The 275,513-nt window shown below is 54.1% G+C and overlaps 13 protein-coding genes, 2 long non-coding RNA genes and 1 pseudogene across 40 annotated transcripts; 7 read left to right on the top strand and 9 right to left on the bottom strand.

Moving 5' to 3' along the window:
* The first annotated feature begins 5,617 nt into the window (after positions 1 to 5,617).
* On the top strand, positions 5,618 to 11,255 carry SLC7A4 (solute carrier family 7 member 4). Of its 2 annotated transcripts, XM_027088643.1 has the most exons (4): positions 5,618 to 8,761; positions 9,174 to 9,814; positions 10,070 to 10,178; positions 10,282 to 11,255. In XM_027088643.1, exons 1-4 carry the CDS (start codon positions 7,510 to 7,512, stop codon positions 10,452 to 10,454), a joined length of 2,175 nt encoding a protein of 724 aa, XP_026944444.1. In that variant the 5' UTR covers positions 5,618 to 7,509; the 3' UTR covers positions 10,455 to 11,255. The 2 variants fall into 2 exon arrangements, with proteins under 2 accessions (XP_026944444.1, XP_026944443.1); XM_027088642.1 differs by having other exon boundaries at positions 10,070 to 11,255.
* A 119-nt stretch (positions 11,256 to 11,374) lies between these two features.
* P2RX6 (purinergic receptor P2X 6) lies at positions 11,375 to 32,862 on the bottom strand. Of its 3 annotated transcripts, XM_027088653.1 has the most exons (12): positions 21,237 to 21,471; positions 20,408 to 20,558; positions 18,642 to 18,713; positions 15,694 to 15,769; positions 15,410 to 15,503; positions 15,235 to 15,315; positions 15,016 to 15,157; positions 14,818 to 14,927; positions 13,414 to 13,507; positions 13,280 to 13,345; positions 13,034 to 13,111; positions 11,375 to 12,945 (listed from the first exon to the last, which is right to left on the bottom strand). In XM_027088653.1, the coding sequence occupies exons 1-12, from the start codon at positions 21,368 to 21,370 to the stop codon at positions 12,862 to 12,864; spliced, it is 1,182 nt and encodes a 393-aa protein (XP_026944454.1). In that variant the 5' UTR covers positions 21,371 to 21,471; the 3' UTR covers positions 11,375 to 12,861. The 3 variants fall into 3 exon arrangements, 1 of the variants encoding a protein (XP_026944454.1); XR_003429096.1 differs by lacking the exons at positions 11,375 to 12,945; positions 13,034 to 13,111; positions 13,280 to 13,345; ... (6 more) ...; positions 18,642 to 18,713; positions 21,237 to 21,471 and adding exons at positions 26,546 to 26,682; positions 31,911 to 32,069; positions 32,232 to 32,862 and having other exon boundaries at positions 20,074 to 20,558; XR_003429097.1 differs by lacking the exons at positions 11,375 to 12,945; positions 13,034 to 13,111; positions 13,280 to 13,345; ... (7 more) ...; positions 20,408 to 20,558; positions 21,237 to 21,471 and adding exons at positions 25,869 to 25,910; positions 26,546 to 26,682; positions 31,911 to 32,069; positions 32,232 to 32,862.
* Positions 21,475 to 32,865, top strand: LRRC74B (leucine rich repeat containing 74B). Its single transcript, XM_027088657.1, is given in 12 exon segments — positions 21,475 to 22,406; positions 22,998 to 23,133; positions 23,536 to 23,672; positions 24,503 to 24,709; positions 27,842 to 27,872; positions 27,874 to 27,950; positions 29,164 to 29,235; positions 29,238 to 29,277; positions 30,307 to 30,379; positions 31,930 to 32,025; positions 32,732 to 32,804; positions 32,807 to 32,865. Coding segments are annotated over 12 exon segments (1,140 nt in total). The 5' UTR covers positions 21,475 to 22,267.
* A 3,478-nt stretch (positions 32,866 to 36,343) lies between these two features.
* Positions 36,344 to 42,570, top strand: LOC113610475 (tubulin alpha-3 chain-like). Its single transcript, XM_027088652.1, has 4 exons — positions 36,344 to 37,889; positions 38,425 to 38,573; positions 38,869 to 39,549; positions 42,189 to 42,570. The coding sequence occupies exons 1-4, from the start codon at positions 37,769 to 37,771 to the stop codon at positions 42,483 to 42,485; spliced, it is 1,248 nt and encodes a 415-aa protein (XP_026944453.1). The 5' UTR covers positions 36,344 to 37,768; the 3' UTR covers positions 42,486 to 42,570.
* A 368-nt stretch (positions 42,571 to 42,938) lies between these two features.
* Positions 42,939 to 45,414, top strand: THAP7 (THAP domain containing 7). Of its 2 annotated transcripts, XM_027088654.1 has the most exons (5): positions 42,939 to 43,183; positions 43,356 to 43,435; positions 43,753 to 43,908; positions 44,388 to 44,528; positions 44,728 to 45,414. In XM_027088654.1, exons 2-5 carry the CDS (start codon positions 43,356 to 43,358, stop codon positions 45,290 to 45,292), a joined length of 942 nt encoding a protein of 313 aa, XP_026944455.1. In that variant the 5' UTR covers positions 42,939 to 43,183; the 3' UTR covers positions 45,293 to 45,414. The 2 variants fall into 2 exon arrangements, with proteins under 2 accessions (XP_026944455.1, XP_026944457.1); XM_027088656.1 differs by lacking the exons at positions 42,939 to 43,183; positions 44,388 to 44,528 and having other exon boundaries at positions 43,202 to 43,435.
* A 771-nt stretch (positions 45,415 to 46,185) lies between these two features.
* Positions 46,186 to 61,191, bottom strand: LZTR1 (leucine zipper like post translational regulator 1). 2 transcript variants are annotated; one of them, XM_027088640.1, is made up of 21 exons: positions 60,689 to 61,191; positions 60,198 to 60,260; positions 56,803 to 56,859; positions 55,354 to 55,433; positions 54,873 to 54,981; positions 54,290 to 54,373; positions 53,439 to 53,496; positions 52,893 to 53,032; positions 52,234 to 52,453; positions 51,684 to 51,839; positions 51,197 to 51,307; positions 50,848 to 50,940; positions 50,665 to 50,760; positions 50,428 to 50,593; positions 50,084 to 50,253; positions 49,830 to 49,986; positions 49,057 to 49,183; positions 48,821 to 48,970; positions 48,148 to 48,253; positions 47,987 to 48,067; positions 46,186 to 47,731 (listed from the first exon to the last, which is right to left on the bottom strand). In XM_027088640.1, the coding sequence occupies exons 1-21, from the start codon at positions 60,886 to 60,888 to the stop codon at positions 47,615 to 47,617; spliced, it is 2,541 nt and encodes an 846-aa protein (XP_026944441.1). In that variant the 5' UTR covers positions 60,889 to 61,191; the 3' UTR covers positions 46,186 to 47,614. The 2 variants fall into 2 exon arrangements, with proteins under 2 accessions (XP_026944441.1, XP_026944442.1); XM_027088641.1 differs by having other exon boundaries at positions 52,234 to 52,435; positions 60,689 to 61,185.
* Positions 61,192 to 61,822: 631 nt separating this feature from the next.
* Positions 61,823 to 75,146, bottom strand: AIFM3 (AIF family member 3). 10 transcript variants are annotated; one of them, XM_027088648.1, is made up of 20 exons: positions 73,229 to 73,342; positions 72,584 to 72,747; positions 68,973 to 69,186; positions 68,696 to 68,805; positions 68,365 to 68,474; positions 68,230 to 68,274; positions 67,884 to 67,980; positions 67,697 to 67,809; positions 67,268 to 67,354; positions 66,823 to 66,914; positions 66,609 to 66,739; positions 66,408 to 66,523; positions 66,246 to 66,317; positions 66,105 to 66,168; positions 65,454 to 65,530; positions 65,231 to 65,348; positions 63,915 to 64,013; positions 63,583 to 63,658; positions 63,040 to 63,144; positions 61,823 to 62,194 (listed from the first exon to the last, which is right to left on the bottom strand). In XM_027088648.1, exons 2-20 carry the CDS (start codon positions 72,612 to 72,614, stop codon positions 62,155 to 62,157), a joined length of 1,797 nt encoding a protein of 598 aa, XP_026944449.1. In that variant the 5' UTR covers positions 72,615 to 72,747; positions 73,229 to 73,342; the 3' UTR covers positions 61,823 to 62,154. The 10 variants fall into 10 exon arrangements, 8 of the variants coding, with proteins under 8 accessions (XP_026944449.1, XP_026944448.1, XP_026944450.1 ...); XM_027088647.1 differs by having other exon boundaries at positions 61,827 to 62,194; positions 65,204 to 65,348; positions 73,229 to 73,343; XM_027088649.1 differs by lacking the exon at positions 61,823 to 62,194 and having other exon boundaries at positions 63,035 to 63,144; positions 63,881 to 64,013; positions 65,204 to 65,348; positions 73,229 to 73,345.
* LOC113610480 (uncharacterized) lies at positions 64,188 to 69,648 on the top strand. The gene is made up of 4 exons (XR_003429098.1): positions 64,188 to 64,293; positions 64,911 to 64,989; positions 65,287 to 65,375; positions 69,387 to 69,648. It is a non-coding gene; the product is annotated as an uncharacterized LOC113610480 (long non-coding RNA).
* A 5,204-nt stretch (positions 75,147 to 80,350) lies between the features above and the next one.
* Positions 80,351 to 112,065, bottom strand: CRKL (CRK like proto-oncogene, adaptor protein). Its single transcript, XM_027088763.1, has 3 exons — positions 111,352 to 112,065; positions 100,033 to 100,498; positions 80,351 to 83,823 (listed from the first exon to the last, which is right to left on the bottom strand). The coding sequence occupies exons 1-3, from the start codon at positions 111,660 to 111,662 to the stop codon at positions 83,689 to 83,691; spliced, it is 912 nt and encodes a 303-aa protein (XP_026944564.1). The 5' UTR covers positions 111,663 to 112,065; the 3' UTR covers positions 80,351 to 83,688.
* Positions 112,066 to 112,219: 154 nt separating this feature from the next.
* Positions 112,220 to 115,045, top strand: LOC113610528 (uncharacterized). Its single transcript, XR_003429117.1, has 2 exons — positions 112,220 to 112,388; positions 114,958 to 115,045. It is a non-coding gene; the product is annotated as an uncharacterized LOC113610528 (long non-coding RNA).
* A 14,610-nt stretch (positions 115,046 to 129,655) lies between these two features.
* On the bottom strand, positions 129,656 to 142,562 carry SNAP29 (synaptosome associated protein 29). Of its 2 annotated transcripts, none has more exons than XM_027088761.1 (5): positions 142,090 to 142,546; positions 137,077 to 137,273; positions 136,213 to 136,298; positions 134,679 to 134,777; positions 129,656 to 131,448 (listed from the first exon to the last, which is right to left on the bottom strand). In XM_027088761.1, exons 1-5 carry the CDS (start codon positions 142,522 to 142,524, stop codon positions 131,291 to 131,293), a joined length of 975 nt encoding a protein of 324 aa, XP_026944562.1. In that variant the 5' UTR covers positions 142,525 to 142,546; the 3' UTR covers positions 129,656 to 131,290. The 2 variants fall into 2 exon arrangements, with proteins under 2 accessions (XP_026944562.1, XP_026944563.1); XM_027088762.1 differs by lacking the exon at positions 129,656 to 131,448 and adding an exon at positions 131,449 to 131,561 and having other exon boundaries at positions 142,090 to 142,562.
* A 143-nt stretch (positions 142,563 to 142,705) lies between these two features.
* Positions 142,706 to 237,745, top strand: PI4KA (phosphatidylinositol 4-kinase alpha). 11 transcript variants are annotated; one of them, XM_027088751.1, is made up of 56 exons: positions 142,708 to 142,866; positions 165,000 to 165,116; positions 168,021 to 168,114; positions 170,667 to 170,755; positions 173,069 to 173,141; positions 173,676 to 173,935; positions 174,413 to 174,479; positions 177,065 to 177,213; positions 178,738 to 178,803; positions 180,858 to 180,954; positions 182,050 to 182,241; positions 182,590 to 182,690; positions 183,469 to 183,598; positions 184,320 to 184,452; positions 185,436 to 185,531; positions 185,892 to 186,075; positions 186,484 to 186,587; positions 188,404 to 188,572; positions 190,215 to 190,265; positions 205,385 to 205,493; positions 205,822 to 205,958; positions 206,132 to 206,265; positions 208,530 to 208,612; positions 212,151 to 212,221; positions 212,297 to 212,421; positions 213,478 to 213,559; positions 213,712 to 213,795; positions 213,892 to 213,981; positions 214,471 to 214,590; positions 216,211 to 216,303; positions 216,737 to 216,893; positions 217,122 to 217,249; positions 222,218 to 222,376; positions 222,638 to 222,789; positions 223,974 to 224,081; positions 224,251 to 224,378; positions 225,285 to 225,404; positions 225,498 to 225,577; positions 225,666 to 225,859; positions 226,725 to 226,815; positions 227,124 to 227,291; positions 227,495 to 227,548; positions 229,082 to 229,202; positions 230,462 to 230,515; positions 230,696 to 230,825; positions 231,628 to 231,698; positions 232,779 to 232,851; positions 232,930 to 233,000; positions 233,592 to 233,701; positions 234,119 to 234,223; positions 234,313 to 234,513; positions 234,775 to 234,895; positions 235,034 to 235,229; positions 235,839 to 235,928; positions 236,387 to 236,470; positions 237,368 to 237,745. In XM_027088751.1, exons 1-56 carry the CDS (start codon positions 142,741 to 142,743, stop codon positions 237,417 to 237,419), a joined length of 6,444 nt encoding a protein of 2,147 aa, XP_026944552.1. In that variant the 5' UTR covers positions 142,708 to 142,740; the 3' UTR covers positions 237,420 to 237,745. The 11 variants fall into 11 exon arrangements, with proteins under 11 accessions (XP_026944560.1, XP_026944552.1, XP_026944550.1 ...); XM_027088749.1 differs by having other exon boundaries at positions 230,462 to 230,545; XM_027088753.1 differs by having other exon boundaries at positions 142,709 to 142,866; positions 230,462 to 230,545; positions 234,313 to 234,438.
* Positions 152,609 to 153,475, bottom strand: LOC113610526 (WW domain binding protein 1-like; annotated as a pseudogene).
* Positions 194,712 to 201,177, bottom strand: SERPIND1 (serpin family D member 1). Its single transcript, XM_027088765.1, has 4 exons — positions 200,122 to 201,177; positions 196,882 to 197,155; positions 195,308 to 195,452; positions 194,712 to 194,903 (listed from the first exon to the last, which is right to left on the bottom strand). The coding sequence occupies exons 1-4, from the start codon at positions 201,146 to 201,148 to the stop codon at positions 194,712 to 194,714; spliced, it is 1,638 nt and encodes a 545-aa protein (XP_026944566.1). The 5' UTR covers positions 201,149 to 201,177.
* Positions 237,746 to 244,643: 6,898 nt separating the features above from the next.
* Positions 244,644 to 262,814, bottom strand: TMEM191C (transmembrane protein 191C). Its single transcript, XM_027088577.1, is given in 10 exon segments — positions 244,644 to 245,149; positions 245,350 to 245,422; positions 245,607 to 245,683; positions 245,686 to 245,754; positions 245,878 to 245,934; positions 246,123 to 246,197; positions 246,348 to 246,398; positions 246,702 to 246,825; positions 246,947 to 247,287; positions 262,751 to 262,814. Coding segments are annotated over 9 exon segments (1,125 nt in total). The 5' UTR covers positions 247,102 to 247,287; positions 262,751 to 262,814; the 3' UTR covers positions 244,644 to 244,705.
* Positions 254,740 to 262,848, bottom strand: HIC2 (HIC ZBTB transcriptional repressor 2). The gene is made up of 2 exons (XM_027088502.1): positions 262,751 to 262,848; positions 254,740 to 261,109 (listed from the first exon to the last, which is right to left on the bottom strand). The coding sequence occupies exons 1-2, from the start codon at positions 262,774 to 262,776 to the stop codon at positions 259,294 to 259,296; spliced, it is 1,842 nt and encodes a 613-aa protein (XP_026944303.1). The 5' UTR covers positions 262,777 to 262,848; the 3' UTR covers positions 254,740 to 259,293.
* Positions 262,849 to 275,513: the final 12,665 nt, after the last annotated feature.

The following is a 275,513-nucleotide window of genomic DNA, read 5'->3' as shown; positions in this document are numbered from 1 at the left end:
CTCCCAAGAGTGCATGCCCTAGATAACAGCCTACAGACTCACAGGTAAATAATGTAAGTTCCTGATATGAATTCCTCAATTGTCCTCCTGATAAGCATTCTCTCCCACCTCCCAGGAATGGCCCCTTGTGTGATCCTCAGATAAGCTTGCCAGAACCCCACTCTTTTTGCTTTGAACTGACCAATCCAGACTCAGCCTGGAAACCCCAAAGCACTCTACCTGCAGACCCTAATGAAAGCCTGTCCCCCAGGTCCTGCCATGCTTTCTGCCTGCACTATGCCTTAGCCTCCTGGTGTGGCCCCTCACAGTGTATGGTGTACTTCTTCCAGAACCTGTAACAAACTTCTCTCTCAATTCCTTCCTGGTCTTTTGTTGATCAGAGATTCCTTACCCAACACCCTCAGGGCTCCACTTAACAAATGTTAATTTAACAAAGTCCCAACAGCATTTTTATAGTTTCAGCTCTTACATTTAGGTCTTTGGTCAATTTTGAGTTAATTTTTGTATGTCATGTGAGGTAGGGGTCCAACTTCATTTATTTGCATGAGGATACCCTGTTGTTCCAGACTATTCTTTGCCCCATTGAGTCGTTTTGGCACTCTTGTCAAAAATCGACTGGTCATCAGGAGAATAAGAAGACAAGCCACAGACTAGGAGAAAATATCTGCAAAAGACGTATCTGATAAACGACTGTTACCCAAAATATACAAAGAACACTTAAAACTCAACAATAAGAAAACCAGGGCTTCCTTGGTGGTACAGTGGTTAAGAATCCGCCTGCCATGGGCTTCCCTGGTGGTGCAGTGGTTGAGAGTCTGCCTGCCGATGCAGGGGACATGGGTTCTTGCCCTGGTCTGGGAAGATCCCACTTCCCGCAGAGCAGCTGGGCCCGTGAGCCATGGCCGCTGAGCCTGCGCGTCCAGAGCCTGTGCTCCGCGACAGGAGAGGCCACAACAGTGAGAGGCCCGCGTACCGCAAAAAAAAAAAAAAAGAATCCGCCTGCCAATGCAGGGGACACAGGTTCAAGCCCTGGTCTGGGAAGATCCCACATTCCACAGAGCAACTAAGCCCGTGCACCAAAACTACTGAGCCTACACTCTAGAGCCCGTGTGCCACAACTACTGAAGCCCTCGCGTGTAGAGCCTGTGCTCCACAACAAGAGAAGCCACCACAATGAGAAGACTGTGCACCACAACGAAGAGTAGCCCCATTCGCCGCAACCAGAGAAAAGCCCGTGCGCAGCAACAAAGACCCAACACAGCCAAAAATAAAATAAATAAGTTAAAAAAAAATAAAGAAAACCAACAACGCAATTAAAAATGGGCAAAAGATCTGAACAGACACCTCACCAAAGAAGATATACAAATGGCAAATAAGAATATCAAAAGATGTTCAACATCATATGTCCTTAGAGAATTGCAAATTAAAACAACAGTGAGATACCACAACACACCTATTAGAATGGCCAAAATCCAATACATTGACAACAACAAATGCTGGTGAGGATGTGGAGCAACAGGAACTCTCAGTCAGTGCTGGTGGGAACACAGAACATTCTGGTGGGCTACTTTGGAAGACAGTTTGGTGATTTTTCACAAAACTAAACATATTCTTATCATATGATTCAGTGATCACACTCCTTGGTATTCACCCAAAAGAGTTGAAAACTTACTTCCACACAAAAACCTGCACATGGATGTTTATAGCAGCTTTATTCATACTTACCAAACTTGGAAGCAACCAAAATGTCCTTCAGGGGAATTCCCTGGTGGTCCAGTGGTTAGGACTCCACACTCTCACTGCCGAGGGCCTCAGTTCAATCTCTGGTTGGGGAACTAAAATCCCACAAGCCGCTCAGCAAGGCCAAAAAAAAAAAAAAAAAAAATGTCCTTCAGTAGGTGAATGGGTAAATAAACGGTTGTACATCCAGACAAGGAATATTACTCAGCACTAAAAAGAAATGAGCTATCAAGCCATGAAAAGACATATGACCAAAAAAAAAAACAAAGGACATAAGACAACCTTAAACTCATAAACTCATATTACTAAGTGAAAAAAGCCAATCTGAAAAGGTTACATACTGTATGATTCCAACTGCATGACATTCTGGAAGAGGCAAAACTGTGGAGCCAATAAAAAGATCAGTGGTTGCCAGAGGTTAGTGGGGAAGGAGGGATGAATAGGTGACGCACGGAGGATTTTTACAGTGCAGAAACCATTCTGCACGATACTGTAATGGTGTATATGTTTCATTATACATTCTTCAAAACCCATAGCATGTACATGACCGAGAGTGAACCCTGAAGTAAACTGTGGACTGGAGGTGATAATAATGTGTCAATGTAGGTTCATCAATTACACCCAGTGTACCAATGTGGCGGAGGATGTTGATAGTGGAGAAGGCTGTGCATGTGTAGGGGCGGGGGTATGTGGGAACTCTACCTTTTGTTTAATTTTCCTGCAAACTTAAAACAGCTCTAAAAAATAAAGTCTATTTTTTAAATCAAAAGGCCATAAACTGGCCATAAATTTAAATTGGCTATAAAATTTTAAAAGTTAACTGGACAGGGCTTCCCTGGTGGCTCAGTGGTTAAGAATTCACCTGCCAGGGCTTCCCTGGTGGTGCAGTGGTTGAGGGTCCGCCTGCCGATGCAGGGAACACGGGTTCGTGCCCTGGTCCGGGAAGATCCCACATGCAGTGGAGCGGCTGGGCCCGTGAGCCATGGCTGCTGAGCCTGCGCGTCCGGAGCCTGTGCTCCGCAATGGGAGAGGCCACAACAGTGAGAGGCCCGCGTACCGCAAAACAAAACAAAACAAAAAAATCCACCTGCCAATGCAGGGGACACGGGTTCGAGCCCTGGTCCAGGAAGATCCCACATGCCACAGAGCAACTAAGTCCGTGCACCACAACTACTGAGCCTGCGCTCTAGAGCCCACAAGCCACAACTACTGAGCCCGGGTGCCACAATTACTGAAGCCTGTGTGCCTAGAGCCCGTGCTCTGCAATGAGAAGCCACCGCAATGAGAAGCCCGCACACCACAATGAAGACCCAATGCAGCCAAAAATAAATAAATAAAATAAATAAATTTATTTAAAAAAAAGTTAACTGGACATATTTTTGGACTCTCAATTCTATTTCACTGATCTACGTGTCTATCCTTATTTCAATAACACACTTTTTTTGTTTTAATATTTACTTATTTGGCTGTACCGGGTCTTAGTTGCAACACACGGGATCTCCATTGCCGCGTGCAGGATCTTCGTTGTGGCATGCGGGATCTTTTGGTCCCAGCATGCAGAATCTTTAGTTGTGGGATGTGGGATCTAGTTCCGTGACCAGGGATTGAACCCAGGCCACCTTCATTGGGAATGTAGAGTCTTAGCCACTGGGCCACCAGGGAAGTCCCTGTAACACACTGTCTTGATGACTGTAGCTTTGTAGTCAGTTTAGAAATAAAGAAGTGTGAGTCCTCCAACTTTGTTCATTTTCAAAATTGTTTTGGCTATTCTGGGTCCCTTGCATCTCCATATCATCTTTAGGATCAGCTTGATAACGTCTGCAAAATAGGCAGTTGGGATCTTGATAGGGATTGCACTGAATATGCAGACCAATCTGGGGAATATACTGCCATCTTAACCATATGAAGTCTTCTAGTCCATGAACATGGGTTGTGTTTCCACTTGTTTAGGTCTTAATTTTTTTCAATGATGTTTAGTACATTTCCATGTACAAGTCTTGCATTTCTTTTGTTAAATTTATTCTAAGTATGTTTAAAAATAAATTTATTCTTTTTGATGCTATGTAAGCAGAATTGTTTTCTTAATTTCATTTCTGAATAGTTCATTGCTAATGTATAGAAATGTAAATGATTTTTATTTATTTATTTATTTATTTATGGCTGTGTCGGGTCTTCGTTGCTGTGCGCGGGCTTTCTCTGGTTGCAGTGAGCGGGGGCTACTCTTCGTTGCAGCGCGCGGCTTCTCATTGTGGTGGCTTCTCTCATTGCAGAGCATGGGCTCTAGGCACGCAGGCTTCAGTAATTGTGGCACATGGGCTCAGTAGTTGTGGCTCACAGGCGCTATAGCGCAGGCTCAGTAGTTGTGGCGCATGGACTTAGTTGCTCTGTGGCATGTGGGATTTTCCCAGACCAGGGATCAAACCTGCGTCTCCTGCATTGGCAGGCAGATTCTTAACCACTGTACCACCAGGGAAGTCCCTGTAATTGATTCTTTTATATCAATCTTCAATCCTGTACCTTTGCTAAACTTGATTATTAGTCGTAATATTTGTGTGTGTGTGAATTCTTTAGGATTTTCTATACATAGGGTCATGTCATCTGTGACTAGAGACAGTTTTCCTTCTTCCTATCTGGATTCCTTTTATTTCATTTTCTCACTGAATTGCCATGGCTAGAACCTCCAGTAAAATGTTGAATACAAGTGGTATTCAACATTCAATACAAGAGAGAGCGGGCATCCTTATGTTCCTGATGGGAAGGGGACGCTTTCAGTCTTTCACCATTAAGTATAGCAGCTGAAGGTTTTTCGTAGATGGTCTTTATCAGGTTGAGGACAGTCCTTCGATTCCTAGTTTGGTAAATATTTTTTCTGTCTGTTGAGATGATCATGTGGTTTTCGTCCTTTATTAGTATGGTGTATTACATTGATTGATTTTATTTATTTATTTATTTATTTGGTTGCACCAGGTCTTAGTTGAACCTCCCGGGCTCCCTAGTTGTGGCATGTGAACTCTTAGTTGCGGCATACATGTGGGATCTAGTTCCCTGACCAGGGATTGAACCCAGGCTCCCTGCATTGGGAGCACGGAGTCTTGTCCACTGTGCCACCAGGGAAGTCCCTACGTTGATTGATTTTCATATGTTAAATCAATTTTGCATTCCTGGGATAAATCTCACTTGCTCCTTTTTATACTTTCCTGGATTCGATTTGCTAGTATTTTGTTGATAAATTCTGCATCTATATTCTCTCTCTCTCTTTGTTTTTTGACCAAGCCCACAGCATGCGAAACCTTAGTTCCCCGACCAGGGATCGAACACATGCCCCCTGCAGGAAGCACAAAGTCCTAACCACTGGATGGCCAGGGAATTCCCATCTATATTCTTTTTAATAAGTTTATTTTTTTATTTTTATTTTTGGCTGTGTTGGGTCTTCGTTGCTGCTCATGGGCTTTCTCTAGTTGAGGCAAGTGGGGGCTACTCTTCATGCGGTGCACGGGCTTCTCATTATCATGGCTTCTCTTGTTGCAGAACATGGGCTCTAGAGCACACGCTCAGTAGTTATGGCGTACGGGCTTATCTGCTCCACAGCATGTGGGATCTTCCCGGGCCAGGGATCAAACCCATGTCCCCTGCATTGGCAGGCAGATTCTTAACCACTGTGCCACCAGGGAAGCCCCTCATCTATATTCTTAAGGGATATTGATCTGTACTTTTCTTGTGATGTCTTTGTTGGGTTTGGTGTCAGGATAATCCTGGTCTTGTAGAACGAGTTGGGAAGTGTTCCCTCCTTCTTCTTCCTTTATTTTTTGGTGCTTTATTTTCTCTGCATCCTCCTGGTGCTCCTCTGTGTAACCGCCTTGCTCACAGGGGTCCCAGCCATACCCTTGGAAGTTTAGTTCACTGCGTCAATTGTGCTTGGCCTCAAATATCCATTGGGTGTTAGTGCCTATGGTAAGAGTGTTTCTCTGGGTAGATACAAAGTCAGGGCCATGAAGCACTGCACACCACCTCTCAAGGGGTCATCAGTAAGGCGTCTCGGGACCTCCTGTTACAAAACTGCCCAACCCTCTTGGTTTGAAATGCATTTTTCTGGATTTTTGTGGAGGCATTTCAGAACAAGGAACACCTGCTCAGTTCTGTTGAGGCCACATGGGAGAAAAGCGAGAGGGACATCTTCCCTGCAGGAAGTGGGACCCCATCTGAGAAGTTCCTCAAGACATTATCAGCCAAATAACAGAAGGGAGCAAGGGGGCTGGCTAAGGCAGAGTGCTCCAAGTGGCACCATCTTACCAGGGAGTCCACCATCCTGTCACGAGCCCACTGAAGCAGACAGGTGGCAGGTGCCCTTAAAATCCTATTCCACAAACCACATATAAACCTGAAAACACGTACAAAGTTCTGGGAGAAAAGGCTATCCATTTTGGTTTTGGTTTGCTTGGATGGATTGTCATCATTCTGCTGTGAACAAGTAAACACCCTGTCACACCCACCTTTTCATTTTCAAAGAAGTGGCAGGACAAAGACCCCTCAGTCCCAGGAATAAACATGCCTTGTCATAAACATGTCACGTGATGGGATGCGGGGACTGTCCATGATGTAGGGCTAAGCATGGTGTAGGTGCTCAGTACACTGTGCCTCTCACTGACATCCATGAGTGGGGGGCTGCTGTGGGGTCCCCCAGGGTCCTCCTGGCCTGACGCAGGTGCTCCTTGGCTAGGAGGGGCCTGAGGGGCATCCTGGGCTAGAGGGCTGTGCGTTGTCTCCAGGAGGCTGCTGCCTCCTTTGGGGACATTGTCTGTAACAAGAAGCTCAGAACAGCCAGTGTGCATTCTGCCAATTCACAGGACATTCCTGAAGCCAGGCACTCCTTCGTCAATGTGTGAGGTGGCTTCCTGCCATCCCACTGTGCGGGGGAGGTCAGGACTGTCCAGAGCCACTCAGCCAGACCTCTACCCTCAGCTTACCAGGGCCTGCCTGACTTCTGCGCCCCCACACCCCCGGAGTTGGGGGTGGCTGGATGGTGCCTAGCGGGGTGGAATGCACATGTGGGGAGGAGGGATCAAAGAGGGTGTCTGCCCCAGTGGAACGCGTGTGGGCTCCAGACCCCCACCCCCAGACCTGGACCTTAACCTGCACCTGGCTGCGAGGCCACTCTGGTGGCTTGGGCTTCCTTATCTGTGAAGCAGACACAATGATAGGGTATCCCTAGGACCTGGTGAGTTAAGAGGGGGTGGGCTACCTGGGTGTTTGCGACAGCGAGGTGGGGCCCGGTGCTGGGTCTGGCGCCCTGGGGGTTGGGGCGGGCTCTGCGCACTGACCTCACCCGCAGGCGGGGCAGGCTCAGCGTGCAGAGCGGCAGCGACGGCAGCAGCGGCGGTGGCAACAGTAGGTGGGTCGCAGAGTCCAGCGGAAACAGATTCAGGCCCAGGAGGAGGCGAAGGCTCAGGTACCTGGGGACAGGGTGAGGCAAAACTGGCTCCAGGGGCGGCGGCGGCATGTTGGGGCCGGCAGTGCAGCGCCAAGCTCAGGGATCCGGCGCCACGCCCAGGGCTCCCCGGCTCGGCTCGCGTCAGGTGCGCTGTTCCTCCAGTCCAGCGGGGCGGGGAAGGGGGGAACCGCGATGTCTGGGGCCAGGTGGCCGCCTGGGCTACGCCCAGGGCTGCAGCTCCGCTCCTGTTCCGCGTCCTGGAGGCCTGGCCCAGCTCCCGGGAAGCCTCGGGTTTCCCCCTCGCTCTGGGATCCCAGATCACAGGGGCTTGGTTCTCAGCCATGCTCCCTGGGGCTGCCCCCTTCTCACCCTCAGGGTCCACCCCCACCCCCACCAACAGGCCCAGATTCGGCTCCACCATGGAGCCCCTGAGGCGGAGAGGGCCTCCCACCCACCCCTGTCCCAGCCCTGCCAGAGGGCAGGCCAGTGTTAAGCGGCTCACTACCCCTGGGTGGGATCAGAGGGAGGACGGAAGGCTGGGCAGCCTGTCACTCCCCTCTGGCCCTGGTAGGTGCCAGCAGCTGGCTTGGTGCTCCTCTCAGCTGCCTGCAATGGCTTCAGGACTGCCCAGCACTGCCGGCCTGGCGCGCTTCTGCCAGAAGCTGAAACGGCTGAAGCCGCTGGAGGAGGCCACCATGGAGACATCGCTGCAGCGCTGCCTGTCCGCGCTGGACCTGACCCTGCTGGGAGTGGGGGCCATGGTGGGCTCGGGCCTCTATGTGCTCACCGGTACCGTGGCCAAGGAGATAACCGGCCCGGCCGTGATCGTGTCCTTCACTGTGGCCGCCGTGGCCTCCCTGCTGGCGGCCCTGTGTTACGCTGAGTTTGGGGCACGCGTGCCCCGCACAGGCTCTGCCTACCTGTTCACCTATGTGTCCATGGGCGAGCTGTGGGCCTTCCTCATCGGCTGGAACCTGGTGCTCGAGTACGTCATAGCTGGTGCTGCTGTGGCCCGCGCCTGGAGCGGCTACCTGGACGCCATGTTCGACCACCACATCCGCAACTTCACCGAGGCCCACGTGGGCATCTGGCAGGTGCCCCTCCTGGCCAGATATCCTGACTTCCTGGCTGCCGGCATCCTACTTTTGGCCTCCACCTTCGTCTCCTGCGGAGCCCGTGTCTCCTCCTGGCTCAACCACACCTTATCTGCCATCAGCATGGTCGTCATCCTCTTCATCATCATCCTGGGGTTTGTCCTCGCCCGCTCACACAACTGGGGCAAGGAGGAGGGCGGCTTTGCACCCTTCGGCTTCTCCGGTATCATGTCCGGCACCGCGACCTGCTTCTATGCCTTCGTGGGCTTTGACGTCATTGCCGCCTCTAGTGAGGAGGCCCGGAACCCGAAGCGAGCCGTGCCCCTGGCCATTGCCATCTCGCTTGGCCTCGCAGCCAGCGCCTACATCCTGGTCTCCACGGTGCTCACCCTCATGGTGCCCTGGCACAGCCTGGACCCTAATTCAGCGCTCGCTGACGCCTTCTACCAGCGGGGCTACAGCTGGGCTGGCTACCTCGTGGCGACTGGCTCCATCTGCGGTAAGTGGGGTCCTGCCCTGGCCTCCCGGGGAACACATCTCCAGTTGGGCCTCAGTTTTACCAGTTGTATAATGGACCCGGGAACGGGCTACTTATTAGACTCCACCCAGGCTTGTTGGCAGAGACCTACTCAACCCACTCCCTGTTGTACATGGTATGTCGGTCTGGGCGTGTGCTTCTGTGTCCTTTCCTGGACAGAGGTACTCAGCCTTCACCAGATTCCCCAGTGGCCTGTGACCTAAACTGAGGTGTCCCACTCCTGGGTTGGGGTAGTGACAATCCTGCACCCTATAGGCACTCAGGCTCACTCTGAGAACCCAGACAGACTCGTGCGCATGCTCCCGAGGTGCCCCAGCCGTGGCCCGTGGGGTGTCTATGTGCCATGCTGACCAGCCCCCGCCCTCTGCTGCAGCCATGACCACTGTCCTGCTCAACGGTCTCTTCTGCCTTCCCCGCATCATCTACGCCATGGCCGTCGACGGGCTATTCTTCCAGGCATTTGCCTACGTGCACCCCCGGACACAGGTGCCTCTGGTAGGCATCCTGGTGTTCGGGGTTCTCACGGTTTTGGTGGCGCTGCTGCTGGACCTCGAGGCATTGGTCCAGTTCCTGTCCATTGGCACACTGCTGGCCTACACCTTCGTGGCCATCAGCATTATCGTGCTGCGATTCCAGAAGGCCCCTCTGTCCAGTTCCCCAAGCCCAGCCAGCCCCCGCCCTGCGGCCAAGGAGTACAATTCCTTCTCAGACCACATAGAGCTGGTGGGCACCGAGCAGGTCCCAGCCCCCGAGCCTGGGCAGCTGCGGCCAGCCCTGAGGCCCTACTTGGGCTTCCTGGATAGGTGCAGCCCTGGAGTGGCCGTGGCTTCAGCGATCTGCGTCCTGGTGGCCTCAGCCATCACCCTGGGCTGTGTGCTGATCTTCGGGGACTCAGCCCTGCACCTCCCTCGCTGGGGTTACATCCTGCTGCTTCTGCTCTGCAGCATCATGTTTCTGCTCAGTCTCCTCGTCCTGGGGGCCCACCAGCAGCAACGCCAGCAGGACACCTTCCAGGTACCTCTCTCCACTCCCAACACCCACTTGCTGTCAGCCCACCAGCTCCCTTCTCCCCCGCATCCTCCGCTGCAGCGGGATGACCACGGCTCACAGGCTGGGGAGGCAGCATGCACATCCACCTGTGTCTGTGAGCGGGCCCTGGTCTCCAGAATCTCCAGAGGCAGAGAAAGGCTCTGAGGCCTCTAGAGCAGTTGGGCCCTGGGCCAGCAGCCTCCCCTGCAGCCCAGCCCAGCCCTACCCTTGCCCCTTCAGATCCCCATGGTGCCCCTGATTCCAGCCTTGAGCATTCTCCTCAACATCTGCCTCATGCTGAAGCTGAGCTACCTGACCTGGGTGCGCTTCTCCATCTGGCTGCTGATTGGTGAGTGGGGGGCCAGGCTGGTGTCCTGGGCCGGCTGCAGGAGGAGGGTGAGGAGGGCGAGCAGGGCTGAGACCTGCCATTCATGCTCGCGCCACCCCTGCAGGACTCTTGGTATATTTCGGCTATGGCATCTGGCACAGCAAGGAGAACCAGCGGGAGCTGCCGGGGCTGACCATCACACGCTATGTGGTTTTCTCTAGCGGCAGCCTGGAGGAGACAGTGCAGGTTGTGCAGCCCCCCAGCCAGGTGCCAGCCCAGGAGCCCAGCAGTCCATGAGAGCTACCTGCCCTCCATCCAAGGCAGCTCCGGTTTGCGGGCCTGCCCACGCTAGGGGGGTCCTTCGGACTGTAGTTCAGGGGCTGAGCTTTGAGTCTTTGGAGCCAGTGTGGCCAGCGCTGGTGTGGTGGACTCTTTGTGCAGTGCCTTCCAGTTTATGTCCAACTCCAGCAACCTGGGCAGGTGGGGTAGGGAGGGTCGGGAAGAAGCCCCAGCCTCAGGAATCCATGATAATAACTGCTTAGCCAGCCATGTGGCCTGTGTCGTGTCCATTGTTCTTTGCGGCACTGAGTCCTCACCTGCCCCCAGGAACCACGCGATTGTCCCCAGTGCAAAGCAAAGGTGCAGAAGTTCTGCAAGGGGGAGATGCCAGCCCTGGGACAGCCCTTAGTCGAGGACACTCAGGCCAGTGCCCTCTGCCCTGCTCAGAAGGCACTATACATACACCCATATGCACTAGGTACAAGAGGGGCAGTGTCAGGCTCCCCTCCTCTGGGGGATGGGTCCAGACAGAAGTGCCCGGGCCCCAAGGAGGCCACCTAGAAAGGGCAGCAGAGTTCGGGGTCCCCTTGGTTTCTCCAGAGCATGGCATGTGCCTGAGGCCTGCCTAGGGAGGCAGAGGCACACACACAGCTTCAAGCATATATCCACGTGCCCGCGCGGCTACCCTGGGGTGCGCACTGTGTGCAGACTGAGGCAGCAGCTGTTTCCAAGCTCAGACCCTGGTGCTGCTCTCCAGCTGCCCCAGGGGATGCGTGCGCAAGAGCCTGAACCTGCCCCAAGTGCCTTCCAGCCCCCCTGGTCCTTGGGGTGGGGTCCCCAGGCCCACCCTGCACTGCCCACTCGTCTCCCAGGTGATGCTGTGCCCACCACAGGCACCACTAGCTCCCGTCTCTGCCTGTAAGGAGCACGCAGGAAGCTGCTGTCGACAGGCTTTACTCCTGGACCCTGAAGCCATACATCAGCTTTCTTTGGGCCCCATACATGGGACCCCACCCCGGTAAAGATCTCAGGGCCATGTTCTCTCACCCTGACCTTTGTGGCCTGCCTCCCCAGAGACACTGCTCTGGGGATTGCGAGGCATCAGGGACCCCAAGGCTTTGCTGAGGCTCCAGATGCCAGATGGTTCCAGATGCTAGCCCAGCCTGAACCCCAACCCTGCCCTCCCCAGCTGGCCCATGTCACTGCCCCGGCAAGCGGCCAGCATGCCTAGTCACCGGGCCCCATGAGAAAGCAGCCCCTCGCCTCCCAGGTGGGCACTCCCAAACCCCTGCCGCTCCCCTGGGGCCAAGACAGGGTCAGACCCCTGCAGCCAGTCCCTCCCTCCCAGCTGTAGGCTCCCTGGCGCATGGGGAGTTCTCCAGCGGGCAGGACTCACACCCTGTGAGGACGTCACAGCCAGATCCAGGCCAGCCTGCCGGGGCCTCTGGAATTTGTTTGGGGCATTCCTTCTGGCCACTGGGCTCCACCCGAAGCGAAGGACAGGGCCTCCTTCGAGCAGTTGCCTCGGGCTGGTTCTTAGGCGTGTGACCTTGGGTAGCAGTGAATTCCAGATATACATTCTCCCCACCCCCACAGTTCCAGGAGGTTGAGCTGGGTGTCACCAAGGAGCACACAGACGGTCCCAAAGGACCCAATGACCACCAACTCAGCTTCTCCATCCTCTTCTCCCAATCCCAGCCCTCCACAGTCTGAGGGCTGCCACCGGGAAGGGCTGGTGCATGCGCCATTGCCAGGTCCTAGTGGGTTGGATCATCTGCCTGCCCCAGTCTGAATTCCATGGATGACCCCCCCAAACTGGGTGGGGACAAGACCCAGGTACCCAGCACCAGAACAACAGAGACAGCCAGCCCTCTTGTCAGACCTCTTTCTACCCTGCCCTAGACTACGGCAGCACAGACCCTGGAACGGCGCTGAGAGGGTGGGGGCTCTACCTACAATGGGGGTGCTGCCAGGGGAGAGGGCTAGAGCCTGCACAGCCAGTGGAGGGTCTGTGCTGACCACTGGTGAGTGAGCCGCTGCTGGAAGCCCTGGTGACAGAGCTGGGAGAGAGTTCTCCAGACACAGCTGGAGCCCTTGTGACCAGCGCCTGGGACATGTTCCGCTGCAGGTCTCTGTGCAATAGTAGCTTCTGCTGCTCCCTGGGCAGTACCCTGCCGAGGCCAGAGTCAGGGTAGGGACAGTGTGCCTGGGAGTTGAAGGATGGAATTCTCCCACTCCCTGCCCTGGTCCTGCTGGGGCTCCATCCATGAGGTTCCCAAGGCAAGGCCCCTCCCTTCCCAGCCCCGACCCCTGACAGCAGGGAACAGGCCTCAGGAATGGGCCAGCAAGCAGGCGCCAGGGCCAAGGCTTTGGTGTCCAGCTCCTGGTAGCAGCCCTGGCTGTTGGGACAGGCGCTGGGGCCCCTCTAAGGAGCCTGGGCAGCCAGATGCAGGGGTGCAGATGCTGGTTTTGTCTGCTCAGGGCTGGCGGTCACCTTTGGAGCTTTTGCCTGCAGATAAGGACAGCAGGTCGGGGCTCAGGCCGACGTTCCCCAGAAGTGTAGCAGAGCCCAGGCACCAGGCAGGCCAGCAGCTTACCTCCTCATACTTGGTCCTCCAGTAGAAATGAGCTTCTCCATCCACGTACAACAGCAGCAGGTCACACAGGAAAGTGATCTGGGAGAGGCAGGACTGACCTGTGTCCCGGCCCCCAACCCGTCCTCCCGCCACCTCCCCAGACCTCCCCCCAACTAGACCTAACGTCAGGGGGCTCGGCTGTGCCATCGGATGGGCCTGGGCCCACATTCACTGAAGCCAGAGGGAGCACACTTGAGCCAGACTCACCACGCCCAGCCAAGCTGCTCCTGTGCCCAGAGTGATGAGTGTGGGGATGAGCCCGAACTTCCCTGCCTGAGAGAACTGGGTAAGCCTCTAAGCCGTGCCTGTCACCCCCAACCCACCCGCCCCTGCCCACCTACCCGCCCAGTGACGAGGATGTCAAAACGGATCCCGTAGAGCTTTAGCAGACTCCGGACCTCCACACCCGAGGCCTCCCACCAGTGAGTGGCCGTCCTGGGGGCAGGAGAGAGTCTGGTGGCCTGTTCTGCCCGCTTCCCGGCCCTCCCAGGCCTCCATCTTACTCACCCACTGACTCCACAAACCCCCAGCCCTACCCTGAGTCCTGGGTTTTTTGTTGAGGATACAGGGAAAGAGCAAGCAGGACCCGCCTTTCAGGAGCTCCCTGCCTGCTGAGGGGATGAGGTAGAGGGGTCTCTAAATAGATGCCTGCAGTGGGGGCAGGGGGAGCTGGGGGGCAGGCCCAGGGCTGTGAGGGTCCAGAGGGGGTAGCTCACTCTCCCCTAGGAACCAGGGAAGGCTTTCTGCAGTGGGGACACGCAGGTTGGTTTTCCAGGGATCAGGAAGGAGTTCTAGACAAAGCAGTACCAGCGAGAGCACAGAACTAAGGGGAGCAGAGCACAGGTGGGGGCCAGCTCCACATAGCTGCAAAGGGCAGGGGAGGTCAGTGAAACCAGTCCAGGCAAGGTCCGCTCGTGTGTGTGTGCACGCAAGTGACGAGGTGACATGAGGTGGCAGAAACATAGGATCCCACTGGGCAGCAGCAGGGGAAGGTCTGCTTGGGAGACTCAAAGGCATGAGAATAAATGCAATGCAAGTTCCTTGAGTACACCCTGGATTGGAAAATAAAAAGATTTTGGACTATTATTGGCACAATTGGGGAAATTTAAATATTAGATTCATTCTGCCAGTGTTAAATTTCTTGAATGTGACAACAGGACAGCGGTCACTTGGGAAAGGTGCCTATTCTCAGGACAGCCTGGGGAGGGGTGAGTGTCTGCCGGACATCTCCTTACTTTCAAATGGTTTGGTCTGAAATCTATCTAAATATATCCAGCTCAGTCTAGAGAGGAGAGAGAAAGCAAACGTGTCAAAATGGTAAAAACAAAAAACAAAAAAAACCCTGGTGAACCCAGATGACAGCTATATGGGTGTTCACGGTACTAATTTTTGAACTTTTCTATAGATTTTTGTAATTTTTTTGATAAAACCTTAAGGGAAAAGTAAAAAAGAAAGCCCCCTGTGCAGTGGAGGGAGGTGCTAGAGGCAGGATGGGGGAGGAGGGGCTGGGGGAGGGGTCCCAGCAGCAGCAGGGGTTGGGGTGGAGGAGATAAGGCTCAGGAGGGAGGCTGGATGGAGCCTGTGTTGGGGGTCGTGGAGCTGAGACCACCTCCTCCTTCCCCTGGGCCCCCCTCCCACATACAGTGGCCATCCAGAGTTCTGGGAGGGGTGGTCTGTGCCGGCCACCACAGGAGGACAGGCAGACGAGAACCTGGCTCGGAGCAGGTGGGCAGTGGGGGCCGCACCTGAAGTTGTAGCTCCGCTCCTGCAGCTGGAAGGAGTAGTGGGGCCAGCAGTCAGAGGCCCTGGTGTCCAGGTCGCAGTTCCAGTGGACGTGGATGCCCATGGCACCGCCCTGCACACAGCACAGCACTGCTCCACTGGCTTGGGGCCCGGGGCCCTCTCCCAGCCCTCCCGGAACCCTGCCCCCTCCACAGACCCACCAGCAGCGCCAGGTCCTCAAAGACCCCTCCAGCTGCGGCCATGAGGTCCCTGATGCGGAACACAGGGCAGGAGGGGCTGGAGCGCGGGTCGTAGCGGCAGCGCTTGAAATATGTTGGGTCCTGGGTGTCCAAGGCATTGGACCTGAAAGGGGTGGGCCAGGGTCAGGCCAGGCAGGGGACACAGAGGGTCTTCGACCAGCCAGGACCCTCCCACCTTACTTGGAGAAGTTAAACTTGCTGAAGGTGACGGTGTTTTTGATGAACAGCGTGAAGTTCTCGGCCTGGACCAGCAGGGGCTTCCTGTGGGGCAGGGGGCAGGGCGGGGGGGGGGGGGGCGGTGAGTGGCAGGCTCTGTGGTCCTGGGGCAGGGATGGAGGATGCGGGGGAGACTTACACAGGCACAGCACCACTCTCCACTGGGCACCAGCCCCGGATCTCACAGGTCCTGTGGGTCCCGTTGAACACTACGCACTGGCCCGTTTTTATGCCTTGAAAATGCAAGACAAACTCCAGGCCCTCAAATCTCCATGGGGCCTGGGGAGGGGTGGGGAGGGGGCCGTTGACAGAGAGACGCAGAGGCACCATGTGCACTGGTGAGCCACCCAGGGTCCCACCAGGCCCCCGGAGCCCCCATTCCAGTGGAAGCACTGCAAGGTGGGGGTTGGGGGGGCCGGTTACCGTGGCTGTGGGTCCCTGTCTCCCCTTCAGGACAGTCCTGGTCGGCCCAGCAGCTAGCCAGCGGGATGGAGGGGTGCTAGGGGTGAGAGAGCAGACTTGCCAAGGGCCGAGGGATGCCTCCTCCGTGACCTGCCCTGAAGTCCACAGGGACTCGCCCCTCCCTGCCTTAGCCTCTCAGGGATCTCTGAGTTTGGGGGCCCAAGAGAAAGCTGGAGGGTGCAAATGAAATGGGGGCGCGAACAGCCCTGGCTGGGTAGGGGTGCAATTGCTGTATTCCAAGGCTGAGCAAGACTCCTGCCCTGCTACTTCTGTGGGGGCAGAAGTGGTTCATCCAGGGGGACTGCCCTGGTGGTACAGTGGATAAGACTGCACTCCCAATGCAGGGGGCCCAGGTTTGATCCCTGGTCAGGGAACTAGATCCCATATGCCGTAACTAAGAGTTGGAATGCCGCAACTAAGGAGCTGGCGAGCCACAACTAAGGAGACCGCCTGCAGCAACTAAGACCCCACACAACCAAATAAATAAATATTTTTAAAAAAAGAAGTGGTTCATCCAGGCCTAGCTCCTCTGGTCCAATTCAGAGGACAGAACAGGGAAGATGGCAGGACGGTGGGGAAGGTGAGTTCATGCCAGGGTGGAGGTGCTGGGGGCTGACCAAGGGGGCGGCCCTGGTGGGAGGGGCCTGGGAAGTACACAGGCTCCTCCCTTCCCTGCTGGTTCTTCTGTAAAACAGGGACATAGGTGCCTGCACACAGCGACAGAGTTCTGGGGATCAGCCAAGAGGGGAAGGTGGTGAGCTTTCCGGGGGTCCCAGGCCCCGAAAGGAAGGCACAGCCTCACGGACGCAGTTCTGTAGTTCTGTCCCGGCTGAGGCTTGACGCTGCTGCCCAGGGCACCCAGTTCAGGGGCAGCAGGGGGGACACAGCATCTGGTGGTAAGAAGGGCTCAGGGGCTCTGAGCCAAATGTGATTAGAGGGCAGAGGACAGTGTGGAGCCACCTGCTCTGCCTTGCTGTCCCTACCTGTGTCCTGAATCTGCCCCTCTTCTCCACCCTGGCTGGGCCACCATCTCCTTTGTCCAGACCCCATGGTGACCAACGTGGGTCCCCATCTCAGTCTCATTCTCCTCCATCCAGCAGCCTGAATCATCCCTCCCAAGGCACAGAAGATGAAGCGCCCCTCCCCTGAGCCCCTCTGCGCCCCCCATGCTCCTGTGATCAAGCTCAGCTCCACAGAAGGGCTCTTGGGGCCCTGATATCTTGGGCTCCACCCTTCCCACTCCAGTCCAAACAGGCTCCAACCCCACTGAGCAGCAGGTGACCCCAGAGATGCCTCACCCCATACAGCAGGGGCCTTTGCCCACACAGCCCCCTCTGCCTGGATAGCCTCAAGATCCTGACTGAGTCTCTGAGTCCAGTGGGAAACCCTTCCTGAGGCCCTGAGCTGGCAGAGGAGGCGTCTCCCTGGGGCTCCTAGCTGCAGCCTCTGCCCCCGTCGCAGGACCTGGCATCGTGGCTGGGCTGTCTGTGCAGAAGCTCCTTGGCGTATGCAGGCTGGACTTCTGCAGCCCCGGGGGAGGCTCAGCAGGTTTCTGAAGCTGTAACAGTACAGGGAGCACGGTGTGCTGGGAGGGACCAGACGATCAGGACCCTCAGAGGAGCTGCTCTCAGGAAGCCGGGTGGTCAGATCTGGTGGTCAGTTTCATGGGACAAGCCAGAAGCCGGGACACAGGGCAAAGAGGAATCCCATGGATTCCAGAAAATGCAGAACCATGGCCCCAGAAAAATTTCAGGACAGTCCACACTGAACAATAAATAGGCGTCATCTGAGCATTTGGAAAGGGAAGGACATCATGCGTTTGCCCAGTGCACACACATCACCTCCTCTGAGGATGGGGCCGACCAGGGACATGTGACATCCCCAGCAACTGTGGTGGGACCAACGACCAGGACTTAGGGGCAGGGACCACACAGTTACTCTCCAGCCCAGCAAGCAATTAACTTTTAGCCTCGATTAAAGAAAGATGTCACCATGGAGGTAGGCTTCCAAGGCTATGTCCTGGTTCCTGACTGTTCAAACAAAATCCGCAGCTAGGAAACTGTACACTTAAAAATGGTTAAGATTGTAAATTTTATGTTACATGTATGTTATCACAATTTAAAAAATTGGAAAAAAATCCACAGCTGGAGAGAAGAGTCAGTGGGCTCTGTGACAGAGGCGGGATCCCTGGGACATCCCTAGGCAAGGGGAAAAGGTGAGATTTCAGGGGGAGGATCTGCATTTCTGGATAAGAAATGGATCTGAAGATGGCAGGAGACGGGCTTGACCACAGTTGTAGTGAAAAGTACCCAGAGACCATAAGGGACCCTGAGTGCAGCATAAGCAGGAGTGTGCTGTTTGCGCACAAAAATGGAAGCTGCCCCAGCACACATTAATAGAGGCTGTGCGTAGAAAAGGGCTTGCCTGGTTTTTTTTGTTTCTTTTTGTTTGCACTGGGTCTTCGTTGCTGCGTGCAGGCTTTCTCTAGTTGTGTCGCGCGAGGGCTACTCTTCATTGTGGGGCGCGGGCTTCTCATTGTGGTGGCTTCTCTTGTTGCAGAGCATGGATTCTAAGCACATGGGCTCCAGCAGTTGTGGTGCGTGGGCTCAGTAGTTGTGGCGCAGGGACTTAGTTGCTCTGCAGCATGTGGGACCAGGGATCGAACCCGTGTCCCCTGCATTGGCAGGCGGATACTTAACCACTGCACCACCAGGGAAGTCCCCCAGCTTGCCTCTTGCTATTATAAGAGCCCACCTGAGCACTGTGCCCCGTTCTGGGTGTTACCCTGACAACCTCCAGAATGCCCAGAGGTGGGACCAGGATGTGGAGGGGCCTGGACACCTCATGGGGGACAGCAGCAGGAGATTCTGGAACTAGGAACCCGCTGGGAAGCCCTCAGGCAGCCTTACCTCTGGGCATCTGCCCTGAACTTGTTCTGGCGTCACAAGGAAATTGGTCACCAAGAAGAACACGTTCTCTCCCTAGAAGACAAGCGTCAGGGTTGGTCTCTGCTCCCCACTCCCATCGGGAGATGCCAGAAGCCAGCAGCTTGGCTTGTGCGGGAAGGGGCCCTGGCCCCATCGGGTCATCAGCCCTGAGCCCCAGCAAAATGCTCTCCAGTGAGGCAAGGGAGGCAGAGACAGGAGGTTGGCTGGGCTGCTGGCCATTTCTGAGCCCATGTGTGCCTCTCACATTCATTTAGTTGCTCAACCAGAATTTTCCAAGAGCCTCCTGCTTCCAGGCACTGAAGATCCAGGTGGGGAGGTGTGCCCCTCACTGCAGGCATGGCCAGGGGCCAGGGGAGCCGGAGGTAAGCTCTGTTTGGACAAAAGATGACTGGCGCCTCTTGCTGCACATGAGAGCTCAGCGGGTGTGGGGGATGCACGCCCAGGAAGGGGAGGCGAGGGCTGGGCAGAGGCAGAGGCAGCGGTATGGTGGTAGTCAGGATCTAGAGGGGCTTCATGGCCACCATCATGAAAGGAAGCCTCCTAAGGGTCAAAGGTAAGGGCTGGCAGACTCAGCCTGGATGCCGCATGGGGACCCACCAGAAGACCTCAGCCATTCAGGGATGGTGTAAGCAGTTGTGAAAGCTGTTAGGAAATGGTATGAACAGGAGGGAGGGACGGTAAGGCATCCAGCAGGTCCAGCCTCGGCACTGGTGGATGTCATTGGATGACAAAAGGCCACACTGGGAGAGGGAGATGATTTCTCTTTGGATGTGGTGGGTGTGCACCCAGGAGGCAGCTGTACTCAGGGCAGGTGGTCACCAGGGTTAGAATTTGGGCACCAGCAGGACAGAGGAGGAAACTAAGGTTGTGGACAATCGGGTGGAGGGAGAAGTTGCCGGAAATGCAGCATGGGAGGGGCAGAGGAGGAGCACTCGACAGCAGTGTTCCAGGTCAGAGAGGAGGCGTCCAGGAAGCTCCAGGTCTCGGCACCCTGCACCCCTCTCACCCCACCCTCAAGCTCAAGCCTTTAGCTCCTAGACACTCCTCTCCTTTCCAGATGCAGACTTTTAATTTATTTTTTTCTTTTCCATTATGGTTTATTACAGGATACTGAATATAGTTCCCTGTGCTATACAGTAGGACCTTGTTGTTTATCCATCCTGTATATAAAAGTTTGCATCTGCTAATTCCAAACTCCCAATCCATCCCTCCCCCACTACCCTCCCCCTTGGCAACCACAAGTCTGTTCTCTATGTCTGTGAGTCTGTTTCTGTTTCATAGATAAGTTCATCTGTGTCATATTTTAGATTCCATATATAAGTGGTATCATATGGCGTTTGTCTGTCTCTGCCTGATTTACTTCACTTAGTATGATCCTCTTTAGGTCCATCCATGTACCTGCAAATGGCATTATTTCATTCTTTTTTATGGCTGAGAAATATCCCACTGTATACATGTACCACATCTTCTTTATCTACTCCAGATGCAGACTTTGTAAATGCATCTCTCTGGTCTGGCTTCCCAACACATCACCTCCTCTGCACGGAAACCTCTTACACATCCCTGAAAGCCCTGTCCAGACACCACTCCTCTGTAAGGCCCTTCCTGAGCGTGGCCCTGTGACAGCACCAGCACCCCCTCTGGCATCACATCCCTCTCTTGCACACACTCGGTGCAGGGGTGGTATCAGAGGTGCCAGTACCTGGCAGCAGCACCAAGTCACCCACCTGTGGTGGCTTCACGAAGTCAGCCACATCCCACAGCCGGTTCCCCAGCTCCTTGATCTGGGTTACGGAAACCCCTTTGAGTTTGGTGATGACAGAAATCTGAGGGTCCAGGTCCTGCTCCTGGTAGCCTTTTTTGGCGAGAAGGGCCCACCTGAGAAGGAGGCAACAGGTGGTATGGTATGTCCCCGGCACACGGCAGATCTGGGACCACCTGCTCAGTCTCTCCCCCGATACCCTCCAGGCTCCCAGGCCAGCATTCAGGGGCCCCACCTACTCCCCACCTCATTTCCCACACCAAACACCCTGCACAGGCCAGAGGCTCTGGCCATGCATAGGAGAACCAGTACCCTCACCAGGCACCCATGGGCTTGGAGATGCCCACCACCACCTCCTTCACCAGCCAATCCTCTCCCCCTGCCCGGCCTAGATCCAGCTTCCTCTTTAAAGACTACCCTGACCCAGCCTAAACTGGTGGTCTCTACTGGGGGCCTTAGTGCTTCAGCTCTCACAAGTGTCAGGGACTACCTCCTGCCGGCCGGGGGCCTCCTGTGCAGGGATGGGGGCCCATCCTGCTCTGTGCCCAAGCCCAACATGGGGCTGGGAACAAGGCACAGGAAAGAATGCAGGTGGGCACCCAAGCACACAACCTGCTCTTACACCCCACTGGCCTCTAGACAGATGGAGAGCCTTCCTTCTGCCCACCTCCTGACCTGTTCCACAACCACCAGCCCAGCCCCTGAAGAGTCAGACCTTCACCCCTCAGCCCAGCAGGACCAGCCTGCTCACAGGACCTCCCTCCGGCTAGCACGCCCAGGAGCCGTTCTCTTACCCCACCACGTAGACCATGACCCCCAGCTGCAGCAACCTCTGCAAGGCGCCCACCCGCCAGTTCCGGGTCCTCACATACTTTTCCGTTTTGTAATCCAGAAGCCCCCAGCCCACCACGGCCCCTGGGGAGACCATGCTCCCAGATCCTGCCGGCGGCTGGGGCGCGTGAGTCAGCACAGCAGCTGCAGCCACAGCTGAACGGGAGGTAAAGCAAGAAGCAGGCGCCAAGCCGGGCCAGGCCAGCAGCTATTAAAGGGACACTCAGGACGGGATTCAGCCTCCACCTCCCAGGCCCAACCCCCAGTTGCCCTGGGCCTCCCATCCGCTTCAGACTCCCTCTGCTGGGCCCCAGACACACAGAGAGGAGCAGTCTCTGTCCACTGCCCTCTGGCCTCACCTCCTTGGGGTGATGACAGGTGGGATAGGTATTGTGAGAGGGCGGCATGGGCCAGCAGGAGCCCAGAGGAAGACAAGGAAAGCTTGCGGAAGAAGCAACCTCTGAACTGACACTTGCAGATCTTAAGTTCAACAAGCAGCATTGGGGAGGAATGTTCTCGGTGGAGGGAGCAACATATGCGACGCTAAAGCGTGTGAGAGCTGGGACCCACAGAATGGGAGCGAGACCCTGGCTCCAGAGAGGAGGTGGCCAGGCCCTGTAAGGTCCCCCAGCCTCCTCTGTGACGCCCCCGAGGAGCTGCCCCACCCCCAGTCTCTGGAGTGGAAAGGGGGCGATGCTGGAGCCGCCTAGGGCGACGGGAAGACAAGCCCGCCACGCGCCAATCGGTCCTGGCTGCGAGCGGATCAAGGTCAGCCCGGGGCCGCAGCGTTGTCCGCAGCAACCAACAACTCGGGGTCGCCTGGACAACTGCCGCCCGGGAGGCTCTCTATTGGCTGCAGCGGGCGCCTGTTCGCCATGCGTCGCATCCGATAGGTCGATGCACCGGAGGGTCCGCCCACATCCCCTGGCCGCGCTCCCGATGCAGCCCTCGCAGTCCCGGCCTCGGTGTCCGCGAGTGCAGAGTGGAAGTAACCATGAGGGGTCCCTGCGAGGGGCCTGGAGAGAAGGAAGAGCTGGAGGAAGGGGCGGCGGCGGCCGCTGGGCGTCCTGCAGGGGTCCCGAAGGCCCAGAAGGGTTCGGACGCGGATTCGAACTCCGACCAGGAGAAAGAAGGTGCCTACGGGTCGGGGGGCAGGCTGGGGCCAAGTAGGCAGGGGACCCTGTCCAGCAGGAGCGCATCCCTCCGTGGACACCTTCGGGGCAGCCGGCGGCCGCTCCAGCCCTGTGCCATCTCCGTAATGTTCCTGGAGGCATCAGGAGTTCCATGATTAGAACAGGCTTCCAGAATGATGTTAAGATGCAAAAATCCTGCCAAACAGTCTAAGAAGGGCTGTCCCACCCTGACATGGGATCAGGGCTGGGTTTTCCCAACCCTCAGGAGAAACTAAAGTAATGGATGTATAGAACTTAGAATTGCTTCAGCTTCCTTCCCCATAAAATGTTCATAAAGCGTATGTGGTCTGCAATCCAGCGGAAGACACAGCATGCACTTTGGTGTCAGACAGGCAGGGTAGGGCCAGGATCAGCTGCTACAAGCTGCATGACTTTGGGGAAAGGATTTGCATTCTCTGAGCCTCAATGTCCTTGTCTGTATGTGGGGGCAACAGTCCCTACTAGCAGGAGGAAATGCCTCTAGGAGGAAAACAAGGCTGCGTAGTGATGGAGGCAGGGGAGGGGTCCACATCTATCCCTGTCTCCTATCAGGCACCCATAAGCTTGGAGAACTGGGCAAGGACACCCTCTACCTGAGATCTTGCTGGGCCCACAGCGTCATGCCTGCTTCCTGCTTTCTGCGCCAAGGGAGCACCCCAGAGCTCAACCTGCAGCACTGTGGCGTGGGGCCCCAGCTACCCCTGGAGGGATCCTGGGGCCAGGCTTGGAGGGCAAGGACCTGGGAGCAGCAGCCATGGGTGTGGTCCCTTCCTGAGCCCATCCACACACTCCCCGGCCTTGCTCTGTACCAGGCATGTCCCATCCCCCACAATGGGTGACAGGTGGGATCGGGGCTATGACAAAGTTCAGTACAAGGGCTGGGGAGCCTGCAAGCAGCCCATAACTTGCTGGAGAGTCAGCGAAGCTCCTGGGTGGAGCCTAGAAGGAGAAGCAGGTGTCCCTGGGCCTGTGGAAAGGGGAGGTCCTTCCAGCTGGAGGGCACTGAGTGGGCTGAGCCCTGCAAACAGAGCCTGGGTACTGGCTAGCTATCTGGGGCCCTCAGCTCTGGGAAGGGCTCAGGCCCCTCTCTGCCCCAGGCTGCCCAGGCTCTGGCTTCTGTGTTGACCTCCAATCCCTACATCAAGCGGCTGGAACTTCAGGACAGTGGGCTCTGTGGGGCCGGCACAGAGGCCCTGGCAGGTGCTCTGCGCAAAAGCAGTATCTGTGGTAGGTGCCGTGCCTGGGACAGGGGGGCAGGCTACCCCCACACCGGGCCTTGTCACCCCCCGACCTGCCGGTGTTGCTGGGGGCAGAGCCTCATCACAGGGTGGGGAGGGTGGGGTGGAGTTAGACCCTCTGTGGTGCACCCAGCGCTGGGCCCCTCCTCTACCCTCTTCTGCTAGCCAGCACCCCTGCATACGTCATCCTCCCAGTGCCTGAAGGCAGGTGGGAGAGTGCGGCACAGAGGGTCAGGGGCTGGGCAGTGCGGGAGGCAGGGTGCTGGAGTTTGTCAGGGCTGGATTCAAATGCCGCCTCTGCGGCAGGGTGACCCTGGGCAAGGAGCCAACCTTGCTGAGCCTCAGTTTCCAATCTGTGAAGTGGGCCCAACAATGCCACTTAGACCTTGGGTATGTGGGAAACATATGCTCAGCGGAGTGTCTGCTCACATATGAGCTCCACACACAGCCACCTGGGCTGTCACTGCCAGTCCCCAGAAATGTGGCAGTGGGGGCTTCTGTGGGTGGGCTGTGTTATGCCACACACAAATCATCAGCGGGCTGGCTGCATCTACATCGCAGACGTCCTCCACAGCCCCACAAAGTAGGTGGTTTTAGCCTCTTGACAAAACTCGTGGAGACATGGAGTGGGGGTTGAGGTCTGGGAAGCTGCCTGGGGCCGGAGGGGACCCAGCTGATGGGTGGCAGACTCACCATCCACCCCTGGACAGTCTGACTGCAAGGCCCCTCCTGCTGTGTCAGGCCTGGAAGGTGTGCGGGAGGGAGGAGGGTGATGCCTGGCTTTGGATCCCACCAGTAAGGAGTGGTGCTGGCCCCCAGATGTGGACCTGTCGGAGAACCAGCTGGGAGCGGTGGGATCCTGGGCTGTCTGTGCCGCCCTGGCGGTGAACCCGGCTGTGGAGAAGGCACAGCTGGCAGGGAATGGCCTGGAGGAGCAGGTGGCCCAGTACCTTGCTGAACTCCTGCTGGCCCACACAGGCCTGAAACCCCTGGACCTGAGCTATAACCAGCTGAATGACCAAGCAGGTAACATCCGGCCACTGGCCAGGGAGACCATGGTGGCACTCATGACCATCTTCCTGGGGCAGGGTGGGTGGAGTAGGCAGGACCACTCTGAGCATCCATGCTGTGGATCCTGCTCCCCCCCCATCCCCGTACAGAACTCTCGGCCCATTCCCCGAATGTCTTACTGCCCACCACTGCATATGCTGGGTGCTGACAGCCACTAGGGATCCAGCCATGAAGTATACTAAGTCCCTGCCCTCAAGGAACACACATTAACAAGATAACTCTCCATAATTATTGTGTTACAAAAGAAACAAACAGGGCTTGATTCTAGAGACGAATGTGGAGCCCCTCCCCGCTTTAGAGAGCTGACCACTCGGGAGGACTCTGTAAGGAGGAGATGTTTAAGCTGAAATGTGCAATGGGGGAGGAATCAGACATGGCAAGACCAGAGGGAGAGTATTTCAAGATGAGGAACTATTTCCCAGGCACACAGACACCAGTGTGACTGGGCTACTATGCCAGGAGAGAGGGTCCAGCTGTGGGATGGAGAGACAGCAGGGCCGCAGAACTACAAATCATGGCAAAAGGCATGAGGATTTCATTCCGAGTGCTGTGGAAGACATCAGTGGGATTCCTTGATCTTACCACTTTTGTTCATGCCCCAGAGCCTTTGCATGGGCTGGCTGCTTTGCCAGGAACATGCAGTTCTACCTGCCTGTCCTCAACCACCCCAATTGATTTTAAGAATCACCTGGGACCCTGGGTTAGGAATACAGATTCCGTGGCCCTGGGCCTCCTGAACCTCTGTATCCTCTTGGGGGAGATGTGGGTGCATCTGCATTTTAACAGGAGCCCCAGGAGATTTGTCTGATCCAGAAAGTTTGGGGATCACTGTTCTGACTGCTTAGTGTGAGTGGGGGTGGCGCCAGCCTTGGCTTGGGCGAATCAGCCCTAGAGTTTAACCGCCAGAGAGACAGTCTGCCTTCTAAGAAAACTGTTGTGAAATCAGTGAAATTAAAAGAGAAACTCTCAGGCTTCCCTGGTGGCGCAGTGGTTGAGAGTCCGCCTGCCGATGCAGGAGACATGGGTTCATGCCCCGGTCCGGGAAGATCCCACATGCCGCGGAGCGGCTGGGCCTGTGAGCCATGGCCGCTGAGCCTGCACGTCCGGAGCCTGTGCTCCGCGATGGGAGAGGCCACAGCAGTGAGAGGCCTGCGTACTGCAAAAAAAAAAAAAAAGAGAAACTCTCCCTGGTGGTTCAGTGGTTAAGAATCCGCATGCCAATGCAGGGGACACGGGTTTGAGCCCTGGTCCAGGAAGATCCCACGTGCCGCGGAGCAACGAAGCCCGTGTGCCACAACTACTGAGCCTGTGCTCTAGAGCCTGTGAGCCACAACTACTGAGCCCACTTGCCACAACTACTGAAGCCCACGTGCCTAGAGCCCGTGCTCTGCAACAAGAGAAGCCACCGCAATGAGAAGCCTGCGCACTGCAAGGAAGAGTAGCCCCCACTCGCCACAACTACAGAAAGTCTGCATGAAGCAACGAAGACCCAACACAGCCACAAAAAAAAAAAAAAAAAAAAGGTAACTATAAAAACATTAGTTCAAAAAAAAAAAAAAGAGAAGCTCATTTAAGACTTTCAACAAACTAAGGGTAGGCGTCCCTCTGGGCCTTCACGGTCAGAGCGTTAGCACAGGAGAGGCAGTGAGGATGGAGGGGCTGGAAGGCAAGGCCCCACAAAGGCTGCACAGCAGGGATGGGCTGTTTCCCCAAGTGGAGATCTGTGGGTGGGACAGACTCCCTTAGGGGTCTCAGTCTCCCCACCTGACCCAAGGCAAGGGTGGCACCTACCTCATGGGTTGGCTGCAGGGGTCATGAAGAACAAGCATTGGAACTACAGGAGGCCGATTCATGCGTATAGAACTTTCTCACCCTCCAGCTCTTCAGCAGTGGCGGACCACCGCCCTCCTCTCCCAGCCCTGGAGTGTCTGAGGAAGAGCAATGTACATGTCTGAGAACCTGCGGGTGTCATATCCATGGCTGGATGCAGGGTGTGAGCCCCCTTCTCTGGGAGGTTCCCTGGGAGGCAGCCCAGGGAGTCCTCACTGTCCTGCAGGGAGCTCTCCTAGGTGCTAACACTTATGTGGAACTGGCGGCTGAGCCCTCTGCTCTGGGCATTTCTTCAAACCAGCCTGTGCTGGGTGCCGGCACCATGGACAGGGCTCAGATTCAGATCCCTCGAGGGGCTCCCAGGTGTGTGGGAGAGACAGGCCAGGCAGAGAGGTCTAACAGCCAGAGCCTGGAAGGATGGAAGCACAGTGGACATGGGGTCCACAGTGGCCCGGCCCAGCCTGGCGGAACAGGCAAGGCTTCCTGGGTGAGGATGAGGAGCTCTTATCCAGGTGAAGAAAGGGATCAGCAGGTCCACACAGGGGGCAGCTGGAGGCTGAGAACTGGGACCAGGTCAGACCAGCTAAGTGTTGACAGAGTGGAAAGCAGGGTGGGTGGGTAGGACTTCTGCCCATTTTATGTGTAAAATATCTCTCAGCTTTCTTACCCACCCAGCCCTGCTCTTTCCTTTTCTACACCACTGCCTCCTCACTGCCACAGCTGTGCTGGCCCTGTCACCTCTTGTGTAGACAGTGGCACAAGCCATCCAACTGGTCCCCTGGCCTCTTGTCTCCGCCCCCTCCCACCCACCTTCTCACTTCTTAACGCATCTCTCGAGTGCCCGTCACTCCCACCTTCCTCCACTGGCTTGCCTGGCCAGCCCAGCGCCAGGCCAGTGTGCATTTCCACAAGCACATCCGCTCCTCCCCAGATCCACTCTCCACGGTGCCTGCCCACGTGCACAGTGTGTCCCTCAATCTTCAAGGTTCTCTCTGCTTTCTTGACCCCCTAGGCAGGGTTGGCCCCCACTCTGTCCCCACACCTCCCTGTTATGGTCTGTAATAGCTAACATCCCATTAACTTATATTTATAGCTTCTCCAATAAATGTGAATTCCTTGAGGGCAGGGCAGGCCCACGTGGGGTTCAACGCCCTGACGCTGGTGCGCAGCAGAGACCCCAGCCCACAGCGGGCATCGGTATCACTTTTTGAAGGAATGAACAGAGTGAATAAAAAGTCTGTCTTGGTGTTTCTGAAGGGGAGATGCTTGGACCAGCCCTGGCAGAAAACAGGACTCACTGAGCTTAACATAAGCTGGAATCACCTGCGAGGCCCAGGAACTGTAGCCTTCGCCAGGGGACTAGAGGTATGAGGTCTCGCCCAGTAAGCCCCTCCGGCCTGTCCTTTGGGGGCAGGTCTCCCAGACGCCAGCCCCCCATCTTTCGCAGCTCTTCAGAAATGAGTCTTGGATCTTTTCAGCAGAGCTCAGAGAATGTGTTTTGTTTTGTTTTGTTTTGCGGTACGCGGGCCTCTCCCTGCTCTGGCCTTTCCTGTTGCGGAGCACAGGCTCCGGACACGCAGGCCCAGCGGCCATGGCTCACGGGCCCAGCCGCTCCGCGGCATGTGGGATCCTCCCGGACCAGGGCACGAACCCGTGTCCCCTGCATCGGCAGGCAGACTCTCAACCACTGCGCCACCAGGGAAGCCCTCAAAGAATGTTTTTTCAGGTGATTTTCATTTTCCTGGCTCTACTTAAGGACGACAACATGTGGTCTCCCTGTGCCCACTCTCATGTCACTAAGTGAGGTGTCCACAGCTGAATGTCGCACACCTTCTGAGACATCACATACAGGCGGCTGGTGGGGACACTATGCAGTCCAGTGACACATGCTCACCGCTGGGCAGATGCAGATGCTTCCCTGAGATGACAGCCTTGCGCCCTGGGATCCCAGCACACACTCTCAAACACCCTGCCTGCTCCCTTGGGTCTTGTGGTTCGTAGGCCTTGGAAGTGGGCAGCACAGGCGCCTGTGATGCTTCTGGTGGCGGCTGCCTCTGTGGGATCCTCCTCAGGGAACAGCAGCCACTGCCTTGCCCTCTGACAGGGCTGATCTTCGGTCCTGCCCCACAAGGTGACAGATCAGGCTTTGTGTCCCCAGGGCACCCACGAGCTCCCACCCTCCTCCCCATCACATTTCCCTGGGTATGTTTCATCCAATAGCCCTTCACTGGGGTGCCCTCTGGGCCCTGGGCTGCACTGTGCTTTGGGGGCCCTGCCCTTGAGAGGTCCCCACTCGGGGCGGGGGAGCTTGATCACTGTGTCTCTGGGGCCTGCTGCCCAAGGAAGATGGCCCAGTCCTGAGGCTCATTCGCATCCACACCCACCCTCTGTGCTTGCTTCTGGTCTTTCCACTCTGCCAGTCACCATCGTCCAAGCCCCAGGGCTCTCTTCTGGAACCTCTGTGGTCTTCTGCTCTCTGTCCACGCTCTTTGCTCCTCGGGCCACCTGGGCTCGGAGGCTGGGGACTGGCTTCCTCCACCTTCACATGTGGTCCCATGGGGTTGCTGCTTTGCGTCCGTCAAACATCTTCCCGAAGGTCTTGGACATCTTGTATAATGGCTGTGGGGATCCGGGAGCCTCCGTGCTGGGGGAGGGCTCAAGACCAACAACATGTTGGAGGAGGTCTACATGAGGTGAGAGCACGGGGTGCCCCGCCCCTGCCTCCAAGCCCACGGCCACACAGGGACTGGGGCTCATCTTGCTGCTGTTTACCACTTCGTGCCCAAACCTGCCACACGCACTCATGATGGGGCCGCAGCCACAGCCCAGCTCCATCCTTCTCACTCAAGTTCCTCCTTTGTAATTGGGACTCATAACGTGTACTGCGAGGCCAGGGGCTGGGAAGTGCAAACGCGTAAGGCATCTTCAGCAGAGCCTGGTGCAGGGGTGGGTGGGGTGTGTGCTCCACACGAGTTTTCCTCCATTTCAGGAGGAGTGGTCTTCTCTGCCCAGCACACGGCTGCTGAGGGGGCCTGCCATGGGTGGGCTGCTCCTCCAGGCCCTGGCAGGGTCCCAGGCCTCTTGGGAAAACCAGAGCGGGAGCCACATCCCAGAGGGAACGGAAGAGGCCAGACAGGTCATGGGCTACTGCGGCTGAGTCTCACACCAGGGCTGCCAGAATGAGCTGGGCCTGCCTGCCATTGGCAGGGACATGTGCTCCATCCTGCCCACTTTTCCTCCTTATGGAAGGAGCCATGGTCAGAGGAGAGATGCTGAAATTCAAGGTCAAGCTGGGGTCTAAGTTAGAGGGACATGGGGCTGACTGTGGAGACAGAGTGGCCGGGAGCAGTGCTGAGGCCTGGAGTTTGTGCCCATCAGGAGTAGGAAGAGGTGGGGAGGGAGCTGGGTGGCTGTCATGGGGATAGGAACAGGGTGCCAGCTGGGGCAGGATGCGTGGGAGCACCTGCTGAGTGCTGAGGGCCAGGGAGCAGCAGCTGGTGCAGGAGGTGGGGGGAATAACACTCTAGGTGTGTTTGCTGGGCAATCTTGAACACCGAAGCCTCTGATGAAGCTTTTACACACTGACCTGCCCAGGGCCCCTGGCGTGTTCATGAAGCTGGACCTGGGGGCTGCACCAGCAGCTCCAGCCAAGACCCTGGGGGCAACCTGGCTCTGCACAGTTGTTTGCAAGGCAGTACCATGCACATGCCTTTCTGTTGCAGCAACAACCGCATCTCTGCAGTGGGAGCCCTGAGCCTGGGCCTGCAGGTCAACCAGACACTGAGGATTCCTGCTGTGAGTGCTAGCCTGATGGGGAAGGCCCCAGCACAGACCTGCCTGTGCCTGTCCACACAGACCCTTCCCCCACTACATCTCCTCACCCCAGTGGCAGTGGGTACATGGGTCCCAGAGCCCAGGTGGGGTAGGGGGCCCCCTGGCTTCCTCATGTGACCACTTCTTCCCCTTATCATTCACTCACCCATCTCTGGCTTGACCCAAGAACTCCTTCAGACTCCTCCCCCTCCATCCTTCCCTCTCAGCTGCCCCTCCCCCTCAGCCCACTGGAGTTGTGCTCTGCTGAAGATGGCCAGGGCCACCTGGCTTCCCCTCACCTTACCCTGCTCTTCCCCTGGCCTTGCTGGAACCCAGGGGCCATCCAGGTATTCTGTCTCCAGTGGGGAGTGTGTGGCTGATCACTGAGAGCAGAGAACAGAGAAGGGAGGGAGGAGTAGGCCCACAAAGACCACTGTACCAGCAGCTCTGGGGGCATCCAGCCCTGCATGGCCCTCAGCTGGCACAGGAGCCCCCAGCAGCACCCCCTTCCCCAGCCTGAGGCTCACTCCTCTCCTAGCTCCGGCTGAAACCCAGACCTCTCTCTAAGCTCTGGGTCCCCATTTCCAGCCACCTGCTGGACCATCCCCCAGATGGGAATAGGCACGTTGGATTCTGGGAGTCGAACCTGAACGTGTCGTCCCCCTGAAGGGCTGCCTCTAGGTGGGGGTTCCTTCCCACTGAGTCAGAAGCTGGGGGCTCGGCACAGACCTGCCTGGGGTCCAGTGCTGAACCCTCCCTTTCCACATCTTCCCTCCATCTCACCTTCTGAAGAACAGTGTGGGGAGGTGGGGGGAACGGGGCTGCCTGCTTCTCCTTCTCACCTCCTCCTGTTCACTGTCTTGGCCCTTCCTTCCCACCTGCTTCCACGTGATCTTTCTACACCAGAAACATGCCCCTGCTTTAAATCTGTTGGGCACTCCCCTCTGGACAAATCCAAGCTTAGCGTGTCATTCACAGCATGTGGGCTCTGGGCTCTGCCAGCAGACCCCCCACCCCCCACCTTGAGGCACATCATTCTCAGCCCAAGCTGCTTGCAATTCTCCTACCACACAGTGCAATTTCTCAGCCCTGCTTTGATCCTGAAGCTCTTCTTACTGAAATGCCCAGCTCCACCCACCACACCTGTAAAGCTCAGCTCAGGGGTTTTATCCCCTGCCCACCCTTTACCTCCCAGGGAGGGTTGGTGCACCCGGTCTCATGGCACTCTTCACATTATACTTTTATGTTTCCTTTCCTCTCCTCCCTGTACCAGTGAGCTCTTTAAGGGCGGGGTGTGTCTTGTGTGTCTATGTCTTTGGCTCCCAGCACAGAGTGGGTGAAGGGTGGGGGCTCAGTCAGTGTCCACTCCCTTCCTTTCTTCCCTGACTCCAGTCTCACCAAGGGCATCATGTCTGAGGGAGGTGCCTTCTGAGCTGAAGGAGCGGGGCCGCCCAGAGCCACATCAACAAAGATGAGGGACCCCTCCCGCCTCCCTGGGCTCATCGTCTCTCACCTGTGTGTGTGTTTCTCAGGTGTCCAGGAATCCCATGCAAAGTGAAGGCTGCTTTGGTGTTCTCAGGTCTGTCCAGGCTAATCCACTGTCTGCCCTAGAGCTGCTGGATTTTTCTGTAAGAACTTCTCATAAAACTCATCTCGGATCCTCCCAACAGCCCTAGGAGGTATAATTTTCCCCATTTTAGAGGAAAAAAAGTGGGGATTAGAGAAAGAGTGCCCAGGGCAGATACATGGTGTGGCCACATCCAAGTTCAACCTGGGTCATGCCGCCACTCGGACTTGCCTCCCACCCCCGTGTGGGGTATCACGGTGGTCTCACCTCAGACCTGCCTGGGTTCTTCATTGGCCGAGAGAGAATAGGTGGCTTAGGGGGCACAACGCTCACTGCTCACCAATGTTTGCATTTGCAGGTTCAGCTCTTGCAAGGCGGCCCCTCTCCCTGTCCAGTACTGGCTGCAGGTGCTGGAAGATTCACTTGGGGAACTGCACAGGAGATGAGAACCCCTTTTCACTCAATTTTGCCTTTTTAATATAGAAAAAATGTCACTCTTTTCTAAGGTGGTTAAACATTAAGGAGAGAATCCCCAATTATAAATTATGAAAAGAGTCTAGTCACAAATCACTGCTTATTCTACCTCTGATTTTTTTCAACCCAGGCCTGAGTCAAAGCCTTTCCAGAGATGTGTTTACAGCTTCAATCCTTCAGGCTTGGGACAACTAATGCCCTAATAAGCTTCTTTGATACCTTGGGTACATAAGTAAAACAGTCAAGTTCTCAGAAAGTGATAACGCACAGCCTTGTAATGGGTTTCTCCTCAGGATATCCATGTGAACAGAGAGTTTGATGACCTCACCAGCTCAGTGAAGGTCATTCTTCCAGGGCTTTACATAAAGCTGCCCACAGAGTGGAGTACAAAAAAGAATTCCTGCCCGTCTTCAGACCGTCTCAATGACTATGTTGTATGGTTTCTTCATCTCTCCCATTGGCCACTTCAACTTTGAGATGCCTTTCAACACATGAGTCTGCACCAAGTCCCCAGGTCAACTGGGTGGCAAGTCCTACAGAGCCGGCCTTCATAGTGACTCAGACACTGGTACTAATCGGGGCCTTCCTTTGCTCTCACTCATTCGTGTAACACGAACTTGTATTATATGTTGCACACTGAGCTGGGCATGGGGTCAAAGATGCCCAAACAAGACCCTGCCCTGGAGACCTTTGGACACAATTAAAATATAAGGTGGTCTGCAACTGGCATTCTCAAAGTCAACTTGGGAGAAGGCAAATGGACACAGCTTTTTTGGAAGGCAATTCATCATCATGCACCAAGAGCCTTAAAATTGCCTGTCCTGCGATCCAAAGTTCTGACTAATCTGCTCCACAGAAATCACCAGAGATGCATGGAAAACCGGATGCCCAAAGATGCACATGCAAATGCTGTTTATGATATGAAAATTGAAAATAATCTAAATGCCCAATAACAGGGGATTGGTTTACTACAATTTGGAATTCTGTAAACATTAAAAGTCAAGTGTTCGAAGAACATTTAACAGTTTGTGAAAATGCACATGATTGACGTTAAGTGAGAAAATCAGGATAAAAAAATCACATGGTTTGTCTGGCAGCTCCTCAAAAGGTTAAACATGGAGTTGACCATATGACCCAGCAATTCCACTTCTAGAGAAATGAAAACACACAAAACATCTGAACCATCTGAACACAGATGTTCATAGCAGCATTGCTCATAATATTCACAAAATGCAAATACCCACCAACTGATGAGTGGATAAACAAAATGTGGTATACCTATACAATGGAGTATTATTTGGCAATAAAAAGGGATGAAATCTGGGGTGATGGAAGTGTTCTAAAATTGATTAAGGTAATGGTTGCACAACTCCATTGACATACTAAAAGTATTTGAATTGTATACTTTAAACACGTGAATGGTATGGTATATGAACTGTGGCTCATAAAGTTGTTTAAGAGAAAAAGGAATGAGGGACTTCCCTGGCGGTCCAGTAGTTAAGACTCCAAGCTCCCAATGTAGGGGGCCCAGGTTCGATCCCTGGTTGGGGAACTAAAATCCTACATGCCGCATGGTGCCACCTGAAAAAAAAAAAAAAAAAGAGAGAGAGAAAGTAATGAAGTCCTGACACATGTGACAACATGGATGAACCTTGGAAACATTACCCTAAGTGAAAGAAGTTAATCATAAAAGACCATATACTGTACTTCATTCATATGAAACGTCCAGAATAGACAAATATACAGAGACAGAAAGAAAATGATAGGTTGCCTAGGGCTGGGAGAGGGGAGGAACTGGGGACTGACAGCTAAAGGGTATGGGTTTCTTTGGGGGATAAAAATGTTCTAAAACTGATAGTGGTGGTGGTTGCACAACTCTGTGAATATACAAAAAAACCATTGAATTGTGTACCACTTTAAATGGGTGATATCTGATATGTGGATTATATCTCAGGAAAGCTATTAGTAAATAAATAAATACATAAAATCATGTTGTTTGGCCCAAGTTGTATGGATAACAAATGTATACATGTATATACTAGCAGGAAAAACAAACAAAACAACCCTGGTATTAACAATGTTTGTCTCTAGGTTGTGGCTTTATAGATTTTATTTCCTTTCTGTTTTTCTGCATGTTCCACACTTTCTACTCTATAAATGTGTGTTACTTTAACAATCAGAAAAATTAATTGTACTTAAGAAATGGCGGGTGGCACAAGCTACAAGTCAGCTGCGCGCGCTACGGCCTGAAGGAGGGCACCCCCATCCCCAGGACGAGGCCCTAACGCCCTGAGACTGTGTTCGGAGCCGGGAGGTGACTGAAGGTAAAGGCCCCCGATCCCGCGGGATAAGCGCCCCTGAAGCCCGTTCTCCCCGCCCCACGCGGGGCCGCTCCGGACAGCGACCCTCAGGCCTCCAGAGCGGTGAGACAATCTCGCGGTTTGAGCACGGGGGCGGCGGGACCGGACCAGAGGCGGCGGGACCCTCTCCTGCTTCCCCGGAAGACTCTGCCTTACTCCAGCCTGTCGTTACGCGACTGCCCGCGCCCTCAAGATAGGACACCGAGCGCTGCCCAGCCCGGCACCTCCCTCCCCTCCCCGCCCCGCCCTGCGGGCTCCCTGCGGCGGCCCCCCCAGCGGCGGCCCCCCCACCCCACCAGCGGACAACAGCCAGGTTCGGCTGCGTAGACACGGTCAGGCCTCCTCGAAACCGCCTAGCTGGCGTAGACAGAACAGGAAACCGAACACCACTCCCACCTGAAGGCCAAGATCTCGCGGGAACACCCACCTGCGCTCATCCTTCGGCGTCCCCGCAGCCTTCCCGCCAAATCCACGTCCAATCAGAACGCGCCACACTCTGGGAGTCGCGTGCTAACCAATAGGGAGCGGGATTCCAGACCTTGGCCTGCCCCATGGTGCTCCAGACCAATGGGCGTTGGCGGCGCGCGTCCTAGGAGCGCGCGGCGCGGCAGCAGCAGTTGGGCGGCTGCAGCTGTTGAGATCGGAGTGCGGTGGTGGTGCTCACCATGGTACAGCCGGGCGGGCGGGAGGCCTGGAGGCCGTGTCCCGGGCAGATGGGTGGGGGCCGGGTCTGAAAGGATGCCCGAAGAGCCTCGTGTGGGCGTCCGCTCCCCGATCGCGCGGCCAGAGCAGAGGCTGAAAAGGAGAAACTGCGAAGGCGGCGTTCTCGGCCGTGGAGCCACAGTTCCCACGAGTAACAACGTCCGAGTCCGAGAGCCGCGGCAGTCAGCTCGCCTCGGCACGTTGTCTCTGGGCTTAGGGGAGGCGGGCAGTCCAGGCTGCAGTGGTCGGGCTGCCCGGTGCATGGACAGTGGGCACAGCGGGCAGGGCCGGCCTCCGGGGGTGGCGGGGGGCCGTGCTGGGGAAGGAGGTCATCTGCTGAGAAGGGGACACAGGACTTGGTCTGGAGAAACTTTCAGAGAGGAAATAGAGCCGAGTACAGAAATATAAACAAACTTCAGCAATCCAGGCAAGGTCGGCAGTGCGCTCGCTTTCTGTTGACAGCGAGGAATGACATCCCCGAGCACTGCAATTCCTTTCACTCTTAGACAGTCAGATGGACGTGGCCTTACAAACCATGGAGCTCCCCAGCCGCATTTTGTAAATGAAGACATTGGGGTATTTCTTCGGATCACAGAGCTGGCTCTGATCACACTGGGGCTGAGAGAGTAGAAGGACACAACAGGCATCCTGTGAAATACAGTGGATCTGGATTCAAAGCGAATAGTGTGCATTTGAAAATGGTGCGGTTGGGCTTCCCTGTTGGCGCAGTGGTTGAGAGTCCGCCTGCCGATGCAGGGGACGCAGGTTTGTGCCCCGGTCCGGGAGGATCCCGCATGCAGCGGGGCGGCTGGGCCCGTGGGCCGTGGCCGCTGGGGCTGCGCGTCTGGAGCCTGTGCTCCGCAACGGGAGAGGCCACGGCGATGAGAGGCCCGCGTACGGAAAAAAAAAAAAAAAAAAAAAAAAAACCAGAAAATGGTGCGGTTGGGTGGATTTCAAAGGACTTCCGGGGTGCCGATGGAGTCCTCCTCTGGGGGAGTGATTTCGTTGTCATTGGAGATCTTTCCCAAACCGAATGCTTCCCTCTGGGATGATGTTCGGGGATTGCTGCATCAAACTGGTCTCTCCTGCTCTGAGATTTGGTGCTTGTATAATAGAAAACAGGACTTCAAGTTCTGAGGACTGTATGTAAGTCAGAATTTAGTGTGGGTGGCACACCTCAAATTTCATGTGATCACCTCTGTGTATTTGTAAGGATGATGTGTCTAAAATCAGACATGTGATTAGGGACTAGAGTTAAATTCCCGGCAGGAAAGAAACGGTACATTCAAAACAGATACTCACAGGACAATCTTTAAGAAGATACTATTTATAAAGATACGCGCAGGGTTTAAGGAAACCACCAAAGGACAGTGCAATATCCCAGCACTTGTGCCATCTGGGAGCCATTAACTCCTAGGCTGGAAGAGGTGAGGGGATGGAGTGCTTATGAGAAGCTCAGAGGGTAGGTTTATGACAAGCGCTGACTGCTGACACTCTGTGCCCTTGTACAGGAACTCAAGCGACCCAAGGCAGCCCGGCAGGGAGGGAGCGAGGGTCAAGCACCCCGACCACACCTTCCTCTAACCTCCAGCTCTTGCTGGTGCCTGACATTGGCTAAAGCAACCAAAAGCCAGGGGGCACAGTCCACATGGGTCAGCCTCCTTGAGCACAGAGCTGGACAGAGAACAGAGGCTAGACTTAGAGGGGCAGATGAAACACACACAGTGACCACCCATGCTTGGGCCATGGTGGCCTCTGTCCCAGTCCACTTTTCCTTTCCCAACTCAATTACCACTTAACCTTATCATTTGGTCAGAACACAATAAAAACTGCTATATTCTTCAGAGAATTACTGTGACTAGCCATAACATGGAGTTTATTATTGAAATACGGCTTGCAAAATTTTAAATAACCGAATTTTTGTATAGTAGCAAACACTTAGGTTCTGGGGCTAATTCTGGCATTCACTATCAGCTAGAGTGGTTCAGGGCAAGCCAGTTTTCACAGGGATAAAAGGGTCACATAAGCCTCCTGGAAAAGAAAATAGGGAATGAGAAAGCCCCAGACACTCTGAAGCACATACAAACATTTAATTATATTTTGCCTGCCACACAGTAATGGCTGCCTTCAAGACAAGGGGCCTCACATGTATATTCTGGTTCCCAGCGTGAGTGCATCTCTATCCACGTGGGACAGGCGGGGGTCCAGATCGGCAATGCCTGCTGGGAGCTCTACTGCCTTGAACATGGAATTCAGCCCGACGGCCAGATGCCAAGCGACAAAACCATCGGCGGTGGGGATGACTCGTTCAACACGTTCTTCAGTGAGACTGGGGCTGGCAAGCATGTGCCCAGAGCCGTGTTCGTGGACCTGGAGCCCACCGTGGTCGGTAGGTACCCTTAGACTTAGAAGGGGAAGCACAGAACCTTTGCTGGGTTCCTCCAGATCAGAAGCCCGAGGTAGTTTCCAAGGGGAGCTGCCAGGAGAGAGCACCTTTCAGTGGCGGCCACCCAGGAGAGAACAGAATGTCACCTTGGAGCCCGTGAGACCCAGGCCACAGAGGGCGCCCGGCAAAAGTCACGCTGATGTCTAGTATGTCAGGGCCATTTCAGCAACACCCCGGGTGTAGCTGTGGGTGTGAACAAAACATGCACGCGCAGAACCGCCTGTGCGGTGTGAGCATTCCCTCGCCTTTGGGAACTGGCCACACTGGCATTTGTTCCTCGGGTTGACTGGACCTTCCCGGAGCCATAAACAGCAGATGAGGCATGTGTATCACACGGAGACCTTTTCTGTGAGACGCTGACGCTGCTGGCCTGCAAGGCACAGCACGTGCCTGTACAATTGAAGGTTTCCCCAGACCTGGCCATCCCGGTGAGTCAGCGACCGTCCTTAGAGTCTCGGGCACGCTGTCCTCTCTGCAGATGAAGTGCGCACGGGGACCTACAGGCAGCTCTTCCACCCGGAGCAGCTGATCACCGGGAAGGAGGACGCGGCCAATAACTACGCCAGAGGCCATTACACCATCGGCAAGGAGATCGTCGATCTGGTCCTGGACCGGATCCGCAAACTGGTGAGAAGGGCCCTGGGAAGGCCTCCTGGACAGGAGGGGAGGCCCGGGATCTCCCCGGGACATCACTTTGGCAAAACCCAGCAGAACCATGAGTGCAGGGTCTTCCTTTCCGGTGTGGCCGCAGTGCGTCCACGTCTGTAACTGCTAAGTGTGATGCGTGTTCCCTGTGGATGGGTTGAACCCGTATAGTGAACCTGCAGAGGAAGAGTGTGCCGTGACCGGGGCCTGTGGGGGCCCGTGGGGGTGGTGGCACGGCTCATGCGGGCGTGGCCTCATGGCCTCTGCTCTCCCGCAGGCGGACCTGTGCACGGGCCTGCAGGGCTTCCTCATCTTCCACAGCTTCGGGGGCGGCACCGGCTCGGGCTTTGCGTCTCTGCTCATGGAGCGGCTCTCGGTGGACTATGGCAAGAAGTCCAAGCTGGAGTTCGCCATCTACCCAGCCCCCCAGGTGTCTACAGCTGTGGTGGAGCCCTACAACTCCATCCTGACCACGCACACGACCCTGGAGCACTCGGACTGTGCCTTCATGGTGGACAACGAGGCCATCTATGACATCTGCCGGCGCAACCTGGACATCGAGCGGCCCACGTACACCAACCTTAACCGTCTGATCGGGCAGATCGTGTCCTCCATCACGGCCTCCCTGCGCTTTGACGGCGCCCTCAACGTGGACCTGACGGAGTTCCAGACCAACCTGGTGCCCTACCCCCGCATCCACTTCCCCCTGGCCACGTACGCCCCAGTCATCTCGGCCGAGAAGGCCTACCATGAGCAGCTGTCCGTGGCCGAGATCACCAACGCCTGCTTCGAGCCGGCCAACCAGATGGTCAAGTGTGACCCTCGCCACGGCAAGTACATGGCCTGCTGCATGCTGTACAGGGGGGACGTGGTCCCCAAAGACGTCAATGCGGCCATCGCCACCATCAAGACCAAGCGCACCATCCAGTTTGTGGACTGGTGCCCGACTGGGTTCAAGGTAGGCTGGGCGGTAGCGCGTATTTACCTTCCGCCTGCGGCAGATCCTGGGACGGGGTGCTGCCCCTTTGTGGAGGGTACCCTGTTCCAGGGCAGCTGCACTGCAGGGAGAACAAGTTTAGTAATTAATTTGCTAGGTGCCTTGATCTTTAGCAAGGACTTTACGTACCCTTATTTCTTACAACCAACCTGTAACACTCATGGGCTACTACTACTACTATCTTACAGTTTAGAGACTGAGGCTGAGACAGCTTTTAGTATCTAACAGCCTCAGGGGCAGCGAGCAATGGAGGGAGCTTTCAGGGACGTCTGACTGCAGCATGTCTGTCCTCCACATTTTCCCACTCTTGCTCAAGAAGCCTGTCAGGGTCTATGGTATCATTTTGTATTAGAAATCATGGTTTTTAGATTTCACATTACTTCAGTCACCAGTTGTCGCTGCATTTTAGGTAACATTTATGTTTTTGTAGACAGAATTTTAAATTCATTATGCAGTGTTTTCTGTGGGGCCAAGGGTGGTTCACTGCTGTTACTCCAAACCAGACTCGGAACACTGCCTCGCACACAAAATCACACTGATAATTAGGTGGCTCCTTCAACCGTGTTTAGTGTCACGATGAAACGTCTACCCAGAGAAAAGCAACCTGTATCTGGAAGCCAAGTAACATGTTAGACCTATTGTGATCACCAGGCTAAGTGCCTCGCCACGCCTGGGATCCTTAACTCTGCCCTCTCTTCTTCATTAAACGTCCTTGTTCACAATTGATCTTCCACATTAGAAAAAGTGCTAGATCCTGCACTCGTGAGCCCTGATGAGTTCCTGAGGTGTTTTGGGGAGTTGCACGTTCCAGGGTCATTGCAGATTGAAAATGAAGAGAAGTAGAAGCAATATGTGTGTCATCCTATTGCCATTTGGAAAGTCCAGAGCTTGCCTCTGACGACAGACAAGTTGTTGCACCCACCTGGCCTCTGTCAGCCCCACTTCAAGACACCCTGGCACTGACCATCTCCGAGGGTGTAAGACCGACAGATGCAAAGTGACTCACAGAAGAGTAAAGTCTATAACAGGTTTCACCAATCTGGAAATATTCATTACACCTTCCATAAGAGGTTTGCAGACCTCAGAGGTTATAGGTGGGGGTTGAAACCTTCCATTCTTGACTTCTCCTTTCAGTCACCTCACCATGACCTTCGGAAGGCAAGGACATCCAAGGCAGCCGCAGCTGGGTGGCACTTTGGGGGGTGATGTGCCCTCTGCCCAGGCTTTCCCTCCTGGCTGAGTCTCTGTGAGCCAGTGGGGAGGCCGGTCTTGTGGGGAGGTACAGGAAGTCACAGCTTCTGTCCCCACAGAGGATAGTTCTCCCTCAGATGGAGCACGTTGAATTCTCATTGCTCTAAGTTCCTTTTTGTCAGTCTGAGTGTGATTTCACCATACGTTCTTTAATAACCATTTCCTCAGGGGTGCACTATTGTCAAGGAGTCTTTCCCATGTTTATGTTTAGTTTTTTCATTATAAATGTGTGTATGTGGCAAAATATTAAAATGACTTAGAAGGCTGAAAAGCTGAAGTCCTCTTCCCCTTCCAGAGCTTTGTCCCTCAAGAGATAGTCTGTGCATATTCACATTACACCTCTTGTTATACGGGTGACGTTGACAGAAAGGGGCCAGCGACATGGGCAAAGAACATTCTTTAAAGGTAGGTGACAGACTCCACTCATGCCAAAGAGAAACGGAAGCTGGCAGCACTCCCACTTGGAGGGGCTGGCTGGCCTGACCTTAGCGCTGTGTGAGAGCACCCCTCTATCAAGTCAGAACCCCCTGTGCCCTTCCCCCTGCTCATCCCAGCTCTTCTGGAGACTGGCTGTGTCCAGCTGCTGCTGACTGCTAGCTGCTCACTAGGGCAGGGAGGGGGTCACAGCATCAGCCCTCTCCCCGTTGTTTGTCCTCCTCCAGCATGGTATTCCCTGAGCTGTCAAAGACTCTAGCTGGTGTTTAATACTCTACAGGTATTTTTAAGCATAAATCGAATTAAAGTTGCTTTTCTTTTTACCAAGTATACCTTGGACATATTTATATGCCGGGACAGATTTCTCATTCTTTTCTATGATCATATAGTGTTCTACTGTAGGGAGTGTATGATAATTTAACTAGTTTCCACAAAGGACATTTGTTTCCAGTTTTGCCATTTCAGATGGCGCTTCACAAAGTGAAAATATGAAGTCAACGGATATTAGATGTTGGCATATATTGGTACAAAACAAAGTACCAATTCCTACAGGGCATAATTTAAACTGGGTCCACGACCCCCGTTTTTAAAAATAACCTACAGGGCTTCCCTGGTGGCGCAGTGGTTGAGAGTCCGCCTGCCGATGCAGGGGACACGGGTTCGTGCCCCGGTCCGGGAAGATCCCACATGCCGCGGAGCGGCTGGGCCCGTGAGCCATGGCCGCTGAGCCTGCGCGTCCGGAGCCTGTGCTCCGCAACGGGAGAGGCCACAGCAGTGAGAGGCCCGCGTACCGCAAAAAACTCCACAAAAAACAACCTACCTACAATTTCTGAGGCCACAGTATAAACTTCACCATGAAAAATAAATAAATTAAATAAATAAATAAACTTCACCATGTTCCCCTTCTCTGGCAGGTGGGCATCAACTACCAGCCCCCCACGGTGGTCCCAGGGGGAGACCTGGCCAAGGTGCAGCGGGCCGTGTGCATGCTGAGCAACACCACGGCCGTCGCCGAGGCCTGGGCCCGCCTGGACCACAAGTTCGACCTCATGTACGCCAAGCGCGCCTTTGTGCACTGGTACGTGGGGGAGGGCATGGAGGAGGGCGAGTTCTCGGAGGCCCGGGAGGACCTGGCAGCGCTGGAGAAAGATTACGAAGAGGTGGGCGTGGACTCGGTGGAAGCAGAGGCCGAGGAAGGGGAAGAGTACTGAATGCGAGGGCGCGGCTATAGGCCCCCTGTCCCCCGACTGTCACATTACAGATGTGTTTACCTATTAAAGTTTCTGTATTGAGCATAGTCTGCCCTGTGCTGCACTTCGACCAAATTCCCACGCCAGATACTTTCCTTTTCCAAGTGAATTTCTAGGGAAACTATGTTCCTCCCGAACAGAAAAGATGCAGCAGGTCCGTACGTGTGTCTCGCTACACAGAGCAGTCAACTGCCGCGTTACCCCCCGAAAAAGGCTTCAGAGTGAGGGGCGGAGAACCGGGAAGCGCTCTCCGCCTAAACAACTGGAGTCCTTCGCGCCGGCCAAGGCGCTCCTCGGGGGCCGGAAGTGGGCTGGTTCTCGTCGTCAGAGTCGCGGGCCAGCCGCGTTTGCCCCGCCCCGCACGAACCCACTCCCGCGCCCCACCCCCGGAGGAACTGTCCCGGAACCTCCCGCCCGGCCCAGAAGAGGAACCTCTCCCGCAGGAAGCGTGCGCGCCAGCACCGCCGGGCTCGTTCCCGTCGTAGGCGTTTCCCGACCCGGGCGGCGTGGGAGATCCCCGCGACCACTCCCCGGGCTCGCTCTGCAGTTTCCGGGACCCGCCTCTCGGCGAACGCCGCGCACTTCCGCGTTTCTATGGTATTGACTTCCGCCGCGAGCCAAACCTCGCGATACTTCGGCGGCGCAGCAATGGCGAGACCGTGAGTGCCGCAAGCGGGAGTCTGGAGAACAGGCTGGGACGGGGTTCGGGCGAGATCGAGCCGGGGAAGACCCGCCACTCGGGGGCCGCTTGCAGCGGGGTGGCAGCCTGGGGCGCGAAGCCCCTCCGGGCCCCGACGGCCGCCCGCGACCGAGCTCCCGCCTCTTCCCCAGATGCCGCGTCACTGCTCCGCCGCCGGCTGCTGCACACGGGACACGCGCGAGACGCGCAACCGCGGCATCTCTTTCCACAGGTTAGCGCGCGTGCGCGCCGGCGCGCGGAGGGTCCCCTACGCATGCGCCCGTCCTGCCGCCTCGCGGAGCCACTGCGCACGCGCTTCTGTGGTCGGGGCGGGGCTTGAGTGGGAGGCTGGGTGGGGGAGGAGGGGCGGTCCGCCTGCCCGGGCCAGCTGCTTCGAGTCTCACCTACGTGATGATGTTCAGCGAGTCTCTTTTCTTCTGGAGGCCTCAGCTTCCTTGTCTGTGCGCAGGCAGTGTCAGCGCGAGGTCTGGGGGCGGCATGAGCGGGGCCGGCCTTTCCCGTCGGGCTCACGGGCTTGTGGCCCCGCAGGCTCCCCAAGAAGGACAATCCAAGGCGGGGCTTGTGGCTGGCCAACTGCCAGCGGCTGGACCCCAGCGGCCAGGGCCTGTGGGACCCGGCGTCCGAGTACATCTACTTCTGCTCCAAGCACTTCGAGGAGAACTGCTTTGAACTGGTGGGAATCAGGTGAGCCTCCTGGCAGCTGGCAGTGGGCAGGGCCTGGGCAGTGGGGTGGCAGCCGGCCGGTGGGGAGGTCCCCGGAGCAGCAGCCCTGGTTTCTCCAGCTGGGAAGCTCAGCTTCCTCTCCCGACAGACCTGGGCAGTGAGACCCACTCCCCTAGGGATCACTGTGCCAGAGCGCACTCCCTGCAACCCCAGCCCTCCCTACAAGTGCACAAACGGAATCAGTTCTTTTGGCTGGGCTACCCTGTTCTGGTGGAGCCTGTCCACACTCTTTAACTCTGAGGAGTTTTGCACGGAAGAGATTGGTGGGGGCCTTAACTTGGCATTCCCCAGACTCATTGTTGGCAGGGTGCCGCCCACCTCCCACAGAGCTAACCCAGCAGCTTGCTGGAGTGCTGGAGGGCCTGCTGGCTCCATGCCCTGCGGGTCGGCTGGGGCGGCAGGGATTTGTTCCACCTCATCCAGACCGCTCTCCCTCGCAGTGGGTATCACAGGCTGAAGGAGGGAGCAGTTCCGACGATATTTGAGTCTTTTTCCAAGTTGCGCCGAACAACCAAGACCAAGGGGCACAGTTACCCCCCTAGCCCCCCTGACGTCAGCCGGCTCCGGCGATGCAGGAAGCGGTACGTGCTGCAGCGGAGGGGGAGGTGCCCCACTGCACCCCAGGTCTGAGGGACTGGGCTTTAGGGTGCCTGACAGCAGCCTTGCTGGACCGGGTTCTGAGCCCGTGGAGTGGGTTCAGGGATGGGGGTTAGATGACCTGGTGAAATGGGGTCGGCGAGCCCTGAGCCTGGCCTGTCAGTCTCTCTCTCTTCCCCCCAGCTGCTCTGAGGGCCGAGGGCCCACAACTCCATTTTGTCCACCTCCACCTGCTGACATCACCTGCTTTCCTGTGGAAGAGGCCTCAGCACCTGCCGCCTTGCCTGCCTCCCCCACCGGGAGGCTGGAGCCTGGCCTCAGCAGCCCCTTCTCAGACCTCCTGGGGCCCCTGGGTGCCCAGGCAGATGAAGCAGGCTGCAGCACCCAGCCTTCACCTGAGCGGGAGCCAGAGCGACAGCCGTCTCCGCTGGAGCCGAGGCCCATCTCACCCTCAGCCTACATGCTGCGCCTCCCTCCGCCCGCTGGAGCCTACATCCAGAATGAGCACAGCTACCAGGTGGGCAGCGCCCTGCTCTGGAAGCGGCGGGCTGAGGCTGCACTCGATGCCCTGGACAAGGCCCAGCGCCAGCTGCAGGCCTGCAAGCGGCGGGAGCAGCGGCTGCGGCTGCGGCTGACCAAGCTGCAGCAGGAGCGGGCACGGGAAAAACGGGCACAGGCCGATGCCCGCCAGACTCTGAAGGAGCACGTGCAGGACTTTGCCATGCAGCTGAGCAGCAGCATGGCCTGAGTGAGGGCCGCCCGGCAGGGCCTCAGCCTCTTTCTCCCTCAGTATCCACCTTGAGAGGATCTGATCTGAGCTGCGTCCACCAGCCCTGCTAGATGCCATAATAAAGTGGATTCTAGAAAGAAGCGCTGCTCTCTGGCTCAGCTGGGGGCTGGGGCCCTTCCCCTGGGTACCAGGCCCGTTTCCCCAGATTGGCTGTAGCACCCGAAGGGCTCAGGCCCTGTAGTCCAAGCCCTTGGCTGTGGAGAGCAGAAAGCCCTCACTATATAGCTCTGTGTCTGTGTACTGTACAGGGCTCTCTGAGGGATCGTGTGAGTAGAGGTTCGGGGGCAATACTGGGCACCCTTTCCTTGGTACCTGAAACAGCCTTGACTTAGCCAGCTGGTCTCTGAAGACACCCATGAAACCCAGGCCAGGCTCAGTTCTTTTTCAGGGAAACAACAGGCTTCCCTCCCCAGATCCAATCTGCCCAGCAGTCAGACCTGGCATGAGCTCCAGCTGCTGGTCAGCCCCCCACTCACCACCAGGCCTGTCCCATCTGAAAAACGGACAAGAAAGGCAATTACTGACCTGAGGTTGCTATGCTTGGCAAGTAGTGAGGGCCCCACAGTGACCATTCTGATCCCCAGAGGTCTGGGATGAGGCGTGTGGGGAGCAGAGGGCCAGGCACTTGGGCAGCAGTCCTGGTGTCACCTCTGTCCTCATTTTCCTTCAGTTCACCTGGAACGTGGCAGGCCTCCCTGCATCTGTGATCAGCAGCTCCGTGTGTGAGGCACTTAACCACACACTTGACCTCCCTGCTGGGCCTCAGCCACAGCAGCCCCAAGAGCACCGCTGAATCCTTTCTAGTCCTGGAAAAGGCCACACTGTGTTGTGTGGTTTGCTTTTTGGGGCCCTTGGAGTGAAACTTCGTTTATTCACGTTACGCACAGTCAAATGGACATTACAGGAGGCAGACACAGAGGGCAAGGTCACAGGTGGTTCCCAAGCCTGCGGGCCGGCCGAGGTGCACCTTGCACAGGCCATTTCCTAGCTTGCTGGGCCTACAGGTGAGCACCCCTTGCCTAAGAATGTCCACCTGGGGCTTCTCAGCAAGGCCTGAGGAGTGGCAGATGCTGCGTTTACGTGGGGCACAACTAGAGGCAGGAAACAAGCTCTAAGGCTCAGAAGAGAGAGACTGTGTTTCCCCCAAAGTGGCTTCCTGGCAACCAGGGCAGAAGGGTTCTTGTTCCCAGAAGAGGAGCAGAATGGTGCCTTCCCCACTGGGGTGGACTTGGCACCTTCTGTCGGGACAGGGAAGGACTCAGTGGCCTGTCCTCAGTTTCTCAGTGCAGGCAGGAGCCTACAGGGCAGCCCAGGAGCCAGGAGAGCCAGCTCCGGGCCCCCAGGGCTCCCCTCAGGTGGGGAGGGGCCAGAGGCTGGCCTGCATTCCTCCCACCAGCCCTCCAACTATGTGACTGGGGCACCCTGGGTGGGGGTGGAGAGCTGCTGGCATGAACAGAACCAGGCAAGACTGGCTTATCCTGAGCCATCGGGCCACATGGCCCAGCTTCAGCTCCAGGAGGATGGAGGGCTGGAGCCACCGGTGGGGACTGCGCAGTGAGGTTTGGGTGCAGGTAGGACTGCTGTGGCTTTAATGGAGGCAAGCCTATGACAATAAATACTTAGGGACAGATGCGGGCCTGGGGCATCTCTGACTTCTCTCTGGAGCAGCCCAGGGCCCCCACGCACACAGGTGGGTGGGATCCCACAGCCCCTCTGGATGTCTGGCCCAGTCCGCAGTGGCTGACCCTGCAGGCTGGGAGCTGACCTTAGGGCCCTTCACACCTCAAAATTCACCTGGAGTTGGACTCCATCTACCCAAGTTCTGGGTGGCAGGAGGAAACCCTTACACCAACCTTGATGAGGGTCTGGGGGTGCTGTGCAGCCCCCACATTGAGGGGTCTTGGCAACATGACCCAGTGGCTGGATGCACAAGCCATGCTGGGTCCCTGCTGTGTAGGGGGCCCAAAGCCAGCTCCCTGGTGGGCTCATCTCCCTCACTGGGCCCTGGCCAGGCCCCTGCCTCCTCCTGCAGTGTCCTCACCACTAAGCCCTGGCTTCCCACCCACACCTCCACCCTGGGAGAGGGTGCCAGCCAGGATCCCGCTTCACCGTCTGCTTCCTGTGGGACCTGTGTCCTCAGCAGTGAGATGAGGCATTTGGAGTCCCCCACTCAGCTCCCTTCGGAGGCCCTGGGCACACGACCCCTCGGCCACAGGCCCGAACGTGGCCAGCACAGTCTTTGCAGTGGGCGAGGCAGGGCGGGCAGCACCATGTGGGCCCTCATATGTCGGCACCCAGCTCTGCGCACTGCTTGTCTGAGATGTGGGAGGCCAGGGAGTCGATGATGTCCAGCAGTAGCTGCTGGCTCAGCGAGCGCAGTGTGGGCAGCTTGGAGACCTGCGGAGGCAACCAAAGGCCAAAAGGATGGAGCCGTGTTCTTGCCAGGGCCAGGTGGCCGAGGAGTCTTCTGGGGACTTGACCAACGAGTACGGGGTAAGGATCAGCCAGTGGGTGGACAGCTCTGCCCGGTTATCCCCAGAACCCACTGCTGCACAAGGCGGCCAGGGCCCCTCCCACCTGGCCCAGGCCACCGCCAAGGGGAGTATGTCCTGCAGACGGGGCAGGCAGCGCACTGGGTGGGAGGGCCCTGACCTTGGTGAACTGGTGCACGATGATGTGGAGGCAGTGCCGCTTCATGTCCAGCGCCTGCGTCTTGTCTGCTGCCTCCAGAATCTGGAACGGCAGGTTCCCTGAGGCACTGCCCCTGCCCCATACACCGCGCAGGCACAGAGGCCCAGGGCCAGGGCAGCTACCTGCAGCACATTCTGCACCGTCACATTCATCTCCAGGTTCTGCTTGCAGTACGCTTGCAGCCGGTTGTTGTAAAAGCCGTAGTAGTAGGGCGCCGCGAACAGGTAGCTGAGGGCTGGTTAAGGAGCTGTGGGCCAAGAAAGCCTTCCTCCCACCCAGCTGCCCTCTTCCCCCTGGGGAGCCACCAGGGACGGAGAAGCCCTGAACCAGGGCTGCTGCCTCTTGCTCAGGTCAAGGGGGGCCCACCCACCACAACAGCCGGGCTCCCATCCAGGCAGAGCCTCTACATGGGCTTTGAACCACTCAGGTGTCCAAAGCTCCATTCAGGATCCAAAGAAAACCACAGGTTCCTCTCCCCAGGAAAGTACCCACATGCCCATCTGCTGAAACATCCATGGCCTCACAGAGCCCTGAAGGGCATCCTGACCTCCCATGTTCAGACCCCCACAGACATGACCTGGCCAGGAATCACCCCACACGGAGCCATGACCCCTTCCTCTGAACCCACCCGTCTCTCCTGACTGCAAACCTCTCTGAGCCAGCCAACCGACTGTTCCAGAGAACCCAGAAGAGACTGGACACTAAGAAGTCCTCAGGAAATCGCTTGGCCAGGCCAAGCCAGCAGGGCCCAAAGCTGTCCTGGGAATGACCCGGGAGCCCCAGAGGTGAGGATGCAGCGAGTCCTCGGGTGGCATGTTGACCTCGCCGTAGTAGATGTAGCGCAGCATGGACTCGAAGGCCTGCCTGCTGGGCACCATCTCCCCAATGGAGATGTTCACCTGGCCGTCCTCGGGCATGAAGGACCGGAACATGGCCTCAAAGTAGCTGCAGACGGTGGGCAGGCCCTTAGCAAGTCAGCCAGTGCCCAGCTGCCCACCCACCCATCCGCCCGCGAGACACACCCCACCCACCTGGAGCGGGCTGCCAGAATGGCCTTGTGGGCTGGCCGCGGGTGCCCATCCAGCAGCAGCGTGATGTCACAGAACTCCGCGCCCGCCCCCTCCAGGTATGCCTTCATGTCCTGGATCAGAGACGTGCCTGGGGGTGTAGAGGGGGCCTGAGCCAGAGGGCGGCTTCTGACTCAGGATGCAGGACCCCAGGGCACCACCTCCTGTGCATCTGCCCGTGTTGCCCCCCTGAACGAAACCCCCAGATCAGAGGCCTTACTCTGGCCCTTGAGGTTCTGTCCCCCCAGAGTCTGACCTTCTCCCGGACTCGGCCCCCTGAGCGCTCTCCTGCCCCAGTGCTGGCGCCCCCTCAGCTGTGTCACCTGGAGCCCATGGCCGAGGCAGCACAGGCCCCAGGGCCAGAGGGTAAAGGAGTCTGTGAGGTCCCTTCCTGGCTGGGTGGGGATGGGACAGGGAGGCACCAAGCGTCTGAGGGCTGTGCCCACCCCTCACCAGGCCCAGATGTGGGCCCACCTAGAAGAGAAGCTGGGCAACTAATCGTGGGAGCCTCAGCTCGTTGCTCGCTGCAGACCCTCATGCCTGGCGTCCCAGTCAGGGCAGCACTCGCTGGACAGGGCCCATGTTCTCCCAGGAATGGTCCTGGGAGATGTCACCCTGGCACCCAGCCCGCTGAGCAGGTCTCTGCCTTGCCCGAGCCTGAGCCACCTGCGGTAGGACCCTGTGCCCAAGGTGGCTATGCCCAGTCCACCACTCTCGGGGACCAGGTGGGTCCCTACCGATGTCCACGGGCTGGTCCGAGGGGGCGCGGGGAGGCGGCTGCTGCTTCCGCCGCACAATCTCCACGATCAGAGGAGATGAGAGGCGCTCAAACTCCTTCATCATGATCACCTGGTTGAAGTGGGACTCCTTCACCACGAAGTTCAGGCAGTGCTCCTGGACAGATAGGCCGCAGGCCACTGGGTCAGGCCTCACCGGACCTACCACAGCAGGTGGGGAGGGGGCACAGGCTGCCACGGACCCCACCCCGCACCTTGAGCTGGCCCAGTTGCAGCCGGGCAGCGCTCTCACACACGACCAGCACGTTCTGCAGGTCCACGGAGGCCTCGATGTACTGACGACACAATTGCTCTAGGCGGCACAGCTGGAAGCCCAGTGCCAGCTTGTACACGTCCATGATGAGCAGCACATCCTCCACGTGGCCTGTGCCCAAGAACCCCTGAGCCTCTGGCGGGGCGTTGGGGGGGGGGCGCCCGGGCTCCCTCCGCAACGAGGTGGCTCAGCCACAGGTGGGGTGAAGCCTCGGAGACCCCGGCCACCCCCTGCCAGGGTGGCCACACCCCATCCCGTTCCCTCCCGCCCGCGGCGCAGGCCGACCTTTCCGCGGGTACTTGATCTTGTCTGTGTAGAGGAACTGCATGAGCACCTCGAAGGGCCGTGCCTCGGCCTCGCGGATAGCCACACGCAGCAGGGGTGGCTGGGCCCCACCCGCGGCCCCAGCAGGGCCCTCCCTGAGTGCCGGGGCCGCCTCCTCCTCCAGCTTCTGTGGGCAGAGGAAGGGGCGCTCAAGAACACCCCACGGAAGCCTCTGCCCAGGCGGCGGGCGGCCCTCACCTGGGTCAGCCGCTCCCGCGCCTGCACGATCTTCCTGCGGAGCCAGCGGCTGCGTGCCGTGACGATGGCCACGTGGCCCTGCACGCATTCTTCCTTCTGCCGGAAGAGGGACACCTTGGTGGAGGGCGGGGGACACTCACCCTGGGGGCGGGGGCCGCCAGCGGGCACAGAAGGGCAACCCACCTCACCCAGCACGAACTCCACGTCGCAGAACTGGCGGCTCTCCCACAGCCGCCCATAGTCCTCGTGCAGCGTGCACTTGGGGTAACAGGAGAACTGCAGGCAGAGACCACGCTGCTGGACAGGTCCGCCCAGCCAGCCCCCCACAGGCTCTGCGGGGGTCCGCCCGGCCCCTCCCGCACTCAGGTTCCAGAGTACCCGGGCCCAACCGCCCGACCCGTCAGAGGGGTTGCCGGCCCACCAGGTACAGCCTCGGCTCTGGCGCCAGACAAGCCCCGCCCCCGCAAAGCCCCGCCCCCCAGGGGCTCGGTTTCCAGTTTCCGCCTCAGGCCGGCAGCGCGGGCTGCCCCACCTGGAACCTGTACATCTCCCCGCTGCGGATATTGTTGTCCACGGTGCCTCCGAAGATGTACATGGCGTCGGAGATCACGGCAGCCGCGTGGAAGAGCCTTCCGCTGGGCAGCTGGAGGGGAAGGGACAGGGCGGGGTCTCCAGAAGCAGAGCTGGCTGAGGCCTGGCCGCGGCCAGGCTCTAAGCAAGGAGGGCACCGGTGGCCTGGAAGGAGGGGCCACAGGGCAGGACCCCCAACCCCCCCGCACAACCATGCGGGGAGGCGGGGGGAGGCGGGGCCTGTGTGGGCCCACAGACTGGACAGGCCCTGTGGCCCCACCAGGTGGCAGAGGGTGCTGGGTGTCATGTGCTGCACCCATGTAGCCCGTCCAGCAGGCCATGGGCTCCCGGCCTCGCCTCACGTGCTGTGTAAGCCCTGAGCCTTGGCCTCTTCAGCACAGAACCAGCTTCAGGGCGTGAGGGGTGGGCATGAGGGTGCCGGCCCTCACCTCTGAGGCTGGCAGGGTGGGCTGCCTGGTGGTGGTGCTGCCAAAGTCCAGGCCAAACACATCCCGGGACTTCTTGCAGCCGCCCCGCTCCTCGGAGCCCAGGGCAGGTGCCTCCTCGGAAGCAGATGCTCGCTCGGGCATTTCGGCTCCACTGACCTGGGGGAGACGGGCAGGTGCATGGCCCCTCAGCAAGGGCCGGACAGGTGGCCAGAGACCGCTGCTGTCCCCGCCTGGGGTGGGGATGGGTGCTGTGGGGACAGTGTGGGGGGAAAGTGACAGGATGAGGGTGCTCCCAGCACGGCCGAGATGGGAGCCTGGCTGCGGTCAAGGCATGCATCCCGGAAGAACATCCCCAGCACAGCGCCAATGCTGGGCTATGAAGTGTTAGCCCATAGGTGGTAAGATGGAGAACAGGCCAGAGGGGCCCAGGCCGGGGTCGGGCCAAGGCAATGTCCAGGACTGAGGGCCCCAGGTGTCCCAGCCTTGCTCCTGCTGGCTGTCTGGAGCCCCTGGCCCTGGGCCCGCCCATCTGTGGACCAGCAGCACTCACCTCACTGTCCGAGCTGGGCTGAATGACCTCCCAGGTCTGGAAGTCCACATCGTAGCAGTGCAGCTCGTTGGGGAGTGTGTTGTCAGCTGCGCCCCCAAACACGTAAAGGTGGCGGTCAAAGGCCACCATGGTGTGCCCGTAGCGCCGCTGCGGGGGCGGCGGAGAGCCCCGGAGCAGGTGCTCGGTGGGGATGCGTGTCCACCTGTGATGTGTGTTCACGCTGCATGTGAACCAGCGATGGGGTGGGGGTTCGTGCTCCCCTGCAGCCTCCACCTGGGCTCTGAGCCCCCCACCCCATTTCATCCTGGCACCAGCCCTGCCTGGCTCCTCGCAGCCCATCATGGGGTCCTGTCTCACCCTCGTCCCCCAACATAGAGCAGGCAGCAGGGGCAGGGCAGGAGGGTGGCACCTGCCCGGGGAGGCAGCTGCTGGAAGGGGTGGCTGGCTGTCTTCACACTGGGACAAGGAGGGAGGCCGCCTAGGCCCCAGGATGCTGGGCTGCAGCCACCCCCTGAGGGGCCTGCGGGGTCTCAGGTCCAGGCTGCGTAAGGGCCCTCACGGCCCCGCTCCCAAGGTGCTGGCTGTGTGTGGAGCCCACACAGGCAGCCCCGGGCACTGGTGTGGTGTGCTAATGGGGGCCCCACCAGCAGGGCACTCACGTCTTGTTCTTGAACTCGAACTGGAAGAGATTGTTCGTTATCTTGGCCCCGCTCTGGCCTGAGAAGACAAACATCCTGTCCCTGCAGACGGCTGCTGGGAAGTTGCAGCAGGAGGGCGGGATCTCGCCGCTCTGGGCCACCTGCGTGGTTGGGGAAGCCATGAGCCCTTCTCCTGGTCCGGGGCCGACCCGCTGAGCTAGGGCTACATTCACTCCTGAACCTTCCGTGAGTGAGGGGTCATGGGTCCATTTTTGTGGAACAGCTTAAAGCCCCCATATGAATGGGCCCAGTTTTGAACAGTTGGGGCTGAAGCCTTCACTACAGGTGAGACAGGGCAGTGGTTAGACACACTGCCCAGGACCCCGACAGTAGCCGCCCCCACTGTGTTCAGAGAAGGGTGGATCAGCCCCAAACTGCACCAGTCACAGGCTCGGAGCCCGTAGTCATTGGGTAACCACCGCGGGGACAGTGAGAGGGCTGGGCCGGATGTCAGGAGGGCCTGGCGAGGCCAGGAACAAAGCGGCCTCCCCGGCCCCAGCCCCTCACCTCCTCCCAGCACGTTAGATCCCGGTCCTGGAGGCCGATGGTCCACATGTCGTTCAACCTGCATTAGGACAGAGGGGTCGGGACCCCACAGCTGGGCTGGCAGTCAGGGTGGGCCTGGGCCCAGCCAGGAGGGAAGGCTCCAGGAAGACAACGCACCAAGGGGGATTCTGACCAGGGGACTATGGAGCGGCCTCGGGGTGGGGGCTTCGGCTGCACTGAATCCCTGCTGGGCCGGGCCCCCTGGAGCCAGGAGAGGCCCTCACAGAAGCCACCACTAACCCTGCAGCACTTGGGGCTTCGGTAACGCTGAATTCCTGGGGAATGATCGTGTGCTGTTTTTGTAATCAGAAAAATACAGCAAAGCCAATGTTCTACAACAAGGAGGAAAGGGCCCATGACACAGGCAGGCACCTCTGTTGCCCTCCATGGGGAGGCGGGCCGGGTCTGAGCCCTGCCGCTGCCACCCTCCTGCTCACTCAGGTCACTGCTCACCGTGGGCCCGAGTATCCTCACCCCAGCCATTCGAGGGGCCACCACCCGACCCCTGGCTCTGATGACACCCAGCTATGGCCTCGGGGCTGTGGAGCCAGCACATCCTCGGCCAGCTGCACAGACATGGGTGGGCTCGCCACCCCCTCAGTCGCCCCAGGGGGCTTCAGGGGTGCCAGAACTTCTGTCCCCTGTGAGGGTTGGGCAGGGGCTCCACTCAGTGGCCCTCGTCCTGCCCATCTTCCTGTTCTCCCAGCCCTGTCTACACAACCACCCTCCTGAGAAACCCCCAGCTCGAATCCCCCCTCCCTAGCGCAGGAAGGCTGCTCTGTGCCTTGGTGCACTTCCGGGCTGCCACCTACCTGGCGTTGCCGTCATAGCCAGCAAAGATCCACAGCTTGTCACTGTACACTGTGGCGCCATGGGCTGACCTAGCGACTGGCAACCTGGGGCAGGAGGAGGGGGTGAGCAGGGAGGCTGCCCCGTGCAGATCTGAGCCTCATGGCCCCATGAGGCCAGGGCCACAGCCTACGAGTGCTGCCGCCGCTGGGCCCTGGGGCTGCCGTGCCCACACCTGGTGACCGGAGCTCTGGGGACTCCAGCTGGGCCACTGGGAATAAGGGACAGTGGCAGAGGCTGAACTCATGAGGCTGGGGCAGCTGGACAAGGATTCACATGTTCAAGGGCACAGAGCCCTTTCCCAGCTCCCACCCAATATCAAGGGGGTGCGTGCAAAACAGGGCCAGAGAAGTGCCATCCACAGTACACTTGTCCCTTCTACCCTCTGGAAGGAGGGTATCTAAGAGCCGGGGGAGGCGCAGACAGGAGCGACTGGCAGTTAACGCCCATCATCTGTAATTCTACAGAGCTGATCCAGGCCCGCTGCCCCCCGAGACCCAGCACGGCAGCCTGCACAACGCCAAAGGTCTCAGCAAAGTCTCTCACCGTCCTTCAATTTTCCACTCCGTCCACTGGCCAGTTGCAAACTTGTACTCAAAGAGGTCATTTTTATTCTTCAAGTTAGAATTGGAATAAATGTCCCCAGTGTAGCCCCCTGTAAAGGGAGTGAGAAGCCATCACATCCAAAGGCAGCAACTCAGTCATCAAACCCAGGGGGTTGGGGCAGGATCTAGCCTCAGTTAAAATGTACTCTGGGACCCCTCTGACCCTCGGGGGCACATCCTGCCTGCCTGCCCCTGCTCGAGGCTCTGGTGACAGAGGAGCAGAACCCTGTGTCCTGCCCCTGGTTGGGGGACACCAGCCTGGCCACAGAGGCAGACAGTTCCACCCCCAGGAGATCAGGACGGTCAGGGAAAGGGGCCCATGAGAGGGCCTCAACCCAGCCCAGGAACTCAGAGGACAGTACACAGAGAGGCTGGCCAAGCACAGCACATGGTCGAGGCTTGATGGGAGGAGGGCCGCTCACCAAAGACGAACATGCTGCTGCCATAGACGACGGCCGAGTGGTGGTAGCGGGGAGCAGGAGGGGTCCCAGTGGTGAAGGCCCTGGTGGGAAAGAAGGGGCAGTGGGTGTCGGCAGGGGGCAGCCCCCCTCACCCCCAAACTTCTTTTTGCTTTTGTATTTTGAGGGTAATACCTGTCTCGTTATAGAAACCTTAAAATATTGCCAATAAAGAAAACCCCAAAAAACAGCACTGAAACATATGTATAATTCCTTTGCCAGAAACCACCATCCACACCTTGAGCATGCCTCCCCACCACCTTTCCCAGGCATATTTATGCGTCTGAGTAATTGTTTTAAATGGATCATGTGGTAGATGTCCTTGCTACTCTGGAACCATCCACACCTGCATCCCCACAGCTGCACCATATTCTGCAGCATGGGTGGTCCACACATCTTATTTATTGAATTAAAAACCGGTTTATAAAAAAAAAAAAAAAAAAACGGTTTATACTGCTTTCCTGGGGCTGCTCCTTTTCAGAGTTTTATACTTAAGCAATTTTTAACAAAGAATTATAAAGTCTTGAGAGTGATTTTTAAATTAATCTGTAACTCTTGGACACATTTTACAATCAAGTGTGAGAGAAATAACACACAAACTTCCAAAGCAATACAGCACCACCCGGGTGTCTGGGCAAGGGGTGATGCCACCTGTTGGGCCACATTCAGCAACTGTGAGTACTGGGCGTGGACATCCTCCTCTGTCGAAGCGGGGCAGTGAGACCCCAACCCAGAGAGCAGCGCCCAGAGCTGCTGCTGAGCCTGGTGCCGAGGGGCTCCTGCACAAGGAGCTGGCATAGCTCAGGAGGAAGCCCAGCACCTCCTAATCCTGGGATCTTTTTCTCTCCTCAGCTGTGAGCTGCTCCCAGTGGGGGCTGGACTGGAGCAGATGGGCACAAATGTGCAGTGCTCAGAGATGGCAGGTGTCATGCCCGAGGCCACACAGCTGGGAAGGGAAGCCAGGACCTACAGGCTGCCCACTGCCTGTGTGGGGTCTCCTGCCAGAGGATGGGCCCCACAGGGCAGGGAGGGCAGGGGAGCCGCTGCTGCCAGCCCCTGGGCGGCACCCTGCAGCAGCAGAGACCATCCTGGAACGCCCCATCAGCCCATGGTCCCCCTGTCGGCTCCAGGAGACAGGCCTGGTGACTGAAGAGCTCTCCTGAGGCAGAATCGAAGGACCCACAGCTGGATCAAATAGATCCCCTTAAGTAACAGGATCCAGAAAAACCAATCTCAGCTACAGACCAGAAAATAAAGCCAGGAAATAGAGGGGATCACTAAGAGCAGTCCTGGGCGCTGTCATCTCCTCCTCGAAGCTTCTCTAGCTCTCCATGAGCAGGACCTGGCTGGCAGTCAGGCCCCAGTGGTGCTCCGTGTCTAGAGAAAAACAGGGCTGGAACTGGGGACACCCACCTGCACCAGGAGCAGTCCTTCACGTCGAAACGAAGGAGGTCGTTGAGCATCGTCTTCCTGAAAGACAGCCAGGGACCCGGGAGATCGACACTGTGCCCGGGGGTGGGGGCAGCTGTTTGGGGGACTCAGCCAGGGCCAGGCAACCAGCTGATGCCAGAGGGACCAGAGAGGTGACCCCAAAGGAAGCTCCCCAGCTGGTTCAGAACCAGCCTGCCTGGGGTCAGGACTTAAGCATGATCCCAGGCTCCTCACGCCTCACCCCCTGTTCCAGAATCCCCACCCAAACGCCCACTTGTGGGCTGCAGCACCCCTTCTCCGAGGCTGCGGCATACGACGCAGACGCTGGCTCACATGTCAGAGGAGGTCCCTTGCCTTCTCTCTCTTCCTGCCACCTCTTTATTGCAAAGCTAATGTAATAACTACATTAAAGATACAATAAAGCAGGGCTTCCCTGGTGGCACAGTGGGTAAGAATCCGCCTGCCAACGCAGGGGACACGGGTTCAAGCCCTGGTCCGGGAAGATCCCACATGCCGCGAAGCAACTAAGCCCGTGTGCCACAACTACTGAGCCTGCGCTCTAGAGCCTACGAGCCACAACTACTGAGCCCAACGACCACAACTACTGAAGCCCGTGCGCCTAAAGCCCGTGCTCTGCAACAAGAGAAGCCACCCAACGAGAAGCCCGTGCACTGCACCGAAGAGTAGCCTCCACTCGCCGCAACTAGAGAAAAGCCCGCGCACAGCAACCAAGACCCAACGCAGCCAAAAATAAAAATAAATTAAAAAAAAAAAGATACAATAAAGCAGAAAGCAAATCCACTGGCCATCCCACCACCTAACAAGACCCGCACGTTGGGGCGTCCCTGGTGGTGCAGTGGTTAAGAATCCGCCTGCCAATGCAGGGGGCACGGTTCGAGCCCTGGGCCAGGAAGATCCCACATGCCGCGGAGCAACTAAGCCCGTGCACCACAACTACTGAGCCTGTGCGCCTAGAGTCCGTGCTCCACAACAAGAGAAGCCACCACAATGAGAAGCCCGTGCACCACAACGAAGAGTAGCCCCCGCTAGCCACAATTAGAGAAAATCCACACACAGCAACGAAGACCCAACGCATCCGAAAATAAATTAATTAAAAAAAAAAAGACCCGCACGTTACCACCAGCCCTTATCAGTAAGAGAGAGAAGGGCGTCCACCCAACAGGAGCCCAGCACCCCAGCCTCCTCATTTAGCCTCCGCCTTCAGGAAACAGCCTGGGAGACCAAAGGGCCTGCCTGAGGCCACGGAGCCAGGGGGCTGGGGCTGGGAAGTAGAGGCATGACTGTAGTCCCTCCCCTTTCTCATTTGTACCCCCCCGCCAGCTACATGAGCACCTTTGTAGCCAGTCTGTACAAAGTTGCAACTAGAATGAGACAAATTCCTATCCTGTTTCTTAGTGTCACATTGTACAGAAAATGTTTCTGCTTCTCACTACACAGTTGTCACTCAAACTCCACCTGCTACAGAACACTCCAGGGGGATGTCCCCACCCGCTGCCCTGCGCTGGACACCAGGCCTTTTCTGGTTCAGGGGATTCTCATTAAGGCTGCAGTAAACATCTGTGGGCGGATGCCTCTTCCTCATTTTATTTCTTCAAGTGACAAACATTTATTGAATTGTCTGGGTGCTGGAATACAGGTCCAGCCCTGGCTGAGGAGACAGAAATGAAACATCTGTGTGCCTGGGGGCCAATGGAGCCAGTAAGAGGTGCAGAAGGGGAGGGGGCGCTGCTGGCTGGTCCGGTTAGTCCAAGGGGTGGGGGAATGCCTCATTCACAGGAGATTTAGAGGAGGGGCAGGAAGGGTGGGAAGCAGGGAACAGCCAGCGAGAGGGGCTAACCAGGAGGATGCTTGGTGCAATCAGAACACCGCAAGGCAGAGGTGTCACCCAGTGCAGCACAGACAGAGGCAGGGGAGCTGTGGGTGCAGACGCGGGCAGGGCCTCACAAACTGCCAGGAGGGCTTGCATTTTTACTCAGAGGGAACCATCCCAGGGTTATGACTCAAGAAGGAACACACTCTAGCTGGCTGCACATGGGAAGAGAGACTGAGGAAGACAGGCTGGAAGCCAGGGGCCACGCCCAAGAGACCCTTCTATCCAGTCTGAAGGTCCCCGTGGGGGCTTGCCCACTCTGTCAGCCCCAGGTCAGCTCCTCCAGGGAATCCTGCAGGACCATGGCTGCAGCACCAATCAGAGGCCAGCCCTGCCTGGGCTACAAGCCAGAGCCTATGGTTGAGAGGCAGGGACAGGACTCAAGGGCAGGATGAGTTGTGTGCCAACACCACACCCTCAGCACAGGGACACCTCTGTCCTCAGCCTCTCACAGCCCTATGCTCACTGACCCTCAGGAGCACCCTGCAAAAGCAGGGCAGAGGCCCACCCCCTTCTACAGAGGAGACCAGGGTGCAGTTGGTGGCTTTAAGCCACCTGCCCCAAACCACAAAGCTGTAACCTGAACTGAGCCCTGTCTGTCCAGGAGCCCAACTTCAGCCCCACATCAAGCAGGCTCCCAACCTTCCAGAGCCCTGGTGGGCATCCCTAGCCTCTCCTGAGCACATGAAGGGGTGGATGAGGGACAGAAGCCCAGTGGATGCCGGGCAGCACAGTTCTACACTGTCCTACTGCTGGGTGGTTGCCCATACTGACTCCTCTGCTCGGGACACTCTTCCTCTTTTGCCTGGCTCACTCCTACTCATCTTTCAGGTCATCAGCCCCCCAGGAAGGCTTCCCTGACCAGACCGGACCAGACCAGACCCTGCCTCCTGGTGCAGAACAAGCCTGCCTGCTGTGCCCGCACCCTGCACTTGATGTGGTCCCGCCCTCGCTAAGACAGCTCTTTCCCTCTGGGGTGGTCCAGCTCCTGGGAAAAACACTCCAGAAGGATGCGGCTGCACAAACCAAGGGTTCACCTCGGCCATTATTTCACCAAAGGAAACCAGCCACTGGGAACTGTTCGTGGGATGGAGATGTGCTATCAGGAAAAGCTGTTTGCTGGGAATGTACAGCAAAATGTGGGAAAACCCTTACAAAAGTGAAAAATGGGGGAAGGAAATAAATCTGTATCCTCCAAACCTTCTCAACTGCCATGTGAGCATGTGGATGAGGCCCAGAGGGAGGCGCAGGGAAGAAGTGCCTGGCAGGGGTGGCAGCCATGGCAAATGTGTTTCTTTCAAGGCTGTGTCCACTCACTCAGAACAAGAGGGATATTTCCATGTCCTGAGTGTGCTGCAGTGCTGAGGGAGCCTCACTGATTTGGAAGTTGAGGCCGAGTGCTTAGCTAATATCTGGAGAGATGGCAGTGGAGCTGCAGAGACCCAGTCCCCACCACTGTGCTTCTCCCTCCTCAATCCAGACTCACCCATTGTCTCCACCAAATACATAGATGGCATCTTTATAGGCCACCACTGTGTGCTTGCTGCGCCTGGAAAGAGAGGGGTGGGTGGCGGTCAGGCTAGGACCCTCCTGGGGGCACCCAAGGAATGAGACTTGGCACTGAGGCTCCCACAGAAGTCGGATAACACCTCTCAACTGCCAAGATCGATGGAGACTCCTGAATTCCACCAGTACCCCCAAAGGACTCTGCATGTGGGGACCCCTGACACTCCCACCCCCCTACCGAGCACCTGGGGCCCCAGCTCGAGACCCACAAACACAACTTAACTCTAGTACCCTGCCCGGGGCCACCCCGCTCCGGGACTCCCTCGGAAGCCCCTCCCCTGCCGTGGACAACCCCCCCGCCCCGCCATTACCGGGTCCCGCTCCGGGACACGGCGGCCCGGCCTCGCCCCAGCGCCCCGCCTGGGACCTCCTCAGACACCCCCTCCCCAGGACCCCCACGCCCCGCCGTACCGGGCCCCCACGAACTCGTCGCAAGGCGGGAGGCGCCGCCAACGATGCACTGTCTCAAAGGGCCCGAAGTTGAGCGTCAGGTACTCGACACTGTCCGAGCAGCTGTGGTCAAAGTCCACGCTCGGGGCCACCTTGGACCGCGCGCCACCGGCCAGGGCCCCGGTCCCGATCGGGCCGCCCGAGCCACCCGGCCCCGCCATGCCGGGTCCACGCCCGATGGGCCACCGGGTCCGCGGGACGTGCGGCCACCGCCCCGGGCCGCCCCCGAGGGACTACATTTCCCGGCGAGCCGTACACCGACGGCGCCGCACTTCCGGACGGTGGCGCACTCCGGAGCGCCCTCACCTCTGGGCGAGCTTTGGAGGCCTAGTGACTCTGAGGGCCCGTCTGTGCAGCGAGCTCCTAGTCTTTCGAGAAGCATTCCCCGCGAAGTGCGGGCGCGCTGTACCCGCTCCAGCGCGCGCGGGTCCCCGGCCGCAGCCCCTCCCGGCCCGCACTTCCCCGGCGCGGCTCCCGGCATGCCCTGTGCGCGTGGCTCGGCCTCGATCGTCCGCCGCGCCAGGGATCCCGGACGGAGGGTTCCGGCCTCGCATTGGCCTCCGCAGGCCGCCCCACCATCCCCTTCCTGCTGTGTCCCCGACCCGGTCCCCGCGTCTCCCCTCGGCGTTCCTTTTGGCTGTGAGGCAGCGTGGCGCAGAGGCTCTGGATTCTCAGTCCTACTCTAGCAGAGCCTCAGCTACTTCACCTGCGAAATGGGCATTCAGGAAGCTCAGGCTGCCATGAGAAGCGTGGGTCTGTCTTGGGACCTGCTCCTCAGTACTGATTGGGCCAACGCCGCCAAACTGCCAAACCCGAGCTGCCTCTGACCTCTGAAGAAGCACTTCCTACCTCAAAACCTTTGCATGTGCTGTCCCCTCTAACTGGAGTGCCCTTCCTTCAAAATCCAGATCCAAGACATTGGTCTGAGGAGCCTTCCCTAACCCCGGGGGCAGCAAAGGGGTTGCTCCCTCCTCTGGGCGCTCACAGACCGAACTTCCTTGGTGTGACACTGAGCGTTCTGTGGTCTGTGGTCGTGCCTGTCTCATCATCTTTCTCCCTCATGAGAGTTTGCCCAATTACAGTGGAAGTCACACAGATCTGCAAATGTGTGAGTTTTAATTTTAAGATAATGTCTAATATGTTGCAGGGTCCTACAGGGGACCAGTCCCAATAGAGGAAGAAGAGGCAGGGTCTGTCCTGCCTCCACTGCCAGCCATCAGTGGCACTGGACGTCTTGGGGGCTGAGCATCTCCTGGAGGCCGCTGAGGCCTCTTGGGAGGTGAGCCAGGCAGCCGAAGGCAAGCACTGAGAGGGCTCAGGTTCTGCCCTGGGGGCTCCTGGGGAACTGGAGGTTGGCACCTGCCCCCCAGGCTTGGCCTCTGTCCCTGATGCCCCAACATGCTTGCCCAAGTCCGCTGCGTGCAAGCTCAGGATCCTTTCCCTGTGAGCCAGGACATGTCGCCAGTCCTGCAGGAATGAGGGAGGAGGAGTGAGGGTAGAAGGGAGCAGGTTCCCCTCTGGACACCAAGAGCAGCTAGCCCTTGAAGACAGCAGGGAGCTGTGCGAGGCCCTGGTGCCCAGCAGGGATGTGCACTTGGGCAGAGCGGGGAGACCACCAGGCGTAGGCTCTGGGCTGAGGTGGGAAAGGCTCGGAAGAAGGAGAGAACACACGTACTTGCTGTGCAGCACAAACAGCCTTTGCGAAGGCAAGAGGAAGAGACAGAGAAGGCCGGGGAGAGAGTGTGTCATTCCTGTCCCCCCTTGGTTCTCCGTTTCCAGTCTGAGCCCCCCCGCCCCCATCCTGTGGCCTCCAGGCTTTCCTCAGCCCTTGGTGGTGGTGGTGGGGGTTCTGTAGGCCACTGAGTCCACAGGGTGACTCCCAGTGGCACCATGCCAGGATGAGGGTAATGGCTGGTGTCCGGTGTTCTTCAGACCCTGAACAACACCCCACAACTCTGTCAGGATGTCCCCAGGGGCAACACTAGCTGCATTTCCCCATGGTTGTGTTCAACCATGTGCAGTGGGGTGTCCCGGGCTCAGTGATTGCCCAAGCAGTGGGTCTTAACCCTTCCCCGCAGCACTGGTCCTGCCCTGGACACAGACTCTTTCCCTTCTACCCACCAAGAGCACAAATAACCAGCCCTCTCCCAAACCACAACCCTTGTCCCACACCACACCATAGCCCTGGGAGCCTCAGGCTGATTGATGGGGGGCGGGGCTGGGGAGAACACTGGAGGACTGTGGGGGCAGCTAGAACCAGCACCTCGGGGGACTTCTCCCCCCTCCCCAAGGCACCCAGTGCCCACACTCACTCCACCTCCCGCTTCCGGATGGTGCGGCCGGAGGCCAGCACCTCCGCCACCTTAGACACGATGGGATCGTAGTTCATGCTGGCCACGGAGATCACCTCGTCGCCTCTGCAGGGAGAGGTGGCCGAGCCTGAGGACTGCCCAGCAGCAGCCCCTGTCCTTGGAGACCCGAGTCCAGCTGAGGCCCAGGGAGGCGCTCGCTCAGGAATGTCCTGAGCTCCCAGCATGGCTTCTGCTCCTGCAGGACCCCATAGAGGCTCCAGCCTTCCTGCCCAGTGGGGTTCAGGGCGGGAACCTGTTCTGAGATCCCCACTCTCTACCTGTGTCACTTTCCTCGGTGTAAAAGTAGGGTGTCAACACCCCCCTCCAAGAACTGTCCCCACCTCCTCCCCTTTCCTGGCCGGCCCCTGCCTAGCTGCCTCCCGTGCCACTCGGCCCACCATCCAGGGAAGCCCCCTCCTCCGGAGCAGAACTTCTCCGGGACGAGCCCCCTTCCCGACTGAGTACCCGCTGCTTCCCGCCCCCGCCCCACCCCGTTGCTCTCACTTAGTGTAAAAAGCCACGAACTTCAGCTCGTCCAGATCCCCCTGGATAATGACGTCGTCGAAGCCTTCTCCGTACCCTGCGGGCCGGGAGGAAGGGACTGGGCTTCACGGGGTCCGCGCCCAGTGCCCTTCCAACTCTGCCCTGGACCCCAGGCCCCGCCCCTGCGGTCCTTTTAGGGGGGTCCTGGCCCCGCCCGCAGGGAGTTCCCTGCTTCCACCTGCGGCCGTCATGGCCCCGCCCCCTGGATGCTTCTAGCCCCGCCCTGACGTCCAAGCCCCGCCTCCTCACTCTGCCACACCTGGGCCCTGCCCGCGTCCGGGGCCCGTTGTTACCCGCGTAGCGCAGGCTCTTGCTGAACATGGCGGTCCATAGGTAGGGTACCGTGCTGATCTCCGCCTCCTGCGCCAGCATGTTCTGGGCCGCCACGCGTCCTGAGGGTCCCGGGGTCGTGAGAGCCCCGCCCCGAGCCCTCACCACCCCTCCACTGCCTGCCCCGGCTCTCTGGGGACGCCTGACAGGTGGGGCTATTCCCCCCCACCCCAGAGGTAAATCACTGCCCAACCCACTGTCCACCGCTGCTCGCAGATAATGCGTGCAGAGAGGGACACCAGGCCCAAAGCTGGCCACTAAGATGAAGTGCCTGGACTGGGTCTGGAAGGGCTTGGCTTCCCGGGACCATTTCAGATGTGACACAGGCAACTAACCGGACAGGTCAGGTCTGAGGAGGGAGGCGGGCAAATGGGGCACCAGTGTCCAGGGAAGCAGGGATGACAGCCTCACTCAGAGCCCAAGACAGAATAGGGTGGGTGGCTCCCCAGTTTGGACAAGGCCCCACTGGACCCCTGTATTTGGAGGTCTGTGACAGTCCTTGGACCCTCCCAGTTAAACCTTAATTATACTCAGCTGATGAGTAGCTTTTGGTTCCTTCAAACCTAGCACCAACTTTAGACCTTGGACCCGAGCAGAAATTGGTACCAGGAGTGGGGTTTCAGGCACAGATGCTCAGATAACGTGAAGGCCGAGAGAAGGGAGGAGGGTGCAGGGGGTCTGGCCGTCCTCTCTCCGAGGCAGCTAACTGGCTGTACCTGCGGCTGAGAGGCCCAGACCAGGTGTGCACAGGGACTGCCCAAGGGGAGGGGGAAGGTTGTTCCTCAGAGAGCACAGCAGGTCCCCACTGAGCCCAGGTTTCCAGGCCCAGACGGCCATATCCCAGGGGCCTGCACGAGGCAGCTGGGTTCACAGAGCCAGTCAAGTGGCCCAAAGGGGAGAGTGGGGAGCTGGCCCGGGTTCTACTAAACCCCTCTCTCCCTCCCTGGGTGACTGCACAGGTTGGTGAGGAATTCTGCAGAACATGTGTCTCTGAGGACAAAAGGAAAGGAGAGGCTGGCTGGTGGAGGGACCAGCGAGGTGGGGCACTGTGGCTGGTGAAATGGGATGTCAAGAGGGCACTGGACGGAGGTCTGAGATGGGAGGTCTCTGTGAGCCGCCTTGACCACCTGCATGGGGCTGGCTGGACAGGCTGCCACAGAGCCTTGAATGGCTGACCCAGTGAGCAGGACCCAAGGCCAGCAACTGAGGGGGTGGGCCTGGGGAAGGCTGAGACTCTGGGACAGCCTCCCACCCCAAGCTGCTGCAGGGCTGGTGGTACCCTGGGCATGAGCCATCTGCCAGTGTGGGATGTTCACTTTCCGATTGTTCCTCCAGGCCAGGGGGAAGGTCACAGCGTCGCCAGCTGCAAACACGCCCGGGACATTGGTCTGCATCATCTGTGGGGAGGGGACCGGGACTCGTAGGTAGGACTGGCGCCCTGAGCGGGACCTCCCACCACCTCCGGCCCCAGCACACTGCCCGCCCTCCCCACCCAGCCCCACCTTGTTGACAGGGATGAAGCCTCGGGAATCCAGACCTATGCCGCTCTGCCTCAGGAAGCCCGTGGCAGGCACTGCACCTGGCAAGACAGGGGCCACTGTGTCCACTCCCCGGCCTCTCCCTCCTCCTGCCTCACTGCTCTGCACCACCACGCCCTTCACTCCCACAGTCCAGCCCAGACCGATCACCCAGCAGGTGGCACACCCTGTGCCTTCATGTCCTGTCTTCGCTGCCTGGAGCCCCACAGACCTCGGGGCTTCTCATCAGGCCTCAGGTGTAGCCTCCTCCGAGAAGCTCTCCATGAAGCCCCTGGTGGGGGTTGGCATGCCGAGCCTCCCCAGCCCATGCTGCCACCTCCCAGCTTTGTCCCTCCCCGGACTGGCACCTAAGCTGGAGCAGGGACTAATTAGAGGCTTTTCTGTGTCCTGCGGCTGCGCAGGGCTACTGGACAGGGGTCATTGGGAGCGTCCTCCATGCCAGGCCAGGCTAAGCTGGTACCATCACCCCCCAACAACCCTGCCAAGGGGGTACGGTTGTGGTCCCCATTTTACAGAAGTGCAAACAGGCTGGGGGAGGAGAAGGGACTGGTCCAAGTTCACTGTTGAGCGTGTGCGGGTGACTATGCTCACTGCCACCGCCTGCCCCCCACTCACCAATGCCCACCACGCAGACGTCAGCCCGCAAGACCTTGCTGCTCTTCAGCACGACCTCCTTCAGCTGCAGAAAGCAGGAGTGAGCAGCTCCCGGGCACAGGGAAAGGGACAGAAAGCGGCGGGGGGTGGAGAAGGGCCCACCTTTCCCTCCTGGGCCCGCAGCTCCGACACCTCCGTCTGCATGTAGAACTTGACCCGGTTGCTCTCAAACATCTGCCATGTAGATTGATGGGTAGGCAGGGGTGAGAGCCAGGCGGGGGCAGGGCAGGTGCCCGGGGCGGTGGGTTCTGAGTGGGGTCTCACCTTCATGAGGGCACGACCAACGCGCTCCCCCAGAAACCTCCTGAAGGGCGTCTCCTCCAGCTCCACCACGGACACTGAGTGGGCCTTCTCAGTCAGGTAGGCGGCCACCTCCATCCCTGGGGCCAGGCGGGGAGGGCTCGCACCCTGCACTTCCCAGGGCCATTGCTGCCCCAGGCCCAGCCCGCACCCCCAGCTGCTCACCCAGGAAGCCGGCTCCCACGACCACAGCGTTGCGGCCCCGGGCCAACCTCACCACGCGGTTGGCGTCCTCGGGCGTCCGGATGGTGAACACATTCTCCACGTCTTTGCCTTTGCAGCTCAGGGTCTTAGGGCTGAGACACGGCAAGAGTCGGGGCGGGGCTCCCGGCACCCCGAGCCCTCCGCATACCGGCAGGGGCGTGGGGACCCCTCCCACCTGCTCCCGGGTGCCAGCAGCAGCTTGCTGTACTCCAGCTTGAAGCCATCCTTGAACACGGCCTTCTTGTTCCTCACGTCCACCGTGACCACCTGTGACCCCGCCGGGCAGAGCGAGGCCTCCGGGTCCCGCCCCACGCCCAGCGCCCACGAGGCCCTCTGCGAGGCTCTGCCACCTGGATGAACCTTCCTCCCTTTCCTGGCAACCTCTCCTGACCCTTTAAGTTTCAGGCACCACCTCCCCCTCAAAGCCCTCCTAATGCTCCCAAGTCCCAGCCCTGAGCAGACGGTCCGTGGCCCCACACACTGGGGCCCATGACCCCCTAGGCCTGGTGCCTGGGCAGCAGGGCCAGGAGGGCAGAGCACACCCATACTTCCTGGGGCCTCACGCCCTTCACGGTGCCCATGAAGCCTTCCCCAGGCCTGTTCCCCAGCATTGTCCATACCTGGGCCTCAGTGAGCACCTCGATGCCTTGGGCTCGGAAGAACTCCTTGGGCCTCAGGGCCAGCTGCTCCAGCTGTGCATCCAGAGACTGCAGGAGACGCCGGCTTGAGACAGGACCCTGCACCCCCAGGCTCCCACCCCTCTGCAGGCCCCGCCCCACCTGGCCAGTGACCAGGTGGCCACTGACCCATTTTATAACCGAGGACCAGGGCCTCGGGGTCTTGGGGGCTGGCAGCCTCGGTCACACAGGAGCTACAGGACAGAGCTCGACAAACCAGATCTTTCAGGGGCACTGCAGATGGGCCTGGCATGAACAGAGAGGGCAGCTGGCCAGACCCCCAAGGGGCGGCAAGCAAGGGTCCCAGTGGACCTAACTGTGCCCAGTGGGACATGGCTCTGGCCCTGCCTGGCCCCGCTCACGCTCACCCACCTTGCTAAGCTTGGGCCGGTCGTAGGGAAGGTGCCGGTCCAGAGTGCACAGGACGATCCTGTCTGAGAAGCCCTCCTGCCGCAGCGTCTCTGCACACACCAGGCCAGCTGCGCCTGAGCGGAGGGGACAGTGGGTCAGGAGCCTCCTCTCCCCCACCCCACCCTGCCCCTCACAACCCACCACCAACCTGCGCCCACGATGAGCACGTTGGTGCTGCTGCTGTGGCCAGCGCTTGGAGAGATGCACGTGGCCATCACCTTGGTCCTTCGCTGTAGCTGCAGGGCCTGGGGGTGGCCAGCGAGTTGGGGGCAGCTGGAAGCTGGGGTCATTGCCGGGCTCCCTGTGCCCATCCCAGCAGGCCAGGTCCTGCTGCTCCAGTGCCACCTCATCCCCACCACACAGCCCTTCACTCTGCTCCCCAGCCACACCCGCTAGGCTCCCTCCCACCACAGGGCCCATGAACATGCTGTTTTCTGGGCCCAGAGGCCCTTCTCACCTCTCTCTTTTGCCTGAGCCCCAAGCTCCCCCCTCACCTGCTTGCTGGCCCGGACGTACACCTTCTCCTTCTCAATCTTCACCTGCAAGGGCTGTGTTGCTCAGGGCTGGGCTTTGGGGTGCTCCAGCCCCTGCACCCCCAGGCTCCCACCCCATTGCATGCCTGGCCCCACCTGGAACTTGTGCAGACTGTCCAGGCCAGGGAAGTCCTCCAGGTCTCCGGTGCTGATGTTGAAGCAGGCGCCATGCCAGGGGCAGCGCACCCGTCCACGGGACAGCACTCCTGGGAGGGGGCAGTGCTGGGCTGGGCCACCAGCAAGAGCTCCTCTCCAAGGACCCCTGTATCCAGCACCACTGGCCCTTCCCCACAGCCCAGGACACCCCACTAATAGACGGGGGCCTGGGGCCTAGTGGAGCGGGGGCTGAGCCTCCCTTGTGATGGGGGAGCCGCCAAGCCCCTGTTGGGGAGGTCCCGCCCTGCCCCCGTGGGCACCGACAGCTCACCTTTCACCAGGGGCGCACCATAGTGCGGACATTTGTGGCCCAGGGCATGGAACTCCCCGTTGTCTTTCACCAGCAACACCTTCCCCCAGCCCAGCTCCACTTCCCGCATCCTGGGAGGGGAGGGCCTGCCCTCAGAGGTCAGAGGTCGGAGAGCAGCCCCAGACCAGCAGGAGCCACAGAGGTGGTGGCCCCGATGGAGCCAGTCATGGGTCCCTTCCAGGCCTCCCAGCTGTCTTCCCACCTCAGCCTCCCACCCCCTCCCAGGCCCAGCACCCACTGGCCGTTCTCCAGGTCTTTGATGTGGCAGACAGCAGCCTCCAGGCAGTCCTGGGCACCAGGGTAGGGGTGGGGGGCGGGCAGGCGTTCCTCTGCATGGAAATGGCGGGCTGTGCCGTTGCCCTGGTAGGCCCGGGGGCTGCCCTTCCCGCCGGCAGACAGCTCCTCCTTGCCCCGGTCCTTCTCGGGCAGCACCACCTCGATCTTGAGCTCTACTGTGGGTGGGCAGGGGGGATGGCGGTGAGCCCCCAGCCCGGCCCACCCCATGAGCTCTGAGTGCGGGTTCTCCCCGGGCCTCCAGAAAGCCATCTGCACCACCAGCAAAAGGCAGAGCCAGGGTGCGGGGGGGTGGGGGGTGAGGGAGGCCCTGGACGAGCTTAAATTGATTTCTGCGTGTTCTCTTTTCCCCTAACAGAATTAGTGAGGGGGCACAACAAAGCTTACTCAACCCTGAAGCGACCCTTTCTCCAGGAATCCATGTGGAGGTGAGAACTCAGTGCTGGAGCCTTGCTGACCTTGAGGGAGTGGCCCCCATAGAGGACTGCGTCATCCCTGAGGACTCAGGGGCACGTTTGGGGCCTGAGAAACAGTGTGTCCAAAGCTTGGCGCAGCCCCGTGCATGGCCTGTGAATCTGGGTAACGGGGGAATCGAGGGTTCCAGAGATTTGAAATTTTTTCAAAATTAAAAAAAAAAAGTGTATGCACCATAATTGCAACGTTAGATAGCTGCTCTCGCCAGTTTGAGAATCCTTCATTATTTGCCAGGCGCTGGGTGCAGGGGCCTTGGGGGTGAACCCCAACTGGGTGGTGCATGCAGAGGGCACAGCGCCGCCCTCACCAGTGGGGCCTCCTCTGGGGGGAGTTAGTGAGATTATCATTTTCTTCTTTATACTTCTCCGCATTTTCCAAATTCCCTACCATGTGCCTGGGGTATTTTTCTAATTAGAAGGGAACAATAAACAGAATTTTTAGCAGTGATAATCCGGCCTCCTGGGCTGCTGCTGCAAGGAGCGTGGAAGCTGAGCCGGGGACACAGCGTGGGCCAGGGCCGAGGCCTGGGCAGGAGGCCCCCTCCCAACTCCCGAGGCCCCTGAGCCTCCAGGCGCCTCCCCCACAGACCTGACCCTCTAGAAACAAAGAACCCGGCTCACAGCTCCGGGCCTTAGCCCCTGCAGTTCCCTTGGCCTGGGCTGCTGTCCTGCCCTTCCCGGCTTGGGCTGGGCTCTCGCCTGCCCATCCTCTCCCCCAGCCTGGTCTGGCCCCTCATCCTTCCTGTCCTAGCCCCCCTCCCCCCACCGCCGCCTCCCCTAAGGCTCAGGCATGCAAGAGACAGGGCTGAAGGTGGCTCCCTGATTCCCGCTGGGCAGGAAGGGCCCAGGAACACATCACGCTGAGGCTGTTGTGTCAGGTGGGGGGTTATGGGTGGGGTGGGTTTTTTCCTTCATTTTCCACGCTTTATGTAATGGTGTTAGAATGTTTTCAGAAGAATTAGAGAGACAGCTCACAGGAGCAGCCTGGCAGGGGCCCAGAGGACAGCCAAACCAGGCTGTTTTCATCCTCTACCTCCTTCCAGAAGGCCCTGAGGTGCTCGCTGGTGTAGTCTAACGGGGGAAGACGTCAGGTCAGGAGCCTCAGGAGCTGCGGTGGATCCCTTAGACCCTTTCGGCAGACACCTTCATTATAAAATGGAGAGAACAGTGCCTACCTCTTCTGGGACAGTGGATACTGAAGGAAATAATAAATGTAACTCAGAGTAGATGCTCAATAGGTGAAGTTGGGTAGCTGTGTTTTATTGGTTAGCTCCGAGCCTCCTGGCTGCCGTGACAAAGAGGGAAAGCCTTTAGGTAGCACCAGTGGCCTAATAAAAGGCAGGTGACCAGATGCCAAGAGACCTGCACTACCTCCTAGTTCTGAGCTTACAAAGGACTGGCCTGGAACACTTCCTGAGGAACATGGGGCCCCTGAAGCACAGGGCACACAGAGGCGGCTCAGGAAGACTGTTCTAACATGCTCTGAGCCACAGGAGCCAGTGAGGTGGAAAGTGAGGAATTTGCAGAAGCCTCTTCTGCTCGTTCTGGTCTCCCTGTGGCCCCTCCTGACCCTCACTGAACTGTCATGGCCAGAACGCTCTCACTCCCACACCCTGATATTCCCCAAGCCTCACCCCAGACCTGCCACCATGGGCACCGGGGGCCCAAGCTCCTGCCCTCCTGCCACAGCCCACAGGAAGCCCAGCCCCCCAGAGAGGGGATAACACCCTGTAAGTGCCTCCTACATGCCAGGCCCATGCCAAGCACACTAGCCTGCACAGGGGCACAACTATTAGTCCCATTTCACATGTGAGTACACAGAGGCTCAGAGAGGTGAAGTCACCTGCCCAAGGCCAAATAGCCAGGAACAGGCAGGGCTGGATTTGGGCTCAAGAGCCCAAATTCTTAGCACTGTCCCTGGTGTGGTAGGAGTGACCAGCCCTATACCAGGGGTCCTGGGGCCGGGGGTCCTGGGGCTTGGGATCTGAGGTAGACCAGCCCTTTGGGGTCCTTTAAAGAAACCTGGCATCTTCTGCCAGGGCCTCCTGTCAGCTCTGCAGTCCTACAGGAGCCTGATATGGGGCAGCCAGCATCCTCCTGTCTGCTTCTGACGGGAGAGAGTTGGGGTCAAGACAAGGGACATCATTTGCCCGAGGGCTGGGTGTCCGCAGCATGGGAGTCATGGGGCAGGCGCAGGTGGGTCCCTCTGCCTGGCAGGGCATCGCAGGTCTCCTCTTGCCTGCAAGTTCTCCCTCAGACCCAGGAAAAGGAGAAAAGGCTCATGGGCTCCAAGGTAATGGAGCTGATGGGTATCAGGTAAGGGGAGCTGGGGCGAGCTGGCCGGCGATCCCTGGGTGCACTACAGAGGCCTCTCTCAGCCTTGGTTTCTTCATCTGGGTCAGGCCTGCACACCCCTGCCTTCCGGGTGTTGTGAGGAGGGAAGAGGGAAAGTGGGGACTGGAGGGAGAGCCAGCACACAAGGGTCTCCGTGGAGAGCAGACCTAGGCATCCCCCAGCACCCTGCCCGCCCCCCAGCCCTGGGCTGGGACTGCTTGGGCCAGCCAGGGTGGGGATTTCCTCTACAAATGGGGAAGTGTGTCCAGAGAGGCCCAGGAGGCGGCCCAAGGTCACATGGGGTCAGAAGAGGTGAAAAGGGCTAGGACATGTCCACTCCACCTCATAGCAATTTTGAGAGGTCAGGCTTATTTTTTAGGGGGAGGAGGTGAGGCTCAGAGGGGTATCTTGCATGCCCTTGGTCATGCAGTTGCTGAGGATGTCCCCGGAGCCCCCTTCCCCAGCGCTGAGGGAGATGCTCCTCTCTCCGACCCAGCAGCAGGAGGAACCCTCCCCTCCCCTTTCCGAGAAAGATTCCACTGTTATTCCCACCACCAGCACCCTAAGCCCCAAATAAAGAGGGCTCCAGCCCCCCCACTCCTGCCCACAGCGTTAACATTCGGCTGCAGCCCAGCCTGACCTACTTCGGAGGCAGGGGGAGGGGCAGGAGGAAGGTGGCAGGAAGAGGGAGGGAGGGAGCGAGCGACAGAGGGAGGGGGAAGGGAGAGGATGAGAAGAGAGGAGGTACCTGGCTTGGGCTTGGAGAAGCAGCCACCCATGGTGAGTGGCCCGAAGATGGGTGGGGGGCAGGCACACAGGCGGCTGGCTGTGGAAGGCCTAGGGTGCCCCCTGAGGGGCTGGACCCCCCGAGGCCCTTAGAGATGCTGGAGCTGCCATCCCAGCTGGAGCTGCCTGCAGGGAGACAGGAGCATCTATGGGGACCAGGGCTTTGATTAGGGCTGTGGGTAGAGACACAGAGAGACACGAGTGGGGGCGCTTCTCAAAGAGGCTGCGTTGGAGCTGGGAACCCTCATGCGTAGGGGAGCCGGGTCCCAGAGGAATGGCACCTGGCACCATGGACGGCACCTCCCTTCCAGGCCCCCAGGCTCAGCACCCTCACTCTCCTCCCCCTTTGCCTGGGCCCCTCTGCCCCAACCTTAGCCACATTTCAGGCCCAGGAAATCCTCCCCGATTTCTGCTGCCCCCTCAAAATCCTGCAGCCTGGAGCCCTGGGACCCTCCATTCTCCAGGGAGGCCACCATGCCTGGGGTCAGACCCAGGTCACCTTGGCAGACCAGAGCCTTCCTGGTACTCGGGGTTTCTCCCTCCTCAATGGGGCAACATTTAGTTCTCCCCCCTGCTCCCACCCTGGTGGGCAGCCCTGGATACCCACCTCTCCAAGGGCAGCCACTGCTTCTTGCTCCCAGCCCAACAGTGGACCGAGGCTGCCCGGCCCTGGAAGGCAGGGCAAGGGGGCAGGGGTCCAGGAGGCGGCCCAGCCTCCACCCCTCCCCCCAGTGTGAGCTGTGGCCAGGAGGGGATGGGGGCAGGGCTGGGCCAGTCCATTGGTCCCCAGGGAAACCCAGCTCCATGTGAACAGAAGTGGGCGGCCAGCCTGGGCCTGGTGGGGTTGGAGGAAAGTGAGGCCAGGCACACAGCTCCGGCTCCCACCCCCTCCCCTGCTCTTCCCCAAAGCCCCTGATGTTGAGGTCATACCCAACAGTAGATGGAGAAACTGAGGGGCCAAGGGATTGCCAAGATCAAGCAGCAGGTAGGGGCAACCAGGTGGTGTCCCACCTCCCTCCCACCTTAGTTACTTCCAAGACGGACAGGGACCCAGAAGGCCCTGTATCACCCTGCAAGCCATGGGGCTGGGGGAGGGGTCACCCCATCAACAAAGAGGTCCCTGCAGCCAAGGAGCCCTCAAGGCCACAGCGTGAGCCTTCCTTAACATGCAGCTTACAGACTGGACTTTGGAAGGCCCAGGACAAAGGTGTAGCTGCCTTGTTTACACTGACCTCCCCACAGTCCACCCCACTGTTATCCCTGCGGCTTCCCCCAGAAGTTTTTCCTGGAGTTTAAGTGGATGAGGCCCACTCGGTTTTGCCCAGATCCCAGCAAGGGCCCTGGGTGGGTGCTTAAGAGCAAGGGGGCTGAGAACCAGATGAAAAGGTTGGGGAGGGACTGTCTACTGCCCAGCACCTGGTCTCGCCTGCCCTAGAGGGCCGTCACAGGTGAGGAGGCAGTGGCACCTGAAGGCCACCTGGGTATACCCATGCTCTTTCCCCCACTCATTGCCAAGGCAGGTCCGTAAAACTGGGCCACCACCAGCCCACCTGCCCCCTACCTGGGCACAAGACCCCTCCACAGATCCTGGCTTTCCCTCTGGCTCAGCCCTGCCCACCCCCTTCCTGCCTGGCCTCAGGCCTCACCTACTGGGCCACAGATCCCAGAAAAGGTGGGACCTCAACTTGCCACCAGGTGCCTGTCGAGGCTGTTCCCTCCCTTCCCAGGTGCCCAGGTGTTCAGACCTTCCAGGGCCTTGGGCGTGGAAAGAGATTTGCTGGGCATGGAAACTTCTCCAGGTCTACTGTGTGCCAGGCTGGCGTGTAGCCCTCCTACCTCCTGCAGGCCCAGACGCCCCAACCCAAGGCAAAGGTCCTCGCCAGGGGCATGGCGAGAGGGCACCCCAAGTTTTGGCAGAGTGCTGTCCCTTGTCCACAAACTGCCTAATGCAAAAAGTTGTAACAGTCCCCGAGTGCTGACCACCTACAGGAGCCTGCATCCTGTCCCCCGGGACCAGCCCTAGGGCCCCTTCTGGTGCAGGCTCCCCACTCCTCCGGGTCCCACGCTTCACCAGGGATCCCGTGGGCCCTTCCCACACCCACCCGAGGGGCTCCTGCTCAGCTCGGCCCCCAGTGGCTTCCAGTTTCCTGGGACAGCATCTGAGCTCCACAGCCGGCCCTCAAGTTCGGGGTGGGGGGGGCTGTGGCCCGCACCTCCTCCCCCACGGGGCTAGAGGCAAACCTCCTGCTTTGCATATGCAGCCCGTCTCCCTGGGAAGTCCTTCCAGCTGCCTTCCCGCTCCCTCGGGCCGGGTCCCCCCACCGGACCGGCAGCCCAGGAAGGGGATCCGCACACAGCGGGGCCCCGAGGCGGCGAGCGGGCGGCACGTCAGGAGAGCGAGGGCGCTCTGCCTGGCCTGCCCCCTCCCCGGTGAGGTCCCCAATCCCCGACGAGTCGGCCCGGACCCGCGGGCTCACCTGCGCTCGGCGCGGACCTCCGCTCTGGAGCCGCCAGGGCTGCGGCGGGGCGGGCGGGGCAGGCGGGGCGGGGCTGGCGCTGCGGCGACAATGCGGCCGGAGCCCGAGGCCCCAGCACCGCCCGGCGGCCGCGCAGGTAGGAGCGGCCCGGGTCGGGATGCGAGGCTGTGGGAGGCAGCGGGGCCCTCTGGCCCTGGACGCCGGGCGGAATCTGGGTCCCCAGCATCCTCGCGACCCCCGCGGGGCGCCAGGCTGGGCCGCGCGCCGGGTCTCAGTGTTTTTCTTCTTCTTTCTTTCCTAAGTCTTGGAACCAGGGGTAGGCGGGCAGCGAGCGTGGGGGCAGGTGAATCACCCGCAGAAACCTCCCAAACCGCGCCTGACTGCCTGACACCTTGATTGCTTTGAGGGTTCAACTCCGTCCTTCCGTCCACTGTCCCCACATCAAAACGTTCTACTTTATATTTTATGACATTTTCTGTTTCCCACATGTCATTATACCGGGAGAACTTCCTGGGTCGCCATAAATCATGGCCCACCCTGGTGGGTGTTGTGTCCCCTCCTCCACGAAGCCCTCCCTGAGCCGCCTCCCCAGACTGGATCTGGCCCTGCTGTTCCAGCTCCCGGCCCCTCCCAGGATTTTACCGTGTTGACTCCCCAGACTCTGCCTTGTGGTCAGGCAGGGCTTGTCCCTCCAGCAGACTGGGACTCATGACTGTGTGGGAAATGAATGAAGGGCACGTTCCCGGGAAGTGGTGTCTCATCTGTCACTAAAAACATGGGGCCATTGGGCCCGACATCAGCCACTAACTGTTGTCTCCTTCAGTGGCTGGTGTCATGCCCTCTTTTTTGCCATCTCCCCCCTTTCTGAGCCTCGCTCCCTTCTGGTTAGGATGCCAGGATGACCGGCCTCTGAGGCAGTCCCTCTTTATGCCCCAGGCTGCCCAGGGGGGCAAGCACATCTCCCCTCATTTTACAGATGGGGAAGCTCGGGGAGGCTGCGTGGCGCCCAGGGGAAGGAGCAGGGCCTGAATGGGTCACACTCATCCACCCCTCAGTCCACCCCTCGGGGTGTCCAACTGCCACAGGAGAGGCCCCGTCACTGGGCAGAAGGTGTTGCTTGGCCTTGTGCCCTTGGCCTCCAGTCAGCCTGCCCCTACTCCACACTCTGCTGACCTTGCAGCCCTGCCCCTCACCCCACAGCCCCCAGCCAGGAAGACACTGTGCCCTGTAAAGAAACATGGCTGTAGCTTTATGTGCATTTATTCCTTTGCTCTTCACAACAGCCTGAGGTGGAATGTCCTCTGTGTCATCTCCATTTTACAGATGTGGAAGCTGAGGTTCAGAGAGGTTAGGGACTCCCCAAGGCCACACTGCTGGTGAGTGGCAGAGACGTGGGTCCTGGCTGGCTGGCTGTGCTGGGCCTACAAAGCGGAGCTTGGGAGAGGGAGCAGGGAGGCCTGTCAGGCTCGGCCAAGGCTGCCACGTCTCCAGTGCAGATTTCGAGTCCTGATCTGTGACCTTTTTGAGTCAGTGAGCCCCTTCTGCCCCGGATTCCCCAAGAATCTGGGGGTAACTGCAGTGCCTCCAGCTGGAGATCCTCCAGGACACCAGGACAGGTTCAGAGGCAGCACAGGACACAGCAGGCGTGCAGGATGTGGGGTGGGGGCTGCTGAGCATGGGATGCCAGAGATGACATTGAGGGGACAGGTCAGTGTTGGGGGCTGTGAGGAGGCCAACAACCTGGGTAGATGCCCTGCATGGGGCGAGACCATTGTGGCCGCCTCCACCCTGCGGATGGACTCGAGGCTCTGGCTGCCCCATGGTGGGGCAGAAATGACCAGATCCTCATGGAGCAAAAGCTGAAACAGAAGGTAGGTGGGTGGGTGGCCTCACCAAAGCCCCGGGCTCGAAGGTGGTGCATGTGGACACCGGGACCCGGGGAGACTTAGGATGCCTCCAAGTCTTGGGCAGCCTGAGGTCCTGATCTTGCCCCGAGGATGATTCTGGCAACGTGGTAGCGTTCATCCCAGTGGCCTTGACAATACACAGACCCAGCAGACACCCCAAAGGCCAAGGTGTGAGAAGCAGGTGAGGGGGTGATCCCTGGGCCCCCCAGCATGCAAGCCTGTCCCTGTCTTCCTCACACCCACCCCTGTTCCCCACTCCTCTCAGCCTAGGGTCTCCAAGCTCTGACGTGCAGGGCTGTCCTTTTTTAGGCCACAAAGTGAGAGAACGGCAACGTCTAACATTGGGATTGACTCTGGCGCCCCCTGGAGGCCTACCTGAGAGTCCACAGGGCCCACCTGAGCCTTGGGGTTCAGAGGGCAGAGAGTGGACTCTTCCCTGGGGACTTAGGTGGATTTCCAGATGGGGAGACCTCGATTTGATTAACTGGTCCCCAGGAAATGCTGGGGGGGTCTGATATAGCACATCCAGCATCCTAGCTGAGGCTGGCTGTGTTGAGGGGCAAGATAGGCAGGAATGGTGCCCTCAGCTACCCCGAGACTTATTCTTATGGAGGCAGACGCTGGGGGATCCCCAGGCTGGGGAGCCTTGGCTAAGCCCATCCCCACCGCTCCACTCCCGGCCTCACCCCTGACTCCCTGGCTTGCTCTGGTTGCTACAGCCCAGCCTCCCTGCCCACATCCCAGGTGGGTCTACACAGCCTGACTGCCATGTCTCAGCACCCCAGGGTCCTCGGGGGCTCTCCGACCCCGTGAAGCCGGCTCCCACCAGCCTGTTTCAGCCCAGCCTCGACCCTCCCCAAGTTGCTGGTTTGTCGTGAGTCCTGTCTTGTCTCCGGGCTCAGGGTTGACCAGTTCTAGTTCCAGTCCCCATGGAGGGAGGGAAGGTCAGAGGGCTTTCCTAGGAGGTGGCAGGAGCCGAGGACAGATGAGCCCTTTGGAGTTCAGCAGAGAGAAGGGCGTCCAGGCAGGAGAAGTGTGTGGCAAAGACAAGGAGGTACGATGGCCAGTTCTGGGGACTCAGAATGTGTCAGTCCAGTCTGGCTCAAGTGCTGGGCTCTGGGCAGCAGCCTGGCATGCAGGCATCTCATAGGCCAGGGAGGAACGGGCTAGGGGTTTTCATCACATGTGTCTTTGGGGAAAAAATACCAGCAACTAGGACTGGCACTGGACAGGGGGCAGGGGGGCCGGGAGGCACCTGGGGCAAGGACTGGACCAGAGTCAGCCCAGGAGCTGGAAGATGGGCCCTACCCCTGCAGCCCTTACTTAGACCTGAGGATTTCCTATCATCAAAACAGTGGGGGAACTCCCTGGCAGTCCAGTGATTAGTAGGACTTGGCACTTTCACTGCCAGGACCCGGTTCAATCCCTGGTCAGGGAACTAAGATCCCGCAAGCCACTTGGTACAGCCAAACACAACAAAAAAACCCCACTGGCAAAAACTTCCACACGCCACGACAGACAGATGGGCTAGTATAAGGTGCCTCAGCCACATAATAGAATACTGTTTAGCCATAAACAAGGTATCTACAGAGTGTTTGTAAAAATGTTATATTTTCATATATTATACATCACTGGCGAAAGTGTAAATTGAGGCAATCCCTATAAGAGGGCAATTTAGCGACAGCTCTGAAAACTGCCAGTGCCCAGAGCCTTTGACCCAGCAATCCCAGTCAGAGGAACTCACTTTAATGCATCTGCCCACCTGAGATTGGAAAGGACCTACATGCCCATCAATACCCGAGGTGGTTACCCGAGTGACAGCACATCCACCTCAAGGAACACGACACAGTGATGGAAGAGAACAGAGGCTCAGCTCTAAACAGACTGGGGGAATAAAGCAGGGTGCAGAACAGTAAGTGATCTATGCTGCCTTTCTGTAGAGAAAACATTAAAAAAGAGTACTTACAGATATATTTACTTGCATGCTGTAGAGTAACTCTGGAAAATACAGTAATAAACAGGCAACAGGGAGACTGGGATGTGGAATCGACAGGGTGGGTGGCCTTTCTCCAGACAGGGCTTCTGAATGCTGTGCCCTATGGGTGTTTTCCCTCTAACCTCAATGCCAAAGCCAAACTCTCCCAACTCCTCGGAGGGCCGGCAGGGGCTTGGTCCCCCTGCTCCTGGCCCTGCCCTCCACACAGCTACTGGGCGGACCACCCGATCCACTGGCCAGCTTTGGCCTCTGGGCAGCTCTGGGAGCCCACCCCAAGGGCTCCCCTTCCCAACCCCTCCCTCGGACCTCTGAGTTTGAACAGTGGGAGCCCTGGGGCTGTCTCTGGCACGTGGGCCTGGAGGGTGTAGCTGAGTCCCCTCCCCCTGCCCCCGTTTCAGTGCCAGGCTGCAAGGCACAGGCTACCTTGGGCTACAAGCCTGGGAGCCTGGGGAGAGTGCGATGGTGTCCCCAGGGCAAAAGGCGTGGGCAGGGGATGCCCCCCAATCTCTGCAGCCCCCCGTTGGACACAGGCCTCAACCTCCTGCCAGGGAGCCATGAGCAGGGCCAGGGCTTGAAGGGTGAGTCACTCCAGGCCAGGATGCAAAGACGCTGTGGGGTGTCAAGACCTGGGCCCTGACACTCACCCCGTGGGGAGGCAGCTTCACTTCCCAGGGGTTCCCATCACGGAGGAATCCAGCCCAGCGTTGCTGAGCAAAATTTAACTTTCCAAGCAGAAAGTACTCTTCAAAGGTGTCTCTGAGGCCTTCCTTCTTCCAGGACGAGTGGACCATTTGGAATCTCCCAAGCTTTCCAGCAACACAGCTTGAGATGATCCAGGTTGCACCTTCCTGGAGGTTCTACCACGACGACACTTGGACCTCTCTTGGCACACAAATAGGTGCGGGATAGCACTGGCTGGGGGGCGGCAGGGAAATCAGCGGGCCCCCCAACACCTCCAGTTGAAGGTCCCGGAGCCTGTCAGGAGGGCCACAGACAGGAGCAGAGGATTTAAGAAAGGCAGGTGAGTCTCATGCCCTGACCAGGGACAAGGCTGCTCCGAAACTTATGCTTCAGACAAGGCGCCCATTAGAGGGAGGACACCCAAGTTCCCTGGAGGATGCCGGGCCTGGAACTGCCACCCCGCCCCCGGGAGGCCAGGGTGTGAGTGGTGCTGGTGCCAAGCCCCACCCCTCCACTCAGTCCACAGCAACAGGGCTGGGCAGGGCAACTCGCAGAAGCACCAGGTGGCCATTGCTTCACAGGTGTCTGGGCAGGTGCTTAACTGCTGGGGGGGCTGAGGGGGGCCGAGGGCCTCCAAGGCAGCACTGAGGAGACACCAAAACACGAAAGCCGCTGCCACCGCCGGCTGATGCAAGTTTTATTGAGACAATGTACAAACAGGCCATGGAAACAAGGGTCTGATGCCGGGACCAGTAACGTAAAATGGAATACAAAAATAAAAAGGCACTGATCTGTTAAGAAAAGACACTCCATGTATTCTAAGAATATAAGTCATTTAATACTGTTAATTTTATAGCACAAAATAAAACAAGCTATGATCCCCAAAAATAATTTTAAAAGCTTACACATAAAATATTATTGCCTGAAGTTTACGATCTTTAAGTTACAGGTCAAAAGAGTTTTGTGTTGTGTTGTTGTCATTTTAAAACACACAGTGAAGACCGTCAAGAAGCAAGGCCACTGTTCCTCCCGCAGAGACCACGACCCTGTCTCAGAGGACTGTCCTTCCACTCCGTGAGAGCACACGCCCAGCTCGGGGCCACTGGCTGCAGCCACAGGGACACAGGCCTCCGGTCCCAGAGGGTGGAGGCTGAGGGCGAGCTCGGTGGTGTCTCGGGTTCGGTGTGAAAACAATCAGGATTCACTCATTTTAAGAGGTTAATGAACATAATATTATTAAAGGATTAAATTATAAACACCTGGCACAAAAACACCATCCCTTTTCAAAAATAAAATGTTCATATTCCTCTGAGCAAACTTAACAAGAGCAGTGGCCGCCGGTCCCGGCCCGCCTTGTGTGTAAACAGCTGGAGAAGGGAGTCAGCACAGGCCAGATGCTCAGGCTCAGGAGGGAGCAGCTGGCCCTCTCTCCTCAGGTTCCTGACCGTGAGCACAGAAGGGGTCTTATCTGGGTGACAAAGTCGTCGAAGGGCAGTCCATCCACATGTCCTTCTCTTCATCAGCTGTGTCCCCGGGCAGCAACACCGGGCAGAGGTGACAGGGACAACTCCCTTTCCAGGATAAGTACATTTTTAATCAAACTGTCAATTCCTTTAGCATATAATTTGTTCTCTTCCCCAGTGAGCTACTTTAACATCCACACATTTTCTTAAGTGACACACAGTAGAGCAGAGCAAGTAGCAATAATGGACAGTCCTAAGAGGAAGCCTGCCCAGGAGGGAAGCCCATGCCTCTGGAAGATTTGAGTCGCTTTCTGAAGCAGAGTCTTCCCAGATCCCTGGGGAGCCCAGGCCCAAAGCCAAGGTAGTGGGCTGTTTCTTATATATTTAGTGTGGAAAAAAAAGAATTACCCTGGCTGATTAAAAAACTAATAAGGTTCTAAGTCCAAAAGGTACTACTTTCGGCACACATCTCCAGTTCAGAGCTCAAGGCTCACCTAATTTGGGGCTCTGAATCTCTGGGGCAGCCCTGGAGACATGCACCTGGGCTGACGGACTGAACAGATGCCTTCTGAAGTAAACCTACATTTGCAGGGTGTTCTGATTCTGAAGTGATCCCCGTGAGGTGGGTCACGCTGTTTACTGGTCAGCAGACATGGCTGGAAGGAAACCTTGCTTTCCAAAAGGCCATATACTTCTTGTACTTGAGCCAACTACTGGCATCCAAAGGTGCCCAGCCTCTCGGCTAAATGTGGTTTAATAAGGCCTTAGGGTGTGTGCTCTCTTTGGACAAGGCACACGTCCCCCCCTTCTGTGAGAGACCCCCTTGGGTACTGGGTTACAGGCCACAGGGTAGGCATCATCCCCAGGTAGAGGGCAGGGGCCCAGCCACACACGTGCCACTTGCCGTGGGGCTAGGCTGGGCCTGGACCCAGAACAAGAGGTGACTGCAACTCGGGCACCTTGGGAGCAAGAGGTGGCCACAGCTCTCACTGATCAGGAAGAGCCCACAAAGAAGCCTTTTCCAGGAAAACCACAGAGAGACAGGGCTATGTGAGCACCCTCAAGAGTCTTTAATATGATGGTTACCTACCTGATGGAACATTTGATTAAAGAGAAATTGAAACATGGTGGCCTTGCTGGTTCTGACCAGGATAACTGCTCGAAACCTCAAAACCCAAGACCCCTGGGAGCCAGGGCCGAGGCTACAGCAGATGCTCAGGGAGGACAGTTACTTATCAGGCTGAGACCACACCCCCAGGGCTGCTGGACGCACTCTCAGCTGAGGCCTGTCTTCAGCAGGGTCCAGAAGGGCAGGCACACTGAACTGCACAAAGGTTCCAGAATTCTAGTCGGCCGTGTGCTATAGACGTGGCATCGGTCACACACTGGTACCAGCTGACTCGTATGAACAGGCCTCTTTTAGCCAACAGGGAAAACTTAACATCAAATAAGTAATGGCTAATGATGCATTTCATTAGACATCAAACGCATCAACCAAGGCCCAGGGCTTACACTTTCTTGCTGGACAGCAGTGTGGACACAAGAACCATGGAGCCAGAATTAGCAGCACGATCTCTCTTGGGCAGCCTGGGGAGCTTGCTGGGGCAGGGAGAACTGGGCCTCAGTGAGTGGAATTTAACGATTCCTTAGTGAATTCAACGACTTTTTAAGGAAACTTGGGTCCTATACTTTCAAGGGGTGCATTCACTGAAAGCCTGGACAGGAAGCCAGCAAACAAGGTGAATCACACCACCCCCTGGCCCCTGGCTCTGATGCCTGCGGGGACAACGTCGTCCAAGAGGCTATGCACGCAGCTTGGAAGCCCACATCTGCTGGGTGGTGGTGGTGGTGGCTGTTTGCTATCTGGCAAGGTACCACCGGCAACCAAGACAGTACAGGCCTCTGCCTCAGGGCTCTTTTTCTTGCGCTCCTGCGGTGACAGCGGCTTCAGAGGCACGTGCCATCCCTCGTCTCATCACAAAAGCTAACCTGCTATTTAAAAACCTGTTCAGAACACACCAGTCTAATTAATTAAGTCTTCTAAAACCAAACCAAACAACAAGAGGGAAAAAAAAAAAAGAAAAGAAAAGCCTGACGTGGGGAGTTTAGGGCAGAATTCCCTCTCCTGAAGGGTCCACTTCCTCTGCTCTTCATGGAAACCACGCCGGCGACGGCACCACCCATGGCTCCCAGTGGCAAGGCCTTGCTGTGGGCCCGAGCTCCCCTGGGACCCTGGGTCAGCCCAGGGACCAGCGGGGCGCTGGCCGGAAGGGAGCCCTGTCCTCGGCACCTCCTCTCACCTGTGTGCCTCCACCAGTGTTTCCAGTTTATGATCCAAAGAACTCTAAAATCAGCTACTCTTTGACAACACGACTATGATACAAATGCCGGGGCAGCCACTGTGAGCATTCCAATGTGTGGGAGGCTGCCCGCTGCAGAAGCTGGACGTTGGCAGCGCGTGTGACCTGCCCGAGAGGACGCTTCCCCGCTTGAAGGAGGCGTGTGGGGCAGGACGATGAAGCAGCAGGCACAGGGCAGCAGCATCACTCGTTTTCATCCGGGTTCTGAGGGTCGATGATTTTGACGTGCGTGAAGGGGAAGAGCCCTTTGCGCCCGTTCACCTCGCCTTCCCACTGGCCGTTTATGTTCATCCTTGTGACTTTCACGATGTCACCCACCTGTAAGGGGGAGAAAGAAGACAAAGTCAGCGTTTTCTCTGAAAACTAAATCACACATGCTATTCCACTGAAAGGAACCAACACATTTTCTTCTTAGGACTCTCATTTTTCTCAGTGCTTAGACCTAAAATCATGCTGTGGGCTTCCCTGGTGGTGCAGTGGTTAAGAATCCGCCTGCCAATGCAGGGGACACAGGTTCGATCCCTGGTGCAGGAAGATCCCACACGCTGCAGAGCAACTAAGCCTGTGCGCCACAACTACTGAGCCTGTGCTCTAAAGCCCACGAGCCACAACTACTGAAGCCCACGCACCTAGAGCCTGTGCTCCGCAACAAGAGAAGCCACCGCGATAAGAAGCCCGCACACTGCAAGGAAGACCCAATGCAGCCAAAAATAAATAAAATAAATATATTAAAAAAAAAAAAAAAAGAATCTGCCTGCCAATGCAGGGGACATGGGTTCCAGCCCTGGTCCAGGAAGATCCCACATGCCATGGAGCAACTAAGCCCATGTGCCACGACTACTGAGCCTGAGCTCTGTAGCCCGCAAGCCACAACTACTGAGCCAGCACACTGCAACCACTGAAGTCCGTGTGCCTAGAGCCCGTGCTCCACAACAAGAGAAGCCACCACAACCAGAAGCCCGTGCACCACAATGAAAAGTAGGCCCTGCTCACCGCAACTAGAGAAAGCCTGCGCGCAGCAATGAAGACCCAATGCAGACAAAAATTAAATAAAATCAGGCCGTGCCAAAGACACGAGGTGCCTACCAGCAAGCCAGGGTGCTTCTGCTCAGCTGTGAGAACGTGCTCTGAGGCAGCCTTTTCCCCCCAGATTGGCTACTAACTCCAACGGCACAGAATGAACACCTGACTCTGAGAACGGTTCAACTCACGCAAAAAGTGCATTAAAAGAAACAAAGCGGGACTTCCCTGGTGGCGCAGTGGTTGAGAGTCCACCTGCCGATGCAGGGGACGCGGGTTTGTGCCCCGGTCCGGGAGGATGCCACATGCCGCGGAGCGGCTGGGCCCATGGGCCATGGCCGCTGAGCCTGTGCGTCCGGAGCCTGCACGTCCGGAGCCTGTGCTCCGCAACGGGAGAGGCCACGACAGTGAAAGGTCCGCGTACCGCAAAAAAAAAGAAACAAAGCCATCTCCACCCTCTTTCACGGGAAGGAGCTTCTACCGCCAAGAACACCCTGTCCGCTGCCTCCCCTGCAGCAGCGTCTCCCAGCGGCCAGTCTCGGGGGAAGGAAGCCCAGCTCAGAGAACCTTTTCAAACCAACCTTCAGCTTTAGGGTGGTAGGAATCCTACCTACGGCCAGAGGACAGGCACCAGCCAGGGGCTGCTTTGCTCATCAAGGGAAGGCAGCAATTTTGACTTGGGTGTGGTTTTCAAATTGTCTGCAGACCCTGAGCTCTGAGGAGGTGCTTTAAACTCCAACAGATGTCAGACTGGGACTTCAATCTTGTAAATGTGTATTTTATAAAAGTTATAATCAGAAGCAGTCAAGCGCGTTCCTGCCCCATTACTCCGTGCTGCCCTGCTGGCTGCTGCTCATGTGCTTTCCTTGGAACGAAGCTTCTGTCCCACGTGTCTGATGGAAGGCCCCCGAGAATAGCAAGGTAAAGGGCAAAACACACCTCTCACTGCACGCAACAAAGTACACTCAGAAGTGAGCTGGTTGAGGGGGGTTAACACAAGATGGTATCTACCATTCACGTTATTTCCAATGTTTTCTGCCCATTGTAAAAGTCGATCACCCCCCCAACTGCCTTCTTAATTCTTGTAAATCTCAATTTACAAAACACCTTTATATTAAAAAACTTTTAATCTGACATCTATGGGGTTCCATGCAGTATTTCATTTTGGAAAAGGCATCTTCTGCTAAAGCTGCTGGGCTAGAGAGCTGACTGCTGGCCCGGAGTGACCAAGGGCCCCGGAGGCGCCTGGGGCTCTAGGCAGAGCCACACCTGCCCTTCCTGGCTCCCAGGCGTTCAGGTTACAGGGCCAGCTACTGCACTCTTAAAACCAAACTCCAGGCTCTAAGATGGCTCCTGGTCTACACGAGACGAGCCATTTGTATGGAAGCACCAGGACATCACTCGGCTCACAGGGGTGGGAGACGCGGTGCTTATTAGGTGACGCCGGTGCGAAACAGAGAACTGAACACTGCGCCCATGCCCACCCAGTCTGTCCAGGTTGTGATTTCATCCTGACTTGTGCACGAAATCGAAGGCTCAGGCTGGGGAAGAGCTGGGGACGGAGAAGGAAACACACCGCCAGCAGCTGCTGCGGGGGCCAGAGTTCGATTCAGCAGACGCTGCGCGTCAGCAGCTTGGCTGTGTGGCCGCCTTTTCAGAGGGTTCTTGCTGCAGGGCTCAGCCTTGATCCTCCACACACTCCACCCTCCTGTAAGGTAGGCTGGAGCAGGGGGGCCACGGCAGCACAGCCCAGCTGCACGAGGACCCCTTGGCTCCCCAGCCACTCTCTGCCCTAACGTCGCATCCCTGCCCTGAGGTCTCCCCCACACCCGGCACTGCTGACTTCATCAACCCACTTGCTCACCGGGATGCTCGAACCAGCACACCAACTGCTTAACTCCCCAAACCTACTGCGGTCACACTTACATGGACAACAGCGCTATTACCAAATGGAACCTCTTGCCTTGTGGAGACCGGCTTACTTGGGAGTACTTGCCAAAATGACAACGGAAAAGAGTGTTATCCCCTGAGGCTCCCTGGTTAGAACACAGTATAAATTCAGTTTAAATTTTAAAAAATAGGGGGGAGGGTCCCTAAGTTCCTAGTCTGAATTCTGACTCAAACTCCTCTTATTTAGGAAAACTACAAATTCAACTTTACTGTAAGACAGCTTGTAGAGTTAGTCCAGTGATTAAGAATTAGATTTTATATAATGACAAGTCGTAAGACAAAAATAAATGCACTATAGTATTCAGATTTTTGTAGCCAAGTACTAGATACGTATATGAGAAAAACAAGGCGTAAAAAGCTAACTACACGTATTTATAAATTAAATTATTATATTTATTTTCAAACTTATGTCATCACTCAACTTTAACACCTAAGTTGGTGGAACAATTAAAATTTGAAGGTTACCAACTTTAAGACTTGTATTAAAAATTAAGTTGTAAAATACTTCAGTGGAAAAAAAAATTACAACTGAAAAGACATGTTTTCTCTTGTTTTGCCTTAAAAGGAAATAAAAATTTTGGGGAAAGAATAAACTAATTTAATATAAGAGTTAAGTTTTAAAATGTCTTTAGTAGACTTCTAAAATACAGATTGTTTTAAGATTAGTGCTTAGAGTTCAAGTATTGCTCCCTTTCTCCAAGTAACAATGTTTTTATTCATAGGTGGCAGAAAGAGAAATGTCTTTCTTATTCATAACTAGGATATCACACCAACGATTCTGATAATTAAGAATAAATTCATATTCTTTGAAGTGTACCAAAGATTTAGCTCTGTAATTTGTATATTCTTTTCCTACCGTACAGAAGTCATAAAAGAGGAAAACCCTGATTATGACCACATTGCTATCTCTACTGAAGATATTTGCCAGATCGGATCCAAGGAAAGCTCTACTGCAGATGGCACCTTGAGCTGCAGTGGAGACTGTGCAGAAATCACAAAGCTGAAGATCAAAGGGAGGTGAAGTCAATGGGGATCTGCAGTCATGACTTGTGTCCAATCTGTCTTATTCCATTAAAAAAAATATTTAAGCACAAACTTAAGACATGAGATGAAACTCATTTAACACAAAAATTAAGATGGGGCCTATGTGAGCAGAGAGAATCCTCTGCAGGCAGGAGCTGCTGGGATACTACAAACCCAGGCCCTGCAGCCACCCCCAGCCCTACCTCCCCCAGACCCTTGGCCTCCTCAAGTCTCCACTGCAGGAACCAGCTGTCTCGTGCCTTGAGCACAACAAGGCCACCAATGTGGGGAGCCTCACTGGCACATTCTCTCTCCAACATATGAGAGCATGTTCTTTCCTTATTTCCTTTTCAGCTAAGAAAATGATTACCTGTCTTTATTTTTTAAATAATGAAATAGGAAAGAAATGAAAATTCATGGATATAAAACTACTGACACCATTACAAAATGACTTACGGAAAATACAATATAATCAATGTACTGAAATAAGTATAAGAAAAGGCAAGGACATGAGACTTCCCTGGTGGCACAGTGGTTAAGAATCCACCTGCCAATGCAGGCGACACGGGTTCCAGTCCTGGTCCAGGAAGATCCCACATGCTGCAGAGCAACTAAGCCTGCGTGCCACAACTACTGAGCCTGCACTCTAGAGCCCGCGAGCCACAACTACTGAAGCCGTGCGCCTAGAGCCTGTGCTCCGCAACAAGAGAAGCCACTGCAGTGAGAAGCCCGCGCACTGCAATGAAGAGTAGCCCCCTCACCACAACTAGAGAAAGCACGCGTGCAGCAAGGAAGACCTGATGCAGCCAAAAATAAATTAATTTAAAAATTTTCCAAAAAAAGCAAGAAAGAAAAGGCAAGGACAAATAAGAGGGTGTGTGAGTGCGTACCTGTAAAGAAGATGTGGTGAGCAAAGGGGAGAGGGACCAGGTGAGCTAACGCCCAGGTGGACGCTGTGGTGCAAAGGGATGATGGCCTGAGGGTCCCTGGGCAGTCTGTAGGCAGGCCTGCACTCAGAGCCAGATCAGACTCTGACAATGATGTTTTTCTTTGTTTTTTTTTTGTGGTACGCGGGCCTCTCACAGTTGCGGCCTCTCCCGTTGCGGAGCACAGGCTCCGGACGCGCAGGCTCAGCGGCCATGGCTTACGGGCCCAACCGCTCCGCAGCATGTGGGATCTTCCCGGACCGGGGCACGAACCCGTGTCCCCTGCATCGGCAGGCGGACTCTCAACCACTGCGCCACCAGGGAAGCCCTGACAATGATGTTTTTTTAAAAAAAAAAGACTAAGGCCAGAATAGCTCAGACTAAAAAGAAACAAATATAATGCAGTTTTGGCTGATGGGTGCTGTTGGCAGATGTCAGGATCAACAGCTTCTCCCTAAGACTGAAGTTTTTGTTTGCTCCACTCATTTGACATCCTACAAAAAATATTTTGGGAATTCTGTCTTTTATCTATGCTTTTCTATCTTCACCTGGACTCTGGATGCCCAGAGTGCATATATTTTGCCTCAAGTTTGTAATCTTAGCCTGCCTTAGCTGATGTTTGATAAATGTGCAAGATAAAATCTCACTTTCCTGAAAACCTGGCCCCAGCAGCCCTCTCCCACATCCTGGTTGAGCTTATTCCTCCAGTCCGGGGGCCAGGAACACGCTGAGACCTCTTGCTAATGCCCCCTCCTCCAGGTGCCCCCCCCCAACTGCCTGGCTCTACCAGCCCAGCCACCTTCCATCCCCTGCCACCCTTGCCATTCAGCCCAGCTCCCAACCCTTCCTCTCCCCCAGCCTGGCCCCCACCTACCACCAAGAAACTCCTGGGGCCCAGGTAAATGGCCCCGGGCCAGTCCCCTCCCACTGATGCCGAGGCACCTGAAGCAGGAGACTTCACCTCCCTCTTGCTCTGCTGCCCCTCTGCCCCATGGGGGCTCCATTCTGCTCGCCCTCGTCCCCCACCCCCACACAGCACTCTCAGAAGGAGGAGGCTGGTCTCGCTCATTTCGCATTCCATGTCACAGGGCTCTTGTAAGCTTTCCAGGGAAGTCTGCAGAATCAGGGAAAAGAGAAAAAACGACAGGCTGCTGTCCGCACGTGCTAGAGACAGATGGCCAAGTAAGCAGCAAGGTTCTGAGGACAGAAGTGACAGGCACAAGGGCCTAAGGACAGTAGAAGACAGACCTTTTGAAAACATAAAGATAATTAGGTCACTGCTCTGCCTTTGAACCCCCGACACCATTTATTTGCACAAGAGCACCATCCAAACTCCTGTCTCCAAGGCTCTACCTCCTCTGGTCCCCAACTCTTCCTATCTCTGACCCTCACCCCAATCACAGTGGCTTCCTTTCAGTTTCTCAAACCTGCCAAGGTCTTGCCCAGAGATGGGCTGTATGACAGATACAGGGACGTGATGTACTGGAAGTGCAACCACACGACTGCACAGCGTAAGATATTAAAAACCATGTTCCAGGCTACTGCCCAGCACCATCAAGCTTGTCCTAAGAAAACTTGGATCTCTGCTCTGCTTCCACAACTGAAGGAACATATATGCAACCCTGACCAAAGTCAAACACACCTTAAGGACAATCCCAGCTCCCATAAACAGCCTTATAAAGCTGCACACGCCGCCACTGAGAGCAGGAAGGGCTCTGGGCGGCCGCCACTGGAGATGGGCTGGATTCTGTACTGTGTACTCAGGACACACATGAAACTAAGATCTAAGATCTACAACAGCGGGAGGTAAGCAGTCTCTGCTTAAAGCAGGTTTAGGGTGGCACCATGCGGTGACTCACGCTATGACCTTTGGAATGGGGCAGGGCTGGACTGATGTCCTGGTTCTGCCACTTTTAGGGCTACATTACTGTGACAAACAGTTCAAGTTGTCCAAGTCTCCGTTTTCTTTTGACTTTGGAAGGTTCTTGCGATAATTAAAGGAAGTACTAAATGGAAGTGTTAACCACAACACCCAGCGAAGTAAACAGTAGCTGCTATTGGCGTAGAGATTCCTGAGTAGACCCAGTCCCCACCCCACGATCATGCCCCCGACCAGCTGTCCTCTGGCTGGTTCCGGGGAGAACTGGAACCAGCAATGGAGAAGCACTGTACACTAAAGTGGGTTTTCAACCCTGTCAGTAACAAGGGTCTTCTCAAAACCGACGGGGGATGGGAAGGATGCCTGTTAGAGAGAGGAGATGAGGGGAAGGCCTGGAGACTCGAAGTCTGATACGTCACTGTGAAGGGTCCCAAGCAACGAGGAAGACCACGGGAGGATGCAGAGAAAGGTGCCAGAACATCCCACCCGCACCTCTGCCAATTCACTCCTGACTCTGACGGTCTTCACAGGATACCTTCTGCTAATTCTGCCTAATCAGTTCAGTGAGATGTGCTGCACGTCGACTGCAGTTCCTACCCTCTTCACTGTGAGACAGACAATAAATAACCCACTGTCTAGACGTGGCAGACACTCAGCAAATGTCTGTTAGATGATAAAAACAGTGCAAAAAGCGAGTGGCTGAAAAGCAGTATTGAGTCCACGTTGCAGAGCACAGGAGCAAGGACGAGGCCTTCGCCTGAGGGACCCTGAGTAGCAGCGTGCGGCTGGGTGCAGCCCAGGAGGGTAGAAGGGCTGGGAGACTTCTGATGGCCACCTGACCATTAATGCCACACTCTGGCCTTGCAGGAGTCCTCACATGTCAAAACACAGCCCGTCACTCCTCGTGCTGTTTTCTACCTTAGTTGAAGGCCCCCTTCCACGGGTCCGAGCCCCAGAACACCACACATGGGACGGGGCTGGCTGTGGACTGGCTTCTTCCATGGCTTGACCACACAGCCCCTCGGGTCCAGGGCCCAGCATGGTTGGGAGCTCTCAGTGCTGGTCCGGTGTCCTTCCTTGGGCTTCATGGTAGAAGGGCTGAGCCAAAAGCAGCACTCACTTTGGAAGGCAGATAAATCCTGAAGTGGTTGGGTACCAACTCAGCTCAAGGACCAATGTGAGCCTGGAAGGTGTGGCTAACCCAATCAACAGATCGAGAAGACATTCCTTATGTCCTTATGTCCTTTTGACAGTCCTCCTCATGATAAGAACTGCCAGCACACTGGGGAGGGTTTGCTTCAACTCTAAGATGGAGCACACACTAGCAGGCTCCGTTCTGTGTGAGGCTGACATGAGGGGTAGGAAGAGGGAGACGCCAAGAGGATACTTCCTGATGTGGCCATGGTCTCCTGGAGCCCTACCTGTCCCGAGTGTGAACAGGAGCTCTGGAAATTATTCTGCCGCCTGTCTTCTGGCACCTGATTCAAAGAGCAGTCCTCCTTGCAGGAGGCCCCAGCACTGGCTGCCACAGCAGCTTTCTGCTTCCCCAGTCAGGCGCCATAAAAACAAGATCAGGAGTGCAATGGGTTACACTGGAGTCAGAAGCCCTAACTTCGGTAACAGGAATGGGTCTCAGATATTAAAGATCCTCAAAGTATATGCAGAACTATATGTAAATACATTAATATATGTTGTTTTTCTGGAGAAAGAGTCCACAGCTTTCACCAGATTCTCAAAGGGGTCCGTAACCCAAAAAAGATAAAACAAAGCAAAAACCCACGTGCTACAATCACCAGGCAGCTTTCATCCTGCCGTTTGTGGCTTTCATTCGTTCACTCATTAACGCATGCTGAACATCCATGTGCCAGGCCTGGAAGGACACAAGACAGAAAGAAGCAGACAGCCCACCCGCCCTCATGGAGCTGCCTGGGCCCTTTGCCTGCTCTAACACCGCCCCATGTGCTCTGGGCACCTGCACCTGAATCAAACCCTCCATGTCCATGTGCCCTGAGCAGCCATCAAGTGGCCTCATGTACCCTCACCTACAACCGGATGCTACTGACTGGTGCTTTTTTTTTTAAAAAAATGAATTTATTTATTTATTTATTTTATTTTATTTTTGGCTGCGTTGGGTCTTGGTTGCTGTGCGCGAGCTTTCCTTAGTTGCAGTGAGCAGGGGCTACTCTTCGTTGTGGTGCACGGTCTTCTCATTGCAGTGGATTCTATTGTTGCGGAGCACGGGCTTCAGTAGTTGTGGCTCGTGGGCTCTAGAGTGCAGGCTTCGTTGCTCCGTGGCATGTGGGATCTTCCCAGACCAGGGCTCAAACCCGTGTCCCTTGCATTGGCAGGCGGATTCTTAACCACTGCGTCACAAGGGAAGCCCTACTGACTGGTTTTTAATATTGAAGACTCAGTCTCTTTAAAATTGCCATTATCCTTCAGGGTATTAACTTGGTTCAAGAGGGCTACTTACTGGTTAACACTTATGAAAACACAGGGGTTTTATATTAGGATGAGTCAGGGGTTAAAGGTATGCCGTGGTGCAAGAGAAGGTGGGCTATGGAAAGGAAGAAGTAAAACCATCTCCATTCACAGATGACCTGATCCTATATGTAGAAAGATTCCAGAAGAAAGCTATTAGAGCTAATAAAACTCAGCCAATTTGCAGGGTACAAGATCAACACACAGTATCAGTTGTGTTTCTATACACCAGCAGTGAGCAAATAAGAATGTAATTCCAGGGAACTCCCTGGTGGTCCAGTGGTTAGGACTCGGCGCTTTCACTGTCGTACCAGGTTCAATCCCTGTTGGGGAACTGAGATCCCGCAAGCTGCGCAGCGCAGTCAAAAAAAAAAAAAAGAATGCAATTCCATTTACGATAGCATCTAAAAGAATAAAGTAACGGAATAAATTTAACCAAGGTGATAGACTTGTACACCAAAAATTACAAAACACTGCTAAAAGAAATTAAAGAAGACTTAAATAAATGGAAAGACATCCAGTGTTCGTGGATAGGAAGATAATATTTTCAAGATGTCAACACTACCCAAAGTCATCTACAAATTCAACACAATTTCTATCAAAATTCTAACAGCCTTTTTTCCCCCCCAGAAATGGAAAGGCTGATCCTCAAATTCATATAGAACTGCAAGGCATGCTGAACAGCCAAAACAATCTTGAAAAAGAAGAACAAAGTTGGAGGACTCATATTTCCTGACTTCAAACCCACTACACAAAGCTATGGAAATCAAAACAGTGTGGTCTTGGCACACAGACAGACATATGGATCGATGGAATAGAATTGAGAGTTCATAAATAAACTCATACATCTCTGGCCAACTGATTATTATTACTTTTTGCCACATCTTGTGGCTTGTGGGATCTTACTTCTCTGACCAGGGATGGAATCCATGACCCCTGCAATGGAAGCACAAAGTCCTAACCACTGGACCACCAGGGAATTCCCTGGCCAACTGATTTTTGAAAAGGGTGCCAAGTCCATTCAATGGGGAAAGAACAATTTCTTCAACAAATGGTACTGGTACGACTGGATTTTCTACCTGCAAAGAAAGAATTTGGACGCCCATGTCAATCCATATACAAAAATTAACTCAAAATGGATACACGACCTGAATGTAAAAGCTAAAACCATAAAACTCTTAGAAGAAAACATGGGGGTAAATCTTCATGACCCTGAATTTGGCAATGGATTCTTAGATATGACATCAAAAGCACAAGCAGCAAAAGATAAAATAGATAAGATGGACTTCATCAAAATCAACAACGTGCATTACAGTACACTGACAAGAAAGTACAAAGACAACCTACAGAACTGGAAAAAAGTATTTAAAAATCATACCTCTGATAAGAGTTTAATATCCAAAATATATGAAAAACTCCTAAAACTCAACAACAAAAACCAAACAACACAATTTAAAAATGGGCAAAAATAAAATAAAATAAAATAAAAATGGGCAAAGCTCTTGAACATTTTCCTAAAGAAGATATAAAAATGGCCAAGAGGCACAGGAAAAGACACTTAACATAATTAGTAATTACAGAAGTGCAAATCAAAACCACAAGATGCCACTTTATAGCCAGTAGGATGGCTATAAATTTTAAAAAGAAGGAAAATAACAGGTGTTGATGAGGATGTGGAGAACTGTGGATTGCTTGTGGGACTGTAAAATGGTGCAGCCACTGTGGAAACAGTTTAGTTGGCCTCAAAAGTTAAAGAGCTACCCAGCAATTCCACTGTTAGGCATATACCCTAGAGAACTGAAAACAGGTATTCAAACAAAAACATGTACATAAATGTTCATAACACTATCCTCAATAACCAAAAGGTAGAAATAACGCTAATGACCATTACCTAATGAATGGATAAACAAAATGTGGTCTCTATCCATACAATGGAATTTTACTTGGCTATAAAAAGAATGAAGATACTTGCTATAACATGGATGAACCTTAAAACATTATGCTCTGTGAAATAAGCCCAATCCAAAGGACAAATATTTTATGATTCCATTTATTATATGAAGTATCTAGAATAGGCAAATTCATACAGATAGAAGGTAGACTAGAGGTTACCAGGGCCTCAGGAGGGGAGGGTAGGGAGTTACTGCTTAATGGTTATAGTTTGGGGTGAGGAAAAAGTTTTGGAAACAGTGCTGATAACTGCACAACACTGTGAATGCAATTAATGCCACTGAATTGAACACTTAAAAAGGGCAAATCCTATTATGCACATTTCATCACAATTTTTAAACAATGAATAATTTAACATGCCAAAGACCACTGAGTTGTACACTTTAAATGGGTAAATTGTATGATATGTGAATTTTATCTCAATAAAGCTGTTTAAAGAAAGACTGTGTGGGCTGAGTCCTAGCTCTACCACATACCAACTATGAGACTGTCAACAAATTAAACAAACCTCAAGTTCTAAGTGCATAAAATGGGGAAGCTATGAGGATCAACCAAAATATTCTCTGTGAAGCCCTAGCTGATGGTTCTCCTTACACAGTAGCTATTACCACGTATGGAAAACTGAGGTTAGCTTAATGACCAGGCTGGGACTGGGCTTGTCTGAACCACACTAGGGCCCCAATTTCACAGTACTCTCACTCAATTTACATAGTAAGAAAGAGGAACAAAACCCTTTTAAGAATATTCTCTAATTCACAATCCAATGAGAATATGATATGCTAGAAAAAAAAAATGTTACCTTAGGTACAGAATTCCTAAAACTGGATGCTGTTAAGGACAAGTGACACGTCAACGACAGAAGGATGGAGAAGGAGCCCGGCAGCCCTGATGAAAATCCTTAAGAAGGTGGGTGTGAGCTTGTAGGCATCTCTGACAAGCCTTGGTGAGGAGGGGAATCGCTGAGACAGAGCAGCCCCCTCACGCTGGGAGGCTATGCCTCTGACCCTTACAGACCTCCACATGCAGATCCGACATCTCTGTGGGCATAGAGTTCCAGCCACAGGAACTCACAGCTGATCCCGGAGAGCAGAAAAACACAATCAGCACTGAGGAAACCTAGATTTGCCTTGTAGATAACTTCCTCTCAGTAAGTAGAAGCAGCAATGAAGAAACTGCTAACGCGAACACTTAATTCTAACCAATGAAGCAAAACCAATTTGTGGAAGCAGAAATCTGGGAATTCTAGGCCAGTCAGTGAAGGAAGAAGTACCATGGGTCTTAGGAAGGTCAATTCAAAAGATTGAGAGCAGATGCAACTCAATGTCTAGGGGTTTTCAAAATGGGGAGTAGACAACCCAAGAAATGTAAACACCACAATCGCAGATGACCCCAATGGGAGTGAAGAGCAGGTTTCTTGAGCATGCTGGTGAGCTCACAGAAAAAATATGCACCACAGATGAAAGGATGGCCTCATGCTGATAAGGACAGATATCCAAGTGCTGACCAAACACACTGGCAAACAGGACCAGTCCAGTGCTGCTCATCTGCCACAGAGAATTACATCACAGAACACTTGCAGGCTTATGAAGGGTCAAGTCTCTTGGTTTTTGTTCTAACAGGGATAATGCAAATTCTATGAAACACAAAAGGTGAGCTTGAGATCAAACCTGGACAAAATTCTGGATGCAATTAGCAGACAGATGGTTTATGAGCATTTAGAATGGGAAATAGGGTCTCTGGAAGGCAGCATGGGCTCAGTCAGGAAACAAGTCACACCAGACCAGCCTCACTGTCCTTTTTTAGATATCAGACATGGATCAGGAGAGGCTGCAGAGAAGGATCTGGATCGTGCATTTATGAAATGTGCAGATAACATGAAACCGAGGGGGTGATCAACATGCTACACGATGTAATCAGGATTTTAAAAGACCAGAAGCATACAGGTGGGTAAGACCGAAAAAACCAAAACCAACAAACAAAAACCTCAAGAGGGACAACTGCAGGGGTCCACACTGAGCGAGGCTGGTACAGGACAGGGATGAGGCGGCTGGTTTCTCCCTGGTGGGAGTAGAGACCATGTCATGAGACTGTGTCCCAGGCTCCACAAAGACGGGCCCTCTGCGTTGCTCCCCGCTGCACTCCCCACTCCTACAGCCACATCCAGGCACTCAGGAAACCTCTGCTGAAGAAGGGAATGTTTGTGGAGGTGTCCATGGTGAGGGTGAGGTAGGAGCTGAGGCATCAGGAAGACAGAGCTAAGGACCACCCCACTTGCCCTCCTTGACTCTCTCGACCCATCCCCACTCCCTCCACACCTCACCTGCAGCCCGTACCCCACTTCACCACTGTTCCCTTAGCCCACACCACGGGGCACTGCTCTGTGAGGCTCCATTCAGACTCCTGGCTGTGCGTGTCCAGAGCTAAGTACAACTCTGAAGGTGCTAACAAATTTCTGCCCTTTTCTAGTCAGGAAAGTATACTGGAATATGAGTATGGGAGACTGATATTATTATAGGGAGACTCAAGCATTTGCTCTAAATTACTTAAAAGTTAATCAATAAAAAGGTAAACTGCCCACCTGCAAACTTCAAAACCTCTAACAGTTGTGAGAAACCAGCGATTTCATGCCTCAATGAAGGCCACAAGAAAACTGTTCACCTCCTCAGCTTTGCTCTCTGCTGATATGGTCACAGCTCGCGTCCAAGCTTTTGTCTTTTGCCCAACACACTCAACACTCTCAATGACCTTCAGCTACACAGTGGTGTTCTCTTGTTCCTGCAAGCTCTTCCTTCTGCCAGGAATGCCTCCCCCCACTTCACCCAGCTAACTTCTAGTCATCCTTCAAAACTCAGTTCAAGGGTCACCTCCTGCAGGAAGCCTTCCCAGACCAACACCCACCCACATTCCCATCTCCTACCTCCATCTCTGCTCCCACCTATTCTGTGTTATCAGATCACTTACCACACTGCTGGTTTCTGCCTCTAGTCTTTCATTAGGTGGCAAGCTCTTTGGTGGCAGGACCCTACAAGGCACCCCTCACAGGTTGGATGCATGAATGGATGATTAACAAACAAACATCAACTCTCAGAGCCAGGGTGCCTTTTAGGCTTAGAGAATTTGAGAAACGTGCCCAAGATCACACCAGGAACAGCTGGGACTCGAATGCGGGCCGCTGTGTCAGAAGACACAACTTTGTAATGACCACAGCACCCTTGCTCCAAACATTCTCTTCTGCCAACGATCTACCTTTGGAAAGGCCTTCGCCACTTCCCACCACCTGAGAACACCCCTGCTTCCCAGGAGCCCTTCCAGCCCTGCTCCACCAAGGGCACGGGAGGCTCCCCTTTCAAACCAAATCCCAAGGATAAACTCGTTTCCTAAAAAGAGGTAAGCAAGAGAGCAAAGTGTCTAAACAAAGACCTCTCTTAAAATATCTCTTCGCGTGCAGGAATGTTCTTTCAAAACAAGTTTTATGAAAAAACCTTGTGAACTAACTCAGGAAGTAAAGTTCACCTGAACCATCCTCACTTTGTAACACCATCTCAAGGGGAATAACGAAGCTTCAATTACTGGCACATTTTCTCCTACTTGTCTCACCTTTCTTATTTTAATTTTAATACTTTTCCTGGTAACCTAATTGCAACAGTCCCAAGAGGGGACTGTTTTTAACAAGATCCGACAGGCATCAGTTTTAGAAGATAACATAATTCACAGACATACTTATTTATGGCATAGCTGAAAGTCTCATTTAAACACACAGCACAGGAAATACCATGAAGTGGAATTTGGCAAAGGTCTATTTCTTGGGTCCACTAACACTCTAATTACCTAAGGCAGCCTTTCACGAGGCTGACACGGCTGGGCTGGTGTCACGAGGAGGCTCAGGTGTGGAGACCTGTCTCTGGGGCCTGAGGCTAGAAGAGCAGTGTTAACAATGAGAAGATGGGTTATCTTCAAATATGCTTCACGAACCAGGCTCCTTCTCCTCACCCCGGCCTCCCTAAGGCACCCACCTATGTATCTACTCCCCAAGCTCTGAGTGATCCCCTCTACAACCCCCTGTGCACACTCCGAAGAACACACATGGGAGACAGGGGTTTCTAAAGTGCACATCTTAGAGCCAGAAGTCAACACACAGGCGTCCTAAAGGGAGTGAGGCTTTAAATCCTGGCTCAGGTAAGAACCCACTTCCTGACTTCCTTTACGGGGCTTGGAATTCTGACTGGGAGCCTGGACCCCCAGGATCTCACCCTGGTGTGCCAACCGTCAGCTGCATAACACAACTCTAAATCCTAGCTCCCTACTCCCATGAGGAGACCAGAGATGTGGAAGTGCTCCCAGAGCCTGAAACCACTAAGCAAACTGGAAGGTATTTAGAGCCCAGAACACCCCAAGTTATTTTAGGGTGCTGAGGTGTGTACCGTGCAGGGGCAGGTCTGTGTGGGGATGAGAAGGCCAGCAGGCCTACTCAGCCAGGCCTCCATCTGTGGAGGGAGCCTCTCTGGTTCCCTTCCTGTTCTTCCACTGTGAAGTATAAAAGCACCAGGTCCTCCCCAGCCCCGGTCCCCGCCTCAGATGCTCTTTCCTTAGAGCCAACATGAGAGGGAGAAGTAACCTCAGACTCTGAACCAAACTTCCAGGTGTAGTTCACTTGGGTATTACTCTTGGTCCAAATAAACCTGAGGATAACCAGTGAAAAAAAACACACAAAAATCACAGCTCCCTTTGAATCTGAGGGCAGGCTGCTCTGAAGCAACAGGCCCCATGACTTCATCCTCCTGCCATGCACCTGGGCTGCCTCCCAGCTCTGCCCTACTGTGACCTCGGGGTGAACACACACAGAACAAGCAATAACTTAATCTCAGTTTCTCTAACACACGTGTGATGTAATGATACTAAGAAAGAGTATAAAACCGTACTCATAATGATACTTACATTGCAATGTGTGATTCACAAACCATTTTCACAAGTTATCAATAAATGAAAGAGCTGAGGAACTGTGGTACCAAATCCCATATTCTAATACAATAATATTTAGGGCCCACCTCACTTATGTGATTTATATAAATTTATACATCAGTAAAAAAATAACACACAAAAATATATGGGACCATTCTTCTAAAAATATGCATTTTTAGGGAATTCCCTGGCAGTCCAGTGGTTAGGACTCCGTGCTTCCACTGCCTAGGGCACGGGTTCAATTCCTGGTCGGGGAACTGAGATCCCCGCAAGCCATGGCCAAAGAGAACAAAAACTGAGTGTCAAAAGACCCAAAGAACCAGTCTTAGTAGATTTTACCTCTAATGCCAGGGCGGTCTTGTCATAAGCACAGGGCACTCTTTTCTGAATTGCTTTTGCAAAGACAGGTCCATTCTGTGTGGATGGCAAAGGGCTGACCGCTGCCCCAGGAGTGCTGGAAACTGCAGGCAGAGGAGCCGTGGTCTGAGGCTGAGCATACGCGTGAGCAGGTTCTGGGATCCCGTAACTGTTGGAATTCCTATTCCCATGCTTTCCGTGTGGCGAGGACCTCACAAGCTTTTCCACGTAAGGGACGGGAATCATCCCCACCCGGCCATCCTTGTTCCGGGCACTCCACCACTGTTCTTCCGGCTTCTCTATTATCACCAGGATCTCACCCTTTTTAAAGGGCAGGTCTTCGGCATCATTCCCAGGAAAATCATAGAGAGTTCGTACATATTCCAGATTTTCTTCTGCTGTAGGCAGGCTGGGTGCTGATACAGATCCCATTGGTGGGCTCGGATACCTTGAGAGAGAGAGAAAATTAAGAGAAAAATCTTACTCTATACCAGTGTTTGTCAAACTTTTAAAATAAACCAATTAACTCAATAACAAATTATTTCCCTCTCCATATTCTCAGTCATTAAGAAGGTCCTGTCACACTGTTTTACCCTCTGTAGTTTGTAATGCAATTGAAGTTAACATCCTGAATATTAACATTAGATGCATAGCACCCCTCCCACATATCTCTGTTTCATAGGAAGCTTTTGTTTACACAAACAGATACCTGGTCTGAATTTTTAAAATTATTTTTAAATCCTCAGTAAGTTCAGCTGCCTCCTTCCTTAGGCCCATCACAACCACCACATACTCTTCCTTCTGGTCCTAATCTAGGGTGTGCACCCTGCACACTTCCCCGGGCACCCAGAGAGATGACAAAGGCCTCTGTGCCCCTCAAAATATAAAAACCAGAAAAGGGAGTATATACCTGCATTATAATTTTTAAAAAAACACCCATACTGCATCTTGTACGGGAATCATCACCTGAGCCTCAAAATGAAAACGTGAAAATTTTCACGGAAAAGCTCAGACGCAAGAGCTCTCACCTAAGCATCACACCCCTGGCCACCAGCCCAGAGCCCCCCTGTGAGTCTGCCCCGCAAACCCGGAACCACCTAGAGGCGGTTAGAAAATTACTGTCCCGGGCTTCCCTGGTGGCACAGTGGTTAAGAATCCGCCTGCCAATGCAGGAGACACAGGTTCGAGCCCTGGTCCAGGAAGATTCCACGTACTGTGGAGCAACTAAGCCCATGCACCACAGCTACTGAGCCTGCACGCCTAGAGCTCGTGCTCCGCGAAGCCACCGCAATGAGAAGCCTGTGCACTGCAATGAAGAGTAGCCCCTGCTCTCTGCAACTAGAGAAAGTCCATGTGCACAGCAACAAAGACCCAACACAGCCAAAAATAAATAAATAAATAAATAAATTTTCTTTAAAAAAGGAAAGAAAAGCACTGTCTCCCTTCTCTTTAGCAACACCCCATCTGGAATGCCCCCTTCTGCAAGAGAAGTACAGAGGTCTCTCTTCACCTAAGAAGTGTTCTGGAAAGTTGCGAATACATGAAGTTTTGGGAAAACCTATTTTGCTGTTAGCATTTCCTCCCCTTAACTTTTTTGAAGCACATAATCTACACCAGAGTAACTTCACCCAGAGTCTCCACCTCTTTAGGGGGTGACGCCTGTAGAGTCATCACCAAGGCTGGTTCTGGAGCAGCCCGAGGGAGAATGCTGGGATAGGGCCTATGCCTGCCTAACCACTGACTACAGTTGTTTTGTCTTCCAGTAGATCATGGCCATTCCCTCTTTTCCCCCAATTAATGACCTAAAAAGTTGTTTCACATAACAACATGATCTCCTAAGTTGAAGCACTTTAATTAAAAAAAAAAGTTTATTTTTAAAAAAGTGTTACCATGTTACAACGTTCAGCAAAATAAAGGAAAACAAAAGAGAAAAAAATCCCACAGTTCCTGCCCCAAGGTAGCTACAGTTCTCCTTCCCTCCTCCCTCCCTCCCTCCCATCCGCCCACTTTGCGGCTTGCTTTCTTTTTTTTAAAACATCTTTATTGGAGTATAAATGCTTTACAATGTTGTGTTATTTTCTGCTTTATAACAAAGTGAATCAGTTATACATATACATATGTTCCCATATCTCTTCCCTCTTGCGTCTCCCTCCCTCCCACCCTCCCTATCCCACCCCTCTAGGTAGTCACAAACCACCGAGCTGATCTCCCTGTGCTATGCGGCTGCTTCCCACTAGCTATCTATTTTACGTTTGGTAGTGTATATATGTCCATGCCACTCTCTCACTTTGTCACAGCTTACCCTTCCCCCTCCCCATATCCTCAAGTCCATGCTCTAGTAGGTCTGTGTCTTTATTCCCGTCTTACCCCTAGGTACTTCATGACCCTTTTTTTCCCCTTAGATGCCATATATATATGTATTAGCATACAGTATTTGTTTCATTCTCTTTCTGACTTAATTCACTCTGTATGACAGATTCTAGGTCCATCCACCTCACTACAAATAACTCAATTTCGTTTCTTTTTATGGCTGAGTAATATTCCATTGTATATATGTGCCACATCTTTATCCATTCATCTGTTGATGGACAGTTAGGTTGCTTCCATGTACGGCTTTCTTTCTTAAGAGTCCCACGTACAGGACTTCCCTGGTGGGGCAGTGGTTAAGAATCTGCCTGCCAATGCAGGGGACACGGGTTCGAGCCTTGGTCTGGGAAGATGCCACATGCCACAAAGCAACTAAGCCCGTGAACCACAACTACTGAGCCCGTGTGCCACAACTACTGAAGTCTATGCCTAGAGCCTGTGCTCTGCAACAAGAGAAGCCACCGCAATGAGAACCCCGCTTGCCGCAACTAGAGAAAGCCCACACGCAGCAACGAAGACCCAATGCAGCCAAAAATAAATAAATATATTTTTTTTAAAAAAAGAGTCCCATGTATGCATGCCAGGGGCAGTTTTTCTGCGTTTCCCCACTATACTGCTCTTGCTTCATTCGGTAAGCCTGCTGCAAACAAGCATCCCTGTGTTTCTGAAGGGTTCTTCTTTCTCTGTTACCATCTTCACATACTCTTTTGAATTTAATTTCCCTGCACTGTATTGCTTGTAAAGCCTAGATTCCTGGATTAAAGAACAGGAACGTTTTCACGGCCCTTGGTACATTTTGCCACACTACTCTCCAGAAGTCTGTCTTTGTAATTTGGCAAAACTTACATCTTTTTAATGTAAATGACCAGCTTCACAGTAGTCAGGATACCTTGGTGGTTGGAAGAGTGATTTAAAACCTCAAAGGCCTTATTACTTATTAACAACCTGACAACAAAGGGGCAGACTGCTTACTATCAGTGTATCTAAAAAAGAGTGAGCAGGAACAGCAAAACAAAGAAAAGGCTGACACTTATACCTCCATTGAGGACTGCCTGCAGTCTTGGCAGACAGTAAATTATTGAATCCCCACAGCAATCCTGGGAGGTACGATGCCTTCCACTTGGATTTGCACAAAGCAGTGTCCTCACTCACAGCCTCTCAGCTCGTCAGCCGCAGGGACAACCCGTGGGTCTCTCAGGTGTCTGAGAATTAACGCTGTGCGTGAAACACCCACAACAGTTCCTGACTGGCACTAAGCACCCCATCAGCTCCTCACCCCCCACCCCTGAACCTAATTCAAGGGCCACGGAGATTCTGTGAGAGTTTGGGTCACACTAAACAAAACTCAGATACTTCACCAAGAGCACACTTGGTTCCACTGCAGACGCCTTCAAGGGTTATTTTACTGTTTATACAGTTAAAAGTTAAAAGCAGTTCCACAGACCGTGAGAACACTAGTACAGCTTCAGTAGGGATTAACACTAATGACATCCATTTACCCAGGTACCCACTGGCCTTATTATGTACTAAGAACTTGGGGGACAAACAATGAATTAAAACCAAGTTCCTGCTCTCCAAAGACTGCAAACTTAGTAGCGACAGAGGCTGGAAGGCAAATGAGAGCACCAAGTGTCATTCATGTGTCCCACAGAAGCTGACGGGGTCAAGTTCTGCTAAGGGTCAGAACAGGCAAGGGGATGGTGCAGAAAAAGCCAAAGACTAGCCCCCTTTAAAGCTGAAAGATTTCGTGGAAGACAGGCTTACGCATTCTGATTCTACATCAGAAGACTTAAGAGCCCCAAAGGTTCAAACGCCCCATTCCCAGCTTCCCCACAGCTCGCGGGGCTGGCTGGTTCCCACAAGCAAGGCCAGAAGCGGGCTGGCCGGCACACATTTGAGGCTTGCTGGCTACATATGGCCTTTGTCAGATAGTCTTCTTTTCATATAACCCTTAAAAAAGTAATGACCATTCTCGGCTCCAGTACACTATACAAAAACTATCTGTGAGTCTGGCCAAGGGATCCACAAACTATGGCCTGCAGGCCACCGGCCCACCAGTTGGTTTTACAAATAAGGTTTGAGTAGAACCCAGCCAGGCCCATGCGCTCATGGGCTGTCTGTGGCTGCTTCCGCAGTACGAGGGCAGAGCTGAGTGGCTGGGATGGGGACAACAGGGCCCACAAAGCTTAAAGTGCTGAACAGCTAGCCCTTCACCGTGAGTTCGCTGAGGCCTGGTCTAGATAGCCGAGGCGGAGCTGGGGAGGGTGCTCATGCAGACCTGACAAGAGGGAGGACAGCTTACACTTTTTCCACCACTTCACTGCTACAGTAACCTGGAGCTCCTTTCCTGATTCGACACACGCACAGACATCCCTAAATATGACAGGAAATCAACCTCCCAGCCACACCCCTGACAAATTCAAAGCCCTCCACTTCCCATTTTCTCAAACTCGTGTATTCATCAAAATCCCCTGCAAATTACACATTAGTCCCACTGCAGAGATGAAAGCATGATGATGCCAGGTCAGAAATACTTAACATATTAGAACCCACTGCCCAAAGAAATAGGAAACATAAAACTGGAACAACTCATTGTTTCTCAATTGTTTCGCAATTTGTTCCTTCATCAGGACTGTAAATAGCATTCAACACACACACAGTTTCCCAAGCCCATCAAGCACACCAGACCCATGCTTCTTCTTCTCCCTCTCCTTCTCCCTCTCCCTCTCTGGACAGCTCTGGAAGAGAAGCCGCTCCTCAGCGAATGACAATGAATCTCCCTCCTCCTTTGGTTAAAAGCATTCTCAGCTGCATGTATAAATCACAGATAAAACATTTTATTTAAACTTCAGCTTTAATGCCTTCTATGCTTACAATCACCTTATTCCTGTTAAGGAAGCAATACAATCAACTTCTAGCAGGAGAGAGTTTCAAAGGTCCTGTTCTAGTTTTTTTTTTTTGCAGTATGCGGGTCTCTCACTGTTGCAGCCTCTCCCGCTGCGGAGCGCCGGACGCACAGGCTCAGCGGTCATGGCCCACAGGCCCAGCCACTCCGCGGCACGTGGGATCTTCCCGGACTGGGGCACGAACCCATGTCCCCTGCATCGGCAGGCAGGCTCTCAACCACTGCACCACCAGGGAAGCCCCCTGTTCTAGTTTTTAAAGGGGGTAACGTGGATATGGAAGATTTTCCTTATTATATACATGTATACACATACTCTTGTGTATGTATGAAAGATTTCACAATAAAAAGTTGGAAAACAAAACAGATGGTAAAAGAATCAATTCCAAGAAGACTGGCTAAGTACCCGTCTGCTCAAAGTGCTTCCAGCGCTTCTTATCCCTCGGTGGCCCTGAGCATGGAGGACTCTCCCTCCATCCCTGGCTTCGCACCTTCACCAATGGCTCTCAGTCTTCGGTGGTGCCTGCCTCTGCACCTGCCTCTGCACCTCCATCCACAGCTTCTCTGCCTCTGCTCATTCTGCGGATTCCACCAAAGCTTAGACCCAAATCTGTATATTTGGCCCCCAACCCTCTTCTCGTTAACAAACCCATCAGATTGCTGAACCCCGCCTGGCTTCCCTGTTGAAAACCATCGACCCCTCCCCCCATCCCTCCTCTCCATTCTCTCAGAGGCACCATTCAATCATCCCTGATGCCACAGCTCTCCACTCACCTACAGGCAACTGCCCAGCGATGGCTGTCATCGGCTTCCACCTTATATTCCCAACACAAGAGATCTCAGTTCAGCTTCTCACAATCCCTTCCCCTGTAACAGCCCTTGATTAACCCCACACTCCAGACTCTCACCACCCCGCCCACACCAGTTTCTAAAAAATAAAACTGACCATGACAGTTCTCTTCTTAAAAACTTTAGAGGGCTCCCACTGCTAAACTCATGTACAAAGCACAGAGGCCCTTCACAGTTCAGCATTCTTAACTTCCTAGCTCGCGGCCCCTCACTCACATGAACCACACCTGTGCCTTTCCCAGCACCTCTTCTACCTCATACACTTGTTCTCATCCTTCAAGAACCAGTTCATGTGAAGTCAGAAAGAGAAAAACAAATACCGTATGCTAACACATATATATGAATCTAAAAAAAAAAAAAAGGTTCTAATGAACCTAGGGGCAGAACAGGAATAAAGATGCAGATGTACAGAATGGACTTGAGGACATGGTGAGGGTGAAGGGTAAGCTGGGACGAAGTGAGAGAGTAGCACTGACATATATACACTACCAAATGTAGAATAGCTAGTGGGAAGCAGCCACATAGCACTGGGAGATCAGCTTGGTGCTTTGTGACCACCTAGAGTGTTGGGATAGGGAAGGAAGGAGGGAGACACAAGAGGGAGGGGATATGGGGATATACGTATACATATAGCTGATTAACTCTGTTACACAGCAGAAACTAACACAACATTGTAAAGCAATTATACTCCAATAAAGATTAAAAAAAAAAAAGAATCAGTTCATAGAGCACCTTCCCTTTCAGGCCCTGCCTGACCCTTTAGTTGACCATCCTTGCTTTTAAGCTCCCATGGTATTCTATTTTCATTTGTTCAGTATACTGAGCTTCTCAAAAGCTAGGGCCATGGTTTACTTCCATTATATGACTTGAGTCTAGCATTGGGCTTTGGGATACAGTAGGCCTCAATATATTGAAATTCCTGCTAAAATTAAAATGCCCAAGACACAGGGAAGCATTTCCCCTAAGCCTGGGTTAAATCTGTTCCACAGACAAGGAAATCCCGTGTGCCACCAGGTTTGCTGTCCAAGCCTCTTCGCCTCACCACCGCAGAGCTCACACTCGGCTGTCGTTCCCCACCAGTTGCACATGCCTGATGGTCCCACCTTACTCCTTGTGACCTTAACTCCGACTCCAGGATAATCACCACTGCCCTCTTTCACTTATCAGAAAGAACTAAAATATTTTAGCCTGAAGGAACCTTAGAACCTAGTCCAACTGTTCAGATCAAGAACAGAAATCTTAGATAAAAAGTTCTCTGAATTTGAGTCTTAAACAAGAGAAAGGTCACGAAGCAAATGGCTATCAGCACTTTACTTGCCATGGGAACACAATTCTCACCTGGGCGAGACTCCATTCCCAGCGTAATGACGTTTATGGATCCCATCTAAATTGAACTTAGGTGATTTAAACTATTGGTAAGAAGAAACTCAAAGGTTTATCCACAGTGTCCAATTCTATGCTAATCAAAATCACTGTTAATCCTTCTCCCCTACTCCTAATTACAAAAGTCCAAAAGTTCCCTTAAATATTCAGACAGGGGCCATGGGGGGAGGCATGGCCATGCTACCTGCGGTACCCTCCGGTCCCCCACGGTGTAGCCTCTGTGGCACACATTGTGAGGGTCCCCTCGGGATGCTCAGGTTAGGCGGCGCATCCTTTCTCCGCCCTCCCACAGCTACTGTCTGTATCAGATGACATGAATTTGGCCTTTTAAATAAAGTCTCAGTAACCAGGAAGCTCCTCAAGAGCATGACAGGGACTGCTGAGTCAATGTTAGTTCCATATTACCAGCACATGCAATGAGCAATGTCTGCTGAGTAAAAAACAGGGTTTTCTCTATGGGTCAACTTGCCTCAGTTTTTCAACTTTTACTTCTCATGATTTTTCTCCCAGCCGTCATATAGCTACATAAGCTAGAACTGGAAAATTTTATAAGCAAAGCAAGCTACGCAAAACACACTTTCAATTTTCTAAACCGTAGGAAAATGTATTTCACAGCTAAACTAAATCCACTCAGAAACCTGAAACACTCTGTTGTTAAACTGGAAGTAGCCTCTATTAAAACAGAAACAAAAAAACCAGTAGCGCCTACCTGAATACTAATTATAACCTAATAAACGGAATCTTAAAAGTGTTTATACTCAAATAAAATGGAGGTGAAAACCACAAGTTTTCTGTTTATCAAATGATTTTTAATATAAAAATTACATCCATATGCAGAAAAAGAATCCTTTAGGGTCATTCAAAAATCAAAAGCCACTGATATACCTTTTGTGTTTAAATTTAAAATCTAAGACAGAGATGAATACCACAGACAAACTCAAAAGACAATAAGATAACCCAGAGAACAGACAGCTACAAATATACCAAGTCATCTTTGTCTCTTCTTTTCTCTTCCCCATCATCCCCCCTCCCACCAGCAACTTATTTTCAAACCACAGCCATCACTCAGTCTACATAATGTCTCTATGATGGACGGATGGGCGACTCATCAGTCACCATCGTTCTGACCTGGATTGCAGTAACAGCCTCAGGTCACTTCCTGGCTTCAAACCCCTTCCATGGCACCCAATTTCCTGCCTTTGACCATTACCTGTCCAAACTCTTCTAGATCGGCATCTCAGAGCCACACTCACATCACATTGCTGTCTTTCCCAACCCAGAACTTTGCATAAGCTCTCCCCCTCCTCGCCCAAGCCTTGCTCCTCCTCCCTTCTTCAGTTTCACGCTTTCTCTTACCTCACCAGCTCAGGTAAGTCCCTTCTACTAGATCCTCTCAGCCTAGATTGATTTCCTTCATAGCATTCACAAATCTTGTAGTATTTTATTTTTCTACTTTTCTGTTTGTCTCCTCCACTAAAATCTAAGTTCCATGACAGAGAAAGCATGTCTGTCACCCCTCTTTCCCAGTACCTATCACTGGAACATAATTCTCCTGTAATATTTGAATAAAAATATAAAATTAAAAGTTAAGGAACATTCCAATAAAAAACATCAGACTAGCACAAAACAAGCACCAGTCCTTAAATTCTGAGGAAGTCATACAGTTGTGACCTTTCACTAAGCAAAACAGACCCCCCAAAAGAACAATTAGCCAAGGGGCATGAAACTCTGGCTTCAGAAGCTCAGTTTTGAGGCCTAAAAAAGCTAAACCACTTTATTTATCCTGTCTGGGGTGTGAAAATGCATCGCCCTGATTTCTGCATTTGGCCAAGGCTTGCCTGGCGTAGTCTCCTACAGTAGGTAACACATCAACCAAATCCTCAGGAGAGGCAATCCAGATTTAGTGTGACAAAGTAAATCCAGCCAGGATCTGATTCAACCAGCACTGTGACAGCCCTTGGAGACAGCAGGGAAAAGGAAAAACTAAACTACAGCAAAATGCCTGGGGCAGAGGGCACAGAGGAGAAACAATCAAGGCTGAACTCAAGGGGGTCAGGTAAAGGCCCCAGCACCACAGGGAGGATTTCCGCAGGTGAGGAACCGGTGGAGGGAGGTGCTCCACGGAGGGCCAGCAGTCGAACGAAGGCCCACAGGTGTGCATGGGCGTGCAGGGCTGGCTCCCGGGAAGGAGGATGAGAGGGGTGAGGGCAGGCACCACACTCACAAAGTTACAAGGGCACCTGGGAAGACGCCCAAAGGGGAAGTTTGGGGTCGTTTCTGCGGGAAGCCGCTGCAGCACAATCCTTTTTCTCCACCCAGAAGGGGATCTAGTTATTCACTCACAGCTGCACTATAGTACCTGTCACCTCAAAGTGCACACACCTGGCACACAACATGGCATGCTAAATGCCTAAAATTAATGATATAATTCACCTCCACAAGCTAGGCAAGTAATTTACTTAAACGTATTTAATATCTCATTACTGTGGGTTCTAAGAGTCTCTCCAACCCCTTATATTGGAATTACATGTGCTGAAAGTTGACTCCAGTCACCAGTATCTTCCGGGACCTGGAGGTTTCACCAATCAGATTCTTTTTGGTGTCTAGGTCTTCGTTATACACTATCTGATTTATAATCACTTTCTCACCAGTTTTTAAAATCCATTTAGTTCTGCAGTTAACCTCAAAGTCATTCCACTGTCATGCTGTTCCTTCTCTATCTCTATTCCACAGAAGCAACGCTGAGGCGTCCAGTGGGTGCTCCTTAATTAATATAATACCTTTTAGTGTTTAGAGCTCAGAGTAGAATCCTGTCAGAGAAATCTGTAAAGTCAGAAACATCTCATCCTGAAAAATCTGTCCTTTTTAAACAAATGTTTAAGAAATCAACTGGGCAGTGAAATACCTTTTACTTTTAAAATTCTAGGCAATCTCTTCAGCTCAAATTTGGCGTAATTTAAATAAAAGAAACCTCTAGCAAAATACTGATTAAGGCAAATAATCAAATGAAAAGAGGATGCCTAATGATTGGTGTCACTCTGGGTTAACTTTAAAATAGATACTAAGTCATTAAACTTAACACAAAAAGTACATCTGAAATTCAAGTAAGATAGAATTAAGATGAGTGTCATTCAAAAAATTCCCTTAGGAACATTCTAGCCTCATTCCTCCTTGGAATTTAACCAAATGGATTTCCAGTCTATGGACGGTCCAGCTTGGGGGGAAACTGTTAAAAAAAAAAAAAAAAGTCTTCGTTGAAGCCAACGCACCTTCTTTTACAATTTTTGTAATTAATGTATTATAAAATAGATGCCTAGATTATTTCAAACTTGGCACCAGGGTATCAATATATAGTTCTGATATTTCACAGTTAAAGGTATTTGTTTCTAAACGCTAAAGCATTTTCATCTGCCCAGTGTTCCAAAAGCTGCAGTCCAGGAGGTCTTAACCTGGAGTTCAAAAACCTTGAAAGGTGTGCAAACTCGTGTGTGCTTGCGGGGCGGGGGTGGAGGGTAAGCTAGCTTCAGAGTCTCAATCTGTGGCCCAAAAAAGGTTTCAAAAACAGCAACAAAATTCTGCTTTAGCCGGGTAATTAAACCAAGAACGTAACGAAGGCAAAAAGCGTCCATTTTCAACTAGGTACCCGCAACTCAACACATTTAAGACGCACCCCTTCATCAACAATGACCCAGATCCTGACACTGCCTTCGGTTCGGAATGCCCTCCGGAAAGTAACCCGGTTCCGAAAAGGGGGCCACGGGTCCAGCCCCGACCCCCGCCCGCACACGCCCTCCGCACACCTGGGCGCCGGCTCGATGAGCGTGGTGGTGTCCAGGTAGTGGATCTTGTAGAACTCCAGCAGGGCCGGCAGGTGGTCGAACTCCTGGTCCCCGATCTTGAAGCGGCGGTTGGGCAGCGAGTTGATGATGTAGTGAGACACCCGCGAGTTCTCGGACACGGACAGTACGTAGTCCCCGGGGCAGGTGGACGAATCGCGGACCAGGAACACGCCGTGGCGCTGGCCCTGGAGCCGGGTCTGCGCCTCCTGGCGAGACACGGGCCCCATGTACCAGGCCGAGCGGTCCGAGGAGTCGAACCTGGCGGAGGACATGGCGGGCCGGGCGCTGGGCCGGGCGGGCCGGGGCTGCTCTGCCTGCGCTGGACGCTCCGCCCGAACCGTCTGCGGGCCGGGCCGGGCCTCTGGCTCACCGCGCGCCTACTGAGCCGAGCCGGCACCTTCCTCGCGGCCGCGGGCCCGCAGCATCCTCCGCACCGCCCGCCTGCTCCGGGGCCGCTCCACGGAACGAGCCGGCTCGGGGGTGCGGGCCCAGCCGGGTCGCGGCGGTGAAGCCAAGCGCGGCAGAGGCCACCCGGGACCCTCCGGTCACTCCTGGCCCGGCGCGCGCCGGCCCCGCGCCCCCGCCGCTCCGCACCGAGCCCCGAGGCCAAGCCAAGCACCGGACCCCCGGGAGCGCCGCGCCGCCAGATCCGCTTCGCCCAGCCAGCTCCCAAGAGCCACAGCAACAAAATGGCGGACGCGGGAGAAGCGGCCAGCCACCTCCCCCTCCGCTCAGCGCCCTCCGTCTGCGCACGCGCGGGCGCCGGCTCCCAGCGGCCGCCGGGGCCTCCCGGTGATGTCACGCGGCGCGGCCAATCGGGAGCGCGGGCATGCGGGACGGGCGTGCGCCGCTCGTGCGCGCCCCCGCGCGCCCTCCCAGGCAGCTGGGGGGCGCTGCCTGGAAGCGGCTGGGGCTGGGCGCGCGCGGCGCTTCCAGAACCCGCTCTGGGAACAAAGCGGGAAGCGCAGGCTGGGTTCGGCCGGGGGCGCGGCCCCTAGGTGAGCTGACGGGCGCGATGGGCCCCGCGGGGCCGGGGTGACCGCAGCGGGACGGCCAGGTTAAGGGGTTGCGGAGCCGACCGTTGCTTACGCTCAGGTGGTGCCGGGCAGGTGCGAACGCTGTCGGGCATAGCCCCCCGGGACCCTGGAGCCCGGCCGCCCCCACCCGCACTGGACAGTCAGTTTAAGGGAGCAGGGTCTGGTCTGCCTCGCCTCGTTCAGCTCTGGGCCTGGCGAGCCGTCCCACCCTGAGCTGATTCTCAAATCTTGGTGGAATGAATGACTGTTGAGGTAAACCTGCAGCCCGGAACCGGACAGAGGAGAAACAGTGTCCGGAAAGGGAGACGCTGGCAGCACGAGCCCATTCTTAGACCCCTGGTCATCGGACTCTCATTGTGGCCCTTCGCACTCCGGGGTTGAGCCTGGCCTACATTGTAGGGTGATGGGTGATGTCTGTTCCGGTGTAAACTCCGGGGGAAGTGTCACGGTCTAGTGCATTTTGTGACTCAGCAAAGCAGGTTTTCAGCTTCCCCCCGCAAAGTTTCGTGTTGTATTAATTTCGAGCACAATTTGAATAGCTCAGAATTTGGAGGTGAAGGCTTGGGTTGCAATCCTAGCTCAACTGACTAGCTGACTGAATCGTTCCATGTCTTATATATATATTTTTCATTTTCTAATGTATTTCATTTATCTTCCAGTTTTATAGAGATATAATTGACATACAGCACTGTTTATGGTGTACAGCATAATGATTTGATTTATGTACATCATAAAATAATTGTAACAAGTAAACATATAGATACAAAATTAAGAAATAGAAAAAATATTTAGTGAGCATCTCATAGATCCAAAATTAAACCTCAGAGAGGTTAAGTGGCTTGCTTACATAAGTTATTGTAAGTTACATAATTTGCAAGAGGCACAGCTGGCACTTTTTTAAAATTTTATTTATTTATTTATTTTTGGCTGTGTTGGGTCTTTGTTGCCGTGCGCGGGCTTTCTCTAGTTGCAGCGAGCTGGGCTACTCTTTGTTGTGGTGTGGCTACTCTTTGTTGCGATGTGTGGGCTTCTCATTGTGGTGGCTTCTCTTGTTGTGGAGCAGGGGCTCTAGGCGTGAGGGCTTCAGGAGTTGTGGCACGCAGGCTCAGTAGTTGCGGCTCGCAGGCTCCAGAGCGCGGGCTCAGTAGTTGTGGCGCACGGGCTTAGTTGCTCCGCAGCATGTGGGATCTTCCCTGACCAGAGCTCGAACCCATGTCCCCTGCATTGGCAGGCAGATTCTTAACCACTGTGCCACCAGGGAAGTCCCACAGCTAGCACTCTTAATCCAGGTCTTTTGACTCAAAGTCAAGGGCTCATTTCACTGTTACACAGTTATTGCCTATAATTTAGTCCACTTTCCTTGTTTTGGTTATAGGGAAACTGAGGCCCTCTAAAGTAAATTCTAGCACCAGATAGGAATGTCAATCTTGGAGTAGGGTGGAGGGGTTGGATTTCACATACCGCCACCATTCTGCTGCCAGAGTGCCACGCTCCCCTCTTTAAAAATTCCTCCTGGGGTCTCCCCTGGTGGCGCAGTGGTTGAGAGTCCGCCTGCCAATGCAGGGCACGCGGGTTTGTGCCCCGGTCTGTGAAGATCCCACATGCCGCGGAGCGGCTGGGCCCGTGAGCCGCAACTACTGAGCCTGCGCTCTAGAGCCCGTGAGCCACAAATACTGAGCCTGCATGCCACAACTACTGAAGCCCATGCGCCTAGAGCCTGTGTTCCGCAACAAAGAGAAGCCACCACAATGAGAAGCCCGCACACCGCAGCAAAGAGTAGACACCGCTTGCCGCAACTAGAGAAAGCCCGTGCACAGCAGCAAAGACGCAATGTAGCCAAAAATAAATTTAAAAAATAAAAATAAATAAATTTATTTAAAAAAAATAAAAGAAGAATCCACCTGCCAGTGCAGGGGACACGGGTTCAAGCCCTGGTCTGGGAAGATCCCACATGCTGCGGAGCAGCTAAGCCCATGCGCCACAACTACTGAGCCTGCACTCTAGGGCCCGCGGGCCACAACTACTGAAGCCTGCGTGCCTAGAGGCTGTGCTGCACAAGAGAAGCCACCGCCATGAGAAGACTGCATACTGCAATGTTGTAGTTGTAGCCCCTGCTCACCACAACTAGAGAAAGCCCGCGTGCAGCAATGAAGACCCAACGCAGCCAAAAAAAAAAAAAAAGTGCAGTGGGGAATAGGGTGTGGATTGGATCAAGGTGAAACAAGAATGGCTTTTTTTTTTTTTGGCTGCACCCCCTGGCATGTAGGATCTTAGTTCCCCAACCAAGGATCTAACCCATGCCCCCCACAATGGAAGTGCGGAGTTGTAACCCCTGGGCCACCAGGGAAGTCCCAAGAATGGCCTTGTTGATAATTGTTGAAGTTGGAGACCTGATGTGCTTGTGGGGGGGGGGTTGTGTTAATTATATTATTCTACTTTCGTATATGTTTGAAATTTTTCACAGTAAAAAAATTAAGTACTTTAATTTTCCTTAGCACACCTGAGACAAGCTTAAAATTTTTTTTTCCAGAAAACGTTCTAGATGCTAAGAGATAACAAAATGGAAATGAATGGACAAGCAACAAGGAAGCATTAAAAAAAAACGGCTAAAGCATAAAGATTTGTGATTCTGCCTTAGCTTGCTCATTCCCAGGGTTTCCAGATGTCATTATACTTACACTTGTATTCTAAGATATTTATGGTTTAGATTCAAAGGACTGACAAGGCTTTTTGAGCAACTTGCCAGGATTCCTGACTTCCTATCCCCGAGGCCGCCTCTGAACTGAGGACACAACCTTGGGACCCGCCATTGACTTTTTATTCTCCCCTATCTGCGCAGGTCCAACCCTGCGGGTGATGGTTAAGGCCAGGCCAACTTCCTAGATTGCTGCCTTACTGAGGACCCAGAAGAACAAGCATCTGTCTCTCCCTCCTGCCCTGGGTTCTTTCCTAGCAATGATGCTGAGGGTAGAAGAGGTGTGACTGTGTAGGGGGAGAAGCAGGAAGTGTGTTTACCACACTGACTTGATAAGGTCAGCGGTTCTCAGGTGCGCTCTCCACGAGGCCTGGTTGACCTGTTTCTACTGCATTAATTAGACTTGTCCTTGGAGACCTTTCGCTCCGTGCAGTAAACTTTCCCTCTGGCTCTGCAGTTCTCAGTTACTACTTCCCCATGTTTCATATATATTTCCAAGCTTATCTCCCTAAAACAAAAAAAGAGCTTATTGATTATTTTCTTTTTCTTCCCCTCCTATTAGTTTGCTTCTGCAATACTAATAAAATAGTGTTCACATCCCCATTATAATTTTCCATGCCACACTATTTATTTATTTATTTTTATTTATTTGGCTGTGCCAGGTCTTAGTTGCGGCACGTGGGATCTTCATTGTGGTGTGTGGGATCTAGTTCCCCGACCAGGGATCAAACCCAGGCTCCCTGTATTGGGAGCACAGAGTCTTAACCATTGGACCACCAGGGAAGTCCCATGCTACACTATTTAAAATATCAACTTACTAATCACTTCTTTCTGAGGGTGACATCTCTGAACGAGGCTTGGCTGCCATATCCGGAAGCTCTACGGACCCCTCTAGAAAACACTGGCCAACGTTACTCCAGTGTTTTAAAGTGTGGTCATGGTCCCCCTGGCATTTTCTAATTTAGTTTTAATTGCTCTACCACCTCTTTTATAAAATGTCTACTTTCATGTCACTTGAGCTAGAAGGCAGATTTTCTTGTTTCCTCTGGATTTCAGAGCATTCTGGAGTGCCTTTAGTGAAATTCACTCAGGGGAACACTGATTCCCCTCTCACACTTATCTCGAAGAAGTCAGTTCTGTGCAACCCTTTAGTCCCGGGCAGGGGGGGCGGGTCACCAAATTTTTCTGTAAAGGTCCAGATAGTAAATATTTTAGGCTTTACAGGACAAGAGGAAAATCAAGAAATATGTAATCCTGCTCCAGTCTCCTGCTTCTCCTCACTGGCTCCTGTAGAAAATCCTCTAAAACAGGAGCATCTTAATACCTCACAGTATTTGCACCACCTGTTTTACCTATCTGGAATGTTCTTTTGTCTAATGACAAAAAATTTTTTCTACAATTTCTTTGAAAATGAAATTCAAAATATCATAGTAATTGAGTGTAACTTTTTTATAATCCAGGTATACTGATGAGAATAATGGAATTCTTTTGAGATAATATTTTGCTTAATTGGGTTTCAAAATCCGTGACCCTGTCATCAAATATTGAGCTGTCAATGCTGAGCTGTAATGAGACTTTGTATATTTCATCTTTGAAAACGTCTCTCAGCCAGATGGTACTGCCAATGCTGCATGATTTTAATTGAGCATATTCATTGTGGGATGGCATGTATAGAATTATCTTAGATTCTTCTCTGGATATTTGCCTTTTAGCTTGTTTTTACATTGCAGATTAATCCTCTTCAGTTGAAGGTTGGGTGGAAACTCCTCAATTGCCCAATTAAATAGATTTTGAAATATGGAAATTTCCATTGCACTTGGCATCAAGTTCTGAAAAATTCTGCTGGAACTGTAGTTGGAGCTCAGGAAATATATCTGCTGCAAATTTGTGTGAGAATGAGATCTTGCTTCTTGTTTTAACTTTTGACAGCACAGGAAGTGTATAAAGCAGCTTAACATTCCTTGTGATTCAAAACAACATTAGTTATTGTCAACATGACTGCCGCAGTATACATTTCACATATAAGCACTGTTTTTCCCTGTCATCTTATTTTATTTTACTTTTTGTTTTTTGGCCTCACTACATGGCTTATGGGATTTCCTGAACCAGGGATTGTGAGCCTTGGCCCTCAGCAGTGAGCGTGCAGAGTCCTAACCACTGGACTGCCAGGGAATTCCCATGCCCTGTCATTTTAGTTTGAATTCACTGAGAAACATTATCAAGTCTGTAGCAAAAACTAATTTCCAAGGCCATTAATTATTCAGTGATAATGGTTTAGAATGGTGCTCTGTTGTGAAAAATTTCAGCCTTGGCTCTGAACTGAAAAAAACTGCAATAAAACTTGACCACTGCTAAGCCATCAAACTGCTATGTGGTGGGGCAATTCAGGCTATTCAGCTTCTAATTCTAACAAAAATTCACAGATCTGATGATGGATTAAAAACAACAGCAAAGGAAGTTTGCTGTGGGTAACTCTAGTTCAATAACACATGAATCAAATATGTTCTGCAAATTAGCTCCTGATGAGTAATTTGAGTACAATGAATAACCATAGGCTCTAAACACCTTACATTTTCTAGAGCTTTATAAATTTGTCCAAGTAGGCCTCTTTCTGCTTCACACATTTTTATCTCCAGCAAACTTAACACATCTTAGCAGATTTCCCCTTCAGGTTGTGTCTAATTAGTGATTTCTCATCTTTTCTGAAAATATTCTTGCCACTAGTTGTTCTGTGCAGACTCTTCAAAGAGACTTATTCTTTTTCTCTTTTAAAGATTTTTCTTGATGTGGACCATTTTTTAAGAAGTCTTTATTGAATTTGTTACAATACTGCTTTTGTTTTTTTTATGTTTTGGTTTTTGGGCTGCGAGGCATGTGGGATCTCAGTTCCCTGACCAGGGATCAAATCCACACCCCCTGAATTGGAAGGTGAAGTCTTAACCACTGGGCCACCAGGGAAGTCCCAAAGAGGCTTATATTCTTTGGTGACATCAAACTCAGCAGTGACACCTCAAATAAAAGCAACTGGACAGTATTGGTGACATCTATCAACTCATTGATAATCAAGGAAAATCACTCACAATAATTTGTCCTGTTTTTTGTTTTTGTTTTGCTGCACCAAGCAGCTTGTGGGACCTTAGTTCCCCTACGAGGGATCGGGCCAACGGCAGTGAAAGCGCCAAGTCCTAACCACTGGACCGCCAAGGAATTCCCTATCCTGTTCTCTAATTGACCATTGATGGTGTTCCCAATATCCTCAAGTCTTTGAGCAACTTTCTCACTGAATGTCTAAAGCAAGTTTATTTTATCTGGATACCTTTCTTTGGCTGCTAAAATCAACACAATTCAATTAACTTAGCATCAGTTAAGTGGCTCTCTCTGGCTAACAAATCAGACACTTGGAAACCCACTTTGGTGGCAACCTCATTTTCATTTTTTATTTTTGTGAAGAAATTCCAGTGAGATATTCCATCTGAAATTTTCTATTTTTTTCTAACTGTTGGTTTCCTCTGAGTTGGGAATACAATGATGACTGCTTTAGTCTAACTTGTTGTGTATTGCATTCTTTTAGCACAGGTGGAGTGTCATTGCATCATCAACCCAATGTTTTGCTGTCGACTTCAATAACAAAATAATCTACACTCCACTTTACCTTAAAATTGTGATATTCAAAGTCTGATTTTCTTCTTTTGACCATGGATGTGCACTGGCAATAAAAAAATAAGATGCTGTGAGACAGTGATAACGTGGCATTCAAAACGCTGTTGAGTCATCACTGCAGAGGATGAGAGCAGCTCACCCAGCCTCTGTCACATTGCTCAGATCTGCCATTGCAGTGCAAAAGCAGCCACAGACGACATGTGGCTTTATTCCAATGGATGTGAGAGTAGCTTTTTTTTTTTCTGGAAATTTTATTTTATTTAAAAATTTTTATTGGAATATAGTTGATTTACAATGTTGTGTTAGTTTCAGCTGTACAGCAAAGTGAATCAGTTATACGTGTACATATATCCACTGTTTTTTAGATTCTTTTCCCATATAGGTCATTACAGAGTATTGAGTAGAGTTCCCTGTGCTGTACTGCTATACAGTAGGTCCTTGTTGTTTGTTTTATATATAGTAGTGTATATATGTCAATCTCCATCTCCCAACTTATCCCTCCCCCCCTTACCCCCTGGTAACCACAAGTTTGTTTCTACATCTGTGACTCTACTTCTGTTTTGTAAATAAGTTCATTTGTACCCTTTTTTTTAGGTTCCTCATATAATAAATTCCTCATATTTGTCTTTGACTTAACTTGGTATGATAATCTCTAGGTCCATCCATGTTACTGCAAATGGCATTATTTTTAAATTTTTTATGACTAATATTCCATTGTATATATGTACCACATCTTTATCCATTTTTTATGACTAATATTCCATTGTATATATGTACCACATCTTTATCCATTTATCTGTCGATGGACATTTAGGTTGCTTCCATGTCCTGGCTATTGTAAATAGTGCTGCAATGAACATTGGGGTGCATGTATCTTTTCAAATTATGGTTCTCTCCAGGTATATGCCTAGGAGTGGCATTGCTGGGTCATATGGTAGTTCTTTTTGTTTTTCTTTTTTTTTTTGGCTGCACAGCGTGGCATGTGGGATCTTAGTTCCCTGACCAGGGATTGAAACTTTGCCCTCTGCAGTGGAAGCACAGAGTCTTAACCACTGGACCACCAGGGAAGTCCCTGTTTGTAGATTTTTTTTGATGATGATCGTTCTAACTGGTATGAGGTGATACCTCATTGTAGTTTTGATTTGCATTTCTCAATTAGTGATGTTGATCATCTTTCCATGTGCTTTTTGGCCATCTGTAAGTGTAGCTTTGTCCACAAAAACTTTACTTATGGGCCCTGAAATTTGAATTTCACATACTTTTGTTGTGTCATGAAATATCCTTCTTTTGATTTTTCTTCTCCAACCGTGTAAAGACGTAAAACTATTCTTTGCTCACAAGCCACACAAAAACAGTCAGTGGGCTGGATTTGGCCCATGGATTTGCCATCTTTAGACCAAAAATCTTCCATATTGAATGTGTACCTTTTGTCCTGCTCCCAGTATGACCCAGGATTTCTAATAGATATTCTCTTCCCTGAAACAGACCCCTGGTTTCAACCACACACCCCTGATAAATACATTCAGTACTGGTTTGCTTCTTACTCCATCTCTATGTCTGGTCAGTTCTCTGTTTCACAGTATTTATCCCCAGATAGCCTGGCACATGATTCCTTGTTACATCCACAGCACCATCAACACTCATCCCAGACGGAGCTCCCTCATCCAGGTATAGGATTACATCCACAAGGACTGACTTGAGCTACCAGAGTTAGGTTCTAGAATACAGAGCACGGGCCAAATATTACCCACACCTGCAACACAAAACTACTTATCTAATCCCTTGTTCCATCTGAGACTGAGGCAAAAAGCAGCGATTCTTAACTCTTGCTAACATTTCATCACCTGGGTGGCATAAAATGAAAAGCTCAGGCCTCATCTCAAGAGACTAATTTAATTGAATTGACATGGGGAGACCTGATTACTGTATTTTAAAAAATATGTAATGCATTCATATGTTTCAAATACAAAAATGATACAAATGATATTCATTGAGAAGTCTTATTCCCACCCCATCTATCTTGGAGGTCCCTGTGTTTTACCATTAAAAAAAAAATTTACTTATTAAGGCCACCCCGGGTCTTAGTTGTGGCATGCGGGATCTTTATTGTGGCACATGGGATCTTTAGTTGTGGCATGCAGACTTAGTTGCAGCACACATGTGGGATCTAGTTCCCTGACCAGGGATTGAACCAGGACCCCCTGCACTGGGAGCATGGAATCTTACCCACTGGACCACTAGGGAAGTCCCTGTTTTACCATTTTTATTTGCCTCTTGTGTATTATACAAGTGTTTCTTTATGCAAGTAAAAAGAAGAATATTTTTATTTTCCCCCATTCTTACACTAAAGGAAACATTTTATCCACTCTTCTGGATCTGGCTTTAAAAAAAATCTAATGAGATATCCTGGAAATATTTCCATATGAGTATGTAGAGAACTTTTTGTTTGTTTGTTTTTACATTTGCATGCTATTCCATTGTGAAGATATGCCGTAGTTTATGTAACCAGCCTCCACAGACAGATATTCAAATTATTTCCAAACTTTTGTTGTTACAAACAATGTCACAATGTATAACTGTATTTGTATGCCTGTAATTTCACATGTATACAGGTGTCTTAATCTGTTTGGGCTGTTAAACTACCATAGACTGGGTGGCTTATAAACAGAAATTCAATTCTCATAGTTCTGGAAGCTGGGAAGTCAAGGATCAAGGTGCTGGCAGATTCGGTGTCCGGTGAGGGCCCACTTCCTGGTTCCTGTGTCCTCACATGGTGGAAGGGGCAAGGGAGCTCTCTGGGGTCTCTTTGGTAAGGGCACTAATTCCATTCATGAGGGCTCCACCCTCATGACCTAATCACCTCCCAAAGACCCCACTTCCAAATACCATCATCATATTGGGGATTAGGTTTCAACTTATGCATTTTGGGGGGACACAAACATTCAGTCTATAAGAGCAGGTCTTTCTGTGAATGAATTCCCAGAAATGGGACTGCAGATTAAAGGATATATGCACATCCACAGATATGGTCAAATTGCCCTCTGTAACACATTGTTTTGTCCTTCAGCAGTAACAGAAGAGAACACCTGTTTCCCCACAGCTTCATCAACAGTGTGTGTCAGACCAGGCTGGGTGTATGCAACAGTGGCTTCATACAAGAAAGGTTTATTTCTGACTTAGTCATAGACAGGGCATGTTCCTCTGAGCACCGACTCAGCAATCCACGCTGGTGGAAGCACCACGGTCCCGAGGCTATACCAAGCACAACACTTGAACTTCTCACTATTGTTGAATTGGGGAGCAGAACTGGAGAGTCTCTTTAGCTGAATAGCACCAGCTATTAAATGTTTCATCCCAGAGGAAGTAGCTTAATTCTGCTTGCATTTTACGGACGAGGATGAGTCACATGACAAGCCTAAATGAAGAGAGAGCAGGAATTGCATTCTCTTCATATTCTCAGAAGTAGAGGAGAACCGGATATTGGTGTAATTATATGTCCAACTTTCAGATTCTTGCAACCTGATAGATGGAAAAAATGTTCAGAGTAGTTTAATTTTGCATTTCTCTTATTAGGAGTGAGGTTGAGAATCTTTTCATATGTCAGAATTTTCTGAAGCCCCTAGCTAATTCTAATGTGCAGCCTGATTTGTACTTCCTGGAGATTTCGTGCTCAGTTTTGACTTTCCATCTGAGAGAAATACCTTTTCCCTTCCACAATGACTAGGACAATGGTGATTGACTTGTCCTGCAGCTGAAACCCTGCCTTTTAAGTAATAGTAGTAGTTTGATTCTCATTCTAAGATAACTTTCAATCTACAATATAGCATTTATGCCATACTTAGGTCCCATTATTACGGGAGGCAGGGTGGCCATTCTGTAATAGTGAGAGCCAGAACTAGAGATTTTTGCCTGAAAAAAACTAGGACTCTGGCTTACCTGCTGCGAGAGTCTTGCATCACATCCTGGGATTACCACCTCTATTTGAGGGACAAAGTTTCTTAAAATAGCTTTTCCTTGTGCTCTCATCTCTATATGGGAACATCCTTTTATTTTTTAATTTTATTTGAAGTTTTTTTTATTATTATTTTTTGGCCGCACCTCGAGGCTTGTATGTGGGATTTTAGTTCCCCAACCAGGGATTGAACCTGGGCCCTTGGCAGTGAGAGTGCAGAGTCCTAACCAGTGGACTGCCAGGGAATTCCCAGGGAACATCCTTTTAATGATGTAGGCGGTGGACAGAGAACTTCAATCCCTTTCCTCACACAAAATGAAACCTTCAAAAGCTAGCCTGGGGCTTCTTTGGTGGCGCAGTGGTTGAGAGTCCGCCTGCTGATGCAGGGGACACGGGTTCACACCCTGGTCCGGGAAGATCCCACATGCCGCGGAGCGGCTGGGCCCGTGAGCCATGGCCGCTGAGCCTGCGCGTCTGGAGCCTGTGCGCATGAACCCTTTTTTTTCCTACTCAGGTCCCTCTTTACACATTTCAGTTTCCTACCCATCATAATAGCAGTTCCTCTGAACATCTTGGCTTCTGAAAATGAAGACTTCGTTTTTGTTTAACCCCCCAGATCACCTAGGATCCTCTTAATTCCCAGTGCAAATCCTATTAAAAAGCAGTGATGACTCAGCTTGGGGTTCAACCCTCCTGCGATTAGGCAATCAGATGGCTCCATTCCTGCAGCTCTAGAATGACTCAGTGACCTTAGGAGAATTTACTTACCATGGACCCATGATATAACCATCTTTCCTAGGTCAGCTTTCTGCTGTGATGATTAGAAACCCTAATTCAAAATAGTCAAAGCAGTAAGGGTATCTGTCATTCCCCATAACACAAGGGCTGTAGTCAGGCAGCTCAAGAACCAGGATGTCCAGACCCTGGGTCTGCTTCTCTGATTTTCTTTCTTCTTTTTCTTAAAATAAATTTATTTATTTATCTATTTTTGACTGCGTTGGGTCTTCATTGCTGCACGCGGGCTTTCTCTGGTTGCAGAGAGCAGGGGCTACTCTTTGTTGCAGTGCACGGGCTTCTCATTGCGGTGGCTTCTTGTTGTGGAGCATGGGCTCTAGGTGCAGCAGGCTTCAGTATTTGTGGCACATGGGCTCAGTAGTTGTGGCTCATGGGCTTAGTTGCTCTGCAGCATGTGGGATCTTCCCAGACCAGGGCTCGAACCCATGTCCTCTGCATTGGCAGGCGGATTCTTGACCACTGTGCCACCAGGGAAGTCCTCCTCTGATTTTCTTGGTCTAAATACCTTCAGATTTTGGCTTCATCCTCTGGCTGGCGGCTAGGTGGCTGCAATTACCCCAGGCCTCACCCAATCCAGTCATGACGAGGCCCAGTGGAGGAAGGACTGTTGTTCCTTTGTATCCCTTTTTAAGAGCAAAGAGCACTTCCTTCTGGAAACCTCCAGAGAGATTCCCCTTCCCATCCCTGACCCATGACCCATTGGGTCACATTCTTATTCTTAAAGCGACCGGGCAAGAGTGGCCACCCTTGCCTGACTTGCACTGAACAAGACTGGGGCTTTGGCATCAGGAAGAAGAAAAATGACTTCTGGGTAGATATTCAAGAAAACCAGACTAAAACTGCCCCTTACCGGAATTCAGGAAAGAAGCCCTTTCTAAGATCCTGAGATAATGGACTTTTAGGGGGTGAATACACTTGGCCCATGTGTGCTGAGCATCTTCTGGGAGCTGGGGGGGTGCAAAGGTGAAAACCACACAGCCCTGCCTGGTGGTGCTCAGTCTACAGAGGACTAAGCACCAAGAGATCTTCTGATTTTAACCTGGCTTCTCCAACAGCCTTCCTGCAGGGAGGGAATGGGCTTTGCAGTGGTAGTGAGAATTTCACTCCCCCTCCCCAGTTTAACTGAGGCATAATTGACACATAACCTTGTAATAGTTTCAGGTGTACAACATGTTTCAATATATGTATATATAGTGAAATGATCACCGTGATAAATTTTTAAAATTTATTTTTACTTATTTATTTTTATTGGCATGTAATTGCTTTACAATGTTGTGTTAGTTTCTGTTGTACAATGAAGTGAATCAGCTATATGTATACCTATATCCCCTCCCTCCTGGACCTCCCTCCACCCGCCCCATCCCACCTATCTAGGTCATCACAGAGCACCGAGCTGAGCTCCCTTCATCATGATAAATTTGGTTAACAGACATCACCACATATGTTTCAATTTTCTTTCTAATTTCTTTATCCCCTACTCCCAATTATCCCTCTCCCCCCATTTTTTTCTTGTGATGAGAACTTTTAAGATTTATACTCTCAGCAAATTTCAAGTATGCAGTATACAAATACACAATCCAGTGTTGTTAAGTACAGTTGCCATGCTGCCCATTACATCCCTAGAACTTATTTATAACTGGAAGTTTGTGCCTTATGACTACCTTCACCCATTTCACCCACCCCCATTCCCCACCTCTGCCAGCCACTACCCTGCTCTCTGTTTTTATTTTATTTTGTTATTTATTTATTTGTTTTGGCTCCGCCACGTGACTTGCAAGATCTTAGTTCCCTGACGAGGGATCGACTGTGCCCCGTGCAGTGGAAGCACTGAGTTCTAAACACTGGACCGCCAGGGAAGAACCTGTTTTTGTTTTTTTTTAGATTCTACATATAAATGAGATCATACAGTATTTGTCTTTCTCTGTCCGACTTATTTTACTTAGCATAATGCCTTCACGTTCCATCCATTTTATTGTAAATGGCAGGGTTTCCTTATTTTTTATGGGTGAATAATATTCGGGTGTGTGTGTATCTCGTATCTTCTTTTTCCATTCATCTGTCGATGGATATTTAGGTTGCTTCCACATCTTGGCTATTGTAAATAGTGCTGCAGTGAACATTGGGGTTCAGATACCTTTTCAAGATAGTGATTTCGTTTCCTTTGGATAAATACCCAGAAGTGGAATTGCCGGATCATATGATAGTTCTATTTTTAACTTTTTTAGGAACCTCCACACTGTTTTCCACAGTGGCTGCACCAGTTCACATTCCCACCAACCACGCACAGGGGTCTCCCCTTTTCTCCACATCCTCACCAACACTTTTTATTTGTTGTCTTTTTTTTTTTTTTTTTTGCGGTACGCGGGCCTCTCACTGTTGTGGCCTCTCCCGTTGCGGAGCACAGGTTCCGGACGTGGAGGCTCAGCGGCCATGGCTCATGGGCCCAGCTGCTCCGCGGCATGTGGGATCTTCCCAGACCGGGGCACGAACCCGTGTCCCCTGCATCGGCAGGCGGACTCTCAACCACTGCGCCACCAGGGAAGCCCTTATTTGTTGTCTTTTTGATGACAGCCTTTCTGACGGCTATGAGGTGATATCTCACTGTGTTTTTTATTTATTTATTTATTTTTGGCTGCACTGGGTCTTCCTTGCTGTGTGCAGGCTTTCTCTAGCTGCGTCGAGCAGGGGCTATTCTTCGTTGTGGTGCGTGGGCTTCCCATTGCGGTGGCTTCTCTTGCTGTGGAGCATGGGCCCTAGGCACGCGGTCTTCAGTAGTTGTGGCATGTGGGCTTAGTTGCTCCGTGGCATGTGGGATCTTCCCGGACCAGGGATCGAACCCGTGTCCCCTGCATTGGCAGGTGGATTCTTAACCACTGTGCCACCAGGGAAGCCCCTCACCAGCACTTTTTATGTTTTCTTTTTGATGACAGCCTTTCTGACAGGTGTGAGGTGATAGCTCATTGTGGTTTTGACTTGCATTTCCCTGATGGCTAGTGATGTTGAGCACATTTTCACGTACCCACTGGACAAGAATTTCACTCCCCTCTGACCTTCGTTTTTTTTTAAGCCATTCATTTACAGAAACCTGCTGAGTGCTCACCCTGACCTGGGCACAAGCTCCGGAGTCCCATCGACTTTGCAGCTTACACTCCAGCTTAAATTGTTTGACAATTATATTTCTTGTTGTAAATGAGTAATTATGGCCTTCTAGCTCATTTAAAAAGTCGTTGTTGGGAATTCCCTGGTGGCCCAGTGGTTAGGACTCGGTGTTTTCACTGCTGGGGCCTGGGTTCAATCCCTGGTTGGGGAACTAAGATCCTGCAAGCCGTGGGGTGCGGCCAAAAATAAATAAATAATAAAAAATAAAATTAAATAGTCATTGTTACTTTGGTGAGTCTCTGTAAGAAACTGGCCCGCTCTGGCCTGTGGGCCTGGAACCCCCACTTGGGGCTGTGGAAGTAGTATCATGTGCTAGCTCCCCTAAAAGCACTGTTGTTGTAACCATGGTGGGAACCAGAGCAGGTTTTTTGTTTTTGTTTTTGTTTTTTGCGGTATGCGGGCCTCTCACTGTTGTGGCCTCTCCCGTTGCGGAGCACAGGCTCCAGACATGGAGGCTCAGCAGCCATGGCTCACGGGCCCAGCTGCTCCGCGGCATGTGGGATCTTCCCGGACCGGGGCACGAACCCGCGTCCCCTGCATCGGCAGGCAGACTCTCAAACACTGCGCCACCAGGGAAGCCCCAGAGCAGGTTTTTAAGTGGTGGGTTGGCATGATTAGCACCAGCCTGTCTCCAAGAACTAAAACTTCAAAGTAAAATGTTAAAACAAAGTCCATCAAACCCTAGCAGAACTTGATTTTGACTTAATTTCTAAATGGCCTGGAGGTGCCCCTGGTTTGAGGTTTGTCTCTGGCCTTTGTGGATCCAAAGCCCTAAAAGCCGCCTCTGTGGGGGAAGCAGTGTTGTGCACGTTCATGCGACTTGCTTCACTCCTGGCTCTTGGCCTACTTTCAAGTCGGGTTCTGCCTAGACTTCAGGAGAATTCTTCTGGGAGAATCCAAGGCACTAAAGTGCAAAGATCTGTGTCAGTCATCCTCTGCTCCAAGCTCCAGGGCCAGCGCCCACACTTCAGCCTGGTGATCCAATCAAGGAGCCAGACCCTCTCCCGAGGCCTCAGGCCAGAGCTCTGGCTTCTCACTTGCCTTCTTCGGCTCTGCTGGCAGCCCCAGGCAGGAGGCCTGCTCTTGAACTCCAGCCACGAAAGCACCTGGTGACTCCAGGGCTGGAAACCCCACTATTTAAAAAAGTCTATAAAAGGTGTTAATTACTAGGGTCCTTCTGAGTCCCCATCTCAGCTGGGCCTTCGACAGCCTTTCCCTGATGATCCACCTCTACCGTCCTCTTTCTCTGTTCCCACCAAGGAGATAAAGGCTGTCAGATGTCAGGTTCCTGCCACCCCCCTCCACATTAATATGTTGAAGCCCTAAACCCCCAGAACCTCAGAACGTGACATTTGGAGACAGGGTCTTTACAGAGGTAATTAACTTAAAGTGAGGTCATTAGGGATGGACACAGGGAAGATGACGTGAAGATACTGTTTGGCCTGTGAGCCTAAAACATCCACTCTCTGGACCTTGAGGGTGTGCCAAGCCCTGAGCTGGACAGCGTTGCAGAGGCACCGGGAGGCAGGACAGATGGATTGACAGGCTTTCCAGAAGCACGAGACGTGGCAGCCAGAACCAAACACCTGAGGACTCAACAAGGAGGGTTCCCCCCCTGACACCAGCTCTTTGAAAAGGACCTCACAGGAGGCAAAGTTTGATTAAAAAACAACTTCACATTTTATTTTAAGGAATATGGTCATTTGTTGAGTTGAAGGCATGAAGTACAAGAGCTGCTCTGACACACTCTGAGCAGAAGCTCCTCCTCCCATGTGCACTTTTAATGACTCGCTCATCGTTTTGTACACATTTCACCCATCAGAGCTGAAGACGCTTAACAACATTGGTAACTTTAAAAATTCTGCAGAAAAGGCCTATGTAGGCAAAGTATAAGATTTTTACTAAATTGCTGTGGTGTACACTTAAAATCACATATTCACAAAAAGAAGTTAAAGAAAGAGAAATTAAAATGCACTTATGTGGGCTTCCCTGGTGGCGCCGTGGTTGAGAGTCCGCCTGCCGATGCAGGGGACGCAGTTTCGTGCCCCGGTCCGGGAGGATCCCACGTGCCACGGAGCTTCTGGGCCCGTGAGCCATGGCCGCTGAGCCTGCGAATCCGGAGCCTGCGCTCCGCAACGGGAGAGGCCACAACAGTGACAGGCCCGCGTACCACAAAAAAAAAAAAAAAAAGCACTTATGTACTTCCATTCTTGCCACCTGAGGTAAATTCAGGTCTCCTTTCCTATATAACACAAAAAAGACGTCCACGAGGCAACCTGCCACTGTTAACTACAAATCACTACGTTAAAAAGTTCCTCCGAAGGAAAACGCGCTTATTGTTAAGTTAGGAGCACACTTAACATGTAACCAACCTTGAGTTAGAAAAGCCACTTTTTGGAAGGCACAGTTGGTTTCCAGGTTGACCATGGAATTCCAGATCTGTCTTCTGGACCCCATGTGGCAAGAAGGACAACCCTGGCCGGGTACCCCCATTTCTCCCTGACACGTGCGTCCAGAGGGCAGAGTTTTCCTCTGCTCACAGTTACCACACGCAGGTCCTGGAGGCTCCTCTGGTCCTGCTTTGTTCTCTGAAAGTGTGAGCGGCTCTGCTGTGTGAAGCAGCAGCCACTGGCCCTCAGTGGGTGTGGGAGCAGGTGGGGACCCGGCAGAGATGCTGCCCAGCACGAGGATGAGACAGGCCCTTGGCCCAGGCTTTAGAATGAAGGATCTGAACAAGAACAGAACCAAATATACGGGGAGACATGTGTGAGGGAAACGTTTCTAGAAGAGTGAGGGCAACTCTCCCTCCACAGCTTGGGGTAAAAAAGGGGGTGGTGGTGATGGGCTTCATCAATCCAACAAAAGACACAAAATAAGGTGCTACTTTGCTTCAAATTGGTTAAATCACTAACCCCATTATGTGAGAGGAGGGCTGCAGACAGTGTTTGCAAGTGGCCTTTGTCTGTATTTATTTGAACGGAGAAGCTCAAGTCTAGGCGTGCTGACTAATCTCCACGTGTCTATGCCTGAGGGCAAGGAGCAGGAACAGTTATCATGACACCCACTGAGGAAGGCGTCAGGGAGGAAAACCCTGGAACATGCTGGGTGGACGGGCACCCCCAGGCTGCCCTGCATCCTGGTGTCACGCTTTGGAGCAGCCTTTTTGCTGGAAGCCCTGTGAACTCGTTCAGTGTGGGCCGGGTGGACATGTAAAATTCTTCCTTTTTCCAGTTACCAGGAGAACAACCATGATGGGCTTGTGATAAGCAGATGTGGGTCTGATTACCTTCCACAGCATCCAAACGCCCTGTGACATTCCCAGTGATGTGGGTCAGACTCGCAGGGCGGCTGGAACATGACAGAAAGATGTATCTGCCCACAGAGGCTGTCAGTGTTTTTAGGAAAGTCAGGCATTATGGAATGGAACTTTTATATTTGAATTGCTACATAAACGCTGTTGCATTGCTGCTGCCCCTTAAAGACGTTCCTTTGCTTTAAGGGACTTTGTTTATATTCTACTGAACCAAAGTGGTGAAGGTCACCGTGCCGGGGCCAGGTTTCAGGGTGAAAGGCACTGTGATTTTAAGGTTTCCAACCTAATCTGTCTTATTAAAATCAGTCCCTTTCACCATCTTCAAAATATTTTAATTTATTTGCTTTTAAAAAGACCAGGACCTCGTGGCTTCAATTATTTTGTTGGAGGTACCAACATCAAGAAATTCCTTTAAGTACAGAAATCAATTTTAATTAGTACTTTTAAATGATTCTCTTTTTTTTGTAAAATGAAGAGAGAACAAGCTAGGCCAGGTAGAATGATAACATCTGGGCTTTTTTTAAAGCCATATCCTTCTGTGCACAGTCAGTGTCATTAGTGGAGCTCCAGTCCTAAAACTGGGGCCAGAGAATCAAGTGATGGGTCAAGGCATGTTGCCAGCAGCACAGAAGAGTGGGTGGGAATCCTGGATGGGCCAGGGGACCCCAGGCACCGAGTAAACATGTTTGGATGGGGGGCCTGGTCCAGATGACCTGAGGGCAGGGAGCTTGGTGGAGCACGTCCGTGTGATGCTCCTCTCTCACGCTCTGCAGGCCTCAGACAGCGGGCCAGGGAGCCTCCAGCCAGGGCAGAATGTGTTCCTGACCCTGTGCAGGGGCAGCGGGGCTCACCTAGCTCCCTATGTGCTTCCAGGCGTCACAGTGAGCAGGGCTGGTCTGAACCCCCTCCTACTAAAATCAAACGCCTGCCAAGGGGCTCAGAGCATCACAATGTGCTCGTGGGGGTCGGGGGGAGAAGGATGCCCACAAACACGGGTCACATGGCCCTCAGCGCTCTACCTTGCGGAGGCCTGGGGACGAGAAGCACAACAGACGGAAGCAGAGGCCGGCATGACCACCACTCTGCCCGCACACCTCTAGTCAGGGCCCTCAGAGAAGTGGGGCACATGCTTTCTCTACAACAAAACCTCTTTTGAGACCCACTCTATTACAACATTTGCAAACACATGTGAAATCACATTCTAAAGTAATAACTGAAATTTCTTGGGCGTTTAAAAGAAGACCTTTCAAATCTTTTCATCACGATGGAGTGGAAATCCGCCTCCGTCTTCAAAGCTGCCGAACTTTCCTCTCTGTACTCTTGATGTTGACGTCTAACTTGTCCACTTTGGTTGTGAGGCGGTCAAGAATGTCGTCCTGCTCCTCAATCTCTGTCTGCATCCCCAGGGCGATGTCCTTCAGCCGGCCCAGGCCCACGGACAGCTCATCTGCGGGACAGGAGAGCACACACGGGCCTGAGCCAAGTCACAGCATCGGGACCTGCAACCCCAGATGCTCCCCCCATGGGCTCGGCAGCACTGCAGTCACTGACCCCTCCTTCCTGGAAGACAGGCCAGATGCCAGGGCGTTGGTTACATGCTCCAAAACATGTGCAAGTGAAGAGAAAGCAGTAGCGCTTAACAGGAAAGCCACTCCTCCCTGCCACCCACCAGGACACCCACTATTAGTACACGGTGTTTATTTTAGAAATTCATATAGAGCCACACACCTTTCAGCTGCCTTTGAACCTTACATCTCCAGCTCCCTAAAGCTGGGTCAAGCACAGGTCCAGAGTGGCAAAGAGGAAGACCCCCATTTGGAAACACATCTGAGATACAGCTCAGGCTTTTCCAGTCTTTATAATAAGTATTTCCCTTCTTTTAAAAAAGTTGTAAAAATCAATCTCAATTCATTTTTAAGAGAAATAAATTCTATAAGAACACGGTCAGCCTCGAGTATGTGAAGGGCTTCCTTAGCACAGTGACAAAGAAAGAACTGACCATGAGTGGGGAGGAGACCAGCCAAGGGGCCCGGGGTCCCCTGATGGGGCTGTGCAGACCGCAGAGGGGAGTCGTGACGTGACTGACTCTGTCCAGATGAATATAAAGCCCCTTCCCTGTGTGTGTGTGTGTGCATGTGTGTGCCCTGAATGTGTGTGTGCATGTGCACAGGGTATGGGGACGGGGTCACATCCAGAGCTGCTTTCTGCCCTTTTACTAGGAAAGAGCTGGGGGAAAACAGAAGAGGTGGTGCTTTGTAAGCCTTTTCACTAAGTTAAAGATAAAACATTAAGTGAAAAAGGTCAAAATACACAAATAGCTGGCAATGGCACCATAAATCTAAGCAGAATCAGATTTTTTAGAAATGGTCTTCCTGGGACTTCCCTAGTGGCGCAGTGGTTAAGAATCCATCTGCCAGGGCTTCCCTGGTGGTGCAGTGGTTGAGTGTCTGCCTGCCGATGCAGGGGACGTGGGTTTGTGCCCCAGTCCGGGAAGATCCCACATGCCGCGGAGCGGCTGGGCCCGTGAGCCATGGCCGCTGAGCCTGCGTGTCCGGAGCCTGTGCTCCGCAACGGGAGAGGCCACAACAGTGAGAGGCCTGCGTACCGCAAAAAAAAAAAAAAAAAAAAAGAATCCATCTGCCAATGCAGGGGACACGGGTTCGATTCCTGGTCCAGGAAGATCCCACGTGCCACAGAGCAACTAAGCCCATGTGCCACAACTACTGAGCCCGCGTGCCACAACTACTGAAGCCTGCATGCCTAGAGCCCGTGCTCTGCAACAAGAGAAGCCACCGCAATGAGAAGCCTGTGCACTGCAACAAAGAGTAGGCCCCGGGGCTTCCCTGGTGGCGCAGTGGTTGGGAGTCCGCCTGCCGATGCAGGGGATGCGGGTTTGCGCCCCAGTCTGGGAGGATCCCGTGTGCCGCGGAGCGGCTGGGCCCGTGGGCCATGGCCGCTGGGCCTGCGCGTCTGGAGCCTGTGCTCCGCAGCGGGAGGGGCCACAGCGGTGAGAGGCCCGTGTACCGCAAAAAAAAAAAAAAAAGTAGCCCCCGCTCTCTGCAACTAGAAAAAGCCGGCATGCAGCAACAAAGACCCAACGCAACAAAAACAACGAAAAGAAAAGAAAAGAAAAGGAAGCCTGTGCCCCTGTGTCCCATGGACACTGACAGCTGTAAGGCCACCCAGGTCTCATGGAGCTGCCGGCAGCTGGGACGGCTTGGGACCCACAAGGAGCTGCACTGCGGTGAGAAGCTGGATCAGGGAGGGCCGCCTGGCAAGGGACCGCCAGCAGGGCCGGGCGTCCAGGAGGCAGAGGGACCTGCCCGGGGCAGTGGTGTGGCCCCATCAGCAGGGCCCATGGACGGCTGTGCTGGGGTCCCCTGCGCTGCTCTGTGTCCCGCTCACCCTGCCGTCCCAATGCACACCCTCAGCCTCTGGGGTAGGCTGTCCTTGGTCTTCTTCCTGCTGCACTCCCTGCATTCCTGAATCTCGCCCCCTGCAATAGGTCTTCCCCCCAGCAGGCACCAGTGCCAGCCCTTCTTGGTGGGGAAACCTTTGGTGGGGAGGATGGGGGGCCCGCCAGTCCCTGTGTTTCTCTGGAGTCAGGCCTGGCAGATACACCCTCTGCCTGATGCCTTCGGCTCCAGGGCCGAGTCCAGAGGACAAGCAAGCAGTGACCTCCGGGGTGCCCCTGGGCTCCGAGGGCAGACAGCAGTTGAGGTTCAGGGTGGAGAAACAGAAGGAATGACACCAAAGCAGTTGTCACTGCTGGACGGTGGAATTTGGGTGTTGGTTTCCTTAGGGCACTTGCCTAACTTCACAGTTTTCTACAATGAGTCTATGTGCTGAGAAACAAAGGTTAAATGAAGGTTAAATAAAGGATGTGGGTCTGCCTCACGTGTTGTCTGTACCAGTAGCCCGGGCTGCTGGAGTGGGCACTGCCCTGGGAGAGCTGGGGGCCCGTGTCCCCTGGGAGGAGAGAGCAGGGGAAGCATTCCTTTCTGTCTCACCCTCTTTGCCATCCCCTAAGGGGAAGGAGGGTTGGCAAGCAACCTGGGTGGCCATGGGGGAGGTTCACACGCAGGAAGCAAAGGTCAGAGGGGGCTGCTGAGGGGCCAACTCCTCCACCCGACTGCAAATAACCCCCTCCTCTCTCCATTTTCGCCTTCTGGGCCCTGGGTGTAAAGTAGGGACAAAACTGAACTTCTCCTGTGTTTCTGGAGACTGGTTAGGGAGACACCAGAGAAGCCAGCAGGTATGTGGTTACAACAGGGTGCCCTGGAGCCCGAGGCCCAGGAAGCAGGGTGCCTGGCCACGCGGCCAAGGTGCTGCTGGCCCCATGTATGCCTGACCTGCTGGGCCGCCTCCCGCTAGCCTTCCAGTTTTGCTCACCTGACCCTGCCCGAGCCCAGGGCACACGGAGGAAGCAGGGTGGCATGGCCGGGTGGTGAGGGGGGTGGGAAGAGCCCAGGCTGCACAGCGTAGTCCCCAGACCCTGACCCTGTCGCTGTCACCTCCCAGACAAGAGGTGGGGACGGAGACAAGCGGGCAGACCCCAGAGAGGGCGAGGGGCTGGGATGTTGCACACGCGCACGTGTGCGTGTGTGTGCAGGGGTGGACAACGGGGGGCCCCGGTGCACGCAAGCCGTGGTGCTGGTGGCGGTGCTCTGGTCTTACCGAGGTTGCTGTCAATCCTCTGGTGACAGGTGCGCAGGTGCAGGTTCCTTGGGTAAGCCTCGGAGCTCACGGCAGAATCGGCCCCTCCAGGGATGGAGTCTGAGTTGACAAAGAAACACCAGGAGGACGGTTAACTGACACACTTGAAATGCCGCTTCACAAAACTCATCTTAATCTGGAAAACGGGTGGAAGGACTAAGGCGGTTGGTTCTGAGGCCACTGAGAGAGGTAGGCGGGACAGGGAAGGGGCGGGAGGGAGATGCTTCCTGAGGGCAGCCCCTCGGAGATCAAAGAACCCCAGCCTATGGGTCACCTGGTCAGCCACGGACCCTCGAGCTCAGGAAAGAGATTCATGCACGTAATGGTATGGAAGTTGGAGCAGCCACCACGCAAACCCACACAGGCTCCGGAAAAAGAAACGTTAAATGATGCACATTTGCCCCCAGAAATCTTCTCTGAACCTCAGTTTCCAAATGCACACAGAAAAGCCCTGTCACCCAGGGTATGTCTTCTGGGGACCATCTCTTTCTAGACTTGGGGTCTCTCCTTCAGCATGGCCTACGGAAGCCCCTCAGCGCACAGTCTTCTCCCACTTCCTCTGCAGCTTTTGCCTTCCCAGATGAACCTCCGGGCCCTCCTCCGCCAGGCCTCCCCTCGGCTGTGCCCGCAGGCGGCACAGGAAGCATCTGGTTACTTCCAATGTGCCTGGCTCTCTAGGGGTCGACAGAGCCCCCGGGAGGCCTTGATTCCTTTCCAGATGAGGGATGTTTCTGGGCCCATCATTTGATATTAATGGGACGATCTGACACAAAACACCTCCTATCTCACACTCCTTGTCCACACGGCCGCTTCTGCGCCCACTGGGGCTCAGGGGCTACATTAGCCTCCTTCTGTCACTGCAACAAAATACCACAAACCATCCTTTGGTTCTGGAAGTCAGACGTCCAACCTGGGTCTCCCCGTCCTCAGACCCAGGTGTCAGTGGGGTTGGTTCCCCTGGAGGCACTTAGGGAGAATCCGATTCCCGGCCCCTTCCAGCCCCTGGAGGTCAATCCTTAGCAGCGGCCCCTCCTCCACCTGAGAGCCAGCTGCCCGGCACCTTCAAACCTCTCACTCCATCACTCTCTCCTCTGCCTCCTTCCCACTTGCAAAGGACCTTTGCGATTTCACTGGGTCCAACCGGAAAACCCAGGATAATCTCCCCAACTCAAGTCAGCCGATCAACAACTGTACTTCCCTCTGCGACCACGATTCCCCTTTTGCCATGTGACCTGACATATTCCTGGGGCCTGGGGATTAAGGCGTGGATGTCCGGGGGGTCATATCCTACTCAGCATAGGTGTTTCCCTGCCTGAAGATCTCAGAGCTATACAGGCCAGGCTCCCACTCCCTTATCCCTCCCTCCATGGGGGAGCAGGGCTGAACCTGCCATAACGCACACCCCCTGCTCCCTGAGAGAGGCACTGAGGCCCCCGACGCCCCTACCCAGTGCAAAGTGTCCCCGCAGAACCCGTGTGTGGGCGGAAGCACTGACCTGAGTCATTGAGCTTCCTGAGGTTTGGGTGGCTGGTCTGGTACTGTGCCTCCTGGTCTTTACTTGTACTTATGGCTTCTTTCAATCTTTGGATAAAAGTTACGAGAAGAAGAAAACTTTTAGAAAGGAAAAGCACCTGTGACAGTGCAGTCTTTTCTAACAGTGCCCATGTGAGAAAATCAAATGCCTCTTCTGACCAAGATACAAAGCCAAATGAATATTCTAACTGCAATTATGAAAACACTGAATAAGGGGAGCAACCTACATTCTTTGTGTTACGGTAGGTAAGGTGTAGATTTTCTGTAATGTGGTGATATTGTCTTTATGATAAAAGACAGATACAATGATCTGACATATGAGCAACAATCATGTTTTAGCAGAAACAATTATTTTACGTTTGAACACATGGCATTTATATGCCAGCCAAAATTGCAGTATGATTTTATTATACCTCTAGCCAAAAATTTTGAGGAAAATAATCTCTGATTTTAAAATGATAATCAATGGGCAACTTGAATTAGATATGGGGAAGCTGGACATGAAAACTTTTTAAAGCAAAAATTCTGTGAAGTGAGTCACATTTATACTGATTAGAGTGAACATTCTCTTTCAAATTACCAGGAGCAGTAATTTATGGAGACCCAATTCACGCACAGTTTGCAGACTGAACAGCGTTCACATCACACAATCAAGAGCAGTGGAGAACGCTTCTTGTTTCAAAATGTCTGAAGACAAATCCCTCCCAGTGAGTAACTTTCAGGGTCCTTTGGTCCCTTTAAGGCATGAGAAGTGTCCTGAAAGGCTCGGCCACCCGCACTAAACCCCCCTCTGCTGCTTTGCTCCGGCCAGACGGGCACCGCTCACCTGCTGCTGGGCTGGGGGGCAAGGGTGCCATTCTGCGCAGGTGGGGTCTCTGAGGGTTTGGTTCTGAAGTAATTGACGAGCCCTCCGAACACACTCTTGATGCTGTTGATGTGCTTCTGGCTGGTCTTCAGATCCTGCTCCATCTTGTCCACCATCTTCTCTGTGCGCTCCAAGGCCCCTCGCTGGCGCACGAGTTCCTAGGGAGGATGAGACGTGATGGCATTGCACCTTCTGTAGCTCCCCGTCACCCGCAGAGGAAGGCTCTCTGTAAATCCTCAGCCAGCACTTGGGGATGGCGCAGCCCCCACCCTAACCTGAGTCCCGCCCGAGCTCTGGAGGGGAAGGTGCCAGCATTAAGTGTCTCGTCCTGATTGCGATTAAACTCTGGTTTTGAACAACCAGCAGGCAGAGGTTGATCTGGAGTCGATACGCTGAATCTAGAAACTTGAGAGTTACCCCCATCAATGTCGCTCCCCTTCCCAGGGAGCATGACACACATACGCACCAGCAGGAACGCAGGAGCTGGCGGGGAACATGCTTGAATGCGGGGCTCCGTCCCGGCAGGAGTGACAGTGTAGAGTGGTCTTAGGTGGCAAGAGAACCACCAAGGGCAAAGGTTGGTGCCCCTCGCTGCATGTGCAGGCTGCCCAGGCCGCTCATACCGTGTGTTCCCGAGAAAGGCCTTGTCTGGCTCCTTGCCCTCGTATTAGCCTGAAGAGTGACTTTGCTTCCCAGAGTCCTCAGGTCAGCCTGACAGTCTGCACCAGCAATGTGGTTTACAGGGTGGGGGGCCTTGAGCCACACAGTGTGACCTCTGGAGGGGCTGGAGACTCTAGTCAGCCAGGCGGGCAGCCGTGCCTCCTGGATGTCCCACGTCACAGTGGGGGGAGTGCAGGCTGCACACACAACTCCACAGAGAGGGGACAAAGGGAAGCTGTGCTTGCTCTCCTGGACTCTGCCCACCAGCTTGTCTCCCTTGAGGATTTTAATCTGCATCCTTTTGCTGTAACAAACCACAACCGTGAGTATAACAGCTCTACTAATTCTGAGTTCTTCTAGGGAATCGTTAAACCTGAGGGTGCTCTTGGGGACCCCCACAACACCTCTAAACAGCACTTCTCACTCTCAGAGGCAGAAGGCTGCAGAGCAGACAGCCCCTGGGCTTCCCCAGCACAACTCCTGGTCAGCAAAGCAAGGTCTCCCAGACACCATGGAGGCCACGGGTGAACATTTTAGGAAGGAGCAGCAGACACAGCCAGATGCCACGGCGCTGGTGTGGGATGTATGACCTGCCTGGACGGTAAAGACCCGGCCTCACAAGGTGCCTCACAGCTAAGAAGCCAGCAAGTTTGATCCTAGAACTTTTTAACAGTCGAATTCAATCACTGATCCTTTATAAAATCTACTGGGAATTACTTAACCGAGCAGCTGATCGTCTCCCTCCATCAGCTTCTGCTTCAGGATAGGGTTGTGCTAAGAACTCTGGCTGCATCAGAACCAGCCCGGGCTGCATTGGAGGTGAGGCTCTGGTCAGTACAGCCCCTCACCTGGAGAGGGGACGGGTCTGCCCAGAGGATGAGGGCACCACCCCAACTCACAGGAACACCCAGAACAGAGGGCTGTGATGGCCTCCGTTCCCAGGCTGCACAGGTGTCCGTCCCCACGTGGCCCACCTCTCTGAACTGAAGGCCCAGCAGGGTTTGGCGACTGTCGAATGCTGGAAAGACTCAATGAGGTGAGGGGGCCCCACACGAGACCGTGTGCAGGATGTGCTGGCCGGGCTGCTGAGAGCATCCTGGCCCGACTCCTCTTCTGCTGATGCTAACCAAGCTGGCCACTCAGGCCCTCATCCAAGGTTTGTTGCTGGACTCCCTGAACTGAGACCCTGGGCTCCACAAAACATCACTGGCGCGTGCTCAGCAGCCAGAGGGGGCAGGCGGTCGGTCTCCTTGGCCAGGGTGGTGAAAGGGCACATGAAGACTGCGTCCACGTGGGACACAAACAGGCAAACCATTAGGGGACTGGTCGCAGAAAAAGAAGCCATCCACTAGAGGGACCACGACGCAGAAAGAGCATGGGACTTCCCTGGCAGTCCAATGGTTAGGACTCTGCGCTTCCACTGCTGGGCTGGGCTCAATCCCTGGTTGGGGAACTAGGATCCCACAAGCCACTCGGTGTGGCCAAAAAAAAAAAAAAAGAGCAGCGCATCACGTGTTGCTATGGAATGCCCTCCACCTTGTCAAGCAACGTGCAGTGTGGAATATACAAAACACTTCTTAAGTTAAAATTATAAAAAAAAAGAAAAAGATAAGTATAAGCATGTTTTTTTGCGGTACATGGGCCTCTCACCGTTGTGGCCCCTCCCGCTGCGGAGCACAGGCTCCGGATGCACAGGCTCAGCAGCCACGGCTCACGGGCCCAGACGCTCCACAGCATGTGGGATCTTCCCGGACCGGGGCACAAACCTGCATCCCCTGCATCGGCAGGCGGACTCTCAACCACTGCGCCAGAAGGGAAGCCCTAAGCATGTTTTTATACACAGAATATCTCCACAGGGACACTGCAGGAACAGAAGGTGAGTGGCAGGGGGTAGGGGGGCAGCGGGTGGGAGCAGCCTTCACGGCCTTCTGTATCATTTCAATTTTGAACCCTGTGACTAGATTATCACTTCACAAAAATTATACCTTAGGGAAAGAAAAGAAGAAACAAATCATGCCTGAGAAGTGGAAAAGCCATGTGGCCTACAAGTCTCTATGGTTCTGCACTGTGCTCCCCAGGCCGGCCCACCTCTCCTCTATCCTGTGGGGTCAGGACCTGAGGCGAGAGCCTTCCAGAGAGGTGAACCCTACAGGTTTCTCAGGAGAAGGGCAGCTCTCCTTCACTAGAGGTGACCTGACTAAGTAACTTTGCCGCTGCTGCCATGCTGGGCCTAAAAAAGTCAAGTCCTCAGTGTCTAAAACATGTGTCCTGTTTTGGCACCTCTCAGCTGGGTATGTGACGGGCACCTGTCTAAGTTAGGAGGTTAGTTTAGTGGTGATGTGGGTCTGCTGGGACAGAGGCCACCACCAACCCCCCACCCCCAATCCCCCAGGGGAATGAAAGAGCGATGAAAGGGATTCAAAGACAGTAAGACAACTTGGAGATTATGGGGTAGGGTGGAGACGGGGGTGCTGACCATTCCTGCCTCCCAGGGCCTCCAATAATTGAGAACTGATTCAATCCTGGAAAAATTCCATGTGTAATCGCACTGATGACAGAGCCTGTCACCTGCTCAGTCATGATCATACAGTACCTCTCACAGCAACACCTGGCTTGGCCATGCCAAGCCTCACGGCCTGAGGTGCCACTCTGCCTTTGCTCTCATGGTCCCCATTATAGGAAAGAAGGAACTTTGGGGGCAGCATGGGGTTTGTCACCACAATCCTTATGAAACAACGTTATCCTCTGTGTTTTTGGCACTCCTGACCTTCCCTCTGACTGTACTGGGTCCTAAGCTCCTCCTCCAGGCCCTTTCCTGGAAGGCTTCCTGGGCGACACTTTCCTGCTCAGGAGCTGTGGCGTTGGGCCAGTGCCTTTGCGTGACTCTTCTCTTCCTTGGGAAGTCCCTCCTCCTCCTCCTATCTACACCTTAGCCTTAGAAGCCAGAATCCAGGGTATCCTCTGCCACAGTATTCTACTTTCTGTCACTCTGATTTCCTACTTCACCCGTTCTCAGTTGCCAAAGATGTCTTTATTTTTGGCTGTGCTGCTTGGCATGTGGGATCTTAGTTCCCTGACCAGTGATCGAACCCGCGTCCCCTGCATTGGAAGTACAGTCTTAACTACTGGACCACCAGGAAAGTCCCCAAAGATGGCTTTTTAAACAGTTCTTAGTTGGCTTCCTTGGGCCTGGGACCCTTAATCAAGTGACTCCTCCACCTGGGCCCTAAGACCTAAGGCAATCCTCCCAAATTTAAGTCAACATTTTCCATTTAGACTGTAATGTAGGAATCCAGTAGACACAAGCAAAACTTCCTCAATGAGGCTAAAGACAGGCAGGTGGGCCACTGAGAGATCGGGTGATAAGGAGAAGTGGGGAAGGGAGATAACCCAAGGAGGTGGTAACGGGAGAATGATGGGATGGACCTCAAGACTGGCCAAGACTGTAAGTGACCAGGTCAGAGGGAACTTCCCCAGAGAAAAGAATTACGAAGAGACCCAGGGAAGAACATGATGCTTTAGCTTCCATAACTACAAATGCTTAAATTGAATTATTTTTAGCTGATATAGCAATCACAGGTTATTACATTTTTTAAAACTTTCTGAAGAAATGCCCAACACAACTGTCATTAGTACGCTGAGGCGAGAATGTGGTGCCTAAGAAAGAACAGCTCTTACCCAAGGTCCTACTCTCTGAAACCACCTATGGACGTTAAGAAGAACTGCAGAAGCTAAGCTGGGACGGCAAACAGTCACAGACCGCCCCCGTCTCTCTAGGACATCTTCGTCGGGATCAGGAAGGAAACGTAAGGCCCTAGACTCGACCAGACTCGGGCTCCGGCGCACTCAGCAGTGTCCAGGCAGACAAGACCTTCACTCCCCTCCTAGCGAGGCGGAGGAGCGCTCAGTGCCGGTAAGAACCCAAGGTCCATCTCCTCGGACGCTTGACACCAGCAGGCACAGTCCTCGCTGGGTCACTCCAGGAGGAAGGGCTGAAGCCACGGGCCAGGCTTCTGTCCAGGGAATGTGTAAAAGAAACAGACCCTCCACGTCCCTAACCCGGGGTCTGCTGTCTAGAATCCCTACTTACCTGGACCGAACAGCGTGGAAATGACCCCTGACGACGCGTAGAAAAACAACCACCCTGTGGACTAAGCTCAGGAGATCGCCAGGGGCAAACTGCCCCTTTCGGGTGTGAAAACGCGCGTCTTTACGTAGCTAACAGATTGTTACCGACCGTCCAGTCACCAAAGTACAAGACCCGTCCTGGCTGACCGGTCGAGCCCCCAGGAGCCCCGGCGACCGCGGACTCACCTCGGAGGAGGCGACCCCGATCCTCTCGGACTCGTACATCAGGGACAGGGACCTGCCGGTGCTGGCGGCCGTGGCCTCGGCCCGGCGCAACACCTCCTGCCGCAGGGCCTGCTGCCGGTCGGCGGGAGCGCCGGGCCAGTCCGCGAGGTCGCGGTTGTCCGTCCACGGCGCCGGCCGGACGCCCTCGTCCTCCGCGTCATCGTCGAACGGGTTGTAGCTTCGGGGATAGGCCGACATGGCGCCAGCGCTCGGCCTGGAGCAGGCGGGAGGAGCCGGGCGCGGCCGAGGCGAGGGGCGCTCTCTGACCACGGGGCAGCTGCAGTATCGCAGAGAACCTACAGAAGCTCCCGTACGCCCGTAGCCGGCGCCGCGCAAACTCCTTCCGCCAGAAGCTTCCGGAGGCCCTGCCTCGGAGCCGACCATCGTGCACCGCATCGGGGGGAGGGGGCCACGCCCGGCGCTCGCGACCGCCGCAGGCCGCACGGCTCCCGGCACCCCCCAGCGGTGGATCTGCCCGAGGCCACGCCCCGCTTGCGTCGGCAACAGAGAGGTCACGTGGCGGGGAGGCCGGATGGAGCCGCGCCTGCGCCGTGAGCTTCGGCTGTCGCGATCCCGGTGAGGGAAGCTGGCGGGCGGTGCCGCGGGGTGGTGATGGCGGCGGCCGCGGCCCGGGGAGGCGGTGGCGGCGGCTCCGGCGCGTCACGGGGTTTTTATTTCAACACGGTCCTATCGCTGGCCCGCTCCCTGGCCGTGCAGAGACCGGCATCCCTGGAGAAGGTAGCTCGGCGGCTGGGCGCGGGCTGACAGGAGGAGGGGCCTGGGGCGCGGGAGGCGGGGCGGGGGTCTGCGGGAGGCCGAGGGGGTCCCGGCTGCCGGGGGCGCGGGGTGGTCTTGAGGGAGGAGCCGGCGCGGCTAGGTGCCGAGGGCCGCGGAGCTGGCAGGCGGAGGTCTGGGGCCCTGTGGCGGGCGGGGCCGTGAGCTCGGGCGGGCTGAGCCGCGGGGCCGCCTGGTGACCGCCGGGCGGGGGCGGCGGCGAGGGGCACGGGCAGAGCCGAGGGCCGGGGTCGAGCCTGGGGTCGGCTCCCCACTCGCCTTGTCTTCTGTTTCTTGACTCTGGGGCGTTGCCGTTCTCGGGGAAGGGGCGCTTTTCCGCGCTTTGCCCTCAGTGGTGAAGGGCGGGTGAAGTAGCGTATCTGGAAGCGGTTTCTGAGACGCACATTTGCTGCGCATTGTTTTTCTCTGAGACTAGAGGGGGCGTTAGACCGGCTGAGAGAGGGTGTTTGAAGAAAAGAATTCAGGCCCCGGGGGTTCCTTATCTTGGGAGAAAGGTGAAAGGCAGCCTCAAGAGTGCCTGGGACGGTGGGAAAAACGCAGCTTTTAGAGTCGGAACGTCCCTGCACCGTCACTGTATGTCGTCTTGGACGTTCCTGTAACCCTCAGAGCTTCTGTGTCCTTATCTGTGAAATGAAGTGGTTCTTGAGCATTAAATGAGTTCAGGCAGAAAGTGCCTGGCCCAGAGTTAGGCTCAGAGTAGGTGGACAGTAAAGGGCAGCTTTCCTCCCCTACCAGGGCGTGATGATGAGTGAGCACGAAGGGATGGGATTATTCTTCCCTACAGCTTCCTGGTGGATGGAAAGAACGTTGAGCGCTTGGGAGTGGTTTTATGGCTCTGGTGAGGGAAGTGAAGCTAAAAGGCTGTTGCACACACCTTGGCAGAGTGACCTCGTCCTTCCTTGGCTTTGTAGGTTCTCAGACTTGCACAGTGAGCAGGTCTTGGGAGACTGATGCCAGACTGATGCCTTCTAGTTAAAGGAGGAGTACAATAGAATGGAAAGACTATGGGTTGTAGCCATAAGATCACCTGAATTTAAATCCTGTGTCATTCACTTACATTCGTGTGAGTCTGGGCAGGTCAGTTCACCAGTCTGATCCTCTGCTTTCCCCTGCAAAATACAAGGGCCATACTTGATACAAGTATTGCGAAGATTGACAGAATGACAGAATGAATAAAGGGAGGCAGGTGGGTGCCTAATGAACGATCACTGTTATTGCATGAGGCTGAGTGATGGACCACAGTGCTGCTTTATGGAATCAAATCCATGCCAGCTAGTCAGCACATTCTCTTCTTAGGAGGAGGACCAAAAGTTGTATCAGAAGTTTGCTTGCTGGACTTGGAGAAGAGGGTGCAGGGAATTGGATGATCTTAAAGAGGGTCCTGCGGCTCTAGGAGTGGCAGCACCCTTCCTCACTCAGTAACTGAAAAATGCACCTTCAGCTCAACTCGCCTTCTTCAGTCTTCTTCACTAGTCACAAGAACATTCTGTAACTGCAGCATAGTTTTCTATCTTATGGTAATGTGTGGGTAATCAAGATTACACAATGTTTTACAATGAATTAAAGCAGCTTTTAGGTTGGGCTCCCTAATACCATTCAGTTTCATCGGCTCATTTACAAACCATAGCAGGAAAGAGTTAACAGAGCCCGGGCTGCTGTTTTTTTAAAAATTAAAACTAGGCGGGCTTCTCTGGTGGCGCAGTGGTTGAGAGTCCGCCTGCTGATGCAGGGGACACAGGTCCGTGCCCCGGTCAGGGAAGATCCCACATGCCGCGGAGCAGCTAGGCCCGTGAGCCATGGCCGCTGAGGCTGCGCGTCTGGAGCCTGTGCTCCGGAACGGGAGAGGGCACAACAGTGACAGGCCCGCGTACCACAAAAGAAACAAAACAAAACAAAAAACTAGGTTATTATTGCCAGTGTCTTTCTTTCTTTTTTTAAAATTAATTAATTAATTGATTTATTAATTTATTTTTGGCTGCATAGGGTCTTCGTTGGTGTGTGCAGGCTTTCTCTGGTTGTGGCAAGCGGGGGCTACTCTTTGTTGCAGTGCACGGGCTTCTCATTGCGGTGGCTTCTCTTGTTGTGGAGCATGGGCTCTAGGCGCATGGGCTTCAGTAGTTCTGGCGTGTGGGCTCAGTAGTTGTGGTGCACGGGCTCAGTAGTTGTGGCGCACGGGCTCAGTAGTTGTGGTGCACGGGCTCTAGAGCACAGGCTCAGGAGTTGTGGCGCATGGGCTTAGTTGCTCCACGGCATATGGGATCTTCCTGGACCAGGGATCAAACCCGTGTCCTCTGCATTGACAGGTGGATTCTTAACCACTGCGCCACCAGGGAAGTCCCCGGGGCTGCTGTCTTCAAAAGGGCTTGCTCGCGAGGTTGGCCCTTGGCTGGCATCGGGAACTTTGTGCTTGAACTGTTCCTTCCATTCTCTAACTGATCAGGATGGTTCACTGTGTCTGACTCTGTGTAAGCAGCATGGTTTATGGTGAGCACCTGCTTTCCTTCTGGGAATCTGGAATTTTGATGGTTGCTAGGCAGGCAGTGCCTAAATGACCAGCCCCCAGTAAAAATCTTGACACAGACATCACTCTCGTGTTACTGCATTGCTTGCTGCTGTAAGGGGTGTGTGCTTGGGGTGCACCCTCACAGGAGGGAGAGACAAGAGGAAGCCCTTGCACAGCTTTCTCCAGACTCTCTACCTGTGTCTGTTTCTCTGGCTTGGATCCTTTCACTGTAATGAAATTTATCTGCAAGGAGGACTATGTATGTGTGTGTGGTCCTGAGGACCCAAAACTACTTCTTTCTCAAGAGGAGGTTTCTGTAGGTGGCTGATTGCATCGGAAATATGTGAATTCCTCTTGTCCTCATCTACGATTTTGAGACTTGATTATACTTGGGATCACTGTTACTATTTAGTCCTGTACTGTATGTCTGCTTGCTGCGCTCCCCTACTTTAAAACAGTTGATGAGAAGCCCTTAGCATTCCTAAGGGAAAGATTCTTGAGGTTCTTAAGAGTAAAAGAGTTTCTGAGTACCCACCTGGGAAAAGAAAGCTGGGGACTTAAGCAGGGAGATGAGTGTTGAAACCCCCCACCCATTTCTTTGTTTTCATTTCTTTCTCCTCCTTTTTTCCAGAGAAGACAGAGGACTGAGTGGGGCCTGATGCAGATAGGGTTGACCCAAGGAAGGCTGTTTTCTGAACTAGACCTGACACCTCAGCTCAGACATGGGAGCTCAGGCAGCCTGACATGCTTTCAGTGGCACTGGGACTCATTAATGACACAACTTACCCTATCTTTGTCCCTCGGCATGCCACAGTGGGTTTGACTTACTCCATTCACCCACCCTAACCCCAGGCCGTGAAGCCAAGCCTATCACTACTGAGTGCATTTTACTTGTCCTTAATTCCTTAATTTTTCTCTTTCATCCAGAAAACATTTATTGAGCACCTATTGTTAATTGGTATGCATTAGGCCAGGTAAATAAGAAACTCCTAATTTGATTGCTTAGGTGACCAGCAACAAGTCAGTTTTGCTGCAAGTCCCCCATGTGCTCTTGTGCCCCATGTCTGGTGACCAGATTCCTGCTGTGTTCAGGTAGCCAGACCCAAGGGCCCTGGGCATCTATTCTAGGATCCTTATCTGAGCTTTGACCTCTTCCTGTTAGGCTGCCTCTAAGACTGGAGTCCCAGCCCTGAGGCCCACCCCTGGGATTGCAGCCCACCTCTGAGGACACCCTCCGTGAGGCCCACTCAGGCCTCAGCCCTCTCCCTCTGGGGGAAAGAGAGGAGAAAAATTGAGAAGAGAGTCCTGCCTACACTGAATCCATCTCTGATTTCCATCTGCCTGCCCATCTTTTGCTCTACTCTCCTGGATCTTGCCTGTCTTGAGAATGTTGCTGAGCCGCCCCTGCCGAGCCTCCTCCTGGCTCTGCCTGGTCATACTCCTCTGTACCCTGGAAGTCAGGGGACCTGTTCCTGCCTCTTCTCACCTGGCCTGTGCCGTACTAACGGACCCTGAGCCCAGGATGTGGAGAGTTCTAGGCAGAGCTGCAAAGCAGGCAGCATTCTGTGCCCTCCTGCTCCTCTTCCCACCCTCAGGAGGCTTTGATCAGACTCCTTCCCCATTTCTGAAAATACTCTCTCTTATTCAAGTTAGGGTGCCAGAACCTTGAGGTGTTTAGCTAACTATTGACCTGATGTTTAAAGGGCACTGCGGCGTTAGGGACAGGCTGGACCCTCCCTGGTGGACAGGTGTGCTTCAGGAGACGCGCTGGGTAACTCTTATAAGTAACTGGAGGAATATGTGGCCAGGTGCTTAGGACAGTGAGCTTTCTGGAGTTCATGTTTATCCAGTCTGTCCTTTAGAGTGGTCTGCTGTGGAGTGAAAAATCCTGGTATTGGCATTTTTTCAGCATCACGAAGCTGAAAATTTCCCATCCTGCTCCCATTCCTTTGTGAGGCCATGTTAAAAAACAAAACAAAACAAAACGAAAACACGGAGAGGAGAGAGAATAAGCTTCGGCAGAGGATATTCATGTTGCTAGAACCAGTGTTATTAAATCAACTCTAAAATATTTTAGGAAGAAATTGGAAGAAGAAAAATATCTTACCTGTAATCAAGCCACATTAACTGTATTAGTTTTCTGGGGCTGCTGTAACAAAGGGCCACCGTGGCTTAAACAACAGAAATGAATTTTCGCACAATTCTGAGGCTGGAAGGGCTTGATGAAGGTGTCAGCAGGGCAGGTTTCTCTACAAGCCTCTCTCTTTGGCATCTAGATGGCCGTCTTCTCCCCGTGTCTTCACATGGTCTCCCTCTGTGTCTGTGTCCTAATCTCCTCTTCTTAGAAGGACACCAGTCAGATTGGTAGGACTGGCCCTCCCTCATCACCTGATTTTAACTTAATTACCTCTTTCATGACCCTATGTCCAAATACAGTCATATTCTGAGGTACCTAGGCATTAGGACTTCAATATATGAATTTGTTGGAGGACACGATTCAGCCCATGACATTAACCCATCAGCACTGTCATTTCTTAAAGCTCTTTTTTAGTTTTTAACCATATATAGCTATGTTCACTTTATTGCTTTTTGCAAAAGTAGCCCATATTTATTACTTTGATAGTGGCATGTCATTTTTTGCGTTGACAGACCATACTTAAGCATTTCTCTGTTTAGACTTTCTAGTTTTTCCATGTAAAACAGCATGTTTGTACGCTTAGCATGTTGTCTTCTTCTGAATTACATCCTTGTGTTAAGTCATTGATGGGTCTTGATGTTTACTGCCCACCTGTTTCCAGAGGATTGTACTTAGTTGTGATAGCATCAGCAAGACACCTTGTGCATGTTTATAGCTTCACAAGGTTGGATTTTGCTGTATTTTTTCCTGGCAACTCAGTCAGCCTAAAAGGGTACCTTACTCTTTTGAGCCCAAGATAATGATATTGACCGTGGTTGGCTATTTATATTGTGAATTAAGCAAACAAACAGCTCCCAAGGCAGAATTGCTAGGATCGTGTGATGTTGCCGTGTTTTTGTTTTCCGTTATGTGGAAACTTGAATGTTCTGTGTTCTCTTCATGCTTGCAATCCTGCTGCTTGAGCACTGACTCCTGGCTGTGACCACTCTGGGTTTGCTAGGTGTGCACACAATCCTGACCCTCAACTAACTTACAAATTAGTAGCAGCAGTATTAGGTGCAGGGCTGGCCGGTGTCTGTCCAGAAAGGAGCTGGTGGTGAACTGTGTAGCTTTTCAATAAAAATACCCTGGGAGGATATTTAGCTGTTTTGTACTTTGCTGGGGTGGGAGTGGGAGGTGCAGATAATTTCTAATTTGGGCCCCAAACCTTTTCTCCATGGCTCTTAATAGGTTTGTGAAGAATGTAATAGAAGGTAGAAAAGTGAAAAGTGCTCCGAGAAAGCAAAAGTATTGGGAGGTTACCCTCAGTTGAGATTTTAAATAGGGATGGCTTAGAAGCCATGAGGATGGGCATTTGCAAGTACTAAGCGCATTGGCGAGGGAGGGTCATTTCAGATGGAGAGAACAGAGGGCACAGCACAGAGGAGAATGAGAAACAGCAGGTGATAGTGTTTGGCGGAACAGGATGTGTTTAAAGAGAAGAGTGGAGATGAGGCTGGAGAAGAAAGCAGGTGACCTTGTTTATGTTCCTAGACTCAGAGTCTGCATCTAATTGATGAGACAAGGAAGATCCCGTGGATGTTTCAGGGCCTGAGGCTGGTGTGCCTTAGGAAACTGATTATAGCTGTGTTGTTTGTTTCAGTGACCTAGGGAGAATCAGGAGTGGTGTGTCATTAGCCGTCTGCTCCCCCAGAGGGCAGAGATGTTCTATTTCTGACTCCTCACTGTGGATTCTTTTTTTCTGTCAGTGTTTGCAGTTTGCATCCAGTGAAAATGTGGTTGCCTCCAGTCCCTTCCACCAGCAGCTGTTCCCATCATGGATTTTAGTTGCTGAAATGTTTCTGTGTACTTATTTTCCTGGTTTCTTATTTATATATTTTTGTATTTGCTTCTCTCATGAAAAAAGCTTGGCCTTTTGTGAACATTGCCAAGCCAGCCAGAGCCCTACTTTCATTTGTGTGAAAACCTGATGCGTAAATACAGGTTTGAGGCAAAACCCCTCAGGTCTCCCTTGCATTTATTCGTTGAGTCTGAGAGGCTCTGTCTTTGCTGTGGAAGCCATTCTCTTCTGAATGTTTCTGTTTAGAGCTGGTCTGGAAGCCGGGATTCAGGACAGCCAAGGGTACACCATTATGAAAGCAAAAGATGGTGACCTCATCCACCCATTCATTCATGCACTAAGTCTTTGAGTGCCTGCTGATTGCCAGGCACTGTGCTGGGCCCTGGATGGGCGCCTTGGAGGGACAAATAAATAGACATGATCTTGCTGTCATGGTGTTTACCATGGAGGGAGACAAACAGCCTTAAACAAAGAACTACAAGTAAATATGATTTAAAATGGTAACAAGTGCCATGAAGCAAAAGTAAATGGTATAAATGGTATACTAATTTTTTTTCGGGGATCGACTTTACTTGGGCTTCTCACAGTGGTTAGAGCCACTCCGTCTTCAGAACAATCACAGCACAGGAAATGCGTCACTGAGGCTGCCCAGAAAAGTCTGACCAGCTGAATCTTATTGCTTAAAATACACATATTCACAATAACTGATAAAGGGTGATGTGCCTCACACAGGAATGTGTATTTGCAAATCTTCCAAATGTAGCACCAAACCCTCGACCAACCCCTTTCTTCTAGTTCACCTGGAACATCAGACTCCCTCAAATCTTTCTGGCTCCCTCACAAGTCCTTCAGCTCCCTACTTCCATCTTTCGTCATGCAGGGCAGCCTCATGTAGCGGGGGCCAGACTGTGAGGCTGGACTCGAGCCCAGCTCCACCCACTGTGTTTTCTTCTTCTCGTGCCTTTCGGGTTGGATGCTGCAGTGAACCCAGCATTAAACACATGGACCAGTTCCCTACTCTGACTGGAGAAGGAATCCTGAGCGCCAGAATCCATCCCTTCAACCAGTTAACTCAAGCAGGATTCATTGTGGTAAAACTTGATCTTGAGACACTTCAGTGAGTTGTTTGGGATAAAAACAAACAAAACAAAAAAAGGTGGCAGGAAAAGCATCTGAGAGCTGCTGGCACACTCCTGCCCACTCTCGCCACACACCAGCCACGCGCTGGACCTCAGCAGAGGGAGGTAAGCCCTACAGCACTGTGGTGGCCACCAAACCCTCCTGGCAATTCTGGGCAGGGCTGACGTCTGGACCACAGCCAGTCCGAGCTTGACACTGAAGATCTAGTCCAGCTTCTGTCTGAGGTTCCACCTTGGCCTTCTGTCCCAAGCGGTTGTGGACACCCCCGGGGGCTGACACTGAGGGCCAGGAGCAGCTGAGGGAGGCAGACAGGCTCAGAGCACGTTTCCGTTTACAGGGAGCAGAACACAGGCCTCTGAGTGTCCATGGAGCAATGTGCAAATTTCAGTGATGGGTAGAGTAAAACCTCTACTTGGAGCACAGCATCTCTGGCAAACGTGGGGACTGCCGCCGACAGTGCTGCTGAGTACACCCAAGTGCACAGCCATTTGCTCAGTAAACAGTAAATGCGTAAAATAAATTACCTTGAGAGGGCTGCGCCTGCTCCAAACATGTGGGTAATGTGAGCAGTGTCGCTGCTGTTCAAAGTGTATTCACAGGAAAGCAGGGCTGGGGGCTCACACACAACAGACAGACACACACAGGTTATCCAGGAAGTCACTGTATACGGACTGCACTTTGTTCAACATAGATTTTGGCTTTGTGGACTCCAAACTCAGACACTCATTCATCTCACAGCCTTGGATTTGTCTATTTTGTGTGCATGTGTGTGTGTGTGTGTGTATATATATATACATATATACACATACACATATATATGTGTGTATTCATATATATACTTTCCTTTCTTACCATAATATCAATGCCTAGTCTGAATGTCATCGTTCAAGAGTGGGGGAAGAACCAAACTCTTCATATGAACAGGGCTGGACGGGGAATGTTAGTTTCGGCAGTTTGCTTTTTCCATTCAGATTATTCCTGTCAGAGCTCAACTGGTTTTTGAAGCCAGACTACAGTGATAAGGATCCTGTGGTCCTTCAGGATGGCTGCCTTCACCCTCCTACCTGGGCCACTTAGACACTTGACATAGGCTACAAAAATTAGTTATCCCATTCAAGGAGGGGCGGAGCAGGGAAAGGGCAAGAAAACCACAGATAACCAAGGCATTTTTTCCAAATGGTCAGTTTGAAAAAACAAACAAATAAATAAAACAACTTATTCAGAATCAAGAGAAAATACTGTGTGAGTCAGGCTGCGGGACTGCCCTTTCTCAGGACCCACAGCCTCCTCATTTGTTCGTAGAGAACAGTGAGACGTGAAGGCCGGCAGATGTGTGCTTGGGGTGGGGGAGGGTACTGATCACCTGTGGGCACAGATCAAAGAGCAGAGATGCAGAAAGCTACACCTCTATCTGCTGCCACAGCACAGGGCCTCCTGCTCACCCACAGAAGTTCCAAAGATAGCCCCCACTCAAGCCTGCACACAAAACATCTCCTTCTGGCTCAACTGTAGCCAGGACTTTTTGAAGGCCAAGTTGGAAAAAAGCCACAAATTTTCCTTTTCCAAAACAGAATTCTTGCCTGCCCATTGGTCAAGTTCTTATTTTCAGCTCGCTTTTTTTTTTTTTTTGTTAAAGAGAAAAACCAAAGAGAAGGCAGGTGTAATATTCCACACTTGAATCAATCTGCAGCCAGCCAGAACCTGCTGGGAAGGGACCCCTCCAGGATGCATCGTGCCACCTCCATCTCGTCACCTGGAATTTGAGAGCACAAGCCCTTTACCAACCCACCATGCAACCGCCGGTCAGCTCTCATCCACCCACAGGAGGATCCCAGTTACCGCTCCGGAGACACTGGCAGCAAGGGGCAACAATCCCCGGATCTCTGGGGGCTTCACCCAGGGCTGAGACCTGCCACCTCTCTTGGACTGAGATGCGGCAAGGTTCTCGTAAACTCACACCAGAACATGAATCCACTCCATCACCAAGAGTCACCTCAGGGCACAGTCTCATCCCCTCCTTGGGGGCTTCTGAAACACACATATCTCTGACCCAAGCAGGTAGTGAGACCTGATGTAAAGGGGGACAGGGTGGGGTATGAGGAATGAGTCACAGGACAACTTCTTGGCCCTCCATGACACTGTTTCTATGGGGGGCGAGGGACCCACACCCCAAACTACCTGGAGATGCAGGAAAATGCAGGAGCAGAGGGGGAAAAAAAAAAACAAGGAACACAGTCACTTAATGCTTCTCTCATGGTTCTCCGCTACCCTGGTTGCGTCGCCAAGTTCTCGGGTGCAGCCAGGGCCTGCTCTAGCTGGGGGAGCTGCTGCTCGTTGATGGTGTTCAGCAGTAGGCAGTCAGGCAGCCGCGGCGGGTGGGGGTGCCCAGCTGGGCCTGCTCCTCCGAGGGCTGGCAGAGCCCTTCCTCCTCGTCGCCAGGGGGCAGCACGTGGCAGCTGTGGCAGAAGTCTAGGGGCATGTCCAGAGCATCGTCGATGAGCACATTGAACTCTTTGAGGTCGTCATCGTGGTGGCCCCAGTTGCACACACACACCTCGATGCCTGAGTCACCTGTGAAGCCATGATGTCTGCCGGGTGTCTTGTCTTTGCTGTCAGGGAGGGCGATGCCCTGCTCGGAGCTATACTCTTTCAGCAGCTCCTCCTTACATTCGGAATCTTTGTCCAGGAAGGTCCCAAGGTCCACCTCCCCCAGGCCAGCCACAGAGCCGCTGGACTCCATCCCAGGGGCTTTGGTGGCTGCTGGGTCTGCTGGCATGTTGGAGGGCTCAGGGTCAGCGATGCTCGTGGGTCATGTGCTGCTTCTGCTGGGCCTGACAAGGGGCTGCTCTGAGCCTCCTGGGAGCCCCTGGTGGGATTGGCGCCTGGGGAGCTGCCGCCTGTAGGGCCACACTGCTGCCCACAATTACTCAGCACTGCCATTTTATTTCAGGTTTTTACCAAACTATTTACTACCTCCTTATGAGGAAGTGGTGAACCGACCTCCAACTCCTCCCCCACCATACAGTGCCTTCCAGCTCCAGCAGCAGCAGGTCAGGATGAATGATGGTCCACACAAGCCAGAACCACCAGAGTTCATAGTAGTAGTTGCAGCACTGAGACTGTTAACAGCAGCGTCCTGTGTCACAGATGTAGCTAGCTTTGATTGTTAGTACCCACGCAGGTTTCTTTATCCTGCGGGGGTTCAGCCCTGGCTGGCAGGGGGCTGGGCAGCGCCTGGAGGAGCAGGTGCGCCATGCCACCCAGGAACCTTCTCCTCTCCATCCCCCTCCCGCTCCTCCACCACCAGCCGCCACCTCCTTCCTCCTCCGCCCTCTCCTTCTCTTCCCTCTAAATGGTATAATTGATTTACAGTGCACACCTGAAACATTGTAAATCAATTATACTTCAATTTAAAAAGTAAATGATGTTGGTGAATTTTATCTCAATTTAATAAAAAGGTAAATGGTACAAGGAGAGATAAAATGGGCTCCCAGTTTATAGGGGGACCAGGGAAGACTTTATTTTTTTATTTTTAAAAAATATTTACTTATTTATTTATTTTTGGCTGCATCGGGTCTTAGTTGTGGCACGTGGGCTCTTCATTGCAGCACACTGACTTCTCTATCTCTAGTTGTGGCGTGCAGGTTTTCTCTAGTTGAGGCGCTCAGGCTTAGTTGCCCCTCAGCATGTGGGATCTTAGTTCGCCAACCAGGGATTGAACGCGTGTCCCCTGCACTGGAAGGCGGATTCTTTACCACTGGACCACCAGAGAAGTCCCTTAAGGAAGATTTTAAACAGAGCTGAAGGAGGTAGCTGATGAAGTGTGTACAAAGGAATTCTCCTAGCAGAGGATACAGCTTGTGCAAAGGGCGAGACGTAGGAACATTTTTGACTCATTTGATGACGTTAGAGTAGGCTATAGTGGTTATAGCTTGGGGGTGGGGGTGGGGTGGGCAGGACGTGAGCACCCAGGACAGGTAGTGGAAATGATGGTTGACTTTATCTTAAGAGCAGTTTAACAGTTTAATAGCCTGTAGGGGATTGGTGAAGAATTTAAAATACTAATAATAAGTAAAATAAAATGTCACGATTAGCCTGTAGATGGGAATATTTGAGACCAGTTTAAATAGATTTGTGAAAATTACACTTAGTATGAATATTAAATATTGTGGGTTTTTTTGTTTGTTTTTTTTTTGGCGGTACGCAGGCCTCTCACTGTTGTGGCCTCTCCTGTTGTGGAGCACAGGCTCTGGATGCACAGGCTCAATGGCCGTGGCTCATGGGCCTAGCTGCTCTGCAGCATGTGGGATCTTCCCAGACCGGGGCACGAACCCGTGTCCCCTGCATTAGCAGGCGGACTCTCAACCACTGCGCCACCAGGGAAGCCTTAAATATTGTTGTTTTAGATGTCTTTTCTCACTTAGGAAAATTGTCTGTTAGATCTTTTGGGGGGGACTTATAATTATATAACTATGGGATCATAGGATATTGGACCTTTTTTCTTTTCTGTTGATAATATAAGCCTTTAAAGATATAAATTTCCCTCTAAGTGCTGCTTTAACAGCATTCCACAAATTTTAATATGTTGTGTTTTCTTTTTCTTTATGTTCAAAATATTTTCTAATTTCCCATAGGATTTCTTCTTTGACTCAGAGGTATTTAGAAGTATGTTGTTTAATTTCCAAAATATTGGGGAGTTTTATAGATGTTTTTCTGATATTGATTTCTAGGTTAATTCTGTTGCAGTCAGAAAACATACTTTGTTTGATTTCAGTTCTTTTAAATTTATTGACTTGCTTTAAGAATCAGCATAAGTAAGATATATCTTGGTGAATTTTCCAATTGTACAAGAAAAGAATGTGTATTCTGCTTTTGTTGGGTGGAGTCTCCTATAAATATCTGTAAGGTCAGGTAGGTTTTTTAAGTCTTCAGTATCTTTACTGATTTTCTGTTTGTTCTATTGATTACTGAGAGAGGATTGTTGAGGTCTCCAACCATGATTGTGGATCTGTCGATTTCTCCTTTGAGTTTTGTTAGTTTTTGCTTCATGTATTTTGAAACTTGATTCTTGGGCTCATACACATTTATGATTGTTATATCCTTGTCATCAGTTGACCTCTTTATAATCATGAATAGTAATATTCCTTGTTCTGAAATCTACTTTGTTATTAATACAGCCACTCCAGCTTTCTTGTTAGTGGTGTTTGCATAGTATATCTTTTTCCATCCTTTTGCTTTTAGCTTCTGCCTTTACATTTAAAGTGATTTTCCTGTTGACAGCATGTAGCATGCTTTTCCAGTCTGAAAATCTCTTCCTTGTAGTTGGAGTTTTTAGACCATTTACATTTAATGTAATTATTAATATGGTTGTTAAATCTACCATCTTGATATTTGTTTTCTGTCTGTCTCATCTGGTTTTTGTTCTCTTTTTCTTTTCTTACTTTCCTTTGGATTAATTCAGCATTTTTTGGTATTCCATTTTATCTCCACTTTTTTTGTTTGTTTGTTTTGTTTTTGTTTTTTGCGGTATGCGGGCCTCTCACTATTGTGACCTCTCCTGTTGCGGAGTGCAGGCTCAGCAGCCATGGCTCACGGGCCCAGCTGCTCCGCAGCACGTGGGATCTTCCCGGACCGGGGCACAGTCCCGTGTCCCCTGTATCGGCAGGCGGACTCTCATCCACTGTGCCACCAGGGAAGCCCTATCTCCACTTTTGGATTATTAGCTATAGATCTCCCTTTTTAAGTGGTTGTTCTAGGATTGAAATATGCATCTCTTTAATTTATCATAGTCTACCTTCAAATAACATTATACCACTTCACTTATAGTGTAATAACCTTATAATTGTAATTCGATCTGACCCCATTTTTTTGCGATTGCTGTCATAGATTTTTACTTCTATGTTATAAACTCCACAATACATTATTATAATTTATTTAAATAATCATAAAATATGAAAAATATGCATATTCATATATACAGTATTTTCAGTTCTCTTCATTTCTTTATGTAGATTGATGTTTACACTTTATTTTTTTTTTTTTGGTGGGGGGGACACCATGAGGCATGTGGGATCTTATTTACCCGGCCAGGGATTGAAGCCACACCCCCTGCAGTGGAAGTGTGAAGTCTTAACTACTGGACCACCTGGGAAGTCCCCCTTACTTTATTAGTTTTAACATTTCTTATAGTACAGGTCTGCAAGTGTGATTAATTCTCTCAGCTTTGTCCTATTTGAAAAAGTTTTTTTTCCAGCTTCATTTCTGCTGACTATAGAATTCTAGGGTGGCAGCTGTTTTTATTTTAGCACTGGTCTATATATCTGTCCTTACCCTAGCACACTGTCTTGATTACTGTCACTTTGTAGTAAGTTTTGAAATTGGGACGAGTGAGTCCCCAAACTTTGCTCTTCCTTTTCAAGATAGCCTTGTCTGTTGTGGGTCTCTTGAATTTCCCTGTGAATTTTAGGATCAGCTTATCAATTTCTGCAAAGAAGTCACCTGGGGTTATAATAGGGATTGTGTTGAATCTGTAGGTCAATTCGGAGTATAATTGCCATCTTAATATTAATTCTTATCATCCATGATCATGGGATATCTTTCCATTTATTTAGGTCTTTACTTTCAGTGAGGTTTTGTAGTTTCTAGAATGTAAGTTTTGCACTTCCTTTGTTAAATTTATGCCTAAGTATTTTGTTCTTTTGATGTATTGTAAATGGAATTAATTTACGACGTAAAAGTCACCATGGAATAATTTCTTAATATCATCTTCAGTCTGTTCATTGGTACTGTATAGAAATGCTGTTGATTTTTCCCGCATTTCCTTTATTGTGGTAAAATACACATAATTTAAAATTTGCCATCTTAATCACTTTTAAGTGTACAGATCAGTGATATTAAATACATTCATAGGGACTTCCCTGGTGGCGCAGTGGTTAAGAATCCACCTGCCAGTGCAGGGGACACGGGTTCGATCCCTGCTCTGGGAAGATCCCACATGCCATGGAGCAACTAAGCCCCTGTGCCACAACTACTGAGCCTGTGTGCCACAACTACTGAAGCTCGCATGCCTAGAGCCCATGCTCACAATAAGAGAAGCCACTGCAATGAGAAGCCCGCGCATCACAATGAAGATGCTCACCGCATCTAGAGAAAGCCCACGCACAGCAACAAAGACTCAACGCAGCCATAAATAAATAAATTTATTTTAAAATAAATAAATACATTCATAGTGTTTTACTGCAATCACCATCCATCTCTAGAACTCTTTTCATCTTGTAAAACTGAAAGTCTGATTACAGTTGATTTTTCTATATTGATCTTGTATCCTGCAACTTTGCTGAACTTATTTATTAGGTCTAATTTTTTTTATTGGATTCTTTAGATCAGCGGTCCCCAACTTTTTGGCATCGGGAGCCAGTTTCTTGGAAGACAACTTTTCCACAGACTGGTGTGGGGGAAGGGTATGGTTTCCGGATGATTCAAGTGTATTGTTTATTGTGCATTTTATTTCTATTATTATTACATTGTAATATATAGTGAAATAATTATACAACTCACCATAATGCAGAATCAGTGGGAGCCCTGAGCTTGTTTTCACTTGCCACTCACTGATAGGGTCTTGATATGAATCTGCGAGCAATTGATTTATTATGGTCTCTGTGCAGTCAAACCTCTCTGCTAATGATAATCTGTATTTGCAGCCGCTCCCCAGCACTAGCATCTCCGCCTCAGCTCCACCTCAGATCATCAGGCATTAGATTCTCATAAGGAGCATGCAAGCTAGATCCCTCGCATGTGCAGATCACAGTGGGGTTTGCGCTCCTATGAGAATCTAATGCCGCCACTGATCTGATAGGAGGCGGTGCTCAGGTGGTAATGCAAGTGATGGGGAGCGGCTGTGAATACAGATGAAGCTTCGCTTGCTCCCCTGCCACTCACCTGCTGCTGTGCCACCCGGTTCTGAACTGGCCATGGACTGGTACTGGTCCATGGCCTGGGGATGGGTTACCTCTCCTTTAGCTCATGTCATCTGCAAATAGAGATAGTTTTTCTTTTTTCTTTCCAATGTGGATGGCTTTTATTTCATTCTCTTGTCTAATTGCCCTGACCAGACCCTCCAGCACAACACTGGGTAGAAGTGTTGAGAGTGAACATCCTTATCTTGTTCCTGATCTTGGGGGGGTATGCTTTCCATCTTTTACTATGTAAAATGTTGGCTGTGGGTTTTTCATAGATAATCTCAGGTTGAGGAAATTCCTAGTTGAGTGTTTGCTTTTTTCTTTTTTTGGCCTGGGAGCATACAGGATCTTAGTTCCCCAACCGAGGATCGAACCCGTGCCCCCTGCCATGGAAGTGTGGAGTCTTAACCACTGGACCACCAGGGAAGTCCCTGTTGAGTGTTTTTATCATGAAGCGTGTTGAATTTTTTCACATGCTTTTTCTCCATCTATTGCAGAGCTGGTTTTTAAACTTTGTTAGGGCAGGTCTGAAATAGCTTTTGCGACAGGGGTAGTTTAGCCCCACTGCTGAGGTGTGGCCCTTCGAGTTCTCCACTGAATGCTTTGCGGGTTTTTCGCTCTGGCTGGGAGTAACTGAGACTCCTCTCAGCTCTGTGGGAACCCAGGAACCATTCATCTCACAGTTCCTTGGTTGTTTTTTGCCCAACATTGTGGAGTATTACCCTATCCTGGTCTGTCTTAGTATATTCATCAAAGACTCAGGGGAACTCTTGCAGATTTGTGGAGCTTTTTTTCTGTTGAGCTCTCTCTTCTCCAGAATTCCCAGCTGCTTTTAGACTTCCAGTACTCCCATTTCTGTCTCCTCAGCTTAGTGAGACCAGCATGATCTGCTTGGGATGCCCTTCCCTGTTTTGTGGTCCAGGATACATCTTCTGGCAGAAAATCAGGGCAGCTGTAGGGCTCACCTTGTTTCCTCTCCCCTAAGCTTTTCAGTCCTGTGCTGCTTTTCCAGTGTACGAAACCAGTGGTTTCATGTATTTGTCCATTTTTCTGTTGTTTTTTGGCAGGAAGGTAAATCCAGATCCTGCTGTTCTCTCATGGCTGCAGGTGGAAGTTCTTGGCTCACCGGATTTTATTGCTAGAGCAGACATTGCAAAAATCTATCTGTTCATCCTTTTATACCTGGGAAAGCTGAGGCTTGAGGGACATGATTTGTCAGTTTGCCAAAATTGGCATAGTTTTAAGACATAAGCATCATGTCACAATCACCTTTGTCTATCATGCTCGCTCTGAGTCACTTAGAAAATGTTGACTTATGTTCACTGTTCTCTAAGGGGGCAGGGCCTAGGAGAATGAGAATTAAAAAACAGATTTAACAACAACAAAATACCACTAATACTTAAAGCATAATCTTCAGTTCTCAGGGACTTTTGTTTCTCCAGGAAGAGTATTCCCAGAGGTTTCAGATAACAAAAGTTGCATACTTAAAAGTTTAACTGGCCAGCTTGTAACGCTATTATTGTAGCTTTATTTTGACCTACATACCTGACCTACACCCACTCTCATGTTGAGTTCTCATCTGTGGTATTCTGCCCACTCATCCAGACTTGTGAGGGCATCTTATTTTCTCTAACTTGGTTCGGCATTTCCTTACTTTGGCAGTAGATTCACCTCAAGGCATCTCTCTTAACAAGCCTTGGGTTAAAGTACTGTCAGGTCTTCTCAAAGTCTAAGGAAGTTACCTCTGTTGCCTCCTGTGGTCTGTTCCTTACTGGCCTCCTCAGAGTGGCGTGCAGAGCCAACCCCTCTGGATCCTTTTCATAAATGGGAGCAACCCCAGCCATCTCTTTCAGATTTTGAGCTTAGTGACCTTTTATAATGACAGGCTCTTCCCCCCCCTCACCCCAAAGAAACCAAATTACTTGTTAATTTGTTGTAAACTTCTGAAGAAAATTATTCAATGTTATTTTTTCATTTTTTCTTCATTATAGCGTTGAAGCTTTATTCTGCATTAGAACTTTGACCTCTCTGTGCCTCACTTTTGTAAGCCGTAGAATGGGGATAGTTAATGGGGCTGTGGTGGGCACATGACCAGGGGGACACAGTCCCGTCTGCAGGGGACGGAAGGTAAGTACACAGGGGCTCCAAGGTAAGACATGAGAAGGGCAGGCATCCCAGCCCAGGGTTCTTGGTGGGCTCCTGAGAGGTGTGAGAGGATAGACCTGATGTCCAGAGCAGCTTGACAAGCAGGAGGGGCAGGGGGGCTGCGTCTTAGAACGATGGGAGGGTTTTGTGGGGAGACGAGGCAGGTTGAGAAATGTTGCAGACAGTGGAGACCCTGGAAGCGGCCTGGCAGAGGTCCAGGCTGGGTGTCGGTATGTGGGAGGACCTCCCTTGCCAGGCTGCACATGTGCATGGAGTTTGTATCGGAGTTGGGGGCCAGTGGGGGTGCATGAGCGGGGGGACAGAAGTCAGAGGGTCTAGGGAAGTGCCTGCTGCCTGAGATCATACTTAACCCGTCAGGGCCAAGTTGCCCAACCTGTGAAGCAGGATGGCACACGATCTCCTGAAAGTGGACGCTTGGCAGCCGAGGCCGCGCCCTCCCCCGGCCTCTGCCTGGGACCCTGCCTGTGATTGGGGGTCGTCAGTGGGCCTCGGGCCTGGGGCCGAGTGTCCTCTCGGTGTGGGGGTTGGGCCTGTGTGTGCTGCGTGTTTCCTTAGAGAAATTTTACCAAGGAAAGCTCAATGTCACAATCCAGTATTTCCGTGATTTTTTTGCTAATGAAGTAATTTAATCAATTTGGTTTTCGTTTACACAGAGCTGTGGAGCATTTTCAAGGCTGCTTTGTGAGATTGAGCTTGACGTGCCTGGGCCTCCTGTCCCAGGTGGCACCGGCCTGGGTCCCCACCCAGCCATCCCTCTCTCTGCAGCCACGTGGCTGCGTCAGGGCCAGATAGCTGCATCGCCTGCTTTTTAAAAACCTTCCTACGTAGATTGAGACTCTTGGGGAAATTATAGTTAAGTAGCAGTTGTTTTGCTGATGTTAAGATGTTAGAATTAAAGAAGTTGTAGTAGGACTGTTGTATGTAGAAAACATCTTCTTCGTTTAGTTGACCTAGATTTTCTTCCGGTTTTATGTTACTTCTTTGTTCTTGGATTACCCAGATTCTATCCATTGAAATATTATACACTCTTCTCTTATTTTCTGAGCTCTAAGAGTATAAGTATTATTGTCCTTTTAGAAATAAGATTTGCATTAGTGGCAAAATTGTTCCTACTATTTAAAATTTTTTTTTCTGATTCTGCAGTTAACAGTATTCCTTACAGAAAATACAGAAAAGAGTAAAGAAGGAAATAAATATTGCCTGTAACCTGATTAATTTTTATATCTTTCTTGATAGGCAGTCCAGGTTTTGAGTTTTGTTTACAATTCTGTGACCAACTGTATAAGTTTCCTATTGCTGTTGTAACAAATGCCACAACCTTAGTGGCTTAGAACAGTGCAAATTTATTGTTTTATAGTTGTTCAGAAGTCTCACTGGGCTAAAATCAAATAAGAGGACTTGTCAGCACCATTTGTCACACTTAGTTCATGCTAACTACCTGGTAACTGGAGTGATGGACTGTGTTAGTTGATTGGCTTTATCCTCCCACCTTTATGACAGGAGGTGGTTTTGCAACTTGGAGTCTGAAGCCCATGGAAGTTAGGCTCCTGTCCTCCCCAGAGATGGGGAGATGGGCGTTGTCTCCCTCGATGTGTACATTCCAAAGAGATGGCTCCCCAGGTTCTCGAGAAAGACATTCCTAAGTCATAAAGCTCGCAAAGTGCCAATCTAGTCTTCAAAAGAATTTATGCACCGTTCCAAGAAATGAGGAAATCCTTCCTTTGGCAAGTTTTCTAGTGTGAGTTCTCAAAGAAAGAGAAGGAGAGGGACAACTCTTCCCTTACTTTCAACCGGGAGAATTAACGCCTCTTACATGACCTCATCTCTGGTCCTCACCCGGGTTGTCTTTCCCCCTCTGGAACGAGGGCAGGGCCTGGTCCGAGGTTCACGGGCGGCACCTCCCGCAAGTAGTGCCCAGTGAACAGTGAGTGAATGAGTTATAAGCGTCCTACTTCCATCGACCCTCATAGGAGCCATTTGAAGGCCGTTACTGTTGCACAGTGGTGTGAACTATGCCCACCACTTGCCGTGGAGCGAGTCCTGAGCCCAGGTGAGGGCTCTGCCTCCGTACCTGGCCCCACGGAGACGCTGTATAGACGGGAAGCTGAGGCTCGATGTGCCGCCTGGTGACTCTGGGTCTAACTCCAAAGTCCAAATGTATTTCACTTCCACAGAAAAATACAGCATGATCCTTACCCTGCCTCCCCAAAAGCCTCCAGGGACAGAGGACAGGACTGAGAGCACGAGCATATAAAATCTTAGACTTGTCTGTGTTGCCATGTGGGACTGTTGAAGGGTCATCTTTTCTGTACAGTTACAGCTTTTCCATATTTAGTAATGAGGTTGGGCCAGTCCTGTCACGTTTCTGAGTCTCACTTTGTCCTCCAGCCTTGGGGTCCCCTCCCCAGGTCTGTGTTGCCCGGGGTGGGGCCTGTGGGAGTGCTTCCACAGGCCTCGGGTCAGTGGTGGCTCAAGGGTCAGCTGTGGATCTCAATGGCTCCTTCTCATATAATCCACCTTGTGGTGGATTTCTTATTTGCAGGCGTGTTTCTTTAGAGACTTGACTGTCTTGTTATGTGAGTGTGAGTCTCTGCAACGATCGCTTTACCGTGCTTGGTCTGCAGCTCCTTCGTGTTTTATTTCCCCTGATCATGAAGCATGTTCTCCCAGTGACGAGGGGGAAGTTCGACTTCCATTCCTCGCTTGCCCGTTGCTGTGTGCTCTTTTGCCTAAGCATTTAATCACACAAGCATGGATTCCCCCTCATGTGTATATATTTTTATTTTAACCTACTGGATGTTTTTTCTGATTACACAAGAAATATTTTCCTTTAGAACATATTTTGGCAAATATAAAAAAGCATGAAGAAGAAATGTCTCACCTCTGGTCATCCTATCTGTCAAAACTGTTAACACTTTGAATATATATATGTAGATATACACACACACATAGATATATACACACACATATATATACACACACACACATATATACACATATACAAATATGTATATCTTGGGCCACGCTTCATGGCTTGCAGGATCTTAGTTCCCCGACCAGGGATTGAACCCGGGCCACGACAGTGAAAGTGCTGAGTCCTAACCACTGGACCGCCAGGGAACTCCCTGATGTATTTTCTTCCAGCATTTTTTCTGTATGTAATTCAGACCATTCCTTTCGTGACCTTATAGAACATTTAGAACATTGTTCTGTGTCACTGCTTAGTCATAGAAAAATGCCATTTTTAACGTCTAACATTAGGTTAAACTTTACAAAAGCATTGTTTTTGTAGGTCAAAAATGGTTGAATATCAGCAGTTAGGGTTTAACCTAATATTTGATCAAGTGGTTCATCATGATTATTTTCCTAATGTTAAATATTTAGATTGTTTCAGAGTTTCAATTAGTATACACAACACTGGGGTGAAAGTATTTTACATAATATTTGGCAGTTTCAGTTTCTCCTCTTGTATTTGCCCTTTTAAAATCTGAAGGGAACAACAGCAAATTACTTTCTATAAAAAATTACAGTGGTAATTGCCTGATGCATTTTCAGGGCAAATGGCAATCACTGGCTTCCATTTCCTTTGCTATTAGAACATCCCACCAGACCACGTAAATGTCAGTGAGAGACTTCTCATTGGGTCCGTGGGACAGCAAGGTTAGGGCCTCCTGGTGGATCTTAAAGCTCTGTTCAGAGCTTGCTCTGGCAGAGATTTTCAAGATTGGCATCACCTGATTTCCTTTTCATAATAAATCCTGATTTTTAGTTCTTTTATGACAGACACTTACTGTTGGTTTGTTCTGATGATAATCCTAGTGTTTCTATTTATTCAGGAAATTGCTGACTGCCTGCCTGCTGCCCTCTGCCTGCCACCATGCCATGTCCAGTAACAATATATATATTGTTTATTGAGCACGTACTGTGTGCCCCGCACAGTTCTGAGTGCTTTACACACATTTAATGTTTAAAGAGCCCTAAAGGGAGGCCTTGTGACTATAGGTAGCTTACCTGTAGGTTTTCATAACCTGCTCACGGGCACCACTGGGAGGTGGGGACCCTGGACTGCCCTGACACTGAAGGGCAGACGTTAGCCATGGTGCTTTACCACCTCCGTGGACACAGCCTTTCAGCTCTTGATCCGGGTTCCTTGGAGGGGTGTGTATACCATCATTTCAAAGGCTGGAGGTGTCCTTTTTAATGACCTTTTGATTGGAAAAAAATGACTTATTTGTTGTATATATTCACTGGGCTTTTTGGTACTGGTTTATCTGAGTGTGGGTTTATATATTTTTAAGCTATGGGCTTTTTTTGTTTGGTCTCATTTTCTAGGTCCAGAAGCTGCTATGTATGTGCCCAGTCGATTTCCATGGCATCTTCCAGTTGGATGAAAGGCGGAGAGACGCGGTGATTGCATTGGGCATTTTTCTCATTGAATCTGATCTACAGGTAGGACTTGGCTAAATTAAAAGTGTTTCTGCATGCAAAAGAGGGTGCAATTAGGGTTTAAGTTTGTGCCTACTTTATACTCCTAAATCAGGCCTAGAGGAGCGCTCGCAAACCTACCTTGTGTAAGTGGTCAGCTGAGGGCGAGTGATGGGGAGGGGGCAGAACTGGTGGGAATGAGACCTCTATGGACACGTCCTCAGGAAGGTGCGGTTTTTGTTTTCGACAGAATGTTAGAGTGCTTTGTGAAGTAATCATGTACCCTCCAGAGTAGACTTGATTTTAAACCTCAGGCAAAACGCTCGGGAGCCAGACTCAGAGTAACCACTTCTTTTCCTTCCAAAAAGACAGTGTTCTTTGAGATAATTGTGACATAACAGTCTTTTTCAAAACTATGATAGATATAAATTGTTTTAGAGTACATGTTAATGTGCCTTTTAAAGGTGATTTACAAACCATTGTTGTCACTACAACAGAAAATGGCCATTTTTTAGTATTTACCAAGGCTAATTGAAGCAAATGCTCAGTCACTGGATACAGAATCTTTTATCTGTTTATTTTTATCATTGCCAAAAATCATTTTTTAAAATTCCAAGTTTAATCATCCTATGTTAAAAAAATAAAGATGTCAGCTATTTGAATTTTTATTCATCTAAAAAAGTTAGCTTGCATGTCCTGGGAATTTTACTTCAATAAGAATTAATATTTTTGACAGAGTATTTATACATTTGAAAAAAAATAAGCATTTTAATTTTAGAGAAGTATTTCAAAAATTAAATAGGTTACCTGATCAAGGCCACACGAAAAACCAAGATTAGATGCATAAGCTGCATTTTAATTCTTCTTCCTATTTATTTACAAATGTGAAAATAAAGACAATCATTTTCTATTTACCAGGTCCTATTTAAATTTAAATATAAAAATAAAGGGAGGAAAATAAATTTTCAAAAAAAGAAACCTGTATAAGAAACTACTGCTATTCGAATGAGTATTACTTGAAACTATCTTTGGCAAACACATCACTTGCTGGATTTACCTGTGAGCCCCTAATACCTGTATTGGGTTTTTTCAGATGGCAGGGAAGAGACGAGTACAAGTTACTTTTGGTGTGGTTTGGGTTCCGGGTCAGTGGTTGGCAGGGGTGGCAGCAGCTGTCCCATGGGGCTCACAGTTGGCCTGAGCTTCCCAGGAAGCTGGAGGCCTCATGGACACCAAGGGAGGAGCCCGGTGTCTGCTGGCCCCTGCGCCTAGGGACCAGCTTTCTCGTGATCCACCTGGAGTTTGTGTTCCTTTCCTCCATCCCTGGTGGGCGCTGGCACTGGCCTCCTTTGTGCCCAGTTAGTGGGCTGCCCTGGCGGCAACCGTGGCCAGAGTAGTGGTGGTGGTGACACCATTGCAGGGTGTGTGGGGAAGAGCCTGGGCCGCTTCCTCTCTGCAGGGCCTTGGTGTGCGGCCCCTTTGGGGTCTTGTGTGTGTTAGTACACCAGTTCCCTGGGCAATTGTTGTACAGGAAAAATGGTTTTGTTTTCACTAAAGAAAGTTCTCTATTTATTTTGGTTACCTATTGTGGCATAAAAGTTACCCTAAAGTTGGTGGCTTAATTACCCCAAAGTTAGTTGGTTTTGTTTGGCAGAGGTTTTTGCTCATGAATCTGCAATTTAGCCAGAGCTCAGAAGAGCCCAGTCTCTGCTCCATTTGGTGTCATCTGGGGTGGCTCAAAGGCTGGCCCTGGAGTCACCTGAAGGCCCCTCCCCCACATGTGTGGGGTTGATCCTGGCCGCTGGCTGGACCTTCTCTGGGGCTCTTGGCCAGGGTCCCTCCATGTGCATGGCCTCCCTGTGTGGCCTGGGCTGTCATTTGTCACAGCATAGTGTCTGGGTTGCAAGAGTGCGTGTCCTGAGAAAGAGCTGGGGGAAGTGGCTCTGCCATCTCTGAGCTAGCCTGGGAAGTCAGGCTCGTTCATTCTATTTTCTACATGCAGCTATCCCTCGGCGTCTTCGGGGGATTGGCTCCGGGACCCCTTGCAGGTACCACAGTCCAAGGATGCTCCAGTCTTCCATATAAAATGGTGTAGTACTGTTGGCTCTTTGTATCCACAGACGTGGAACCCTTGGATACGGAGGTCTGACTGTACACTAGAAGCAAGTCACCAAGGCAGCTCTGTTTTCAGGGGACGCAAATTTGACTCTGCCTTTTGGTGAAAGGAGTGTGGCAGAATTTGCAACCATGTATTCAAAGCCACATGTTTTTTCAGCGTTTCAGAACATCAGATAGTGTCCCCTTCTCTGGAGCACACTTGTCCTTCACGGGGGCAGCCGCATGTAGGGAGACAGCCAGGAGAGCTAGTGGTGGAAGGTTATGAACTCTATGCTGATTGGCTAGTTTGGAAACTAGATGAAAGTAATTTTTCCATTGGCTAACGTTGGCTATAAAGTCTAATGCTCAAAAAAAAAAAAAAAAAGTCTAATGCTCAATTTGAGAGGAGCAAAAGGAAACATGAAACCGAAAATTTATGAAAGGAAGGGAAGAGCACAAGGACCGTGAACAACAGAAAGAAGCATCACCAAGTTTGTAAGCTGCTCTCCAGTCTGGAGGATGTGGTCCTGAGGTTTGGGTTTGGGGACTTTAAACACCTGGAAGGAGGCAGTTCTGAGTGTGTGCACACGTGTCTTCTTCTGGAGGGCAGAGCCAGGCTGGACCCTGAGCAGCAGAGGGCAGGTGTCGGCCTTCCTGTTGGCCGTAGGGACGCTGCCCGCCATGTGCAGCAGGAAGGGTGCGACGCTGTGCAAACGCCCTTCTCTGAGATGATCAGGATGTGGATGTGCTTTGTTTTGGGCTCAGTCTGTGCTAAAAAGCTACCAATCGTGTACTTAATTAAATGTATTTTTTTTTTTTTTTTTTTTTTAGCACAAAGATTCTGTGGTTCCTTACCTTCTTCGACTTCTTAAAGGTCTTCCGAAAGTGTATTGGGTAGAAGAAAGCACAGCTCGGAAAGGCAGAGGTAGTTTTGCTTAAAGTTTTCCTGAATGCGAGGAAGCATCTGTGTGTTTCCCGTCTGCGAGGATTGAATGTTTAATCACACTAACGCGGCAGTTAGGATGCTTCTAGCTGGTTCCACTCCTGTGCCTGCAGCACTAGCGCTTTCTCACGTTGCCCAGAGCCCTGGGCGGGATGAGCGGAGCTGAGCAGGACCACGGGGACCCTCAGGAACCTTTGCTCATGTCCCATTGGCTGCCCTGGGTCCCCTGCTGTCCCTGAGCTGGTCTGTTGCCTCAGATGGAGAGGCTCACCCTGCAGTGAGGTCAGTTCTCCAGATGGCCTGGTGGCTGCACAGAAAGGAGGGCTGAGATGGGAGTTTGAGACTCAACCACTATGTCCACTGTCAGTAGTTTTATCGCTTTGTCGATGTTGCTAAGTTTCCACTGAACTTTGCATCTTTGCAAATGGAATAAATTCATGTGTATTTCTTTTTAACTTGTATTTGATACTGATCTCTCTTTAAGGTCAAAGAGAAAGTTAGATAATCTTTTCTCTCTTCCCCTCCACTGCCCTCCCCTCCCTTCCTCCCTCCTTGCCTTCTTCCTCCTGTCCCTCCCGAAGTATTTACATAGGTCCCCTACATGCCAGGCATTGTGCTAAACGCTTATAACACTCATGATCTTGTAAACAGATTTCCCAAGACTCCAAAATCAGCTTGGAAGATCTCCAACATTTCAGAGTTCATGACCCATGAGACTGAAGTTTCCTTGTAATCTCTCTCTCTGAGTCCAAGGCCCCCACCTTCAGATCTAGCAGGGGGTTGGTGCCTGCAAAGAAGGCCCTTGTCCTTTCTGTTGGTGGCATGGCCTGAATTTGTCAGGTGGGCTCAGTCTGCTGGAGACTGTGCTGTCCTCATGAACATCCGCTTGTGCCTGCCCGTGTTCCTCTTGCCCTTTGGGTTTTCAGCATTTCTGGTGACTTACTGTACCTAAAGCTGACAGACCCCAAATTATTCAGGTGTCCTGGAATTTGAAAGACTGCAGATTAGATAGAGCATTGCTGAAAAGTGAAACATCTGTGTCTACCATTGTTATCTAATTTGGGGAGAAGTAGAATACTAGAAAGTGTTGATCCTATTTTATTTCAAAACAAATATCACTTCTGTATACTTGGACTCATTCGAATGAGTTTTTTAGCATTATTTAAACATTGTTAGGGACTTTCCTGGTGGCGCAGTGGTTAAATATCTACCTGCTAATGCAGGGGACACAGGTTCAAGCCCTGGTCCGGGAAGGTCCCACATGTTGCGGAGCAGCTGGGCCCGTGCACCACAACTACTGAGCCTGTGCTCTAGAGCCCGCGAGCCAGAACTACTGAAGCCTGCATGCCTAGAGCCCGTGCTCCGCAACAAGAGAAGCCACCACAGTGAGAAGCCCACACACCACAACAAAGAGTAGCCCCCGCTCACCGCAAGTAGAGAAAGCCCACACGCAGCAATGAAGACCCAACGCAGCCAAAAATAAATAAATAAAAAATAGATAAATTTATTAAAAAAAAAACATTGTTAGAGATATATAAATTTCCAATTATCGGGTAATATTTCAGTCTCCTAGTTTCTATTAAGGCAATATCATTTATGCTTTGATAAACCCCATAGCAGTAGTTCTTAAAGGGCCATCCCTGGGCCAGCAGCATCAGCACCCTGGGAACTTGTCAGAAAGGAGATTCTCAGACCCCACATTGGAGCTACTGAGTTAGGAACTCTGGGCCCGGGAGTCAGGCAGACTGCGTTTCAACAAGCCCTCCTGGTGGTCCCGGCCACGCTCAAGCTTGAGAAGGACCTAGAGCTGCATTTAAGAATCACGTGTGCGGAAGTAGACACGCAGTGGTCGTCTGCTCTGTGTGTGTGTGTCTTTGAGTCAGTGCTCAACGTTCAAAATTGGTTAAATGTTTAATAGTGATTGGACCTCCTCGGCAGCAGGTCTAAACTTCCCAAAGTGCAGAAGTGGTGCTTCACTTGTGGTCTTTTGGGTGTAGTGCTCCCTTCTTGACCTTGAGGCTCTGCTTCTGAGAATCTCTGTACTGGCAGGCTCAGTCAGGGAAGGGCTTAAAAACCTACGAGGAATAGAGCACATCTCTGGGTGCTCTTCTGAGGATTTTCTCCACCTGTCAAGAAAAAAGGAAAAAAAACATCAATTCAGTTTAAAGTGATAGTAATTGGTGTTTGACAGTTAGCCTCCATGGAACATCTCCCATAGTCTTACCAAGATTGATTTCCCAATTTTATTTAGGTCGGGAATAAAACATGGAATCTGTCATGTTGAGACGCTCTGTAATCTCAGACTATAAATTGGCTCAGCAAACATTTCAATTTCTTGAACCAAAACATTTTATTACAAGGAAGGCAGGGGTGTTTCTCAGCGAACACCTTGGGCCCATATCTGTTCTCTGGAGGCTCATCCTGACGAGGGCGGCCTCTACTGTAAGCAGGTCCTTGGCAGCCATGTGAGAGGGAACAGCCAGATGGGGTGGCTGGTCAGTGTGATGATCCGATTCCTGTCTTTCTGCCTCCAGGCACCCTCCCAGTGGCTGAGAGCTTCAGCTTCTGCTTGGTCACTTTGCTGTCTGACGTGGCTTATAGGGACCCTTCCCTCAGGGATGAGGTAAGTGTGTGGTGACTTGGTGTGTGTTTCTTTAAGATCTGAGAGTCCCAAAGTGATGACAGGGCAAAAAAAAAAAAGTGATTGGATTGTTTATGTTGATTTATTTCATACTGTTAGTCACACACATGAGAAATGTTAAATCCTGCTTGCAGTGCTTAGTCCCCTGCGACCTCCCGAGTCTTATCTCGTTCAGCTTTTCCAATTGCCCTGTGAGGTGGCCAGCAAAAGGTCACACGTCCTCCTGCCTCCATGCTGGGGACTGACGTTCATAGGAGAAGATTTTCTGGAAAGCTGGAGCCGTTCCTTCAAAGGCTCCAGTTTTTTTAGTTTTAGTTTATTTTGTTGGAAATGTTACTTAAATGTATTTCATATTTCTCTCCTTTTATTTATTTATTTATTTTTGGCTGCATTGGGTCTTCGTTGCTGCGAGAGGGCTTTCTCTAGTTGCAGCGAGTGGGGGCTACTCTTCATTGTGGTGCATGGGCTTTTCATTATGGTGGCTTCTCTTGTTTCGGAGCATGGGCTCTAGGCGCATGGACTTCAGTAGTTGCAGCACACGGGCTCAGTAGTTGTGGCTTGTGGACTCTAGAGCGTGGGCTTAGTAGTTGTGGCACACAGGCCTAGTAGCTCCACAGCATGTGAGATCTTCCCGGACCAAGGCTCAAACCTGTGTCTCCTGCTTTGGCAGGAGGATTCTTTTTTTTTTTTTTTTTTTTAGAAGGAAGGTTTTTTTTTTTTTTTTTTTTTTTTAGAAGGAAGGTTTTCTTTATTTTTTTTTTTTTGCGGTACGCGGGCCTCTCACTCTGGTGGCCTCTCCCGTTGCGGAGCACAGGCTCCGGACGCGCAGGCTTAGCGGCCACGGCTCACGGGCCCAGCTGCTCCGCGGCATGTGGGATCTTCCTGGACTGGGCACGAACCCGTGTCCCCTGCATCGGCAGGCGGACTCTCAACCACTGCACCACCAGGGAAGCCCTGGCACACGGATTCTTAACCACTGCGCCACCAGAAAAGCCCCCCTGTATCTTTTTTAATTTTTAAAATCTCTTTCCTTACTATCACATTGTAAATTCTGTGTCCCTATTTCTGCCATTATGTTGGTCTCCACCCTTCTTTCTTAGTTTAGGTTCTTTATTTACTTGTGGGTTGGCTAAAGAGATAACTAGATACGTTAGAATCACATATTATTTAAAAAGCTAACAGGGCTTTTCTATCAGTAACACCTATTGAAATAGGTCACTACAGAAGATGGTGGCATAACTTTAATACGTGAAATGGACGAAACATTGCTTTCCAGGTCCTCACTGTTCCACATCATTTGACAGTAGCAAAACGTGAGCAGTTTGGTGATGAACAAGTCACCTCAGACCAACTTCATTTTTCTGCCTGGATTCCCCAAGACTGGAAGTGGGGGAGGTGAGAGGGACTCGGTCTGGGTGCTCTTCATCAGGGCCTGGACCACGCCTCTCCTGACATCCTGGGTCAGCAGTGTAGCGGAGGGCAGGGTTTGCAGAGCCACCTGAAGGACCACCCCAGGGGCACCAGGAGTCTCTGGTCGCCTGCCCCCTGCAGTGGAAGCTGAACAGCTAGGACCAGCCAGGACCGGGGATGAAAATCCTGAAAGCAAGTCAGTCTTGTCTGTAGATGATTCAGATGCCAAGCTGGGAATCGAGGACCTTCGCAGTGAACTGAAGCTTATGCCCTGAGCTTTTGTGGGGCTCAGTGACAGGCAAAAAAATACCAGCCCTGCGGGTGGAGGGGCACAGCTTGAGGCAGCATGTGTGAGAGACACTTAAGGATTTCATTTCTCTGTGAGTTCATGGAGCCAGCAGTGTGAAGGGCTGCTGGAAAGCCAGTGTCATGTCCACAGACGTCTGGGGTCCGTGCTGAGTCTGGTGATTACTCGGGGAGATCCCCAGCATCGCTGGAATAGTAGTGTGTTTTGTCTGAACACTGCAGTTGGAGATGGTTTCTTACACACTGAGCTATAGTGGAATCAGGCAGGCCATCAGCAAGGACTTGAATCATAAGGAACGGATGGAAAGAACCAGGGGTGTTGAGCTGTGAAGAGAGATTGGGGGCCTGTCACCTGTTTCTAGAGTTAGGAGGCCTGTGGACCAGCCAGAGAGGGAGGGTTCTGTCCACAGAAGGTCTGTTGCCTGACCCCTCTGCAGAGCTTCCGTGCAGGGGGTTATGGATCAGGAATGAGGTTGGACAAGAGAATGTCTAAAGCTCCCTCTAGTTCTGAATTAATTTTGTGATATTTATCTGATTTTGTTTATAAGTTTGTGTGTTATGTTTCCTTGGCTATTCCAGATTTTAGAGGCGCTTTTGCAGGTTTTGCATGTCCTTTTGGGAATGTGCCAGGCCTTGGAGATTCAAGAGAAAGGTATGTTTTCTTTTTATTGTTTGTGATTATCCTTCCCCTTGCTTTTCCCAGTCTTCAGATTTTCTGTTCTTTGCAACCAGTGTATCTGGTGGACGTGACCTTTGCTGCATGTTAGTTGAGAGCCCACGTGGGGTCATGAGCACAGGTCTGCTGCCTGAATGCTGGGCCACTTCCCCCTCTGGGGCTCGGTTTCTTCACCTGTAACATGTCTGAAAGTCATTTTTCTTCTGGTGTGAGGCTACCAATCTGCTCCCAGAAGGACTAAATGCACTGATTAAGTCCCGTAAGGGAGCCTGCTCAGGTGACGTGGCTGAGGGACTGATTTGGAGGTGCTGTGCGTGGTTAAGACCTCCCACCCACAGGCCGTGTCTGCAGCCGTGGTTGAGGATGGATGGAAAATACTGCCGGTCAGTGCCTGGGCTTGGCCCTGTTGCCATGGCTAGTTCTGGCCCTTGGACTTGCTGGTGGGGGGCTCTGAGATGGGTGGTCCCAGGTCCCCAGGTGGTGCTGCCACGGCTTCCCTCTGCCTTCCAGAATACCTCTGCAAGTATGCGGTCCCGTGCCTCATAGGAATCTCCCGCGCATTTGGGCGTTACAGCAACACGGAAGAGTCCCTCCTGTCCAGGCTCTTCCCCAGAGTCCCTCCTCATTCCCTCCACGTCCCCGAGGAGCTGGAAGGTGTACGGAGGCGGTCCTTCAACGACTTTCGCTCCATCCTCCCCAGCAACCTGCTGGCGGTGTGTCAGGAGGGCACCCTGAAGAGAAAGGCCAGCAGCGTGTCCAGCATCTCGCAGGTGGGGCCATGCGCCCAGACGGACAGGGGACGGGGTCTTGTTAGGTGCCCACTTGCATGTAGTTTGAGGGAACTTGGGGAGCGTGAAGGATTCTCATTAGAGTTCTCTTTAATTCAAAGGTTGCCTTGTCCTTTTTAAGATTTATAAGTGAGTCATCTCCTGGGAGGTGAAGTGTTTGGGCACCAGCTCTTTTCTGAGTGCAAGACAGTTGGTGCCTGTAGAGAATATGTAATTGATTCATGGAGAAAGACAGGGACACGAAACACTGAGAATAGTCTGGCTCAGTCATCAGGTGTAGAATATATGGCTAGACACAAGAATTTAGAATTACAGTAGAGAACCTGTAGCCAGGGTGGGCTTCAGCGAGGAGGTGGGGCTGAACCAGGGCTCTGGCCAGCAGAGGGAGCCTTGTCTGAGACAGATCTGACTGAGGTCTGACTGGCCTTTCTTATCTGTGCGTGTGGTTGTGTGTTTCAGGTCAGCCCTGAACGAGGGGTGCCCCCTCCCAGCTCCCCTGGAGGATCCACCTTTCACTACTTCGAAGGTGGGCTTTGCCTTTCTGCTGACCGAGCCCCCAGGCACTGCTGTTGTGCCTCTTGAGTGTCAAGCTTTTAGAAAGCATTTATTTTCTATTTTTGATTAAACTTCTTAAACTTGAATCTAAAAATATTTCAAACATAGAGAAAAGTGCAGACAATAATATACAGGACCCCAAATGCCTGCCATCTGAATCTTAGTACATTAACCTGTGAAAGCACTGCTTTTCAGGTGGAAATACTAGCGGTGGGTCCTTCTTTTGTTTCTTGTTGTTTAAGGTCATTAAGTGTGTGGATAACATTAAAGAACATAGTAATGAGACTGCATGTAATCCCTTATGTTTAATGAGTAGTACTTTCTGTAGAGCTTTGCTGTTCACAAAGGACTTTCAGGTAATTTACTGAATTTGATTCATGTGGCAGCTCTGTGCAGTGTCAGACACTTGTTACAATAGCCTTCACCTTCTCCTCGAAGGAAGTAAGATGCAGATTGTGGGGAGGAAGTGGGGAAACAAGACCTCCACGCCTCATGGCACCATCCGTTCCATTATCAGTGACACCCCTGCATAAATCCCAAATCTTACACCTGTGGTTCCTGCAGCTCTGCCTTTTGCCTCCTTTTGTGTCCACCACGCACTGGGTCAGCCACGCAGGATGTCATCCTCATGTCGTGGTGTGTGTCCGGGTCACAGACTTCTTGCCTTGTCTTATGACTATCATTATTTTTTACAATAAACTGTTAATGTCCTTAAGGTGAACGACATGATGGTTTGATATACATAAATGTGGTGAGGTGGTTACTGCAGTCAAGCCATTAACTATACATCTCCTCACATAGTCACCATTGTGTGTGTGCGTGTGTGGTTAGAGCACCTCTTCTCTCAGCGCATTTCTAGCATCCAGCATGGTGTAATTAGCTCTCTGGACTCAGCCCGCATAACCGTCATCTCCCCATTTCCCCACCTCCCGCCCCGGTCACCACACTCTCTGCTCCCATGTCTTTGAGTTTTTTAGATTCCACATATAAGTGAGATTGTGCAGTTTTTTTCTTTCTGTAACTGGCTTACTTCACTCAGCATAATGCCCTCCAGGAATATTATTCAGCCTTAGGAAAGGAGATATTGCCATTTGTGACAACGTGGATGAACCTGTATGTGATGCTGAGTGAGATAAGCCGGTCACACGGGTGCATATATAATGGAAAACACATGGAGCATGTGTGTTCATGCACACTGTACATATACATGTTTTATGTAGTTTTCACACACATTTCATGTGCGCACACACACACCCTTCCCACCTTCTCCCCACCTGTTCCCTTTAATTTGGCCTCACCCCACCCCCCGTCCAGCCCCCTCTGTAGCTTCACCGTGTTGGCCTCCAGCGTCTCAGCTCCTCTCAGTATTGTTGCCCCCGCTCTGTTGTAAGCTGCCTCCAGCTGTCATGGCTCTTAACCTGTAAAAAGGTGTAATTCTTTTTTTGTTGTTGTTCTCACATGTCTGGGTGGAAAATATTAGGACATGATTCTACCTAAGCTTTGACCTGAAACACCCCAGTGAGAGGCAACCCTCCCCAAGGATTTGCAATCCAGCTTTTACTTCTTTTTTTAATTGAAATATAGTTGATTTATAACGTTGTATTAGTTTCTGATATATAGCACAGTGATTCAGTTATACATATATATTATATTCTTTTTCAGATTCTTTTCCATTATGGTTTATTACAGGATATTGACTGTAGTTCCCTGTGTTATTCAGTAGGACCTTGTTGTTTACCTATCTTACATAGAGTAATTTGTATCTGCTGCTCCCAAATTCCTAATTTATCCCTCCCCCACCCCCTTTCCCCTTTAGCAACTGTAAGCTTGTTTTCTATGTCTGTGAGTCTGTTTCTGTTTTGTGAATAAGTTCATTTGTGTCATGTTTTTTAGACTCCACATATAAGTGGTATCATAACGATATTTGTCTTTCTCTGTCTGACTTACTTCACTTAGTAACTTAGTATGATGATCTGTAGGTCCATCCATGTTGCTGCAAATGGCATTATTTCATTCTTTTTTATGGCTAAGTAGTATTCCGTTGTATATATACGTACCACATCTTTTTTTTTTTTTTTTTTTTGCGGTACGCGGGCCTCTCACTGTTGTGGCCTCTACTGTTGCGGAGCACAGGCTCCAGACGTGCAGGCTCAGCGGCCATGGCTCACGGGCCCAGCCACTCCATGGCATGTGGGATCTTCCTGGACCGGGGCACGAACCCGTGTCCCCTGCATCGGCAGGCGGACTCTCAACCACTGCGCCACCAGGGAAGCCCCCACGTCTTCTTTATCCATTCATGTGTCAATGGACATTTAGGTTGTTTCCATGTCTTAGCTATTGTGTATAGTGCTGCTATGAACGTTGGGGTTCATGTATCTTTTGTATTAGAATTTTCTCTGGATATATGCCCAGGAGTGGGATTGCTGAATCATATCAGCCTTTACTTCACATGGAATTTGAGTGTAAACAAAAGCAAAATTGATACCGTTGTTGGTTCTTGAGGGAGTATCTGGGTCTCATACTCCCACGACTGACTTTCTGGTTTTGCCCCATCAGCCTCTTACTTGCCTGATGGGAGTGCCCTGGAGCCCGACTACTACTTCTCCACCATCAGCTCCAGCTTCTCCGTTTCTCCTCTTTTCAATGGCATCACTTACAAGGAGTTCAGTATTCCCCTGGAGATGCTCCGGGAACTCGTAAACCTGGTAAGCATAGCCTTGATGGATAGATGGACCACGGGTATATCAACCAGTGGAATTGCTAGTTGTGTCAGCCTATATTTCACAGCACAGCTTGGTAGTCACAGTTTTCAGATTAAAGAGGGAAGGAGGGTCACATCCTCGGAGTTGCTGTGTGGCATGTTCTCATTTGTCCCTGCAGCCGCCACGTGGGGCGTGGCCATGCGTCCCCTTGTTGGAGGTGAGGAAGTTGGTGTCAAGTACTTTAAGGGCTAAGGGCAGGGCCCAGGCTCAGGCTGTGGTCCGACCCCAAGCCCACCTGCTCTTGCACTTGACCCAGCTCAGGGGCTCCTCTTTTTGGAGTAATACAGAGCTAATGTTTCCTGTCTGGGGACCTCTGTGTGATCTTTGCAGTCACATCAGAGATGCCATTGTCTGAGTCCTGGAGTGGCTGGGCCTGTGACCCACCCCTGAAGTTGCCATGCTTGTACCAGGGTGCTGCATGGTGGATTTGGGTGGGCCAGGACAGACTCCAAAGACAGGGCTTTCTGCTTTGGAACGAATGAGAGAGAAGAAGGTCGGGGTGAGGCGGGGGCCGGGGACGTGGCGCTTGCCTGTGAGGAGTGTGAACAGAAATGGCCCAGAGGTGGTGGCTACGGGTGGAGAAGCAAGAAGATGACCCAGTGTCGGCGGGCAGGGTGGAGCCAGGGTGAGCTGCTCAGTAGCCGGCTGTCCTGAGACCCCCCAGCCGGCCACGCTGTCAGTGTCCCGACGGGACAGCAGCTCTTTAGGGTCGTGTCAAGAGATTCCAGTTGAAGGCTGGATGTCTTGGGTCGTTCAGGGGAATTTGTTTTTCAGTTTTTTTTAACTTTCAAGGTTAGGTTTTCTTCTAAACCATTTTTAAATTTCTTCTCCTGGCCTGTCGTTTATCATTATCCATATGTTTTAAAAATAACCTTAAAGCACTGTAGTGTGGTGGCAGTTTTCTCAGGCGGTTCTTAGTCGGCAGAACAGTTCTTCCTGTCCTGAGCACTGGTACAGAGTGGGGCCAGGGTGGGGGTGGCCAGTGCTCCTGTGAGGAATTCGCAGTGTGTGCTGCAGCGCCCGGAAGAGCCAGCGCCCTGGCCCGGGGAGGGGGCATCGTTGGCGCCTGGGGACCGGCTGTGATGGGGGTCTACCACGTCTGGGAGGGGCCTCGGGGGGGAAAAGTCAGTCTTGCCTGGAGTCTCAGCGCTTTCGCTTCCTGGAAATGGAAACCTCATGTACCCAGATTTGAGGGAGTTGGTTCCTTTTCTGTTTTTATTTCATTCCCATCTATGGTAAGAAAGAAGTTCTAAGTGATGGCAGGATTAGGGACATTTGTGTGTGTATTGGAGCCTTGGGGCTCCAGTGATGTGCTCATTGTTGGCCTCTTATTTCCATCCATTTTTCACTGTGAGCTTGTGATATGGTTTCATACGTCAGCACGATTTGTTCTTCAGTGGAATGAGCTGGCACTCCTGTCTCCCCCTATGTGTGCCAGGTGCTCACGAGGTCTCGTTTCCCTTGCAGGTGAAGAAGATTGTTGAGGAGCCTGTTCTCAAGTCCCTGGATGCAGTCGTAGCCAGCGTGATGGAGGTACGTACTCCCTCTGAGGGCATCACGCCGAGATCACCTGCCGGGCACACCTGTGTCGGGGGAGTGGGGAGGGTTTGCAGTCGGTGGGGTGGGGCCACTGGAGTGAGGGAGAGGCTCGCCCTGAGACTTCTGCGTACGTTCCAGTGACGACAGCACACCTGCCGCCCAAGGCCTTGCCCTGTGCCTGGCTCCTTTAGATGTGTCCCCTACCGGTGCCCCGTCCTGGCCCCTGAGCACTGGTCAGGGTCTCTACTTCACAGGTGAAAGCAGAGGTTCGGGGAGGACTAACTGGTGCCCGCGTCCCATGGTCAGCATGGGAGCTGGATTGCGGCCTGGGCTCCAACTCTGCTCCATTGTGGTCCTTGCCCCCACGGTGCCTGCAGAGCCACTGCCAGGGCTCGGTACACACCTCTCATCAGTCCAGGCACTGCAGGCCCTGGCTTGTGAGTATGAGGGGTGTGTACTCAGGCATCTTCTGTCCTTAGCATGTTTGGAACCAAGGCCCACAGCTTTATTTATAAAATCATTAAATGTCGCTGCTGGGAGGCCTCAAAGTCCCTGGGAACATTTGGGTCAGCCCCCTTTTGTCAGGGTCCAGAGAGATCACCGATTTCCAGGCTGATGGCTGCTGTGGCCATGTGCTGGGCTCAGATTCCTTGTTAAGCCTGGCATTCTTTCTCTCATCCGATTATAAGACATGCAGCACCTGGCACCACCAGGCTCAGTTATGAAGCGGGAAGGATACCACCAGGGACCTCCCTATGCTGCAGGCCACAGCTCCTGCCCTGCATGCACTCCACCCCGCTGTCTGCGGGCATTAGGTGTGTGACCGGTCACTTGCCAGCTGGTCCGCAGCCCTCCTGCCCGTGGGCCTGAGCTCTCACTGTGCTTGCTCTCAGAGGTGTCCTGGTGTCCTTCGTCGGTGTGGGGTCGTGTGACCCTGGGCAAACCAGGAGGCCAGGGCTGGAGCTGGGCTGGCAGGCACAGCAGCCAGACGTGTTGGGCCCGAGTGCCGTCCGTGGTGAAGAGCTGGCTTGGGTCCTGAGGGGAGAGGAATGCCAGGAACATGGGGCTTTGGGGCCCTTTTCCCCATGGAACAGAGCAGTTTCTCATATTTTGTTTCATAATTTGGACTTTAGTGTAAATGTCCATTTGAAGAATTGGTTTTGTGGCTAAATAAAAGCTCGAACCCGAGTCACTGCAGGATAATCCTCCTCCTCATCCACCTTCACTGGCAGTGACCGTGCTTATTATGTGCCAGATGTGACTCCCTCTCCTTGAACCCACGGCACACCCGCTCTCAGCCGGGAAGACAGAGGCTGGCAGGGCCTTCATCACACAGCTCTGGGGCCCTGGGGCCGGGCTGCACCGCCCAGGTTCCTCCCTCCTGGCTCTGGGGTGGGACCCCTGCTCACCTTAACCTCAGCCACTGTCACATCTGCCCTGCAGGGAGTCATGAGGACTGTGCCTGTAGGGCCATTCGCGCAGCGCCCTCTGATGGCACCGGTGCCCATGAGACACGGCCTCCACCAGCCTCGCCCCACAGGCCCCTTCCCGCTGTGGATTTGCCTCCGCATCTGCCTTCCCCGCGCTTACCTGTGTCAGAACTTTTGTAAATCGTGCCTTTCCATTGCACTAGACTGAGGGTGCAGAAAAATTAACAGCATCTTACTCAACTCACTAGACCTCGGATGAATTTTTTTCCCCAGAAGAAAACTAGCGTCACATTTTAGATGAGATTGCTAAAGAAAATTTAAAGTGAATTTTAGTTACAAAACGTAGGCCGAATCCGAAGGTGCCCCAGCTGTCGTGTCTATGACTGAGGGGGACAGGGTGCAATGTGGTCTTGTGGCCCTGTGGCTCCTGCACCCCCACTCTTTTTGTTCAAAGATGCCTGGAGAGGGTGAGCCCTCAGTGAGAGGAGGTGGTCCATCCTCCAGGGGCCTGGGGCTGCTCCCCGCAGGCATCTCTGGGCAGTGTGAGCGTAGGAGGGAGGAGGGAGTCACCGCAGTGACCGGCGGTGCCAGTCACGCGTCCCATGCCTCTACCTGCAGGCCAACCCCAGCGCCGACCTCTACTACAGCGTGTTCAGCGACCCCCTCTATGTGGCCACATTCAAGATGCTACGGGACACTCTGTACTACATGAAAGGTGAGGGTGGGGTCCTGCCCTTGTGCCAGGGCCGCTTCACAGCATCTGCAAGGAACGTGGACACGTTCCTGGGAGAAGCAGGCGATGAGGGACATGCACCTGTCGTCCTGCCCCCGGTGCTGCCAGCAGCGCAGCCTCTTTGGTGGGTGTGTCTCCTCGGCTGATGTCTGACACGGACATGTGGGGTCGTCCTGATCCCCTGGTCAGGCATACAGTCTAATGTGTCTGCCTTACATGTTTCAAAACATTAAAAAAATGAGAAAACGAGGCAGTCGTGATCTTACAACTCAGAATAATTTGTCAGTAGCGGAGCTCACACACGGAGTTAGGAGTTCCTTCCAGGCTCTCTTGTGTGTTTTAAACACAGTTTTCCTAGGCTCTTCCCTTAAGTTGCTGAATGTACTTCATAAACAAAAGCTTTGATGACCACATGGTGTCCTGTGGGTGTCCCATAATCTCCTTAGCTGTTTTCCTGATCTGATTCCAAGCACTGCTGGGGCCTGAACCTGGTTGGGGCCACCATGAGGGCTAGGTTCCCGAAAAGCGGCAGGTGCTGGCTGCTCGGCCTGACCCCGGAGCCTGTGGCCTCCCCTAGCCAGTCTGCTGCTGGCTTTCTTGGCCAGTCTGCCCTCTGCCTGTGCCGTCTCTCGGGTCTCCTGCACTGTCCAGGCCCGAGGACGAGAGCTGGGAGAGGCTGCAGACTGGGTGCCTTCCTGTGCAGGGGGTCCTCCTCGGGCTGCATCCAGCTTTCCCACATCTGATAACTGACGCCCTTTTTAGAAAGTATCACAGGAGTACTTTTCGTTAATCAGACCAATTCTGGTGATGGCACTCCCCAGGTTGTGTCTCGTGTTCAGGTTTGAGTGTATTGACAGCTTAAAACAAAGCATGGCTCGCATTTCGCTGGGAGGTGACCATTCTGAGTGTCAGGTAGCATGTGTGCAGGGCTGGCGTGCGTGCCCGTCCTGGCTCGCCCTAGCCGGCCTTCCTGGAAGCATGGTAGCCAGCAGCAGCTCCCTCTCCCTGGGTGTCTGTCGCAAGGGAAAGACCACGGCTGCTCACAGCCTGAATCTGTGCCCGCTCTCCCTCCTGCAGACCTGCCCACCTCCTTTGTGAAGGAGGTCCATGACTTCGTGCTGGAGCAGTTCAACACCAGCCAGGGGGAGCTCCAGAAGATCCTGCACGACATGGACCGGACCCACAGCGAGCTGAGCCCCCTGAAGCTGCGCTGCCAGGCCAGTGCCGCCTGCGTAGACCTCATGGTGTGGGCTGTGAAGGACGAGCAGGGTGGGTTCCCCGTGCCACCGCCTGGCGTGTCCTCCGCTTATGAGGAGAGGAGGGGGCTCAGGGCGGAAGATGGTGCTGGTCCAGGAAGGTGGGGGTTCGGGGGGAGCCACGCTCAGGACACGGGACAGGGTGGGGGCTGGCAGCGGACGGATAGCCCACCCCGCAGGATGGTGTCGTCATAGCAGCAGGAAAGGAGCAGGGACGCCCACCTCCGACACTTTGTGGTGGAGCTGCTTCTCAGAGTTAGTGAGCCCGGGGTTTAGTCACGTTCTATTTTGACTGATGAAGGAGTTTTTGTGACCATTGGCCTTTGCTAAAGGTCCGTACCCTCCTCTGTTCTGAACTTAGGCGCAGAGAATCTGTGCATCAAGCTGTCTGAGAAGCTGCAGTCCAAGACATCCAGCAAGGTCATCATTGCTCACCTGCCCTTGCTCATCTGCTGTCTGCAGGTAAGTCTCACGGGCCCCGGTGGGGGTGGTTGGGGGCGCGGTGCTGACACCCGTCAGCAGGGCCTTCTTTTTTTTTTTTTTGCGGTACGCGGGCCTCCCACTGTTGTGGCCTCTCCCGTTGCGGAGCACAGGCTCTGGACGCACAGGCTCAGTGGCCATGGCTCACAGGCCCAGCCGCTCCACAGCACATGGGATCCTCCCAGACCGAGGCATGAACCCATGTCCCCTGCATCGGCAGGCGGACTCCCAACCACCGCGCCACCAGGGAAGCCCCAGCAGGGCCTTCTTGCCGTGGCCAGGCTGTGGCAGGCACCAGCAGCGAGGTCTGAGCTGCTGCCTCTAGGAACTTGAACTAGAGTCTGCTGTGGACAAGTTCAGTGCTGGGAGGCCACTGCTGACGGCCAGCAGGCTTTCTGCGAGTGGGGTCCAGGCACAGCCAAGTCCTGCGTTGTGAAGGCTGCCCTGCATCTGCCGGGTGTTCCCAAGGCCTCGGACGCCAGCCTGCTGTGCCGAGACTCTGACCTTGTCCCAACCCCACTGACTTCACGTTTGCCGTTGTGTAAAAGTAATGCTTGGTGCCCTTTCTCCCCTAAGTTTGTTCTAAAAGAGATGGACACACTTTAACAGTGAATCTCACCTTTGGGTGGAGAGAGTCCCAACCACCCCCTTTCTGTCTTTGTGCCCCATGGCCGGGTGGCCCTTGGAAGTCTGATTGACTTGGTGTCTGAAGGGGTGGGCACCTCCCCTGCGGCCCCTGATGGCCCGCTGTGCGTTGCAGGGCCTGGGCCGCCTGTGCGAGAGGTTCCCGGTGGTAGTGCACTCGGTGACGCCATCCCTGCGGGACTTCCTGGTGGTCCCGTCCCCCGTGCTGGTGAAGCTGTACAAGTGCCACAGTCAGTACCACACAGGTAACTGGCCGAGAGGCTGCCATCCCTGGGCTGCTCCTCTGCCTTTTCCTCCCAAGGCTTCCCCTGCACAACTCCCTGGGGTGCCAGGCCTCCCTCCCGCTGCCACTGCCCCAGGCCCCAATCCAGGCCTGCTCTTTTTGGCACCTGCCCTCTCTGGGGCATCCTGCAGTGTGCGTCCCATGTCCCAACGCTGGGCCCGGAGCTCTGTCCCCTCCGCTGCCACAGGCCCAGACCACGGCTGGTGACCAATGTTAATTAAGTACCCTGCTGCGCACTCGGGTGCTGAAGTGGTATCACCATGCTGCCCCCAGTCCCACCAAGGTAGTCCCACCCTTCAGGTGGAGAGACTCTGAGGGCCCTGCTCTCACGCTTGCCCACCCTTCCTGCCTTCCTGCTCGTGAGCTGGATGCCCTCAGGCCATGCCCTTGCCTTTCTGCTGGAGCTGAGCTCCTAGGGGCCAGGACTTCTGAATCATTTCTTAAGACGTTGCTGTTTTATGTATTCATTGCTTTGTAACTTAAGTGTGCTTCCTTGATTTAAACATTTGTTTCATTCTTTCTGTTCTCTGACACTTTGGATTCTGAAATGCTTGGTGAAGTCTTTGTAAAGTGATTGCTTTTATAGCTAAAGATGATTACATTTGATTTTGGTTTTGAATTTCAAACACGGGTATGGAAAGTGACAGGCATAACCAGATAGATATTTGAACTTTCACTTCCAGTTGCCGGCAATGATATAAAAATCAGCGTAACCAATGAGCATTCCGAGTCGACCCTGAATGTGGCGTCAGGGAAGAAGAGCCAGCCGTCCATGTACGAGCAGCTGCGGGACATTGCCATCGACAACGTCTGCAGGTGGGCGGCCTCAGGGGGTGAGGGGGACAGGGGCGGGGTGTCAGGCAGAGCCAGAGACATTATTGTTCAGGGAAGCTTCTAAACCTGCACTGGATCCGAAAAGGGAGATTGCTACATGTTAAAGAAAAAAAAAAAATTTCCTGCCTTTCTTTTCCTGATCATAAACGTAATAAAAAACAGAGAAAACCTGTGATTTGTAGAAAAGTAGACAGAAAAGAATTATCCCTTAGCCCATCATCCAGAGTGATGACACGTGGTCCTATTTCATCTTGTTTTCCGTGTGATTTTTGGTATAAATGAGAGGTTTTACATGCCCGAATGTCCCTTCGGCACCAGCTCCATCTGTGTGAACTCTTGCTGTCCACACTTGGGGACCAGATACATTCTGATTTGCAGGAGACGTACCTCTCCTTGTCTGAGTCCTGGCGCCTCGCTCTCGGGGCCATCGGGCTGGAGCCCAGCTACTCTGTCAGACTGTCTTCTCTGACTTTGTGGCCTGGGAGCCAAATGTGTGGGGAGCGAGAGATGCTTGTAAGATTTCATGCTCCTCAGGGCTGTTAGATTTCCCCTTCTCTAGAGCATAAGCATTTCTCCATACTATTAAAACCTCGATATGTAATTTTAACATTCCCTCAGCCACCGTGGGACCATCTGTCTTTCGAATCAGCTATTGTGACTTTTGTTGAGAAACGGAATTTTTAATTGGAATTGGCATGAGTATGACACCCTAAAGGAGACCGTTCTGGGCAAGATAATGAAGTTACTGTTTTCAAGTGAGATACTTGTCAAAGGGTGAAATCTACAGCTGTTCTTTGAATTCATTCTGTGTAATGATGTTCTTTCAGATTTCTGGGGAAAGAGTATTCAGAGCGGGTCTTTAAACCTTGCAGACCTGAGACAGGAAAAACTCAACCAAAATCAAACACAAAATGCTCATCTGGTTATTCTGATGCCTCATTCTGCTTGGCCTCCTCCTTGCTCAGGTGCCTGAAGGCTGGCTTGACTGTGGACGCAGTGATCGTGGAGGCCTTCCTGGCCAGCCTCTCCAACCGGCTCTATATCTCCCAGGAGAGCGACAAGTACGTCCTGTCCTGTCCCGGGGGGTGGGGGCGGGGGCAGCTGGTCCTGTGCAGGCTCATGGGGCCGCTGGCATTTGCACGTCTGTGCCGCTTTCTGGCACGGAATGGCGTCGGGCATTGAGTCTGTCCCGCGATGTCTGCTGAAGCCCACCTTCGAATGTACACCCTGGACACTGGGGGAAAAGACCTCTGTCTTCCCGCCTGGTGCTGGTGATTGCAGATCCCAGGCTGTCACTTTCAGATGGACGCTTCCTCTGAGAGACTGATGACCCTGGGGTCCAGGTCCTGGCTTCCGGCTTCATTTCCCTGCTGCGTGCTGGAGCACCATTCCCAGGGCGTGTCTGTCCTTCCCTCCCATAGGGATGCTCACCTGATTCCGGACCACACCATCCGAGCCTTGGGCCACATCGCAGTGGCCCTGAGGGACACCCCAAAAGTCATGGAGCCGATCCTGCAGATCCTACAGCAGAAGTTCTGCCAGCCCCCCTCCCCGCTTGACGTGCTCATCATTGACCAGCTTGGCTGCCTGGTCATCACCGGAAACGTAAGCACGGCCGGGAACCCACTCTCCCTGGGCAAGCTTCGCGAAACTCCTTGATTCCCAGGAATGTGAAACTACACATTAAGCTTACCCTGCGGAAGAGTTAAATGCTCCCAACTTTCTTAACACTGAATGGTGAGATTTTTTTCCAAGTAAAGGAGAATAGTGTAATGGTTCCAAGAGTGCCGGAGAAAGAGGTTTAAACTATTTTCTTGCCGATGTTAGTAGAATGGAAATGGAACCGATTCCACTCTTGGTGTCTAAGTTGAGGTTTGCATAAACCTTTAGGAAGGGCTGGCCTTGATGCTATTTCAGGCCCCACTGTCCCTGGTCCCCAGTGTGTCCCCTCTGGGTGTCCATGGAGGGCGCTTCCAGAGGAGATGTGGTCACGTGTCCCTCACTCTTTTCCAGCAATACATTTACCAGGAGGTGTGGAATCTCTTCCAGCAGATCAGTGTGAAGGCCAGCTCTGTTGTGTACTCTGCCACCAAAGATTACAAGGACCACGGCTACAGGTAAGTCTTCCCAACCTCATTGTTGCTCTCGATCCTTTGAAAATGTGAGATGTGAGGACTTGTCTTTTAAATAAACATCTTTTGTTACAAAAGCACTACATGTTAGAAATACATGTCCCAGGCGGGAATGACCCGCACAGGGCCGCCCCTGAGCTAGCATCTCTGAGCTCCTCACCCAGTGGGCACAGCGCCCCCGGGTGACCGTGTTCTCACAGAGCAGCACCAGCCTTCCTGCCTGTCGTCATCTTAGATGTCAGCATGGTGTCCATCAGGTGGCAGCGCCGCAATCTGTCTGGCCAGCCCTAGGCCGCACATTAGGTAGTTTTCCAGTGTTTCTGCTGGTTGGTGCTGCATACCTGTGCGGTCTCGGATGCTCGCCTCAGGGTGGATTCAGAGGGCAAGGGAGGAGACGTTGACAGCCTTGGGTGTATGATGTTTGCGTGAGTCCTCGCCCTCCCCAGGGATGCCCCAAGGACAAGACGCGTCCTCCTGTGTTTGGAGGATCTCATGGACTTGGTCAGATGAAGTCAGGAGGGCAGTGGGCAGGGCAGAGGTTCTCCTCTCCCCTCCTGACCACTCCACCCAGGGGAGGGGGTGGGAGTGCGGCTGTGTGAACTCAGGACATGCTCATCTTCTCTGTGCCTTAACTTCCTCACCAGCTGTGTGGGTGTATGAGGCTGTGTGTATGCATGTGACAGCTCTCAGCACAATGGCTGCTTCTCTGCCTTCTCACTGCCGCTCCCACGGGAGCACCAGCCACTGGAACGCAGGAGTGGCCTTAGGGGGCTGCCAGCTCACCTCCCTCTCCTGTCTGTCCGTTCTGGTCTCCGCAGTGACACTGACACACAGACCAAAACCTCTTCCCCTTGCATTTTGCTCCCAGAGCAGCTCCTGCGCCTCCTCGCCCCTCCTCTCCCTGTCTTTCCTTCTGACCTCTGATCCCGCCTCTGCCTCGCTGCTCGGCCCGTGCCATGTACAGAACTTACCAATTCCTCATCTTCTGCCACATTTCCTTCCTAAAGCACTTTCTGACAGTGCCACCCACAGTGACTGGTCTCCCGCCGGAGGAGGCATCCACTGCCATCCGTTTCCCCCCTAGAGATTTGTCTGGGAAGGGGTGCCTTTTGTCCTGGCTGCCGTTGCTCTGTGATTTTGGGGGCAGACAATGTGCTACATGCTTCACAGGGACTGTTTGATTCCCCCACGCCCTGCAAGGAGGGAATTATTATCCTTGTTTACTCAGGAAGAAACTGGGCCTTAAAGACCTGAGCTACTTGGCACAGCCCGGCTGCAGCAGCATCCAGCTGACCTGGCACTCAGAGCCCGGCCGCCCTGCTGGTGTGCAGTGTCAGCTTCCTATTCAGGGTTTACATGGGGTGAAGGGGTCGGGGCAGGTCGTCAGGACCACTGAGCACTTCCTGAGTGTCTGGTGTGAGCTGACCCTAACCTCAGCCTCAGGTGGAGGAGGAAGTGTCATCAGGGTTTCCTGGGTGGTGGTGATGAAGGGAGACTGTAACTGGAGGGGAAGTGGGTCCCCTGGAAGTGCCGGGGAGCGACATGCCCGTTCTCAGCTGCGTGGCCGCCCGGGCACTTGAAGGAAGTGTCCCGAGACTGTCAACACGCCCCAACACGCAGGCTCCTGGAAGCTGAGCAGCCCCTGGGCCCCCAACTTGTCTCGGGGGAGGTTGGGGTCTCTTCCGCAGCAGCTGACTTTCCTTCAGGGCTGGTATCCTCTGGTGGCATGTCCCTCGCCGTGGGGGTCTTCATTCACAGTACTGGGGGCCGGCACTGTGGCCGTGTCACTTCTCTCCCACAGGCACTGCTCACTGGCTGTGATCAATGCCCTGGCCAACATCGCGGCCAACATCCAGAACGAGCACCTGGTGGACGAGCTGCTCATGAACCTGCTGGAGCTGTTTGTGCAGCTGGGGCTGGAGGGCAAGCGGGCCAGTGAGAGGGCCAGCGAGAAGGGGCCCGCCCTGAAGGTAGGGCTCAGCCCTGGGCACCGCCTTGAAACCCGTGCTTTCTCCCTTTACCTGGTGACATCAGGAACGGGGGACTGGTTCCTTCCCAGGGTGCTGGCGGGAGTGAACAGACAGACAAGGGGCTGCCCCTGCAGGCTTAGCGGGACAGGCATGGGAACAAAATAGGGGCGTCGGGTGGTCTCAAGGCCTCTCTGAGGTGGAAGCAAGTGAACAGCAGCCTCAAGTGAAAGTCTCACCTAGGAGCGAGGGGCTGGTGCAAACAGGGCCTGAGACCCTTTGCCCTGCTCAGCCCTGCCTTGCTCCCTGCCACAGCAGGCTAGGCCACTGTTCCTCTTGTCTCTTGAGTGGGGACCAGTTCCCCGTGCCCAGGAGATGGGGGCTCGAGGGTGTTGGGGAGACACCTGGAGCCCAAGGAGGCCGAGGCTGTACCCTGTTGAGGGCTCCAGGGCCCAGCTCCCCCACCCCCACCCCCACCCCTCTCACTGCATCTCCCGGGCTCAACACTCAGGTGTCCTGCTTCGTTCCTCGGCTGGGGTAGGGGCTCCTTGGGTGCCGAGCTGAGCTTGCCCATGCACCCACCCCCCACCTGCAGTGACAGGCCAGGTGTCTGTGGGGCAGCAGTGGGTGGTGGGGTGGGGTGGAGACTGGCCAACACACTGACCACCAGGAGCTGAGGACAGAAATCAAGAGCTGGGGGGACACCAGCTTAGGACTCTGTCCCCACCCCTGTGTGGCCATGGGGCCTCGGCAAGCTGTCCTGACCCTGTTCATCCCTGAAGATGGAGCAGCCCTGCTGCGGTGGGCAGTCGATGCCCTCATGGTCAACTGAGCAGCTGGGCTTCCCGAGCCGGGCTGCTCCTCATGTGTCTGGCCAGGTGGCTGACTTTTTACTTAGTTTTTTTTTTTTTTTTTTTTTTTTTTTTGCGGTACGCGGGCCTCTCACTGTTGTGGCCTCTCCCGTTGCGGAGCACAGGCTCCGGACGCGCAGGCTCAGCGGCCATGGCTCACGGGCCCAGCCGCTCCGCGGCATGTGGGATCTTCCTGGACCGGGGCACGAACCCGTGTCCCCTGCATCGGCAGGCAGACTCTCAACCACTGTGCCACCAGGGAAGCCCTACTTGGTTATTTTTAAGTAACCCCCAAATTTTCCCAGACTTGGAAAGAATGTGTATTCATTATAGAAAAGATACAGAAACCTATAAATAGTAGAGTAAAAATTTATCTCCTTAGATCCAATCGTTGTTAACCTTTTGACAGACTTTCTCCTAGGTGCTTTATGCAAATCTATTTATTTTACGTAGTTGGCACTGTGTGAGAGCATACTTTCTTACATTTAACGTTTGATCTGGGCACTTTTTAAGGTGACAGTGCTTTTCAGAGCGCAGTCTCTGTAACAGCTTGTGATATTTGTGCAGAGTTGTCACGGTTTATGTAATCCTTCTCCTGTTTGACATTCAAATTGTTTCCCTCTTTTGCTGTTAAGATGATGCATCTTTATATGTGTTTCTCTGTATATCTTTTTCATCGTTTCGTGTAGATTAAGGAATTTCAGTTTTCATGACACTGTGTCAGGTCTTTTTTTTTTTCCTTTTCAATGAAAGAAGCGCGGGCTCACCAGTGACTCAGTTCTGTTCTCCTCCAGGCCTCCAGCAGCGCGGGGAACCTGGGCGTCCTCATCCCCGTGATCGCTGTGGTGAGTACCCGCCCATTGGTGTCTCGGACTCAGGTGCGGTGCTCGTGCTGAGTGCTGCCCAGAGACCTGCAGCGAGTTCCCTGAAAGGTGCTGTTCTGAGGCTGCAGGGATCCTGCAGCTGTGGCTGTGTCTTCAATCTTCCGCGACTGCCCCGTGGGCATGTGCCTGCTGTGGCCTTGCTGCCTCGCCCCCTTTCTCCATGCTTGGCCGAACCCCTGGTCAGCTGACCAGGACCCTACTGCCCGTTCCTCGGGTGTCGGGGTCTGACTTAGGTTTTCCCTGAGCTCCCAGCCAGCTCAGGTGCCTCTGACTATGGCCTGCAGGTGCTGCTTCCAACCTCTCCCCCCACCCCCAACCCCCCATAGTGAGCCTGGGGCCTCTGGTTGGTGCCTGGGCCTTGGGGCTGCAGCCCTTGGTGCCCTGTCGGGGATGGCTCAGGCCTGTCTGCCGCAGCACTGCCGCAGTCAAGGGCCGGTGTCCGTCTTGTCCTGTCTCAGCGTGCGGCCACTTCTTCCCAAATGGCCCTTACGGATGTCACTTTTCCCGGCCCAGGCGTTCCCAGCTGCCAGACCTGAGCCAGGCCCGCGTCCGGCTTTGTTTCATTGGTGATTCTCGAGCTGCCACTTAGCCTGCCTTCTGCTTAAGCCCCTGCTTCCGCCTCCAGTTCTCCCTCTTCGTTCGAGCATTTACGTGGGTGTCCCCGCACGTGGAGAGGTTGACCTCTGGCTGCGTGGTGACCCAGGGGCGTCGAGGCCCGGTGGGCGGTTGGGGAGCCCTCTCCTATCTCTGCAAAGTAGTTTCGGTCTCTGCTTCTGTGGGCATTTGTCATTTGAGTCTGGGGACTGTTGAGAGTCCAGTGTCAGCCGGCCAAGGCGGATGGGAACCGGCAGCTAACTGGCTTATCGTCCCTGGCTCTGATAGTGAGACTGATAGTCGAGGACTATGTCTGGGGTGGGGGGTGGGGTTTCGTCTCGGGCCACCCCCACCCTCTGCCTGTCCCCTCCTCCCTCCCCCGAAGGTGGCTGACTCAGCCGGGCTCCAGGACAGCATCTCTCCCCAAGCGTGCTGCAGGGTTGGAGCTTGGGCTTGCCTCATGCCTCCCACTTTCCCCGGGAGCCCTCCCACCTCTCCCTGCGGTCAGGGCCCCCACAGCCCCTCGAGGGCCTGTGGGTTGCTGGGACCCTGCCGGTTTACACCAGCACCCACAGGTCGGTTTCTAAAGACGTCATGGTTGACGTCGACTCGCGCACAGTGCATTGAGAAGCGCCACGAGGGCACTTTGTTGGCCTGGAGGGAAGGGCGAGGGGCATGAAGTCCTTGGCCCGTGGAGGCTCCATGGAGAGCAGGTTTGGTAGACAGGGAGCACGCCCGGGGGGCCTCTCAAGTTAACGAGTTCTGGGATATTTGAGCCCCACAGTTCTCTGACCCGTGTGTATGCCTGTGAGCTTGTAAGTGTGCTTGGCGGTTGTTGTTTGGAGTTTAATAAATGCATGGAAGAAGTCTATAGGGGACACTTCGCACTTTGGGGGAGCGATGACTTGTAGGTTTGGTTGGGGGCACACCAGTTTTAGGGTCACTGGGGCCAGAGTTGGACTCCTGGCCCTGCATGTGGGGTCCTGGGAGAGTGTCCCAGTCTCTCCGCACCTGCTCTGCCAGCAGAGTATCTCAAAAAGGTGGGGTGACTTTCTGTGGGGCTGGCGCGTCAGGGCAGGTAGATATGTTAGCAGTGATAGGCTAGCACATGCTCACCTGAAACACCCGTGTCTCCTCCAATACGGTGACCTTTACATGAACGGAATAAGTATCGTCGTGTCAACAAGTTAATGGTTATATTGTGGAGGAGAAAACAAATATTTGATTCTGTTGCTCAACACAGAGCCCAGATGCCATGGTTCTTGCCTCTGCTCTCTGGTTCTAGCCCTCACCCTAACCCTGGACCTTCTGGGAGAAACTAACTTCCATAGTTTTTTTGTTTGCTTGCTTGAACGTTTTATACTTAAAAAAATTTTTTTTTTAATTTTTTATTTTAAAGAAAAAGATAACTCTGTTTTGGATTTTTCGATGACACAGTGTCTTCAGTGACTTAGTTGAGTGGACGTGCCAGTGGGTCTGGGCAGGAAGCATGGGTTTCTGCCCTAATGCAGCTGTTCCCTTATCAGTGATCTTGGGAGCCTGGGGTGGGGGCGCCAGCTCACATGGCCTCCGAGGCTCCTTCCTGCCTGCGTTTGGTGGTCTTTGTCCTGTGACTCTGTGATGCTCTTCAGAAATGTCACTGATTCCATTGCTTGAACCTATAGCTGGAGACATAGTTGCCCTGCTGTCACAAAGCGTGGAAAATGTCCATGCACTCCACTCGGCCGGGCACCCGGGCCACTTGCAGCTTGTGTGGCCTTGGACAGGTTATTCTCTTGGTGCCTGTAAAAGGATGTTTGGGGACTAACACTTTCAGTCATAGACCTGTGTGAAAGCTGCTCCCTCTTCCTCGTAGAGATGGTGTCTGTCCTCAAGGGTTTGTACTTCACCTCAGGAAGGGAAGGGGGAGGGGCCCAGGTAGACCCCCAGTTAGGGACCCCTGGGCTGGAAGTGGTAACCCAGGCACTGACCTGAACCCCTTCGAGACAGTAACCCACTTCATCCTCACAACAGCCTGCAAGATAGGGACTGTGTTATCCCCGTTTCACAGACAGGAGACTGAGGCACAGAACTTGCCTCAAAGTGCCAGAGCCGGGAGTGGAACCCAGGCAGCCTGGCGCAGGCCTGTGCTCTGGGTTCATATCTGCCGCATGGAGGCACCTCGTTTCTGAAGGGGGCCCAAGGGCATTCTGAGCAGATTGAGGGGCTGGAGCTCTCTGACCCTTGGGAGTCAAAGAGGAGCCTGGACCACGTGTCTTCATGCCTTCTGGGTGGGGGATGTGGGGAAGGGCTGAAGGTGGAGTCTTGAGATGCACATGGGGGTGTGGGGGAGGAGCCAGAGGAACCAGCAGCAAGACCAGAAGTGTCAGACAAGCCCAGGGGAGGACAGTGTTGACTCAGAATAGAGGAGGACTTGGAGAGGGTGGTCAGCAAGCCCAGGTTCCCTGAGAGGGCAAGAGGGATGACAGGGAAAGGCCCCCACTCCCCTGGGTGGCAGACACTGGACGGGCCCTGGCTCAGGCAGTGGGGAGGGGGCAGGGGGAGAGGGTGAGGGGTGAAAGCAGGGCCGGGGTGGGACTCAGGCCTGTGGCTGAGCGCGCCCCCTCTGTAACAGTGGAAGCCCCAGGTTGGTGTGAGGATGGGGATAACCCAGCCTCCACATCGGGGAGCATTCTTGCACCCCTTTGCTGCCTGTGACTGTGTCAGTCTCGCTGGGTCAGAAGCCCTCTGTGGAGTCAGGCCAACCAGGCTTCGACCCCAGCCCACTGCCCACTGCAGGCCCGTGGGGTCCCAGTCTGACGGCCACACGCGTGGCAGTTGTGAAGCCCCCGGCGCTGTCCCCCGCCCCACACTGCGGAGGCCTTGCGCTCTTCTTCCTGAGCAGCCTGTGTGGATTCCACTGGTCTTGCCCCGGAATCAAGGGTCCAGAAATATAGTCCTTGGATGTCGCCCGTTTTCTTGAACCAGACGCACCACAGGCACGTCTGAGGGTCTCCCTGTGTCTGGGGATGGAAGCTGAAGCGTGTGCCGCACATACAGACTGGTGTTTCTGGAGCCCCCAGGCAGCTCCATCCACGCCCCCCCCCCCGCCCCCAGGATGCAGCAGCACTGCCACATCCGAGCCCGAGGACGTGCCTGCTCTGGGTCACTGTTGGGCACTCAGGTCACTCTGTCGATGTCTAGCACTGCTGGGGTGTCAACTATTTTGAATGTGGCCTTTTTTACTTATCTGACCTTATAAAAGTAGAATTATACCCAGTAAAAGTGGCAATATTTATTTATCTCTAGGGTGGAAGGCATGGCTATGGGTACATGCCGTCCTCTGGGCGGCCGTGAGGTAAAAGCAGGTGCAGAGACATTTAGCCTCAATTCAGGAGGTTGGGCCTTGAGAGGACTGAGCCGGAGGCCAGGGCACCCTGGGCCTTGGGGAGGGGGCTCGCTGTCAGCACTCTGGGGAGGGGGCAGCTCCTGCCCATGTTCCCTGTCAGGTGGGAAGCCCTGGGGGGGAAAGGCTTTGGGTGACAGAGTGGAGGAGGGGGGATGCTGGGCCCGGGGAAGGGTTTGCTGTGAGAGGTGAAGGGAGTTGGTCTGTCTGGCGGCAACATCCTCTAGGAGACAGCTGCCGCGCTGCAGCTGCGGTGACCTCTGGGCTGTGCAGCCCTGATGGTGGCAAGCATCGCGGTCCTTCGTCCATGTCTCCCAGAAAGGTGGCCTGAGCCACGGGGTCACCGCTCCAGCTCCTCGTGGTCGTTGTTGGAAGGGAAATGGAATTGCGGTTGCCCCAGAGCACTCGAGACGCCCCGGCCTCCACCGCTAAGACCTGGTGGGGTTGGCGACCCGGCCCAGGAAGAGCAGGCAGCCCGTGCGGTGCTCATACACAAGGAAAAGGAAGGGCCGGTCGACGCTGAAGCGGACCTGGGTGGACAATGGCATGAACCCCACAGTGGTCACGGCCGCGGCCTGCGTACCCTCCTCGTCCACCATGATGGTGCCTTGGTGCTTGAACTGTGTCAGGACAAAAGGGAAGCTATCAGATAGCGGTGGTCACTCACAGACGGGCAAGGGGGGGTAGTCTCGTGTTCTTCAGGGAAGGGACCAAGCGAGCGCAGGGGAGGCATTGACGTGGCTGGGCAGGATGGCCCTTGGGACTCAGTCCTCACGCATCAGCTGAGTGTGATGTGAACGGTGCCACCTTGGCACTGTGCACCATGGCCACTCAGGGCTGCCCACAGCGCTCTGCGGGCAGGACCATGGCCCTAGAACCCCCTGCTCATGCTCTGGGGCCTCTGCCATAGTAGGCCTGCTGGGCCGGGGTGCTCCCGGGCACCTGCCTTCTCTCTGGTATCAGCAGGGGCTCCAAGGGGGGCAGACCTGGGGCGGGATGGGGATGGGCAGAGGACGGGCATTACCAGGTCAATGACAATCCTCTGGTCCGAGATCCCCGTCATATTGCTGTTCCTGTCGAACAGCGCTGTGACCCCCAGGGACCGCAGGGCCTCCACCAGGTTGTAGTCCTTTTCTAGCTTGAACTTGGGCAGGAGTACTTCCCGTGTCCTGGTCAGGGAAGAGAAGGGCTGGTTCTACTAACTGCAAGTTGCAGAGGAATCACGTTTCCCCTTAAACGTCCATAAACACACACACCCGCCTCCAGTCCGTGTACCACAGGATTGACACAACACTTCTTAAAATGCATATCCTTGTCCTGCCAGTGGAGGATTTTGGAAAGACCATCCCATTGTAATCCCAGCATTCAGAATTGAGGCATGGTTACTGCTGTGCAGTCATGTCCTCGGTACTGTATGGTTTGTGTCCTACCAGCCAGGGGGCAGAGCTGTTACTGGCTTATGGCTCAGACATCTGACATCATTCTCTCACTTGGGTCCCTGCTTTCAGGCATTTGGTATTTTACTGTTTAAGGAGCTGAAGTGCAGGTCAGTGCACTTAAAAACAGTGCTTTCTGTACCAGCCAGTGCTAGCGTTCTCCATCCTTGACGGCGCTTGTGGGGCTAAGACGCCAGACGCGCCCCCTTCTCAGGAGCTTCCTTCCCTCTTGGTGCGCCAGGACCCCATACGTGAAGCAGCAAAGCATAAAGACCACCTGTTAGCGTCCGAGTGACAAGAACAGGCCTAACCACTGGGCCATCCTGGAGGAGGGGGGACAAGATCTGGGGGCCCTGAGCAGGGCCTGCTGGAGGGAGTGCAGGACTCTGGGCAGGAGGGCAGGGGAGAGCAGAGCAGCGTGTGGGCCAGGCTGGGCAGCGAGCGGGCTGCATCCTGTGGGTGGGGGTCCACAGAGTTCACAGGAAGAGGGAGGTGGGGATGCTGCCTGGTGGCTGGTGGCAGGTAGACGGAGCATGGGACGGCAGGCTGGTCAGGCCCCCGCTGGCTCAGGGTGAAGGTCGTGGGCAGTGAGGTTAGGAAGGAGGCTGGTACGGAACAGGTTTTAAGGAGAAAATGACAGGGCTTGATGCCTGCCCAGCTGCCTGGACAGACCTGCCCCTAAGAGCCTGCCTGTCCCTCAGTTGCATTTCCTTGTATCCTGGTCCTGAAAGGAGGCCCAGACCAGGTTCAGCTGTTAACTCGGGCCTGGCGGGATCCAGGAAGACAGGGAGGTGACGTGTGCGTCCTTCCTGCGCTGATCCAGCAGCGCAACCTGTGGTCCTGACTGTGAGATGGTAAGTGACGCCCTGAGGGGATTTGGAGGACCTCGAGGCTTCTCAAACCGGGTTGGGGGCTTGTCTTGGTTCTAGGCCCACAGCAAGTGACCCCAGGGGGTCAGGGCAAGTGTGTGGCACAGCCGGGTCGCTCCTGCCCCCACATCACAGAGTACAGGTGCATTTCTCACCAACGCTCTCTGGTCTCCTCTCACCGAGTGGAAAGTTCGGGCTGAAGTCACAGCGGCCCATGGGGCACATGCCCCTTTCCCTAAAGTGACTGCAGCCCCAGCATCCTTGGGCCCCCAGTCCCCTGGCCCCAGAGGCACCTGTTTGTCATGCTCTTCTGCCATCTCTCCACCACTTGGGGCTTCAGCTGGGCCTCGAGGGTCTTCATCCCGGACAGCTTGTGCGGGACCACCACCAGCATGCTGATGCCCCCCATGTACTCCAGCCGCAGGACATCGCAGTCCAGCTCCTGGTCACTTGCCGCCAGGAAGGACCCCTTGGTCTGCATCATGGGGACTTTGACCACCTCTCGCTCATTCAGCCGGAAGTTGTGGTTGTGTGTCATTTCCGCTGGGAATTTGTTCACCCAGGACCCTGTGAGGTCAGCAGGAATGGGCTTTTGTTTAAATGCTCTCTTAGAGGGTTTGTTCAAACAGGCTGCATGGCCCACCCCCACCGTATGAACCCACAGGTCTGGTTTGGGCCAGGAGTTTAAGTTTCTCACTGGTTCCCAGGCGATACTGATGCTGCTGGTCTGGGGACCACACTGAGACCAGTGTGCCAGACCAGTGTGCTGGTCTGGCCCGCCCGCCACACTGAGAATCACTGTTTTAGAGGCTTCTTGTAGGAAGTGGATGAGGGCAGATGGGGTGAATAGACCAGGTGAATGCTGGGTTAGATCCTGACATTAAATAGCACATTACTTGCCTTGCCTGGGCCTCTGCATGTCTCTCTGTTAGATGAGGGCCCTGAGCTCCCATCAGCTCTGTGAGGACTGGCTGGATGCCTGGGGAGGCAGCACTGCCATTGCCACCTTCACTTTGGATTTCGGGGCAGCTTTGTGTGCCCGAGTGGGAACATGTCTTTGTGGCTCTAAGATGCTAGTAACTGGAAGTGAGGGCTGCCCGCCCACTGGTGAGACTGGTCATGTGCCAGGCCTCCTCCAGCCCCTTCCTGTGCTACCTCGTCTCCTAGCAACTGTGAGAGGTGGGGCTTTCACCACCCGCATCTCACAGATGAGCAAGCAGAGGGGAGAAGCCAAGTGACCTGTTCAAGGTTTCCAGCTGGTGGGTGGGGCACAGGGGGTCAGAAAAGCAGGAGGTTCCTGGGGGAGGCGTAACAGCAGTGCCCGCCCGCCTCTGGTCTGGGTCCAGGGCTGCTCAGCCCCATGAGGCAGGCATCTAAGCAGCTCTCTGCGGGGGGCCACCCTGTGCATGGTGGGTGTGAGCGGTGTCCCTGGCCTCTCCCCTCCCCCAGATTGTGCCATTTGCCCTGGGGGAGACCCCCTTTTCCCTGGGCTCCAGCCATGGCTTTCCCAGGTTTGCTGCAGCCACCCCGCCTCTCCCGGGTTCTCTCCTTCCTTTGCTCTTGAGGCCTAACCTCTGTTTTCACTGTGTTTTACAGAGTGCTCGTAACATTTGAAATTAAAATCAAAGTAGTGACAGAGATTTGGGAGCTAGAGCTAAGAGTTACACATCCAGACTCTGTTGTGATATGCACCCGTGAGAGCTGGTGCTGCTGGCGTTTCATCTCTCTGACTCCCAGCCCTGATCCAGCAAGCCTTCCGGTGTGTGGGCAAGGATTCATGTGCCCTGCTGCCACGTTTGCCGTCCTCATGACCCTGGTTCCCATGTTGGGACGTGTCCCTACCTGCTCTGAATACTGACTGCGCTGAGGCAGAGGCTCTGGAAGTCGCCATCCCCACAGGCTGGCAGGGCTGAGGGCTGAGGGCCTTGGTGCCACCCAGGGGTCTCCCACTCACTGTCAAAGTCACCCCTGAACACGGGACATTGCTCTCAAGTGTCACTGGCAACATCAAACCCACTGAGCATGTAACAGTGGGACTTGCGAGGCCACATGGATAGGGGAGTGAGAGCAGGGCTGACCTCCAGTTTTCATTCCCAAACCTGTCCCGCCAGCCAGGGATGAAAGGACATGTGTGTGTTCACTGAGCATGTCCCGTGTGCCTGTCACGGGCTTGTTGGAGCCTCGGCCTGGACCTGCCCACGGCGAGGCTGGCGTTGTGCCTGGCGTCGGGGGAGCCAGGGGTCTGGCTCAGCCTCTGAACCCTTCCTCCTGTCTTGGCTCCCTCCCCCTGCTTTGCCCTTTGGCAGCATTCCGCACAGCCGCTGGGGGCCTCAGCTTGGGCACGGAGTGCTCTGGCCCCACTGCCCCTCAGCCACTTCCAGGAGAGGGGCTCCCTGGACCCCGCCGTAAACCGTGCTGGAGCTGACCAACCAGGGAACGTGGCCTCCCGGGACTGACCTGGCCGGTGCCCACTAGTCCTTGGTGGCAGAGGGGAGAGTGGTTGCGTGTCACCGCACTAGTGTGCAGTGACCCCACTCCTCATGTCTGCCCTCGACTTGTTGGGCAGGTGGAGGGCAGTAGAGGTTTCTCCTGGCTCAGGTCTCACCAGGGCTTTTTTTTTTTTTTTTTTGCGGTACGCGGGCCTCTCACTGTTGCGGCCTCTCCCATTGCGGAGCACAGGCTCCGGACACGCAGGCTCAGCGGCCATGGCTCACAGGCCCAGCCGCTCCGTGGCATGTGGGATCTTCCCGGACCGGGGCACGAACCCGTGTCCCCTGCATCGGCAGGCAGACTCTCAACCACTGCGCCACCAGGGAAGCCCCATCACCAGGGCATTTTAAAAGCGAGGCCTGGTATTTACAGACCCGTGCCCATTTATCTCTAGAGTCCCGGGGCTGTGTGTGTGTGTGTGTGTGTGTGTGTGTGTGTGTGTGTGTGTGTGTGCGCGCGCGCGTGTGTGTGCGTGCGCGCGCGCGTGCAGGTGTGGGTGGTTGGCGGTGGGGGAGGGGTCCTCCTTAGGAAGTGCCTCGGTGCTTGGTGCTGGCCTGGAACAGTTGCTCTAGACATAAGGGTTGATTTCCCCGCCCCCACCTGCCTGGAAAGGAGTGGGGATGTGAATGTCAGTTACTCAGGGTGAACCTGTCTTCAGCCTTTTGTCCATTGGGAAGGGAAACGAAAAAGCTCAGATCCAGGTTGACCTGATGCTAGAAAGGTTTTTGCATTATTCTGATCTAACAGAGGCTGGAGCTTGGCTCTGCCCCTTACCGCCATCTCCCCAGAGCAGCATTTTAATTCCCTGTCTGTAAAATGGAGACACTCATAACAGTGGCAGTCTCTCAAGGCTGTGGCGAGGCGTAAAGCGTAGGGTTTCTAAGGGTCAGCTGCGCTGTCACCTCATCAGGACCTTCCCTGTCCCTGCGAGCTGACCCCGTGCCTGGGTTTCCCAGGGGAATGGAGGTAGAGTCTGCAGTTCGGCCCACCTGTGAGCTGAGAGCGCCCGCGCGTCTGCCCTGAGAAATGTCGCCACCTCTTACCTTTAAAGTAGATGCAGTTCAGGAGCATCATCTGAGTCGCGGGGTCCACGTCCTCCAGCACGTCTCTTATGAGGCCCTTGGTGAGCCGCGAGATGTGCTGGTTGGTTTGGGAGATGAAGGCGGGATCAGAGAAGTCAGCCGCCCGGACCTCGGCAAAGTAGTACTGTCGGACCTTGGCTCTGAAGTCGTCCAGGACTTGAACTTGCTTCTGAATGTACAGGTCGCTGACGGACCGCAGCGTGTACCCGAAATTCCTCCGGAAGAGGCGGTGGGTCAGCTTCCGGAACAGGTTGTGGACGGTGCCCAGCTCGTATGTGGTGCTGGCGTTGATGAAGTCGGTGAAGCGCAGGGCAGCGTGTACCTGCTCGTGGGTGTCCCCCCGCAGGCCTAAGGAGAGCATGGCCATGGCTGTGGACACACCTACGGGCGCCAGGAAGACATTGTCTGAGGCACCGACCTGCTCCTTCAGCGCCCGGTAGAGGTCTAAGGCGAACTTGGCGTTGAGGAGGTTGAGCCGCTGGATGCGGCTCTTGCCCGGGAAGAGCTGGAGCACGCTGCCGGCGCCAGTCCCAGGGTCCACGGGCGAGACCGCGTCCACGACGTCGATGTAGTCGTCATCCTCCCCGAAGATCTTCTCCAGGTCCAGGTAGTCCTCGTCCTCTTCCCCGTCCACGATCCACTCGTTGGTGACTGTGTTCTCCTTGTGGAAGTCGGCAGGCAGGAGGGGTCTGCTCAGGTTTCCACTCTTCAGCTGCCCCCACCGGGGGTCCACAGACTCGGGGTCTCCTCCTCCGCTATCAAGCTGACCCCGAGGGCCGAGTTTCCCACACACGGATGCCAGGAGGAGGGACACCACGAGAGAGTGCAGCAGGTGCTGCATTCTGGCAGAGCTGGAGCTGGAGGGAGAGCAGGACGTGGTGAGGGCAGCCTGGCAGACTGCCCCCTCCCCGCCCCCCCCACACACACACCTCTGCAGGCCCCCGGCCACGACCCAGGAGGGGCCCCATGGGTGCCAGTCTCTAATCATTTTAGGATCTGCTGAAGATAAAACAGACGCCTGACATTTTATGTGGCTTCATGAACCTGCCTGGAGGACCCCTGGGCCCAGATCAGAACCCCTTGTTGAAAGTGTGCAAAACCATAGGGCTCAGGGGCCCCAGGGAGTTTCCTTTTCATTCATTCACTGAACTTTGTGTCCCTTCCTCAAATGACATATTGGGTGGGCCCTGGAGGCACACAGGTACCCCAGCCGGATGGGGGCCCATGTACAGTAAAGCACGGCTCACAAGGACACTGCCAGGTGGGGGGCGGGGGGGGCGCCAGGCAGGCTGAGGCTCCTCCTCCTGTGCTAGCAGTTATTTGGGGTGGTTTAATCTGTGTGATTTGGACTGTGTCTGCAGTGCAGGGATCACCTGGGGACCCAGTGGACATGGTAGGTGCCGGTCTTCCTGCAGCCATGAGGGATGAGGGTACAACTCGCTGCAGGTGTACGTTTTCTCCTTGTGTCTGTCAGTCGGCTCCCACTGCTGTCAGGAGGGACTAGAGCTCTCCCACTGAAGTGTTTCTGGCTGGGGTTACAAATAGTCTCACCAGGTGTATAGGGTCTAGGTGAGGGTGCTGTCAGAAAGCTCTTACTGAAGGCCTGAGGGGCGCTCTTTCTATTTAAGTAAACAAGGCACGTTTTTAACAGATACTGTGGGATGAGCCATCTGTCTCCCATCCCTCCCTCTGTCACGTCAGTTTGGCTGCTAGACGGCTTTGTCCTTCTCTTGCTTCCTTCCTGGTTGTGAATTGCATCCTGGGAAATGAGCTATTATTCGATGCTTCTGTGTGTCCAGGACAGTGACAGCAGGTGTTTATACTGCTGCTCAGTCATGCAGGATCCCAGCATCCCTTCTAATCACCTCAGAAAGAGGAGAGTGTCTTGTCAGGTTTGTCATGTGTGTGACCATCTGGTACGTTTTTGAGGACCAGAATGTCTGCTTCCCCTCCAGGCCAGGTAAGAATCACTGGCTCCTGTTAGGTAAATATTGGGACTTGTTAGGCCTGAAGATGGTGTGCTGGCAATGGCGGTGACTCTCAGCGGAGCCTCTTCTGGGTGCCGGTGCTGGACCAGGGGCTTTGGTGACTCAGCTCCCCACGCAGAGCATTGTGCGTTTCGGGGGTGCTGAGCCTGCCTGAGTGTGCCAGTGACTAGATTAGACCCTGGTTAGTGGAGCCCTTCCCTGTGTCCAGGGCTCTGCCCGTTTGGCCTGGAGTGCCAGCACCATTGTCCCTGCCCCAGTCCCCACCTCGGCTCTTCCCTGCAGCACTCTTAACACAGTCAGGTTGCACAGTCCTCTAATCACGACATTTTGGAGAGGGAAAGTCACATGGTTTCTGACTTAAAACTGTCTGTTGTCTTCTCCTGTTCCCTTCCCTCCCCCCAGCCCGTAGCTGAGGCTGCCACACACGTTGCCTGCACTCAGGACACAGTGTCTAATGTGTGTGGCTGCCAGCGGAACCGGGCCCAGGTTCTGGGTAGAATTGGGCGTGGGTATTGATGGCAAGACACTGAAAAAGTGAGAAAAGAAGAGGTCTTCTTGCTAGGCTACACTTGAAAGTATCCTTCTTAGGTTAAAATAAGCTTTAAGGGCTTCCCTGGTGGCGCAGTGGTTGAGAGTCCGCCTGCTGATGCAGGGGACATGGGCTCGTGCCCTGGTCCGGGAAGATCCCACATGCCACGGAGCGGCTGGGCCCGTGAGCCATGGCCGCTGAGCCTGCGCTTCCGGAGCCTGTGCTCCGCAACAGGAGAGGCCACAACAGTGAGAGGCCCGCATACCGCAAAAAAAAAAAAAAAAAAAAAAAAAAAAATAAGCTTTAAAAAACCCAACTTGAATAAACAAGAGTTCAGGAAAAGGAATCTGAGACCAGATAGGGAGGCAGAGGTTGAAAACATTCGTGTCTTTTTGCTCCTGTATTCAGATAGTACGTGTGGAAGCTTCTTGTACTTCTTCCTATTCCTGTATTACACGATGAAAAGCCCAAAACACTTTGCATTATGCTCTCATCAGAGGAAGCAGAAGGTATCTCATGATATATCTCATTTTATGTGGTAAAAAATTAGGTACCTGAAAGGTAAATCTTCCTGTTGTTTTGCCATTTAGTATCACAAGAGTTAAAGAAGATACTTTAAAATTATCGCTAGGTTGTGTTTAAATCCAGATTACTATCTTTGAAGAGAAGCAGTATTTTTTAAAGGGAAATCATTCAAAAGTTTGTTTTTATGGGCATTTCCTATGGCACCTTCTCAGGCTGGCTGCGTGGAGCGGGGCTGGGCTTTGTGGTCCCTCGTCCCTCCTGGCTCCTGTCTCCCGGCCCAGACGGAGAGGGGGTAATGGAGCTGTGGACAGTCTTCAGGTTGAAATAACTTCAGGCTCACAAACGAGTTGAAAGCACAGCACAGAGAACACCCACCCTGTACCCGCGTCTCCAGACTCGCCAGGTCTCTCTACGTACGTGTGTGTGCGCGTGTGTGACACATGTCATTTTTCTGAACCATTTGTGATGCCCCAGAACTAGGGTGCCCGCCCACAGCCCCCAGCACATTCCCAGTTCAGGTCCTTAACCTAGCGCAGTCCCTCCTCCCCGGTTGGCTGACAGTCCCACTAGTGTAACTGACAGAATGTTATCATAGGCAGCTTAACAAAACCTCTTACCCTTTCTAAGATGGTGTAGAGAGCGTTTGAATGTAGTTGGATAGGGAAGCAAACCAGTTACCCATCTCTAACCACCTCAAATAAGAATTCATAATCGGCAGAAACGTTAGAAACCTACTCACCTCTGTGCTGCTGAGAACTGACTTTGCAGGGGCAGAATCGGCCAAAGTCACCAGCAGGCTTCAGTGTGACCTTTGGTGCCGGACTGCTGTCGTGTTTTCTAAAGTAAATACATCCCAGATCAAACACCGCTCAACTAGCTTTGTCAGCACAAAGCCCTCGTTGTGTCTTTGGTCACCACCGAGTGGCTTGTGACTCCCAGTGTTTGGAGGCCTGACCATCTCTGTGTGGATGAGCTTACAGGAGCAGCCAGGACACTCTGCGGCCCAGGGCTTGGTTACGTCGGGGGCGGCGGCTCTGATGCTCCCCTGGACATGGGAGGGCCCCTCTCGTGTCTTCCAGCTCCGAGTTCTTCCTCTAAGTGATCGCAGCTCCCGACCTCATCCTGGGCTCTGGGGTGACGTGCCTGCTAGGCAAGGTGTCCCCACCCTCCTGTGAGCTGTCCCTCCATGGACAGTGGAGGGGAGGGTGCAGGTAGAGACTCAGAGCACAAGGAGACCCTGGCCCGGGCCTGTCTGCCATCTGCAGGACATGCAGCCCCGCTTTGCTGTCCGTTGTGGGATAGCCAGGGCCGTACTGTGGTGCTTCCCATGCTCACATCCACTCAGGTGTTCGCAGGGGGCCGTGGCACCGTGATCATTTCTATTTTTAATTTGTGGTGGGTTTTTGGGGGGTTTTTTTGGTCACGCTGCACTATTTGCAGGATCTTAGTTCCCTGACCAGGAATCGAACCTGGGCCCTGGCAGGAGGCAAACCCTGGCCAGCACCTAGCCCATACTTGGCACTCATAGATCATAAGCATTTGGACCTCTGAGCACCCCTCGCTGAAGGTTGGTTAGCGCTGTGTGGGGGCTCGACCTCTGCTGGGGACTCTGGAGGGTCCACCTGTCCACCAGGTGTTGTGCACACGTAACCGTTTTCCATACCCAAGGCACCTTCCCCTGCCACGCACTGGGTGGGACACCATGGGGACAGGGACGCAGGGACTCCAGCCTCACCCCTGCCCCCGAGCACTCTGCTTTTACCTGCCTCACACCCTGCGGTTCTGCCCAAGGTCACTGCCCCGCCCGCCATGGTTCCGGCCCTTGGGCCTGGTGCTCCTGTGGCCAGGCGGCTGCTCCCTGTTTCCTGCCCATCTGTGAACACCAAGCGCCCCATCCCTGGGTCCCCAGGAACTCTGGGATGCTGCTTGCCTGCCTCCCGACGAGGCCAAAGGGCTTTTCCCTCCCAGTGCAGAGCCCGCCCTGCATACAAGAGGCTCAGGAGCGTTTCTGGGCGAGCTCTCTGAGGGCTGCTGGTTACTGTGCCCTGTGCCTTCTCCTGCCCAGTCTGACTGACCTGTTCTCTGAGAAGAAGCCTGGAGAATGGATCTTGAGCTTACGCCTGTAGGTGTCAGGTTCATATGCAGGTAACCACCTTCTCTCCCTCTCTCCTCGGCCCATCAGCTCACCCGGCGGTTGCTGCCCATCAAAGAAGCGAAGCCGCGGTTGCAGAAGCTCTTCCGGGATTTCTGGCTCTATTCTGTGCTGATGGGATTTGCCGTGGAGGGGTCAGGTAGGGGACGTTTGCTGCCCCAGGGAGGACAGTGCAGAGTAAGGACCAAGATGCGAAAGGGCCCGACCTAATGGTGCCTGTGCCCACGCACAAGACAGGCCCAGTGCGGCTGCCGCCTCCTCAGGGAACACTTCCCGAAGTCCTTTAGGGTTCTGGGAACACCACATACCTTAGGGAAACCTGCTCCCATTAGGAAACACACTCGTTTCTATGCCACATTTTTGGGACAGTGGCTCAACCAGAGGACCCACGACTCCAGAAGCTCAGCGTGGGCCCCGCCAGAGCTCTTCTCGAGCCAGGAGGCACCTCAGCCCATGCTCTCTTGCAGGACTCTGGCCAGAAGAGTGGTACGAGGGCGTCTGTGAAATAGCCACCAAGTCCCCCCTGCTCACCTTTCCCAGCAAAGAGCCCCTGCGGTCTGTCCTTCAGTACAACTCAGCCATGAAGAACGACACAGTCACCCCCGTAAGGATGCCTGCCTGCCAAAGACGGGTGGTACTGGGCAGGGTTTCGGGAAGCCCTCTGGGACAGTGAGGGCCAGTCTTGCATGTCTGGTTCACGGGCACGGCCCCGGGGTTTGCATCTGGGGGAGCAGCCACGCCCTCCCGTGCCCAAGCAGTCCTGGCATTTGTCCCTAGGCCGAGCTGAGCGAGCTCCGTAGCACCATCATCAACCTGCTGGACCCGGCCCCCGAGGTGTCCGCCCTCATCAACAAGTTGGACTTCGCCATGTCCACCTACCTTCTGTCCGTTTACCGGCTGGAATACATGAGGTACGTGAGCTTCGCCACCCGTACCCCCGATTGAGCTGGTCTTACGCTTGTGTTCCTTCCAGGCTTGGGCTTTTCTCAGTTCCTCCTAACAAGTAACCTGTCTTAGAAAAACCACCCCCAACCCCTTCTGCTCTTCTCCTGTGCTTGTCCTTCCTGATCACTGGATGCCACGTGTAGTAACACACCAGGGGTCTGACGCTGGTGCCACCTCCCCAAGGGAACAGGTTCTGAGCTGTCACCAGAGCTGCCACAAACTCAGTGCACTTGATGGGTTGGAGCCTCTGCCGGGAACCAGCCCTCTCTGAGACGCTCTAGGGCACCCCCCAGGCTGGTTCCAGGACCACATTGGAGCACAGACAGCAAACGGGAAGTGGGGGGCTGCTCCAAACAGTCCTCTGGGGCACCTGACACTCAGGACGCCTCTGCAACCACAGGGAGCTGACAGCTAGAAGCACTAACATGGATGGAGCACCGGCCCCACAGGCGCTGCACGAGCTCCATGCGCTGACAGGCCCCCCCAGCAAGCCCACAAGGTGGGCACTGTACACCCTACTTCACAGGAGGGAACCAGGGCCCAGGCGCTCAAAGAAGCTGCCCAAGGTCACGGTCCCTGATTTGGCCTGAGACCGACATCGTCTCCAGGGCAGTGCCTGCTGCCTCCCTGTAAAGGGAGACTGGAAGCAGCAGCAGGACGTCCAGAGCCCAGCCGCCCACCCTGTGGACCCGCTGTGGGGGGCTGCAGGAGGACATTTGTTTAGGTAACAAGACAGGTGCAGTTAGATACAGAATAAGGTCTTTCTCAAACCACTTAAAACAGAAAGTATTGATTCTTAAAGCGAGGGATGTTTGGACAACGCCACTATTTTATTTAACCTTTATTTGGTGCCGCGAGACCCTCCGGTAGATTGGATCTTGCTTGGAAGCTTGACATATAAACCAGATGGAAGCTGTTTTGGGTGAGTGGGAGTGAGTCCTCCCACCCTCAGTCCTCTCCTCCCGGCAGTCCCAGAGTCCCCGCAGCCAAGGGAGCTTTGAATTTTCTTTTTTCATTACACATTTTTTTTCAGTTGTATAAGTAATAGGAGAACATTATACAAAACCGTGGAAATAGTTGAGGGAAGAAACCCACTCTGCTCACTAGCACCATCCGTAGTGGTTAGTATCGTTCCTTCTGGTCTTTTTTTTTACAAAGAATATATTTTCACAGAAAAACCAAGCCAAACCAAAACAGCAAAAGCCTGGGTCTAATCCTGGCACGTGTAGCTCCAGGAGAGGCCTCTGGGCCCGCTCGGCCTCCAGCACCTGCCGGCAGGGCTGTGGGCTGTGTCCACTCCCCGGTGTGCCCCACGGTGACCCAGGGCTCTCGGGCAGGCTCTCTAGTTGGCGGGTGGTTCTGAGAGCCCAGCACTCGCCCGAAGCTGCCTGCCAGGTCCCCTGGACTCCTGTCAGCACCGAGAAGCAGCCCTGAAGCCTTTAGTCCAGAGCCTGGCTTAGATCCCGGCCACCAGTTATCAGGAGAGCTTTCAGACAACAGCACACATTCTCGCCATGTGCACGAGGGCACTGGAGAGTGTCTGCGCTTGAGCCCCCGGCGCCCGTGGAGCCTTAATCTGAGAGGGTGGGTGCGGACGTCATCCACGCGCACTGCTGAGCTCGCGCCTGGCCGTCTCAGTGGAGCCCCAGATGCCAAGCGCCCTGCACCGGGGCCCTGGTTCAAGCACCTGCCTTCCTTTCCTTTCTCTTCCTTTTTTCCTCAAGGGTAGGGATATTGTTTTACTTGTAAAAATGTCCATGGTGCGTAAAACAGAATAGAGAAGAAAAGCATTGGATGGTAGAAAAGATGCTAAGGAGGAGAAATGCACGTCTCCGTTTGCTGGCCCTGAGTCCAGAGAGGCCCCCTGTTGCCGTCCCTTAGCTTTCCCTTCTAGAAATCAGCCACGTGCTCATGCGTGTATCCCACCCGCACACAGCGGGATGTGGGATCATACCTGTTCACACCTGTCCCGCTGCACCTTGCCCTTTCCTCCCAGCCGGAAGTCTTGAATATTCTGTAGCAGCACAGAGAGCTGCCTCTCATTTTGGTGGCTGCCTGATGCGCCGTTGGCTGATGGACATGCAGCCGGTGCCATTAGGACCTTGTGCATGTGACCCTTAAAACCCCTGGCTCGCAGCGGGCGGCTGCCCTCACAGCCTCATCCACCCGGGCAGCATTCCATCTGCTGGGGGATCAGAGCTTCAGACTCACTCTGAGCTGTTCCCTGTAGGGTCCTGCGCTCGACAGATCCTGACCGCTTCCAGGTAATGTTCTGCTACTTTGAGGATAAAGCTATTCAGAAAGACAAGTCTGGTAAGTTGACTCCTGCGGGCTTCTCGTAATGAACTGAGATTTAATAGTGTAAAAAAGAATACTGCATCCTGTTTTCTGTCTGTGTCAAGGAAATAGTTTCATGAGGCTATGTACTACATTGGAAAGATCAGTATAAAATATTTGACTCTAAAACATATACATCTTTCTGGCTCTGCCTCTGCTGCCAGGGGCCCGAGAGTAGAAGCACTGATGCTCAGATGTGCTCCAGCCCCCAGGTTTCAGTCCCAGACACCGTCCTCTGCTGAGGGACCCTGGGCTCCTCGGACGGTCTGGATGGACCTGGGGCATCTTGCGGCCAGGGAGCAGTAGTGCTTCTCAGGCGTCTGAGGCAGGCTGAGAGGACTGAGAATCAGGCTGCAGGGGCTCCCAACTAACAGATTATCAGAATTCGAGCATGGATACAGTATTTCTATTATCTTGTTTAAAAGAAAGGCAAATATACTAGGACGTATATATCCAAATACATTAGGAGATTACATATATATTATGTATGATTATATATACGATATCATGATTTTGTTTCTCCCGCTAAAGTGTTCGTGAAGTAGGGACGTGTAGTTGTTTTTCTCATGCAATCAAGAAAGAGGGAGCAGCAAGAAAGAGCCGCATGGTCCAGGGAGAGGCGGGGCACATGTGTAAGGTCACACCTTGTCTCAGAGTGACCAGGTAGGAAGGGCGCCCAACAGGTGATGGGCAGAGACGCCCCACGAGCAGCCTGTTAGAGGCACTCGTTAGTGGAGAGCAGAGAGCTCGCTGGGGGGCATCCCTCTTCTTGCCATGGGGGCTCCACACCTCAGCAGGCCTGCTGCCCACAAGGAGACCCCACTCGCTACCACACGTTTCCAGCAGGCCAGGACCTGTGGGCCACATCTGATTTAAGACTGCATCCTTCTTTTCCGGGAAAGTTTCAGGATACAAAAGTCTGTGTGAAACATGAGGACTGACAAGTCCCAGGATGCAGTGTCCTCAGACCCTGGGCTCACAGGGCCTTGGCGTGACCAGTCCCAACAGGACGATACTCCCAGGGAGACAGAAACAGAATTAACCTCTCTAGGGTATCAAAATGTGCCCATCACCAAAACCCTACTGAGGTGAACCTAAGATAAGAATAGGAATTAAAACATGAAGAGATATTAAAATTGAGGCAGCAAAGAAAAAAAATTAAATGCATAGTATTGGCACTGTTTACCAGTTTTAGTATAAGGACACGATAAATTGTAGCATCATTGTGTTGGTCTATGTGCTGATTTATAAGGTATTTAAAAATTGAAGAGACTGAAATATTAGACCTGTGCTTTAATTAAATGCTTAGAAGAATATGATGGAGTTTATAAATGTGTTTAAATATTTGATGAAATTTAGTATGCTCAATCCACAAATTTTTTAATGTATCTCATGTAATAATGCATTTATTCAGTAAATGGTATTAGCAATCATTTCAAGTATTCTCAGAATAAAAGTTTTTAAGAAACTAAACTAGTTCCTAAAATGTTAGGAAGAAATTATTCATGAAGTTATGTTATAGAATCTTTTTAAACAAATATTGTTTTTAGTGATTGATTGCAAAAAGAATTAGCTTTTCAGATTCAATGAACAGTGTTTTACTATTCTTAAAGTCATTTTTTTGAATCATGCTTTCTGAAATTTCCTGGAGTCAATGGACACATACCTGCAGATATTCCCCAGTCTGAACAGATTATTCAATGGATTTACTCTTTTTTACACATTCTTCTAATTTACTCTCCAAGTGCCCTTGGATGGATGATTTTTTTTTTTTTTTTACAAGCATCCTTGATTTGCTAGATCCACAAGGTCTGGTTGATTAACAGTGTGGGAAAATGTTTTGAGGAATGCTGAGTAATGATTCTAAGGTTAATAAATTTGGCATTGATACAGTTAGTGGTGAGGAGTCTTAGGACTTACCTGGTGGCACAGTGGATAGGACTCCGAGCTCCCAGGGGGGAGGGGTTCGATGCAGGGGGCCCAGGTTCGACCCCTGGTCAGGGAACTAGATCCTGCATGCATGCCGCAACTAAGAGTTTGCATGGCGCAACTAAGGAGCCTGCCTGCTGCAACTAAGGAGCCTGTGAGCCACAACTAAGGAGCCCAACTGCTGCAACTAAGACCCGGCGCAACCAAATAAATAAATAAAAATGAATAAATTAAAAAAAAAAAAAGTAGTGAGGAGTCCTTCCCACGCCAGCACCATCAGCACACTGACGACTTGAGCAGCTTGTTCTTGCTAATGGAGAACTAATTCCCAGGTGTCTCGGGTACCATTTTTTTCTTCTGTTGAAAAATCAGTCCTTGGAGAAATCTTTTGAGAAATCACCTCAGGGACTGTGAGGTGCTGCTCCATGTGACCCTGCACAGCAGTCCAGAGGTTGGTTTGACTCCTGTGGGGCTGACGAGGAAGGACAGTGCGGGGCCCGGAAGCCCCCTCCGCTGGCAGCACAGGGATGGCCACCAACCGTCCTAGCTACACAAGGTGTGTCGTGGAGGAAACGTTGGTGTTTTCTCGCAGTTCTCTCGCCAACACTGTGGTTCTCCCGCTGCTGTTTTTAAAACTCTGCTCTACCCCATCAGCACTGACCACACCCAGTGCCCAGATCTTGGTGTCAGAACACTGTTCTCCAGTAGAAGGAACCCGGGCTCCGTGGAGGAATGGTGACTCTAGGGACAGCTGGGGCAGGGAGAGTATAGGCTGAGCCCAGGGCACCTTGCAGGGCCAGAAAGTAAGGTCATGCCGAAACGAGGAGAAAGAGAGAAGGAGAAGGTGGGGAGATGTGTTGCAGGGCCCAGGAGCCGACCAGAGGGAGCAGCCACACAAATGATGAGCATTCGTGAGTCCCTACTGACTAGATGGTTGAATAAATAAAACACGGGGAGGGACACGCCTTCAGGTGGAATTCCAGTTGCTAAAAGGAGAAAGAATGCGGAAGATAGAAAATGTCGACAAGAACCAGAGGGACAGCTGCCGCAGAACACACTGATAGATGGTTTCCAGGAGAAGTGGAGGGCTCTGCGCAGCTTGACGTGTACAGGTTCTCGGGAGCCGCTGCCCCCCACTCCCTGCCCCAGAGTGAGGGCTGGACCTGGGGACTCGCATCTGAGGGTAGAGGGAGCATTCAGGGCCAGCCCACCAGTGACGGGGGCACCGACTTCACCCTACCCCCATAAGATGCGACCAGGAGGGCATTTCATCTAAAATCCCACGAGCTTGGTCCAGGCATGAGCGATCATCACACACGCCTTGATTGAGGGACACCCTACAAGATGCCTGTGCCCTTCAGAAGTGGGGAGGACAGAAAGACTGGAAAGCCTAAGGAATCAGCACAGACTACTAGGCTCAGAGCCGTGCTGAGCGGATGCCAAGGGGTGCCCTGGACTGGGTCTCGGGACAGAAAGGGGGCCATGGGGGAAATGCAAGTAAAGCTGAGAGTTTGGGGGACAGTGTTGTATCAGCGACAGATGAGACGGTGGTCCCCTCTGCTGATGCCCTGCCCTCCTGTTGCAGGGATGATGCAGTGCGTGATCGCCGTTGCCGACAAGGTGTTTGATGCCTTCCTGAACATGATGGCAGATAAAGTAAGCCTTGTTGGAGCGCCAGTGCACGCCTGCCAGGGCCGTGCGGGGCCTGCAACCTGTCTCTTCTGAATCCAGGCCAAGACCAAGGAGAACGAGGAGGAGCTGGAGCGCCATGCGCAGTTCTTGCTGGTGAACTTCAACCACATCCACAAGCGCATCCGGAGAGTGGCCGACAAGTACCTGTCCGGGCTGGTGGACAAGTGAGCTCGGTTTCCTTCTGGTGCTGTGCGTGTGTTCACGTGTGTGCACATGTGTGTGGATGTTTGTGTGCACACGTCTAGATTTGGGATGCAGGGAAGGGTCGACCTTGCATCATCAGTACAGAGAAAAGTGGACTCAGAGTCACAGCTCTCAAAGGGCGGGGCAGCCCCCACAGGATGTTGGCAAGTGAGGAGTCAGTGGTCTAACCCTCCCCTGTTCAGAGTGGTCGGTGCTACTTAGAGCACATCTCCTGACCGGGTGTCGTGTCCCTGTTCTCGGGATCCCACCCTCCCTGCTGCAGAGCTCTGGGCTCACTCTGGGATGCTCACAGCCATCCTAAGTGCCGTCTCCCCGCCCAGGGCCCGGCCAGAGGACCTGGTGGAATTAGTTTCTCCCAGGCCCTCGGGAGGAGGGGAGCTCACTCTGAGCTGGTTCCACCCTGGGCTTTCCTTGCTGTATTGAGAGGCACGGCAGGCTCGTGGAACAGGTCCTCCCAGGTGAGGGCCCTCATGGTGGGCTGGGCCAGCCTCAGTGCACTGCCATGCCAGGCCTGCCTGCAGCTCCCGCAGGCATCCCCGGAGCCTGCAGCAGACACCATGTGCCCATCCAGGTAGGGCCGGAGGGCGTGTCTGAGCCAGGCCACGGAGCCTGCAGCCTGCTTCCCTTGGCCCAGGGCCACCTGCTTTGAGCAGCGGGGGGGTTTCAGTGGTAAACACTGCAGTGCTACACAAGCCACAGTTGTGGAACTGCGGAAACGGCAGGCCAGCTATAAGTTACATGCAAATTTTCTATTGTGTGGAGGGTCGGCACCCCCAGCCCCCCATTGTTCGAGGGTCACCTGTCCTGCCATGTTCCACGTGAGGGTACAGGGGCCTTGGTTGAAAACAGGGAGGATCCCTGTGGGAAGCAGGGAGTGGTCTGGCCAGCGCATAACCAAGATGATGGGGCCGGGGGGGGGGGGCCGGGGCTGGGCAGCAGGAGGGGTGAGGGGCCTTAAGGAGCACAGCTCCTTGGACAGGTGGCTTCTAGGCCCTGAGAGGTGGCTCTGGGTGCAGATTCCCCCACTTGCTCTGGAGCGGGACGGTGCTGAAGACCATGCTGGACATCCTGCAGACCCTGTCGCTGTCACTGAACGCCGTGAGTACCCCGCCCACCCTTCTGAGCCTAGCTCATGCCACAAGCCGTGAATGGGGGGTTGGGGGGCTCCCATCACAGATGGGAGGGGTGGGGGAAGGGAGGGAGGTGCTGCGCAGGGACCTGCTTTGGAAGAGGGACCTGTGTTCTTTCAGGATATTCACAAGGACCAGCCTTACTACGACATTCCAGACGCCCCCTATCGCATTACCGTTCCCGACACCTGCGAAGCACGAGAGGTGGGCCGGGGGTTCGAACTTCAACACAAGGCTCTGGGGGACATGGTCCAGCCCTGTGTTCACTAAGCTCTGACAGCCCGGCGCACCCTCTTCCAGAGCATCGTCAAGGACTTCGCTGCGCGCTGTGCGATGATCCTGCAGGAGGCCATGAAGTGGGCGCCCACAGTCACCAAGTCTCACCTACAGGTACTTTCTTGAAATCATCAAAAAGCATCCTGGGGAGTTCCTTCCAGTCTTACAGAGAGCTGTAGCCAGACAGCGTGCTGGAAATACCGACAGCACTGGTGTGAACTAGCAGACCAGGAACACTGGTCCAGGCCCAGGGTAATGGGACACCCTGTGGGGTGAGCATGCTGGTCAGGGGCCAGGAGGGCAGGTGCGGTGGGACTGGGGGGCAGGCCCAGGGGAGCCGACCGCTTATGGTAGGCAGGACTAGGGGTGCATGCAGGCTGGGCGAGAGTGGCATGGCCAGGAGCCCGGCAGGCCAGCAGGAACAGTGGCTGGCTCTGGCTCTGGCTCTGGTCCCAAGGGAGTGGCAGCCCGAGCGGAGCCATCTCTTCAGTAGATCAGGGCGGGCGAAGCCAGCCTTAGAGCCAGGGTTCCCTCCCCCACCTCACACGTGCTGCACAAGGCTTGCTTTTACCTTTAAAATAACACGGCGCTTCCCCGTCTCAGGAATACCTGAACAAACACCAGAACTGGGTGTCGGGGCTGTCGCAGCACACGGGGCTGGCCATGGCCACCGAGAGCATCCTTCAGTTTGCCAGCTACAACAAGCAGAACACCACCCTTGGGGTACGTGTGCCTCTGGGGAGCGGGGTCTCCAGCCGTGGGAGCCCTGCCCCCATATGGGGAGTTTGCGGTGTCTGTGGCAGACCCCAGGCTCGGGGGAGCTGCTCACCGTGTTTCTGACGGAGCTCTAAGGTTGATCCTTTATCAGGATCAGGTCCACGACGGACGAAGTGTCCTGCTGGACACGGTCAGCACGTTTTATGGTCACGCTGGCCTGGCCATCCATTGGACCGAGCTGCACCCCACGTCCTTGGCTTCGTCTCATTCTGCTCGAGGTTCATTTAGGGGCAGCACGTGCGCTGAGGGGTTCCCTCTGAACCAGATCAGAGATTTGCCTCAAAGCTGGTGGTTGGCAGCAGTGGCCTGTCCGGCAGTGGTGCGATTTGGCGTCTCCCAACCCTGGGGCCCAGTGCAGGGCCTCTGCGGTCCGTGGGAGCCCAGGTGGCCACGTGCACCTCTATGCTGCCCGCTCTGGGGTCAGGGGAGGCCAGGCGCCCAGGTGGGAAGGGAGCCGCCCCTTAGGCAGGCTGAGGATGCGGGCAGAGGCCAGCAGGGCTCGGTCCTGGTCCAAGGTGATGTTGCCTAAAAGATTTCGGGATTTTTCCACAGAAAAGTAGATTTAGGTTAGGTTTTTCCCTTTCCTGTTGCTCAGGAGGGAAGGACCCTTTTTATCTTGTGTTTTGATCGCTGGTTGTTGGGAGACCCCCGCCCTAGAGCCCCTGCCCTGCAGAAGGTGCAGCCTGTGGCCTGGCTGACCTCTCCGCCCAGAGGGGAGTGGGCTGGGGGCTGATTTGGGCACAGGAGCGGGGTCAGAGAGATGCAAGGGAGGGTCTGGCAGCTCTCAGTCCCTCAGGACTGTGCTCAGCCTGGCGAGAGGACCCCGTGTCCCCACTTCCTGGGGAGCAGGCCGAGGTCAGGGACAGTGAGTGGCAGAGCCAGTTTCCCACACATGCCTGCTCCAGGCCACTGTCTTGAAAAAATGTAACGCACTCTCAAGTCACCTTTTTAAAAATGAACCAGCCTAAAATTTTTATGAGAAAACCGTGTATTTTTTGTTTGTGGTCCAGTTTTACTGTTTATATCTTTTCCCCTGACCTTCTTTCCCCCCACCCCTACCACCCCAAAATAAAAAGTTGCCCAAAACCGCAGCATCTGAGGGTTGGTTGTCTCCAGTAGTGTCTGTGTATGACGACTGGCTGTGCTGGTGTGTAGGGAACAGAGCTGAAGGGACAGTGTGAGGTGGCCCTGGAGACACTGGGCGGGTCCAGCTGGAGGAGGGGCCTGGAGGGGTGGGCAGACTGGAGAGGCGAGGCCAAGGCAGGGTAAGTGGGGGCCGTGTGAGCCGAGGTCCCTTCCAAGTGTGGGCAGCCACACCAGTGGGGATGAAGTAGCTGGTCATGGAGCAAAGCTGTAGTCCCAGCTTCCTTCCGGAGATGTTTCAGAGTAAAATGTTTAAAACTCTGTTTTCCATGCGACCTGGCAGACCCCAGAGCGTGTTTAGAGGTGTTTCATTTTATTCACTTGCTATTGCTGGAGATTTTAATAACCCGGGTCTGAGCATGACAGCCTCACTGCACTGGGCTTTGGCCACGAGGGTGTGCAGTGACTGTCCCGTCTCTGCAGGCGACTCAGCTCACGGAGCGGCCAGCCTGCGTGAAGAAGGACTACTCCAACTTCATGGCATCCCTCAACCTGCGCAACCGCTACGCAGGCGAGGTAGCCGCCCGCCGCGTCGGGGCCCTCTAGCGTCCTCTCCTTCCTGGTGGGGGCGGGAGGTCTGTCTTGGGGGGAAGGTTTGGTTCTTGGAAGGAGTGGGAGCTCCTCTCTAGTCAAGTCTTGTGAATAAGAGAGCAACACCTTTCTTGGGAAAAAAAGTAATGTCCAACTCAAGAAGCACGTGGCTGATCTTGTTCAGCCCACGTGCAGGCAGCTCTGCTGTAGCTCAGTGTTGGATTCAGACATCAGGGCCGAGTCCCCACCCTCGGGGACTGTCCAGAATGGTGGGAGCAGCACTTGTTTCTAGAGGAGGAGTTCCGGGGCACCATGCGCGGTGGCGGCAGCACCCAGACGAGCCTGTCACTCCGCATGGGCAACGAAGCCCCGTGGTCTGGGTGACCAGGCCACATGTGCCTCCGCTGACCTTCCACAGGTGTATGGGATGATCCGCTTCTCAGACGCCACAGGCCAGATGTCTGACCTGAACAAAATGATGGTCCAGGAGCTGAAGGCAGCATTGGGCACGGGTGACCCTCAGCACTACACAGAGGCCATGTTCAAGCTGACGGCCATGCTCATCAGCAGCAAAGGTACCGCCCAGGCCCGGGCCACCTTGCTGTCCCAGGGAGCGAGTCCTGGCCACGCAGAGAGCCTGCGCTCCCCCGGGAGATCCCTGCGGCATCACGCACAGGACTGGGGTGGGTGGGGCTGTAATTAAAAGGCCAGCGCTGTTCCGGCCGGTGCCAATTGTCCTGCTGACCCAGGGAGGCTGTGGGTCGACCTGTCGGGGCCTCTGAACAGCATGCATTTGGTTCCAGACTGTGACCCGCAGCTCCTCCATCACCTGTGCTGGGGTCCCCTCCAGATGTTCAACGAGCACGGCATGGAGACGGCCCTGGCCTGCTGGGAGTGGCTGCTGGCTGGCAAGAATGGAGTGGAAGTGCCGGTAAGACGCCGGCTGCAGGCGGCTGCGGGGTGAGAGGTGGAGAGACAGTCCTGGCCCCTTGGATGACAAGCGTGGAGACCCCGGGAAGGCCCCTCACCCTACAGGGCCTCATATGTAAGCAAGACTGTGATATTAAAGCCTGCCCACAGGACTGTCACTGGGACCAGAGGGAGTGTGTTAAAGGACCCAGTGGTGCTTGAAGCTGTTATTTTTCTAAAGCTCGGCAGGGGGAGCCATTTCTCCACAAGTAGACACTTGTGTTTATCCACAGTGACCCGCGTCCTACCTGCCGACTCTGGGACAGCAGCCCTCCTGCTGGAGGGGGCCCACGGGGAGGGTCTACACACCCTTTCAGCTGATGGGATGAACACCTAAGAACAGATTTATTTTTCAAAGATCCCATTAATTTTCACAGTAATGGGATTTGACATGTTTTTTCTGAGTTTCTTAAGATAATGAGAAGTGGTCAGAAGGAGTGTTCTGTGTTTTTTGCCCCTGAGGGTCAGCTGGATAATTTCCAAGGATGGAACTGGAGTGTTCCAGGCGTGGAGGTGGCCGGCCGTAGTCGTACCTCCTCACGGAGTTTGTGTCCAGCTCACGGTGGCGGGCGTCTGTGGAGGGGCCAAGTCGGTTGTGTGGGGAGCAGAGACACTGGCCCCTGCCCCTCAGGAGGGAAGTCGGTTGGGTCTGGGCTCTCGCCTAGCTGGCTGTGCTGTCTTCAGGGTTCCAGGGCAGGTCCCTGCCTGTGTGTCGAGGGTGATGGCAAGGGGTCTGCGCAGAGTCTTTGTGAGGATGAGCCGACCTGGCCCACCTCACGGCAGCTGTTGTCACTGCAGGGCAGGGGCTCTTCAGTCACAGCTACGTCCCGCTCCGTCAGGACCCGTGCGTGTATTGTCTTCATCTGTGTTCACTGCTGTGTGTGATACACGCCTTGTAACAGTGCTGTCTGTGTTGTCAAATGCTTTTCCTAAGCCTTATGGGTGTATCCAGACCGTTTCCCCGTCCTCACTTACCTGTGTAAGCCTGGGTCTGTAGTTCTCCTCAGTGCTTCCTGGGCTGCAGGTGGGGGGAGTGAACTTGCAGCCTAGTTCACCTTCATCTAGTGCTTTGGCTGTTCTTCCTGGGTCTGTGATCCTAAGTTGCCTTTGGCATGTTACACACATCTATCATCTGTTGGCTTGCATTGTTCCTGGGGAGAAATCCACAAATTATCATCCTTTCTCAGTATGTGCTATTGTTTGTTTGTTTTTCCTTTTAGCTATTCTTAGGGTTTTTTTATCTTTGATTTTTAATAGTTTGACTCTTTTGTGCTTGGGTGTGGTTTTCTGTGTATTTTATGTTGGGATTCCTTGACCTTCCTAAATCTAGAGATGTCAGGTTTTTCATCAGACTTGGAAAGTTTCAGGCCAGTATTTCATTAAATATATTTTTTACCTGGTTTGCCCCTTCTCACTTGGGTTCCAGGGATGCCTGTGGTGCAGATGTTGTGACGATGGCAGTGTCCGAGGGTCGTCAGCATTCTCTTGGGTTGTTTTCATTCTTTCTCTCGCTTTGGTCCATTTTCATTGGCCTCCTTCCAGTTCCCTAGTACTTCCTCCTGCCTTATTCATTCTGTTGTTAAACCTTTTTTTTTTTTTTTTTTTTTTTGCGGTATGTGGGCCTCTCACTGTTGTGGCCTCTCCCGTTGCAGAGCACAGGCTCCGGACGCGCAGGCTCAGCGGCCATGGCTCACGGGCCCAGCCGCTTTGCGGCATGTGGGATCTTCCCGGACCAGGGCACGAACCCGTGTCCCCTGCATCGGCAAGCGGACTCTGAACCACTGTGCCAGCAGGGAAGCCCGTTAAACCATTTTTAATGTATTTTATTTCAGATATCATAATCCTCAGATCTAGTATTTCAGTTTCTTTTTTATACTTTGTATTTCTTTTTTATACTTTGTATTTTTTTCCCGAGAATTTCTGTATCTTCACCTTTTCTTTCTATCTTTTCTAGTAAATCTCTAAACATATTTATGATAATTATTTGAAAATCCTTATCTGGTCGGTTAGTTCTAGCATCAGGGTCATCTGTGTTCAAGTTTGTGACTGTGGACCTGACACTGTGTTTAGAAAAACAGTGGAGACTGAGGGGCCCTGCTGCTTTATCTTCTCCTTGTGCCTGGTGGCTGAAGTGAAGGCCGCACCCCCGAGGGGCTCATCTTGGCAAGAAGGGTGGGTTCTTCCTGCTTTACATCACACCTTCACATCTTCCTTTTTTTTTTTTTTCTCTAGTTGCGGTGAGCAGGGGCTACTCTTCGTTGAAGTGCGTGGGCTTCTCATTGCAGTGGCTTTTCTTGTTGTGGAGCATAGGCTCTAGGCACGCGGGCTTCAGTAGTTGTGGCATGCAGGCTCAGTAGTTGTGGCTCACAGGCTCTAAAGCACAGGCTCAGTAGTTGTGGCACACAGGCTTAGTTGCTCTGCAGTATGTGGGATGTTCCCAGACCAGGGATCAAACCTGTGTCCCCTGCATTGGCAGGTAGATTCTAAACCACTGAGCCACCAGGGAAGTCCCCAAGGAGGGGTTTTTATGCCAAGCAAATTGCTACGTCATTTGGGGTCTGTCAGACTCTAGTCTGTCCCCTGCCTCTGCCATCATCAGTAGCTTGGCTGGCTTGAGGTTTCGGCCTTGGCAGGTCCGTCCACCACTTGTGCCAGACCTAGTGCTGGCCCCAGGCTGTTGGGCTCATCCTTCCCAGGGAAATGTGATCTCTCTCTGGAAAGCAGCTCTTGGTAGCTCTTCACCTGCCCTCCTCAACAGCCCGACAGCTATGTGTGGGTTTAGTGTCACCAAGCTCTTGCTGTTGGCTCAGGGCTGAAGGCTGTCTGTCTCCCTGCTCCTGGCCTCTGCAACGATCTGCTGTCCAGGCCCAGCTATGCTCCACACCCCGAAGTGGGGGCCGTTCCCCTATATTTTTATGTCTTTAGTATCATTGCACCCTGGTTTTTCATTTTTTCTATTATCTGCCAATGTTTGCTGGTTATGAGCACAAAGAAGGAAACAAAAATCGTTCGTAGCCCCAACTCAGAGGCGGGTGCTGCTGGAGTCTTTTGCATTCGTGGGGAGATAAAGCCCGAGCAATCTTATTGGTCTCATATAGCACAAGGGTCTGGGCCTTCGTTCCACTGAGACAGGAAAGAATTCTGGTCCCCTGGTTCTGTAACCCGTAACAAGAGCACAGGCCCAGACTGGCCCCCACCGTCCGGCAGTCTGTAAACGCCCAGACAAAATCCTCATGGCCCTCTCTGCCCCCCGACACTCCACGGCGAGCCTTAGTGAATCCTGTCAGGTCTACCTTTTATCTTTAAAGCATCTTCAGAATCTGACCACCTCCCAGCAGCCCGGCCCAGCCCCTGTCTCTCCCCTGCACTTGGAGACAACCCAGCCCCTGCTTTCCCCCCAGACCCCTCCACCTTCTCTACACAGAGGAACCAGGAAAATGGATCAGATCAGGACCCTCCCACGCCCAGACCTGTCCATGCTGCTTGTGCTCACGCAGAGCAGAGGTGGACGGTGTCTGACCAGCAAGGCCCCTCTGCCCCCTGTTGCCGCCACAGGCACCCTGCAATCCCTGCTGTCCCGGCCCCGGTGGGCTCCTGCTTTAGACTGCGGGTGCCACTCCCTCCCCGGCAGCGCTGTCCTCAAACAGGTTTTCTCCAGGGCTGGTCTGAGCTGTGTCCTCCACCTGGGGTCTCCCCAGCCGCCCTGCCTGAAATGCCGCCACGCCGTCCCCGCTTCCCTTCACGGCTGTTTGCCCCCAGCGGAGAGCGCCGTGCAGTCTGTAGGCTGCTTCTACTCAGCCTGGACCTGAGTTGTGTTTGTTCACACTCATGCCCCGAGCCTGGAAGGCAGGCCCTGGCCAGGGTGGTGACCAGGACGGGGGTACAAATGGTGGGCAGGCAACCTGGTGGGCTGCTCCCTTACCCTCCACCCTGCAACACGTTTGGCTGCAGGGGCGACCGCCGGGAGTCCATCCTTGTGTCGTGGATGGGCTTCTGTCTGCGCTGGACTCTGTCCTCACCTCATGGCCTCCAGATGGCTTCTGTGCCTGCAGGCAGGGAGGAGGGCAGAGGCGAGCATCACCTCCCTGCCTTCTTCCTCAGGGCTGCCCCGACTCCCACTGCTCACTCCTGCTAACGAGTGGGCGAGGGGACCTGAGACTGGCTGCCTGGCGCCCTGAGCAGCCATGGAATGGGAGGAGGGATGGGGTCCCCGTGTCCCCGCAGGGGCTCTGGATGTCCTGGAAGGAGCCGCTGGCTGTTGTCAGGCCACAGAGGCTGCTCCCCTGCGAACCCCTCACCCAGGCTGGTGGGGTCACAGGCTCCACGCGGCCCCCACAGTTCTTCCCTGAGCCTGGTTAGCGGCATAAAGGTGTCGTGTGGGGTCCATGGGGGTGGAGAGGAGGAACTGGGTTCTGGAGCCCACCACGCCCCTGCCACTGCCAGCCCAGAGGCCCTGAGCAGGCGGCCTCCCCTGCGTGGTTTCCAGGCAGTGCTGTCACAGGTGGGCTGCACCACAAAGCAGGACACCTCCTGGCTATGGTCCAGGAGGGGCTTCTGGTGAAAAAAGGCTGGAAAGTGGGATCATGGGGAGATCTTAGTGATTTTTTTTTTCATACCTTCCTCGGTTTTCTAAATTTTGTTCAGTGAGCATATATTCCTTTTATGATTAAAAAAACAAAACAGGGGGCTTCCCTGGTGGCGCAGTGGTAGAGAGTCCGCCTGCCGATGCAGGGGACACGGGTTCGTGACCCGGTCCGGGAGGAGGCTGGGCCCGTGAGCCATGGCCGCTGAGCCTGCGCGTCCGGAGCCTGTGCTCTGCAACGGGAGAGGCCACAACAGTGAGAGGCCCACGTACCGCAAAAAAAACCCAAAAAAACCAGCAAGCCTTTTTCTGCGCCCCACGGAGGGGCTAACACCTGCATTCTTGCAGTTCATGCGGGAGATGGCGGGGGCCTGGCAGATGACAGTGGAGCAGAAGTTCGGCCTGTTTTCTGCGGAGATAAAGGAAGCAGACCCCTTGGCTGCGTCGGAAGCCAGTCAGCCCAAACCCTGTGCCCCCGAGGTGACCCCTCACTGCATCTGGATCGATGTACGTGCCCCCGTCTCCCCTGTGCTCCACCCACTCTTCCCCGGGGTCGGGACTCCAGGTTGAAGACTGCCCCACCTCGGGGGTAGCTGGCCCATCTCGCTCCCCACGCCCCGCTGGTCTTGTCCCTTTGCCCCGCAGACCCCACCTGCCCTCCTGTGGGCCTGAGCCCCTCCTTGGCAGGCAGTGGTGGCTCGAGGGTGGGCGGCCACCTGGCCCTGCCAGCAACATGGCCCCACCAGCAGCGTATCCCTTTCCATCCAGTTCCTGGTGCAGCGGTTCGAGATTGCCAAGTACTGCAGCTCTGACCAGGTGGAGATCTTCTCCAGCCTACTGCAGCGGTCCATGTCTCTGAGCATTGGGGGCACTGCGGGGAGCATGAACCGGCATGTGGCGGCCATCGGGCCCCGCTTCAAGTAAGAGCTCACCTCAGGGCCTGCTCCCCCGGGTTTCCTGTGGTTGGTCACTTGTTCACCAGAAACTGACCGAGTCCCCAGCACATGCAGGGCCCCTGGGAAAGGCATCCGCACATGATGGCCGAGGCCACCATGCCCTCTCGGGGCTGAGGACATGGGGCAGCGTGCTGTCCACAGCAGGGAAGTGTGCAGGAGGTGCTTCATGTGGGGACCCGACCAGCCAAACACTGGGGGTGAGCAGCAGCAAAAGGATTCTGGTGACACACTGGAGAGGGAAAAACGGCCAGCTGTGTGGCAGAGCCTGGTGTGACAGCTCAGGCCCATTACCCTCTGAGGCCGATTGTGCCAACTGCACACCAAGCCCTGTGCAAAACCAGCAACACCGGGGGAGGGCATACACCCCAATAGGCAGCATGTGGCCCAGTGGGCCTCAAACCAGGTGCGGTGGTCAGGGGCGCTGTGTACACAGCAGGAGGGCCTGGCCTGGCATGGGGAGGGCTCTTGACTGGGCCTGCAGATACCTGGGGGGTCAGATGGAAGGAGGGTGAGGGGCCCCTGCAGGTGGGCACCACTCCCTCTACCTGTTCCCCTCCCTGAGCTCTTGACTCATGTTCCTGAAGCCCACTGGGCATGCCCTCGGGCCGTGCTTCTCAAACCAGTACCCAAGGGCTAGTTTTCTTTTTCCCTAATTTTCAGTCTGTTGTGGACCTATACTTTTACAAATTGCAATGAGAATGGGTTAGTAGGAGAGGATCCATGCTGGACCGTCCCAGCCATGGGAAGTGGCCATGGAGATGAGCAGGAGGGCTGCCCATTCCTGACCAGCGCGTCTGCAGATGCCTGCAGGGCAGCCCTGATCTTGCAGAATCCAAGCAGATTGTTCTTAGAACCTGAGTTCTACCTTCGTAGTCCCCGTAGGTGATGGTACCTCAGGGAGTGGTTTGCAGTTTGTGGGACCAAAGCTTCTGGACGAGGGGCAGAGTCACACACACGTTGTTTTCCCCCCAACAAAAGTGAAGGTTTAAAAATCCTTTCGTAAGGCATCAGGGTACAGTAATCCGAGACAGGTGACCACCTGCCCGATCCACAGCCCTGGCGGGAGGGCTCTGCCGCCTGCAGGTGGGCCCTGAGCTCAGGGAGAGGTTTGCAGGAGGCGCCACTCGCTGATCGGGGCCCTCTTGCAGGCTGCTGACCCTCGGCCTGACCCTCCTGCACGCGGACGTGCTTCCCAATGCGACCATCCGCAACGTGCTCCGCGAGAAGATCTACTCCACTGCCTTCGACTACTTCAGGTGCTGCCCCCACCCCACCCCCAGCCCCCAGGCCTGGGTCACTCGGCCTGCTGGGTGCCGACCCCTGGCTTAGTGGCCCGACTTCTCATTAGGAGGCTGCGCGCCCCACCTTGCCGCGCTTCCTGACTCCTAGACCCTGGCACTCACCCTCGTCCCTGGCTGTTTGCAGTTGTCCCCCAAAGTTCCCTACGCAGGGAGAGAAGAGGCTGCGTGAGGACATAAGCATAATGATTAAGTTCTGGACCGCCATGTTCTCAGATAAGAAGTACCTGACCGCCAGCCAGCTCGTTCCCCCAGGTGAGCCCCAGCCTCAGCTGTGCTGCATGGTCACCAGAGGCCCATGCCTGCCCGGTCACCTCTTCTCTGGCCGCTGCTGGGGAGCAGGAAGGAGGGCAGGGTCTCCAAGCAGACAGGCAGACACCCCCTGGTGTAACTTCCCAGCGCGGGGCCGTTCTCAGGGGCTCCCTGCATGCCCGACAGTCTGTATTGGACTATAGCCTATGTGCTGGGAGGGATAGGGCACGGTCCATTGTCACCTGGTGGGGCCAGTCTTATCGGCAGGTGACTCCAACATGGGGGGTCGTGGGAACGTCCCCTGATTCCAGGCACTTGCCCTGCAGCAGTTGGGGACCAGGGGCAGTTTTCTGGAAGAGGTGACGTGTGAGCTGCATCTTGGAGCATGGAGGGTGGACGGGGTCAGGGAAAGGCGCTGAAGTGGGAGCCAGCAGCCGCCCCACAGGAGGAAGCCCTGCTCTTGTTTCTCTGAAGCATGTAGCTGGTCACGCGCCCAGGCTGGGGGAGGCGCGTGTCTCTGCAGGCAGACCCACATGGACAGCCTGGCCGCCACGAAAGGGAAAAGCAGGCACAGTGATTGTAAGCAGCTCTTGGCTCCACTCAGAGCAGGGCAGGCAGCCCTGCCATCTGTCCCCACGGGTCCCCGAGTCATCGCCATGTAGGAGGACACTGGGAGGTCAGTGCCATAATTGATCAAGGCGGCTCCTCGATTTGCTTTGCTTTGGGCTCAGGGGAACATAACACACTTTAGAAAACTTCCATCTGCAGTGGTTCATGAGGAACTTTGCAGACGCCTGGTTCGTCCAGGGAAGCCGTCACCGGCCGTCTCCCCCACCTGCTCCCCCACAGCTGCTTTGTCTGTGGTGAAGGTCCAGACACCTCTTTTTAGAATGCTGTGTCTGCCCACAGATAACCAGGACACCCGGAGCAATCTGGACATAGCGGTTGGCTCGCGCCAGCAGGCTACACAGGGCTGGATCAACACCTACCCGCTGTCTAGCGGCATGTCCACCATCTCCAAGAAGTCAGGTCGGTGGGGCTTTGCTGCCGGGTCCCTTGGGTCCTCAGGGTCATAGAGCAGCTCCAAGGGACACTCTGTGCCCTCCCCACCCCCATCCCCAGGCATGTCCAAGAAGACCAACCGGGGCTCCCAGCTGCACAAGTACTACATGAAGCGCCGGACGCTGCTGCTGTCCCTGCTGGTGAGGCCCGTGCGCCATGCCTGCAGCACTGGGGTGGGGGAGGGGCGCGGCCATGCAGAGGCACATCTGTGTCTGTGTCCCTCACCAGGCCACTGAGATCGAGCGTCTCATCACGTGGTACAACCCACTGTCAGCCCCAGAGCTAGAGCTGGACCAGGCTGGAGAGAGCAGCGTGGCCAACTGGAGGTCCAAGTACATCAGCCTGAGCGAGAAGCAGTGGAAGGACAATGTGAACCTCGCCTGGAACATCTCTCCTCATCTGGCCGTGCAACTGCCAGCCAGGTGGGCTGCCTGAGAGGCCGTGCCGGAGGTCCAGCACAAGGCACCTGGCGGGGGGAGGGCACGTGTCACAGCCAAGGACTGTAAGGGAAGAGCCATCGTAGCCCTAGATGCTCCCCAGTCCTGTACAGTGGTAGGGTCTGTCCTGCCAGGGGCCCAGCACCCCGGAGCCCGAGGAGATAACAGGGCACCCCAGGGCCTCACCTTGTTTGATGAGGAAAGGAAACACCTGTGGTTACTCTGGGAGGTAGGCCTGGGTGGTCTGGGTTGGTTCCTGGGTGGCATCTTCAGGCAGCAGGCTACTCAGAGGGGCGGCTGGCAACCGAGTGTCCTGTGAGCTGTCCTGAGGCAGCTCTTAACAGGGACAGGACTCAGGCTGGTAGGTGCTGAGAGGGGCTTCCCAGGCCCCCTGTGCTGAATCCCAGTAGACTCCATGTGCCTGCGTGCAGGGTGGGCCTTTCTTCCCCGGAGCCCATGGTGCATACTTACTGCTTCCTTCTTCGGGTCCTAAGTCCTCCTCAGGACAGGATCGCAGCCTGACGGTATTTAGGCAGCAGCTGCCTGCCTTAGCCTTGGGCGGTCACACCTGAACACTTTGCACCCACCCTCCCACCTGCTAGCGTGCCTTCTGGCCCACGGGTGCCACAACGTGGATGGGTGCTTTGGGGGCCAGGCCAAGGGAGGTGTCCTTGGAAGGATCATTCCTGCTCCAAGGAGTTCTGCCCTTGGGTCACAGCCGGTCACAGTAAACACCATGTCAGTAGCCACAGTGCTCAGATGTCACTGGGTGTTGGTCCACATCACTTAGTCCAGGGCTCCCCCAGCCCCTGTCTTCAATGTCTGCCACCCACACCCTCTTTGCCTGCAGGTTCAAAAACACAGAAGCTATCGGCAATGAGGTGACCCGTCTGGTTCGCTTGGACCCAGGAGCCGTTAGTGACATCCCCGAAGCCATCAAGGTAGCATGGCGGGTAGCGTGCCAAGACTTGGTCCTAAGTGCACAGAAACAAAACTGCCTCCAGGGATGCCTGGAAGCGAGGAACACAACCAAAACCCACTGACCTCAGTGGTACCATGATTTTTCTGATCTTTTGTGTTATCTACTCTTTGGATGAAACATTTACTGTGTTTACAGTAGAAAAACGTTGAGTGTATTTCACCCTGGTTGAAGTTGTGCTGTTGTATGTAATGTGTCAGAAGCTGTTATAAATGCCTTGCAGTTTTCACTCCTTGGGGCCATCCCTGTGACTCCCTTCTTCCTCCCCAGTTCCTGGTCACCTGGCACACCATCGACGCCGATGCCCCCGAGCTCAGCCATGTGCTGTGCTGGGCACCCGCAGACCCACCCACAGGCCTGTCCTACTTCTCCAGCATGTACCCGCCGCACCCACTCACGGCGCAGTACGGGGTCAAAGTCCTACGGTCCTTCCCGCCGGTGAGCCCATCTGCTGGGTCGACCTCGGGGGGCTGCCCAGCCCCACGGGGGGACAGAGGGCAGGCCTGATTGAGGGTGAGGACGTGTCCTGGGGGTGGAGTGACAGCAGGGCCAGTCCAGGTGGGGTGGGGCCCTGGGACCCCTGTCCTGCCTGGTGCTCTCACCCCTTCCTGAGTCATGACTGCTCCTCCCCCACCACACAGGATGCGATCCTGTTCTACATCCCCCAGATTGTGCAGGCCCTCAGGTATGACAAGGTAAGGCATGCAGCACAGGCCGACCAGCCTGGAGGGCCGGGCGGGCAGCGGGACGGAGCCCAGGAGCAGGGCCACTGAGCTGGGACCTGGGCCCGAGGTCTCTCACCCCCATGTGGTCATCCAGCACCCGAGGCCCAGTCCTGCTGTGCTGGGTGAACAGGTTCTGGAAACATTGCCGGCTGCTTCTTCAGGGTGGGTGACCTGGCCTGGGACCCATACCTGCTGGATGGGGGTCTCAGCAGGTCCCCTAGCTCCCAAATCCAGCTCCCCGTCTCCTGGGGGGAGTGGCCAAGGGGTTGGAGGAGACAGCATGTGTATTAGTGAGCTCAGGCCACCCTGGCAAAGTACACAGACTCGGGGCTTAAACTACAGGGAGCTCGTTCCACACAGTCTGGAGGCTGGACATCTGAGATCCAGGTGTCAGCAGGGCTGGTTTGCCCAAGGCCCTCTCCTTGCCGTGTAGACGGCGGCTTCTCCCTGTATCCCCACATGGCTGTCCATTTGTCTGTGTCCTAATCTCTTCTTATAAGGATACAAGTCAGATCGGATCAGGGCCCCCTACTGATCTCATGTAACTTCATCAGTTCTTTAAAGGCCTATATCCAAATACAGTCACATTCTGTGGGGGGGGGGGGGGGGCTTCAAAAAATGAAGGGGGGGGGGGGGGTGGATAATTCAGCCTTAACAGTGTACATGCACATAGGGGCCTGGCAAAGGGCCTGGCCAGAAAACACCCACGGGGTGACCACAGCCCGGAGCCCTCACCACCCGCGCTTCATCACAGTGCCACACCCAAGCCTGCGTCTGAGGGCAGCAGCGTCTACCCCTCCTGCTCCTGCCCATACACCCCCCTGCCCTGGGCCCACAGGGCCCCAGAACACCCCATGCCCTGGCCAAGCCTGGAGACCCTGCACTGGAGGTTGCACATTCATGGTTCATCTTTAGATCTAGTTGCTGGGTTAGAATTGGGTTATTTGAAGTTTGACCTGTTTGGGAAGCCCACCCACCCAAGTTGAGGACATCTGTCCAAGGAATACTTTACCAGATGGGCCGCAAATGACTGTGGGGAGGGAGAGGCTGCACCCCAGGAGTCTTCCAGAAAGGCCAGCTGCCTTTGTAACCTAGAACATGGGAATTCAGCCTGAGCTGGGAGTGACGCAGGGTTTTCTGGGACCCGTCCGTCACTGGGCAGCGTCTTCTAGACAGCAGTCCACAGGGGCGCATTTGAAACCCGCCTGCCCACGCGTCATGCTTGACGACAGCAGAAGCTGGTTAGAGTCCAGGGCTTAGAGTCCAGAGGAGGGAACAGAGGAGACAAAAGCTGGTGCATGCCTGCATAGACAAAGACCCCGGCGGCTGGCCAGCCAGCTGGACTCGGGCTCAACTCCGCCACGCAGGAGAGGTGCTCACAGCCGGCACCGCTCGACCACGCTTCTTTCTGGGTCTGCCAAGTGTGGAGTCGTTGCTGCTTGGGTGAGAGTGGCCTCTCTTGGTGGAGTGTGGCCAGCCTGGGCTGACCTTGCTTTCCTACAGATGGGCTATGTGCGGGAGTATATTCTGTGGGCGGCATCCAAGTCCCAGCTCCTGGCACACCAATTCATCTGGAACATGAAGACGAACATCTATGTGGATGAAGAGGGGCACCAGAAAGACCGTGAGTGCCTGTCCCTCGGACCCCACCCCGTCCTCACTACCTGCCCAGGGTCATCATTCCTCCACTCCCACCTCTGACCCCTGCCTGGCCCCCAAGACCCTGTGGCTCCATCTGCAGCTCCACGGGCAGCGCTTCCCAACCCAGGTCATCTCAGGACCCTCACACCCTTGAAAACTACAGACCCTCAAAGAGCTTGGGTTTATGTGGCCTTGGGCCATCCATGCTCACCAACATTAGAAATTAAAAATAGAGGGCTTCCCTGGTGGCGCAGTGGTTAAGAATCTGCCTGCCAATGCAGGGGACAAGGGTTTGAGCCCTGGTCTGGGAAGATCCCACATGCTGCAGAGCAACTAAACCCGTGCGCCACAACTACTGAGCCTGTGCTCTAGAGCCCGCGAGCCACAACTACTGAGCCAGTGTGCCACAACTACTGAAGCCCGCGCGCCTAGAGCCCATACTCCGCAACAAGAGAAGCCACCGCAGTGAGAAGCCCGCGCACCGCAACGAAGAGTAGCCCCCGCTCGTCGCAACCAGAGAAAGCCTGCGTGCAGCAACAAAGCCCCAAAGCAGCCAAAATTAAAAATAAAAAAAAATAAAAAAATAGAGACCCATCTCACATAAACATAACTTTTAAAGAAGTGAGCGAGAAGAGTAGCATTGTTTAACACGTTTACAGGCCCCTTTAGTGCCTGTGGGAGATGAGGTCATCAGTGCGGTGCGAGAGCCCCTCACTCTGCCTCTGCATTTCATGTCAGAATATGCTGTTTGGGCTGAAGTGGCTGCAGGAGATTGGGCCTTGCTGACCCATAGTTGGAAACGGAGGAGTGTCTTGTGTTCAGGCCCCCATGGGTGCTCCCCGCCAATGCTACCAAGCTTGGCGGGACGGTTTCTCAGGGGTTCAGTGCAGTGAGGAGTCTGAACCGTGTTATGAGCCTCGCTCTCTGTTCATCCAGCCCCTGCTTGCCCTGCACTCGCCCCTCGCAGGACCTGTAACACCCGCTGTGGTCACACCCAACGTGCAGGGCAGGGTCTCCAGTGCTGACGCATTTCGTGACACAGTATTTAAAGATCCTGTGTGTGGAGCCCCAGCTGCCTCACAGGACAGAAACGTTTCTGAGTGCTGGGAAACTGTCAGGCTTTTTTGTCAAGTTTAACAAAGTTTTGTAGTTGTTTTCCTTAAATGGCAGATTCATTTTATTGATTTTCAAGAAAATATCTGCCATAAGTCTACGTCTGAGTGACTTTACCTTATCTCTTAGTCACTCCTTCAAGTAAAAATGACGGTCCCTGGAAGAGGGAACAGTCAGATGCAGGTACTCCCCTGAGACCACCACACGCTTCAGGTGCGGCCCCCGTGAGCATCCGTGATCCTGGGGCCCTCCACTCGCCACAGCCTAACGGGCATCAGCACCCTGAGGAGGGCAGACCTCCTCTGGGTGGGGTCTGGAGAGAGGGTCCCTGGGACTGTAGGCTCACCCTCGGTTTCTCTGCAGCTGACATTGGCGACCTCCTGGAACAGCTGGTGGAAGAGATCACAAGCTCCTTGTCTGGCCCGGCCAAGGACTTCTACCAGCGTGAATTCGACTTCTTCAACAAAATCACTAACGTGTCAGCCATCATCAAGTAAGTGGCATCTTCTCCAGGCCCCACTTGTGGGAGCTGCCCAAGGAGCTTTGTAGACTCCTGACGTCCCCCGCTAAGGAACAGCCAGATGGGGAGTTTGCTTCCACCGTCCAGGGCCCCCGTGGGCATAGCAGATGCACAGAAAACAACATCTCAGGTTCACTTTGGGTCTTGCCCAAGCCTGAGGACATCTGCTCTCCAGGTTCTGATGGTCCCCGTGGTGTTAGGGAAACCAGACTCCTTTGCAGCCCCGAGGTCCTTTCTTGATTGACGTCCTGGGCCCTCATTCACGTGGAGCAGACGCCAACCTTGGACGTCTTGGCCACCAATTTGTGCAGGATGGGGCCCCGGGGTTGCGGATGCTGGCCGAGCGCCTGGGGAGGCAGCAGGGGAGCCCTAGTGCTGTTCCTCCAGGCGCCTAGTCGCCACACTGTCCCCAGTGCTCAGGCTCCCCCGCTACCCCATCACTGCGGGCCATGTGTCCCATGGTCCTCTCCTGACCAGTTCTAAGCAGAGCGGCAACGTGGCTGCAGAGATGGAGGGTCAGGGTGGACTCCCTGGGCCTCTGCCACGTGAGAGGCGTGATTCCATTTCACTCGCCTTGTCGTGGGGCGCAGAGGTCTGAGGGTCTGCCCGACGCCACACTGCCAGTAAACCATGTAGCCCGCAGCCTGACCCCCACAGCATTGCACACCCCCTTCCCCTGCCCCAGGTGGCAGAGTGCAGGGCTAGGGCCCTCGGACAGGAGGGCCTGTCTGTGCCCCGAAGCCACAGACACCAGCGTCTGTGTCTTGTTCTCCAGGCCCTACCCTAAAGGTGACGAGAGGAAGAGGGCTTGTCTGTCGGCTCTGTCTGAAGTGAAGGTGCAGCCTGGTGAGCAGTGCTCGAGGCCAGTGGGACGGGGGTCTGGGGGACCCTGGGTGCCCGGCACCCCTCTCCAGAACCTGCCCCTGCCAGTGGTCACTCTTGGTTCTCCTAGCTACAGCTGTTTTCTGAAGGCCGAGGCCCTGTCCTTGGCAGCTGTGGTTCTAGAAGTTTCCTGAGCTCCAGTGTAACAGAAGTAACGCAGGCCACACAGTGGGCTTAGGGAGGAGCGGGGGTGTCCCAGGTGTGCTAGGGCTTGTGGGATGAGGGGGCCCATGCCCCCCTCCCTGGTGCTCTTGCCACGTGGTCAGATCCGTGTCTTTTCAAGACAAGATGGGAACCCAGACGTCACCGCACAGCTCTCCGTTCTTAAGTCTTACACATTCGTTCTTCAAAACCCTGGCCTTGCACACTTGCCCACTGCCCGCCTCAGTGGTGGGCACCAGTGCAGGGCCCTGGGTGGGCCTCTCCTGACTGTGCTGAGCCCTGCCCAGCCACGCCCCAGAGAACACTCAGCCTCCCAGAGGACACCATGCTGCTGGGTCGTGTCCCCGAGGCACTGCGGAGCCAGCTGGGCTCTAGAGCAGAGTGGAGCTCGGGCCGTTTGAGGGAGGCTGGGCTGGCGAGGGAAGGAGGGTGGATGAGGTGGGGGCCTGCATGCTCCCCAGGGGCCCAGTCCCTCCCACCAGGACCCCGCCTCAAGCACCCCCACCTCCGGGGGCTCGGGGAACTGTGGTCCCTGACCAGGAAGGGTCTTCTCTCGACCTGCGCTGACAGGGTCGAGCTGGGGGTGTCAGGTGGGTGGGTTCTGGGGCTCCTGTGTCCTGTGGCATTGGCGGCCAGTGGCTTGAGAAGCTGAGGGTTTAGGGTGTCCTCTTGGAGAAGCGTCTGCGGGAGGTGGTTGCCCCATGTGGAATGTCAGGATGGGCCCAGGGAAACAGCACAGAGTCAGGGAAGACAGCCTTACCGGCCTCGGAACAAGGAGTCGGCGGTGCCGCAGGCAAGGCCCTTGAGGCCTCAGCACAGCCCCGTCTGCTGGGAAAGCCTCATCCTGGTCGGGCCCTGGGATGTCCCTTCTGTCCCTCATAGGCTGCTACCTGCCCAGCAACCCCGAGGCCATCGTGCTGGACATCGACTACAAGTCCGGGACGCCCATGCAGAGGTGAGGCACCCCCCGCAAACTCCCCCTCACGGGCTCCCATTCCCTGTCACTTGCGCCCCATTCTGTTTTGTTTTCCAGCGCTGCAAAGGCCCCATATCTGGCTAAGTTCAAGGTGAAACGATGCGGAGTTAGTGAACTTGAGAAGGAAGGTCAGTGGGGCACGTCCGATGTAGTTTGGGGTCCCCATGAACGGTGACAGCCTCCGGCCAGTCAGTCTGGGCCCTTGTCTGGGGGTGGCAGGCACGTGTGCAGTGACAGAGGCCCCAGGGAGGACTGGTCGGCTTGGCTGCCGTGAGAGTGACCGCAGGCTGGCAGCCTCCACAGCAGGAGTCGATTCTCTCCGTCTGGAGGCCGAGGTGTCAGCAGGGCCCTGCTCCCTCCTGAAGTGCTGTGAAGGATCCTTCCGGCCTCTTCCCGGGACAGGGCATGGTTGTTCTTCAGCTGTGGCTGCCACATACATCACACTCTGCAGTGCTGGGGGGGCATGAATGTTGGGAGCACAGCAGCACAAGGGTGTGGCCCTGGGTCCTTGCTCCTCAGCTGTTCTTAGGAAGAGACCCTGGCCCCATGGCCCCACCCACTGACCCCTGGTGTCTGCTGGGCCTCGTTGGCCTCTTTAGGGTTTTGCAGAGATGATCCCTAAGGGTCTGTGTTGCTTCAGGCACATGATCAGGGCTCGCCCCCAGCATCCTCAGAGGGCCTCTCTGCCCGCCGCTGACAGGCACCCTCTCCCTGTGCAGGTCTGCGGTGCTGCTCAGACTCCGAGGATGAGGGCAGCACGCAGGAGGCCGATGGCCAGAAAATCTCCTGGCAAGCAGCCATCTTCAAAGTGGGAGATGACTGCCGTCAGGTAGTGGGCTGGGCAGGCAGGGCAGGGCCGGAGGTGTGCGGGGCTGGGGCAGGCCCGCCTCTCTCCAAGGCTCCAGGCACACTTCTCAGCATCACACAGAAATAGGAATCCTTGGTTCCCCATTTGGTTCTGTTGCCTTGGAGTACATCAGGGCTTTCTGCTAAACCCGGAGGCCTCTCCAGTGGTCCCCCTCCCGCTGTACACCCTGGCTGCTCAGGGAGAACTGCCCCGGGGGAATGGGTCCCCCTTACTCACACCCACCGCCAGGCAGTGCATCCTCGCAGTCTGCCCAGGGAGCAGTGGGCAGTGAGGCTCACCGGGGCCTCCCTCCCTCCTCCCCCTCCCCCTCACTGGGCAGGGCCGCAGGCACCTGGAGCCAGCAGCCCACTACGACCCTGAGTCTCTCCTGGTTCCCAGGACATGCTGGCCCTGCAGATCATCGACCTCTTCAAAAACATCTTCCAGCTGGTTGGCCTGGATCTCTTCGTCTTTCCGTACCGGGTGGTGGCCACCGCCCCTGGTGTAAGTTTCCCAAGCAGTTGCTTGGGCGCTGCCCCTGTCCTTCGCCCTGTGGTGTGCCCGCAGCCTGAGCCTCGGCCTTTCCTCCCTAGTGCGGGGTGATCGAGTGCATCCCTGACTGTACCTCTCGGGACCAGCTGGGCCGCCAGACCGACTTTGGCATGTACGACTATTTCACACGCCAGTACGGGGATGAGTCCACGCTGGCCTTCCAGCAGGTGGGCAGCAGCGCGGCCCCACTGCCCGCCAGCCCCAGCTCCTGCATTGGTCAGCACCCTGTTTTCCAAGTCCTCGTATGTCTGGGGGTAAAACCAGGGCATCTGTAACCTTCCTTGGGATGAAAGGCATGCCTCGAGAGGGGCTCCCCAGGAGAAAGCTGACAGGAGTTGAAGGGGGGAAGGGGCCACAGCCCTGCACCTCAGATGCACCCACTTGTCACTCCGACTACCAAGGTCTGGCTTGCTGATCTAGGTGCAGGCCCAGGGGTTCCAGGGTGCCCACAGGCCCAAGAAGGCACAGCTCCAGGGCACCCTGAGCATGCTGTCTCTGCACAGGCACGCTATAACTTCATCCGCAGCATGGCTGCCTACAGCCTCCTGCTGTTCCTGCTGCAGATCAAGGACCGGCACAACGGCAACATCATGCTGGACAAGAAGGGCCACATCATCCACATCGGTGGGTGGGCATCCTGCCGCGGGGGCACCGGGGCAGGGGCTCTGGGGGTTGGGGAGCTGGGCTTCCTTTCCAGCCGCTGCTCCCCAGTGTCCCCAGGAAACAGCGGCTACAGGGCATACACCCAGCTTTGCCCTGCAGCTGATCCCAGCACGATGGCTCTTTGGGATATTGCAGACTTTGGCTTCATGTTTGAAAGCTCCCCGGGTGGCAACCTCGGCTGGGAACCAGACATCAAGCTGACGGACGAGATGGTGATGATCATGGGGGGCAAGATGGAGGCCACCCCCTTCAAGTGGTTCATGGAGATGTGTGTCCGCGGCTACCTGGCCGTGCGGTGAGCCCCGCGGGTGGGGTGGGGGGCAGGGAGGGGCTTCCATACTGGGCCCGTTCATCCAGCAAGCCCCGCCCACTCCTCAAAGTTCTCCTCGGGTCATCTCAGGCCTTTGGTGGACACAGAACTGGGGTTGGGGCAGGGGGATGCACGGGAGGCCCCCTGAGGCCTTGCCTTCCTGTCACGTCTCTGCCACCTGTGCCAGCAGCATCTTGCTCCAGGCATCAGTGACCTGCCACATTCTGCATCTCCCAGGCTTGGCCTCGCCTGCCGACGCCTTGGGGCCCCTCTGAGCACCCCACCTGCCCTTCCTCCCTAGCCTGAGCCCCTGCACCCCCAGGCTGCGTGCCGGGGACTCAGGTCCTGGCTTCCAAGTGTCATGTGGCTGACGCCACAGAGCAGTGTGGGGACACCTGGACTCCAACCCGAGTCTGCTGAAGCCTGCATGGCGCGTACGCAGTTCCCTTCAAGAAGGGAGGATCCCTTCCTTAGCCAGGCACAGAACCATGGCAGGGGCCGAGAGCAGGCCCTGGGCAGGGGCTGCATGTTGACCACAGGCAGGGCCCCCACCCAGGCTGGCCTCTGTCCACCTCCTTCCCTGCCTCTCCCCAGGCCCTACATGGACGCCGTCGTCTCTCTGGTCACTCTCATGCTGGACACGGGCCTTCCCTGCTTCCGCGGCCAGACAATCAAGCTCTTGAAGTAGGTCCGGCAGGCAGGCCACTTGGGGGCGGCCGTCCCCTGAGATGGGAGCCCTTCGACTGCTGGTAATGGGGACTGTTATCGAGGCCAAGTGCTCCCCCTTGGACGCCCAGACAGACGGGGTCCTGGGTGAGGAGCTGTCCCCAGACCTTCCGTGTGTGAGGTGCCTTGACTTAGGCGGAGGATGTACCCTGCAGCCCTTCGTCCCTCAAGGGTGTGTCTGCGCCAAGCCCCGGGGCTGCAGTGGCTCAGCCCCCTGCCAGTCCTACCCTGGCTGCAGGCCGCTGGGCCCAGGAGGTTCTAGGAAGGGGCCCAAGCCCTCCAGGCCAGCTGGGAACCGTGTCCCCACAGGAGGCCAGGCCACTAAGTGCAGCCCACCGGCCAGACCACGTCCCTGCAGGGAGGGCAGCCTGGAGCCCTGGGGGCAGCAGCCCTGATACGGCCCTTCCCCCCACCAGGCACAGGTTCAGCCCCAACATGACAGAGCGAGAGGCCGCAAATTTCATTCTAAAGGTCATTCAGAGCTGCTTCCTCAGCAACAGGCAAGTCACCCTGTCCTGCCCCACCCATGCACCCGTGTCACCTACCCAGTGTTCAGTGGGCACCTGTGCAGGCCCCCACCTGGGCCAGGTGACAGGATGCACTGCCCCGAGACGCCCAGCCCAGCGGGGCAGGAAGTGAGTTCTGAGAGGCTTCAACCCCTTCAGCTGCTGTGGGGGCCGTGACAGGAGGGGCCTGGTGGGGGAACTGGGGCCACTAGAAGTGGTGGGGCCAGGCCTCAGTGACAGGCCTGGGAACAGGCTCCCAGGGGCTGTGACAGTCGAAGGTGGCCTTGAGGTTTATAGGCTCAACAACAGGGTGAGCGAGGGGAGTCCAGGCCCCAGGAGGTGCAGAGGCCCCAGGTCCACACCCTCGGGACAGAGAACTGGCTCCGGTGGACCCGCCGAGGTCCAGTGGCACAGGAGCGCCACTTGGTTTTGCTGACTGGGGAGCAGAGAAGTGGGGTGGCTCAGGGCAGCAGGAGGGGTTTGGAGGGCAGCATGAGGCAGGCTCTCCTGATGGTGATGTGAGGCAGGGCGGAGGGGGAGTGCACAGACCCCTTCCAGCCACATGCGAGGCCCCAAGGCTGGGAGTCAACTCCTACAGACGCACCCCCGGGCCACATCCCGGGCCCCAGGACTGCGGGCAGGCGTCTGGCTGAGGAAGGGCATCCTCTTGAGCCCACTTTGGGGCCCATGAGCAAGGAGGAGACGGGGCATAACAGGGAGGCTGTGGCCATGGGTGAGGGAGCAAGCGTCCCAGGGAGAGAGGGGCTGGTGGGCAGACAAAAAGTCTGCGATCGGGCACTCGACCTCCAGGGGTGTAGCAGGGTGGCTCAGGGGGTCAGGTCCCCAGACCAGCACAGGCCCCTCACAATCCCCTCTGCTCTCTGCTCCCAGGAGCCGGACCTATGACATGATCCAGTACTATCAGAACGACATCCCCTACTGAGGGGCAGAGTGCCGCAATCACTGCTTGCTGCTGCGCACGGCCTGCCACCTCATCCGGCGGACAGATGGGCCGAGATGCCCCTGCAGAGCCCGGCAACCCGCTGCCTCCCGAGGTGTCGCCTACGTGGCCCGTGTGGCTGGAATGACAATCAGAGCCAGTCTTTGCGCAGGTGTGAGCTGTGCTTACACTGGACACATTCCCTACCTGTCTTGTTCTCAGAGGTACATGAAGTATTTTCTTGTGTATAAAAAATGGAAAAATTATATTCAACCTAAGATTCAACCAACGTGAACAAAATAAAAACAAAAAAACTGCGTTGAAACCAATCCAGTACTAAGTGCACATTCAGCTAGGGGTGGGGGGCGCCCGCCCAGGAGCCTCGCAGCCAAGAGGGGCCATCCCCGGTGCCCCGGCTGTGAGCTTCACAAAGACGACTCACCACAGCACAGATGTACCAAAAATAGCACTGTATTTTCCCTGATGGCTCTCAGGGCTCCCGCAGAGGCCACCCGGCCGCCCCATTCTCATCTCTCCTCCGTAGGCGTTGCTCTGCATCCTGCCTCTGCTCCGGTCCTTCCCGGTGTCCCTCTCGACCACCTTCAGGTCCTCTACTCCAGGACACCACCGTCCTCATGCACCAACCTCCCCGCAGTGTCCATCCCCACCCACGTGACCCTCCAAAGACCCAAAACTAAAAAAACGATGACAAAATATCTAGAAATAAGTCACACAAAAGATTGGTTAAAAAGCAGGGAAGGACTTCCCTGGTGTCTCAGCGGTTAAGAATCTGCCTGCCAATGCAGGGGACATGGGTTCAAGCCCTGGTCTGGGAAGATCCCACATGCCGCGGAGCAACTAAGCCCGTGTGCCACAACTGCTGAGCCTGTGCTCTAGAGCCCGCAAGCCACAGCAGCTGAGCCCACGTGCCACAAGTACAGAAGCCCGTGCGCCTAGAGCCCGTGCTTCACAACAAGAGAAGCCACTGCAATGCCAAGCCTGCGCACTGCAACAGAGTAGCCCCTGCTCGCCACAACTAGAGAAAGCTCGCACACAGCATCGAAGACCCAACACAGCCAAAAATAATTAATTTTAAAAAGTAATTTTTTAAAAAAAAGGTAAGATACAGGTGAAGAGACAACCAATCAATGAAAGGCAGAACAATGAAATTACCAAAAATGAGGCATAAAGAAAAGGAGAGTTGAATGAGACGCTCCAGTCACCCACAACAGGATTCCAGAGTTGGTGAAAAACACCCAGCTGCAGGAAGCACAATATAAATAAATATAAAGAAGCAGCCAATATGTAAGTTAAAAAAACTTTTTAAAATATTAAATTAATCCAAAAGAAGGCAGGAAAGGAAAAAGAAAGATGGGACAAAAAGTTTCGCAATAGCAGACGACAGTCCCACTGCATCATTAATTCTGTTAGGTATGGACAACTAAGCACTCCAGTCAGGAGGCAGGAATTATAAACATGGATAAAAATGAGACCCAATTATATGCTGATGACAAGCAGTGCACTTTATAGTCATGGACCTGACGCAGAAGTAGAGGAAATAGATTCACCATCATTGTGTGTACGTGTGTTTCCGAAGCAAAATTTGACAGAATTCAGGGGAGAAATAAACTAGTAGAGTTGGAGATTTCAACATCCTTCTCTGCACAAGTGATAGAACACAGGATGCCGTCACACATGTAGCCCTGATGGCGATTATGAAATGCAGTCCGGGGCTTCCCTGGTGGCGCAGTGGTTGAGAATCTGCCTGCTAATGCAGGGGACACAGGTTCGAGCCCTGGTCTGGGAGGATCCCACATGCCGCGGAGCAACTAGGCCCGTGAGCCACAACTACTGAGCCTGCGCGTCTGGAGCCTGTGCTACACAACAAGAGAGGCTGCAATAGTGAGAGGCCCGCGCACCACGATGAAGAGTAGCCTCCACTTGCCACAACTAGAGAAAGCCCTCGCACGGAAACGAAGACCCAACACAGCAAAAATTAATTAATGAAATGCAGTCTGTCAGCAGCAGCACCCCATCCGTACCTGTTCACCACGTCAGGCTGATCCCACGGAATTGTTAGGAATCAATAAGATATCTGGAAGAACGCTAAATACTTAGATATTGAAAGAGTGGAGCTGAAACACCAGACAAAATACACGTAAGAGCCAAGGGGATGATCCGAGTTAAATGCTTTAAGGTCGGGTTTGGGGAGGTGGGTAGAGGTGAGCCCGTTCAAGTAGAAAGGAAACCAGAATATCGGGTGTGACTTCCAGAAAGATCAAACAGAAGACCAGGAAGAGGGGGGAGCATAGGAAGTGCAGGACAAACACACTATAAAATGTAGAAACACACGCGAACACAGTAGAACTGATTTGAAACCACAATACTTAGAAAGAAAGCCTGTCAAACGGGCTTTAAAATGAAAGTCAATTGAATGGCACGTCCAAGACTCCGGCAATATGGCAAATTATACATCTTGAAAAGTTAGAAATGCTATTTACAGTACTGGGTAGAAAAATCTAAATCCACAAGCTGACAAGCAAATAGATTTCTTTAGAGACAGAAAACAAAATGAAATTTAAAATCTTAAAACAGTCAAGTTCCTCTTTCGATGACACAGGAGACAAAAGACCAACCCAAGAGCCTGATACCTTTGAGGAGTTTCTGGGGAAGCTTGGTCCACACTCAGGACGGGGTGTACCCAAAACATCACTCCCTTGATGTGAGTGTCTGCGAAAAACTCTGAAATGCTTAAAGGTGATATACTGACAGCTGTCCCCTTAGACAATACCGTGTTTCACCACCTCTGTTCAGCTCTTGGCACTGGGGGCCCTCGCCAGTCTAGTCAGGCCACAAAAGGAAACAGTGTAAGAATCTGGAAAGGAGAAATAAAACTCAGAGATGGCCTTTGTGTACATAAAAATCCAAAATAATCTGAATATAGTCAAGGTTCAGGATACAGGTTAATATACAAAAGTCAATTATGTGTGTGTGTGTGTGTATGTGTGTACATATATCTTACAACAACAAAAATGAAAACACTACCATTTACAATTGCACCCTAAACAAATACCAAGAAAAAAATCTAATGACCTATTCATAAGAAACACTGAAAACTACAAATGTTGAAAGAAACAAGATCTAAACAAATATCCATGGGTTGGAAAACTCAATATTATACAGATGTTTGTTTCTCCCCAAATTGATCTGTAGTTTCACTGCAAATGCCAATCGAAATCCCAGAAAGTTCTGTAGTGGAAATTGGCAAGTCTAAAATCTATATGGGAATGCAAAGGTCAAAATATAGCTATTTGGATCTTGAAGACCCACAAGCTAGATATCAAGAATTATCCTTGGGCTTCCCTGGTGGCACAGTGGTTGAGAGTCCTCCTGCCGATGCAGGGGACACGGGTTTGTGCCCCGGTCTGGGAAGATCCCACATGCCGCGGAGCGGCATCCCTCTCATGAACACAGGCACAAAAATCTTTAACTTTAATTATACTTAAGCCATGGAAGTTAAGACACTGTGGCTTCCTGGTTCAAGGAAAGACAAGTGAACAGTGGAAGAGATGAAGTCCAGGGACGTATACCCACATACATGCAGACACTGCAGAGCAGTCAGGGAAAGATGGTCTTTGCAATAATGGTGCATTAACTGGATAGCAGTATAGAAAATAACTCAACCTCGACTGCCTACCTCACATCAGACATAGAAATTAATTCCAGGTGGACTGGAAAGATGTACGTTAAAGGTAAACTTTAAAGGCTTTTAGAAGAAAATACAGAAGCGTGTCTTGATGACCTCAGAACACACAGATTTCTTAAGCAGAACCAAAACACTAATTTTAAAGGGGAAAAAATTAAATTGGACTCTATGAAAATACATGCCACAAACCTGGGAAGATATTTGCAATTACCTATATCTGTTCAAAGAACTTACAGCCAGAATATATAAAGAACTACTAAAAAATCAGTAAGACACAATTGAATAGAAAAATGGGCAAAAAACCTGAACAAGCATTTCACAAAAGACATTGTCCAAACAGCCAATAAACATAGTAAGAGGTGTTCAACTTCATTAGTCGTCATTGCAAATTAAAACCACAATGTGATACCCACTCACCCCCCTGCCTGTCTGAAACATAAAATGATACATAATGTCAAGCATTGGGGCATGTGGAGCACCTGGAACTCTCAGTTGCTGCTGCTGGGTGTGAAGCATCCAGCAAGGCTGAGCAGCTCAAGCCAGCAGTTCCCCGCCTACACACATACCCAACAGACTTATGAAATCTGGGCAGGAAATAGTGTCCTGAGGTCGCTACTCCTAACAAACAAAACCTGTAAATGACCAAAATGTTCTTGGACAAGAGAGAAATCATTGTGGTTATTCATGCAGAAGAATACAGGGCAATAATGGAAATAAATGAACAACTGCAGCAGGCAGTGTGGATGCTGCTGAGCAAAAGGTACTTGCTGAATGACTCCATCTGAGGTTCCAGAACAGGCACCATTATTTGATGGTGTTAGAAGTCAGGACACAAGTTAGTTTTGAAAGAGGGAGCCACTAGGAAGGCAGGGGGAGAATCAGATGCTGGTAACATTGTTTCTTATTCTATGGAAATTCACTGAGCTACATACACTGATGACTCATACGTTTTTCTGTGTTAAAATTATTGAGGTGTAATTTTTTTCATCATAAAGCCAAGATGGGTCTCAATATGTAAGGAAGCAATAATGCCAGTGTTACACACTATCCTTCAGAAAAGAGAGGAACAAACACTTCCCTATTCATTTTTTTATGAGGGCAGCACAGCCCTGATATTAAAAAGGACCTTCTGGGACCTCCCTGGTGGTCCAGTGGTTGAGAATCTGCCTTCCAACGCAGGGGACGTGGGTTCAATCCCTGGTGGGGGAACTAAGATCCCACATGCCGCAGGGCAACTAAGCCCGCGCGCTCTAGAGCCCAAATGCTGCAGTGAGGAGCCCACACTCCATAATGAAAGATCCTGTGTACCGCAACTAAGACCCAATGCAGCCAAATAGATTAACTAATTAAAAAAAAAAAAAAAGACAAGGACCTTCCAAGAAAATCAGAAGACAGGGCAACATCCCTCTCATGAACACAGGCACAAAAATCTTTAAGTAAATTTTTTTAGTTTAACTAAATATTAGCAAATTGAACACAATGTGTAAAAAAGGACCATCATGACCAAGTGGGCCTTACCCCAGGAAGGCAAGTTTGGCTTAAGACGCAATCAGGGTCATTCATATTAACAGACTAAAGAAGGAAAACCATATGATCAATAGGTGCAGAAAAAGCACTGCACAATATTCAACACCCATTCGTAATAAAAAATCAGCAAACTTGGGAATTCCCTGACCGTCCAGTGGTTAGGACTCGGTGCTTTCACTGTTGTGCCATGGGTTCGATCCCTGGTCGGGGAACTAAGATTCCTCAAGCTGTGGCCAAAAAAAAAAAAAAATCAGCAAACTAGAAATAGGAGAACAGTTCCTCAACCTGATAAAGATCTCTAAGAAAAACATGGTTAACATAGTCATGATGAAATATAAGATCCAGAGCAAGATCAGGGCACTCCTCACCACTTCTAATCAGCTTTGTACCGAGTGTGTGGCCAGCGGTAGACAGTTTGGAAGGAAAAAGAGAAACAGTCCTGCCTCACAGACAATAAGATTGTTTATAAAATCCTGAGGAAGCTACAGAAGAGTTTCAAAGCACTAACAAGGGAGTAGTTCAGCAATACCACAGTTTACAAGGTCCATACACAAAAGTCATTGTATTTCTATATGCCAGCAATAAACAGTTGGAAATTAAAACTAAAAAATCCTATACCATGTATAATAGCACCCCAAACATAAAATCCCTCAGAATAAATGGAAAGACATGAAAGACATTTACACTAAAAAAAACAAAATGCTGAGAAAAATTAAAAATGGAGAGAGATGTCGTCCGAGGTTTGGAAGACATTTCTCTGCAAACTTATCCTAACTTCAGTGTAATCCCAATCAAACAAATGCAAAAGGTCCTCACATCCTAAACCATACTAAGTCCCTACCTCCAGAGGCAGACAACAGGCTGAATATAAACTAAGGAAGCATGCAAGTGTTGGAAGAAGATGGGAACAGTTTCCTTCATAACCCAGAAAATCCAGGATCAGTACAGGAAAGCAAATTGTTACGAAAACAACACATAGCAAAAGAGCACCCCAAACAAAGCGAAAGACAAACTGGGGAAATATTCACAACAGATCTCGAAGGTAAAATGCATCCTAAAAAAGAGCGTTGAAAAAACTGAGGGAGAATGAAACCCTACAATCCTATAGTTTTAACATGAAAAAATAATAAGAATTGTTTGCAGGAAAAGAAATGCACCTGGCCCTTAAATATAAAAAATGTGCTCAGGGCTTCCCTGGTGGCGCAGTGGTTGAGAGTCCGCCTGCCGATGCAGGGGACACTGGTTCGTGCCCCGGTCCGGCAAGATCCCACATGCCGCGGAGCGGCTGGGCCCGTGAGCCATGGCCGCTGAGCCTGCGCGTCCGGAGCCTGTGCTCCGCAACGGGAGAGGCCACAACAGTGAGAGGCCCGCGTACCGCAAAAACAAAACAAAACAAAACAAAAACGCACGTATGTGTGCACAGGAGATACAACTTCACTACCAAAAAAAAAAAGTAAATAATAAAAATCGAGCAGCATCTGCATCAGAGACTAAGTGAAACACGAGGTCCATCTCCATTAAGCAGAACATTTACAGAAATGAAAAGACGATGCCCGCGAAGACCGCAGTGGTGAGCGCGCACGGTCCGCACAGCCCGGACGCGGGAGAGCGCCGCGGACCAAGGGGAGGAGGGGCGCCGCGGGGACTGCGTAACCACCACGCAGACGCGGGACACGGACCTCCGCGGGGACCCGCCAGCCGGTGCCCCGGGCTCTGCTCCCCGGAGGGGAGAGCGGGTTTAGTAACAATTCCTACCCCTCCCAAGTGGGCGGCGGGGCTGGAGGAACCGAGGGCCCGGCAGCCTCTCGGGACCAAGGTCTACCCGGAGGAGCCCGGCGTCCGCTGGGCCCGAGGACACATGACGCCCCCGCCCCGGTGTCTCCCATTCTCTCGCCGCCACCCCCGCGTCTCGCCGTCTCTCGCCGCCACCCCTCGCCAGTCCCCCTTCCCTTCTCCCCTCTCCTCGCCAGTCACCCCCGCCACCCCACCCCTCCGCCTGACGCCCAGAAACCACGCGGGAGACACGGGTGCTGGCGGCCGCAGCCGGCGTGATGCACTAGGCGGGCAGCAGTCCGCGCGCGCGCAGCTCCAGCAGCGGGGCCAGCGTGTAGCGCAGGCGACGGATGGCGGCGTCCGAGCCGGGGCGCATGAGCCCGCGGCGGAGGGCCGAGGGGTTCACCAGCGCCAGGTAGAGCAGCGGCAGCGCCACGACGCCCAGCAGGAGCAGCAGCAGCGTCTGCAGCGCGCCCAGCGCCCACAGCCTGCGGACCACGACGCACCGGCAGACGGGTGGTGGCGGGGCGCCGGGCGCACCCCGGACCCCAGACTCCAGCGCCGCGCCCGCCGCCGGCTCACCTGATGCCCGCCGCGCCCGCGCCGCCGAACAGCCGCTTCTGCGGGGAAGAGGGAGCGACGTACAGCTCCGCGCCGGGGAGCTGTGGGGGAAAACCCCTGGGGGAGCGAGCCCGTGGGTGCGCGTCGCTCCGTGGGGGGCGTGGCACTACGGGGCGGGTCCCCTATGCGGGCGTGGTCCTTGGGTGGGCCGTCCCGTGGCAGGCGTGGCCGCCCAGCGAGGTTGGTATCAAGGGGAGGGTCCCTGGGGGAGGGGGGGAAAATCCCTGATGGGGTGGTCACGTGTGTGTGGGTGGCCCCGGGGGCAGGTCCCGGCTCCAGCCCGTCCCCGCCCAGGCCCGCACTCACACAGTCCGCTTTGGCCACTTCCTCCATGAGCGAGCTCGCGCATCCCTGCCCCCGGCCAGGCTGCGACTCGCACCTGTGGAGACAGGCATGGCGATGTGCCCTCTGTCCGGGCCCACAGTCACCTCCCCACACCCGACAGTCCTAACCCCTTACGGCTCCGGGTCGCCCTGCGAGGCGTCCAACGCAGTCGCCGCCTCCATCACCTTCCCCTGCAGCTCCTGGAGGGGTTGGGAGTGAGGCCTCACACCTGGGAAGACCTTGGTGAGGCAGGCCCCGGCAGCTCCGGGGGAGGAGGCCGCAGTGGGGTCGGAGGTGAGCGGCTCTCCGAGTGGAGGGTGGCGGCACCTGCAAGACTCCGCTCTGCTCCTGGAAGCTGGCCCAGGCCTCTTCCATCCGCTGTGCGCTCTGGCATGAGGGGAGCCCTGATTAGACTCGGGGAAGTCAGCCCTCTCCACCGTCCGGCGCCTGCCCAGGCCCCACCCACACCCCAAGCCGACGCTCCCACTGAGTACCCGGCTCCGCCCGCACCTGCCGCAGGGCCTCCGCCTGCCTGGCGTGCTTGGCCTCCACCAGCTCCAGTTGTTTCTTCCGGAGGATCCAAGGAAGGTCAGGAGTCCGGCACTCCCCGAGCTCGCCGCGCCAGACCCCGCCCCAACGCCCGGCCAAGAGGTTCATGCCCACCCCCGCCCGCCCTCAGCCCCAAGGCCCCGCCCTCAGGTCATCAAAGGCCCGCCCACACCAGCGCTCCTGCCCTCGGGGCCCCACCCAAGCACCTGCAAAGCCACCAGTTGGGTCCCGAGTTGCCGCTCTGCGCGCTGCGGACTCAGTTGTTCTCCATAGTAAAAGAGCTGGGGGGTGGGGCTTGTGAGGGCGGGGTTTGCGGGGCTTCTAGGGGTGGGGATTATCCTGGGAGGCGGGGACGCGGCGGAAATGGGGACGGGGACTAGGGTGGGGCTTCCTAGGGGAAGCGTGAGACGGAAGCCGTCTCCTGAAGGTACCTGGCTTGACAGCTCCTCCCACTGCTCCTGCAGCTGATGGTTTTGTTGCTCCTGGACGGGATCGAGGGGGCGGTCCGGGCCTCTCCGAGGTCCCCGCCCCCACCGCAGTCCCCGCCCCATTAAAGATCCCTCTCTTCGCTGGCCCCGCCCACCAAGAGCCCCGCCCCGTCCAGGGTCCCACCCTGCTTCAGGCCCCGCCCCACACAAGGTCCTACCCCGTCCAAGGCCCCTCCCTCTCCCCAGGCTCCGTCGCATTCAAGGCCCCTCCCCCTTCACTGGTCCCGCCCATCCAGAGACCCGCCCCGTCCAAGGTCCCGCCCCGAAGGCTCCGCCCCATTTAGGGCCCCGCCCCACCAGGTCCAGCTTGTGCTGCTCCGCAGCCTCCAGCCGCCGGCGCGCCCGGCCTGCGCGCTCCCGCGCCGCCTCTCTCGCCTCCCCGCGCAGGGCCCGCGCCGCCTGGCTCCGCTGCCGCTGCAGGCTGCGGAAGGGAAACTGAGGCTCCGCGGCCCGGGGTGACGCCGGGATGCCAGCCACCTCGCGGTGCCCCCGCACGTCGGCTTGGTCCCAAGGCCCGGGTGGAGGTGAGGAGCAGCCCGCACCTGCGCTCGCGCTCGCTCAGGTCGTCCAGGCGCGCTGTGAGGCTCTCGCTCTCGGCCTCCAGCCCGCGCACCAGCTCCTCCAGCTCCTGCTTCCGCAGGCGCCCGTCACGGTTGTCCTTCAGCAGCTGCAGCAGTAGCTCCTGCGCCTCGGCCATGCCCCGGCTCTGCCCGCCGCCGCCGCCGGACCCGCGTCACAATGGATGGAGCGCGGGGCGGTTCGGAACCGCTGCTCACGGGCAGCCATCGGACCGCTCAGGCCGGTGGGTGCTCGCACCTGAAGCAGAAGGCGAGGCTGGCTTGTTCCCGCTCGCTGCCGACGGCACTGCGGACTGAGAAGCCTCCTGTGGGAAAGAGATCAGGATCCGTAAACAGGTTCTTATCTTTGGACCCAATGATCCCACTCCTGGGAACTTAATCTAGGAAGAAAAAAATAAAATTCTTAAACCACAACGCGTTAAGTGGGTTCATTCAGGTGGGTAGTTACAGTCATCACAAAGAGGACACCACTGTAGTTACTGAAATGATGTATTTTATGTGGCATACATAGAGATATGATGTCTAGTGAAAAAAGAATATGATTTACTATGTATGCTGAAATAACTAAGATTGTAATGTACACGGATAAGATCTTTAAAGGAAACAAGAGAAAGACAAGCTATTTCATTGGTGAAATTGCAGGTAAACTTGTCCTTTTAAAGTCGGCTTTCATTTGGCCAACTTAGACTATGAAGCTGGATGCAAAAGTCCTAAATAAATTATTAGCTGACCAAATCCAAAGGGGTACATTGAAAAAAAAAAAGGTACATGAAACCAAGAAGACTTTATTCCAGAGATTGTTCAAGATCAGAAAATTGACGTCATTCACCACATGGATAAAAGAGGGAGAACACCAGCTTCAGTAGAGCATTTCAGTAGGAGCAGCACGCGGGATAGAGCTCCTCATCTGTGGAAAATTTAAAGAGGGATCGAAAGGGACTCTAAACTGATGAAAACTGCTTAGTAAACACACTCCTTAGGGAGGCAGTATTAGCAGCCTTCCCGTTAAGATTTTAAGAGACAAGAATGACCCTCCTGCTCAGGTCTAACAGTGCTGGAGGACCTACAAGGAAGCAAGAAAAAGAAATAGGAAAGTCTGAGGAGTCAGCAGATACAGCTGGGTGCCTACCATAAAGCTGCCCCTCCTGCACTGCTGGTGGGAATGTAAATTAGTGCAGCCATTTTGGAGAACAGGACGGAGGTTCCTCAGGAAACTAAAGATAGAGTTGCCGGGACTTCCCTGGTGGCACAGTGGTTAAGAATCTGCCTGCCGGGCTTCCCTGGTGGCGCAGTGGTTGAGAGTCCGCCTGCCGATGCAGGGGACACAGGTTCGTGCCCCGGTCCAGGAAGATCCCACATGCCACGGAGCGCCTGGGCCCGTGAGCCATGGCCGCTGAGCCTGTGCGTCCGGAGCCTGTGCTCCACAACGGGAGAGGCCACAACAGTGAGAGGCCCGCGTACCACTAAAAAAAAAAAAAAAAGAAAAGAAAAGAAAAAGAAAAAAAGAACCCGCCTGCCAATGCATGGGACATGGGTTTGAGCCCTGGTCCGGGAAGATCCCACATGCTGCGGAGCAACTAAGCCCGTGCACCACAACTACTGAATCTGCGCTCTAGAGGCTGCAAGCCACAACTACTGAAGCCTGCGCGCCTACAGCCCGTGCCCCACAACAAGAGAAGTCACGGCAATGAGAAGCCCGCACACCACAATGAAGAGTAGCCCCCAGTCGCCTCAACTAGAGAAAGCCCACGTGCAGCAGCAAAGACCCAACGCAACCAAAAATAAATTAAAAAAAAAAAAAAGAGTTTCCATATGATCCAACAGCCCCACTCCTGGGCATATATCCAGACAAAACTCTAATTCGAAAAGATACATGCACCCCAGTGTTCATTGCAGCATTACTTACAACAGCCAAGACACGTAAACAACTGACAGATGACTAGATAAAGAAGATGTGGTATATATACAACAGAATACTACTCAGCCATCAAAAAGAATGAAATAATGCCATTTGCAGCAACATGGATGGACATAGAGATGATCATACTAAGTGAAATAAGTCAGAAAGAAAAAGACAAATACCATATGATATCACTTATATGTGGAATCTAAAATATGACACAAATGAACTTACCTATGAAACAGAAATAGAGTCACAGACATAGAGAACAGACTTGTGGTTGCCAAGGGGGAGGGGAGTGGGGGAGGGATGGATTGGGAGTTTGGGATTAGCATATGCAAACTATTTTATATAGGATGGATAAACAACAAGGTCCTACTGTATATAGCACAGGGAACTATATTCAATATCCTGTGATAAACCGTAATGGAAAAGAAAAAAATAAATAAAAAGGTGCTGGTGTGAGTGCCCCACACCCCCCCTCCAGCTCTGCGGCTTGGTTTCTCCACCTGTAAAGTGGGGCTGTTACCAGACTCCCTCATAGAGCCAGGGGGCCAGTAACTCACACCACACAGCTGAGGCTCTGAGCATGGCACCATCACTGGCTCCAGCATTGGACGTCCAGCCCCAGAAGGTGGCGCCGAGCTCCTGAAAGTCTGGTCCCGACCGAGATGTGAACCCTGCGAAGCACCATCTCATTGATAATTTTTGTATCGATTACATATGAAATACCGTGAATATACTGGGCTCAATGACACACTAGAATCTGGCCCACTTGTTTCTCTTTCCAGTTTCCCGTGGCTCCTGGAACACAAGCTCCAGTCCCGTAGGACAGCTCTGCACCCCCGGGGGCCCCTCCATCCCCTCACAGCATCCCCATGACCACACCGCGCCCCCTGCCTAGGCGTCCTGATCCCGGTTTACGTGGGGAAGCTCAGTGACGACAGGTCACCAGGCAGTGGCAGCTCAGGTGCCCTGTCCCCGCGAGAAGCTGGGCCTGCAGCCAGCCCTCACGGCGGTGACATTGGCCACCCCCTGGGTTGCTGTTCTGCAGCCTCAGAGGGTGAGCCGAGGGGCGCTTTGACCCCTCCCCGCCCCTGGTCTTTAGGAGGAAACTCTGCAGGGAAAGCCTGGGTCTGAGGAAGCCTCCGGTGAAACCCAAGCCACTTCCCTGGCGGTGGGGGCGACAGGAGCCATGGAAACAGACCCCCGGCTGTGGTGCCCCTGCCCTTTGCTCCCACTGGACCCGGTGGAAGCACCTGCCTATCTTCCCACCCAGCCTGCTGGCCCTGCTCTGCCCCTCCCCCAGGACTCAGGTTCAAGGTCCTCTTCTCCGAGCCTCCCTCCCCACCCACGCCCTCACCGAGGGGCACAGCCCAGGAAAGGGGCGGTGCAGGGCCCCCAACCCTGTCTTCAGGGCTGAATGCAGTGGTTGCACACTCAGTGCATGGTCGGGTGAGGACATCTGCGTGGTGCCAGGAGCTCAATAAATGTCTGTCCAATCAGAGAAAGAATAGTTATAAAATCCATGCCTGTTGTGCACAGTCCCTTTTTTTGTATTTGAAACTTGTATTTTTTGCCTGATAAGAGAAAAAAGGGGAATTCCCTGATGGTCCAGTGGTTAGGACTCTGCGCATTTACTGCCGAGGGCATGGGTCCGATCCCTACTCCAGGAAATAATATCCTGCAAGCCTAGCTGCACGGCCAAAAAAAATAGAAAAAAATAGAAAAAAGATTCCCGTAAACCACGATGTATCAAATAATGGCTCAATGGCACAGAGTCCCCCCAATGTGGGCCCGCCTGCCAGCCCCCCACCGTCTCCCACGCCAGCCACAGGGAAGGCACCTCAGTCCCATAAACAGACCACGTGCTCTGATGCCTCCACACTTTGCATGCACTGTTCCCCACCCGTGGGGCAGCCCTGCCTGAGCGCCTGGTGTCTGACCAGCTCCTCACAGCTCTTCACCAGCCTGTTTAATGGTTAGACGTTGAGTTACTGTGACGGCAGGTCAGGTGATGAGCTGTCTCTTTTGCTGCCCCCGCCTGCAGCCCCACCTCCTACCAAGGGCCGGAGGAGACCGGTCAGCGGCTGCCTCCCCCACCCTGCTCTTGAAGACTGAGGTCTGCATCCCTGTCAGCAGACAGGCAGTGTGGGGACAGGAAGAGGAATTCTCGGGGGGTGCGCTGACGGCCACTGGCATGAGCTCTGCCCACATCCTGGGAGGCACCCCAGGGCCGAGGGATCACTGCCTGTAGCATCACAAAGTGGGCAGGTTCTGGGGATACCCCCGACTCCCCAGGGGGCACACTGCGAGGGGCGATGCCTCAGTGAGGAGCTTGTGACCCCAGCAGGTACCTGCTGAGGGCAGAGGTGGCCTGTGCCCCGAGGCAGGAGAGAGGGTGCCAATGGCGCCAACACGGACAGAGGGTCACTGGGGACCCCCACAGCCACCCGAGGCCGCACATGGCAGGTCTGTGTGCCCCATGTGGGCTGAAGCGTGTCCCCCAGAATTCCTACGTTGAAGGCCTGCCCCAGCATCTCAGAATGTGACTGTGTCTGGAGATGGGTCTTTGGGTTGGACCCTAACCCAGTCTGACCAGGGTCCTTGTAAGGGGAAATCTGGCCACAGACACACAGAGGGACTAACAGATGGGGACACAGGGTGATGAGGGCATCTACGCGCCATGCAGAGGCCTCTGGAGAGAGACCACCCGGCCGACACCTGGGTCTCAGACTTCCGGTCCTCAGAACCGTGAGGAGTCAACCCCATGCTCTGCTCCCAGCCTGGGGTCCTTTGCTACATCGGCCGGATCCCCCACAGCCTGCCTTCCCCCGCTGTGAGGGAGTCCTGGGTGGCCCCTGAGGGCAGGGCAGTGGTGGGAGGGTCATCCGGCCCTTTAACCAGGGGTCAAGCCCAGACTGTCAACTGGCATTTTTCAACTGTGGTATAATTGACACATAACATTAGTTTCAGGAGCTCAACACGATGATTCCATCTTTATGGACATTGTGAAATGCTCACCACAGTAAGTCAAGGTAACATCGTAAACCACACAGTGACCAGAAAAAAATCTACCCTCAGCCACGTTCCCAGGTGCCCCACGAGGCAGGAGGCCCTCAGAATCAGCAGCAGCAACATCCTGCAGTGTGGAGACCTTTAACGACACGCTGCCCCACCCCCCACCCCACCCCCCCGCTTCGGGGGGAGCCGTCCAAAAGCTTCCTCTCCATTTGCTGAACTCAGAAAATGTCTTTCCAGAAGGTCTATGAAAACATTCCGCTTCGGGGCTGCCTCCTGCGTGAAGATGGGAGCAGCCTCCGGCTCACTCTCCTCGAACTTTCCTTTCTTCCCTCCCTCCGTCCCTTTCTTTAGACGCCAGGGCACCCAGAGCAGCTCTTTTCCTGCCCGACTCCTTTTCTTGGCTCAAACCACCTCCACCGCACAGGATCAGGAACAGCCCTACTCAGATGGTTTTCAGAAAGAGGCAAATTTTAAACAAAACCTTTATGAAAGGAAACAGCGGTGCCTACAACTCAACCCCATCCTTGGCCTCCACCCACAGAATGACTCCGTAACCAGGCCCAACTCACTCAGGCTGTGATGGAGTAACCCCTCACCTCCCACCTCCTCCAGTGATCCGCACTAAGAGGCGTGAGGCCTCGCCTTGGCGCCTCCGTCAAAAGCACCACGGCCAACCCGGCACACGGGGAAGTGGTGCTCATTCCCTCCATCCCACCTGCAAGACGAGTGCGATGAAATCCACACACCCTAGGTGACGGTTGGACTGGTTCCGAGTAGCTTTTTAGGGTCTCATTCTTAAATATGAACTGCCAAGACCACCCAACATTTGAGGAAAAGTCTTTAAAATTATGGAACAGGATAAAAACAAACCAAAAGTGGACCTAAAAGGGAACTAGATACAATGCAAGGAACAGTAGAAAGTGTCAAAAAATTACAGTTTCCTCAGAAAGAGATTACATCCAGGAAAAGAGAACAAAATGCAACAATCAAGGTACAAACAGAAGAAAGAAAATTTAAAATAATCGCTAACACAATTGTAAATCAACTATACCTCACCTAAAGAAAAAGTTGCTAAGATGCTTTAAAAATCAGTAAGAGTTTACTGAAGGGAATGAGCCTGCAGAGTAGAACCAACACATCACCTGCCCAACGAACAGAAAACCGTCTAAATGGAGAGATGACACCAAAGCTTCCAGGGAGGAAATCAGGTCACACATAGGGGACTGGGCTTCTTCTCATGCTGGAAGGTAGAAGCCAGGGGAGCAACTCCTTCAAACTTCAGCAGGAAAATGACATCCAATCCACAGTTCTATACCCAGCCAAACTACCAATTCCGTGTCATTTAAAAGCATTTTCAACATTTTAAGTCTCAGGAAACCCACTTCCCATGTGTTCTTTTGTCAGGATGGTACTGGAGCACATACGCTACCAAACAAGCGTGTCACCCAAGAAAAGAACACACAGAAGCCAGAAAACAGGACTTCTGTTACAGGACAAAAAGGCAGGACGCCAGCCCAATCTGTGCAGAACAGTAGGCGCCAGAACAGACAGTGTCTGATTCTGTGGAAAACTGTACTGGGAGGCATTTCACAGAGTCAAAGGGTGGAGAAAGAAGCTCAGATCAAACTGAGCAGTTAAAAAGATAAGATCATTATTAAACCTCAAGAAAAATAAGAAGGGCCAATACACTTGTTGGCCCAGCAATAAACAAATGTACATGGTGATAACCATTATGGCTTGGCCAGTTGCACACTGCACCAGGGTTTGTAAATGCAATTGAACGGGACATGGCCACACCCGTCTGCTTACACCCTTTTTGGCTGCTTTTGCTCTGTGACTGCAGAGGTGAGTCACCACAGAGACTGAATGGCCCACTTACTATCTGGCAACCTTACAGAAAAAGCTTGCCAAGCCCTAGATCACAGGAAATGTCCAATAACTATTTGCAGGGGTAGGAGGGAAGGGGAAGAGGGTAGAGATGAACTGAAATGATCACCTGCTGTGAGGCTGGACTCTGGTTGCCTGCACGATGTGGGGATGGGCTGGGAAGACGAGAAACCATTTTTTGTTTTAAGCCTTTTTAAGAGCCATTTGATTGTTCAAACTATGTTTGAGTATTGCTTTGATATACCAAAAAAAAAAAAAAGAATTTTAAAACAATTGAACAGAACTTACTGAGATTTAGAGCAGCAAAGCCCATGTTCTTCTGGGGGCTCGCCTGCTGCAGCCCTGTAGCTGCCTGAATGCCTTCAGTACATGGAGTTCGGGGGCTGAGCTGGCTGACCACGCTCCCAGGCCCAGCGCGCTCCTCCTCCTGGGTCTTCACTCAGCCTGGTACCCCCACCCTGGTTCAGGAGGGACAGTCCTCCAGGGAATAGGGTCTACTGTCCCCGACCCTAGAGACTAAGATTATCCCCCTTCCCGGCTCCCACCCCCCCCCCCCCAAGACCAAGCGGCAGGAGGGAGCAGTTTGCAGTAATGAGCACCCCCTGCCCCAGCCCAATCCTGCTGTTCCAATGCATGGTCCTGGTCATGGGCCAGACCTCCTCTCACCCAGGCTACCGGGTCCACACCCCACCCACACACCCCCTGCTTCCCAAACCGCCTCGGCCAGCTTTGGCCAACAATGCCAGAAAGGATGCTGACCCAACTGCCAACTCCAGACGCACACATGCCACCGAGGGCCTAGGCCCCTCTGAAACCCACCCTTAGGCCTGGGGCAAGAAGATGTCCACCCCAGCTCCCACCCTCCCAGGTCCTGGAAGCACTGGACAGAGAAAGGAAAGCAGTTTCTCATTTAGCAAGAGAACAGCCAGAGAACAGAGGCCTCACACAAGTTTTCAATCAAGCTTTTAATGAAAAGATCATAAAATAACAGTTTCTCATCACTGTACATTAAGACTGCACGCTTCTGAATGGAGAGATCGGTGAACTGCTTTACTATGACACTTGAGGGTTGCATACCTGCAGCTCTGACCTGAATTTATCCAAATTCTCGAGGGAAGTGAACTCAGTGTGATGACTGACAGTGGCGGTGGCCAGTACAGGAGTGCGATCGTGGTCCCCCCTTCCGGGGAAGGGCGTGTAGCAGGACATGATCCCTCTTCCAGTTCCCATTAAACAAAACAGCTATAACCCCATCCCTCCCCTCCCCCTCGAGGTATTTGTGAATGGGCCAGTGCCCAACCTGGGGTCCCTCAACGGGGGAGGGGGAAAGCAAATGATGGGTGGGGGACAGAGAGGTTCCCCTCAGCACCTGGCCCCACAGGGCCCCGCCAAGTGGAGGGGGGGAGCCCTGGGGATCCTCTCTGCCCTGAGTGAGGTCTGTTATGCAGCATATTTGAGGTCAATAAATTACAGCAATAAATAGCAAGGTGAGGTAGGGGGAGGGGTTCCCGGTAGAAAATTAAAGTGGGGTGACAAGCCCGGTGGGGGATGGGTGGTCCTAGGCAAGGGGTCCCAGGCAGCCTCAATTCCCACAGCGTACACCCACCCCGATTTGGAATGTCAGACTGAGGCTCTGGTCAGGCCCCGCTCCACAACCCCTTCCTGGCATCGGGTTCACAGGTTCAATGATGCCCAACCTGGCTCTGGGGAATAGCGAGGGCCTTGGTCCCTACAGGGGGCCGGTAGGGCTGGGATCCCTGGTCTGTTCTGAGGCCTGGCGCCTCTGCTTTCGCCCCCACAAGCCAAGGGGACGGGACGGATGCGGCCGCCTCTGCCCTGATCCCTGCCCTCCCGGCTGCCCAGGCCTCACCCTGACTCAGGACGGCCGCGGGGAGGGCGGCTGGGGTCCGCCTGCCCAGCCAGCCCGCCCCGATCGCACTCCTGCATACGGCCAGTCCAGTGAATACTGACGGGTGGGTGTGGGGGTGGGGGCGGCGGACAGCCCAGAGCCCCCAAGTGGCGACCAACGGTAACACACACGGCTGTGTGAGGTTCTGAAAGTCCGTCTGTGTCCAGATTGTTCGTTTCACAGGCTGAGGTGTATGGCTATGCTGCAAGTCTCTGAGATTCGTATTTGCTTAAAGGTTCATCTTTTCTTCTTTACCTTTTTTGCAATCCTGGAGGAGCCCCGGTGGCGGGCTCGGTCTGGCGGGAGCGTGCGGTGGTGGAGCCGTCTACCGCTCGCTCGCCCCAAGTCTGAGAAATAAATACATTCATCACTGCACAAACATATTGATACAAAAACAACACTGTTCAGAGTGTTTGCACCGTCTGTGTAGGTAAGGACCGACCCAGTGAGCCCCTCCCACTGCCGGGGTGGAGGTGGGGGTCCCCAGGGGGGCGGGGACCCGCTGGAGTCGACGGAGCTGTGCAAAGGTCCTGGCTTTTTGGCTTGAGAGGGACCCTCACATCAACCCACCCAAGGGTCGCAGGCAGAGCAGCGGGATGGGGGCGCACATCCATCCCAGGGCCCAAGCCCAGGCTCAGGTCCTGTGGCCAGAACTGACAGCCACCCCTACTAGCTGGCTAGCTGGCAGGACCACCACAGTCTAGCCAGGAGGCCTGGGGGGCGGGTCAGCACGGGCCCAAGCTCTTTGGTGCCAGCTGGGCTGGGAGAGGCCCGGGCTGGGAGGAGGGCTCAGGGGCCTCCACGCCTGCCCCAGCCCCACGGCGGCCCCTCTGCCCGTGAGCCATTCCAGGGCCTACTCAGAAGGGGCTCCAGCGGAAGGTGGGGTTCACTGGGACTGGCCTTTTATCTGCTGAGGTCTGAAACTGTAAAAGTTTATGTAAACAATGAGATAAATATATTAGTATCTTTTTTCTGAGCCCATTGAGGTTCCATACGCATTCAAAATGTGCTTTGGTTTAAAAAATAGGTTTTGTGAATTTGGATGTGAGCTTTTGTCTTTTTTTTCTTTTTTTTTTTGTTGTTGTTTATCCTCTTTCCTACATGACATCTGCTATTTTCTGTTTCCTGTTTCTCCGAAACATTCAGGAATTAAGTGACTAAAGCAGAGAACTGTAAGCCGCCCTTGGCCTCCAACAGCCTAATCTCCTGGTGAGGCTCTAACACACGTCCATGCACACACTCACAAGCACACATTCCACATGAAACCAAAGGAAAAGGAAAACAAAACCAAGTGTTGTGTTAACCCCGCCCGCCCCACAAACCCTTAAAGTCTTAAATAGGAAACTAGTGTTTCGCTTTCTTGTTAAAATACAGAGAAGGCTCGATATATGATACAATACTCAGGTGGGTACAATACTACGTCGCACGAAGGTCGTCGAGTGAGGGCCTCTGCGCCCAGTCCCTGAAGCTCTGCCATGAACCACCTGCTTCACCGGGGGCCACGCCCAGGGGCGTGTGTGCAGCTCCCGCTACAGACTTCTGTCGTGTGGCTTAAGTGCTGACGGAGTAGGGAGGTCGGGAGAGCAGAGGCGCTGGAGGGGCCGCCGCCTGACTTGCTGGAACACAAGTCCCCAGAGGGGAGAGGAGCAGCCCGAGGCCGGGGGTACCCCAAGGGCTCAGCAGGGCCCCATGTGGCCTGCGTGCCCTCACTCCCAACACCCACCACTCGGGTCCCTGAACTCAGGCTCTGGTTTCAGCTGGAGGGTCTCTGGAGGGGTGGAGGGTGGGGGTAGGGGATGACTCCGGAATTTTTTGGTCTGAACTTAAAGTAGAAAAAAGAAAAAGAAATGAAAACATGAAGCAAAACGAAGAAGATAAAGCTGCTGGTCCAGCCCTGTGGCTGCAGTAGGCTGAGGACAGTGGTGCCGACCTCTCGACCTTGGCCTGGCCTTGTGAGCATGGCTCTAGGCCCATGGAGGTGTCTGAGGCTGGTGGAGAGCCCAAGGCGAGAGGTGAGGGTAGGGTGGGATTCAGGGCTGAGCCCATGGGTGGCAGCCAGCCTCTCCCCAGACCGCCCAGAGATGCCAAAGCAGAACAGGTCCCCACCCTGCCAGGGGGGTGGGAGAAGATATACACATCCCTGTGGTCAGCCCCTCTGCACTGGTCAGGTAGGGGCTGCTGCTCTCCCGAGGTCAGGCTCTTGCAGGCCCAGGGGACAGGATGGGGGGGGCTCACTTCCGCCCCGTCCTGGCCTGGCCGGGAGCCTCCAGGAACTTGTCCCACTGTGTGGCTCCCGTCTCCTGGCACCTGGTCCTGTGCCGGGGGCTCCCCAGGGGCTGGAGCACCTATACCCCCACTCGGGCCCAGATGAGAGGCAGCTCGGGCTCCCTGACGCCCAGCAGCACACTCAGAACACCTTCAGGGTGGCCAGCTGGCCACAAGCGCACAGAGGAAGTACAGGTGCCCCTTCTGAGAGGGGGCACAGGCGGGGGGCCCAGGAGGGCGACAGAAGGGAAACACAAGCGTCACGGCCACAACTGCCATCACCAACCAACGTCCTGTTCTCACAAATTCAAGAGGTAGCAAAAGGTCAGAAGTCTCTCCACCTTGATGGGCAAGGAAGGAAGGAAACGCGACATGAGTCCACACGTACCGCGCACACCACACACACGGAGAAAATGGAAACGCGTACCAACGTCCTGGCACCGCGGCCAGCCTCCCCCCCCCCCCCACCAACCCCAGACCTTCCAGTTCCAACATTCACATACACATTACACGGGGTTTTCTCTTAATAAAAAACAAGTACCTCTAAACAAAGAATATTCCTCAGAAACTATGGGAAAAGCACTCTCTCTCCTGAGGCAGCCGAGGCAGGGCTCGGGGCCCAGGGAAGCCTTTGGCCAAGAAGGGCTTCTGGGGCCTGGAGGGTGGGCGCCCAGCCCACAGTCGGGCAGGGGGGGGTGGCTGCCCCGGTACATTCAGTCTGCAGACCCAGGCTCAGCCCCGAGGGGCCGGAAGGAAAATAAACTCTTGTTGGTTTTGGTTTAAAAAACAGAATTCAAAAAGAAAAAAGGAACAGATCAGTAGGAATAACAGCCACACAGGCCCAGAGGGCTCTTTAGTTGTGGAGAGGTAGGCGGTGGGGGCCCCTGACTGTCCCAGCACCAGTGAGCGGTGACCCCTGGCTCGAGGAGGGAGGGCGCTGTCCCCTCCCTCTGGCACCGCTCCCCGCAGAGCCAGGCTGGCAGCACAGACACCCCGGCCGCGGCAGCCCTGCTCCCCGCAGCATGGAGGGAGGCCCCCACTCCCCCTGCTCCAACACAGCCTGCGGGACACCCCCCGTGACCCACTCCCGCAGGCCCCGCCGTGGCCCTCACGGGGAACTGGGCCGGGCAGGATCAGGAGGCAGACGGCGCAGCAGCCACATGCACTCGGGTTGGGTGCTGGCTGCCCGCTTCTCCCCTTGGTACAGACTGTGGATTAAAGCTCTGGGGGGGGGGGGGCTGCACCAGGAACTGCCCCACACCTGGGGCCTGGCCACTGTGCCCCTGCTTTCCTGGGCGCCCGCAGGCCAACAAGGGTCTTTGGCTTCTAGGAGGGGGAGGTGTGCATGCGCAGGTGGCTGATGAGGTTGCGCTGCTGCGTAAACTTGCCCCCGCACAGCTGGCACTCATAGGGCTTCTCGCCCGAGTGCACGCGCATGTGCTCAGTGAGGCGGTACTGGCGGGTGAAGCGCATGCCGCACTCGTCACAGGCAAAGGGCTTCAGGCCCAGGTGGCTGCGCATGTGGCGCGTCATGGTGCCACGCTGCGTGAACATCTTGCCGCAGATGTTGCAGGGGAAGGGCCGCGTCAGCCAGTGAGTCTTCTCGTGCTGCCGCAGAGTGGCCGGGTCCTTGTAGGTCTTCTCGCAGACCGAGCACTTGAAGGGCCGGGGCTCGGCTGCGTAGGCCGCGCTGGGCGCTGACAGGTCCTCGGCCTCCTCCTCGGCGCCCCCGCTGCCTGTCTCATAGGCACCCTCCTCCTTGATGAAGAGCTCCTCCTCTGTGTGCGTCTCCACGTGCGCGTTGAGCTGCTCGGAGCTGGGGAAGCCCTTAGCGCAGGGGATGCACACATACAGGTTGTCCCCATAGGACACCGTCTCATAGCCCTCCTGCCGGTACATGTAGTGGGCGCCGGCATGGCCGCTGCCGCCCTCGCTCCCGCTTTGCCCACTGTCCTCACTCCCATCCTTGCCGTTCTCCTCCTCCTCCTTGCAGGGGTATGAGGGCTCCCCGTAGGGCCCGCCCGCCACCGCATTGCTGGCCAGGATGCCGTTGGGAACCCTGTCCCCAAGCCCTTCAGCCTCCTCCCCTGGGCAGGGACCCTTCGGCGCTGCTTCCCTCCGCTCAAAGGGGGAGGCAGCCACGGGCTCCTTCTTGGCCCACTCCTTCTTGCGGGCCGAGTGCCGGAGGCTCTTGCGGGGGGGCTGCCCGCCCGGCCCCTCCAATAGGCTCAGGGGGTTGTCCTCGGCCCCCTCCAGATCCATGGGCTCACTGGGGTTGCCCCCCAGCTCGGCGTAAGAGGCACTGTTGGCGACGGGAGGGGCGGAGGCCGAGAGGGGTGAGCCTTGCTGACTGTCACTCAGCTGGGCTGGGTCGTCGGGGGTGAGGGGGGGCCCGGGGGTGGCGGGGGGCAGCGGGGGGCTTTTCTTGGACAAGTCCAGGCCCAGCTCCTGCTCGCAGCCCCCACCACTGCCATTGGTGCTGCAGCCACCCAGGCCGGCCTCCCCGCTGGCTGGACAGACCGGCCGACCCAGGCCGTGCGCGCTCTCCTGGCTGGAGCCGCCCAGGAAGAGCTCCTCATCGGAGCCTTTGGCCTGGGGGAGCTCCTGGGGGGTGTGGGCCCCCTTGCGCCCGTCCACGAGCCCCGGATACCGGGCCTGGATGACAGAGGCCGTGGACAGCCGCTGGCCGCGGGGTGGCCGCCCCAGGCCGGCCCCACCCCGCCCGGAGCCAAAGGGTTTGCCAGCTCTCTTGAGTTTGCGCCGGCAGAGAGCTGCCAACTCGGGCAGCTGGAGGTAGCTGGCGGCGGTGAGGAGCGTGCTGAAGTTGGGCTCGGCTGGCTGGTCACTGGGCAGCAGCTTGCCGGTGTAGATGAAGTCCAGGATCTGCTGGAACACCGTGGAGCTGACCATGTCCGTGTCCAGGTTGATGAGGTTGTCGTGCAGGACCAGGGACTTGAAGTAGATGCTGCTGGCGGCCAGCACGTTCTTGTGGGCCCGGAAGATGGAGTTCTCCACCATGATGATGACGTCACACAGGAAGCCCTTGGTCCGCTGCTGGTTCAGCTGCAGCAGGAGCTGCTTCGAGTGGCTGGGCAGTTCCATGTCGGGCCCCATGTCCCCACGCCCTGCCCACACGCACCACCTGCGGGCAAGAACAGGTACGCGTGTGCATCAGCGGGGGACCCTCCTGGGGTCCGGCACCTGGGCAGGGAACTCACGCCACCCAGGCTGCCTGAGAAGGGGGGCGGCACCAGCCCATCTGCAGACTTGAAAACACAGAGAACAATGCACATGGTGGCAGGCAACGAAACTGGGATTTGAACTTGGCCCAAGGTATCATCTCCGCACTAAAGGAAGCCAACCACGTGCCCAGATGGGACCCAAAGGTCTTTGGCCCGTCTTTGGCCTCATAGACCCAAAGGCAGGGGTCTATAAGGTGCTGGGTGGCTGGACTTCTCACGTGGGCATGCAGCTTCCCAGCTTTCGAGACAAGCCAGAAATCCAGGTTTTCAGGTGAAATCACCCCATGCAAAATGAAGCTTCTTTTTCCTTAAATACCACGTGGGCCAGATCAAACATGCAGCCTCTGGTCTGCGACCTCTGCTCTAGGCTGGGTCTCTCTCCAACAACCCTAGAGGCTTCCCAAACTCTGAGGTTTACCAGCAACACGTGACACTGCAGCCCAGCTGCCACCCCCACCCCACAAGGCCTTGCCCCACCACAGGCACTGAGCACCCATCCCCCCTACCCCCTGCCTGGGCCTCCAGGTGCTGAGAAGAAAAGGCAGGCTGGCCAAGCCCTGGCACCGCTGGGCCCCAGGGACTTTCTGGGCAGGGCAGGCAGTGCTGTCTGAGCCTGGGAAACTCGCCAGACTGGCACAGATGCTAACTGATGTCACTGAGGAAAACACATGCAGAGGAATTCTGTGGTGGCTGCGTGGCAGTGTGCACAGGGGTCTCTGGGAGCAGCGTGCCCCAACCATGCACCCACCCCACTGGGCAGCAGGGTCACAGCGCACGGCCGTGGCTCCCCACCCCTCCAGCCACTCGAAGCTCGTGCCCTCCCAAAGGTGCTCTGAGCCGTGAGGCCGACAAGGGGCTTTCATGTCCTTCTGCTCACGGCCCAACCTCGGAGAGAAATTGACTGCTCTGAGCCTCCCCCACCTGGGATCAGCTCCTACCAGGCGCCCAGCCCTGCCTCCCTCAGGACAGAGCCCGGAGGGGTTGCACCCACCTGCCTTCCTCCCACTGGTCCGTACCTGCCCTTGTTTGCAAAGACAGAGGAAAACCCCCCATGATCCTGTGCACCCCAAGGAAGACTTTGAGCACCCAATGACCACGTGGGCCGGCACTCAGGGCCAGACAGCAGGAGGCAGCAAGCACCTCAGGCCAGCTCGGCCTTGTCAGGCTGTTCAGAAGCTGGAGCCCAGATCGCGCAGAAACCAGCCCTCCGCCACTCCCTGCCCCCAGAGCCAGCCAGGCAGGGACAAAGAGCCCAAGGCGCGGCCTCCACACTGGCCTAGACACCTAGCCCCAGCACCCAGGACAACTGGCAAGGGGACTAGCCGAGGGCAGGAGGTCCTGGCCTCCGAGAGCCAGTGAGTCCACAGCAGCCCTCCTCCCCAAGCCCCAGCCTCCCCTCTATGCTGCCAGCGCTGCCCGCACACAAAGGACTGCAGGCCAGGACACAGGCTGAGAGCTGCAGGCTGCCCAGAGTCCCAAGGAGGAGGAGCAAACATCCTCCCTCTGCCGCCCCCGCCCCCAGCTCCCCCTCCCTGACCTACCGGAGTGCCAGGGGCCCAGAAACCATGTGAGCAGCAGCCAGCGGGGGTGGCCTCCTTGAGCGCGTGGCCTCCCTGGGGGTGCATCAATGCCTGGTCACCTGGGGAAGGGAAGACAGACAGACATGGTCACCCACAAAGGCATCAGCAAGGGGAGGGGGGAGGTGCTGGGGGACCTCGCTCCCAGGAAGGTCTGGGGGTCTCTCTGGCTGGGACGCCCAGACAGCTGGGCAAGAGACAGTGGTCATAGTGCCCACAGTCAGTCCCCGTGGTAGGAAGAACGCAAATTTGGGGAGCTCGCCTGCACCCTCTTCCCACCCACCCCCACAGATTTAGGATACTGCAAGGGCTACCTAGATCTGGGGGAGCTGGTGGCAGGCACACAATTCCTGGAGGGCGGGCAGGCGTGGTGGCAGGAGGCCTGGGCAAGGCCCTTTCCAGGCTGGCCACATTTACATAACAAAAGGTCAAAATTGGAGGCGCTGGTGCAACGGGCTATTTATAAGAACCAGTCTCAACCGCTTCTGGCTCTCCTGCTCCTTTCCTTCCCTTCCCTCCGGGTCTGCTCTCCCCCCACCCCCACCCCCACCCCCCACCCCACCCCCGCCCAGAGCGCCCAGCCCCCTCCTGCCCAGCCCAGCCTGACCACATGGCGTTTGCAGGCTCGCCCTTTCAATACCAGCCCGCCAAGGCCACTGGCAGCTGCTGCCAGATGTGGGTGGGCTCCACCTGCCCCCCCCCCAGAGCTTTGGGTCCTGCGGGAGGGGGTCCTGAGGCTCCAGCTCCTTGTCCCCCACTCCAGCAGGCCTGGGCGCCCTTGGAATGGAGCCAGGGGTGGGGGAGGAGGCCTGCAGCAGCCCAGAGCCCATCCCTGCCTGCCCTTCCCCCGCCCCCAGGGCCAGGGAGGCTCAGCAGGTCCCTCAGGAATGTGACCAGACCCGGGGTGCAGGGTGGCCGGGAGGCCTCAGCTCCAGCCTGCCAGCTGTCTCTCGGCCCCAAGCACAGCTCCCCTCTTGCAGGGGTTGCTGGGGGGAGGGGGGCACGGTCAGCCCAGAGGGCAGGAGAACCAGCTCTGTAGGTCCAGCAGCCTGAGAGCGTCCACGTTTCCCCGAGGGCAGCCTGGGCCCCTCATCAGGCTCCCGGCCAAGAGAGGCCAGAGACGGAGCCAAACCCTGCCTGGGGAGGGGGGCGGAGACCACCGCAATGCCGCCGCCAGTGAGAGTGGCCCAGGAGAAAGGATGGGAAGCCACATCAGGAACCCCACCAGACCCAACGACAACCCAAGCCCCACCCGGGCACAATGCCCACCACCTCAGCCTGGGCCAGACCCTGCAACTGGGGCTTCCTCACCCTTGTTGGAGATCAGGTCGACCAGCCTGGTCACTGCAGCCTGGAAAAGGCCCAGCGACTGACCAAGTGACTGCCCTCGAGCCTGACCTACCCGCAGGGAGGCCCAGCAGGACCAGGCAGAGCAGGCTATGCCCTCCGCCAGGCAGGGGTGGGGTGGTGTCGCACAGAGCTGCCTGCTGGGAGTGCACATCCACCAGGAAGCTGCCCCGCCTGCCAGGCACCCCAGGCTGGGCCAAGAGTGGGTCTACATCGTGTCCATAAGCAAGGACACACCTCACCACAGGTGAGGGCCAAGACCCCTAGAAAGTGTTGCTCCTTCCCTCCCAGAGGCCTCTGCCCTCCGGCTCAACGGCGGGTGTGGGAGCAGCAAGTGCCCACCCTGGAGAGCCCACAGCAGCCAGGGAGAGAGGGCTACAAACACCACCGTGGGGCTGGCCAGGCAAGCTGGCAGCGGGATGCCCACTGGGTACGGGGCTGGTGCTCAGCCCTGGAAGGAGCCCACCATGGGCTGGAATGAGGCTGCCACCTGGCCCCAGCTCCTGGCACCCAGCAGCCACCTGGCAGCAGGCCCAGCAGCGTGCCAATCAGCCCCAAGGATCCCACGCCCAGCACAGCCACACTGCCCACCCGGAGCACTGGCTCCAGAATGCCCCGGATCTTGGGCAGTGGGACAGGTCAGTCAGATGGGTGCGTGGTTGTCCCCAGATGGGCTGACCCTGATCCCGGCAAGGAAGGGGGGGAGGGGGCAGCTCTGCTCTCTTGTGAACAGAGGGGCCTGGATCACCTTCCCAGGTCTCTGTTCACAGGACGGCCAGCACCCAGCTCCCCAACAGGGCTGCTACACGGTGACGTGAGACAGGTCCTGACTGAGATCTTATTTCCTCTTCTTCCCTCCAGGCTCAGGCCTCAGAAAAGCCAGGGAGGCTGGCCCCCGCCTGGCCCCGACCCCACACACACTGAGGACAGGTCCGGGGCCTACAGAGCACATGCCCAAGGCCAGGTCCCTACAGCTGCACAGGGATCCCAGGCAAGACAAGGCCCCACCCACGTCAGGTGGTCCACATGGGCTCAGGGCTCGTGGGGAGGTCTCCCCTCCTGGAACCCACAGAGGGCAGGAGGCCATGAGAGGAGGTCTCCACATGAAAGTGGCCCTTGTTTAAGCAGGAAGCCAAGGAAAATGGCTCCAACCCCAATTCCGACAGGAGCCAATCCAACTTAGCCTGGACACCCACTGAGCCCAGAGCCTGGGTGCCAGGAAGCCTGGGCCCTCAGCCTGCTCCATCCTTTAGCCTTCAGGTGGAACCCCCTGGGGAACAGGCAGGCAGCCCTGCCTCCCTGGAGCCTGGCGGCGGGCACCCCTCCCTTCTGGAGACAGAGGAGGGCATCCCATGCCTACCTCCAGCCCACAAGGGGGGCCCAAGCTCAGGGTGTGGTTTCACCCTTGGGCGATGCTCCCAGGAGACTGTGGGCCCCTCTCTGCAATGTCCTATCTCCCTTGGCAAGAAAGAGCACCCAAAGAACCCCCGCGCACCCTGGCTGAAATGACTCGCCCCGCCCAGCCAGGATGGAGGGTCCTGGAGAGAAGGGTGAAGACAGGAAAAAGGGGTCCCCACCCCTCTTTGGGCAGGCCTCGTCACCCAGGTCCCCGGGAACCCTGACCCCTCCTCCCTCCCCAGAGCACACTTTCCGCAGGAAGCCCAGAGCTATGCTGGGTCCCCCCCGGAAAAGTTCGCTCCCGGCCCAGCCCAAAGCACCCAATGGGAGGCTATTCTTGCTCCTTAACCACCTTCTGGCCAAAGAACAACAGCCAGAAATCACAGAAGAACACAGGACTCTTCCAGCTGACAGCGGCGTCGGAGGGGGGGGGGGGCTGCCCAGCACCCACCGAGGGCTCCACTGGCGGTGGGAGTCACAAGGACACCAGGCCACCGCCATACCCCTGGGGCTTAAGCACATCTGACCGTGTCATTGAGGGCCTCAGACACTCGTATCCACTGCCCCCCCAACTCTGGGCCCAGCCGACCCCTGCTGTGGCCACCTGGTGCTCCAGGTGTGGCCCCGACAGGTGCGAGCACTGCCCCTCCCTGCAGGCCAGGCCCCTCCCAGGCTGCAGGAGGGCAGCTGGAGGGCAGAGCGAGAAGGCCTGGAAGGTCCCAGCACCCAGGATCCAGAAGAGCCTAAGGCCCAGCCCCAGGTCCTCCTCACCCCATACCAGTTGGAGGGCACCCTGCCTGTGGGGAAGCCTCAGAGGTGTTCTCTCCACCTCCAGTGCCAGGTAAGAAGACAGGTTCTGGGGGTTAAGCAACTTGCCCAAGGTCACAGGAGCAAGCAGGTGGCAGAGCCTGACTCCAGACTTTCCTACCCTGAGGACAGACACCTGCACCTCCTTCTCCCAGGGGCAGGGCAGGGGAGCCAGGAGGAGGGCCTCGGCCTGCAGGTCCCCCTCATCTCCCCCTCCCACAGCCTACCTCACAGCAGGCCTCACCTGGGCTACACCACCCAGGGGCAGGCCTACTCTTGGGGACCCAGGCTGTGCCCTCTCTGGCCTGCCCCTCCAGACATGGGTTGGCTGTGGGTGGGACCCACTGCTCTGGGCGAGTCCAGCGGGTAATCTGGCCCAGACCTGGATGCCGGCCAGCAGCTCCTGGCTCGTCTCCCAGACCATCCTCCTGGAAAGCAACGGGCTCCACGAATGCCAAGAGCCCTGCCCTCCTTCGGACAAGACTTCTACGAAATTAACAACTCAGTTCCATCAGCACGCTGGTGACGTGGTGATCGGGGCCTGGGGCTGGGCTTCTCCCTCAGGTCCCTGAGCAGTGCGGGAGGTGGCATCCATCCACCCCAGCACGACCTCCCTGAGTCTGCCCCCAAATGCCTGCAGCCCCACCTTCCCACATGTGCACTCCCACCCAAGAGGCTCATGGCACCACGAGGGGAGGCCTGGCGGGGCCACAACCACAAACCCCACTCTCCAGGGCTCCAGGGCGAGCCTTGCACACTCACCTCACCCCTGGCCTACAACCCGCCCGTTACTCCCACTCCCAGGACGACCCGGGTACCTGCAGCTGGATTTCCCCTGCTGGCACTGGCACAGCTAGCTGGCTGGCACCGGGGAGGGTGCGGGGCAGGGTCACACTGGGAGGCCCCCAGCCTGCCTGAGTCTGGCCAAGAGTGTTGAGCCAGTGAGACAGGGGGTGAACTGGGGAGAGGCAGGTGAGAGTTGCCTGGAGCACAGTCACCATTATGAAAACTTCCAGACTGTGCCCACACTGCACTGCCCCCCATCCCCACCTGAAGGGGCCTGAGCTCTAGGTAAGAGGCTTGCTTGCAGCAAAAGAACTAGAGCCTGGAGGCAGGGAGCTGGTGGGGCGGCACGGCCAACTGGGAGCATCCCGATCAGGCAAGGAGCAAGGAGCTCCTGCTGCAGGGAGACAGGCCCTGGCAAGCTGGCTCCTGCGCCCCCAGCCCCACTTCCTAACTTGTCCTGCTGGGTGTCCAGCACAGTCCAGGGACCAGTGGCAGCATCGCCCAGGGTTTTTGTTTCTTCTTTTAGTTGTTTTTTTTTTTTTAATATTTATTTGGCCGTGGCATGTGGGATCTTTGTTCCCCAACCAGGGATCAAACCTGCGCCCCTTGCACTGGAAGCACGGAGTCTTAACCGCTGGACCACCAGGGAAGGCCCTAGCCCAGGGTTTTGAGAAATGCAGACAGTCTGGCCTCACTCCAGACCTCAGAACCAGAACCTGCACGCACACTGGACTGTGGGTTACAAGCTTTCTACTCCCCAGAAAGCCCGAAGCTCGGCAGGTAGTAAATGCTCAGTGATGGGTGTCAAGAGGAAGGAGGCGGCCCCAGAACTTGAGAGATCGAGGTGGCACTCTGTTACTGCGGGCGTCTTAGAGGCAGGACAGTGGCCGCGGGCGGGCAAGGGGTTCTGGGCACGGGTGGCAGGCAGAGTGCAGGGAGCCTGGGCCACCCGCTGCAAAGGAGTCACCGTCCCCCACCTACGCCGGGATACCTTTCAGGAGTCACAGAGCAGCAGCTGCCCAGCCCACAGCTCCTTCAGGACAGAGACTCCAACATCACAACTTCAAACCCAACCCTAGAAGCTCACTATGTCTTACACTAACTAAGGACTCTCAAATATTTAAAAAACAAAATAAAAATACTCTGCATCTTCTATCATCATCCCTTCGTACCAGAAGACACTTCATGACTGAAAACCAGGAAGAACCACCTCAGGGTATAGGAGTCCTTCCCCGAGAAAGGGCAGCTGACCCATCCACCCACGCAGCCGTCGAGACTCCCAGTGGCTGGCACCCAGGCCCTGTGCCCTGCCTGTAACGGCCTGGCCCTGGAATCAGAAAAACAAAACCCAAACCGGATGCCAGATGGCAACGACGGGCTTCAACTAGCTGACCAGACACTGAAAGAGGTCATCCCAGGCAGAAAAGAGAACGGTCAGACTTTAAAAAGACCCAGACTGAAGACACACAAACCCTGGGTCCCAGAAGCCATGCAGGCGTGGAGCCCCTCCAGCAGTGGGCAGGCCCCAGGGCTCAGGCCAAGCCTCGCACTCGTGCCTTGCACGGGTCAAGAAGAGCTGACTGTCACCGTATCCCACGGCCTGGCTGCCTACACGGGGAGCCTCCAGCAAGCGGCTGAGCAAAGCAGCCAGACCCGAAAGGGACAACACAGCCAGTTCTGGTCAAGGTGGAAAGCAAGGGTGGGTGAGGGGAGGGATTGGGGAGTGGAGGGGGCTTAAAGGACACACGAGGGCCTTCTGTTCTGGTGTTTTCTCTCAGGATGGACGCTGGATGCGTGTCCACCTGGGAAGAGTCCGTGGCGCTGTTGCTCACAACTGCGCACACTTCTTAGGTATGACTATGATGTACTTGGCTTCAACAGGTGCACAGAAATCTTCAGGAGGGGCAGCAGGGCCCGTCCCAGGCCTGATGAGCAAGCTGACCGAACCCCCAACTAATCACAACAATCCCCAGACAAGACGCGGCACCAACAGGACAGGAGGGAACCCTACAGTCCAGCCACGGACCCACAGGACACCTAATAAAGACCACCTTAAAACCTCTTATCGGGGCAGATCTGTGCCTGCCATCTGAAGGCAGCAACAACCTAATGACATTTTTAACCATCCTAGTGTCCAAGGAAGAGGGAAGGGGTCTTCAAATCCTGACAGGCATGCTTAGGAGAGGAGAGGACATTCCAAGTGCACCCAGCAAGGCACCAACAACGGCCCCAGGAGCTCCAGGCTGGACAAGGCCCTCAGGGATCGGGAGTCAAACAGAAGGATCCCTGCCCTGAGTGAAGGACCAACCCCCAAGCCCAGGGCCTCTGACCAAGGACTCAAGGAGCTAAACCAAAGATCAAGGATCAGGTTGTTTTAGTCCAAAATGGAAAAAAAAAAAAAAAAATCAAGTAGACACACCTTGGGCACCTACCAGTTTTTAAAAAGCCATTTTTAAGGAAAAAACTAGGGAACCACTGTGGAAAACATTTCAACCTGTGGCTCTGTGCCTGAAACGCCTGCAGGATGGCACTTACAGAGAAGAAGTCTCACCTGTCCAGCAGGTAATGTGACGGGCCCAACAGAGGAGAGGCCGAGCTCAGAAAGGGAGTCAGACAGAGGGGCCCCCAGGACTCAAAGAAAAGTGCTCACAGAGCTTCTTCAGACGGCATCCCGGGGGCGCTTGGGAGGGCTGTTTGGCATTAAGGAACCCGGTTTAGAGACAGAAAAAACAAACAGGCTCTTCTCTGCCTGAGGAAGCAGAGCTGGGGGAGGGGGGTGAAAGCCGGGCTACTCAGGCAGCAGCAAAAACAGAAACCCTGACATTGCCCCATGATGACATGTGGGGTCAGTGCCACCTTGGAACACGACAAGGGGGGGGCCGGGGCGCAGGAACCACAGTGATGCCCAGCACTTGGGTGAGTCTCAAAAGCACAATGAGCGCCCAGCTCTATGTCCACAGAGAGCAAACCCGCTGTCCAAGAATGCGGACGAGTGTGGGGAACCGGCACACACTCGCAACAGTTAACCCCAAATTTGGAAAAGCAGTGACATTAGGAGCGGCCCAGGGAGCAGCCCAGGGCGTGGGGGCCATTTCTTAAAGGGGTGGGGGGAAGGGTGCACGCCTCCCACTCTTTACAGCCAGATGTGTGCACACGTAACTCACACCTTGTGGTTCATACTCGTGACAACCCACAGCACAGCCCAGGTCCACAAGGAGCCAATGTGCTCGGTGCGGGGAGAGACTAGGGTATTCCCGATCCAGGGAGGGGTTGAGCACCCCCTCCCACCCCAGGGGACCCCCGCACGCAGCCACATGGCCGGGAACAGGGCAGCACCGTGTGAACTAGGGCTTCGGGGGCCAGTCCCACAGGACATGCCCAGAAAGTGTCATTCAGTCCCAAGAGAAAGCAGCAGAAGCCAGAGCCCCTGCACCTGGGGGAATCCTCCCGACGGGAGCCACTTTGAAGGACCGTACAAGTCCAGCATGTGAATCCGACCCCCGCGGTCCCAGCTGTCAACCCTCAGTTCTCTCCTCAAACGCCAATCCCATCAAGTCACTCTCCTGCTTACAGTTCTCAATGGACTCCCGGGGCTTGGATAAAGTCCACACCTGGGCCGGCCCATGGAGGGCTTCCAGAGGGCTAGGCCACCCCTCCACGCGGCCCCCACCAGTCAGGCCCGGGTGCCCCCTCCTCAGCGAAGCCACCCAGCACTTCTCCCCCCACCCAACGTCAGCACTAGCTGCCCAGCTGCCACCCAATAGGCTCCTGGGGCCAGGGACCTTGCGTCCCACTAGCCTGACGGCCACAGCTGCTCCAGCCACGCAGCAGGCTCCCATGCAGGTTTGCTAGGGGAGCAAATGCCAGAGGGGAGAGGCAGGGCTGAGGGGACAGGATGGGGTGGGGAGAGGGGAGGTGTAAAGGAGGATGCCACCCGCCCACCGCCCCAGCCCTAGCCCACCGGTCAGAAACTGTTGTCCACATTCTTGAAAACTAGGAAGGACCCCCAAAGAACTCTTTGGTGGCTTGTATGCTACTCTTCTATTTACTGTGTTAGAAAAACTGGTAACTTAAAAAATATTTACTTGATTTAAAATTATCAACAATAAACCCATTTTATGTTAACATAAATGATGTTTTTATGGAGGAAAAAAACTATCCCAAAAGAAAAGAAAATCAACAAGAAGGGTGGCACTGTTTCACATTTTTGCAAATGTCTTTAACGCCTGGCTGAACAGACGTAGCTGGATCCTCACATCTGCCCTGCGTTCAGCCAGTGAGGATGCGTAGTTCTGACTGAAGTCTGTGGAGAAATCCAACCTCACACAGACAGATGGGAGGGGTATTTTACCCTTTTCAGATAATGGTGGCTATTCTTCCTTGTTATTACACTTAAACTCAACAAGTGGTAGGTTCTTAAAAGGTGCAATGTAGACTCTGAAATTGTATCGGTGACTAATTCATATCTGGTTACACAAAAATCCAGTGGCCTACCCTGCACTCACATCCACCCAGGATTTTGCAACACTGAGCGCTAGTCATTCGGAAAACAGTGGTCCCGAGTCAATCACATCTTCCCACTGTTGTCAGACTTCATTATACAACACCAAAACCCGAGTGCTTCCATCACAAGAGGTCTCAAGTCAGGCTCGCAGTGAAGGACAGTGGTTCCCAAAACTGTCCCTGTCCTCTGCTGGCTCTATGGCTGGCAAAACTGTCACCTGTTTTCCTTCCCATGGTAAGGTTCACTTTGCTCATTTGAGAAAAGGTCTGACCAATTCTCCAAGTCTGAACAACCACCTTGCCTGTCAGCCCTTCTTTCAAGTAAAACTAACATTCCATGAAAAAAAGCAGCTCGCAGACACTGCTGTTCCTGGAATGACGTCCTGCTTCGGTCTGAGCCAAGAGAATCCACCGGGTCCTCCCCAGCTCACCACAGAGAACACTTAACATGTGTGTCCTCCAGGGTCAAGACTCACCACTGGGTCACCTGCACGGCCTCCCTGGAACAGCATGAGGAAGACCAGTGGTCCCAGCTTGAGCACCCAGGGCTGGAGCATGCAGTGTGCACCTCGGGCAGGGCTGCCCACCACGTCTTCACACCGATGATGTGTCAGTGCGGGGACAAAGGCCAGTAATGTCTAAGTATTTTGAAGAGTCCTGGGAATCCCCAGGGGTCTGCAAACCACTCTGAGAACGGCTGACGGCCGTTACCGCAAATATTTCTACCAACCCATTTTACAGGCAAGGAAAATGAGGCACGGAGAGGTCTGGTCTGGCACCTGGAGGAAACAGGCTTGACATCAGAGTCCTCTTCCCCCAAAATCACAGTTGTTCACCAAATGCTGAAATCCCAGGCAAAGGGCCACACCTGAGAGTAAGGAATTTCAAAGAAAAGAAAGGAAATGCCACTTTAAATGGCCTCCAAAAACACCCTTAGAGGCAGGGCCGGCAGAAACCACTGTGGGGCCTCCAAGACCTGTTAACTAGAGGCGGCAGTGTTGCCTGAGCAGGCGGGCGCCTGCAGGCTGCGGACTGGGTGCTCAGCCCCAGAGGCGGGCAGAGTGGAGGCAGGGAGGGGTCTCGGGAAGCAGGTGTGCACCGCCTGCCCACGGCACCAGGCCAGCCCCACTGCCCTTATCAGCGTCAACATGCATGGAATGTGGGACTTTGGAAACTATCCCCTCCCCTGCCCGCACCCCTCTGGGGCTCGAGTTCACCTACCACAGCCACAGGGCAAGCCGAGCCCACGCCCAGCACCCCCCCCCACCTGCAGCCTCGTGGCAGCGGCTTGCTGGTGGTGGCCCAGGGCCCCTCCCCTTGCAGCCCAGCGGGGATTGCCCAGACCCCCAGGCCCCTCTGCCAAGAGACAACCCCACACGCCAGAGGGAGACCCCAGCTGGTGCCCCCTATGCTGAGAGAACACCAAAAGGAGGACCCAAGCCTGGTTTTGAGCTCCGGGCTGCCCAGCCCTGCCGCCAGCCCCTAGGCCCTCCTGGAAGTGGGAGCACAGGTCCAGGCCTCCAGGGGCAGAAGGGAAGAGCCACCACAGTAAGGGGTCCTCTCCGCCCCCGAGGCTTGGGGAAGGGGCCTCTCTCAGCTCCAGAACCAGACCCCCGGGCTCTGTCTCAGGCAGCCGTCTGCCCCCCACTCAAATGAAAACCCGGCTGCCCTCAGGCTCAAGCCCTGCTCAGCGGCAGGAGTCCACACGCGTGTCCAATGCACCCTCGTGCGTGTGTTGCATCGTGGTTACCCTACTCCTAGACTTTCTCCACCACATCCCAGCAGAAGGACTCTAGACCAAGTGCGTAACCTCTCCAGGCCACTCACACAGCAGGGACTGAGAAGGCAATCGGGACTGCCCAGGTGTGTCCCACCAGGCCCAGCCCGGGATAGGATCCTGAAAGGGAAGGCCCAGCCCTCTTGTGCTACCTCCCCAGCATCCCATCAGGAGCTCTGTGGGAACCATCCTCCTCCCAGTTTGCAAGCAGAGCTGCCGGAGCACCTGCTGGAAAGAAACCATCAGCCCTTTTCTACCAAAGGGGTCCCAGGGAGGGGCGGGGTGAAGAGGCCAAACACCTGAGAGAGGAATCCACCCCCAGGACTACTCACTCTCAAGGGAGAACACATGGGTCCGTCTACCAAGATGTGCGCAGGCCAAAAACAGTGACAGAGGACACCCTGACTGCCCCGGACCACCCCTCCCCCAACTGCCCAGCCCAGACCACTCAGTCCCACTCCTGCCTGGCCCCAGGCCAGGTTGCTCTTCCTGCACCTCCCCCCAGGACACCAACCAGGCCCATTCCAGACCTCACCCAAGGGCCTTGCTGCTCTCCTCCCTCGTGCAGTAAGCTGCCCAGAGCAGGCAGGGGCTGTCTTGTGTCCTGGCTGCCCTCAGACGTGAACTAAGCCCCAAGACAGCCCATTGTTCTGTCCCAGCAGAGGAGGTTGGGCTGGGCTGGCCATACCTTACCTGAAGCCCCACCTCCAGTGCCCCTCCCAGCCCTCACCCCACCTCCTGGCCCCTTGTCAGTAGTTCCCTCACACACCTTACCCACGTAAATAACCTCAGGGACCCATCTCTCTCTCCCAGGTACCCTGAGGTCAAAGAGAAAAAGAAGGGGAAAGATACAGGTCCCAGGGGTCCCCAGCTGCAGCCACAGTGGGCTTGTTAGGGAACCACGAGGAACTCCAAGGTCACTATGCCTGGGCACAGAGACCAACCAGGGCCCAAGAATGCAACCAAGAGACCAGGGCAGGTAGTCCCTTAAAGTCAAGCAGGAGCAAGAGTCCTGGGGTCAAGAGCAGCAGGTGTTTCCCGGGGGACCTCCTAGGAGACGCCCCCTTAATACTCACCAGCCTGGGGTCCCTCCCACTGCCACCCCAGGAAAAGGGACCATGAAAAGGGTGAGCCCCCTCTGCACATGATGCTTCTCCAAGACCCTGGTACCTAACAGAAGCCGCTGGCTCGCTCTGTAAGCACAACCCCACCGGGCAGTCTGTGACCACCCTTGCTGGTCTTTGTGGACTCACCACTCCCTGATTCTATTATCAACACAGATTTATTCCTGCTAAAGCAGGTGGCTGCACATTGGATTCATTTTAAAAACCTTAGGAAGCATAGATGGCTGGGCCCACCCTAGAGGTGGGCCGGGCTGGGCTCCACCAGCTCCAGGTGATCCTGATATGCAGAGGTAAGAACCAGGGCACCATCAGGCAGGCCTCCACCAGGCAGCACGGGGAACAGCACACACACTGGAAGTCAGTGTGGAGCCCATGCTCATCACAGGGTAAGTTCCCTGTGTCCACATGGGGCAGACACTGAGGCTCCAGGCCCCACCCTCCCAGCCATCAACTCTACTCTCCCTTCTCATTCACTCTGGGAACAAGAATTCACCAAGAGCTTACCATTAGCTTCCAAAGCAGCGCAGGCAAGGGAACTGCAAAGGCCATGGAACAGTCCTGCCCCTTAAAAGGCCTATAACCAGGTTGAGGAAGAGGCCAAGGGGCTGCGACCCCAGCATGGGGAAGGGAGCAGCACCTCCAACCACCTGTGTGTATGTGGGGGGGCTGTGCCCAAGGCACTGGAGCAGCCCCTCCCCACATTCACCTGAACACCCTCACCCCCCCTCCCCCGCAAGGTGCTGCTGGGAGAGAAACCCGAAGCGGCAGCAGCATCCTGGACCAGTGTGCACAGTGGCCACAGCCGTGCCAGAGCCAGTGGCCTCTCCAGGCCCACAAGAGGTCAACTGCCCACCTGGAAGCCCCCCTCCCCAGCCAAGCCCAAGCCCCACCTTTCCTTAGGGGCCCTCAGAATTCCCACAGAATGGAAGGGGAGAGCCTCGGGAGCCCCAGGAGCCAAGCCGCCTGCCCTGCCGTACCCCACCCT

The sequence above is a fragment of the Aethalodelphis obliquidens genome, unplaced genomic scaffold (genome assembly GCF_003676395.1).
Source record: "Aethalodelphis obliquidens isolate GAN/ISIS:26980383/991018 unplaced genomic scaffold, ASM367639v1 scaffold63, whole genome shotgun sequence".
NCBI classification, from domain to species: Eukaryota; Metazoa; Chordata; class Mammalia; order Artiodactyla; family Delphinidae; genus Aethalodelphis; species Aethalodelphis obliquidens.
Note: the sequence above shows the minus strand (reverse complement) of the source record. Positions and strands in the feature narration are given on the sequence as shown.

Excerpts from the sequence above, each read along its gene's own strand:
- SERPIND1 (XM_027088765.1), bottom strand. The coding sequence starts at position 201,148 with ATGATTAGAGACTGGCACCCATGGGGCCCCTCCTGGGTCGTGGCCGGG. Across the intron at positions 195,453-196,881 it reads CAGAAGAGCATGACAAACAG|GACACGGGAAGTACTCCTGC; the intron begins GTGCCTCTGGGG and ends TTCCCTGACCAG. Across the intron at positions 194,904-195,307 it reads AGAGGATTGTCATTGACCTG|TTCAAGCACCAAGGCACCAT; the intron begins GTAATGCCCGTC and ends GTCCTGACACAG.
- P2RX6 (XM_027088653.1), bottom strand. The coding sequence starts at position 21,370 with ATGGTCTCCCCAGGGGCCGTGGTGGGCTGGGGGCTTCTGGATTACAAA. Across the intron at positions 18,714-20,407 it reads ACTTCGTGAAGCCACCACAG|GGAGAGAACGTGTTCTTCTT; the intron begins GTGGGTGACTTG and ends CTTGTCTTCTAG. Across the intron at positions 14,928-15,015 it reads TTGAGGACCTGGCGCTGCTG|GGCGGTGCCATGGGCATCCA; the intron begins GTGGGTCTGTGG and ends TGCTGTGTGCAG.
- AIFM3 (XM_027088645.1), bottom strand. The coding sequence starts at position 72,614 with ATGGGTGGCTGCTTCTCCAAGCCCAAGCCAG. Across the intron at positions 67,810-67,883 it reads CGTGCTCATCGTGGGCGCAG|GCGCAGCTGGCCTGGTGTGT; the intron begins GTTGGTGGTGGG and ends CCCTCCGCTCAG. Across the intron at positions 65,349-65,453 it reads GCTTCATCCCTGTCAACAAG|ATGATGCAGACCAATGTCCC; the intron begins GTGGGGCTGGGT and ends CCCTCCCCACAG.
- PI4KA (XM_027088749.1), top strand. The coding sequence starts at position 142,741 with ATGGCGGCGGCCGCGGCCCGGGGAGGCGGTGGCGGCGGCTCCGGCGCG. Across the intron at positions 173,142-173,675 it reads CTTGGAGATTCAAGAGAAAG|AATACCTCTGCAAGTATGCG; the intron begins GTATGTTTTCTT and ends TCTGCCTTCCAG. Across the intron at positions 182,242-182,589 it reads GGCTGTGAAGGACGAGCAGG|GCGCAGAGAATCTGTGCATC; the intron begins GTGGGTTCCCCG and ends TTCTGAACTTAG.
- THAP7 (XM_027088654.1), top strand. The coding sequence starts at position 43,356 with ATGCCGCGTCACTGCTCCGCCGCCGGCTGCTGCACACGGGACACGCGC. Across the intron at positions 43,909-44,387 it reads TTTGAACTGGTGGGAATCAG|TGGGTATCACAGGCTGAAGG; the intron begins GTGAGCCTCCTG and ends TCTCCCTCGCAG. Across the intron at positions 44,529-44,727 it reads CTCCGGCGATGCAGGAAGCG|CTGCTCTGAGGGCCGAGGGC; the intron begins GTACGTGCTGCA and ends TCTTCCCCCCAG.
- SLC7A4 (XM_027088642.1), top strand. The coding sequence starts at position 7,510 with ATGCTCCCTGGGGCTGCCCCCTTCTCACCCTCAGGGTCCACCCCCACC. Across the intron at positions 8,762-9,173 it reads GGCGACTGGCTCCATCTGCG|CCATGACCACTGTCCTGCTC; the intron begins GTAAGTGGGGTC and ends CCTCTGCTGCAG. Across the intron at positions 9,815-10,069 it reads GCCAGCAGGACACCTTCCAG|ATCCCCATGGTGCCCCTGAT; the intron begins GTACCTCTCTCC and ends TTGCCCCTTCAG.
- SNAP29 (XM_027088761.1), bottom strand. The coding sequence starts at position 142,524 with ATGCGGTGCACGATGGTCGGCTCCGAGGCAGGGCCTCCGGAAGCTTCT. Across the intron at positions 134,778-136,212 it reads CAGGAAGCTCAATGACTCAG|ACTCCATCCCTGGAGGGGCC; the intron begins GTCAGTGCTTCC and ends TTGTCAACTCAG. Across the intron at positions 131,449-134,678 it reads GAGGATTGACAGCAACCTCG|ATGAGCTGTCCGTGGGCCTG; the intron begins GTAAGACCAGAG and ends CCTGTCCCGCAG.
- LZTR1 (XM_027088640.1), bottom strand. The coding sequence starts at position 60,888 with ATGGCGGGGCCGGGTGGCTCGGGCGGCCCGATCGGGACCGGGGCCCTG. Across the intron at positions 53,033-53,438 it reads ATCTAACGTGCTGGGAGGAG|GTGGCCCAGAGCGGCGAGAT; the intron begins GTGAGGGGCTGG and ends CCAACCACGCAG. Across the intron at positions 50,941-51,196 it reads GGGAGATGTACAGGTTCCAG|TTCTCCTGTTACCCCAAGTG; the intron begins GTGGGGCAGCCC and ends CTCTGCCTGCAG.
- LOC113610475 (XM_027088652.1), top strand. The coding sequence starts at position 37,769 with ATGCCAAGCGACAAAACCATCGGCGGTGGGGATGACTCGTTCAACACG. Across the intron at positions 38,574-38,868 it reads TGGACCGGATCCGCAAACTG|GCGGACCTGTGCACGGGCCT; the intron begins GTGAGAAGGGCC and ends GCTCTCCCGCAG. Across the intron at positions 39,550-42,188 it reads GGTGCCCGACTGGGTTCAAG|GTGGGCATCAACTACCAGCC; the intron begins GTAGGCTGGGCG and ends CTTCTCTGGCAG.
- HIC2 (XM_027088502.1), bottom strand. The coding sequence starts at position 262,776 with ATGGTTTCTGGGCCCCTGGCACTCCG. Across the intron at positions 261,110-262,750 it reads TCTGGGCCCCTGGCACTCCG|GTGGTGCGTGTGGGCAGGGC; the intron begins GTAGGTCAGGGA and ends TCTTGCCCGCAG.
- CRKL (XM_027088763.1), bottom strand. The coding sequence starts at position 111,662 with ATGTCCTCCGCCAGGTTCGACTCCTCGGACCGCTCGGCCTGGTACATG. Across the intron at positions 100,499-111,351 it reads CTCATCGAGCCGGCGCCCAG|GTATCCGAGCCCACCAATGG; the intron begins GTGTGCGGAGGG and ends CTCTCTCTCAAG. Across the intron at positions 83,824-100,032 it reads AGACCGCCCTGGCATTAGAG|GTGGGTGACATCGTGAAAGT; the intron begins GTAAAATCTACT and ends TCCCCCTTACAG.